Raw genomic sequence first — 287,459 nt, forward strand, 5'->3', positions numbered from 1 at the left:
TTACATTATATCTCACAGGGGGGAAAAAAGGTTAAAGATATATTAATCCCAAAGGTGTGTTGCTATAGGTGAGCTTGTCAAACAGTTCTTTGTCCGGGTTGACTCTCCGATCTTCCTTTGCTGGGGAGTTGTCGATGGAGGTCCTGGATTCATCAGCCTCATCCCTCTTTCTCTTTTGCAGAGGGGACTTTTGCGAGTTGGTTTTCACACCTGTCTCAGCTGCATCTGGGCTTTCAGTCCTCCTTTTCTTAGCCAGGATGGTGTCTGGGCTTCTGAGCAGACCAGAAAAAAAGTTTGAATGTCTTGAACCTTGAAGTGAAATAGGCTTATGTGCTCCCTTGCTGAGAGTTACATGAGATGCTCCATTGTTAATGAGAGAGGTGTCACTCCTCTTATCTAACTCTCAGTAAGAAAGTGAAAAAAGTATTTCCCAAGACTGTTCCTCTAAAATATCACATAAAAGGGGGGATACTTCAAAAACCTACTTTTTTGACACATTCTGATTCGTCACCATCCCTTTTTCTGTTTGTTGGAGGACTGTTTTTGATGATGGTGCTCTGTTGAGTAGGTAGCTCCTCGCTGCTCAGAACAGCAGGATGACCTTTGTCAGGGTGGTTGACTGGGCTGGCGGTGCTGGCGGAGGCCTCATTCTGAGCCACCTCCTGGCCAACATTACTGATGAAGTCCTAACACAACATAATTTGTTCCACAGATGAATTCACAATGTAAAAGTGTGAATTTGGCATGGTGTAATTCTTTCAGAAGCATCCACAGCCAGAAGCTTTGTTAGCAGGTCTGCAAAGTTCATTGCATTTTCTCCTTAGAGTCCATGAGATGTCTTGTGGAGGATCAGAAAAAAATTGAAAAATAAGAAAAGCTTCTTTTCTGATATGCCCTTGTGTTTAAATGATGTTTTTCAAAAGAGACATCCTTCTTTCAAAAGATCACTGAGGCTGGTGGTCGTTTGTGGAGAAAGTGTCTGACTTAAAATGATGACTGAACAGAAGAAAAGTTTGAGTTAGGAAGTTTGTTCCAAATGCAGTGACAGACTACAGCAAAGACAGATATAATCACAATTCGATAACGGACAAATAATGTTACCATGAATTTCCACGTGGGGGCGTCAAATAGCAAGTAGAATGCACGAAAATAGACCCTTTTACTGTTTGTACACAATGATAACATATGCGCGCACATTTTGGCAATGGAAGTATGGTGGAGATCAACAGCTTGTCAAGCTATGCAAGAGGATTATCCACAAAAGATTGCAAATTTTATTTCAACATGTTGACTTTGACAAACGGTGTCCGACTTCTAGATCCATGTGCTATTAACGAGTGGGTTGAAGGCGTTTGCAAATGGCAGAATATACATTGGCCAGACATATATGTAGAAATATTTAAGTAAGAAACCGATTGGTACACCAGAGAGAAATTACTAGCCTATAAATAACTGGATGCTTATGAATACGTTGTCTGTGGTCATGTACATAACGTCATAGACATAGACTCAGATTTTTGTGTGTTGAAGTCAGAAATTCTCCTTTTGTAAAGTCCAGCATTCAGAATGTGGTCCGTTGGTTTTCCAACTGTGTAGTAGATACTTCTCATCTGTGGGAAAAATGTTGTGTTACAGTTTAAAGTTCAGTTATAGGTTTCCAATTAGGAAACAGTTAAATTCAGGAAAAATGGCTAAAAATAAGTCACAATACAGTGAAATATGTACAGTACAGGCCAAAAGTTTGGACACACCCATCTCATTCAATGCGTTTTTTCTTTATTTTCATGACTATTTACATTGTAGATTCTCACTGAAGGCATCAAAACTATGAATAAACACATATGGAATTATGTACTTAACAAAAAAAGTGTGAAATAACTGAAAACATGTCTTGTATTTTAGATTCCTCAAAGTAGCCACCCTTTGCTTACTAGAATATAAGACATGTTTTCAGTTATTTCACACTTTTTTGTTAAGTACATAATTCCACATGTGTTCATTAATAGTTTTGATGAATTTACAATGTCAATAGTCATGAAAATAAAGGAAAAACATTGAATGAGAAGGTGTGTCCAAAAGTTTGGCCTGTACTGTATGTATATGTGGAATTAAGTAAAATAATGCAAAGGCATTATAGCTGAAGTTGGCATTTTCGTTATTTTTTTTAAGTGCTCACGGTATCATACTCATTCCATCCGGCGAACAGTGCTTTGCCTATGAGCATTTCAGCAGCAATGCAGCCCAGAGACCAAGCGTCGATAGCCTTGTTGAAGGGAGTTCCCAGCAGGATTTCTGGAGGACTAAGACATGCAAGAGAACACAATCACATTAACGTGGCTGTAAAGACTGACTCCTGTTTTGGTCTGACATGAACCTGACAAGAAACTTGAAATGCTGAAGTGCAGGATATTTTCCGTTCAACATCCTTTCTGGCACGATTGTCCCAGACATGCTGTCAGTTACTTTCCTGTACCACAAGCTCACCGGTCTGTGCCTCCGGATGGTTGCAGGCTAAGCCGAAGTCGATGACTTTTACTGTCAATGGCTGCCTTTAATGGTCCACCATCATGATACTTTCTGGCTTCAGATCTGCATGAACGAGTCCCATGCTCTTCCAAACTCTAGCGCAGTTGCCAGCTGAAATCATGAACAAGTGACAATAGTTTAGGGACTGTTTAAGGGACATTATTTGACTTAACATTCTTAAACTTCTCAAACACATTTTGACCTAATGTTGCAAGTAGGATTTTGACTTAACTGAAATACATTGAAGAAATAAAGGACATCCTTCATCCGTTTTATTTTTACAATGCAATTTGTGTTTTCTGATTACAAAAGCATACCTGTTGCAGAATGTCTTTCAACTCAAGACACTTAAAAGGGCAAGTCTGTTGGAAGTCATAGAGACTCATGTCCAGCTATTCAAACTCAAGATGAAAACGTTCCTCCAAGGTGAAGGAGTCATTCCATCTGACAATGTTGAAATTGTCTGAGCCCTGCTTTTTTATCATTTGAAGGACGGCAGCCTGGGGAATATAAGAGATGTTAAAGAGAGATTTCATTTGAATGCAATGAGTTTTTCAAAAACAATGAGAAACATGATTTGGGTTGCACCTCTTCTTTTGCCTCCTCGATGTGAAGCTTGTTTTTGATGATTTTTAAAGCCACAATTTCATTGGTGGTTATTTTCTTGCACTGGGTGCCAGAACCCAGGAGATGCTGCACCACATATGGTGTGGAAGGCACTGAAAGTTTCATGATTTCTTGCACCTGAGACAAGAGTAGAAAATAAAAAAAATGTTGTATGTATGATTCCATCCGTGCTTATCAATAAGTACAAAAACAGAGCTCGATAGAGTATTTTATTGTGAGAAGATGTAAAATACAGATGAAAATTATTACAGTACTTTACAGTAATAGAAGTGCTGAAAAAAGTGACTGGTGACAGATGAATTAATCTAATTTTTCAAAATAATAGTCACACTGATCCACTTTATCTGTATTATGTACATTTTTACTGTTACTTATCAAATAAATCTGCTAATGTGAACGACATCAGATGTGAACAAAGTTAAATCAAACACAGAATTTAAAAGTGGCTTTAAACATTTAGAGATTTAAATCAACTCACCAGACTTCCAAAGGTCACGTGATGGTTGTGATGCCTTGTGTTGAATTGCAGTTTATAATAACTGTTGTTTTAAAAAAAAAAAAAATTCAATTGAAATATATTTATTGGCATGAATAAAACGCTGTTGTTGCCAAAGCAGTTTCACAGGTGTCACATAGCTGGTTCTATATTATATATGATACCACTGGTGGGTTAGAAGACAATGGGCCCCTCATTAACGGAAAATTGATTTTTTTTTTTTTTAAAGAAAAAGTTACAGGCTTCTGTGATTGAAAACGCCTTTTGATCAATATAAGTGGTTGATCACTGTGACTGTGATCCATTGTATTACTGCTCTTTTTTTCCACAATCACAGACTCCATCTATAATGCATATTAATTGAATACTGTCAGGATTAAATTGTTAAAAATTGTCACATAAGTTACTGTGCCTTTGCTGGAAATAAAAAGGTGTGATAGATGTAGTGGCATGTTGTCAAATCAGACATTAAAATATGACATTTGGAGGATTTTATACCAACTGTATGGTTTCATGTAAAAGTAATGTCCCAGTCGGAGTACCTCACAGAATGAGTAAAAACTACCCTGAGGTGTTGTACTGCACCGTTGTGACATGTATGTGCAGACTCGCGATTGCAGCGCACGATATAACGCTAGTGTAACTGTGAGCTGAGCGCTCTCTTGTCCTGTGGGTGCCTCATTAGTGGTGTGAGTCATCGGCGGCACAGAAATCGAGTGAATGCAAATGAGATGTGATGGAAGGCATCTCCCAGGGTGGCACAGCCTGAGCACACCTCTACTGACTACTGTACTATAAATCATCCTTGTGTCAATGCTTCAGCGTTCATCATCACTACTCCCATTAGACATCCAAACCCGTGCAGCCAGAGTCACAAACCTACGATTAGAAAAGGAGCACAGGAGAGCGACATGTGGCAAGAAAAACAGAGATGTCGGCTCTTCTGCCTCTATGAGTGTTTTACCCTTGAGGATCTGGGATCTATTCAATAAAACTAAACTCACCGAGAGGGCAAAGTGACTGCTTTAACGCTGAATGGGGTTTATTTAATTCACATCAACTGCTTTCCTGTCCCAAATCCAAAGAGATCATGTTTGATTAGCTGTGTGAAATCATCATTGATTTTTGTTTGTTGGGGCACAAAACCATTTGTGTGTGGCTGCGTGCGCTCTGGGAATTCACAATAAAATGTGTACAGTAGCAAATCTATGTTCATTTGACTTTCTAATTACATCTTTATTTTCCATTTGGCAGTCAGCCCCAAGCTGCATTATCAGTCATTTGGTTTTATTCCACATGGCCTAGATTCTTGAACAGTTGTCCCAGCAGTATGGTCCGCAGGACGAGGCTTGCATGACCTGAGCACACGACCACATGAGGTCCCTGCAGACCAGAGGTCACCGGGATCACAGGCAGCACATTAATCTGAGTGTAAAATGGATAGATTAATAAGCGGGTAGTGCCAAATTGTCACCCGGGCAGCGCTGTCTTCAATTATCATCATTAGCGTGGGATGGAATGAGCTAAATAGTGATCAGCAAAATGGATAGGTCTTGTCTCCTCCTGTCTTTTAAAATGGCTTCAACATGTAACATGATTGAGTTTCAGTGTAGGATAGAAGACGGATAAAAAGGTTCCAATAAATGGAAAGTGAGACAGGGTTCACAAATATTCCAGTCTCAGTGATATTAAATTGTGACAGAAACCTCTTTTTATTGAGATTGGTCCCTATAATCCATACCAATTTCATGCAGATATGAAAAGTCAAGAGATGACCTTGATTGCGAAGAAGCAAGAAGAATCATGACTTATTTCCTTTCTTTTATTCTTTGCAAGTTCGTCTGCCTGTTTTTGCATTGTATTATGCAGAATATAATGAGTACGCCTACATGGATCCAATAGTTTGTTTAGCAAAGGCATATCCTGTTTATAATACCGCATATGATCTTGTATATGGCACAATACAGGATGTCGTTTCCGTTTATTTACCATTAACTAGCGGTCTGTGCACTGTACCATCTCCATGGTTATATTCTTTAATGTTATTCATGCTTGCATGCAGCAACACTTGTGACTGCAATATGAAGATGAAATACCTCATCATGAATAAATCTTGTTCTACAATGATCTTTTTATCTGGAACACTTTGTTCATTTACAAAGGCACTTAGAGTCTGTCATCCTCTGCTAACCCGTATGTGTTTTTTTTTCACACAAACAAACAAAAATAAAAAAAGATAATACATGAATGCATGAAGTCTTGCTTAGTAGAGTGGAGAGTAGTTTTGCATGCTGTTTATACGTAAAGGTCGACTGATAAAAAAGAAAGAAAGAGTGTCATTGAGGTATGCATGGATGCACATCTTTTCCACATATTTCTTTTTTATGTCTTCATCCTTCAAGCAGTGTCTCAGATCACCCACACACTGACCCCCGCCAGGCTGAGTATATTTTACAGAGCTGTGTGAAACCACAAGAGTTTTGTCTTGTCCCCAGCGTCACCCAAAGTTTTCCTTATGGTTGGTTTGAAGTACCTCAGAGATGGAGACTTTTTCCCTCTGTAGTGGAAAGACTTCTACTCCTGCTGCGTTAACTGTCATTCCACTTCATCAGCACAGTATGGTATTATTCAGAAATATTAATATCTACACAACACATATGTTAATAACGAGATCTTCTGAGTATCCTGTGGAGAATGTTTTATTCAGGAATGCAATTGAAATGTTCTTGACTATGACTTTCAGTAATAACTATACGCTACGTGAAAGACAAAGATACGGCAAAAATCTGAATGAGTAGATCAAACACTTCCCTGACAGTCAGAAGAAAAGAATGAAAGAAAATCTTTGGTAATGAGGGTTTGAACAGTAATGATGAAAAAATCCTTTTAAAATAAGGAGAATGGAGAGAAACATTTAACTTGAATACTGTCTCTGTTATGCATGAGCTGAGGCCTCGTGCCCTTTGAGTGAGTTGCATTGTCAGAATTATCAATGAGGGCTAAACCCAAGCTAACTGAGCGTTGAAAGGGTCTGATGATATGTGATGAATATTAAACAACCATCCAATCGCCCACACACACACAAACACAGCCACGAAGAAGAAGAAAAAAGGCAATATAATTTTACACTGCCGTCAGTCAAGTCATTAATTCCAGTAACAATGACTCATAGAGTGCTTTAAAACACAAACCGATGGCAGAGAGAACAGCCAAATGAAATGTAACATCAACAAATTGTGCACAGTGATGTAATGTCAACCATTGCATCCTAAAGTGTTGCCTCAAAAAGTTATTATTGTTCATGTGATTTCATAATAAATCAAGTTCATGGGGGACCAATAGGTACCAATTAGCATGTCAATTTTTGTCAAAAATTGTCAAATTTTAAAATGCCTAAAAATGCTTATAATGGGTCAATTATAGTCTATTTATACGTATTAGAGCATAGTATGGCCAGCAATGACAGAAAATCACCATATTATGGGATGTCCAAGAACTGAAAGAGAAAAAAAAAAGTTGTAGCGTGTCAATTTTTATCAAAAATGGCCACATTTTAAAATGCCTAAAAATGCTTAAAATGGGTCAATTATAGTCTGTTAATACATGTGGTAGTATAGTTTGCCGAAAAGTAGCTAAAAACACCATATTATAGGATGTCAAAAAATGACCCCCTCAAAAAAAAAAGTCATAGTGGATTAGTGTAATTTTGTCATAATAAAACCACATAAATATAAGAAAGGCAATTCGTCCTTTTCAAGGTTAGGATTTCTCTGCATGTTGAAGAAAAAGTGAAGCCAATGAGGAAAAACGGCAGTTCCTCAACTTGCCACTTGAGGCAGCCTCCAAAAGGGAGTCCTCATTAACCCCCATGTTAAAATGCCCCATGCCTTTCCCTGTTAAATTAAAACAGAGGGTCATGTGTGACATAATCCTCAGTCGCTGGAAGGATTTAGAAATCTTAAGCATCTGAAAAATAATTTGTGGCTGCGGAAAAGACAAAAAAACAATCACGTAGCAAAGGCAACATTTTTTTTTCTGATCTCTGAAATGCATGATCTGAATTCATAACAGCAGACATAAATCAAAATACAATATTTTCTTTTCTTGTTGTTCATAAGCCAGACTATATCAAGTATATTCATGCACCATGATCTCATAAATAATAAGAAATAATTCTGGTGTGTGTAAGAAAGAGACAGAGAGTAGGCGGCCATTCCCTACATGTGTTGAAATCCAAAAAATGCTCTTATAATTGGAAATTTCGGTTATACAGATAGAGTATTTTAACAAGGGAAAGTTTAGGATTCAGGGCCATATAGTGATATGAACAGTGAGTCATGATAGTTCAACTAGGTCAGTGGAAGCAAGTTGTGAACACAACATTAATATGCCATTAATTATGCATCCAGCAGTTATGCTGCACCATTTTCATACATCTAGAGTCCCATATTCACTGTCTTATATCTCCGTTTTTGATCTCTACCAAGAGGAAAGACCTGCCTATATAGCTGCTAATATATAGCATAGTTGTTGTGAAATATTCTTTAAGACTAATATTTGGTTAAAATCACATTTTAAGAATAGTAGATGAGGAAAATAGACCTGTATGACAGAAAAGACAAGGCAACCTTCCATAGGCTACAAAGGATGAATTCTTACAGGATTAATGCTTCTTACTGGATTAAACTCTTAAAACTTGTCTTGTTGCTTCTGGCAACTTCGAGCAGTGCTTTCTCGTACATCTCCTGGCTCCCTTTACCGGAAGGCTGTCATGCCTCTCTGCTAACTTTATACTGAGTAGCTTTAGAACAAATTAGTGGTTGATATAATGTTTTTACTACAAAAATATGATTGAAATATCACAATATCATCTGATTTTGTATATGTGTATTTATTATAAAAATATTTATTATAGCAGTGAGTTGGAGAAGTGTCTTATATTTTAGCTTGAATGGATTAACAAAAGCTGCAATCGTTAGCATGTCCTGCTAACTAGCTAATGGGCATTACTTTCTGAGGCCAATAGTTAGCATTAACTAACAACAATGGTTTTATTACAGTTTGGATAGCGTTAGCAGCTTTGTTCTGCTTTTTAAATTAACTTGGATAAGTTAAGCATTCCAAACTAACATTGTCTGAAATTGTATTGCATTTGCAAAATACATTGGGTAGTTATAAGCAAACATAATTTGTTTGAAAATATTAAAAAGTATGTAAGCCAAACTTAAAAGACAATAACTGTCTGTTTTCCCCTTATCATGCATATAGGACTAGGACTAAAGTGTAATTATCCTGTTTCTTCTATTAAAGTCAACCAGAAACCATGTTTTCAACCAATTTACGCTACCTTGTTAGGTGCTGATGAAATTTGCTAGCAAGATGTCATTTCAGCTGTCAAAAATCAACATTTGCCTTCTTGAGCAGCTTTTGTCTTCCATTTTTGTGAAATGAAAGTCCCATTGTTTCACAAAGTACCCAAAGTTTGTAAGTATTGGTCCCTGTAATCCTTGTAAACTGAATATGGGCTGCATGAGAACAGAAGTTAAAGCAACAGAATAAGGAAAGCAGGGCTGAGCTAACGGTTCAGGGAACGAATTGGTAATTGGTATGCAATTTGAAAAATATTCTGCTGATTATTTCCTCATTAGAAACTGGGTCATCAAAGTGATTTACACATTCCACCATTAAATTAGGTATTAATATAATTTTCTAGTTTAGCTATGCACCGATTCTTTTGTTATTTAAATGAGTCCTTTTTTATTTGATTCTATTTATTGATGAATTAATTCACAATTGAATCCCACTTAATTGCTTTCTAATCATTTCCAAGCCTCTCTGAGCCCTCCAGGATACAGTGAAGTCCTTCATGTTTATTTGTATTGGCCCTTGGGATTCTGCAGACGTGGAGAGATAAACATGTTTACGATGCATACCCCGTATATATGGAATGTATATGTGATGCAGTATCACATGTGGGCAATCAGTAGCAATCACTGCCATTTTCATCAATTACTTTAAATACCCCCATTAGTCCTTGAACAACAACAGCGCTTGAAAAATCAAACTGTATCGTGCAGAGATGTACCTATGTGCTGCTGTGTATTGGAATTCTACCGTAGAGCATTGATTTTTCTGAATGCTGGAGGTTGAGCTTATGGAGGGTAAACACACAATATACTGAGATACTTTCCCTCCCTAAAACCAGTGCTTCTGTGGAAAAAAGAACTTAAGCATAAACCCATGAAAATCTGTTTGGGATTGCTGTAAAGCACAATACTACACCCAGGCACGTATATTCTAAAGTCCCTAATGGAAATTCTTGTACGAGAAATGTGTTTTCAATACACAGCAATTTCCATGAACAAAATATAAGGTGTTTATCAAACCTTGACACAGTTGGATGCTTATGTGTCTTCTGTGGACAGGTGGTTTGCCTTAAGCGGTAAACTCCTCCCTGAGAGAAAACAGCAGAACATAAATCAAACATTCATATGGAAGTAGGCTTCGCTGTTAGGCTGCCGTTTGTATTCTTATCCCTGGTTGGCTGGCCTTTCTCTCGTGAATATCAACGGGATGTGTTGACTCTGCATGACTGGGATCCAGTGTTTAATCAGAGCTGTGGTTTCAGGCACGGCAACAGGAGGAACAAGAGAGGTCCTGGAGGAACAGGCTGCAGTCTATTTTGGGTCTTTGTGTTTAACCCAATTACAGTGTCAGTGTGTGCTGACTGAACCAACACCAGTCAGGTGTCTGCTTTGAAAAGTGGGACAACAACGGTATAGAGAGAGAAATGTGATGCAGCCAAAACAATTGCAAGCTGTTTTATACGTTGAGACAGGGAGAAAATGAATTACACAGTGAGCAGGAGCTCCTCGTGCAGTGTGGAGAATAAAAAGGCAGATTCAGGTTAACATACAATAACAGCTCAGATCTATCTCATGACAGCGCCAGACACCCTTTCCGTGACCTTGGCGGCTATCGTCTGTGTCACCGATTCCATCTGCCAAACAATCCCCGAGCAAAAGAGACAAATCACATTTTTTCTTCATCTATTTGAAGATAAATGTATACTCAGAGATAAGCTTTCAATAGAGCCCTCAAGCCTGGTTGCAGTGACAATAAAAGCATAAAGCCGGTAAATAAACGAAGGCACGGCAGCGCCACCTGAGGCCCTGTTGTCTGAAATCAGTGAGAGTTTCAATTTGGAGAGTTTTTCTTTGCAAGTAAATGAGCTAATCATTTGCGAGGAGCCACCGGTGAGGCAGGATATGAAAACCTGGCTGCTTGTGGGAGGCACAGCTTTGAAAAGAATCCCATCCAAGAGCTGCTCTGTTTAACTGCACTGATGCGCTTTTCCCTCAGCATCCGCCCTCCAGCCATCCACCTGAGAAAGCACTTTAGAAGCTACTGAAGTAGGGCAGATGACAGTTGCCTGTGTTTCCCTTTTGTCAGTTCTACTGTGTGGTATCATCAGCCACAATGCCTCTCTCAGATCCCAGATATGAATCATAGCATCATCCCAATGCATTTCATCATTCACCTCCGCTGGCAGACTCCTGCAATACTTCAGGTCTCCTGTGAGGCATAGATTTTGTTAATTTGATCTCACATCATTTTAATTTAATATCAGGGAGGCAGGAGGACCGCCTGTGTAATTAAGTGAAACATTAACCCAAGTTACAAAGACAAAGTGGGTGTGTTAGTGTGTGTGCGTTCCTGCTTAAATATATCTCTGTCTTTACATTATCTCCTTTGTTATCTTCCCTTTAAACCAACAGTTTAATCCCGTATTCAGGATTTAATGTTGTCACACACAAACAGCCACTGAGCTACTCCTACCACTACTATTAATATTGTTGTAATATATTCATTGATTTTTAAGAGAAAAATAACCAAATACCAGCACACAGCCATGACCGATGTAATAATAAAAATGCATCCACAGCTCAAAGAAAACAAACGTGCCAAACTCTCTTTACTGAAGAGTATGTAATCTGTAGAGACACTCAGTTGTTGTGAGTGTTCAATGTGTGTGCCAGTGGAGTGAAAAGGTGAATTTTTGCTGTCTCCTCGGTGTGGACAGAGCACGTCGATGCCTCACACTTGGTGCCACCATGCCTTGGGGAAATCATTATCATTCCAGGTGAGGCTGAGTGACGCAGGAAGACAGGAGTGCAGCAGATGTGGGTACTTGTTAGGAACTTTATTTGCCATTGTACCCTTCAACAGACATCACTCTTAATTAGGTCTCCATGGATAAGACTAGGCATCTGGACTGTTTGCTCATGAACGGACTGAGTGATGTCCTTTGGTGCTCTCATCACACACACACACACACACACACACACACACACATACATGCACACCAGCCTCCTCCATTTTTTTCTCAAGCTTTTTTCAGCAATATTACACTAATGGCATGATATCTGTGTTACTGGGAGGCTGTTGGAGCTATCACTCCATCTAGTGGCTGTTTTAACCGGCATGTGAAAAACATGGGGGCTCTGCATTGCACACACTGCACCAGCACATGCCTGTAGTGCCCCCTGTGAGCTTTTTGTTCCACATTCGTTTACATGGCCCGGCTGCTTCTCTGGAGCTACATCTCTGTTCAACCATCCATCAACCCACTGAGTCAATTCACTTCCACGTCTATCTATTCATATATGCATTGACTCTGCATATCTGTCCAAACAGGTAATTGATTCTTCTGTATACAGTTTATATGCTCTCATTGGTATGACCAGCCACAAGATGTAAAAATCAATGGAGCACTGAAGAGCTCAGTAGATGTTGTGCCGGGGCTGTTTAGCCATCAGCAATCTGATCAGATGCAGAGCGAGTGCTCATAAAAAAATATGGTAGACCCATTTGTTATATCTTCTGACAAAAAGTGTATTTTAAAGCTGCTCTCATCGATATTTCTATATTGAGCAGGGCTCAAGTGTAACGTGAAAGGAGTCTACAGGCTTTCTGGCTTCTTTCAGGTCATTGTTTTGGTTTTAAAGCCTGCAGCTGTTACTGCTCCGTTATCTCTGGGGGGCTTCTGGGGGGGTCAAACTGCTGGGTGACTTCCTGAACATGCTCGTCCAGAGAGAAATAGCTCTGAGGGACTTCCAGTTTATTCTGGGGACCTCTGCTGTACTGGCAGCACCTTCCCCAGCTCCTGCAGTGTCAACCTCCGTGCACCGCAAAATAAAGTTTCTCCTCAACATCGTTCCACTGGATGCTGCTAGCTGGATGTTAGCAAGCTTCCGTCTTCATCCAGCAGCTCCAATGTTGTGTTATTTACATTGCTATACCAGCACGAAGGATCATTTAGTTGGAGTTTCAACAAATAAAGTTAATTTAAACGAAAACTTGGAGACAGCATCTAGCAGACTCAAATATTAATGACCCCACGGATCTGAGTTCTACTTTTCCAAATGCTGCTCAGTGTAGTCTGTAGTGGTGAAACAGCAGCTCATACAGTCAGTACTGTCAACACATCAATGCAACACTAACATCTGAGTGAGTTATTTCTTCGTATACTGTACATGCTGCAGCAGATGATGCTAAACTAAAGGTCTGAATGCTCCCAGGTGGTCGGTAGATCATTCAAAATATCCACCAGGGGGCGCTCACAGCCCAACTGTTGAGCTACCTGCTGTCAGTCTCTGGGCTTTTACTCTTTTTAGTTGAGTTTGTGTTTGAAAAATCGGACAGTTTTCAATCTGATAAAAAGAAAAAAAACAACAACTTGAGAGCAGCCAGACATTTTCATCGACATTACAAAATATGTGTACGTGACTATTTTTTATGTGTCTGTGTTCGGTGTGTCAGTGCCCTGTGTTGGCCTACAGTGAAGAGGTTCACTTTGGCCAGAAAATTTCTATTCTATTAAGATATGATCTTTGTCAATAAATCATTCACTGCCCTTTTTACTTACACCCTAAAGACATAAATCACCATGCTGCATGCTGCAGCAGTGACTGGTTGACTGCTAATTGGCCAAGCTGCATATTTTCTACATACTTTTAGCAAATATTCCACATCTTTTAAACATTACTGGTGTCATTCAACTTTTCAATCACATTGCTACTAACTCAACCCATTCCCTTAATTCCAGTTTGTTCAGCATCAGCATTTAAAAAACCTTAAAATATTCCACATTTTGTAAACATTATTGGTATCATTCAACTTTTCAATGTCATTCATATTCATTCCAGCCATTACCACTTTTTTTTTTCTTTTTTTTTTTTTACCATTATAAGTATTCTGACTACTTCAGCTTGTTTTGACACATTCAAACCAGCATTGCAGTGGAACAATTCAGCATCCAGCGTTCACACCTTAATTATAAGTTATATAAACATGACCCAATGCAATTTTTTCAATTGTTTTATTCAAATTTTAAACATTTAAAATTACAGAAATAAAAAATTACATTGAACATTCATAGACGTGAAGTACCTGTACCATAGAAAAAAAGGGAATAAACTTAAGTTTGAGATTCACTTTGCAGTAAAGTAAAAATGTTTTTAAGACTATTAAGTGAGAGTAGGAAGTATTCAAAATAAATATAATGAATTCATGAAATTCAGACTTGGAATGTATTTAGATGTACCACTGAGGTAGGTGTTTAACAATCATTATCTAGTTAACATATTTTCTTTTTTTAACATGAAACATTAATGGCACACTGACAAAAGACATAAGGAATGGAAATATTCTTTTTTGTAGCAAACTGATTAGTGTTTTTAAGGCACCTAAAACCAACCAAACATTTACAAATGTCTCTTTGTTATAAGGAATGATTGTGTTCAAGCTCATCCAGGTAGCTTTGAAATCTCTTTAAATCAGCCCACCTTCTCATTTATAAAAGTCTTGACATTGATAAAGTGCTCAATAGTAAACTGGTCACTCCCATAAGAAGAAAAATATAGCTCCATTTCAGTGTGTAAGTGTTGTCAGACATAAAAAAGTACCTTTTTCATAAAATAGAAGACATCAGCGAAACATAAAACACAGTTGACAGCAGTGTTGAGAAATGAAGACAAAGCTGCAGTCTTGAAGAGCACACATTCAGAAATAAGTCATTTAAGGACACAGTGTCTTTGCAAAGACGTCCTTTAAATGTCTTTGAATCCAGTGAAGGAAAGGGAAGGATTGCCCTGACAATATGTCATACAAGTGGTAGCTCAGTAAGTCACAGACTTATTTCAGTACAGGTTTTCTTCAACAAGTCCATCTGAAAGGAAGCAGGAAATAATATTAGTGACATGTACCTTCAATATGTGCACAGTAAATATATGAAAGGAAAATCAGTAAATGGCTGTATTGATTGGTGGAAATTACCTTGATGAATGGCATCCTGCATATAGTGGTTGAGTTGATGCAACCCAGTGTTTTGGTCATGGCGTCCCAACTGCAAACTGAAGGGATCCATGACAGTGAACTGCTCCGCAGGCAGCAATTCCTCTGCGATGGTCGGGGAGAGACAGAGGGGCTCCTGCTCCAACTGATGGGACCCACTCCTGCAGCGCAACAAGCCCTGCTGGTAGCTGCATGGTACTACACCGGGGCCGGACATGCTGCTTTTCCTTGTGATCACGTCCAGGTCTTTCAGGATGCTGTCAAACATGGCGTCATCAAGGACCAGCTCGCGTTTGAGAGGAGCGGCTGATGGGAGAGGAGGCCATTGGCAGGCTGAGGGCAGGGTGTTAGTGGATGCAGGTTGAGCCACATTTTGAAGCGGGTTCAGGGTGTGATACATGGCGAAGCTGCTAGCCAGAGAGGAGATCTGCTGAGCCAGAATACTGATCTCTGCTTGTTCCCTCTCGTCGTAATGGCTAGTGGATGGGGGAGATTGGTTGGGGGTGAGGAGACTGGACTGTACGGGCAGCACGTGTTGGGGAACATGATGCACCTGGACCAGGCTGCCCCCTTGTGGCTGCTCCAGAAGGCTGAATTCGTCTTGATGCAGAGCACAGTCCACTGGGCTCTCACACGTATCCGACGCAGACAGGCAGTCTGGAACTAATCGAGCATCGGCCGAACAAGCTTGGAAATCATATGTCGGCGATGAGGAGGAGGAGAGTGGAGAGCGAGCGGCGAGCGCGCCGAAGGCTGCCTGGTCAAAGGTTTGTTCGGCGCCTGCAGGGAGGGAGTCGGTGGGGGATTGGTGGCAAGTGAGCCCTGCCTCTGGGTAGGAGTAATAGGAGGGAGAGCACTCAGGGGAGGACAGCAGCTGATCTGTGTATCCATGCACATCCATCAGGAGGTCATGGCTGAGCTCCTCCTGCTGCAGAGGGGAGCTGGAGGAGGCCGGGCTGTAGGGAGGGGTGAAGAGAGCAAGGCTGTCACCGAAGGGAACAGGTGAGCTATCGCCTTGGGAGGAGACGCACACAGCATAGTATAGGTCTTGCTCAGACTCTCTCTTAGCTTTGGCAGCTGGCTCCTCGCCGTCAGACGTCCTCTGTCTTTTAAAGCATTTAGTGTTGCTGTGGCTCAGAGCGTGGGGCGCCTGTTGACCTGCAAAATTGCAGGGATTTACCAAAGATGATGGCCTAAAGGCATCGCTGCTGATTTTCTCCTGCAGGAATCTGGCCTCCATTTCACTACAAGAGAAAAACAACGTATTAAGTTGTCGTTTCTGACTTGAAAAACATTGCTTGCACTGTCAGTACAGGCCTGCTGGAAAGTTTGTCATACCTGATGATGAAGTTAGTGCAGCTCACACTCCGGCACTCAGAGTCCTTGTTAGCTCGAATGTAGATCCAGGTCCATGACAGATCCTTGCACTGGAGTCTGAGCACCATTTCTACCTGGAAGCCTTCATCTGCCTGAACTGGAGGGGACAAGGGAAAAAAGCATGCAAACTCAGTTATTGATATGCACACAATGAAACCAGCGCTCCCTCCCTAATTGTCTTACTGTAACCCTGCAAAGTTAGCACAAAACTAAAGAAATTAAAGTGGAAAAAAGCTCTGATGTTGAGAATTTTCCTGTGTCCCTGAGGTCATTCAAACCTTCAAAGACTTCTAAGAGAGAATTTTAACACTGACCCTCAAATTTGAACACAGTTTGCTTCATGAATGTGTAAATGGAAGTTATTTGGTGTTAGTCAGTGTTCTAAAAAATACTTTAAAACTTTTTTGATGTGTGTTTGGGGCCTTAAAGTGCCAATTATTTCAGGTTCATACTTGTATTTTCAGTTCCTCCAAGAACATGTTTCCATGGTTTAATCGAAAACACAAAAAACACTTTATTTTTCTTATACTATCTGTCTGGCAGAGTATCTGCAATATCAGCATCTCTGCACCATCATTCCAGGCGGGGTATGACTGTATCAGCACTTTTTTTTTTAACCAATAAATAGTATAATAGTAAGTCCTGACTGCTTTCACTGTATTTATATAGCACCTAGACTTATTACCAAATGTGAAAAATCTTACTTTACAATATGGCAACTTATTTGTCATTGCAACAGGGGAAAAAAACAAAAAAAAACAAGTGATATGCAATGCATCACACACTTACTTAAACTTCTATGAGAATCTGCACTCAAAGAAAGATCTTCAGGATGGACGAGACTGTACCACGATCGGCCGGTCATTTCTTCTGCCGAATACCCCAAAAAATACAACACACTGAAACAGAGAGAGAGACATACAATGTTTGTCAGTAAACCAGTGAAATAACATTTCTGTTTTCACTGTTTAAACGAAGATCTATGAACATACCTGTCTGACAGCTGAGTGAAGGTCATATCCAGTCTGTGGACGCTGCTGAAGCTGTGACAGAAGTGGGAGTCAGAGCTCTGCAGACGGTTAGCCGTGGGGGTGCAGAGGGCCACAAACAGCGGCTGGTTGGTGGGACAGGCAGATGAGGAGGACGGGCAAGACTGAGGGAAAGACTGGAAGCTCCCTCTGACCATCATGGAACAGCTGCTGCCGTGTTGTAGCTTGAAGGCTTTGGAGGTTTGCATGCAGCATATAAAGCTCCTCTCTGGAGAAGGATAACAGAGAAGTTTAGTCTCTCAGTGGAAAACTTTTTCAGAAACTTTGATATTTATGGCATATTTATGGGTCGAGCATCTTTTCAAGCAACATGGTCTCACAGAAATCCGTGGAATAGCCACGGAATCGCTCAAATTTCCGTGAAACTGACACGGATTTCGCTACAATGCAAGTTACTGACAGTCATATCCCGTGGCTATTCCAACATACAAAGTGATTATGTACATTCACTGAGTGAATATTTAGAAAATAAAACATATATTTCTCGCTAGAAATGTGATCAAAATCCATTTTTATGCAGAAACTAAGTCAAAATATTGATTTTTTCCCAGAAAATGAGAGAACTGTCCGCCATGTTTTTTGTTCTGACCGCCGGAACCTTGAAAGTCACGTGACTTGTAACAAACCAATAGGAAAAAATATCAATGGGATGGCCATGGGATATGACTGTCATTAACTTGCATTGTAGCAAAATCCGTGTCAGTTTCACGGAAATTTGAGCGATTCCGTGGCTATTCCACGGATTTTGAGTTAAGCGAAATCCGTGGCTATTTCACGGATTTCTGTGAGACCAGGTTCTTTTCAAGTTACCTGATGATGAGTCGTTTTCAGTGTCCAGGTTTGATTTAACGATATCAACATCAGAGCGTTCCACCATGTCATACAAAGTGTCTCCTTGAAGCACATCTATCTGCAAAAATTTGATTTTACCATTAGATACAACTAATTATAAAGCCAAATGTAAACAGCAAAGCACCAAAAAAGACGTCAAATAGACTCACCATGGACAGACCGAGATATTCAGCTACATTTTCGGACACGTAGACCAGCCTCCCCTGTGCGGTGGTGACCAGGATGAAGCCGTGCAGGGCTTGGAGGAAGGCCTCGTATGGCAGAGAGCACTGTGATCTCCCCACAGCTGGGAGTCCTTCGGGAGAAAAGAGTGAGTTCAGTGTTGGTTACACTTTATGCATCTCTGGCAGTTGTCACAGCTTTTATCTTTGAAATAGTCCCTGCGGTGCTGGAAACTTAGTCCCGTTTTGTTTGACAACGACGCAGGCGGAATGTAGATTAGCAGTTCAAAGATATTAAAGAATGAGTGTAGCTGAAGTGTGAAGACTCACCCTGGAAGAGAACAGACTTCCTGATGTAGGCGCAGATGGCGGCCATGGAGTGGAGGTAGGAGAGACGCTCCTGGTCCTCCTGAGTGATGGGCAAAAGAGAGCGCATATTCCTGATCTCATGATTAATGTGGTCCCGTCGGGCTTTGGATGCTCCTTTGGTGGATCTGTGAGAAACCATGATCACTCAGGTCAGACGTTTGGGGGGAAAAACTATAGCTGGGGAGAAAAAGTTTGTCTACTGCTACACTTGCATTTAAAAAAAAAAAAAAATCTCCTCCTTTAAGAGACAAGTGCAGGAAAAGAAATCAAAGACAAAAACAGTAATTGGCTTGAACTGATTTAGCCTCTTTTTCACAATTCAGCCTCTCTTCCTCAAGGGTTCCTATGGAAACTGCTGATATGAGGAGCTGTCGTGTCTGTGGCAGACACGAGGGCTCTCAGTAGACTTTGTCTGTGTGATCAGTATCTGTCTGGGCCCATCCACAGAGAGCCTGGGGTTTTTATAGCTGCCAGGGCTTCAGCGTGGGCGTCACACACAAAGAGGAGGCTGGGCTTCAGCTGCTCCCTTCATTGCCTTATAAAGTGGGTGTCTTTGGAGCGGGGCGCCCCACGTCACAAGAACAGAAAGTGCCACAAAAGGAGAATTCTACCAGTTTGCCTCATCAATAAATATCCACTCAAATTATGTAATTGATAGCCTATGTGTGGGATTTTTTAGGCTACCCTACAAAAGGCTTTCTATGGAAAGTACATACAATTAAATGTACAGACATCTTATATATACAGTCATTGAAAAAAATATTAGACCACCCTTTTTCTTCAATTTCTTGTCCATTTTAATGCCTAAAGGTACTAGATATCCAGCTAATTTCCCATGGTTTTCTTCATAATAACTAAAATCATTATTTTAATTTTTTTTAAACATGGAAAATGGCTAGCTATCAGCTCTTAAATTAAACTTGTATGACCTATTTTTGTTGTTATCATTATATTTGTCCAAACAAATGTACCTTTAGTTGTACCAGGCATTAAATGGACAAGAAATTGAAGAAAACAAGGTTGGTCTAATAAAGTTTATTCTATCTATTACAATTGATCAAAACTGCCTGATTCTGCACCACAGCATCCTGATAGAAGCTAATGAAGCAGCTTGATTTTTTAATGCAGTTACAGCATCATTGTTGCAGGATTATCGCACACAGTACCAGGCTGCAGACGGGAGAAAACTGGATTAAGTGCTCCCTGTGGTGCACGCACTGCAGGCAGCAGAGACGCGGTTTTAATTTTCTACGCGGCCATGTGTTGATTCAGCCACTAGAGGACGTGGAGCAGAGAGGCAGAGCTGTGTCACTGACCTGAACCTTCTGTAGAAGGAGCTGCGGTCCTCCTCGGCTAGATGATGAGAGGAGCACGGAGCACTCACGTGACATCTGCAGGAGTTGCACCAAATAGTCATTTTGACGCCGATGAAGCCACCTAAAGTAAAAACACACAATAAGTTGAAAAAGAAAAGAATTAGGTGGGTTTTTTCTGCATAAAAACAGAGTTTGAGTAAAAACTATGACATTTTGACCCGGACTATTGTAGCCTAATCCCCTCCTGAGCAGGTCTAGCTCCTACCTCTCCGGGCTCTGGTCTGGATGGTGGTGTGGAGTCCCCATGCTCGTCCCTCCTTTTATAGCCCCCCAAACCCGACACCTCTCCTCCAGCTCAGCCGGTGGGCAAGAAAAAACTAAACAAAATGGGATAATGTTACTTGTTGTGACGCGGTGACAAATGATGGAGGCGGGTTATATTTAGTGAAGGAGTCCTAAAAATAACTCCGTCACAGGGGATCGGACGCACGATGTGATTCGAAGTGGTAAAGACGTGAGATTGTTTATTGTATTTTATCCTTTGGATCCCCATTAGTCTTCATAGAGATGAAGACTATTCTTCCTGGGGTCCACATTAAATCAAACAATTATTACACAATTATATCATTACAGCATTGATACAGAGGATAACATAAAGTCATTCATCCCAACATGATTATAATGTATATTAACATGATTATAATATATATTCAGTAGTACAAGACGTGATTATAAAAGAGTTACATGATTATAGAAGAATACACGAGGTAAGCATAAAATGTACCATGATGTTCAATGCAGATGTATTAACATGCTTGAGTTCAACTAAACATGATTTCCTAATTTTATAGAAGGCTATTGCAATATATTATTATGACGTCATTGATGTCATTAATATAGCAGACGTCTGTGTGTGTCTGTGTGTGTGTGTGTGTGTGTGTGTGTGTAAAGTGTAATGTATCACGTGTGTAGAAAGGAAATTTTCAAAAGTCTGCAAGTTTTGATCCGCATTAATGTATGCAAATATTGTGTTCATTAGATCAGTGATTCTTAAAGTGGGGTCCGGGGATCCTCAGGGGTCTGTGGCACTCTGCCAGGGGGTCCCTGGAAAGTTTTCAGATTCATTCATTCAAGTGATATAAGTAGATATAAATTTTGTCATAAGTTCATAGTTCAACAAACAAGCAACAAACTATTACTTCTTAAATCAAAACTTTACATTCTAATCCACTCACCTTAAAAAAAACTTTTCAAAACCCACCTGTTCAAATCTGCTTTTAATGTATGACCAATGTGATTGTAATTGTTTGCTTTCATTTGTAATTGCATTTTCACTGTGGTTTAACTGTAAAGCGTCTTTGAGTACCTTGTAAAGTGCTCTATAAATAAAAAAATATTATTATCATTATTATTAATCGAACAATTTGGAATGTATGTGTGCATCTCAATAAATAAGAATATCATAGAAAAGTGTATATATGTCGGTAATTCAGTTCAAAGGTGGAAATAACACATTATATAGATCCATTACACACAGAATGAAACATTTCATGTCTCAATTTATTTAATTTCTTCTAATTATAATGATTATGGCTTACATTTAATAAAGTCCTAAAATTCAGTGTGTCTTGAAAAAGTATGTTTAATATGGACATGTTGGCCTCTTAAAAGTATGTTCATATGCACTCAATACTTGGTTGGGGCTATTTGACTTAAACTACTGGAAATGGACTTTTCCATGATATGTAATGTACTGAGATGGACTTGTATGTACATGTATAAATTCTTTATCACGCATTTCTCTCGGGTTGTTCATTTACATGAATAAGTAATATATCTGTAGCTTTAATTGAAATACTTATTCTATGTCCTTGCTATACTTGGAGAAAATCAAGATCATTATTAGAGGGATCCTATTCTCTCCTTTGTTGAAGCTACTTCATTGTTGGAACATAAACATGATTTATCTAGTATCACAGAGCAAACAAGACCAGCACCTCATATGGTTTTGAACATTATAAAACTGGGTGAGGTACTTCCAAATGTGTTTTTTCTTGTGTATTAAATACTCCCAACAGGCACAAGGTACATGTTGAAGAAAAAAAGGCTCAGTCAAATTATCCCAAGCCACACACATTGGGGATTGCTGGTATATGTTCTGTAAGGGGTCCTTGGCTGAAAAAAAGATGGAACCTCTGAATTAGATAATAACTAAATACTGATTTACAGGCCAATCAACTGTAGCCTTTGATAAAAAATGGCCCCTGTGACGAATAAAACAAATTGCACTGTGCATCAATGTGTAAGCAGCATTTTGAAGCAGCTTAATAAACTAACTTAGTTCATTTCACTCGTTCTAAAACAATCTGACCCTGAGGGGTTGTGAGATGATTAGGATGAAGTTTTCTCTAAACTTTCTGTGTGTGTGTGTGTGTGTGTGTGTGTGTGTGTGATTTGAACAGTTAAAATGAAACAATATGAGAAGTTAAGGGGGGAAATCGGTCTTTGATGTAACTGATAACAACTCATAGACATGTGGAACATGATGTGGGTTACAAAGCCTGTTAGTTATCTTTAACAATATGTTGTATTTTATAAACTCATCCTGTGTTGCTGATGTAAAATATTAAAGTAGTCAAGCTGAGTAGAAGTATCAGGTAGTATTCAATATTCAAATAAAATTCAGCTATCTCAATACTGTAGGCTACGTGAGTGCTTGATTAAACTCTTATGTTCACAGCCACTGCTGCTGTGTAAAATAATGAATAATAAACTTTCCTTTAATATATATTTTTTCTCTTATTCTGACCTCATTAAAACCAAACATGTAAGTGTTTTAGTATTAACTCTTCTTTTTGCCACAGAGCTTGCCCTTTGTGAAGGTGACAAATCACATACTAGAAATAAGTCTTTTATATAGACACAGTCATGGAAAAAATTATTAGACCAACTTAATTTTCTTTAATTTCTTGTTCATTTTAACGCCTGGTACAACGAAAGGTACATTTGTTTTGACAAATCTATTGATAATAACAAAAATAGCTCATAAGAGTTTAATTTAGGAACTGATATCTAGCCGTTTTCCATAGTTTTCTTGATAATAAGCAAAATCATCATCAAGAAATCCATGGAAAATGGCGAGATATCAGTTCCTAAATTAAACTCTTATGAGCTATTTTTGTTCTTATCAATAGATTTGTCCAAACAAATGTACCTTTTGTTGTAAATGAACAAGAAAGCAATGGTCTAATATTTTTTTCCTGTATATATAAAATAAGTAGAAATAAGTGTTTTGACGACCACATTATTATTACCTGCAAACAAAAGTAATTCACAAACAAAGAGTACAGCATGCTATCTTATTGTGACTTTAGAGTCAATTATTCTATTTAAGATGTTTTATGAACAATCTCTTAGGACATTTTTTTTTTAATTACAGACATGAAGCATAATGAAAAGCCACTGTATGTAACTAAGTTTTAAAGTTGGAGTCTCCAAACAGAAGTAATATTTTTGCTGCTGTTTAAAAGTTTCAAAATTCATGAAGTACTGAAGTGATAAAAGGATGCCAAGCATTTTTTGGAGTTTTTAAACAGGGCATGGGGTCTTCGGGACCCCAAACAGAACATTACGTTTGATTATTTGAACCAACCATTGCTATGAAACAGAATAAGTAATGTGAACACTTTAACCAATAGAAAATAAACTAAATATAACAGCTGAAGTGTTCTCACAGGATCACGATCGAGACATTAGAATATAATAATATACCTGCGTGAGTTATTTTTTGTGATGCGCTGAAGTTAAAAACAACAGCCTGAGCTCAGCGTCAGTTTAAACTGCAATGTCATTATCATTCAAATCTCAGCAGAAAACCAGCTTGATGCATCATTGTTTAATTTCTCAACAGATTTGTGAGGCAGTCAGCTATGGCAGTTTGTCTTCAAAGGGCTTTAACTGCCTGTGTGTTAGTCACTCAATTAAACCCATGTTGGAAGGAATTAAGCTACAGGTCTGCAAACATGACGCACTGAGAGGCTGAGAGAGTCGTTCATCCACACAAAATTAGTTCTCTTAGCAGATGAATGGATTATGGGCATCACACAACATGAATGAGGCAACGGAAGGCTGCAGATTGTTCCTCAGTGTTGAGAAATGGTGACTTGTTGCTTTCTTTTCCATCATCTTTGCACAAGTTCTGCAGCCGCAGCTTCTATCCTCTAAGGGCTCTTGCTCCTTTAATGCCTCTTTTCTAAAATCCCCCAATTTAGTGGCCTCAGCAACGCCTGGAGCAGAGAACTAGAACTTGAGTGAGGGAATTGCACAGGGATAGGGGGGACAAGACAAAACAAATCACTCTGAACAAATCCTCAGTCTGATTCTCAAGGGCCAGTGGGATCGTGTGAGTCCTGAGGGGAAATTAGAGAGTCATTTAGCCGAGTGTCTCCTTGCATTAGCGCCTGCGTTGCTGGTGGAGGAGAGGCTCCGGGGCCAGACAGAGGGACCCAGCGCAGCCCCGCTTCCTGTGTGCGGCAGGGGCCAGGCGGGACAGGGTGTCTCTGCTACCTCATTTTAAGCTGACCCTCCGTCTGTGGCCTGCACTTAACACTGCAGATAACACTGGCTTTATAGCACGGGGCTGGTGACAGACAGGAACAAACTGGTAGCAGAGGAGCTGGGGTTCAGGGTGAGACACTTTCTAATGATGGGACCCCCCAAAGCAGCCGCACGCGTCCCATTAAATAGTCTGACAGTGGAAAGGGAGGGGGGGTCTGGTGGCACCATGGCTTCAGAGTACCCACTGAAGGAGACGATGAGGGCTATCAGACAGGCCGGCTGGGGCAGATTCAGCTCTCTGGACTTCAGCAGGAAGCAGAAACTGGGGAACTGCAGGTTCAAAGACCTGGAAACTATAAAGCGCCACATACAGTAGATTCAAGACGAGACTGCACTCCATAGATAAAGAGCATCTGGCTTGTTCGCATCCACTGAAGTCTGCCACTGATGAGGAACATTTATATGGTTCTTGTCATGGTTCATCATCATTCAGGAGTTTACTGGGTCATTTTATTTTGACTTCTGAGTTTGCAGCCTTGCTCTACAATAAAAAATGGAAAAAATATAAATGTAATATACAGTACAGGCCAAAAGTTTGGACACACCTTCTCATTCAATGCGTGGTTCTTTATTTTCATGACTATTTACATTGTAGATTCTCACTGAAGGCATCAAAACTATGAATGAACACATATGGAATTATGTACTTAACAAAAAAAGTGTGAAATAACTGAAAACATGTCTTGTATTTTAGAATCCTCAAAGTAACCACTACCAGTAACCACTTTGCTTACTAGAATATAAGACATGTTTTCAGTTATTTCACACTTTTTTGTTAAGTACATAATTCCACATGTGTTCATTAATAGTTCTGATGAATTTACAATGTCAATAGTCATGAAAATAAAGGAAACGCATTGAATGAGAAGGTGTGTCCAAACTTTTGGCCTGTACTGTATGTAAAATATATTTTTTTAAATCAGTCATGTAAAACCACTGTATTTTATATGTAGCTCTTTCCAATGCACATTTAAAAACAAGTTTTAACATGCATTTCTTATGAAAAAAAAGTGAATTATCTTCATTGAATTATGATCTGTGAGAGGTAAAGAACACCATTGCACTAAATATTGATTGAAATGGTTAGTAATGGAGTTAATAATGAAATATAAACAATGTTTATTGGGATTTTTTAGTTTCTGACACTTTTGGATAACTAAACATGCCCTGGTTATTGCTGTTTCTGAAAAAAAAGAACATAACAGGAGGGTTAAGAGAAGTAAGTTTGGGGAAACGGTTAACAATGCAAAATTTATTCAATATGCCTAATTGCATCACAAAGTCAACTTTTAACCGATTAGTATTGAGATGTGTTATGCTGAAATTTGAGTGACCCACAAGTCACTCAAAGCAGCCATTCTGTTAATTATGCATTACTTTCAGCCCTTAAACACGGTCGTCCATAAAGTTGAAATAAAATATTTTTTACCTCTTTCCATGAAATTATTGTGAAACTATGATTTATTATGGATGGATAAAGTGAATTATATCTTCTCAAAACTTTATTAATCAATCTCTTCCAAACATGTCACAATGAAAATGAAACTATAATTAACAGAGGATTGTCTCTGAAAACACAATTATTTCAACTTTATGGGCGACCGTGTATAATTTATCATTTTTAAGAGTTATATTAAAAAATCACCCCATGTACAGTTGTTATGAAGGGGACCATTAGCTACAGAGACCAGAACTGTAAAGATGGCAAATTTAACATGGGGGTCTATGGGGACTAAGTCGCTTTTTTAACATGATCTCATGAACAGGCTCATATGATTTCTATAGGGAATCATACAGAATGTGACGCAGTTTGTATTTTATCCTACGCAACAATAATGGTCGCTAAATACATCATGACATTCAGTGCATTATATTTCCGTTTATGAGAACAGCCTTCAGTTTTGGAGCCAGCCTCAAATGGCCATTTGAGGAACTGCAGTTTTTGGCACTTTGCATCAAGGTTATAATAGTTTTGGATTTTTCATTAGTTTTAGTTTTAATTTCGTTGTGAATTTTTGTTTTCAAATTCAGTTAGTTTTAGTTAGTTTTTAGATTGAGTTTTCTAGTTTTAGTTTAGTTTTTATTTTTTGAAAATGCTTAGTTTTAGTTTAGTTTTTATTAGTTTTAGTGTTAGTTTTAGTTTTTTTGTAATGGGCTATGTGTTTGAAACTGTATTGTGTGGTTACAAAACTAACTAAAATTATCGTGAAAATGTCCTTAGTTTTTGTCAACTTTTTTCAGTGTTTCTATTTGAACATGCAACACATGGTAAATATGTTTACTGAGACTGGGATGTCTACACTCAAACCAAAATTCAAAACACCTGGAACTGTAAGAGTTAATAACCTTATTGGGGCTGAGATGGATAAACCAAAGGAAACAAAGGAAACATTTATTATGAACTCATTGAATCTGGCACCAACACAGCCCATTACAAAAAAACTAAAACTAACACTTTGCATTAGCTGACAAGGTGAAAACAAGACAAGCCCCATGGTCTTGCGGCTGCTGTGTAGAGAACTATATTAATTGTTTCTCTGGCCAAACATGGCTGGGCCAGCAGTTTGACACCCCGCGGTGTAGGGAGGATATTTCCAATGGCACAATATGTGTAATATTTCCTTTCCAACCTTGACTTTGACACATCATCAGTGCAAATGATAACAACACTGACTGACATGTCGGTTGGTTCAGTCTTGAACAAACAGCTTAAGAAATCATGAAGCTCAACGAGTTCTGAATAAACAACATATCAAATGGATACAAATGTTAACAACTCAAATTGTCTCAGATTTATTATTGATACAGTAATAAAGTATATTGCACAGGAAGTCCTGACCAACCTTAACCAGTCCCCTCTTAAAAACATGTCAAATATAAAACAAAATAAAAACAATAAGCATATAGGCCAGCACAGTTGTAAAATGAATCCAAATACACTCCACACTTTGTTCTGTTTTTTTTTCTCCAAACATTCTTTGTTATTTATGATTTATTCAACCACATACTGAAGCCCTAAAGATAGAATACACTTCTTGGCATGAAATCACTTCGGTCACATACTCCTACTTGGCAAATAACTTAATAATGTGTGTGCGCTATTATTTAATGATGCAATTCTTAGCAGAAGCAGTTTTTTCTAAGTTGGCAATTTTGATAACGCAAGACACTCCGCCAAGTTTGATCAACTATTTGCTAAAGCCTCCTCACACAGTTGAATGAGAAATAACAGAAACTGCCTTTAAAAATGTAATGCCAATATAATTAGGCAAAAATCACTTGTTATTAGCATTGCCTTCCTGGAGGTAAGTGAGTGACCAGCACTGAGGAACTTTGTTGTGCAGATATTTTATTTCTGACCATAGTGTCTACATTACTGAATAGTTACTTCATGTCCTGAAAAGTTCTTGACTGAAAATACCACCACCCATAATCTTCATACGCAACAAGGACTAAATCCTGAACTAAATATGACTTCCACACCACACATTAGAAAAAAAAGAAACAAATATCAGTTTTGCCGACGGCCATTTGGTGTCACATAAACAGTTTGATTTGTTCACCAGTAGTTTGTTTTTGTGTGGTTTCGCTGCATTAGCTATTGTATCGTCCACGTTAAACTGGGGTACTGAGGAATATCAAGTGTGTGATATGTCCATGTGCAGTGTACAGAGCATAAGACTGAGTCACATTGGCACCACCGGTCTATAAATAAAACTAGGACTTGGTTTGGGCAGACGAATGTCTCAAACTCTTGAACTCTACGTAGGCAGAGAGCAGCATCCATATGTCTCCTCTCTGTAAGGCCTGACATGCCACGATTGGCTTTAGTGCAGTTATCTGGTGACTTCATCCTGCTTTAAAGATTGTTTACACTGCTTTACATGAAATACACAGAATTGTAAACATTTACCATGTAGGTCAGTGTTATCCAGTCCAGATGTTTGGGACCAAGAGCCCTGCAGGGTTCAATTCCAACCAGCTAATCAGAGACGGACTGATACCGATTCAATGCAACTATCTGGTCAGACAGAAATCAACAGCACAAATGTTCCCAAAGACCAGGACTGGAAGCACTGATGCAGCTCACAAGTGTGTGGTAACACAGTTCCTATTTACATCCAAATAAATAGGCAGTATAAATAAAACTCTTCTGCCTGAATATTCATCCTCACCGAGCCATTCACTTAAATGTCATGCCGTTGTACTAATTATTCTTATTTATAACATTTGAAGGATAAGTCTGGTGATATTGTGTATTTTAATTTTTGTCAACAAATCCCATAAATGTGAACAATTATTTGTATGCAACTGCTGTCTGTCAAAAGCCATCTTACTTCATAGACTTTCATTGTTGTCCAAAAACTGTTAAAGGGATAGTTTGATTTATTGAAGTGGGGTAGTTTGAGGTACTTATCCATAGTGTAATTGCTACAGTAGGTGGCAGTCAGCAAGACCCCAGTTTAGAGAAGCAGACAACAGTAGATAAGCAATGTACTGCTGTGGACAGGGGCAGCAGCAAAATGTATTTTGACCACCTAAAGCAATGGTTATTTTGTATTATTGTGTGATTTTGATGAATCTAAACTAACCCTTTAAGTCACACAATAACAACAAACAAATTAAATGATTGAGGCAGTGCTAGATCAGCAACTCCCGTTTTCTGCAGTGTAGAAAATCTGTTTTCTGAGTAAAAATCTGAGTAAATAGATAAGGTCCAAGACAATATTCTGAATATAGTGTTCACTTAAAGTGACAGATTTGTGGCTAAAATACATTTTTGCTCGTGCCTCCATACACAGCAGTACATTGCTTAGCTTCCATCAAGAGACAGACTTGACAGACAGACAGACTTACACACTGCAGGTTTTGGTCTTTTTATGGGATTTGTTGACTACATCAAAAATATAGAGTATCACCAACTTTATCCTTTAACTAAAGTGGTTGGAGATAAAAGCTTAAAAAAAAAAGATTACCACCACTCCTGTGTTTTCAAAGGTTTGTTCTAAATCTTGTAATGAGAATAAAACCACACGACCTGAATAAACATTTTCGATTTGAGCTATTCCAAGTCATTTTCCAGCTGTGTGGTGAGTGTGTAATCTAATAACAGCCCTTATGCATTAATAACATCTGCTCAGGTTTAGCTTTGCTCATAGTCGTACACAAACACACGTGAGCACGTGGAGAGTCTCTGATCGCTGTAGGATTGTCTAGAAGAGGAACAACTACATTATGCATATTAGTGATCATCTCCCCCACAACAACAGGCAAACTGAAGCAGGTGGGCTGGGATTATGTGTAGACGGGACCATGAGCTTACACACATACACAGTATATATTTGCATCATGATTCCCTTCTACATTTGGCACTGAAAAACAAACAGAGTGAGGGGTGGTGGTGTGGCAGGTGAGTTTCACTCTCCCAGTGACACCACAACATCTGTTGGAAGAAGACAACCTTCAATACAAACTTCCCTGTGAAAAGGTTGTTTTTTTCTGGGGGAAAGTAGATCTGTAATGAATGGGAAGTCTCACTGAAAAGCCAATGATAGGTGCTGTTGAGGGAGGTAGATGGACTTGATTATTTTACAGACTGCTTGCTTCAGTCGCCCTGCAAATCACCTTTGAGGTGCTTAAGAGCAGAAAGGTGTTTGCCAACTTATGATTAAGTAGGGAAAAAGATCAGCTTAGAAAGTCAGTCAACGGAACCTTTCACAAGCAAAACACCACATACCCAATACTCTCTCTCCTTGCATTTAACACCAAAGTAATAAGTTAGCCTTGTCCACTCCATATACAGTGTACACACCTTCATTTCCCGCATGGACATGGTAGTTTACATGGTTTTATGACCAAGTTGCAAGATATACAAACTCACGACCATCTCAGTCTCTTCTGCAACAGAGGGTCGTACTTGTCTCTTAGGGGAGATCTACTGAGTGTGACATCACGACGACGTCCTCAACAAAGAGGTTAGCTCTCAAGACCTTTGGCTGAAGTTCTTGTCTCTTCCTGTGCTTAAAATTAGAAGTCTATGATTATCATAGGCTGATTGGATTTCTAGAGAGGCTAGAAAGAAGACAAAAAGGTGAACAGGTCAATTATTTCTGTCACGTTTAACCAGTGTCTCAGGGGTTAAAATATCCTCAGACATGAGAGTGCTCGGGGTGTCCAAGGAAGTCTTAATGCAGGATGTTTTGGTCAGTTTTCACTTGAAGAATGTGGAAAATAAATCCCATACAGATTCAAACTCTACAAAAGAAAAACAGTCCGTCGGAGCTCAGTTGATTAGAAAGATAAAAGCTCAGTTTCCTGGAACAGAGCAAGGAGTCCTGGTTCTGCTTCACATTCAGAGGCGTTAGCCATGGGAGGAGAAGATGGGCCTGCTGATGTTGCTGTTGGTTGTCATGGCTGCCAGTTCCCACCTGTAGTGTAGAACAGGAAGAATCAGAGTCAAGAATCTGAGGATACCTTCACATATTCAGTCCAGACCAAAGAAACAAAATGACATAAGTTTGGTCTTTTAGTTATTATCTGGTTTGTGTTCACATGGTAGAACATTGTAGAACTGTAGAAAACAACAAAAACAGGCATTTTGTCCTGTTATGTTACAGTAGGATAGTTAATAGTGCTCTGGCCACTCGAAGGGCTAGTCATTGGTATACTTTCCTTTATAAGGCAATATTGGGACTGCTGCCTTCGTACATTTGCAGCTTGATTACTGTGAGAAATGTTGGATCTTATTCTCTTCGTTCACAAGATCAATTGTTGCTTGCTGTCCCTTATGCTCGTACGGAGTTGGGTAAAAGGGCATTTGTTTACTCTGCACCTTATGCATGGAATATGCACCAGAAAGAATGGAAATTAACTGAATTTGTTTCTTTAAGCACTTTTAAATCCAAACTAAGAGTTATTGAGGCCAATTCCATAACATGCACTTGTCTCTCATGACGTGTTTAAGGTCTGTATGTTATGTAAATATGTAACTGTATTCTGTGTTTGCTGCCTCTTGGCCAGGGCTCCCTTGAAAAAGAGGTTCTAAATCTCAATGGGATATTCCCTGGTTAAATAAAGGTTAAATAAAAAATAAATAAAAAATGAATGTCGACCTGCTAAATTAGGAGGGTTAGGAGACAAAGTATACCTAAGGTTTTAAGTCCTTCTCAAATTTTTGCACATTTGCTAAAATGCATGTGTTACCATAGTTATTGAAGCCCGACTGATATGTGAGTCTAAAGACAGAGGGCGATACTGATTTTAGAGGAGGAAAATTCATCGATAACCGTTATTGGTGGCCAATAGAATCATTTTTTGAGCTGGAATGAAAATAGACTTTTTTTATGTGGATTGTGCACTGATTTTTTTCACCACTCTGCAAAGGTACCCAGACAGCTATTAACATAAAACTTTATTAAATAATATTTACCATTATTATACATTGTACAATGTATTACATTGTCAGTCAATTTTATACATAACTGACAAAATAAAGAATAAACAGGAATGAAATAAATCATTAAATAAACATCATTACTTTTCAGTGCCAGTGAATTGATGCATTTTTAAAAAACAACAACATTGTAAATCTTAACATTTTCTTCATTAAATATTGTGTAAAAAAGTTTTCATAATGGCACATATTGGACACTACACAAACAGATATGGATATGCCTTTGATAGGACGATATCATCTGATAGTATCAGTCAATGGATATATTGGTCATGCTCTAGTAATAACCAATGATCTTGTATAAATATAAGCTATTAATCAGATTGGGGTAGGAAGTTTCTGGAAAAGGCAAAAAAAAAAAAAAAAAAAAAAAAGCATCAAAATTTGAAAGTGCAGCCCTCCTCCTGCAACTCTCCCCTCACGGTCCTTTCCCACTAGTCCATCTCATTAGACCAACATGGGCATATTTAAAAGCTTCGTTTATTTCAATCATCCCGATGATGATCCTGATGCTTTACTGATTACTGTTCTAAACCTGTGGGCCTGTAAAGCTTGTTGGGATAACAGACTGTGATTTGAAGCTCGAGCTAGCTCCACAAACATGAATTAAGAATAATTTGCTCAGCCTTTGTAAAATATAGTCAATTAAAAACTCTGCAACAGTATACATTATCTTCAAACTCATACATTTTTGTTTTGTAGATATACACTCCGAATTCTGAATTTGATGCATTGTGTTTTTATTTCAGTTAGGGTTGTAAAATTTGATTAAGATGGCTGTACCACTATGGGTATATTTGTTTGGAATGTACTGCAGAGTTTAAAACTGATGTCTTTACCTCACAATCCTGATGCTTGAAAACAGACTATTATGGTTTGAAATATCTAAGTTGTTAAAATACCACTACAATGACAGTCAATCAAGCAACTGTGTGACATTCGCTCTCCCCCCTTTTGTGCGAGTTAAGGGCTAGGACGTGGGCGAGGATGAAGGAAGGCCCCGCTGTAACACGAGAACCAGGAGCAGGGGCTGACAACAGGGTCTAGTGCTGACCTGCTGACAGGTCAGAGGTTGAGCTCCAGATTGTTATCACTGGCTCTGGTTTCACACTCACTCCCTCTCAATTGCTTTGTTCGTTTTTCTGTTGTGCGCGTGTGTGTTTAAGAGGGGAGATTGGCACTGGAGCTGGAGATGCCAGCGAGGGGCAAAGGGGAGTTAAGCAGAGTCTTGTGACCCCACTGAAAACCCTCGAAGGGTTAGAAACACAACTGCAAAGTGGGGAGTGTGCAAGGTGGCAGTGACAGTGCTGGAGAAATGAGGAGTAATTAGTATCAAGTTCCATGGGTCATGTGTTTAGAAAAAAGAATAAAATCACATTAGTGCAACCCATCCATTTCAGATGCACTTGTTTTAATGAGTTTATTCATTAAGGTTATTTTAGAAACAGTTATAAACTTGAAATTGAATAATCGTGAGACTATTATTCCCTACGAGGCAAAATATTACATTCTATACTTGGAAAAATAACAGAGTTTGGCCGACAGTATTTGCATAAAACACTGCAGTTTGTCTCTCCATGTTAATCTAGCTTTGACAGAGTTCTTATAACTTTCCTACTCTGTGATTACAACATCACAACAAATCAAAACAATGCTCTCAAACTTTTAAATCTCCCTTGCAAATGATGTGTCAAAACTGATTTTCATTTAACTTGTCAATGGGAAGGGAAAATTATGTATTATTAAGAAGGTTTGGTTTCTGCATTTATTTAATCAGTCCATTATTTCACTGTATTTCACAGGCTTCACAGAAACCAAGTTGTTTTGTGGCTGTATGTGTTTGTATTCTATCTGGCAAAAAAATAAATCACAAAGCAGGAACAAGAGAAATTCATATTTAAGTCCTATCAAAGATCTACATGTTTACCATGACCCTAAAATATGAGTAAGTGGGTGCCAATCTGGTCATAGGGAAAGTAGAGATCTACTGCACAAATTAAAGATACGAAGTAAAGACGGCTGAAAACAATTTCTAAGCATAAGCTACAGTCAGTGATCACTATTGTCTGGCAGTGATGAAACAGAACCATTAGTGCTATTAACTTAATTGCAAAACAAAGTAATAGATAATGTAAAGACTGGTTGTCTAAAGTAGCAGCTTGTTTAAGAGATTATTATACAGCATTTTGGGATCCAAGGATGTTAAATATTGCAAAGCTGTTATTTCACTTTATGCGCTTCAGTTTGGAAAAAAAGGTTTAGAACTTGCTTAATTCTTTAATATTTTAATATGAAGATCAGGGCATCATTAAGCCCAAAAACACTGGATTTGATAAACAAATAACATTATTTATTTGATAGACAAATAATTTGACTAACTTCATGAGAATTGAAATTGTACTGTGAGTACAAGACATCTTCACTTTGCAGGTGTTGGGTTTGTGAGGACAAGAAGTTTATCGTTTACCAAGATACTTTGTAAATTATGACTGTTTTGCCTCACTGTAGTTTTCTGGGTGATGCATTTCTCATCACCAAAGACACAAAATGCATCATCCGGTAAATTTCTGCTAGCGGAGGGTGGAAAGGAGACAGGCGCAAGCAACCTGCAGCCAACATGGAGGGAAGCTAAACACTCTTCATCTGCACTCACTGTTGAAATTACGGTGACACAAAGCTGGTTAAAATTTGGCTTTATGTAAATTGCTAAGTATGCCTTTAACATCTGATGTTTCACCTTGAATGTCTGAGTTTTCCATGCAAACCTTTACGCTATTAGTTAGCGAATCATATAATTACATTCAAATTTTACATGTAGGCTTTTATTTAAAGTTGGATAAAAGCCTGAAAAAAATTGACCACTGGCTTAATGAAGGATAATGAGTCATAATATGCCTCCTTCAAAAACAGCCTCATTATTGAGAGAGCAACAATGACGAGCATAGTACAAACAGCATGAACAACAATATGTCAGTTCTATGACCAAGCAGCGCTAATGTTTGAGGAGAGGTCTGACCTGATATCATGTGGGAGTCCTGACTGCTCCAGACTGTACTGGATAACAGCTATTTTGCATAACGTCTTCAAATTAGGGCCTGAAAAGAAGAAAGAGTTTAATGAGTCATCAACTGATCAGAGACACTTATCATGTTCAAAATATCCATTTCAGCTGTGGGAATTCTAAATGAATGCAGGCGGGTCAGGTCTGAGAATCTGCAGATGAAAAGAGGTTTGATTTCCTCTCCATGATGTAAAAACCACCATGTTGTCCATATCATAGAAAAACAGTGTTCATGAGGATGTGAGGAAAATGATGATGTCAGTGTTTAATCATCTTAGTACACAAATAATCTTTATCAAACTTCCTCTGAATTATTATCACCGTCATGACTGCTCCACCATATGTTCAGTGATAAACAGTGTGAAGGCACACGCGACTGGCACGTGGAGGCGTATGCCACAGGGGATGCCACTAGGTACTGCCAGTCCCATACGGTCCCTGTGTCCCTGTGTAAAACCCACCTACACAAACAGTGACCTGACAGCATTTCAGGCTACCCCAGAGCAGGCAGGACATGACCATATTTGGTCCTCTTATGAGACGGAAGTACCCCATGTGACACAAAGCAGGGCCAAGTCCAGGCAAACTAGTCCAGGTGAGACATGAAGTGGTGTAAGGAAGGTATTGTATCAGTCACTACTATATCCTCAATCATATCGCAGTTGCAATACTGCAATAATATCACAATTAGATATTTTTTTCATCATTCGACCCCATTACAATGGCAACTTAGGGTCGTATATGGGGATTTATGTATCTGATTGAATAAATGCAAAATGGCACATCTTAAATAAATACTTAAACCCCCAAATGATCATTTGTGACAAGTTTATTTCCATGTTACCTTGACTTTGTAAAGAAAACTAACTAAAACCCATTCATTTTATTAAAACCTTTCTATATAAAACACTTCCACTTAAAATTTGCGCAGACATGCTACTCCATGAGCTAGTCGCCTGCAAAGGACTGGAAAAAGTGTGAGTTTTTGTAAACAGACGCTTTTATATATTTTTGGTGTTGTTGAATATGGGTCCCATTTACTACAGTTCATCAAGAATTTTCTTCATTCAGAGAATGCAAGAAAGTTTTGTTCACAAATCAGGTACTCATCACTGGATGAGTAACTAATATTCAAATTATCATTGAGTATTTCTTTAAGCAAACAAGATTTCAATGGATAAAGCCAAGGATACTTACTGAAGTCTAAGATATACAGGTCTGAATGATCCATGAGGTTAAATTCATCACCCATTCCTTGCTCTGGACAGGGGCTGTGAAAAGAAAAAACAAAACAGTTTTTTTTAATCAAATTAGAACTGTAGACAAAATTATAATGAAACTGACAGCTTAAAAGTCAACAAAACCTATGAAGGACAACAGTAAAGATCTTTCTGTCTGTTATCACATGAATGAGCCACTAAACTGGCCAAGAATGTATTGGTTTACTGGGGCACCTTTATTGTTTTTTTCCTAGAATTCTTAACTACTTAAAGACTCCCAGTTATTTACTATGTCATCCACACTCTAACCATCCTTCTTTAATCACTGAGGTTCATAATCAGTGAACCACAGGTTCCCAAAAAGAGTTCTGCTCTTTTTATCATGAGCTGGCATGATTTAAGCCCACAGGAAGTGGAGCACTGCAGTGAGACGGCAGGCTGGCCCGTGCTGATAGTCTCCCAGACCTGTGCAGCCGTTGATATCACTGCACATCTGTTTCCTGCCACAGCTAAATACACACACCTGTGACACACCTGGTGCACCACAGCTTAGCTGTATCACAACTCTCTTCACTCACCATCTTTGAATGAATCAATCAATTAAAATCCAAAACGGGGCTTCTTGGAATGATACTGTGCAAAAACACAACCCCAAAGGTTGTCGGAGTTCAACTAATACCTTAAGGAGGATTTATTCCCACAGGCAGTGAGTATATTCCTGTAAATGTACTAAATGCACATCATTGCTTTATATCCACAGTGCAACAAGAGACCTGTCCAGATTAGTGGATAAAAATGCACTTTACAGTTTTACACGACCCAGAGGACAGTTTTAGTCAGACAGGTGCATTCACCAGCCAGTTTAGTGTCTATAAATATCTATCATGGAGAATAACTGAGGGCTTTGGAAGCCAAGTTTGGTCCTTAAGAATAGTTTTACAAGACACTTTGTGCTACGCATGGACCGGCCACTGACTGGCATGTGTCCAAACAAAGACTCCGTCAGACACCACTAATGTACTGTTAAAGCAATTCAGTAGAAACCACTTGCTGGAAATTACATTTATTGTACTTCCCTTTTCCTTTAATCTCTCTCCATTTTTCATTCTTGCCTTAAACCACCCTCTTGCTGAACACAAAACTATACTCTCTCCTCCACTGTCTCTCCACCCATCAATCTCAATTCCTCTTTCCCGCTGTCCTCTCCATTGCGTCTCCCTTTGCTGCGTGTTCAGGATGTTGTAAGGGTTTTACGTTGCTAATCTTCCCTAAACAAACATGGTAGTGGCTTAAAGCAGCCAGGAGAGGTGCAGAGCACGAGCGCCGTCGTCCCAGGGGGCCAGCTGGGGAAGTCATTACATCCCCTGCCCCCCCAGGAGGTGATCCACTCCAGCTTACAGCATGGGACTTTATCAGAATACCTTCAACCACCCAAGCCCCCATCGCCATTGGACCATCGTTAGTCAGTGGACCTGCCGTTCATTGCTGGCTGTAACATTACTGTTAAACGTGGTCATTTTCAATTAAGGCTCATTTCAAAATCCAAAGATTGCCCAATAAAACGGACTTTAGCTATAAGACTACTGCTGAAACTGCTTTCTACAAATGTCACAGATGTATAAAACTATGTTTTATGTAAACTGCATGAACACTGGTCAGAGACTTTTACTGAACCTTACAGTAAATTTTTCTAGAGTGCATTTATTAGAGTCTGACACACAGTGCAAACAGTCCAACAACTGTTGGATGCCAGAGGGCCATTGTTGCTCCTCATCAATTGCTCTTAATCTCTATTACCAGATATCTGCATATGAATGCAGAATCTGAAGACCAAAGATTTTGGTATCCGTTTCATTCTGGTTTTTGTTTGTAGTCTGAGTGGTATTAACTAATCATGTTCGAGTGGGCTTTGGTTGCATGCAGGTAAACTGTCCATTTGTCAAAAAAAAAATGAGGCGGAACACATTGGCCAAAATGCAACCTTGAAACTGATCCGCTGCCGTCTGACGACAATAAGATTCTTTGTCAAATTTATCTGCAATCCTATTCAGGTACCTATTTCTAGAGATGAGGCAAAAATAGAGATGCACCAATCAGTGGAGTAACCTATAGCACATTTATTTTTTTCTTTTGGGCAAGAGTAAGAGAATGACCATAACGTGAGGTAGTTTTAGAGAAATGTAAGATATTTAATAGTCAATGTGTTATTATGAACGTGAGTGATACAACAATATGTATGTTGTCAATTAGCGTTCTGAGAATGAAGAAAAATTGCGACCCTGCATGTCTAGCAGAAATGCAATCTGAACCTAAAACACCTCAAAAAAGTATTGATGAAGTTGGGAATCAGACTGTAAATAAAGACAAAGCAGATTGAGACTTGGCCCTGATATCCTCAGACTACACTGAAACCCAGAAATATTGGCTGTTGCCCCCAGAGACTAAATCACTGCCAGGCCGATAGCCGATGGGTCCTGAGATTGACTGCTGGACACAAATTCAGCTAGTTATATATTATGAACCTTTATCATCTTTTAGAGCTGAGTTTTCACATTATGTTTGCATACTAGTCATTCTGTACCTATGATCATTCTGTAAGATGAAAAGTGCCACATTAGGAATGGAAAAACTTCAAATGTTTATTGCTTGCATAAGATGCTGTATGAGTGGTAGTGACACTAACATCAGCAGTCTGTCTCCCAGAAGTAATGAAAAGGTGTATCTATATCTAAAGAGCACACCGCAGTAGCTGTCAACTACTGTGCAAGTTAACATGGAGGGAAGGTATCGGCCTTGGATGCTGACGCGTGAAAGGGTGCAGATAAGAGGATGCTACAAGAGCAACAAGAGAGATGAAGATTGCATCCCCTGGGACGAGGCTTTCTCGCATGCTCTTGGATAACCTCGGCCCGGGTGTGAAATTCAGCACAACATTAGGGAATGGTAATGCTTTATTGGTCACCACAAAAAGGAAGAGCCTGAAGTGGATCATAGACGCAGAAGGGGAAAAAACAGGGGTTGTAATAGGTGTCTGATAGACTGGCAGTAGTTGGAAGCGGGAAAGTCACGGTGTGTGACTTTATGTGGCGTCCTGGTGTTTGATGGGTCACTTTGTTACTCGATCAGCAAAGTATCACTATGTGTGAAAGTGCTCCTCCCCCTACAGCAGCAGTGGGTCCCAGTCTGAATGAGGCCTGAGTGATGCCGCTCCCCCCACTAAAACAACACTGGTTGCTATTTCAAACAACACTCAATGAGGGTGTCTAATCACCCAATTGCCAGTCCTTACTAGCAATGCACTGCCTGCTCATTATCTTCTAAACCTTGGTCCCAAAACGGTTGAAGAAAGACATGAACTCAGTCCTTAAACTAATGAGGGAATGACAGAGACCCTGGGAACACTGCAAATTATCTAAAGTGTCCAGGAATTTAATTGCCAACAAATTCTGCAAAGGACCTTCAGGAACAACAGCAATGCAAATTATGTGACAAAGACTGATTGCCAGAGAAAACTCATCAGTACCACCTCTGCTTTCTAAACACAAAAACTGACGTTAACAATATATCTGGAAACTGTCCTGTTGTAGGCATGTTTTCAGTGGCTTCATTGGCCATATCCTCATTCTTAGAGTGATATGATCTGCATCCTTTTCCTTTCTCCACTTCCTATTGAACTTTGGTCCCTCAGAACCATGTAGCTCACAGGAACTCATCACGCACTACAACTTCCTGCAGAGCACCTTATCAGAATGGCCAGACGTGAAATTTAATTATTTTAGAAGCACTTAGGTATTGTGTGAATTCACAGGGGACATGTAGTGATAGTACAGCAAACCAAAAATTAGACAGCAATTTGTAAATAACATCTACATTTCTGGACATTTCAATAATAATAATAATATGAAGAACAGTATAAGATTGGGGCTGAGCTGTGGCAAACTATTTTGGTTTGGTCTTCTTGACCTTTGGGAGGAAAACATTTCAAATGATTGTACCATAATGACACTCAGCAGTGGCAGGCAGTGGCTGTCTTAATAAATAATATTAAGTAATTTACTGGAAGTAGCCACAATTAATTGGTAATTGCATGAACTCGTTTGCCCTTTATTTTTACTGTCACTTTAAAGTTAAAACATTGAATTAAAAGACTAGAGCTTACAGATAGGATCCAATGATAGCAGTTTACTAGACTGTTAAGAATCCAGCAAGACTCAACAGTCTGGATGCTTACATTTCTTAAACAAATCCAATAGACTCGGTTATCACAGATCGATAGATTCCCGTCCACTTCTTTTGCCTTAATCTCAACTGTCTCACCTCGTCTTACCGAGCTATCTGTGCCCCCTCCCGGGCAGTGGCTGGACAGTGGATTAAGACCTGCAGTTGCCCAGACCTAAGCCCCATGCAGAGGGTGAGACACAAACTACAGCTGGCTCCCAGAGACAGAAGCCTGGTTTCAGATTAGACGGGGGAGATGCCAGCCGCTAGTGGAGCATGCATCTCAAATTGCAACCCCTGTGCACAAAATGTAGTTGGACTTGGTGTTGGAGAGAGAAACTGGGCCTGCAAATCTTAAGCAAACACAAATTTAGTCCCTTTTATCAGCACAGCTTATTTTCAACCTGACTGGCTATAAAAATGAGGAAGAGGACATTAAATTGTGTTTCAGGACCTTGAACACAGCTGGTTAATATACAGGGGGAAGTCTAAAGGGCTGTCAAATGCTCCTCTATAGCTGGCAGATTCATTTTAGAAAAATAAGTTACTTCCTCTATAGCCCTAATCTTCACCTGCAGCTGAAGCTTCAAGGTCAGTCAGTCAACTAAAAGGAGACTCTCTCACAATAGAAAATACTGACAAACACAGAGTGGCTATGAGGGTTTAATCCCAGGAAACTATATTGCCTGGAATAGATTTCCAAGCAATTTTCCAGTATGTGATAAGAAAAGTATTTAAGATCTAGACGTAAACCAAATAGGCTGATGCGTACAAAAATACATATCACTACAGAAATAGGTAAATCCTTAACATCCTCCCGCATGGATGCAATTCTTTGAGTTGACAGGGATGCAAAAGTCAGCCTAATGGTTACTTCCTTTTGGCCAAACAAATATACTGTAGGCTCTACAATCTAAATTAGGATTATGCAACACAATGTCTACCACCTGCTTTGTGTGAAAATACTTCAAAAGACTGAACAATGAAGATGCAAAGTGTGTTCTTTGTAGAAAATTGAATGTGTCTCAGTTTAACACAATGGCTTCGCCAAATTTTGTTTGTTTTATAAATTGAAAAATGGTTAAATATAACTTCCATGAGGCTGATCTCAAAAAACAGATCACAATAACATTGGCATCTCATACTCCTTGGATCTGCAGCAAAGTTACAGGCTGCATGCAGAGTTTATGTTATGTTCATTATAATGTTGATTATCATACATCATAAAAAGCAAAACACATTTTTTACCAGCAAATAATACACTATAGCAATCCAGTTGGGAACCCATAGCTTTAAGTAACACTAAGTGCAACAAGGAGAAATATGAGCAATGCATTTTGACAGTGGCATAAGTTATATGATTTCCCAGGACTTCCAGATGTGCTAGTGCTCCTGGGACTGAAAATGTCTAATTGCCTAGAAAATTGTTAATATTAATCCCTAGTGGCAGGTAGGTAAGGTATGCTTTCTGTCAGAGTACCTCATTAATAAACTACAAGCTCAATTCCATTAAAGTTGGGATGTTGTCAGAATGTGATAAATTTTCTAATAATTTGTGACATAATAAACTGAAAACTGTTCGATAGAAAATATCAAACTAATAAACGTTTTTTTATTCTGAATTTGATACACTCTGTATTTATTTAAATTTTACACAACCTTCCAACTTGTTTGGAATCAGGGTTTTACAGCCCAAGTGATTGTGATTTTGAAGTGAAGTGTTTACTGTCATATTAGTTGGATCATTCTTTTACACAGACAACTTGTAGTGTTTCAGAAGTCTATGCCACTGCAAAGAAAATCATTTACAAACTGTGAACAAATAACCTCCTATTCTGTTAAATCAACAGGCTGCTGTGCTTTGCTTGTCTTTTTTTTTATTCTTAAACTTTGTCTACATAGCATGGCATTGTTCTAAAGGGGACCTACAACCACACAATGTGTTTTATTTGTGATGACAATAGTAAATCACAAGTAAAACTACTGCTATTTAGACATTACAATTTATGTGAACGACAGCATCACAAAGAGTCACCTATGCTGGCTGTTTATTTGAGCTGCTGTGTAACACTCAACCCTATGACACCTTCATATATACAGCCTGTTAGTGGGTTAAAGAGGGTTAAGATGCAGATGAAATACTATCATGAGCTTGTCTTTGAAGAGTAAATCACACAGTTGCTGCACTGCCCCAAGGTCCTGTCCCGACACGTGCGGGATGCCCTATATCCTGTTGGGGTCACCTCCACTGTTTGACAGGTTTTATCTCGGCCATGCTAAGCACACACACACTTGCACACAAACAATTAATAAAGGAAACTTCTGCAGCCTACCCTTTGACACTGAAGGCCAAACAACAACATGTGTGTGGCATCATAATCTATGGCGTGTTGATAGGTGTGTTTCCATGGAGCCATGTTCCACTGTGGCAGATCTGAAGGTATTACAGGGCCCAGGAAGAGCAGCCATAATGATTCAAGAATGAGTGAAAATGCAATGGAAAGTAGGGATTTTTGTGCAATGATTGGCAAGAAAATAAAGTGTTTCTGAGTAAGTTCTACCTTAGTCCTTTGTTGTGTTTAGTCTAACATTTGAACCGTCAGGTTCAACAATGATAACAAGCCACACTTTAACCGGCCGGATTATCATAACAGCAGCCCTTTCAGTCATTGATAAGGTGCAAAATGGCCTTGTAGGTGATATCCAGGCACCAGGCTTTTGACCTCCTACATCTGCTAAACAAAACCACTGGACTCAGCAGAAGCTCTTCGGCTCAACAACTTGCTGTTTAAAATGGCCGGTTGAATTCCATGCAGATTAAATATCATGGTGAGATTCTTGGTGGATTAAACAAGAGGTTTTGGGGTGGTATGTTTTGGCTACCACTGAGATTACCTGCTATGTAGTGTCCCTCTTGTTCAGAGAGTAAAGCAGCCACACACTCTCCCTACTTGAAAACTCAATGGGGTACAATAACTGTCCAAATTAAAATTGTACACTGCTTATTAACAAACAATATTGGGGATTTTCTACTTATACTAAACTATGGAAATGGCTCCGCAATAGACAGAAACATAAAAAATAGGCTCAATAACTGAAGCTTACATGTTTATGCATCTAATGTTAGGAATGGCGTCAGCATGCGTTTCGTCTTCACTAAATATACCAAGCTACTGTGCATATTGTGTGTGCATATTGCCAAATGGAACACATGTATTTAGTCTGGCAGAGCAGAGCTCCCATGTGCGTGTGTATGTGCACGACTTTGACGTCAGCTCAACAAGAGGAGCCGTGAGTCATGAAGTCATGAGAATAAAAAGGAGGATGTGTAAACACACAAGTGGCATGATACAATGGAAATAGGAAATCTCAGCAGTGGCCTACAACTGAAATTATTATCCAGGGGAGTGAATCACACGTATTGTTATATTTTAAGAATTTTAAAACCCTAACATAGACTCTCATTTTGAAAAGATGCCAAAAGAACAATGCATTGGGGAACATTAGGGAATAAGTCATTTAAGATGCTGACTGCAGCAAAGGCATAAAGTGTTATTGATGAGCAACATCTGAAACTAGAGCCAGTCATCAAACTGTGCAGCCACAGTGCCAGTTATTTCAAAACTGGGTTGCAGACATCTGGTGGCTGCGTTATAGATGTTTAGAAGGGATATTAAATGATTGATTAATGTACAAAATCAGGAAAAGTGTCATATGTGGTGTCACCAGTTCAACAGCAATGCTTTCAGAACATTTCCTATCCAGTGGATGTTAATCTGACAATGTTTCATCATTTTACCATTAATTCTTTTATTTGAACTATGCTAAGTGATAGACTAAGAAAACAGCAGCTATAATTCCATTTGTCTGTAGATGGTAACTGACCAACAAGTCCGTCCAAACCATACGACCACATAGGTTGTTTGTTCCTACCCGTAATTATGAACTACAGGAGCGATTTCAAAATGAGTCCCCAACTGCAAAAAGCAGATCAAAACAGATCCTGATAACCTAAACATGTCAACAACAAAATACGGTCATAGTTGGGTTTGGTTTTTGGGGGGAGGACAGTTTTCTATGACGCACAGGATTTTTAAAACTGGTCAGACCGAACATTCATGTTATACTTCTGCTACCACGATCCTCATGTTATATGCATCAATCTGAATTGACACATATCGATTCAATGATCAGCAATCCCATATCTATGCAAAGTTCCCACTTTATATTTAATCACATCATATTAAAGTTGCTTTTTGTGAGTTTGAGGCAGATTTTGAGATATTAGCAAATATCCTCTTGTTGTCCGAAGTATCAATATCATATAATTTCCTGATTTGACTTGTGATTTACACCCTACCACATAAGCATGTGTCTGAGCAAATATGAGTGTAGATGATAACTTTGTGTGTGGTCACTGGATTAAATAAGAGTCCCAGACCTGACCTGGGTCTGCCTAAGCACAGTAATGACATCAAAGACACTCGTTCATTGCTTAAAGCCACTTTGGCATTGTTAGACCTACGCTGACAGCCACTGGTCCCTGCATTTCACAGTCAAAGGCAATTACAACCCCTTTGAAGATCAGTCATTATCAGCAGTCTACATAAAGGTGCTAAAGGGCTAAAAAGGCACAAAATCTCAATTCTACAGAGGACACGGATGTTTTCCATCTTTGCACTCACCAAACAACAAAAAACAAGCCTTCAGTCACAGAGTAAACAAACAAACAACATCATCACATCCGTCAGGGAGGCATGGATACATGTCACGGTAAAATATATTATATAAATAAATTGGAATAAATACACGTCGTCATGTCCAAGTAGTTCAAGGGCCGGGGCCAGATTCCCCTTCACAGATTCCAAGCTGTCTGCTCCCAGCATGCCAATCTGCCATGTCCTTGTTCACATCCTGCCCCTCATAGGATGCCCGGTTCTCAAGCTTAAAACGCTTCCCGATTTAGCCCAACCTGGGCTTGTCGTAAGCAATTATACACAGAGTATGCTGAATGCCAACAATGACAACATACACTCAGCAGGAGACACAAAATCTCCGTGTTGCTGTCATCATTTGCAACTCAATTTTAGCAGTGTTCAATTCCTTGGAAGGTGAGAATAAGTTAGAAATGTACAGGGTTTAGCAAAGGATGTTGCTTTATGCCTGTGTGCGTAGTTGAAGGTCAGTGCAGGTGGAGTTAGTCATGCATGGGTCGTCCTTCGTGGGGCAGCGAGCAGGTCTCAGTAAATGAGTGTAGCAGAGGCGCTGAGGGTATATCAAATTGCACTCTGTGAGAAAGAATGCTCCCTGAGGTCATAAATCAGAGATGGGGCAGAATTTCGCGCCTTTCTGCAGCTCAGCAGGCCTGTTTACACTGACGTAAGTGGCACTCGATAAGAATGCCACTAATGCCCAGCCTGTCATTCACACACCTACACTCTGCTCATTTAACATAAAAGAAGTGCAAGTGTGTACCAAAATAACAAACTCACAAAAAAAGATATAATGCATTAAATTCTGTTGAATGGCAATCAATTTAACAGCGACAAAATAGACGTGAACATTAAGACTCGTTCAATCTAATCCAAGCATATTGAAACACTTGGAGAGTTGCACTCATAATCTTGTGTTTTGCCAGTTTATTTTTATTTATTAGAGTCTTTATGAAACTGTTGTTTGTTTTGCCAATGTGTTTAGTGCTAACACAGTAACTCAGTGTTATGTCCAGTCCAACGTGTTGAAAACAGAGGGCTCTTGGACTTAATAGTTTTAGTGTCCTTCACTAAAGTAATAAATTATTCCTGAACAAATTCCCGCAGGTAAAATAAATATCATAAAACGGGAAAAAGTCTCAACAGAGGGGTTCTGTTTTGGATCAATATGAAAGGACAACTAACCCAGGCAAACAAATTGTGGACCATAAATTTGAACGCAATTTCCTTCGCAGACCTACCAAAATGAGAAGCCTTGCAAAAAAAACACAAGCAAGGTGTCCAGCGAATAATTCATGGTGGCATGTGCAAGCATTTGTCAGTTGCATTGAGACAGACACCAATAACTTTTTAACTGCCCTCGTGTTGTTAGGTCATGCAAAAACAAACACAGGAGACACAGCAATGGCTGGTTTAAAGCCCAATGTTCACACTAAATCAAAAGGTGCATAATCAAAAAATACTTGCTTAGTCTCATCTGAATCACCGCAAATCATGACAAACACCAAGTGAAAAACTTTCTTAGTGAAGAAGATAAAGCAAACAAATAAGTGTGATGAGAAGCTGCTTGGATTTTGTTTGTGTGTCTTAGCACGTGTGTGCACGTGCTTATGGGAGTTCCTGTGTGTAAGAGGCTTAAGTGTGCCCATGTAAACAACAAACGTGCAATACTGGTCAAGGAGAACCTGTGTGGCCAAACTGCCCACAGCCTCCAAGGATCATGCTCTGATTTGTACAGTAACAGGAAACAACATCTTTGCACACTTAAGACTACTCTGAGAACAACAAAATCATACACTTTACAGATAACACAAACAAACCAAAGCTCTACCTTACAATGGTACTTGTTGTGCACTCATGAATATGTTAACAGCTTTTAAATTGAATTGGCCCCTGTTCCCTTTTTAAAAAAAAGTCTGCCTAAACCTTTTAAACAGGATGTTGGAGATACTGTGTGGAGTTTGATTTCTTCCTCTGCTCAGCCGGCACCCTCCATCATTCCAGTGGCTTCAATGACACTCCCTCTCAACTCAGCTCTATCTGCTCACAACAGGAAATCATGACTCCTTAAAACCCATCCTGGACTAATCCCAGCGAGAAGCCAAACAATGCATTACAATCTTCAAAAAATAAGCATCTTCTAAAGCTCTTCATCTCTTACAAACAACTGTTTTCTACTTCCTCAGTTCAATATCAATAACTGACTTTACAGAGTTTTGACTGCTACCATTTACTGCAGCATTTTGTCTCTCTGAATTGTAATTATCAATTAGAATATGATAAAATATCTTCATGAACTACATGTTGTTCTTTATGGTATAGCTAAAATGGTTGTGTGTGTGTGTGTGTGTGTGTGTGTGTGTGTGTATCTGTCCACAGCTTATCTCACATACTGCTGGATCTATCTGCCTAAAATTTTGTGTGCACAATTATGTCGCTGTGATCATTCACAATTTCTGATAATCTGTCTCCATACTCCTTTTAAGGAGCCAGTAGGGTCCACAGTAGTTCTTCAGTAGCAAAAGGCATTTCCAGTGAACAGTTAGGCTAAAAACAAGTCTTAAGACAAAGGCCATAATTTGTCCGACAACAGACTACTTGACACAAAAACTGACTTGACAACAAGTCTTGTCTTGACTAGAAAAGTTTAATCTCATTTCACAGATGAATTCTAATCCCGATATGTTATGATCTACAAAAGTTAGGCAGTTAAGTTAGGAGATGAATAAATGACCATAATGCTGCTCCATAATGGAGATTACACTTGTGTATTAGGGTGTGTTGCTCCACATGATGTGGTGCCACTGGATAGTACAAATGCAGCAGCAGCCAGGGGTCTTTAGGACTTGAGGGCCTGTAGACGTAGTGGGGCTGAGAGGACTCTTATCCACAGCCTCCCGTTCCCCACTATCAGGTTATCCCAGTGGGGTTTGCCTGATAACACAGCCTCTCTGATAACAGTAGCCCAGGTCCCGGGCTACTCTGGACCATGCTAATGCCGTTAGCTACCTCATTACTCCTCTGGCTACTGGCCTATCACAAGACCGTCACCAGCCCAGTGGCACCTTACCAGCTACAAACCCCCGGCAATCACTACTGTCTTACAGCCAACAAGGGAATCATAACAGACTGCTGTCTACACGAGCCAGACCCTCCATTTGGCATATTAAAAAGAGAGGAAAGTTTTTCTCCACAAACTGTGAAAAAACTTGAGAGCATGTGTTTCATAACACAAACAATGATGACAAGCAAAAAATCAAGGCTACAAGAATTGAAGTGTCTTCTGTAAAGGAATAAGATGGTAATATTTCCCATCTCTAGCCGAACTCTGATGGGCAGCTTTCTTATTTATTTCAAACTACTACGATATTCCTTTATCCGTCAGTAGAGATGGACTTATCTTAATAGAATGACCACTTCACCTTATTTTAATATCTTTATACATCTCTGAAAATAGCTTGTCCCTGAAAAACTAGCAGCGTGGTATTAAATATGCTGGCTCCAGTCTATATCATTTCTCCGAATCTGGCATTTCCCTCCTAAGCAATGAGAGTGTGAATCCATCCAAATATATCTTTCAAAAAATACTGTCATGGCCAGAAATGTTGTCACCAAGTTTGTTGTCAGACAAGCCTGGGTTTGCAGAAATAGTTGGAGAGTCTAAAGTGGAGTTTCAATGATGGTGGAAATGCTGTGTCACCTGTTCTAATAGTAATTCATTGCAACTGAAAGCACTAAAAGGCTACCTATTACTCTTCAGTCGTCTTACTTTTTTTTGTAAAATACAGTGTTTGTAAAATTGGTTCCAGCTACTTCTTGAAGTAACCCAAATATATAGATAAACCAACCACCTGTGTACAGTACTGTTCCTATTAAGGTTCTGTACAAATACCCGGATGCATCGACATCAATCGTCAATCAATATGTGCTGTGTGTGAGTCTGAGTGTGTGTTTGTGTGCGTGTGTGTGTGTACATACAGATGTGTATGTGGGGATGGGAGGGGTGGATTTTGTTATTTTTATTGTCTGTTTTTACCCTTATTTTTTGTAAAGCACTTTGTGTTACATTTCTATGTATGAAAAGCGCTATATAAATAAAGTTTGATTTGATTTGATTTGATTTGACATGCAAAAGTTCCCAGTTCCCAGTTTCCAAGTTCCCATTTCAACTGTAATATCAAGCTGCAACAATAATTTTTTTGTTTCAAGAAGTGGATTTTCATATCAACTTTAAATGAATTGTGTCTTGAATACATGAAAAACACAATCTTTAATCCAAAAAGTAAAATCTAAAAGCACTTTTTACATTACAAACACTATCGGCCATCTTTTAGTCCAAGAACAAATATTTTTTATGATATGTCGGATATTTTCTACACTTGTATAAAGCTGAAAGCCCACAACACAGAATGAGTGGTGTCAGCCGTACTCAGCATTTAGCTGTGTGGCACTGCTCCCTTTATAAGGAAACAATGGCTCAGCTGGCACAAAGTGGTTCATTACCATATGCTGTCAGCTTACCCTTTTGTGATGCACTCCGCTTTTGGAAATGGATAAAAAAACAAGTGTGTATTTATACACTGAGCAATAGAGGGATATAAGATTGCTAATCCAAATTAGAATTGTTTCCCCCAACAAATTATTTGGAAGTATTTGCATATAGCATATAAAAATACATTTGTAGTACAATTTAACATTGTGTCTAGGTTCATATAATAAGTTATATTGGAAAAATGTAGTCAAGAAAGGTGCATATTAACAGCTACATGTAAATATAGTCTTATTTCTTAGTTGGAAAATATATATACAATTAAGGCTGTATTTTTTTATTAATGAATGAAGAATTTATGGTCTTATCTAAAAATATAATTTTACCATGAAAATAATCCCTTAGGGAAATTTAAGAGATAAAATGTTTGGGAGTATCCTTAATTACAGCGTAAATATAAACTAGTTATAAGATCAGTTTTATAGTGCAGAGAAAAATAAACTTTAAATAGTAATTTTTTGGGCCTTACCTGGTTCCCCCAAAGAGGATGATTCGATCTCCAACCATACAACAGCACTGCCGTCTCCGCGGACATGGGCCTTTCCCCTTCGGTTCTACCTTCTTCCAGGAAAAGGCTTCTGTAGTGTGTACACACAGGACAAGAACAAAGTTGAGATAACAATATTTGGATATAATGATGAAAAAAGATCTCTTTTGACTCTCAGTAAAACTTTAGATTACAGCCATGCTCTAAAAAAAAGCAAAAAAAAGGAAATTTTCTACACACAAGACATTTGATCTGTGTGGGCTACATCGCAGCAGCTACACAAACTCCAGGCCACTTAAGGTTACATAAACCTACTAGTGCTTTCCATTGTGCCTGTAGTTCATTCAGCTTCCTGTTATATTTCACCTCAAACACAAGGCCCAGGGATAAGGGAATAAAAGGAGCTATTTAAGCAAGAAAACAAAACATAACCTTTGTTTGAACACCAAACTTAACATTTCAGAAATAGAAGCAAATCCTCTTTTGTGCTCTGCAGAAGTGTAATATGAGTGACGATGTCAAAGCTCTCTCAGTTGTTCCATATAAGGATGAAATGGTTAGTCTCACACTCTCAGAGGCAACAGCATCATTGCATCTCTATAGCAACAGGCCATTCAGTCTTTGTTGAATAATTAGGACTATAATTGAGGTGCTGCCATCTAGTGGGCTGCAAAACACAGGTTTAATGGTTTATAGCATGTTTCCCAGTGAAAGACTCTCCAGCTGGACACAACAGATAATACCAAGTACTTCATCTATAAATACCCTATGATGAGCGATAGACTGGAGAGGTTAAAGATCAGTAGGGCTTAGCTAAATGCTATGATACATATTCTGTATATGCCCCACTTTTGTGGCCAGATTAATGCACCTTCATATTATCCACCTTAGTGTTTTATTAGTCCATATCAAATAGGATTGAATGCTACGCTATAGTGCACATTGGTCCCACAACACTTTTCTCCTGCAATGACTATTCACCAAACAGCAGGGAGAAAATGGGCTACAGTCCAAGTAGATTTTTCATCACTAATGCACTAGGCTTCAAGCTGCTGTCAGGTGCTATATTAAAAACATTACAAAGATCATTCATTTCATAATACAAAAGTAATCATAATACAGAGGTCATCAATGAATAGTTCTTTTTTAACCCATTGAAGCCTGGAAAGCGGATACGTTGTTTTGTAGTATTTGTATAAGCTCTCAAATACCTTTTTGAATTTCATTTCTATCTGCTACAGAGGCTGAAAAATCTATTATTTAGTAGAAGAGTTGACACTTTTTTTCCCAGAATTTTTCCAGAATTTCCAGAAAATTAGAGGCTTATTTTAAAATCGCCCAGCGATTTTTCAGGCCTCAATGGGTTAACACCATATAAGACACTATATTGTAGCGTGATATTATTGGCCCATATCGGCCGATCATAGATATACATATTGGTATCTATCGGTATCAGCATATATGTTGACAAATACACACTGATATGACAACTTCTTTTACGCAACATCTAATGCAGAAAACAATGCTTGAGGTGATTTAGAAATGCCCTCAACACATAGTTTGTCTTGCAGAGCCCTGGGCAAATAAAATGTTCTTACTCTATCACGTAAAGAAGGCTGAAAAGTGACAGCAAACAGGCAGGAAGGTTTGTGACTCCTTCTCCAAAGATGGGGATGTAGTTGACAATGTAATACAATGTAAAATACCATAAAATAATGTTAAATATTCTTTAAGGAAGGTATTTGTTTAAGAGAGCTGCCTTCCCAGTACCTTTGCACAGACATATTGGTGCAAAATCAGTGTGCTCCAGCTCAAAAATGGATTCAATCAGCCACCAAAAATCTATGAGGCCCTACTATATTATTGATGAATATACTCAAGATGTACTGTGTATGACAACAGCTATGACAATGCTTTGTTTGCACCAAGAGCACAATGTTTCTTTTGGAAAACATTTAAACTGACTTGAGAATCAATCGGGCATATTTGTAAGAGCAGACAAAGACTGTGGAAAACTGAATCACTGACAGTTTTTCATCTGCATGTTTCCGTTACAAAGACGGGGCATTTGTGTTTCACACGCAGCATAGTGAAAAGGGAGCAGCCAGCTACTATCACAAGACTGACAATAATGCAGTGAGGGAGGAGAGGATTGTCTACATGACTCTCTACAGAAGAAGGAGCAGTAAAGTGGGTCAACAGGAGTTAGCACTTCCAGTGCTGCATTTTCTCTACAGAGGTAAACAGTCTTCAATGCAGGTAGATCCAGAAAACAAAATTACTAAGCAGTAAGCAAAGAAATGCTACCAGGAATTACACAATCAACAACAGGGGTTTACAACATCATAGCAAGCTTCCTCAATCTAACATAAATAAATGTTGAATCACCTGGATTGAATTTCCAGAGGTCGTTGAAATGCCGGTCCAGACGGGCATTGTATCCTCCAAATATATACAGCTCCCCATTATAGGAAACTAGTAGGAAACACAGTAAGGACAACACGTACAGGTCAATGACATTTGCACAGGAAATGGAACCATGTGAATCAGTTAAATTAGCTGGATTTGTTTAATCAATATGGGCTAAAAAATGCAACCTTCTACTAAATAATAAAAATGAACAATACTGCCACTACTCTCACTACACAAACAATGACAAACAAAGGAAGCTTGTGAATGAAACAGAGAAAGGTCACACTGGAAAATGACTTTTGTACATAAATGAATCCTCACAGGACAAAAATGTGAAATTTAGACCACGAGTCCAACTTCTTCCTCTTAAAAACATCAGAAAATCCAAAATAAGAGATAAATTATTATTGACAGATCATTCACATGGCTCAGTTTAAAGGATGAGACATGGCCTAAAAACAGAAATAATTCCCATGTGGAGCTGTCATAATTCTCATCTGTTCATGTATTATGGGTTGAATCCTTATCAAGGGGAAAGAATAAAAGTATTTTAGGGTACTGCTTTCCGAAAATACAGCATTGTTGTGTGTGTGTGTGTGTGTGTGTGTGTGTGTGTGTGTGTGTGTGTGTGTGTGTGTGTGTGATTTGAACAGTTAAAATGAAACAATATGAGAAGTTAAGGGGGGAAATCGTCTTTGATGTAACTGATAACAACTCATAGACATGTGGAACATGATCTGGGTTACAAAGCCTGTTAGTTATCTTTAACAATATGTTGTATTTTATAAACTCATCCTGTGTTGCTGATGTAAAATCTTAAAGTAGTCAAGCTGAGTAGTGTGTGTGTGTGTGTGTCCTACAGGCTGAGTGACTCCTGCGTCCCTCTGGCGATGGCTGTGTCGAAGGGGTGCTCAGCCAGCAGTTGGTCTCTGTGTCGAACACTTTGATCTTGTTGCAGTAGATCTCATTGTTGGAGTGGAAGGGACCGAATCGGTCTGCCCGCCCTCCAAACACAAACATCTTTGTCCCGATGATGGTGGCTGAGTGGAAGTCCCTCCAGCGTGCCGGAGTGCCCTGTGAAGAGAAGACCAGCAGATGAAGCTGTGACCGTACACTTTTACACTCTAGATTTAGCCTACATATTTACTGTACTTTTGCATATGCTGACCTACATCTCATAAACTAGCTTTATTTCAAATCCCTCCAATGTTTAGTCAATGCTCATAACCCTGGGTATAGAGCTTCATCTTCACATTGGCAAAGTTGAGTCCTTCAATACAACTTTAGGGCAACAGTGCCATCTAGTGGACAAAGTTAGTGACTTAAAAGCCCCTCGACAACCAAACAGCTTTTAAGGAAGCACCAGCCTTTAAAAAGTAATGTAGAGTAATAAGGACATTGCATAAAATTTAGTGGAAACCGATCTTCTTCTTAATCTCTGTGGTTACGAGAGAACTTTAAATAGAAAATATACAACCGTGAAATGTGATCTGTTTCCACTGAATAAACCTGACCTAACAAAGACAAGCCTCTACTCCATATGCATTTAGCTTGCCTATAGACATGGTAAAACCTTTCACATGCCTTCCTTTCCAGAATGTGCTGCCATTGTTTTCAACAAATGCTATGCAGGCCTGTAGGCTCTTTATCTGTTTTAAAAATAGAGCAGTTGGGAAAAAACACATTTTTGAATGGACAAGTCAGACATTTTCAAGGTACCTTTAGTAAAAAGTTTTTATCATCACATTGTTACTATTAATGCAATTGAGAAAAAAAATCTGATGGTTGCCCTCATGTTGGCGCAGTGCAAGAAGAAACGCCCCACTTTCATTTCAACAGATCATATCTAAACTGGCCAGTCTGTGTCTGATGTAGGACGCCAGAACACAACAAAGAAATATGATTACAGGATCGTTACAAATACAAATATATTTTAGGTTTACAGGACTGACTGTGTGTATTTAAAAAAAAAAAAAATCCAGTTTTAATAGTTACAATTAAGCATTTTCCAAACTTTGTTCAAGCCCTGAAACAGATTTTGAGAAAAAGCACAGCAGGTATTTCTGTTTTTCAAAAGGACTGCAAGGCTGAGAAAGTGCAGAAAAAAATGTATTACTCAGTCACATGAACAACTAAATCTGTAAGCACAAAACTGTTATGTCCTTGATGATTAAATGTTATCAGTTAGGGCAAAAACTAGAAACTGGTTGAGACTGGTGTCTATGTCTAAAATACACTTTACAAGGGTTAATCACATGAGCGGGTTGCATACAAACACAAATGGCATTTCCCAAAAGGGGAGTGTTTATAATCCTCTGCATAGCTTTTTGTACTTGGCCACCTACCAGGGAGCTGCATTACATTTCAGTGCCTTTGTATCCAGCCAATCTGACCACTGAGAGCTTGTGTAGCAGCACTGCCAACCCCAGTAATAACCAACGCTTTGTTGATTTCCAACAGTGTTTTTGATTGCAACTGAACATGCTGCCAGTCCATTCTGTCTTTGTGTTTCTTTAACAATAATTGAAGAACTAACAAGTGGTGGTTTTAACTCACTCTGGCATTAATTAACGACCAAACCATGGTGATGGTGTCCAGCTTGTGGATGTCATTTGAGAAGCAGTCAGCCTATAAAACAGGAGGAGATTAATATAATCATGTTTTGATGTAGCAAGTCCCACGGTGAAGAGTGATGAAGACTCACCAGCTGCTCATATCCTCCAAATATATACATTGCCTTCCCCAGGACGCAGGATGAGTGGCCATCCCTTGCTCCTGGAACAGTCCCCGAAATCTTGGGTGTGAACCATCTGTGGGTGTCTGTGAAGACATAGTAAGAGAGTAAGAACTCTTGCAAGAGACCAAACTTCTCATTTTACAGTGCTGACCTAACACTTAAGTCATGTGCAATGGAAAACCATCACACATACAAGCAGGTGTTACAGCACCCCGACGGAAAAACAGTTTTCTCTCCTTTTTGCAATTACAACTATCAACAGCTGCATCTCAGAGCCTCAAACTATCAGTTAATATTGTAAGTACAATGCCGGTCTACTTACTGACATCAAAGGCATAAAGCACATTGCAGGCCCCCTCTGTGTCATTACGCCCACCCCAGAGGTAGATAATATCATCCAGCAGCACAGCTGTGTGGCCATAACGCATATATGGCACTTCTCGGGCACGTTCCTGTCCTCCGGTCCTCACTGGAGGCAACTTCATCCAGCGCAAAGACACTGAAGTAAAAAAAAGAAAAGTATAATCATCAGTCGGTTAAAAAACAACTATTTTTTACATTTAGTTTTATGTTTGAGCGTGTTTTATAACTGAAAACTTTATAAATGCAGGAACATGTCAGATGTATTGTTCTAATTAAATATATTGACAATAAAAACTCAAGAAAAGCTGCAATGCCTAAGTAAATACACTACAATAACATACTATAGTACAATGATAACCTAATTTTCAGAAAACGATCAAAGATAAGGTTTTAAAGGAATAAAAAATGATTAATATAAAGGTAAGTACTGGCATTTCGTCAACCTCTACAGCTATTTGAAATACCAGTGTTTCTTATAGCCTTCTGTATAGTATGACAATATGACATAGTTTGAAAAATCTGGATGAAATCCAAACCACTTCTTTTCCAGTTCACTTTAAAGTTATTCTGAGAGGCTCAAACAGAAGGTGAAAATTAAAATGTCTGGAAAAAAAAGGGAAGCAAAAGGAAAGAAACCAAAGGATTTTAAAAGACAGCAAGCTCTGCTGTAAAATAGACATCAAAGAGAAGGAACACAAAGCAAGTGACAAGATAAAATACTCAAACAATAGCTACGGTGGTCCCGTTTCCATTTCAATCAGCCTAAGGCAGCTTTATCAAGGTTTTGGTTTGGTGCCACAGATCTTTTCACGGTAAAGTAATGGCAGGTAGGCTCAAGCTACTTTAGGAAGTTGTAAAACACTAAAGCAGGTGGCTGACCACACAGAGCGAAAAAACGAATATAATATGGGTTACAAGGAAGAAATGGGAGCAGTTTTAGAAAAGTTAGAGCACCACATTTGAAGAAAACAGCTGTGAGATAACGGAAAAACAACTAACAAACAAAATTTCACTAACCGCAATGGAAAGCCTGAGTTTTAATTGCCAGCTGTGATGAGTTACCGTTAAAGTGGTGAAGGTTCAACAAACTCTGAAACACTGATCCTGGCGACATTTTTGAAAGACAAATATTTTCCTGCTTCATTGCAAATAAAAAAATAGGGCATTAACAGGATAATGCCTTTTCACCTACTTTTAAAAAGTAACCAACAGCAGATAAGTATGAATGTATACTGAGGTACCAGTGAGGCTGTGATGTAAAATTCATACACTTTTCATTAACAAGTAAGAGTGCTCTCAAAACTTGCAAAACTGATTCTATTTTTTTGGTTTATTGATGTAGTTTTTTTCCAGGTCATAAAATTGCAAAGGGATGAACAACCAAGTTCCTACAATACATGTGCACACTATAAAGAAAAAAAGCTGAAAAAGGGGATTTTTTTTTTTTAAGAATTCATGTCTAAATTCAAACCAATACCACCAATGGGAATATGTATATGCATTAATTTAGCACCTACCTGAATTGAAGACATGCACATCAATCTGACGGAGTGTCTCGTAGTCCTCTCCGGAGCAGTAGCCTCCAAAGGAGTACACCTTGTGCCCCACTGCCACAGCAGCATGGTTGACTCTCCGTGGCCCTCCTTCTAGGTGCACCGACCAGCGCAACATTCCACGCGCAAGCACCTCTGTGACTGTGAGTCCTTAGACCATCACTTTGTCACCTGCTTGGATCCCATCAAGCCAACACCATTGAAACCTGTGACCACAACAACAAGAAGAGGAGTTGCACTCTGCTTAGGAGATCAGTGGGGCAAACTAGGAGGGGCAATCGAGGAGAACACCAAGGGCAACCGTTTGTCCTCTTGGGGTAAGGGTTGCTCGGTGGCTCTTGTGTTGCTGACAGGCTCGCAAGCGCCAGTATTATCTAAGCTGGGAGGGTATTTTAAGAAGTGATTAGACCTACACCTACCACTCCTCTTTTTCTTTCTATGCACCCTCAACCCTGTAACCTCCCCCTGCACAACAAAGGTTTTAAAAATAGAATCATATATGCACCCCTTTGGGCTATACCATATCAATATTACAACAAAATAACTTCAGTAATCTTACTGAGGTCCTAGGTTACTTAGAGTTTCTAATCTATAGAAAAGAGAATAAGAATGAAACTGTAATTTGGCCATCTGGGCATTTGGGATTGCATCATTGGATAGTCGTGCAACTCAAAAGTGTTTGATGAAAACTAATGACATCAACAGAAGGCATCTTTAAAAAGGTCTGCAGTTCAACGGCAGCTCATAATTCAACAGTACTTCCAGAGACAGTTTCCAAAACAAAACTCATTATTAAAATTATTATTCACTCACTACCTTTATGTCTTGCAGAGAGCAAGTGAAGCCATCTCTTGCTAAACCTTATGTGCCTCTGCTTATTCTGTCTCAATGACTCACTTACTCACTGACCTCCAACCTTTGTTACTCTTAAAAATAACCCCCCAGAAGACCAATCACCATAGCATAGGGAACAGCCCAGGCCAAATCTGGCCAACAGGGTAGTTAGTTGTAACTTTATTAGAGTAATGGTTTGAAATTGTTTTGAGGCCGACTGTGAAAGCTGTCATGTAAACTCTAGACCCCACATGGTGTTCTCTAGATGCAAATACAGTTACAACATGAGGTCAACATTCCCTCATTTTTGCTGCAGTAAACCGGTTTCCTGTACTCTTCCTGCATGCACTGAAAAGCAATTTCGCAGTCCTCGACCTTGTCACGTAGACTTTGAAAAGAGGCTCATGTTTTTGAGGGCTGAGCCGGGTTGATAACAGTGTATTCACCCTTGTAGCCCACTGAACAGAATATTGTTGATATCAGATGACTAGCCATGGTAACTTGACCACAGCAGCTCTGTAGAAGGTAGCACTAGGTTAACATACAGGAAAATCAATATATACTACTACACAGGTCTCTGTTATCCAAGTATATTGTGGATGCACAGATAGTTGGTTGATAAAGCGAATTTCGACCCGGTGACATTGAGCTCTAACTCCATGGAGTCTGGGGCTATTTTGTCCATTTTTGAATCCTTTTCATCCTGCCTGTGAAAAAAATGTTTAAATGCCATGTTGGTATATTTTTTTTCAGCACAACCTCACCTATATGACCTAATAATAATTGTTTTTTTATTCTGATTTACTGGATCAACATTTTGAACCAGAAAGAAACAAAGAAAAACCAACATAAATGTGATCTTGTGATTGTGTGTGATCCTGTCATACAAATCTGGCTTTTATTCTAGTGTGTCTCTATTTTATTTGTGTCTTCTTTAGTGTTACAATTTTGGTAATTTTGTGTATTTTTAGTCATTTTGTGTCTCTTTTGGTCATTTTGTGTCTTTTGTTGTCCATTTTGTGTCTTTTTTAGTCATTTTGTGCATCTTTTAGTCATTTTGTGCATCTTTTAGTCATTTAGTGTCTCTTTTTGGTCATTTTGTGTCTTTTTTAGTCCTTTAGTCCAACATAAAATGTGATTTTGAATCTTTTTTTAACTTTCAAAACACTATCGTGCTCATTAAAAAAATGTAACTGTTGCAAATGTGAACAAAGGTTGAAAATATAGCAAATAAGAGGGTTACATCCAGTTCTATCATTTTATAAAAAATATATTTGACCTTGTCTCCAGTTTTACTTGGTATATCATCATCAAACTGAAACTGGCCTCATGGAGTTTACAGCCAGAACTTTAGAGGTAAATGTACAGTAGGGCTCCACGCTGCTTTGTGTTTACGTCTGGATGTGATGAAGAAGTCATGCTTTGGAGCTTTTGGAGACTCCAGAGGGTTAACACGGTTACAGTTTAGTCAACGCCTCACACACTAGCTAGTCGACGTTAGCTTTAAGACAACACACACACACACACATACACACCTGTGAGCGACAGCGACTGGCCGCCAGAGTCGCTTGTCTGACAACATCAACAACAACAACAACAACAACAACAATAATAGTGTCCCTGTATCCAGCCCTTTCATGACCAAGGAGTAAAAGCTACACTAGCTAGGCTAGAGCTAATATGCAGTAGCTACCTATTTTAGCTGTTAGCTAGCTAACGTGAACTGAATAAAAACGGCTGGTAAAGAGTTAAGCGGCGCTTATTTCCAGCCTTGGCAGAGTTACGAACTGGCAAGCTAACAGGCAATAACACAAGCAGATTAATGCAATGTATCTACCTTCAGTGGTCGAGTCGGTTGTGGTTAAGTGGTGCTAACAGGAGCAGAGCTAACCACTGAGAGCCCTACCGCTACCGACACACTCCCTCGTGACGTGTTGGGAGGAGAAGCGTCCGCCAGCGCCCCCTGTCGGCTGCGTCCGTCCTGGCGGAAAAACCCGAAATACAGGTTGTGTTTGCACATTTTTCACTTAGGGGGAAAATATTACCCAAGTCTGTGTTCGCCTACTTGTTTTCAAGCTGCGTGGCCGGATCAGCTTGTTTGTTAGGGGGCTTTGATGTGAAATGCACTTTCTGTTCTGAAAATACTGAAACTGTCACTCATTTATTTTGGTACTGCCCCTTTGTCCAAGGTCTTTGGATTGAGATTTGTAACTTTATTGCAAGAAATGTTTATAAAGATTTTAAGTTGTTTTGGAGGGATGTACTATTTGGGCTCTTTGACAAAAAATAAAGAAAAACTCAACGAAATATTTATTATAAACCTGATCATACTGATGGCGAAATTTCATATTCATAAATGCAAATTTGCTAGAAGAAAACCATCTTTTGTTGCCTTTCACCATGAGCTCAGGCAGTACATCGCCTCTATTAAATTGTCCAATAACCAAAAAGCTATCAAAACAGTTGATATTTGTGAACTATTAAATATATTATTGTAAGCCCTTCCCCCCGGCGTAGATTATACATGTGAAATTCTTTTGTAATGAATTGTATATTTTTGATGTTTGTGAAACAAAGTTATAATAAAAAAATAAAAAATAAAAAAAAAATCTTGTTAGGGGGCTTTAGCTTTTGTAAACTCGTTGTCTCCTAATTTCCACAGAGTGCAGGGCAAGGTTATTATAGTTAACGAAAACTAACGAAATAACGAAAACTAGAATTGAAAAAACATTTTCGTTAACTGAAATAAAAATAAAAACTAGAGTTTTTAAAAAAACGATAACTAACTGAAACTGTTTTGCTTGGTTACAAAACTAACTAAAACTAACTAAAATTATAGTGGAAATGTCCTTAGTTTTCGTTTTTGTCAACTTTTTTCATTCATAATTCAGTGTTTCTATTTGAACATGCAACACATGGTGAATATGTTTACTGAGACTGGGATGTTTACACTAGAACCTAAATACAAAACAGTTAATAACCTTATTGGGGCTGAGATGATAAACCAAAGGAAATAAAGGCAAAATTTATTATGACCACTTTGAATCTGGCACCCAACATATAGCCCATTATAAAAAAAAACTAAAACTAACACTAAAACTAATAAAAACTAAACTAAAACTAAGCATTTTCAAAAAATAAAAACTAAACTAAAACTAGAAAACTCACTCTTAAAACTAACTAAAACTAACTGAATTTGAAAACAAAAATTCACAACAAAACTAAAACTAAAACTAATGAAAAATCCAAAACTATTATAACCTTGGTGCAGGGCAAACAGCTTCATTATAAGCCCAGGTATTCAGACACCAGCCTGCGGTGCAATAGCCCAGCTCTAACTGGCCCCAGGTATACCATGTGTCAGTTAGTCTGAGCTTCTCTGATTTAACACAGAATAATGTACCATGTGAGTATAATATGAGCTGAAACTAATTAAGGTTTTATTACCATGTTCTGGCACATGACCTCAAGACAAGACAGGGCGCACAGATTAGCTAATAAAGCAGCACACTTTTTAATTAAAATTGCACTGTAGTGGTTCAAATCCCCTATCAATTTTTAATAGCTGCTTTAAAAGAAAAAGCACAGGTGTTAATAATAAAATATACATACGATGATGACTGGATTTAATTTAGATGCTTTGATTTTGGGGCCCTGGTATTGAAAATGATAGCTCACATTGTCAAGACACTGGAAGATGGAGTCACTGTTAATATCATTAGTTATACATGTACCTGCTTTACCTATTACATTTATTTGTCTGCTGATGAAATAGCCTGAAAAAAAGAACATTATATATAACGTTCATACGTTTTATTTTATTTTTGTTTTAATTGTTAAAACTTTATATTTTTTACTTGTTTATTTGCTAATACATGCTATATTTTTAGTTTATACTGCTGTTTACTATTTATTCTTTTTTGCTATCCACTTTGATGCTATAATTCTTGAAATTTCCCCATTGTGGGACTAATAAAGGAAATCTTAATCTTATACCAGGGACTTTCCAGGGGCCTTGGGAATCCCATATTTCGGAGGTCATAAAAAATAATAAAATAGAAAAGAATGAGGGAGATCTGCTTATTTTTCATGACTTTCTTCTTAAGGATTTATTTTTTAGGTTAAATTGCTTATAACTCACATCCACAATATGGCCCTAATCTGTGATCACAAGTCAAAAAGGTTGGCAACCACTGTTTCACCACTGTAATAATTTCTGTCTCACACACATAATAATATAATTACAGCAGTAGATGGCGCTGTCACACACATTTTGAATTGTTCATGAGGTCAGTAGGCTGTCACAGACCCAAACATTGACTCCTGCCCAAATGTCTTTAAGGTTATAATCTCTACCCTGGTATTATTGGTCAGATAATGTGACCAGATGATCCACTTGGTCAGGTTGAGGTGCACTCTGGCAGATAATAATTGGATACTGTGTGCTGCCTGCTTGCATACCTTCCACTTAAAAGGACTTTCATAGCATGGTCAGTTACCAAGCAGCATCTCTAGAGATCGAAGCTTATCTGGTGCAAGGCCAGTGTATTTAACTAACAACTTCAGTTTATTTCAGTGTCAGATTGCGGTCAGATTGGGTTGTTCTTAGGTATGAATTTATGTTTGATATAAAGAAAAGTCCTCCATCTTGTAAGCACTACTTCCAGCTCAATGCTGTCAATAAATAAGAATGTGCTCTTGGGCAGCTTGCCTGGGTTGGAGAACAAAATGGCCTTCATCTGAGCTAATCCTTCTGTAGCTGTGATCCAGGTGATGGGGCCAAGGATAAATGTGAACAACTCTGGTGGAACTACAGTATGTGAAGCATATCACATATAGTACATTTGACTGGAGCTAGTTTCACACGTCTAGACTGTAAATGTGACACATCATGCAACTTCATTTTTCAACGTATTGGATTACAAAGGGGTGGGTTTAGTGTGATCAACCAGGTTCCAAATGGTCAGGCTGAAGTGAAAGTAGAGCCCTGTAAAAGGATTATGGCACTGAGGAGCCATGTTACAGCTGCCATGGATCTGCCCGTATCACTGCCCAGGTCTGGTCCACTTAGGAGGGGCTTTGATTGATTCATTGTGTGTAAGCATTCCAGCACCATGCCAGCTGCATGTCAGGCACAATGGTGAGATTGTGCCTGGGGCTGACCAAACGACAGCTGCTCAGGGCTGCCCCTTGGAGCTCTGATAGGTGATTACAGCCCACAGACAGACTCACTCAAAAACAGGTTACAGTACACTGTGGGTGCAGTAATAATTATAATAATAATAATAATTATAATAATGATAATAATTAAACAATATAATGATAATAATAATAATTATTATTATAATGATAATAATGATAATGATAATAATTAAACAATATAATGATAATAATGATAATAATAATAATAATAATAATAGCAGTAATAAAAATATAGCAAAAATGGAAAAAGGACATAGAGGCAATATAAAAACAGGGACAGAATACTGTAACTATGTAAAAAAAAAAAAAAAAGGTGAAAACACACTTGATAATAAAAGTTAAAAAAAGAAATAAAAATAAGAAAATAGAATACATAGAATGCATAACATAGATAATATGTATGAATGTTTTATATGAATATATAACATAAACTTGATAATAATAGTAAAAATAGGTTAAAGACTGAAGACTTTGGCGCACATTGCGAATAATGCCAAAACACAAGGTTTACACTGGTATGCATTTCTGTACAGACAATTTAGATGATATTTATTGTGCACACATGGTGATGAAAATTATGTTTTGCAAATTTTGTACCACTTCCTGTGTCCACTACATGGCACTACAGAACACTCACTAAATATACATCATGTTGCTGTACATCAAGTGTAAATAACACCATGTAAAATGTATGTACATCACATGATCATGAACATAAGGCCTACATCCTGTTGTCAGTAGGTGGCGCTATGACTGTGGTACAATATGGGCATTAAAAAGGCTTCAGGCATGAACAATAGACAGTGTAAAGTCAAGTTACAATAGTTTCCTGTGTAAAGGCAAAACATGCAAATTGGCTGCCTTGCCTCACCAATGCCATTCAACAAAAGCTTCACATTTTAGCATCATTAAAGTCTTGAAATTCTGCTGACCGAATTTGAGAAGGATTTGTTGAATCCTCGAGGAGTTTTGAAAAAAAGTGTTCCGCACTTTCTTTGTATTGTTTTATTTCTTGTGTCTTGTTTTCATTCCCTGTTTTGTCTTGTTCAAATTGTTGTACAGTGTCATTCAGTGTTAGAAATTCTTATAAATAAAATGTATTATTATTATTATTATTATTATCTGTAAAATGCCTTAAATGGCATGCTGTCACATCACCTATGACATCATTATTCAAGGTATCAAAAATGCCTTAGTCAGAGGGTTATACCGATAAAATTTGAAATTAATCTGACAAACCATCTGGGAGGAGTTCAATGAAGTGCATAAAATATATATAATATAATTTATATATATATATATATATATATATATATATATATAATAACAAAGCCAAGCTTTGTTGTTTGTTGATCTTGTAGAATCACCATTGATGTAATGCAAAAAATAATCCAGTTTTCACAAATCTTGTATTGTCTCTCTCAATCTGTAACTTGCAGAAGAAAAGTCCTAAATCAACTCCAACAGTCTGAACTGTAGAACTTAAAAGCTGTCTACTTAGCAGTCTTTTCTCGTACTATTACACAATTGCATAGATGATGTTATTGTCTGGAAGTGGACCCAGGAATTTCTGGAAATGGCTTGAAGAAGTTTATTTAAATGATCACATGTCTGGGACACAGGATGTTATTTGGGGTAATTGTTTTGTTTTTGAGCTAGTATATGAAATCCTCATGTTGTATAATGATATGGGACATAATTCACCCATATTATACAGTGCCTGGCCTCTGTCTGTAATACTGGAAAGAAAGAGAAAATGAATTGTTTATTCCCTAAAATTACACTTTCAACTGCCATTATTTTCTTGTTCCAGTAGTTGATAATCATATAAACATTTGAAGATTTTTCTCCTGCTTCACTTCTCTTTATGTAGTTGCGAACTCGTTTCTCATCACACAGGAACAGAGTGCAGCCCAGCCCTGTGAAAGCCTAAAAAGCCAGGCCTGCCATCCCACCTGTCAGCATTTGCACAGATTGCGTCACCCATGTGACCCTGCTGAGCCACTCTCTGACACATTTGCTTAGTGGTGTGTTTTACAAACTTTATAGCCAACACATGTGGTGTCTGTCTGTTGTTATGCCTTGACACAGAGAACAGGAGTTGCCCAACTGCAGCATAGCTCTGCAAGTCAACAACAACTGCTGAAACCAACTGTTGTTCGGTATTCTCGGGCAAACCCAGTGATGGAAGAGCTTTGCAATGCATTGTGGCAGAGAAAAACACAGCCTCTACTTAGAAATGGCTCATTTGGTTAACCTTTTTCTCTACCATGGCTCATAAAAACCCTGAGTGTGCTGTTATTACGAACAGTAAAAGCAACTCCATGCAAAATAAACCAATAAAGGAAAGGAAAGGGAAAGAAATGTCTGTTGATGTTTACTTGAAAACAAGTGCTCCGAGTTATTTTCACTTCCTTCTTCATCATTTTTACACTATAATAGACACTCCTGAGGTTCTTTCATAGTTTCCACTATGTATTTCAATACTAAGTAAGTAACGCCGTGTTGCTGTAGAGCAGTGTCAGTTGCCTCAGTGTTAGTTGCCTCAGAATTGGTAGAACTCTGCCTTTCTTATTTCTTACTACGAAAAAGTGCATTTACCAGGTAAAGTCAGCATGCAGAGATACTCCCCGGATGTTTAACGTACTGATTTGACTTCCGCTATAGCTGGATTAGGTCAACAGCATTAAGCCATCCAGGATGATGTCATAGAGCATGATCTAACTCTGTGGCCAGATGATTGAATCATACATTTTCCTTTAATTTGGGGGTTATTAAATGAACAGAGCTCCTCTCTGTGAGTTTTTAAAAGAAGACGATTGGTATTCGCCTTAGGTCATTTTCTCGCTTATGGTTCATTTGACTTGCTCTGAATCAGGAGTGAAATTAGTACTTTGCAGCAGCTTTTTTATTGGTTGGGATATGTTTCCAATTACCAATTAACCAACAAGCCATACTTTATAAGCAAAGTCATGTGTCTGTGCAGGGAGGCCGGTTATTGGAGAGAGCTTCAAACCCTGAACAGATGAGTGATTTAATATAGTATTATCATTTCCACTCTGGTCATAAAAACATGCAGAGATCCTGCTAGAATGGGTGGGATTGGTTCAAACCCTTTTGACAGTTCTGCAGTTCACCTCGGAACACAGAGTTGAGTGTTTGCTATAAGCGTCATTAAAACTGCAGTTTTGTGGCTTGTTCTTGTCTTTGGAAGTTGTTGAGAGTGCTCCCATTAAACCGACCAGGGAGCAGTTTTTTAGTGTTTGTGGTGATTTTGTTTGTTTGTTTGTTTGCGGTTCTCTCACATCCACAAATAAAACCAAATGGATGATAGGGAATATTCCCTTTAAGCTCCTAATCTCACTATTAGGCTAAAAAGGTTGTTTCCCTGCATGTTTGCCATCAGCATCATTAGTCTCCACTCTCCCACAATCGTTGAACTCTGTTTGGTTTTAATGATATTTCACTGCTGATGCAGTTTGTTTGCATGATAGTGATATTATATACCATTATGTACACTGGGATATAATAATTACCATTCCACAGGGTCTTTAAGATCGACTGCAACAGGAGACACAACAGGCACTAACAAGTATTTTCATCTGAAGCTCTTTAATTATGTGGCTCACTTTCTATTTTTGCCCCAAGAGAGCCCCACCTCCCCCTCCTCCCCCCACACAGTTGGGACAGTTGCTTCGTAGCTTGCACTGCACCTGTTCTAAACCCAATTGTTATCCCACGCCCTTGCATCTGCTCCTATCATCCCCATATGATGCTTGAATAAAGTTTGATGCTCTTTGTTCTTTCTATGGATATATCTCTAATAAGATAAGATAAGATAAGATAAGAAATACTTTATTCATCCCAGCAGAGAAATTTAGGTGTTCCAGCAGCTAACATACACACAACACAACACAACACAACACAACACAACACAACACAACACAACACAACACAACACAACACAACACAACACAACACAACACAACACATGTATACATACATATTCCACCTATACAGAACATGAGCCCACAATACATAGCCTAGTATAGAGGAAGTGGAATGGATGGTCCATGTGCATTAGTAGCTGTTACTCATAGATAACAGTTACAGCAAGTGTGCAAATATACAGGTGTGTAAATAAATAAACATGTGTGCAAATATACATGTGCAAAAAACATGTGCAAAAATACAGTTTGGTAAATACAGTATAAGCAGCTAAGCTAAAATTTAAATAAATATCAAATAAAAAATTAAACAAAAAAACTAATGTGGAATGTGCAAATCATTGTTAAGTCACATGTTGTCTTTTTAAAGTGAGTTTTTAAAGTGGGTTTGTATGAGGTACTTATCCATAGTCAGTGCATTACCTGCAGTAGGCACCTAAAGAAAATCAATATCAGTTCGAGTGTATTAAGACTATAATTTTAATATTCTCATATATTCGATATGTACCCGGTTTAAGTTTATGCAGGGGGAACTGAAGATATTCTTTGCTATTGTCAAAGCAACGAACTCCATTGACAAAAACAGTAATTATACAGCGGAACACAGGAGTTCCTGGTCTGCCTCAGTCATTTAGTTTCTTTGTGCTATTGTGTGATTTTGGTGAATCCAGATGAACCCTTTAAAACATTATTGTCACACAACAACATAAAAAACAGACATATCGGGTGTCCCGGTGGCTCACACTGGTAGAACGTTACCATTGACGTTCCTTAACGTTAACGTCCTTGCTGCGGCAGAGCCGGGTTCGAATCCGGCCTGTGCTCACTTTGCTGCATATCCTCCCCTCTGTCACCCTCTTTCTATCTGTCACTTTCAATAAAAGCATGAAAAATACCAAAAAAATAATCTTTAAAAGGAACAAAAAAAAAACAGACATATCGAGGCAGTGGTAGACCAGCAACCCCTGTGTTCTGCTAGGTAAAATTACTGTTTTGTCAGTAGAGTCTGGTGGCTTTGAACACAGTATGGAATGATATAACAACTTCAGATTCCCCCAAAGAACTGTTTAATGGCAAGGTAAAGCTGTGAAAAGATTCTCAATATAGTGTACACTTGAACTGATGATTTTTTTAATTTAAGGGCTAAAATATGTTTTGCTGCCTGCCCCATAAACAGCAGTACATTGCTTTGCTTTTGTACCTAACCCTAAGTGGAACCCTTACCCGAACCCTTACTGCTTCTTCAAATTGGTGGCATCCTGACCACCATCTACTGATTAAAGATAAGTACATCATACAACCCTCCCTCAAAAAACCTGAACTATCCCTTTAAAGCAGCAGTTTGGCCAAAAAATGCATGTGTGCTTCACAATCCAGACATTGTGCAACAATACATGCCAAAAGAGACAGTAGTCTGGGTTATTCTGCAAGTGAATAGGACTTTGTGAGCACCAATACCCAGCAATGGGAACAGTTTCTGCTTTGTCACTGGTGCTGCAGTGAGGTAAAGGTTATTTAAAAGTAAAATGCCAATAATGACTATAATATGAAACCACAAAGTGAGCCTCCAAGTTTTGTCATTTGGTGGAACTGCAGATGTTCATGCTCAAAAACGTCTCCATTAAAATTCCAATATTAGGAGACACATACTGTTCTAATGAAAAAGTGTACCACTAGTGTCAGTGTGCTTGTTATAGTGTCAGCTGCATTTTAGCATCAACAAGCCATGCATAACCCAGACTGGTGTCAGCAATGAGCTCATCCATTCCGCTAACAGGAGGTGACATGAGTGAGGCAAACAATAACGCAGAACCTTCAGGTGGGTCCAGCCTGTTATGTAAAGCCCTTGAGGCCACCTTATATGTCAAAGCAGAAGAAGAAAACGATTCACAGTGCCTGTCCTGTATTGAATCCAGACTCTTTAAGATGAATTATAATAATGTCCTCATAGTGAGATAATATGACCCCACTGCTTTTCAAGAAGATTTAAGAACATCTGTGACGGCTTTTCTAAGCTGTACTTATTGTTATTTTCTTATTTACCTCCAATTACAAAAAATGTCAGAGAAGAATTACCTCAACCAAAACATTAAACTAATCTGTGGTGCTCAAAAATGACTCAAGAAGTACTTTGGATTGCCTATATTTTTCCATTTGCCTGAAGCGCTCAGATGAAACAGTTTTCTTCTGCCGTTTCTCTCAGGAAGTTCTGAAGTACATCATGATTACAGAGCAGATGCATCAAATGTCTGAACATGTTAATGGTGAAATGTAAATATGTAGGTTTACCTCCTTCTTGATTCCCACATTCAAAATGTTTAACAAGCCTTTATTCTTGGCAACACTTGGCGAAGCAATATACTCCAGGCAGGCCGCAGCACATGATTAAAGTTCCTGTATGTGATTAATAAATCACACCGCCAGGTCAACAGAGCTTCTAAATAAAGGCTTGAAGGCACCCAACCTGCTGCTGGAATGACATCACAGGTCAAATGTTAAGCCTCGCTCTCAAGGTGATTGATACTGTTGGAGAGGGCAGAAATAAGGTGCAGCTTTTTTCTGTTATTCAACCTTTGATATGAGGAAATTGCTTCCTTCTGCTGGAGCATGGTTGCCATGTGAATGATGTCACATGATGAAGTGACCTCATCCCGCCATGACTGCCACCTGAGGGTGGCTTCAAATTGCACTCAGGGAAAAGTACAACAAAGGACTGTATGACATAGTGTGTGCCTGCTTACTGTGCTTTCCTCACTGCTTTCTACTGCTTTGTTTATTAGACTCCATTTTTTAAATAACTTTGAACTATAGCTTAATGTTCAGACTGCTCACGTTCACTACTCATGCTTATAACTATGCACTACATAATTCGTATGTAACCCACGTAATCGTCAGCCAGGAGGCGAGGATTGCTTTGCACCAAATTTAAGTTTGTTGTTAGATAGCGGCCTCTAGTGGCCATTGTAATTATTATGGGGGAAAAAACAAAAAAGTCAGCTGATGTAGTACAAAGAGCAAGAAAGTCCACATAGAGAGGATGTCTGGATGGGATGGTCGTGCCCCTGTGGGAAAAAAAGCCATTGTTGTTATTTTAGGTTCATTTTTGTAAGTAAATACGTCACATATGTAACTACATTGTGGAATTACTAATAGAGGTACTTATTTTAACCAAAACTATGATCTTTGTTCCCTTTTACAACATTAACCACATGTTTAAAACTCTGACAGTCATGTGTTGAAAACAGAGACCATTTCACAATGTTAAATAGAAGGGTTGGATTTCATTTGGTATCATGTGAAACACTGAATGAAGATATGTTGAAATGTTAATGTCAATGTTAATGAACGCTAACATGCTCATAATGACAATATGCTGATGTTTAGCAGGTCAAATGTTTACCAGCTTAGTTTAGTTAGTTTAATATTTGCTGATTAGCACAAAGTACAGCTGAGGGTGATGGGAAATCCGTTAGTTTTGCAGCAAAGTATTGGATATATTCACCTGATCGATGATGGTGATAAATGAAAAGTTATGGGGTTCTGACATTATAGTTTTTCCTTACGAGGATTTCCTTTTTGCACTAAATCCAATAGACCAATCATCCGATAGTTGTTGAGATATTTCACTATGTACCAAAAATGTCAACCTCATGGTGGTACTAGAAAAAAAGTCAGGGGATCACAAAAGTTGATATGATTTATGAGGATTAATGTCTATACAAAATGACATCCATGGCAACCCATCCAAAAGTAACAGAATTATATCAGTCTGGACCAAAGTGGTGGACAGACTGTCATTGCCATCCCTGGAGGCATCTGCGAAATTAAATGTATTCTTTGAATTCCCAAACTTTGCTTGTACTGCCAAGAAAAATCAGCTCATTCCCAGTGACCCTTATACTTGTTAAGAACAAATGATCCCACAGATGCCAATCTGTCATCGACTGGCCTCCAGTCCAGAAGTAGAAACACAAACTACATGTGAAGTGGATACATTTGATCATGTACAAATTTTCTCGCTGACCTCTTCATTGACTTGCTTAACAATGTTGATTTTGAATTATCAGCTTTTTTAAGAGCCAGTGAAAGCCTCTTTTGATCTTTAATATTCTCTGAAATCACTGTTTCTTAACTACACTGCCTCATGTATTTTTCTAGCGTTGTAGCCAATTGTTATGGCAGGATAGGAGAAACCAATTGAGGAGGTCAAAACAAAGGCTCTCTTGTCCTAAAGTCAGGTCTACCTCCTGCCTTTAAACTTTTTATTATTATTATATTTGAACATTCTTACTGACAGAAGGCTCGAAACAATGTTTCTGCTCATGGTGCCACCCTGCAGCCAAAGTTTGAGCTTGAATAGAACAAATATTAAGGGTTACCTGTCTATTTATGAATTTATGAATCACGGTATTATTAATGTCAGTGCAGCAGTTACCTCTAAACACGCCTCTCCACATTCGTTCTTGGAACAATGCCGCTACAGTTGAATTAAATGAAAAATAAATGCGTCATGGCAGACGGTTGAGATTCATTGTCTCTGCTTGCCTCGTTCTGCTGTGTGACAACCTTGTGAATCTGTCTCTCGCACAATGAGTATTGACTGACTCAGATGGCATTTATTGCATATGATGTCATTGTTCTGTATGGTTGTGATAAGAGCGGACATGTTCAGAAGAAAACGTGTGAAACAGGCCTCCCAGGCTGAAGCACCACAGGTGTGTGTGTGAACGTCAACTGATAAGCATGCATTCTTATTAGGTCAGAAATAGCCTCAGGTGAGCATCAAACGGCTCATCTAATTATATTAGTATTAAAAACAGTGATTAAGAGGGTTTGGTGCTTTAGTTGACACGTCTCAAAGCTGCAGCCTTTATGTTTTTGAGTTAATTATGTCATGACTACACCCGGGCTAGAATAGATTCAGGGTGGATAAAACTTCACGAAACCCATGTGGACATCATGTAGTAAATCGGTTTCGTAATGTGTTTATATTTCCCTTTGTCCATAAACTGCAGCTGTCATGTTGTTCTGTTCAAGCACAAATCATTTCATTGTTAATGCTGTGTATTAGCTTCAGTGGCTGGAGTACAAAAGCCCACAGGCGAGCCATCTGAGAGAAGCTAGGTCATTGTCAAGATGTGGGCTCAGACTTGTGAGCTAAGAGAAAAGGAATTCAAAGCTATTTAGATCTACAGATAAGCATTAATACAAAGGTATGACTTCACAATTTCATTGGCACCATGCCGTCACTGCCTTGAAGTTTGTGCTCCATTGTCATTCACGACTTTAATTACTCTTAAGTCTGTGTTTCTTTCTATTTGATGAAAGGAACTGGTATAAATATGCTCATGGTGCTTTAAAACCCTCTCAAAGACTTGTGACTGTGTTTTGTGATAGTCTGTTTATGTTCTGTCTGTCCTGCTTGTAAAAACTTATAAAAAGGGGTTTGGGGCCATTGGATTAATGATTGCAGGCCTGGCATCCAACACTTAATAATAAAGCTCTAGCCAAAACTATAAAAGTAATAAACAGACTTGATTCTAATGACTTAAGATCTTAAAATTCAATTGATCAAGGATGTTTTTGTGTGTGTGTAACATTAAGCTGTCCATTGTTTGCGTTAGACATCTATGAGTGCTGTCTACTTACTAAAAGGCTCAGACCAAGCATGCCTCACACAACACATTTGAAGTAAGTATTTTCATTTTTCTATTCCTTTGATATCAACCATTTTTAAAGCTTCAAATATTTTCTTTTTTGATCATGATCCAGAGTAAAAACTCAATCTTATCTGTACTGAAACTTGACCAGGAGGCCGATCATGCCTTTGTGATGACACACACCAAGTGGAAAAGTACAGACCCCCTCTAGCTCCCATGCATATTCTCTCCTCCGCCGCAGCTATCACTCTCCTTTCATGCGGGCTGCCTCGGTGACATCACCCCCTGAACAAGTCTTCCAAGTCGTATTTACTGACTCTAATAAAATGGAAGATATCTAACAAGGGTGATCACCAACCAGGCCCTGTGGTGAGGAAAAGCATCAGGATTTTATTATCATCTTGGGAGGCAATGATATCAGCCATCAGGCCAGAACCAGCTTGTCTTTAACAGCCATGCTCAAAGATGCACATAAAGGAAGATGGCACAAATAAAGAGCTTTCAGATCAAGGCTTTCAGTTATTTGTAACGGATGTGGGCAGCACAGTTTAACATTACGCACAAGATGTGGGTGAGAGCTGTGGGGAGGGAGGGAGGACTTCGAGGGTAAACAACATGAGGAAGGTGTTACAGTAGCCTAATCTCAATTGGTTGGCTGAGATCGGACACCTGGTTCAAATCTAATCAGACACTGACTATGTGAGCAAACAACTTTCCATCCTTTATAAATGTTTACAGGCTAAGTGGAAAACCTGGGCTATACACACAAAGCACTCTTAGCTTAGACTTTCAGTTAGGAGATAAAGATTTTAATCCCAAAAGACTAGATGAACTTTTAGCAAACGTTACATGATGCTGAGAAATGTGAACCAACCCACACTTTATTTTCATTTTTTAGACTCAAGGTTGAAAGGAAAAAGTTAAATATTTTGATCAGTGAGAGTAAGATGACGATAATATGCAACGCCACTGGTTGCAAACAGATTTTATGGAAGTTTGTGTGAAAATGACATTACTTCTCATTTGATTTGTTACATCAGTAAACTATTTTCTAATTACTTTATGATCTCAATCACACGTTTAAGTCTTCTTTAATACAGCATGATGTTCACTTGGTAAAATTTGAGCACATTCACAGTAAAATAGACAATAAGTAAAGCAGGGTAAGCTTTAGGACAGAGCTAATGTGATTGACAAATCTTGAATTCTGTTGTAGTAAGAGAAGGCTTGGACCAAGTTCATTTTGAATTAAGAGAGCCAAAAGAATTACAATCTAATGCTTTTTGTCTTTTTTAGACTCAAGGTTGAAAGGAAAAAGTTAAATATTTTTTATCAGTGAGAGTTAGATGACAAGATCGGTAACATGCAACGCCACTGGTTGCAAACACATTTTATGGAAGTTTGTGTGAAAAAGTTGTTACTTGTTATTTGATTTATTACATCAGTAAACTATTTTCTAATGACTTTATATATATATATATATATATATATATATTACTTTATTACTTTATTTCAATCACAAGTTTCAAGTCTTCTTTAATACAGCATGATGTTCACTTGGTAAAATTTGGCCACATTAGCAGTAAAATAGACAATAAATAAAGCAGGGGAAGCTTTAGGATGGCGCTAACGTGATTGACAAATCTTGCATTTGGATTAGTTCATTTTAAATTAAACTAGCCAAGTAAATTTTGAATTAAACTAGCCAAATGCATTAAATGATAACTTTGTATCCCGCTGTTTGCCATATCTGTTCTGAGCATGTGCTTCTACCAAAAAACAAGATAGAAATGGTTAAAATGCCTAACTCAAAGCTGTAAAATGAGCAATGGGTGATGTCACCATGGCTATGTCCACTTCTTTTATACAGTTGATGCTCCAGGCTTTATCTCAGCAGGCGACTTACTCCAATAACTGTACTGAACGAAATGTCGATATTCTTCTTTAACAACAGCCTACTGGTTATAGCTGATTGGTTAGAAACTCTGTGTAGTAAGTTGTGTCATGATCGATGAACAATGTATCTTAAAGGCTGCTATTTGTGAATGTCTCAAGCTAATAAGATAGCAATATCTGTTGAATTGTAAGCTCTCTTGTATAGCTAAAACAACTGGATGCTATTGATGCTTTCGTGACTTTTCTCATTTTGAAAATATGAAAGCATTCCTCCGGCATATGATGTATATACACCTGAAAGATGAGTCACGCCATGTAGAACTGAAAATGCTAAGCTAGTAAAATACCATCACCCTAATTATTTGCTTGTGTTATTTATAGGAGAGATGAAACATGACTTCCTGTTCAACAGGGTTGCAAAAAGTGCAGATGTTATACAGTGAGGGTTATAGATTTATTACTTGCTTCAAGTTGTATTCTAGGCTCAGCTGTGGTTTGCAGTATTCTCACTTACATCTCTCTCTCTCTTTGCCTTTTTCACAGCCTGACTTGCTGAAAGATAAATGTACATATACTATATGTGTGAATATATTTCTTTCCCCGTAAATAGTGGTCCTAAATTAAAAATAACCCAAATGTTCCACTCGAACACAACCAACATTTCAGCATGTGGTGGTGTCATAGTCACACAGTGTACCCACAGCGCACATAAATCGCACACTTTTAGAGCCACTCGCGCAGCAATATGAGGAAATGGCATTTTAAAGTCAGCCAAACCCCTTGAACTCCACCCATCCAGCCTTCTGTGAACACCACCCAGCCTGCGCAGAATTTATCTCTGATTTCAAGCTGCAACACATTAAAACTCTTCCTTACATGACTTCATCATGAAACCAGAGCTCTTTTAAAAGCATCATTAACCGTGTCGACTCCGGGCTACCTCTGTCATACGGAGCCCTGCTGAGTGACTGTTGAGCACATGAATGAATATATTTCTTTAATGACTATTTTTCTGAATGTTATGTAATTTTACTACATGGGTCGATAGTCTGGGAATTCCAAAAAGCGCTGTGTTGTAACATGCAATTACTTCAATTTCGTTATACTCGCTGGGTTTTGCACTGTTATGAGTGGGTTTTGTACTGCCTCAGCAGGCATTCAACCAGGTGCTGGGGTCAAGTCAGAGGGCAGCTGAGTGAAGAGTGAGAGTTCCTTTTTTGGGGAAAGCTTTCACCAGTGGAAGCAGATTCTTCGCTCTGCTCCCTGCAAATATTTTCTCTGCTGTCTGCTCTCCTCAGTAATCCCCGCTCCCCTGACATACGCACGCCACCCCTGCCATTCCAATCAGTCAGCCCAACATGTGCTCTGTTGAACTCTAGCCACCATCAAGGAGTGGTAGGGGTCATCATCTGCTTCGCTGTAATTCGCCCCCCCACACTTGTCATGCCAGCAGTTCTGTGGTTTAAGGAGCAGAGCAACAGGGCTGTTCCATGTGACAACTGCTCGTCGCTGATGGGGAAAGGCTCTGAGCTGAGGGAAACACTCTCACTCCTGGACAGACAGCACTCACATGAGCCTCTGAAGCTTTGCTCAGATTTGACCCTGGATTTCTAAAAAAGCCCGCTTCCTGCGAAAGATTTTTTTGAATTTTCTTTTGTGCTGGAACAAAGCACAACACCTCAGGGCTAAATCTGTTCCTCTGCACTTCAAGGTAGAGGTAAGGTAGAGGCAGTGGGTGTGTGTTGAGTTTGACTCAGCTGAGGATATTACCTCATAGAGGATAAGCTGTGATTGAAGAGGTCTGACAGAGGTCTCTCCCTCTGACTCCATTACTCGCCTCTTATCTGGACAGATTTTCTGTTCGGGTTCAGAGGGGAAGTTTTGACAGCCAGGCTTTACAGCCCCCTCTCCGCTCTGTCGCTCCTGACGGAGAGAAAGAGAGAGAGAGAGAGAGAGAGAGAGAGAGAGAGAGTGGAGAAGTGGTGACTTCATCCCCTCTCCTATCCAACCCTCCTCTTTCCCCCTCCTTTTTTGAGCTTTCTTTTTTTCAGTTTTTTTCTTTCTCGCAGCCCAGTCAGGCAGCATGCCAGCAGTTTTCATCTTGCTGCGGTCCCTGGTTATCAGGCTCCTCAGTAGTAGACTGGCAGGCTCAGTGGCACAGTTCCTCAGGAGAAGCCTCTCTACAGGCGCTACCCACCTTGGCACAGCGTTGCGCCACGTCTGGGACCGCATTCGATCCCAGGAGTCCAAGGAAGCCGTCCTGGGCTGTGTGCTGTGCATTCTCAACATGCACAAGAAGGTGGAGAACTGAGCTCTCCCTTCACTTTCTGTTCACTTGCCTGCTCAACAGAGACTGGACAAACAGAACCGGTGAGTGAGGAGAGTGTACCAAGGGATGTGACAGACTTTTTTCAATGCCCATTTGGACTTCAGTATATTTTGTTTCTTATCTGGACACTGGCAATGTCTGAAAGCATTGTGAGGAAAGTTCAGCCCTTCACCATTGGGACAAGGCTGTCAGTCCCGGCTGTGCCAAAATGCCAGGAGTTTACACAGAGTTATCTGCAGAGTCAGAGTCTGGACAACTGCACTCTACAGCACAACCTGAACTCGCTCTACCTCAGTCGATCCCAGGTCTGCGCACATGGCCCCTGTCTCGTCTCGCCCATTGTCAAGCAGGAAGCCCCTGTGAAGCACGACCAGGAGGACATGGCAGCTGAGGACCACCTGAACCAGAACGTAGCCTCTCCCTCCGCCGTCTCCAGATCCATCAAGAAGATCACAATCTCTGGGAGTAAAGACAGATCAGAGAACAAGGTGTCAGTGGGACCAGCTCAGCTTTCAAGCACAGGGTCCACATCTGAAAACAACAATAACAACAACAATGTCACCAGCACATCAGATCCACATCTGCCCAGGATTGTGGGTGTGAGCTGTGAGAATAAACCCAGTTCTCACTTCAAGGTACAGAACACAGTTTTCTAATGCAAATATGCCAATATAATAACAAAGAACACATATCATACATCATTGGTGGGTTTTTTTTAATAAAGTTTAATTAAAAGTTAGTTTTACTCAATAAAGACAGATGTGGGTAGTAAAAATGTTCAAATGTGTGACATGTTGCAGTAGTTAGTTTATGTGATACACCCTTTTCTTTAAACTGTTTTGACAAAAATATTGGTAATGACAGCAAAGAAATTAACCTCAAATTTAGCGGGGAAATTAGACATTTTGAACAATTTTTCAACGTACAGTAAAAACATTTAGCAAAAGCATAGAGCCTACCTGAAGAAAGCATAACGGGCTTTTTTTTTTTTACTATGGGCTGTTCACTCTGTTACTAAGTAATGTAACTAGTATATTTGGGATTATTTTTGAGATAACGGTTTAAAAGAATACCTTTATGACACGTTTGACAATCGTAACGAGTCAAAATGTCGTTAAAAAGGTTTTTTTTTTTTTACCTACCCCAATTTCCGTCGTCATGTCCAGCTTTTTTGTTATTTTCAGCACTTCTGGGGCTGCTTATTTATGCAAATGGCGATACAGCAGCATTAACATAGTTTTTTTTTTGTTTTTTCAATATTCTAGGTTTTACTCAGAAAGGACAGCAGTGATGAACTTCAGCCCACACAGCAGACCAGGCTGAAGCTGAACGGAGAGAAGTCCTTCCAACAGGTAAATTGCTATCTAACTGCTAATTTAAAAAAATGAATATGACATGAAAAAAAAATAAAATAAAATGACATGAATGAATAGCCTAATAAGGAAGCTAACGTCAGCTTGAGAGAAAAAAAATGAAGTTGTTTGGTTTTTATGTCAGTAAATGGCAGTTTAGATTAAAAAGACAACGAGTATCATTTTTAGCCTTCACAGTTTTTCCAGTTTCACTTCTTTTTTTAAAAATAATTATTGAATTGAATGATAATAGTGCTATGTTCAAGCTTTATTTAGACTGTATTTGTGTTGTTGTGAGACAGTGGGGTCTTTATGGCCAGCTGTGGAGTTGATGGATCTCTTGGAGTTTAGGAAGTGAAGTCATGTGCTGTGTTTGCCAGACTTAAACAGTTTATTATATTATACATTTGGAGCAAAGTTACACAGAAGTGGAAAACCAGTTAAGTTATGGTAGCTACGTGGCTAGAGCACTATACACATAGCCTGTTGTATCCTCTTGTTTAACTCTTAATTTATTAAAGAAACAGTCTACAGAAGAAAAACACTATATGTATGTTGTAGGATATTGTTAAAAGTCAATGGACTGTTGGATTTGGCCTGTTTCTTGTTGAAGTCATCAGTGTGTGTTGTGGATGAAGTGCTCTGTTACAGCGGAGTCTGCAGAGGCAGGGCTCACTGGAAAACATGAGGTCAGGGAAGATGTTAACAAAAGAAAAGGCTAGCTGAAGTCCTCATGGAGGCTGCTTATAATAACACACTGACACAGCAATGGCCTCATTTCCCCTTTCAGGACAAAAAAAACTAAGGTACTCATCTACACCACCTCTTATTCTGAAACCACAACAATACTTTGCTTTTCCTCATCTCATATTTTATTCATGCAAAAATTCTTAAATAACTACATGTCAGAAAGTGGTGGGGCTTTTACCTGTTAGGGTATGAAAGGGTGAACATGATCTCCCAAAGTCCTTTCAAAGGTGATATGTTTACATGTATGGCTGACAGTAAAAAACGACAGACATCCAAGGATCTGTCCGTTCCTGCTTCCTTCATGTGCCCAGATGTTTCCTGATTGGAGAGCAGCAGGAATGCCCGATTCGTGAAGTATTGCCAGTTGTATTTCATTTCATCTCGCGTAGTGTTGACAGTAGGTTTTTGTTTAGAAGGACCTCAGGGCCACACAAGTTTTTAATGTCTTTTTAACATGAATAGACACTTAACATCCCCTCATTGAGAGCTTTTCCTCTTTCTTATATATATATATTTTTATCAGAGGTTAGCATCATTTGGTGGTCTGCTTCCAGTCCACATTAAAAGGGCTAAAGTTTCAGTAATATTGTATCATCATGATTTTCCAACACTTTGTTGTCTATGCTCACAGATGTCAGTGCCTGAATCACAGAAGAAAGAGCCTCAGAGGAAAGAAAGTCATCTACACACAGAGAATGGAGCCTCGGCAGCTGTTGTGTCCCAGAGTGACGGCTTCACTCAGCGCAATTCACTCTTCAACAAAGAAGTGCTGCAGGTAAAGTGTAGAATGCATACACAATATCAACATCAACGGCTTGTCATGGTCAGCAATGGAGCTGCAAAGATTAATCGATTTATCAGTTAGTGGTCATCGACTTAATAAACTATTTGGCTAATAGATTAATTGGTGGAATATTTTTTTAAGAAACATTTCAGCTTCTTTAATATGATTATGTACTGGTTTCTTTACTCATTTATGACCGTAAATTGAAGATTTTTGTATTGTGGACAAAACAAGACATTTTAGGATTTCATTTTGGCCTTTGGGAAAAAAGGTTCAACAGTTTTCACCATTTTTATGCCATTTATAGATCAAACAACTAATAGATTATTCAAAAAAAAATCTGATTATTTGACAATGAAAATAATGAGTTAGCAATAATCAGTTTGAACTGCTTACGAAAAGCTGCACTTTACTTCTACTTTTCTGTGCTCCCTCAGATAATTGGAAACTAATAAAATGTTTGAGGAGGGTTTGCTTTTTTTCCACTCCACATTTCCAGAATATGCAGATGGAGTTGTTTTAAATCATTTTAAAATTAAGTCACAGTAAGCAACTTATCTCCCATCTCCTCTGATGTAAGAAATGCTATATGAAAAGAAGCTGGAGTGAGTTTATCTGAAACGCAACAAGTTACGCTTGTTAAGATGAAATCAGAATGGAAGCTGCCTGTCGCATGACCCTCGGAGGAGAACAAAATATGTACTGGTTCTTATTTTGTCCCGAGAACTGTATGAGCTGTGTGTTTCGGCTGAGGGAAGAGAGGGAGGGGAAACCGCCACAAGTGAAGCAATTATTTAGGGATGAGATCATTGTTTGGCTCCATCTCTTCACGCCTATGGCCCAGAGAGACTCAGCCAAGCAGCACAACTGGTTGTGTTATCTCATCGCTGCGTCCACCCCAGTGTACAAGGACATTTTTCTGCGAGTTCGGCTGAGGGACATTTTGTCCAGCAGTTGGCTTTGTCATCTTCAGTGATAGACTGTTTACTTCCAGTAATAAGAAATCAATTTTGAATGTGTCTGCTGAAGGCAATATATGATGTATGTGTGTGTTGAAAACAGCTCTGTAGCACCTCGTTAATGTTAACAAGCTAAGCAGGCCCTTTGCTCGTAAGTGGATCTTGCATTTCTGTTGCTTTTGGAGGAAACAGCCTTTTTATGTTTCTTAACGTTATTTGTACTTTAAATAACCAGAGGTTTGGTACCTGGGGACCTGCTTGTTTTACAGGGATTTGGTTGACTGCTATCGCTGATGAAAATGTGTTATTTCAGTATTATATCGCTGTGGAAGTGGAAGTGAGTTTTCCAGGGAGAGACTTTTAGAGGCCCCTAATGTTTCAAAGCTAGGAGAGCAAAGCAGGTCACCACATGGAGCAGCACGGCGCTCGCTGAGGGCCATCTGTCTCCGAAGCTGCTCTGCAAAACATCTCGCCTTTCACCGTCTCATTTCCATGATAGAGAAAGTCGAGAAGCTTCCACTCCCACAGTCTTTTCGGGGCCAAGTTGTGCTCAAATTCTGGCATGTTGGTAAACATTTTATAAAGTGTAAAAATGTGCGCACACTTTTTCCAGTTAAAGTGCTAAAATTGGGTTCCCTTTGAAGCCTGGAGAAATGAAAAGCAGCCTGAAAAAGGGTGGTTTCTGCTTACAGATTAAAATCACCAAATATGGAGTTTATTTTAAAATCTGCTGTGTGTTGACTACAGCAATGTTTTCCATAAAAAAGTCAGAATCAGTAATACAATCTGAACCGCATGCATTAGCCGTCTATTCTTCATGTTCAGACTAAGGCCTTACTGTACATTTTGATCAACAGACTATTGTTGTGGAGAGCGGACAGGAAAAAACAAGGGAATCATAGACTTCCTGTATGAGGTCATTATAATGCCATGGGAGCTAGTGTGAGGAGATAGGGGCAAGCCTGTTTTGTCAAGCTCTTTTCCTTCTGTTCAACATAGAAATACCTCCGCTATAAAGTTAATGACCTGCCTCTGAGGAGAAGTGACATCATGTTTTAATCTCAAGCAACCAGTTGTTTAGAGACTGTGTCCTGTGTGGTCTTGATGTTTATTGACTCAAAAGAGGAGTTACTGTAGAATCTATTATTCACTCTCAGTTGAACTGAATTCCTTGGAAAGTAATGCTGCTTTTATGTAATGTAATAATGTATTACTTGTGTGCTTAGGTGTGATTTGACATTCTGCACAATAGCAACACTGTGAAAAATAAAGTTCTGCTGATTTCATCAAGTGTATGACTCATTTAGGATTAGTCTGAGAAGCGGAAGAACTGGATTCGATTTATTAATTCATTCATTTTTTTGTGACTTGGGTGAGTCACTCACTTCCACGCTGGGTTCTTTGCAGAAAACAAACATGTACTTTCCAACACTTTCTGACTTGGCCACCTGGTTTGCAATTTCTCACTCCATACAAATGTTGCCAGAAAAAGGCAGCTCCGCAAGACAAAGCCTTATGCAATGGAGTCCAGGCGCTCGCCAAGAGAAACTTCTGCTCTGCATAACATGACACCGGAGAACAAAGAGCTGTTCTTGATGTGTCTGAGGCTCAGTAGTACTCAAAGTCAGGGAAGAAAATGTGGCCTGTTTGCTCTCCTGATCAGCAGAAATAAGACTGTATACTACTGTGGCTACCACTTTGTTGCCTGTTCTATCACACAGCAGATATCTCACAACCAGGCTGCAGGTGTGTAAGCACCAGATATACATTTCATGAAAAACACCTCAAAGGAAATCTGATAGTCATTTTCTTCATGTTTCCTTGATTCATACAAATATATCTGCAATTATGACATTGCACATAAAAAAATAATGCTTCCTCAGCCAACCTCTGCTATTTTATATTACGTCAGAAGGGATGCATGGTGTTTAAAATGTGGTGCTTAATTATCAGCATGTAATGGGAATTTTTTCAGATAATTTTCTTAAATTATAGCCGATAAATGATCAGCTGTGTTACTTTCACAGATTTAGCAAGCTCAGCATCTACACACAACACAGCAGGAACAATAAACATGTACTGAATATACGCTGACATGTCTGATTTGACAGATTATGCCAAATAATTTAATTTGAATACTTTGGCAAAATGCTCTATAAAAGTATGTTTTTGACGTATTTTGATGTACTTAAATAGAAAAAAAATGAGTCAGAACTGTTTACTTTCGCCAATCTGTGCTGACTACATTTTAACCTTTCTTACCGTGAATTGTGCATAAATCACATTTTTTTAAATGAAAAAATTAGAAATGATTGGTTATCTAGTCGAAGCAGCCAATTATTGGTTATTGGTATCGGTTGAACATTTTTTTTTTACATCAGGTATATAAAGCTCATACATTCTCACTTTTCAAAAGAAGAGCAATTTCATCAAAGAGCTGAATCAGTAATTGAGGCATATCCTAAACATTTTTATCTGTGATGTAGGCAGAGGCGTGGATCAAAGGCAAGCTGCAGGACCTGAAGGATGGATGTAATATTCAGCGCTGCCCCCTGCAGGACTGGGAGGAAGCCTCGCAGACACTTCAGAGGGACCTCAAAGACTTTGAGAACACCCTTATTCAACTCAACCAGGTAACAAAATGATTCAGCGCTCACTGAAATATCACCAAGTTACCAAAAAAAAAACACATCACAGCAACCCACATCCAAAATGAAATGTTTGTTTGAGCTTTTTAACAGGTAATGGGGATCTGAATGCTAGCATTAATCACTGTCTTGGTTGCTAAAAGAGTCTGTCAGATCACATAACATGTAACATAATGGGCTCGTAGACATTTCCAGTCTACCAGAGAAATGCAGACCCTCAGTGTTCCAGACGGCTCTGTCAAGCCAGTTTATACTTTCTCCCTCAGGAGACATGTTTGGGAATTGTACATTTCTGATAATTAACCTCCCCTGATACTGAGACGGCTCAGGAAGGGCCGAGGCAGAACTAGGAGGTTTTTCAAGAAATTAATGGCAGTTTTCCAACATCTGTGCAGCCGGCTGGCAATTAAGTTATGACAAACTTGAAGTATCAAATACACTCAGCCACTGTTTCTATATGAGGCTCCATCTGTGCTGCGCCCTTAAGTGAACAACAACAACTCTCTGTTTTCAAAGATGGGTGAGCAGTTGATCTGCAAGCTGAACCCCACCTCTGATCTGGTGAAGAAGCAGCTCAGCCAGCTCAGGGACCAGTGGCAGACCCTTAAACAGACGGCTGCAAATCAGACAAGAGCCCTCGGTGGAGCCAAGAACCTGCAGGACTTCAACAAAAAAGTGGACAAGCTGGAGGCCTGGATTAAAGAGAAGGTAAAAAAAAACATTTCTCTCTTTTTCTGTTGTTATGCCAAGTGTAAAAAGTGGATTTAACTGGAGAGGGAGGGCTATTTTAAAGCCTTTGTCATCATTTTCAGAGCCAATTGTGTTAAACTATTGAGTAAAAGCTTGCAGTTTTGAAATGATTTTGGTTCTCAATAATTTGTGCAGTTTGGGATTTTAATTTGTTGCTGACTGCTCAATGCTAGCATTTTGTACTGATTCACATTCATTTTGTCATTTTCAATTTGAACTAAAAAGAGTAAAATAAACACTTTAATTTAAAGGCAATAAATTCAGAGGTAATATTTGTCCATTGCAGTTTGTTAACACATCATTCAAACACCAGGAAGGTTAACCTTCAAAATACAGGCAGATGGAAGAGTCAAATACACACGTAGTGATAATTGAGAGGGATTATTTATATTTTTCTATACATTGTTTTTTAGGGAAATCCTACTATTTCACTCATGAGCCTTTTACATAATTCTGATCCATCCGCCCACATTTATTGCCCTCTTTTTCCTCATTTTTCTAAACAGAAAAGCCATCAAGCTCTCTAATTAAAACCAACACCAGCTGGCCCAGAGGCAAATATGAGTGGACAGTCTTCTCTGATCAACATTTATCAAGATAATTGGCACAAAAAACAACACTTGCTAATCCAGGAAATTAGCTCAGTATCCTGAAGACGTCTCTTGTTTGTGTATATTCACCGGTGTAAAACATCTGCCTGTCATTATCAAAAAGCAATCTAGGCCTGTGTTTATCTTTCTGTTCATGTCCATGTCTGGCACGAGGGAACTGATGATTGATAATGGACCTGTGGGAATGTAATGGAGGATGTTGCTTATGAAGTCTATAAAACATCCATCCGCAGAGGAGACTGCATTCTCCATTTAGTTCCACTCGTCCTTTCCCTCTGTGCATTAGTATCAAGTTCTCACCTAATCCAGAAGGCGGTTTCTGTTCAGCATCTTCCTCAGTAGCGGGTTAATGTTGTTTAATCCTGGTGCCTCTGAAAGGAAATAATGGATGGGTTCCTAACAAATGAGGGCTCTAAACACTGACTTTTATGTGTGCCAGCAGGAAGAGGAGCAGTCTCTGCTGAATGTCCTGGGGGAAAATGTTGACAAAATGCAGCTGACCAGGAGAATTTTAGATCTTAAGCAGGTGAGAAACAGAACAGAACAAGCAAAAGAGCTATTAATAATTAACAGAAAATTGCTAAACAACACACATTCCCACATGTTAATCGTTTATAATACAGATCTATAGAGATTTCCCAGTCATTTATCTATGACTGGCTGTAATTTGTCTCCCAGGGTGTATGGTAAAGACAGCTGAGGTCATAGTTGGATTGTGTTCCCCTGTTTCCTTGCAGGATGAGCAGCTATACAGAAACCTCCATGAGGAGATCAACCACTTGGCCCTAAAACTGGAGAAACAAGGAAAGACAGATGGCAAAAACATCTCCAGCAAGAGGAAACACATCAACAAAATGTACACTTTGTCCCTTAAGTTTAGCTGCATGAAACATCTTCAGTCTAGAGAGAAAAAAAACTGATTTGTGCTGTCGTCTGCTGTGTATAGGTGGCTGAAGGTCCAGGCTCATCTGAAAAACTACCATGAAAATCTTCAGCTGGCACTGGAGGTGTCCTCGTTCTACCAGCAGGCTGAAAATACGTTGTTTGCTATTAATAACATGGTACAATATTTTGGCGGTTTAGCTGTTTCTTTTGCACTTGGATTTAAGATTCATGTATCACTCACATTAACTGATACATATCTTCTCATATCTTTCAGAGGAAAAGCATATCTGCATCCAAAGAGCTGGACAGCTTCGGCGATAGAGAAATACGTGATATTGCCAGTCAAATCATGGTAGGAAACATATTTTCATTTAGGGGGAGACACTAGGGTCGAACAGGATTTTAATTTTTAAAAGTTTTCTGAAATCTTATGTTTAATATTCTAAGAGGCATTAAGTTATGCTTACTTTTGATGAAAACAAGAGAAATCGGTAACACTTTGCAATAACCATCTAAGTGATGTTTATAGTTGGTTTATAAACCAATTATTATTAACCATTTACAAAATTCTATACATATTTAATCTTTAAATGGTTTCAAGCAATTTCTTAAAGGTATAAGAATAATTTTGAAATCATTTACATACTTAATATGGTGTTAAAAATGTTATAATGTGTGTAAAGCTATTAAAAACTAATGATTATGTTTGTTTATGGTAAAGTAATCTATTTGGCATTTATAAATTATAGTTCAACATTATTACATTTTCTATTCACCATTCTAAATGGCCTATTTATGGTTTATAAATGATGATTAAACATTAATAAATAATAAATAAAATCTGTTTACCATTTATAAATGGTCTATTTACCATCTATAAATGATGGTTATTGTAAAGTGTTACCGAGAAATCTACAGAAGCAAATAGACAAAATTTAGCGAAATAAACACCTAAATGTGTTTTTTGGATGTTTTCTTTCCACTTTGGAGAGAAAACATGTTATGGATGTTTCTGCCTGTAGTGTCAGATGCTGAAAGTGTGTTGCTGCAGCCTTCTCTACCTAACCTGCAGGCCTGTGTGTGGTAGATGCTAGATGTGAGCGTGTCCCAGGTGTCTAATCTCCATCCTGCGCTGGCTGCCAGCGTCACACAGAAACAGAACGAGGTGAAGGACTGCTGGGTGCTTCTTCAGAAGGTTTTCAGGTAAGACAACAGGCCAAGGATACAACTCTGGTGGCCCTGTGAGTGCATGCACCATTTCACACAGTAATTGGTCCTCCACAGTTTTCCACTGAGCTGGAACTGTTATTACTCTTCTGGTACCCTACATTAAAAGTCTGCACTGGCAATACCTAGAAGACCTTTTCCATTTGAAGTTTTGTATAAAGATTTCTCTTCCCCTCTCTCTCTCTCTCTCTTGATTAGCCTTGTTGAGTTTGGGTTTGAATCAGAAAAATTATAAGCAAAGTGAAGGACAGGTCTGTCTGGATGTCTGGAGACCAACTGCCCCACAAAGCATCATTCACCACCCACTCTTTTAGTTTATAAAATTCAGTTTTCTGCACTGCTTTGGAATTTGACCATGTGTTTGATTACTGTACGAGGTGAATAATGCTTTGGCTCACTGAGTCGAGTTGGCAATGGGTTTGTTCTCCTCTCACTATTAAAAATCCTGCCGTCACCTTGAATAGTCTGCTGATATAACACGTTTACAAGAATATTTTGTAATTTTTATGGCATTTGTAAAACAAATTTATTGTTACTTTAGTAGCTTTCAGTAAGAGTCCAGATTTTTATATCATTAGATTTTTTAGGCAATCAGAAGCAATATCTGCTTAATGAGTACACATTTAAATGCTGTAGTAAAATGGGAGCCAAGCTACAAATAATGACATATGGATTGTGCACTGTGGTCTATATTAAATTACTGGTTGCAGCCTTACAGCATGCAAAGTGAACATTACATTCTTCAGAATAATATCGCAAATATTTAAGGTCATCCTATGGGAATGAGCAACCTGCACTCTGCACGCTGGAGCAAATGCTGCAAAAGCCACAGGTTGAGCACCAATTGATTATAAAGTATATTTTGATACCACTTCACTTTTAATGCATGTTATCAAATATTAATACTTTTGACAACCTTAGTTTCTTGTATAAAGTGTGAAACTTTAAAGTGATGGTGATGTTAGGTAAATGCCAGGGGGTCGTCAAACTTCAAAACTTTATTCAGAAAAAAACTTTTCTAAATTAAGTTTATTGTTATTAATAATTATAAAATTAATGTTATCTTAAACTGGATAAAAAATGTTGGACAGGTCATTGGAAAAATAGCAATCCTTAGACTCTACCTGGGCAAAAAAAACATTGAACATTTTCCATGTTCATAATAATAAATACAGTCAGGGGTAACACAAGTCCACAGTTCTGACATCCATCACCAACATCTCCCGCTCTCCAAATATTTCTCAGGCTGAGAGCCTCTCATGTCGACGGTCTATCTTTAGATCCAAATATTACATCATCTCGTCTGTCTTATCAGCTGCGTTTCATAGCTATTTAAACCAAATAACACAAACACTGTTAGAAAACTTCAGGGCCATAATTGGAGTTCAACTTGGCGCTGTCAGCACCGCAGTAACCTCCTGCTCTGCTCCTCCTGCAGGAGTGACAGGACCACACTCTCTCCCACTGGCTCCACTTTCACCAGGGAAGATGCTGACCCCCTGACACCGGCCCGAGACCCCCAGTGCATCGTGGGAACGGAGACACAAAGGATCATGGGAAAGGAGGTGAAGGAGGAGCAAAATCGTCTGAAAGGCTGCGTGGTAAATAGCTTTGGTATTTCATTCTATTACTGGAGAAACCACACTGTGGCTCCCGACGGGGAGAGAACATTGCCATCAGCCTCTTCCAGTCTTACGACATCTGTGGCTGCAGAAAGTGACGCACTTTGTCCTCTGGTTTGGAAAATGCCTGATTTACTATTTAGCAGGTTTTTCCTAAATAACAGTGCTTTTGGAGTCTGTCAGATGTGCTGCAGAGTGGTGGCTTCTAGTCTTGGCTCCAAACACTCTGCTGGATTTCATCCTACCAGCTAGTTAGTGGCACTTAATAACACTGATGTATGAGTTGAGAGGAAGCCCTTGATAAGCTGGTTTGGATGAATATCCATCATGTTTAAAACACAAAGACCAGTGTGCAGAGAATAGAGCAGCATGTAACCAGTCAGTCTTGTCTATAAATGTTGGCCTGTAGGAGTCATAGGAAGAGCTTTTAGAGGTGTTATTTATGCTGGCATAAGACTTCCATAAGTTTCCATGCAAAATGTCAAGTCGTGACTGTACAATATGGCTGAACGGTGGGCCAGAGCAAATAAGCCTCCCCTTCAACCCGAGATTTAACTTTATGGTAGAATAGTATCTTGGCTTTCAACCATTCTAACAAAAGTACACAGTCATTGGATTAATGCTTTATTAATAGATGGCCTGTGGGTCAGTCTGAGGTGAGTGGATAATCTGCAGAGCATGTGGATTCCTCAGACACGACATTCCTCATCTTGGAGGCCTACCAGCACTTTATTGAACACGTGGGTGCGCCTATAGTGACCCCACTGCCCGTAAAGCTACAAGGAAATACTGTTAGCGTCTTTTAAAAGAGGAGCTATCCAGAAACTTAAGTATGTGGTATGTTAAAAACCAGTAATTATGTGTATATTTAGTCTTTTAAGTTAGCACATTAAATCTTTTTACAATCCATAAGTGAATGCACAGTGGCTATTTGTGTTCAGGTATCCCATGATGCAACACTCCACTCCTGTTATTGACCCGGAGCTCTTGTGAAGTCCCTGCTGAGCCTCTGGCCTCGTTTTTTTTTCCCAGCGAGAAAGTGCCCAGATGCTCGAGGAGAGAAAACTTCACTCTTTCCATTCTCCCCGTGTTCAGTTTGTTTCCCTGCTCATGTTTTAGCCACCTGTAACAGGAACACATCACACCAGCAAGCCAGGCTCAGTTGTTTCTTTCAATAGGCGCTGAGCTTGTTGGCAGGGACGTCCCGAGCCGTTGTTGTTAGCTTTTTTTATTGCACTGGGAGCTGGGAGTTACCTGGGTGCGATGTCTGTGGGAGCCTCACTTGTAACTCTTTATGGAAGGTCTAATAAGACACTCCAAACAAAAGCGTGAAGCCCAAAGGCCAAAGTCAGCGCCAGGCACAACCACCAGTTGAGCTGTAAAAGTAATTTGTCACATACTTTTGCTACTCATGCTGCTGTGCGTGCTGAATTGATTACAGTATTTTTAAGAGTATGAGATGCAGCTGCACAGGTCTGTTGGCTGATAGTTATGTGGAGACATTTGCATATGTGCTGGTATGAAGCACTTTCGATACACTTTCGATACACTTTCTTTCTCACAGTCTCTCACCCTCTGCTGCAATTTCTGTCGATTAAAGGTCACTGTAAAGGTTTTAGTGTCTGTATGTGTATGGGTACATGCAGTGGTGGAAAAAGTATTCACTTAAGTCAAAGTACTAATACCACACTGTGAAATGACTCTACTACAAGTAAAAGTCCTGCATTAAAAATTTACTAAAGTAAAAGTACAAAAGTATCAGTATCAAAATGTACTTAAAGTACACAAAAAGTAAATGTACTTGTGATACAGAATGGACCCACTCAGATTGTTTTATGTATTCTAAATATATTATAAGATTATTTGCATTGATGCATTTATGTAAGCAGTGTTTTATTTTGTAAAGATAGTGCTCATTTTAACTATTTAATATCGGCCTACTGTTATGAAGTTTAAAATATCTAATCATTTTAACTTTATTATGTTTTTTATGTTAAATCTCAACCTGAAAAGTAACTAAACTTGTCAGCTAAATGTAGTGGAGTAAAAAGTACAATATTTGCCTCAAAATGTAGTGGAGAAGAAGTATAAAGTTACATTAAATGGAAATACTAAAGTAAAGTACACATATCTCAGAACTGTACTTAAGTATAGTACTTGAGTAAGTGTACTTAGTTACATTCCACCACTGGGTACTTGCATTTAATCTATATTCTCCATGTCTATGTCAGAAGTAGTATGGCCTCTTGTTGCTAGAGGTAAACATGGCGATCGTCTGTTTCTCTGGCTAATTGTAGCCAGATGCTGGGGCTGCAGACCAGATGGGCTTGGTGCTAAGTGATAGTTCTTGGCTGACATCACTTCATAGCACATTGCAGAAAGACACGCGGGGGAAAGAGGAGATCAGTAGAAAACAGATAAGAATCAACAGTACCAAGATAGGGAGAAGTATGCTGAAACAGGAGATGATTGGATGAGGCCATAGCATGATGATGACATAGCAAACGATTAAACAGCTATTTTTTCTCTGCGGCTGACATAACTCTTTTTCATATGGCAGAATGGGGATGTTGAGTGCACCACAGGAGTTGTTTACAGTGGAAGCCACTGTGAAGGATGAAGGACAGAAGCAAATATCTGGGGAGGAGACGTCATTGATGGTTATCAACTCTGTCAAATGAATCACAGTAGTTTGTTAGTACTGCAGCTTTAACACAGAAATGGGCCGATAATTTGCCTCTATGAAACTCTGACCGGCCTATAAAATGACTGGCATGTTAGTAAATGATGTTAGACCCTTTTAATTTACTGCATCTCTCGCATAATTTTGGAGGCGACACTTTTCTCTGACTCACTTCTTCTATAAGCCCAGTCAGAAAATAACATGGTTAAATTAAAGCTACTCCATAAAACACTGTTATTAATGGCTGTTTTGTGCTTTTTGGCTGTTGTGTAAATTCAGCCTTTATGAATTTTTATGTGAAAGCATTGACAGATGCATATTTGCCTTGCTGATTGTTGCAGAGGCTGTACTCGTGTCAGCACTGCTTTTACTGGCATATGTAAAAGACATTATGTTATATAGAACAATTAACACACTGTGGTCTGCATTATTCATACAGTTAGACAGAGAAATGGCAGCATAAACGAATGCTTGACTTAATTTACAGTTACTTTAATAGTTTCGTATTTATTGGAATTTTGAAAGCAAAATAAAACTCAAAAATCACAAAATCGAAGCCAATACAAAAGCGCCTTAAATCTGCATTCTTTCTAATCGTCAGCAGAGGGCGACTCCACTGGTTACAAAAAGAAGTCCATTTGTATAGAGGTCTATGAGAAAATAATCCTACTTCTTACTTGATTTATAACCCCAGTATACATTTCCCTCATGTGTTTATGTAAATTTAAATAGACAATAAAGCAGGATACTGTTTTAGGGTGTGGCTATCTTGTGATTGACAGGTCAAAACCACAGTGTTTTCCAGTTTGGTTGTTGTCCCGTTTTTTGTTTTTTTTTGTCTTAGAACTTTGACCCTTTCACAATTTCTTTATTAGATCATGAAATTTAATTATAACATTTTGGTCGCCTAAAAATGTCTTGTTCAGCATTCGGTTGTACTAAAAGACATTCTCAGGAATTGGCTTTTCATTTCTGCACCCATAGTTAACTAGTGAGCTGATATATGTATGGTCCCAAAATACGAGATGACGAGGGCCAAAACCTGAGATGGGGGACAGCTAAAATGTCAAACTCAAGATTTTGAAAATGTCCAAAATCAATGGCTGACATTACAGTGGCTTTGTTCTTTTTAATACTGTCTATGTTTGTATGGCTCTTTTAAAACATCGGTTGGTGCCTTATAGTTTTAAATTAAACACAGTAAGAAACAACACAAGTAAATGCCAAAAGGCATTGCAAACAAGAACAAAAAATACACTTTTAAATAATATCTTTTTAATAAATAACAACTCTACATGCATTCTTGCATTGGCCCTGTTGGATCCTGTTGCACTACAATGTTTGAGCTATTTGCAGTTGACTGCAGTCAGCAACAGGACCAAACATCAGGAGATCCCACTGTGTTCTCTGTAGTCCAGATATGTGCAGCTCTCATTGGAAACGCTGCTGCAGAGTCCTTTGGCCAACCTTTAAAGCACTCAGATGGTCGTAAAAGAATCTTAGTGGCTGTTGACGTCTTTAATATATTTCTGCACAAAGACAAGGTCTATAGCTCTGGCATTGACCTTGCTAAAAACTTCTCTGCATAGTTATGAACAGTTGGAGTGGATGGCAATGGAAATCAGTATCTAAGGCTGAAAAAACACTTTAATGAGGGCTGGGGATAGGGGATTTAAAAAAGGGTCATGTTTCCAACTGCAATGGCTCTTTTTAGTCATCAGAATGGTATAGCACATGTTGGCAACCTTGTTAGACTAAATGTGTTCATTCATAAAGAACTTTTGCTGCCATCTTTAGTAATTTTATTCCACACTTTGATGCTGTCAAACAGAAATAGCTTGTATCTTTAGTCTGGTCTGGGTTATTTCGACGAGAAGAGCCAACCTTTGTAAGAGCGTATGCTTTGTGTCATTTACAGGAGAGGCTTTACTTTACTCCGGGCAGCTGTCCATGTTGTCCAGCCTCCAGCCACACTGTAACATTCACATTAGCAGTGAGCTACAGCAACGCCTCATTGTCTCACAGTATGAAATCCTCCATTTGAGATGTTTATGCATCCAGTCAACATTTATTCGATGGATGGCTGACAGAAAAAGCAAAACATTGCTCACATGTCTTTTTTCTGATCTTGCTGGGATTTTCCTACAGAGATTTTTTTTTGTTTTTCTGTCCACAGAGTACTGTTGAATGTGGGATTGGTAGGAGAACACAAAGAGACCAAAGCCAGGAGCAGTCATCAGCGAACCACACCTCTTCACCCACGGGAGACAGCCCTGCCTGTTCAAATGATGTCATCGTCAGACATCAATTGAAAGGGGAAAGGTGACATTTTGGCCTGGCTTCTCCTCCCCTCTCTCTCTCTCTGTCTCTCTCTCTGTGACTTACATAATGAGAGGTCTTTATGTAAGTCATAATTGGAGTCACATGTCTGTGTTTTCATTGCAGCAGGAAGCCCAGAGCAGAGCCCAAGCTTGCCACCGCCCCGCGAGGCCACCCACAGCTCCACACACAGCTCCAGAAGTTCACCGTGTCTGCTGACAAGGTGAACTTGACCCCTGCCAGGAAAAACCTGCATTTCCCCTTCACACCACAAAACTGTCTGTCTACAAACAAAAAACGGTTCATCGACCTCAACCTCAGAATTAATTTCTGTCGTCAAGTCAGCTGTACTCATCAACTTTTACGCTCTTTTCTTGTAACCAGTCACAGACATTATGTCACATTTTTAAATGAGACAGAGTTGTCTTGCATTCAGCTGTGACTTTCTACAGACTGGTTTGCTACTTCTACTGATACTCTTTTGCTACTACTTGCTACTTTTCTCATTTTCAGTAATTGCATGATTTTTTTATGGGTGAGTTTAAAGATCAGGATGCGAAACTTCACCTGGATCCTTGTCATTGTGGTTCCTATGGCATCTGATACTGTTTTTCCACCAACATGGACCTTTTTGTTCCACTTTTCACACCTAATTTTGAACCGTTCAGAGCATCTCGACCAAAAATAAATTGGTTTGGATTCTGAGAACTTGGTTCCCAGCTGGAATAAAAAAATAGCAAGTTTTCCTTGACCCTAGTGTGAACTGAAGTGGGTGTACCATGTTCTACAGACTGGAAAGAGAAGATGGAGTTTGCACGTAATCATTTTTTACATCCTTATCATCAAATCTTGATTGAAATCTGTAATAAACCAAAAAAAAGCTTGCAAGTAAACAATGCAACCTGCCGTCTTGCTATTACTGTTTACTTCCGTTTTGCACTGTGCAACATCCTCCATTGATTACACATCCTTGATTACAAATCTTGTGCTCAAAACTGGAAGGCTGGTTCGATAGATAGCTTCAAGTTTACAAGAATCCTGAACAGATGTGATTCAAGAACCAGAGCTAAGTTGGTGGAAAAGGGGTTATGAATGTCATCTCCCTTGTTATCCCATTTAGATATTCCTCTTTTAAACTGCTCACTACTTTAACCCTTTCTCTGTTTGCCCTTTTTTTCATCTCAGACTTTGTCCTGGCTTAAAGACAACGTGTCCATGGCCACACAGGTGTGTTCAATAGCCAGCTTCGAGGGTCTGGAGGCAGCCAGGAGGTGTCAACACGCTCTGGAACAAGAAATTCTCACCAACAGGGCCAGGATAGAGGTGGTCAAACGGGTACGCCAAGGCACACTGTCATATTCACAGTTTGTCCGAAAACATAATCACTGGACAAATGCCCTGGATGAAAATATCCTCCACATTTTGCAAACTGGGCACCTCGACAGGCCTGGTTTGTGTATTCATCAAATAACCAGCTGACATTTCATTTGAGACAGATTTACTTATCCAAAGCTTTAGATTAGGTCTTTATTTCACAACCTAAATCCCAGTCCTTAGTCATCACATGCTCTCATCAGTTTAACGCTCCATCCTCAGGAGGGCCGTGGGCTGGTCCGTGCACAGCACCCGGGCAGCGCCAAGATAGAGGAGTTCCTCGGCCAGCTGGAAGTCCTGTGGGAAGAACTGCGGAGGAGGCACCAGAGGAACGCCGTGTTTCTTCAGGCTTCCGAGGAGCTGGGTTTTAGGGTAAGATTCATAAAATATCTCACAACATGCATTCCTCTTGAGTCATAGCGAGGCTTTTACTTACCTCCGAAGTTATAGGGTAAATTTATGGTTATGACGGATGATTCTGGATCAGTTCTCCCATTGGGAGAAGCTTGCTGCTGGCCCAGAGCCTGGCCTGTTCACATCCAGTTATGGTTAGAAGCTCATTTACTTTCATCTTTACCATCTTAATTGGAAGAGTCTGCAAGGTATATTCCCCCAAATTTATGAAGGGTAATCCAAGGAATATTTATTGCACTGCCATATAATTCGATTATGGGATGGAAAGAGGCTGCGAATCCCCCCAGATTGATGACTTAGTTGGAAAGCGTGAGTCTTTTATTACAAAAGATGTAGGTCAGAGCACGGTCTACTTCCATTAGGTAAACCTATTATTGTCTTTTTTGTACACTACATCACCTCTCGTTGTTTTCGCTGTGCACTAAATCACATGCAAATTACTGCAGTAAAACCTCTACATCATTAGCCTCTCTGCTTCTGTACTGTGCAGGTTGTAAAAGTGCTTCAGGCCCTGGGTAGCCTGGAGGCCTGGCTGGAGTCCGTGGAGCTTTCCATGAAGGAATCTGCTCTCGCCGGTGACCCTGAAACAATGAGCATGGCTGAGAGGGAGAGCTGTCTGCTGGAGAAAGAGGTGGCAGCGCGCAGCCTGGAGCTCGGTGCTCTGCGGCAGGAGGTGGAGCGCCTCCACAGCCACAGTCATCCACACACACGAGGCCTGCCAGCGCGCATGGAGGAGGTGGAAAGAAAGTGAGTTTGTCAGAGAAGGAGAGGGAGAGGTCAGGGGTAGCCCCCTGATGTCTATCATCACGGAAGACTTGTGTTATGGATCCAAACAATCACTCTCTGGTGGTTTCGCTCGTCACTGTGGTCAGGAAATAAAATAAGAAGTCTGTCAGTGTTTCCGAGAGGTCACAGGTTTGAGCTTGCCATGTCTGCAATCCAACATGGAAGAGTTTATTCATTAAAACCCCCAGTTCTTATTTAAGACAAACATTTTCACCCCATAAACCTCAAAAAAATATATATCCATAGATCTCATAAGCTGACCTTTTGGCAAAAAAACAACTCTCCATGTTCTCATTCATCGCTCGAGTTTATTCATTTGTGATTCATGCAGCACTTAGTGAGGTCTACCCTGCAGTCCTGACATGCACTTCACCCACAGCTTGTCAGTGTGCGTCAGAGTCACTCGCTCCATGTTTGCAAGATGGAGCCCTCTCTCTGTGGTTGGCCCTCGAAAGACAGGTTGTTGCCATGAACTCTCAGTAAAACCTCATGATGTCGGCTGGTTTACTGGACGTACCTGTGTCCATAAACACAAGTTCAGACTCTGTTAAGAACACCAAGTTGACCAGAGAAAATAAAGAAACGGAAAGAGCTCGGTTTAAGTGTTTCCAGGGTGTGGGTGTTAGATGGGGCAGGGATGGACACTTGTGGAGTCTGAGGAACCATTGATGCAGGTAGAGGCTCTCACTAAGCAGCTGTAAGACACTTGGGATGATGTCATTATTTAATGCTACATACAAGCAACTTAAGGCCCATTTATCCTGGAAAAAATACCCTTTGAAATTGCTCCCTTTACCATCTCAAATATAAACTCTGCATGGACAGGGTACCTTCATGCCCTGAAGAACAGGAAATGTTTATGTGACACATGATATATGATTACATAAACAGCATAGGGGGCACGCACTCAGTATGCTGCTTGTGGTCTCTGTAATGTGGTTCTGATGAAGGATTCAGGCTTGTACTGTATATGCGGATGTGGATTGCAGTTAAGGTGGCATTAAAACATTGCTGCTGGTGTGTCTTACAGGTACCATCGTGTCCAAAGTGCCCTGACCCAGCAGAACTCAGAGCTGCAGGACACACGAATGCTGACTGAGTTCCTGGAGCGCGTGGAGCTGGAGGAGAGCCAGGAGCTGAGTGGTAGTCAGTACAGCCTGGGCCAGGTGAGACAATAAAAGTGGCTCTGAAAGGGTAATTTAACCCAAATAAAAACATTGTAAAAAATCTCACTCAAGAGTTCTATGTAATTTTCATAAAATCCTCATTATCTGTCTCTGTAATTAACAGCCTCTTCACACTGAGATGACCTCTGCTCCTACATTGCTTGGACTCCAAAGCAGTGGTGGCGGCGAGCCCCTGATAGAAAGCATGGGAGACCCTGTGGAGGAACTACGAGAGGCCGTGGAGATGCTGAACGACACTGTTAGAGAAAGGGGCCGATCACAGAGCCACGACCAGGCCATCCAGGAGCTGCTGAGCAAGGTAAAGAGAGAGAAATTTGTTGATATTGAACTGGGAGCTTGAGTTCTTGTTCATTAGACCACAATGTTAGTTAAGTTATAACGATCTTAGATGATGCTGAAGGTTTGTTAAGTCCCTCCAATTCTGTCACAAACAGCTGCATAAACCAATAGAGCCACATCTGGTTTCCTTTTGTCTGTGGCTATGTACTTTAATAGGCCCCAAACGAGCCACCACTCCCCCTCGCATGAGTGCTTTTGCGTTAATTCGATTTATTCTTGGTAAGAAAGCAGTACACATGTCAAAATAGCACATACACACGCCCGGAAGGAACTCCACGACACCATTTTAAACACCAACTTGCAATGCGGCTCTCATCGGAAAACAAATAATACACAGTGAAGCATAATGACTTAATGACATCCTACGAGTGCTCATGATGACTTTACGCCCCCGCCAGCATGCCAGCCTGGCGGTGCACGTGGAGGAGTGCTTGTGCTGCAGCAAGGAGCTGAGCCTGGACATCCTGGAGAAGGAGACAGACATGGCTGTCCAGTGTGAGCCAGACCGCTGTGGGCTAGAGGTGCTGCAGGAGAGGCAGGACCACCTGGAGGTGAGAGGAAGATGGTGTAAACATTCAAATATGATCTAATATCATGCAGTATTCCATCCCATTGACTTTGGATTATTGACCTTTGCTCGGTGAAATGAAAAAAAGGGAAGCCCTCCCTTCAATTTCTCGCACTCCAACACATTGTTCCACAGTCTGTTTCCTGTTGTGCCAGATTTTCTCACATCTAAAAGGGGGCCAGCCCACCGCACTTTGTGCTGTGTTTAATTTATTATATAAACTGAACCGTGCAATCACACACATAGAGCGTGCAAAAGTTTATTATTCACACGGGATATTTATTTATGCTCGTGTGACTCATTGTTCTGTTCGCTCTCAAAATGTGTGTGTGTTTGTGAGTAAATCTGGTGGGGTGTGTTCTTTGCGTCTACGGGTCAGGGGGTTGGAGATGTGAGGTTGGTAAAGTCCTGTGTGAGTCATTTTTGGGCAGTGTTATGTTTATCACACGCACACACAGCTGTCTGGACTTGATACCATTGAAGAGCAGAAATGACCTAATCTCCCAAACTGAAATAACTGTGGCGTCAGCAGACAGGCATCCGACAACTCAGTGTTCTTGAGGCTTTCTGTAGCTGAGAAACGTTATGAAGCATTACTCCCAGAGAACCCTCAACACTATTAATTACTGCCTCGTCAAAAGGAGAAAAAAGTGGTCAAGATTGCAAAGCTTGCTATAGCGTGGCAGCCCATATGCACACCATATGGGCCTCTAGCTGAATGATATGCATAAAGCTATGGGGGTGAGGTCATAGTTATACAGAGATACAATTGGTACAGGCTGTTTGAGTGATACAGAAGATGATGGGGGATGATAGATTTTTATTGTGATTCTCCACAGATTGACTATGAAGTCATCAGGGAGGAGGTTAAGGAGATGGAGAACCAGGCTTCTCGCTTGGAGGAGCTCTGCCCAGAGAGAGTGCACATACTCGGGGCAAAGATCCAGACTCTGCTGCAGGGCTGGACCGAGCTGGAGAAGAGTGTGACGGAGAACAAGTCACGTCTGCGAGAGTTTGTGCAACTCCAGGACTTCTTCAGGAGCTACCTCGGCATGATGTAAGCAAGGCGTGGGGATTTTGTGGCCTCCTTTTCTGCCAGACGTTCTTTTTTTGTAATCCTCCTTGTGAGAACATCTGCCCATTACGGTATCTTTTCAAGGGGAGAACAGGATGTTCTCGTTGTCAAGCGAAGGTCCCTGGTGAGACGTATAATTTAAGATGTGCTGAGGAGGTCAGCGCACGTTTCCTGGGCCGAGTGTGACAAGGCGATGAATGTCTGTCCTATCAGGGAGCGTCTGGTCATTCTCATGTTTTCTTGGAATGTATGGCTCTTCTCACAACCCTGTTTCTTGTCTCCCCCTCCCTCCTCCTCCCTCCTCTGAATAGCTCATGGACAGAAGACACCAGGTCGTGCATTTTCTCAGATACCGCCTTGCATCTTGGGAAAGATGGCCAGAAGCCACTGGCTGCAGAGCTGGACATGCAGATTGAGCAAAAGTTTGAGGAATTTGATGAACTGGCGGAAACGGGGAGGAATGTTTTAGACAAGGAACACCACCTCACACAGATGGTGAGCAGGGTTACCCACTTACGATTGACTGCAGTCTTGGAATATATTGTTGGTTTTGTTTGTTTATGATTTTTTTTATGTAATGTCTTGCAGGTAAAAGAGCGCATGGATGAACTGAGAAGTATGCTTGGGTGGATCTCAGTGCACTGGAGGGCTCAGAAACAGCAGTGGCTTCACAAGAAGAGCAGACAGGAGACTTCACAAGATAACATTTATTCTGAGGCTACAATATGCCCTCCATTCACAGAGGTAAATAGGCAGAGAGGCATTTATCATATGGACAGACCTTTGGGAACAAATAAAGCTCTTGAAAATCACATCTTTTATCATATTTCACACATAAAGCCTTCTATTAGGGTTTTATTTTGTTTGATTATTTTCCAATGTAGTTAATGTTTCTTCCAGCTAAGCTTTCCTTCTCCAAAAACAACCAAAACATCGGTAGCCCATCTAGAGTGGTTTCCTTGTTATTAATAGACAGTGCAAACTAAATTGCAACCTTAAATTCAACCTGAAAATAAGATTAAAAACAAACAGATTGAGTAATTTACCGTTTTGAATATTTGTTAATATTTCTTCCTCTGGCATCCTACATAGAGTTCAGCTCCTGAGCTGGAGGCTCACCGGTCTCATCCATCCCCAGTCATCCCCTCAGAGGAAGATAAATTAAAGGCAGCAGGAGACAGTCAGCCCAGACAAGCTGAGCAGCAGGAGGAGAAGCAGCTAGAGGATGGGTACGAGATCATGAACAGCATCGGACCACAGGGCGGGGAGTCTCCCAAACCCTCAATTATGCTCCTCAAAGAGCCCAGCAGTCCTGCTTTAGGGGGCACGGTGAACCTCATCCTTAGCTTTGGTAACACAGGGGACAGCCAGGTTCAGGTGCTTGACCCGCCTGCTAGGACGGAGGAGGTAGTGGAGGAGACCTCTGAGCCTGTCCACAGGGTGAGAAACACACACATCACTTCACACTTAAGTTACCAAACACTATTATGGGATGCCACATACATTTCTTCTCAAAAAGCACTGAAGTAAATGATATTTGTTGCTGTTTCTGAAGGTCAATGCAGGAACAGTTCTCTGTAATGACACTGCATGGGATCTCCCTCCCTGACTATCTGCTGCTGTTCATTCCTCCCTCTCTCTTTGGCCTTCATGTCTTCCTTTTTCCCCGTTTTCTCCCTTAGCCCACTGTGTCTCAATCTTCTGCCTGTAAAAACTTTTGGAGGCGCTGCCAGGGGCTTTTGGAAAATACTTTGGGTAGTTTAAAGAGAAAGAGAAAGATTTATCGGCAGAGTGCAAACGAGGTAAATTGCGGGGTGTGAATTGGCATTGCATGCTGCATCTCGAAGTGTGCTGGGACTGCATGCTGTGTGTAGTTGTTTTCTGGGGGCAGCATGCTCTACTAACTCCTGTTACAACAAGGTACAGCCAGTCTGCAGCTTCCCCCGAGCTGATGCCCTGTGTGTAAGCCAGGCATGAGCGTAAGGAAACACGTCATGCCCAAGTGCTATCATATTTGCACTCACACCATCTCCAAAGTCACTGAGGCTGGAAAATATACAGTCAGTGTGAGAAAAGTGAGAAAAGATAACAAACCATTTTACTGTCAAAACTCACAATTTCCTACTTAACTGCAGTCATAAATGCAAATCTAAAACCAAATAAATTCTATTTTTAATGAAGCACATTCTGTTGTAATGGGATTTGAAAAGGGAGGTGCTGCTTTTACAATCCATTTGAGAAAATATAAACATAATGAAGGAAATGTAGTAATACATATGATGTCCAATTAGCGAACAAAAATCTGTTCTGTTTTCAGAAAGAAATATATGATACTAAATACTGAAATATATTAACCTTGTGACAGTTTCTTACTATAATGCATACAGTTAATTTATACCGAATCCATATTATTAAGCTAAATCGAAAGCTACACAAGTTTTAGTAAAATTATATATAAAAATGTTTTTAAAATTAATTTTCTGCAAATTAAGGAATCATCTGTACAGTATTGATATTTAAAGGACTTAGGTAATGCATAATTTGTGCCAGCCTTAAAGGGACAGTTCAGATTTTTTAAAGTGGGGTTGTATAAGGTAATCAGTGTATTATCTACAGTAGATGGTGGTCGATGAGTCCAAAGTTTGGAGAAGCAAGCGGGAGTACCGATACATTTATGCTCCTTTCATAGCTACCAGACTCCATTGACAAAACCAATAATTTTTATTGAAAATGTGTTTGTGTTATTGTTTGAGTTTGGCAAATTTGAACTAAAACCAAAGTCACAAAATAACAAAAACAACAATAGATAAAGGCAGTATTAAACCAGCCACTCATGTGTTCTTACACCTATATAAAATGCTTTTAGGTGGGCTTTGTTTAGGTGGCTAAAATATGTTTTGCTGTTGCCCCTGTCTACAGCAGTGTATATAAGTCAGGGAAAGTAGGTAATTCACTGACAATGGATAAGTACCTCATACAACCTCTCTCTTTAAAAACAAGGGATTATCTGCTGTAAGTGAGCTTGAGGCACTAAAAACAAATGTGTATATTTTGGATTGTGAATGTGAATCCATCTTTGCAATAATCTGTCAGTAGTCATTTTGTCCTTTTTAACTCGTCTTGTGTAAACTTGGATAAATTCCCAACTGAAAATCAGACAATGAATCAGTATGTTTACACTCCAACTTTCCTCCGACATTAAAACTTTTCTTTGGATCTCAACTTGTTCAATGAGCCAGGATTTAAAGCTGGAGAGCGCTGATGGCAGAGACAGAATGAGGGTGATGAGTAAGAAAAGCACATGCAGTCTTCTCCCTGCTGCTAATGTTGACAGAAGCTCTCTCTTCTCCTTTATGTCATTTCGCCACAAGCCTGAAGGAAACCTGTTCTTGTTCGCCTCTCCACGGCTGTGCCTCAGTTGTGTTAAATAAGTGACCTCACCTTCACTTCCTATGAAACTCGTGCTCCAAAATGGCTCCCAGCAGGAGTGCGTCCCAAACGCCGATACAGGCGCAGTCATTAGACAAAGAACTGGTGTTGAACTTTTCAAGAAAGGCCCCCAGACTGCACACTGTGATTTATAGTCTGGGGCTTCTACAGAAACAAGAGATTAGTCACAGAGTTGAAAGGTCAAGCCATTACAGCTGCATATGACGGCATGTGCAGCCACATATGTTTCTGATTAAGTCCTACAAGTGTGCGATTGCAATCATGTTCTTTTTGTCCTTTCATCTAATTCATGTCTTTTTTGTATACATTTGCATTGCTGTGTGAGACTTGTCCATTCCTGAATCCATTGTTTTGTTGGATGTGTGGGATGTGGAAGAAAAGAGAAGTAGCTGATTGTCTTAGGCAGGTTTGCTCTCATGTCATCATTCATCTGTAACACATAAAACAGCTCTTGTTCTCACATACCCCTTTTCCACCAACGCAAACCTAGTTCTAGTGCTGGTGCTGGGCTGGTTCACAGTTGGTTCAACTTGCGAACCCTCTCAGAACCTGTTTGCTTTTCCCCGGGCTAGAGAGCCACGTCATTACACCTCCGCTCTCCGCAAGTATAATAACAGCAATGGCAGACTACATCATCATTTTAAAAATGTAGCTCCTGGCTTTGAGAGCCAACATTGTTACCAAACACGACTGGTACAGCACATTTGTGCTTCTCGTCTTGAATGCTATGGGCGGCGATTTCATTCTTATTAACAGTGAGCATAAGATAATGTTAGCCTATGTTGTAAGCTAACGCTAGCCCGCTAACGCTAGCCCGTATCAATCAAATTGCATTGAAACAAACTAAATTAAATGAATGATACATATTTTAGTTGGTCTTTTTGGTCATGATAATCCCGCACCCAGCCCCTGACATAAGCAGTTCCCGGTTAAAGACCAGCAAAGAGTTAGAACCAGTTTTCCTGGCCAAGTAGCGTACCGGTTCTTTGACTGTTGAAACGCGAGGAACTGATTCTAGATTAGGGACCGGCACCGAACTGCCTTGGTGGAAAAGGAGTAACAGAGGGCTGTGGGGCTCCAGCCCGCAGCACGCATGAGTCATTCTGCGGTTAACCATTTGCGATAAAGCTTTTAAATCGTACAAGAGTGCACATGTGCCTAATATCCTTTTCTTTTTCTAGGTAAGTACCTACTTGCATGTCAAGGATAACAACTTGGCTGTGGCCCCTGTGTATGAGAGTATCACCCTGCCCCGCCAAAAGAGCCGCTCTGCAGCCTCAGCCTCCCCTACTTTCTTGCCTTCCCCCTCCTCCTCGTCTCCGTCCTCGGCGCCCGCATCTCAGACGGCCAACGTGACCTTCCACCCTCTGGCGGTGAGCGGCAGCAGCTCCATCTTCAGCAGCCTTAAGAGAATGGGCAAGAAGAGGAAGAGGAAGAGGGACACTCGCAGACACACGATCCAGAAAATCATGGGAGTGGAGGAGCAAACCGAAGGGATGCTGCGCTACGACTGTGAGACAACCACGTATGACACGCGTACATGGCCGCTGAAGGAAGGCAGGAGGAAGAAGAGTTCATCAAAGAGTAGGGATGGGGTGGAAGCTATGGCCTATATGAAGAATCCCCTTCTGAAGGATATTGATACAGAGTGTTCAGGAGAATACAGCATTATTCCTTATGCTGTATCAGAGGGGCCGGTCACAAATCATGCAAAAAGCCACTGCAGATTCCTCTCTTTGGGCTCTGTGCTGAGCTTCGAACTACCTAAGGACATGACCCTCATCCCAAGCATTCAAGACATCATTACTATTGCCCCTCCGGAGTCCAAAAAAGGAGCAGGGACTGATGCGGACCCCCTCTCGCAGAGACACACAGCCCTGAGCTCTTTCAAACAGACTCGACCCACTCCGGCTGTCACAGAAATCAGTTTCCCTTCGACAGTTGTAGTAAAAGATCTGCCCGATGTGGATAAGAGCTCCCAACCACCACTCCCTCTTTCCCCGGAAGAAGACGAGGATCAGACTGTACCATGCAACGATCTGTCTAAAGCCCAGTTCAGCCTGCAGGAGGACGCAGAGCAGGAGTGGGACAAAATGTCATTAGAGGTTAAAACGAGTGCAGCTGAAAGGGACGGGACCAGCCAGCAGCTCCCAATTTACGTGAACCAGACACAAAGTACAGCTGCACATAAACACCAATGCCCCAGTGTCCACACGCTCATCCGAGACCTCAATGGACACCAGTACCATAAATGTGCTCACAGTTCGCATGAAGAGAGTCCTGGGCTTCAGAGTCTGAGCCAAGCGTCTCATATGGTTGTGAATCTGAAGTCGACAGTGAGCGTGAGCGTTCGTCAGGACTCTGTTGACTCTGGAATCTCCACCTCCAGCAGTATCAAGTTCTGCACTGATGCTCCAGATAACACGCAGCCCAAGGGTGTGGTGGGGAGGCTCATGTCCTTTGAGGTGGGAGGAATAGACTGCGCCAAAACCAGGGAGAACAACACTCCATCAACTGGCTCACCAGAGCTAGAAACAGAGCCGGTCCACCTCGACCACCAGCAGTTTGAGGAAGAAGAAGAAGAACTGGAGGACATCTGGAACCAGACGACCAACTACAGACAGAGCATCTGCTCTGACATCATGTACCAGCCCAACCAGGAAGAGTCTGCAGAACAATGCAGAGAGCCGAATTCCCGCTCACCTTCACCCAAGACCCCGGCTGTGCTCTACAGGAACCTGGTCACAGCCTCAGCACCCAACCTCCTTGTGGCAGAGTTCAAACTCCCCCCCTATCTCCAGAGTTTGCTGGGTTATGACAAAGAGCAGGGTCCAAAAGACCACCTCCCTCCACTGGCCACAGGAGACAGGAGGTCCTGGGCGGCCTTTCCTAACAGGGAACCAGCCGGCAAGACCTCAGTGACGGTTAACGAGACGGCGTCCGATCCTGTGAAGCTTCCAGATGTGGGGGACAATCAGAGATATATTTATCAATACAGAGAGGAGGAGGAGGAAGAGGAGGCAAAGGTGGGGGAGGAGGTGGACGAGCATGCAGGATGTTCGAAGGTGAGGTCAGCGTTTGGTATTCTGTGAAGTAGAAATGATGAGATTGGATCCATAGAAGTCCTGAGTGGCAAGTAAGACAAAATAAATTGTGGTGATTAATTTTCAAAGATTTCACACTTGGAAAAAAGGTTATTAGAAGTGTGTTAAAATGCATAAAAAAATGTATTAGGTAGTGATGCATTTTAGCCTCTTGTGGCCAAATTGATTATTACAACAACAAACACTAAATCAACTTAGAAAGATGATCCTAACAAAACCTTTTTTCACATGTTCTTAAAGGTGCTGTACACGACATTTAGAGCATACCTATAGTTCAGAGCCTGAGCAGGAAATGCTTCAGCACAGCTCCCATATTACTACCAACTCGTCATATACAGATGCTTACAAACAACCTGAGGCGTCACATTTTAATGCACCCAAACTCATGTGCTAACATTCATCTGCGGCCAGATCAGCTACCACAACAAAGAACAAAGGGTTACAACACATGCACATGGAGTGTGACTTCATTCTTGGCTCAGTGCACCATTTCTCCACCATACCATAGTAAAGATTTCTTCACTGCTATATTAATTTTTTGAAAGCCTCGTACAGCACCTTTAAGTGATAAACACAGAAGAGAAAACAATCTCGGTCAGAATTAGGAAATGGATCACCAGAATTTTTTCTGTCACTTGCCTCTTACGGCTTCCGTAATGATCAGTTCACCCAAATGTTTAAAAAAAAAAAAAAAACAAGCACACACAAAAAAAACAGGATGAAACATATTCCTACTGGTATCCAGGCATTTGGATAAATTTGGTATTATATTCCCAGATTTTGAGATATGTCTTTGAGATTGGAAGGGATTAGAATTGTGTTTGTGATGCTCACAACAAAAATGATAATCAAAAAGAACCAACAGGTCCTATAAAGGGGTTCAGGCTGTGTAACAACTAACAAGACTTTAAAATGTAACGTTTCCTTGCTCTGAGCTCCACAAACACAGTTCTATTCTCCTCTAAAAATATCAGCATCTAGACATGCAGAAAAAAGCATTAAAAGTTAGTTTTTATGTTATTTGGGTGAACTGAAACCTTAAATGCTTCATTTATTATAACACTAATTTATGCAGTAGTAATACAGTACAGGCCAAGAGTTTGGACACACCTTCTCATTCAATGCGTTTTTCTTTATTTTCATGACTATTTACATTGTAGATTCTCACTGAAGGCATCAAAACTATGAATGAACACATATGGAATTATGTACTTAACAAAAAAAGTGTGAAATAACTGAAAACATGTCTTGTATTTTAGATTCCTCAAAGTAACCACCCTTGCTTACTAGAATATAAGACATGTTTTCAGTTATTTCACACTTTTTTGTTAAGTACATAATTCCACATGTGTTCATTAATAGTTTTGATGAATTTACAATGTAAATAGTCATGAAAATAAAGGAAACGCATTGAATGAGAAGGTGTGTCCAAACTTTTGGCCTGTACTGTACATTTAAATGTTTGTGCAATATTTGCCTTTGCCTTAAACCAACTGTATGATCAACTCATACTTTGTCATCAGAGATGACTGTGGATTCTCTTCTTTCTAAACAGGACCAGTCAATGAGTCTGCTGTCAGTTCATATGGGTTTGGATGGCGTCTGTCAGCAAAGAAAAGCTTCCCAAAGCCTGGAGGACATGGAGAAGCAGGGAGAACCGATGGCCACAGGGAGGCGCTGTAACACCCTGGTAAGAGTGGCTGCAGTCTGTTAGAAACACGGCTCTCAACCACAGAGAGGAGTTGTTCTTTTTGTCTAATTGTGTGAATTTAAACCCTCTCAGAGTGGAAAGCCTGAGCTGCAGTCTATGGAGGGAACACTTGAGAGGAAGCACAAGCTGCAGCTGGGAGGAAAGAAAGTAAGAAAGGCTCCGTTTTCTGTTTAAGCCAGCACGGTCAGCAAGAGTAAAGCCCACAGTCAGCAGCACACACTCTTATCTTATTTTCACAGGCCGCCTCCAGAGGCTGGAGCTCCTACCACGCCGTCCTGTACAGACACACCTTGTGCTTCTTCCAGGATAGAAAGGATACACTGAGGGTAAGCAGAAAATTTACAACAATACGAGCCCCAGAGAACAGAAATGATAAATAATTGAGTTGGACTGTATGAAGTCAATGATGATTAATCTGTGCTGTGGTGCAGAGCTCCGCATGTGGCCTGCCGCTGAACCTCATGGGAGCTGAGTGTTCACCTGCTCCAGAGTACACCAAAAAACCCAACTGCTTTCGGCTACAGTAAGACTTCAATAACCACTAAATCATAAAGACAGCTGTGTGTTTAGGTTGAGGTTGTAATCGTCGTCTTCTCTGGCCCTCAGGCTCCGTGATGGGTCCGAATATCTGTTCAATGCCTCCTCGCGCTTTATGATGAAGAAATGGATGATGAAGATACAAGCAAGCACAGGTAAACATTCTATTTCTAAGCTGATGTTCGTTAAATCTGAGCTGATGAGATAAGCTGATAAGAATTGATTTCAAAATACTGCTCCTGGTTTATAAAGCACTACACAGCCTTGCACCTCAGTACATCACAGATATGCTCATCACCTACACCCCAGCAAGAACACTTCGGTCAACAGGCAGTGGCAACTTACTCATCCCTCACACCAGATCCAAAGAAGGAGAAGCAGCTTTTAGTATTTATGCCCCGCGAAAGTGGAACACCCTGCCTGACACAGTTAAACTTGCCACATCAGTAGCCATTTTTAAAAACACATTAAAAACCTATCTTTTCTCTACAGCATTTGGTTGAATTGTGTGCATGTGTGGTTGTGGGAGTGGGTGCACATGTGTGAGTAAGTAAGTGTATATGTGGTGAATATGGAATAGCTTGTCTACCTGCACTCTTCAATTAATTTGTAATCGATTTTTGTTAGTTTTTTCTGTGTTTTTTGTTGTTGTTTTTTTAACTGTAATTATGTGTATACATTGTGAAGCACATTGAGTCTGCCTTGTGCATGAAATGCGCTCTATAAATAAAGTTGAATTGAATTGAATTGAATTGAATTGAATTGAATTGAACTGATGTGAAAATATCTGACTTCTTCATGTTTCTTTTTCCCAAAAGTTCAGAGCGAGTCTTCGTTGTCAAGCGTCCCAGTCGATCAGGACCTCCCTGTTTCCCTGTAAGAAATGACGCTCCGACCCTTGATTTTAAGGATCATCTTTAGGATAATCAGTAATTATAACAACATGTTTCCCTCCCACCTTCCAGAAAGCCCCTCCTCTGCTCCCGTTGTCATGGTCTCTCCAAGTGCCACTGCTCCCCCCGCCATGATGTCACGTCCACATTCCCCAGACGCAAACCGCCGGGCGCCGCCCAGACCAAAGAGATTGTTGTCCTCACCAGAGAGTTCAGTCACATGCAGCAGAGTCATTTAAGGAGCGTGGATGAGCAGTCTACCATGTCATCATCAGATGGAGGCGGCTGCGGTAAGGCCTTCTGCTCTGTTGCATCTGCTCCACATTCACACTCCGCAGAAGCAATAAAAAGCCCCACCCTCCTCTATAATAGCCCCTCTGAGCCACCGGTGGTTAAAAGAGGCACTTTGTTATGGTAGTTATTGATTTGACAGGATTTATATTCATTTTCCCAACAATGATTTCATCAAACGAGCTGGTTTTGCTTGCTTCTTTACTCTTGAGGCTACTGCTGAGCTTAAAAGGGCTTTGTAGTGGTTGAGATCAGTGTTCTCACCGTGGAAGAAAATAGTGAATGGCTGGTGCAGGTGCAGTGTGTTCCACTAGGGGGAGCTAAAGTATTGTCTCACTGCATATTAAACAACTGGAGTACCAATTCAATTCATATCTGTTGCTGCAGTAAAGGTTCATTCCTGTTTTGCTGACATGTTCACTGAATAAACACAAGACAGAACCCTAAGATTATAAAGTAAAGGTCTTCCACTAAACCGAGAATAAACTCTCAGTCAGCGTATATATACAATCATTATAGTCCTACTCTGGAATTCTCCACATGAACTAAGGTCTGCTATAGCAGTGTCTCATTTTTTCATTTATTTTCCTGCAAACTTTAAGTTAGATTTAACATGTATGGTTAAAACTTTTATTGTAGAATCAGTATTATTATCATGATTCCCCTTTTTAATAATAATAATCATATTAATACCTTCTTCTCTTTTCTTATTCCAATTTCATTGTATTACTCTTTTTTTAAAATGTTTTTTTTAATGTTTTCATTTATGTAATACCTTCTTATCTTATATGTTATGGTCATGTACAAGCTTTGCCCATTTTTGTTTTGCTTTTATTTTGAAGCCCTTTGAGTCTGACATAAGAAATGTGCAGTGCTACACAGTAACTAAGTACATTAACTCAGGTGCTATTCTTAAGTACAATTTTGAGGTAGAGATTTTAAAGAGATTTTATGCTATTGTATACTTCCACTCTGCTACGTTTATTCAGGAAATATTGTACTATTGACTACTCCATTAATTTTTTTTGACAGCTTTTACTTTTAAGATTAAGATGACACAATGGTGACCATAACAAGCTTTTAAAAAACAACACAAACAGTGTTTTCAAATCTTTTTGCCTTCTGACATTTACAACAGCAGTTTGTAGTCTGGATTTCAGACATCTTTCCGCAAAAATACTGATTTTACTCTCTAAACCTTTCACGTTTTCATTTCAGTAAATGCTCAAATGATCCAGTATTCCACAAAGATCAGAGAAAAAGTCCCAAAAACTGAAAACAAATTTGTGTACCAGAACTTTTTTTAAAAATTTTCATTCTTCTCCCATGAATCACCTAACAACTCCTCCACCTCTGGAAATGGATTATATACAGTAAATAAACTTTTTTGTCCCTCAGTTTTTCTCTTCCTAATGTCTGCTTTTAATAATGTCTCGTCCCTGTCTAGATGATGAAGACAGTTTGAAGCAGACGGTGACTCACTGCCTGCCTGGAGCATCCAGAGACAACACCTCGTCCTCCCCTCACTCCCCTGTCTCCAGCGGTCAGGACTGGCTCAGCAACAAGCGTCGCTCCCACTCCTTCACATCAGGTCAGTTTGCAGCTTTTTTTTTTTTTTTTTTACAATATTTTTATTAGTTTTCAAGTTTTACAATAAAATTCAAACAAACAAAAGTAAATGATAACATACATAAAGAATGCAGAGCAGAACCCAAACCTTCATACACACACCCATTCACACCAGGTAGATTTGCACGAAATTATATAGGCCTATGTATACATACACGCACACATACATACACATGCATGCATTGCACACGTATGCATATCTAAACAACATGTACACACATATATTCTTATAAACACAACCATATACATACTTATACATACACTACTGGTCAAAAGTTTTAGAAGACACCCACTTTTCCAGAATTTAATTGAAAATGATGCAGTTTAATGTCTCAGTGTACTCTAAAATGAATGCACATTTGCAACATTTAAAATTCTTTATTGAGCATGATAGTGTTTTGAAAGTAAAAAAAAGATTCAAAATCACATTTTATGTTGGACTAAAGGACTAAAAAAAGACACAAAATGACCAAAAAAAAGACACAAAAAGACTAAAAAAAGACACAAAATGACTTACAAAGACATGAAAAGAATTCAAAAATGGACAAAATAGCCCAAGACTCCATAGAGTTAAGTTGTTAATCCACTTCTTGTTTCCTGAAAAAAGGCCTACTTGTATAATTCTGAAATGTACATTATTTTCCAGTTTTGGTTAACCTTACCTTTTTTTATTTACCTCTGGCAGTTCACCACTTACCTTTGTACCCTTCAAGCCGTTCATTTGACTTGAACTGCTTGAATTTCAATAAAAAACTGAAAAAATTGGGGTGTTCTAAAACTTTTGACCGGTAGTGTACATGTAAACATATACACATAATAATAATAAAGATAATTAAAATTTTATGACCCTATTTCCCAGATGCTATAATGTTCACATATGGTTCCCACAATTGTACAAATTCCTTCAGCTTTCCTTTGGTAATGTAAGTCAGTCTTTCCAATCCGATGCACTCTGATAGTTCTTTTTTCATTGTTTTATAGAAGGAGCCTCCATGCTCTTCCAGTTCAAGGCAATAGCTCTCCTGTCATGCAAAAGTCCAAAGTCCAACACTTTAGTCTGTTTCTTTGTATGTTTAAAATCCTTGGGATAAATTCCCAGTATACAAAGTTTTGCACAGAAGGGAATCCTGACTCTAAACACCTCAGACATACAATTGATAACCTCATTCCAGAATCTTTGTATCTTTGAACATTCCCACAGACAGTGAATAAGAGTACCTTTATTATATTGGCATTTAGCACATGTATCTGGGATATGACTTGACATACGATTCAGTTTGCAGCTTTTCACCTAAAAGATCTATAACGTGTCTGAGAATGATAAACAGCTGTTTTCTAGTCTCCTCGTAATCCTTTCACTGTTCTCTCTCAGCAACTTTCCAGAAGATCAAACCCATGCTGCACACCCCTGGAGGCAGAGGTTTGGAAACTGGCTCCAACTACTGTGTGACTCTCGTAGTCGGAGACAAATCGTCAGACGGTGCGTCCACGAGCAGAAGCTCGGAGCCCCCGCTGCTGGCCTCAGCTGGATGGCAGCAGGACACCTATCAGGACTCTGCTCTGAGGAGCTACGTCAGCCTGCCGTGGCCACGCAACAAGTCCGTCTTCAAAAAGTTCTTCGGAAAACGGGACCTCTAAAACAATCTTACTAAAGGGTTTTATAAATAGTTTGTGCAGTGCACATATTTGTTGAAAAGCAAAAAAAAATGCTACTACTGACTATATTTATGATCGGAAGAGCTACCACGGTTTTATTTTTGATGTGTTTTAGGTAAATCACATAAATCAAGTCCTTTTATAATGAGTGTTTGTATTGTTTTCTTGTGAAAGGAACATTACTGTGTGAGTGTGCATTGTGTAGTTGTAGATTTGATTAATTGTGTCTTCTCGCCAGTCTTATTTCAATTTTTTTTCTTTTTCTTTCAGTTTTTGGATTGTTGTGTGATTGGGTTAACAGCCTCTGTATTAAGTAAAGCTACATGCTCAGTAGAGAATCAGTTTAGAATTCACATTTAGAAAATAATACCAGTGATATCATCATCAGTTATGACCAAGTATTATAACATTAACTTCACATGTACAGCGTGTGGTGCACCAGAGAATTTTCTTCTTTATACTAAAAGCAGCAGTTTGATACTGCCTGAGCTTGTTTGATATTAACACTTTTTAAAATACAAACTGTAGCAAAGACTATTCATAATAAAACATTAAAAAGCAATGATTTGCTTCGGCTGTGATTAATGGATGAAGATATTTATTTTTAATACAGCAGAGGTGAAAATGTCTCTTATTCGAGCTTTGTTGTCCTCTCCGGAGGCTTTGAAGAGAAAAAGGGGATTAGATGAATAGAGAGATTAAAGGCAAGGCCAGGCTAAGAACATCTTCACATCATTAGCCTTCTTTTTGCATATTAAAGACATGATTCAAACAAATCCATAATCAACCGCTTTTATGCTGACATTTTCTGGAGACATTATAGCTGCATAATGAGTCATATGCATAAAGAGATTTCCAAAAACTACTGTTTAGCATTACAAAATATTCAGCAATTCCCTTCAAGATCTCTGAGGGACGGATTAATTACAACACAGAGAGAAATGGCAAAGAAATGGGTCACTTGGTGCAGATTTTAAATCATTTTCTGAAGATTTGGAATACAGGAAGAACTAGAAATGCTTAATTATCTGAAGAAAATGGAAGCGTGCATGTTGAGTTTGAAAATTGCAAGTGGACACACTAAGCCAAACATCTTATAATGTTTGTTGTTTACATGTGCGATAACATCTGGGAGTTAAAGTTGAAGCACTGAAAGCAGTTGAAGTAGAAGCACTGTCTGGGTTTAAAATGTCATTTAAAATGTAAAAGCTAAGAGCAGTTGAAGGTGTGATCAGGAGTGATTCCAAGTTTAAGCATTTAAATTGTCTGGTTGCATGAAATGTATTAAAGGAGTTGAACTGTGAGTTGAGGTGGAAGATAAAAGCAGGTGAAGTGTCTTTAAACTCACTATATGTATTTTTTTTGCCACTTCGTCTCTCAATCAAAACAATAACAAAAGAGATTGGTGACATTGTGACGTAGCGTAGGATCATGGGAGCTGCTGTCTTCACCACTACTGTCATCATTACAGTCAGCTTCTCCTGATTAGGATTCCTGCGGTGTTTATATTTTTCAGGAGTATTTTATTGGAAGCCGAAGAATCCACAGAGGTCTCCTCCTCTACAAAACAAACCACCCATCTGATTATAACCAGTAAAACACTGATAAAGCAGGTACGTGTTCATTTTCCGTGTTTCTCCTATGCTGCTTGGCAGGAAAGGTTGTCACAAAGTGGCTCCAAGCCAAGCTGATGTTTTCTCAGCTTGTTTCTCTGATAACTTAAGGTCCAGATGTCCAATAACTAAAAGCCTTCATCCTGTTAAAATATATAGTAAAAAAAATGACCACGATCTAATTTTTTTTATCATAGAACATGGCTAAAAACTGGATAAAAAGTTAATTTATAACAGCTTCTGGCAGACAAAGCACAACGCTGACGCATGGACAAAGGGGACATGACTTCATTGACAGGTGTCCAAATTAAATGCACCCTTACCTTGATTAAAACTACAGATTTCTCCGTTTGAACATTGTAGGAAACATTTGGGATAATGTACAATACGTTGATTTTAACAAAAAATATAACATTGGTCTTAATGTTTTTAGCCATTTTAACGTGGAAAAGTTTGAAATTTGATTTTTTTAAATTTTGCACAAATAAGACAAAAGACAAGGATAAAGAGATAACAACAAAAGGAAGGTGCAAGGTAGCGGCAAGAAGCCCAAAAGGGCTTATACAGGGCCTCTACCTATAGTAAAATTCACAAGTTAAATTAAAACAAGTAACTATCACATAAAAAAAATAGTGACACATAAAAATGACGCAAAATTATAGTAGTATTAAAAGTAAAATGTGTGTGTGTGTGTGTGTGTGTGTGACAAAAGTTACATATTATACCTTCAAAGAATGTTGGTTTAAGTGTAAAAAGTGAAAGCAATAGAAATATTAGTTTAAGCGCATGGGGTCAAACATAGCTGAAGCGTGTGCACTGTTAGTAGTTGAAGCGTCAGTGGGTATGATAGCAGTGACGGCAGTTAGATCACTCTAAATGCATGCTGATCTCCAACATGACGTCATTAAGAAGTGGACCTTTCTCCCATTAACCACCTTAGAAACACACTTTTGTCAAGCAGCACTATCAAAAACATTTTTTTTTAGAAGACGAAGGAAGAAAAAGAATTGACTTTTGGCACAACCACTGCACCTCCTCTCGGTTCATGCAGCACTGCCAAAAGTCACAGTGTGGTCTTGGCACGCATAGACGCATACACACATGCACACAGCAGCTACAGTAGCGTATGCAATGGAAACAGCTCGAAAAAGCTCTGCGTTTGTGGTGCAAATTTGTCAGAAACATCCAGTAGAGGCATTAATCACAGCAGGTCAGCAATCTGCGAACCATTATCGGGACTCTATAGAGCCGAATCCTGTATGACTCAGCCTCTCACAGCACTGTAAAACACACACCAAGTTTGTTCACTTTATATACAAAATCCCCATATAAGTCATGTACATGAGCCACTGCATTGATCTGTCTGTTATTAGTGTAGACAACTTAATATTCCACAATGACATCCAGGATGTGATTGGCACATTCACAGAGTTGCTGTATGCACATATGGCAGCTATTTCCCTGATATGCATGGATTACAAACATTTGGGTTTTCCCCTCCACAATAAAGACAGTTTTTGTGTGTTTTTTCCTTCTTGTCAAGTTTGGAATGACAGCCACATCCTTTGCAGCCCAGAGGGACGCAGCACCGGCTGATCAATTGATCGCCGTGCCCTCGATCTTTGTGTCCGCTCTGTGCCCTCTGACCTCCACATCATCCGCTGACAGCTCCTGACTCCTTCTCTCATAGCTGTGGGGGTTTCCTCCCTCCCCTGCAGAGACATTGATGCCTGTGTGTCACCACACTCTTCCTCTTCCTCCTCTGAATGTGGCTGGGAAATGGATACGCGCACCACAAAACACAACACCCACGCACTTCTCCACACTTCGGTTGTTGCCGTTTCCCCTGTCTAACCTCAAATAACAGCCCACACGACAGATCCTACCAAAAAGGTGAGGTGAGGCTGGTGTTTTGTTATGTAGCCAAGTGGGGAGTGACTCACCGGGGTTACCACAGTCATTCAAAGAGATCCGGAGATCACAAGAAACCATTAAGGTAGTGTAACAGAAGAGGGATGTCCCCAGGCCACGACCCCTCCCCTGCTGCAGCATGACTCTTTATATATCATAGATTCCTACAGGGAATATGTTAATGATCGCTCTTTGACATCATAGTTGACCTATTGTAGATAATTATAGATTTATGTCAGTATTTTTGGAAAATAAGTGCTTTCATGAATAGCAAAGGAAAAAAACGACCAGGCTCTAAAAAATGTTTATCGTAGAATGTGACTAAAAACTGGATAAACAGTTAATTTATAACAATAATGTATAACCTCTGGCAGACAAAGCACAACACTGACGCATGGACAAAGGGGACATGACTCCATTGACAGGTGTCCAAATTAAATGGACCGTTACCTTGATTAAAACTACACATTTCTAGTTGTTTATAGATATTTTAACGTGGAAAAGTTACATATCATACCTTCAAATAATGTTAGTTTCTTCGAAGGTATAAAAAGTGAAGTAAGTAAGTAATTAAGTAATTAAGTAAGTAAGTAAGTAAGTAAGTAAGTGTGTGTGTGTGATGGCCACAGCCATGGCCACACAGCCATAAATATCGGTAACCCTCAGCACTCATACATTTGTTTATAGTTAAGTTTTGTTGTATTTGAGTTCATACACATTATACATTCAGTTAAGTAATCTGTCTACATTGGTTTAACATTTACTATCAAATAAATCACACAGGTTTTCTGTTTCATACAACACACTTTATTTTGACAGTACATTAGTTTTCCATTTGAAGCGCGCACAATTAGTTAGCTTTTGTACAGTCTTTGTTTGGTATAGTTTCATAATTATTTTCTTTTTGAGTTACCAGTGCTACTTTCTTTAGACAATTAGTAATTTCAATTAATTTTGTTTGGTTAGTATAGATTGTTTATTTAAGTGAGTTAATTCTCTAGATTTGCTTTGTTTGTAAATTAGCTGTAGTCTTTTGTGTTCAATGTTTGTAAACCCCCTCTTGTGTTTATTATGGGCTGATCACCCACTATATAAGTTCCCTCTTGTGTTTAGTCATCAGGTCTGTTTGTCTTCTGTTAGTTTGTTCAGTTGACCATTATACAGTTTTGTTAGTTTGACCTCTTTTATGGGCCCAATTCTTTACTACTTTGTTTGAAAATTTTGTTGCTTTATACTTTGAGTAAATAAACACCCCTTTTTTGAATATACTACCTGTTGTCCTCATTGCAGGCTGACTCAGTCCCTCACAGTGTTAAAAGTGAAAGCAATTGAAATGTAAGTTTAAGCCGAAGTGTCAAACATAGCTGAAGCGCGTGCACTGTTAGTAGTTGAAGCGTCAGTCGGTATGTTAAATGACAGCAGTTAGAACAGTCTAAATGCATGCTGGTCTCCAACATGGCATCATTAAAAAGTCCACCTTTTTAAAATTTTGGAAATGTGTTGAAATCATGCAAAGATTTTACTTCTTTTATTTTGATCCCTTGAGCTTTGATCCCTCAATAGGTAGGCCTGCAGAGGGATGAGCTAGTGGCCCGGATACAGGCTTTGAAACCCAACACTGTCTGCCTCCAGCCGCGGGGAGCCCATGAAAATGATGTAATGGGAAGAGTGGTTTAGGAATCATCGGTGGTGGGCAGCAGGGTGGAATAGCGGTTAGGAACGCAGATCAAATGGCTTAATTTCCACAGCCTTCGGATCCCATTTGACATTAACTGCCCACCTGTCAAGACCAGCAGACCTTAGTAATGCCCATTAGCACAATGAGGTGAATTAGAGCTCAATTATAGCTTTTGGGGGAATGTATTTGAAATGCCTGTGGGCCATGCAAAGCAAAGCCCTGTGGTGAAGCTGTGAGACGTCACATGCTGCAGTACAAGCTGAGAAATTACCTTTATTTAAGGGAGCACTTCTAAGTAAGTAACATGTGCAGGCTCTGGCTCTGACAAATCAGACATCACAGATGCTAAGAAGCTTTAGTGCCACATCTTTCAATAAATCACACGGGCATCTTGGGAAATAATCTGTGAATTTGAAGTCCGGCTTTGGGAAAGCTGTGGAAGGCTTTTGTGTAAGTCCCACGTGGTCTTTTGAACAATATGTCAGATTTTCATCAGCTGTGTTTGGCATTTTGGCCAAGGGCTTCTCGGACAATATATCATAATATGCCCCCCCTGCTCCACCCCCTACAGCTGTCATTGTGCCTCCTGGGCTGGTACCACAAAGTGCAATAACTGGAGAGAAATCATCTAAGCCCCAGCGCCCCACCATCCACCATCCACCCGCTCCCCCTCCTTCCCACCAGCAAGCTCTCTTTTGTCCTGGATTGTCAGTAAGCTTCTTGAATTTCTGTGTCCTCCATGTGTGGAAGGATAAAGGGTGCAGGGTGCCACATAGACATCTGTCCTGCAGATATGGTGCGAATGCATCTCTGCGATATGGACGTTAATTCATTTCTTATTCATTCAAGCTATTCTATATGGCTTAGGACGCTTCAATACATTCAAGTCCCCTGACAAATTGTTACAGTTGCACAATGGTTATGTATGAACAAACCCAGGGTGTTTACAATGTAAAACAGCAAGATGATGACCATATGTCTGCACAGCATTAATGCAGTGATGCAATACAGATGCTTCTTTGAATATGGAACAGGTTTGTCTTCTGTGCAAAAAAAAGGAAAAAATTGTATGGGGTTTAATTCTTCGCTACTGTATCAAATATTGGTGTGAATATGTAGCATTTCATATCAATTATGACTATAAATCCATAGTTCAAAACCTTTCCTTGTCAGACGTACTGCCACACATCACTGTAAAAAAAAAATATATATATATTTATTTATTTTTATTGATAATAATAAAATAATAATAATAATAATAATAATAATAATAATAATAATAATAATATTAATAATAATAATAATAATAATAATAATAATAATAATAATAATGGTCTTTTTTCTGATTATTTTAGATTTTTAATGTATTGAAATACATGAAAATATCAATACAATTACTAAAATATACTATGAATTTACATGAAATACCTGTATCTGTAACATATTAATTTGAAAAAGAAAATTGCACATTATCACATAAAAAATGTAAATACATATCTAAAATTACATAAAATATATTACAATTAACAGCAAAAACGTATCTGTTCTGTAATTTTTTACATATATGTATATATATATATATATATATATATATATAAATATATATACACACTGTCAAGAGAGATGAGATCTCTATTCGCCACACACCAGCTAAGTGGTATGAGATTGTGGAAATCAGGGACTTTCCAGCAGGGTAACAACAGTTGTTGACAGTTGGGCACTTTGCTAATAGATGATGTGATACACGAATGGCACTGTAATGATTGATGTTGATCAAGTATGATTAACGTGAAAAAGATGGAAATGAAAAGTTGATAGTGATTGTATGTAAAATGATAAGTTACAAAGTTGATGTGACTTGATGAAACAACTGTTGAAATGAATGCAATAATAATCCGTTTGTGTCAGTATGTGTGGTAACCGGATTGATCGTTTGAAATTTTGAGGCCTGTGTTGAAACGAAGTAACTGAGACAGGGTGAAGCCAGTAGAAAAGTGGAACTCAAAAGAGGAAGGATCAAGCCGAGACATGGCGTACGTGCTGAACGTGTTGGGCTGACAGATACACGTGAAGGAAAGGTGAGAGGGACGGTCCAAGGGATCGGGCCATAGCAACAGCAGAAATCAGAAAGAAGATTTAACCAATGAAAGGACTGGTGAGGAGTGGCAATGAGGTAATGCTCTGAAAGAAGGAGCCGCAGAGTATAGAAGCTGCAACACAAGAAGAATCGGGGAAATTCTTCTCGGGGAGCTGCAAGACTCTTCAACCGACTCTCAGGATCTGGAGACGACGCCTGAACGACCACATCGGGGGAAAGGACTCAGGTTCCACAAGCAAGAAAGAAAGAAGATCAAGAAAGAAGATCTCCAATTTGACCGGTGAAGACGAGAGACGAGTGATAAGAAGAACAACCATTCCAACGCCAGTCGATGATAGATTAAAGGATCAAGGACCAAGGGACCAGTCAAGGATCACTCCGACTTTGGACAAAGTGGAGAGCCACGGCTGAGGCCTGAAGCCGGGCATTGGGAAAGAGTTACTTGGCCAGACAACTCTCTCGTCTCCTTCTCCAAATCTGCACGATTAATTACCAGCTACAGCTTCATTCAACACAGGCAGTTAGGGTATCATGGTAAGAAATTAAATAGACGATAATCATTTTATTGTTGGGATTTTTAAAATTTTTCAGTGTAATCAATTTTGGATCAATTTATGCTGTATGCTGGCACCTTGCTATATTATCAATAAATTCTCAATTGCATATAAAGCCACAGCTGTTCGTGTGAAGCGACCCAAGAGAAAGAGAAAGGCTTAAGGCAGGGAGGACATCTGACCGAGAGCCGAAGAGAAGCAGTCTGCAGGAAAGCAGTGCTGTCTGGTGATCAGCTAAGGAGAGCCAGAACTCCGCAAGTGAACCCGAAGAAGGGAAGCAGAAGAAGGAGCGACCATGGAGAGAAGGGATCGAGTCCCTGAGAGTCCCATAACCCATAGAGCAGACGACTCAGTCAGCTGTATCCAATGTGGAATCACAGTGGATGAAGCCAACTACCTTTGGGATGTCAGCTCAGCACTATGTTGCACCCAATGCTACCACTAATGTTTCCAGTTCCATACTACTACAGGGGTGATCACCTGCTCTGATAACGTCTGCCTGCCCGTGGTGTCCGTTGAGGCAATCATAGAGGTATATAAAAATGCCACAATGTTAGAGTTTTCTCCTCAAGACCAGGGCCAGAGCAGCAACGGGGGACGTATGTTTCCACCTCGCTATATATACTGCGCCGCCTTCACTCGGGTCTGGGAATTCCCTAATGGGGATCGCGTATCCATTGCACATGTCATGGATGGAAGAATCATCGCGATAAGTCCAAGGATGGCTCCTGCCCCTGGAACCAGCAGAACACCACCGAGACCAACCACTGCGAACGCAGCAACCCAGACCGAAAGCCGGGTATGGTACTGCAGGAGTAGGACAGGGAAGGATTTTTAACAAGTAACAAGTAACTGAGACAGGGCGAAGCCAGTAGAAAAGGGGAACTCAAAAGAGTGGCCAGACAACTCTCTCGTCTCCTTCTCCAAATCTGCAGGATTAATTACCAGCTACAGCTTTATTCAGCAAAGGCAGTTAGGGTATCATGGTAAGACATTAAATAGATGACAATCATTTTGTTGTTGGGATTTTTGAATATTTTAAGAGTAATCAATTTTGGATCGATTTATGCTGTATGCTTGCACCTTGCTATATTATCAATAAATTCTCAATTGCATATAAAGTGAAGTAGTGGACCTTAGATTTTTTTTATCTTTTGGTATTAAAAGGTGGTGTGTAATAACTAGGATCTTATTGGTTACATATATATATATATATATATATATATATATATATATATATATATATATGTATATATATATATATATATATATATATATATGTATATATATATATATATACACTACCAGTCAAAAGTTTTAGAACACCCCAATTTTTCCAGTTTTTTATTGAAATTCAAGCAGTTCAAGTCAAATGAACAGCTTGAAAGGGTACAAAGGTAAGTGGTGAACTGCCAGAGGTAAATAAAAAAAGGTAAGGTTAACCAAAACTGAAAAATAATGTACATTTCAGAATTATACAAGTAGTGGGTTAACAACTTAACTCTATGGAGTCCTGGGCTATTTTGTCCATTTTTGAATTCTTTTCATGTCTTTGTAAGTCATTTTGTGTCTTTTTTTGGTCATTTTGTGTCTTTTTTTAGTCCTTTAGTCCAACATAAAATGTGATTTTGAATCTTTTTTTTACTTTCAAAACACTATCATGCTCAATAAAGAATTTTAAATGTTGCAAATGTGCATTAATTTCAGAGTACACTGAGACATTAAACTGCATAATTTTCAATTAAATTCTGGAAAAGTTGGTGTGTTCTAAAACTTTTGACCAGTAGTGTATATACATATACATATATATATATATATTACAGAACAGATACGTTTTTGCTGTTAATTGTAATATATTTATTATATTTATTATGTCATTTTAGATATGTATAAACTGTGAAATACATTGGACACCGTCATGAATACTGTAATTTCACAGATTGAGACTTTTATTACAGTTTTGTGACCGACAAATTAACATGTGAGCTTTAATAGATTTATCTGTTTACTTTTAGCTATTTCAACTGCTGACTCAATCCAATCAAAATACAACCATTATAATAAAAGACACCAAATGTTTTTTGATTTTTAAATTGGTTCAATGTAACCCCTGGCAATAGTAGAAGTACCCCTTACTGGGAAACACTGCTGTAAATGATATGCCCATAATATCCCAATATGGTTGCTCACATCATAACACATAAAACACACGCACACACACACACATACCCTTTACTTGGTAATTTTGGCAAACTCTTTGTCAGTGTTACATAAGCCATCTGTCGCTCTGCTACAGGGTGAGTCTGAGGATCATCCTCCAATCAGGAGAGCAGCTCCTTCAGCAGCACCATGCACCACACCATCCACTCTAATTGCCCGTTAAACTTGCGCCAACAATAACAAGGCAACACCATATTTCCATATTAGTTAAAAAAAAAAGAAATACAACCATTGCAATGTTGACTTTGAAGCCAATTCAGCGACTGTCAGTGCCAGTTGATCCAGAGGCACGTCAGCGGCGGCCACAGAACAGATGCTGGCACAGCAGCGTGTCTGACGCAGATCACAGCTGGCAGTTCGCTCTGCAGCCAGCCTGACAGGTTACATCAGTTACACAAGCAGTATTATAAAACAAGCCAAAAAAGCCTTCCATGTATTTTAACTTTGAAACGACCTGAAGATGCTTTAGTGCTGAAACAAATATCTTTGCCAGAGGGTTTCTATTAAAAACCTTGATACAACTGCCAGACTTTGGAGCTCACGCAGAGTCAGTGAAATTCCACTTGCAGCAAGTCTGTTTGATCTGAACGATCCAAAAAAAAAAAAAAAGCATGAACCTTGAATGTTCTTGAGCTACTTTAGTCTCTAAAAACTTACTTTACTTTTTCCTAATTAACCTATATGATTATAGGTTAAAAAAAAAAAAGTATTTACATTTAAATTTTCATATATCATTGGTGTAGGCCCAAAGCAATTTGTATTCTTCTTCTTCAATTGTAAAAATGTGAAGCTTATATATGGCAATAAACCGTTTTTTAAAACATATTAGGCAACAAAAAAGGGCATCATAGACTACGAAAATCTTAAAAGCCTTATAAATTTTGCCAACTTCAAGTCTAGTTTTGAGTTTCCCTAGCTAGGCTAGCTTTCGATTTCAAACTCCAAAATCATATTGATAACTGCTCATTTTGACCAATTAATCATGTTGGTAGACTAACTTAGACTTAGTAGGCTATTTTATTTTCATTCGAAATAAGGTTTGTGGCTTGATTCCAACAATTTTTCTTTTGTTAGTAAAGGTTGCCGACCCCTGGGCTAGGCAATTAATACAATTTTATTTTCAAGTCTGATTTTGGCTGGTTCTGGTTTGTCTTGTGTTATTACTCCAATGTACAAATTTCTATTTTTGCTGAGTCATTGACAGGATTATGTAGAATATAGTCCACCATAACATTGAGAAGATTTTGTCAGTGTATTAGAATTTCTTTGATTTAATTCAGTTTTATTTTATTTTTAGATTTTTTAATGTATTTATTGTTTTTAGTAGATTTTTCGGTGCACTACATACAACATATTTAACCCCCCAAAAAATTGTCTTTGATTTAGGCTGTGTATAGTTATAGTTATTCTAATTAATTAATAATTAATAAAAATATATATTTTTTTAATCCTTTTAGAATATTTAGCTAAATATGTGTGTGGATATATGTATAATTTATTTTATAATTCATTTATTTTTATTATTTTTATTTGTTTTTTTTAAGTTGAACACATGACAACAACACAACATTAGCACATGACCACATGATGTTTCCAAAGTCAGTAAGTAATCGTGTTAAATAATCGTGATCTCACTGTTGACTAAAATTATCGATTTTGTGATATTTTTCAAGAATTGAGCAGCCCTATGACACATTATTTGACACAAAAAGTATTAATGTTCCAGATATAATCTGCAGCTGTTTGTTGACAGTCACATAGAGCTTCAATTCTCTCTGAGTCTGACAATATGTCTTGTTCTATAGCTTTAAACCCCTTCAGAGGCCTCTGTTGAGCTTTAATGTTGGGATAAATCCTCCATAAATGCACCCTGACATCTCAGACATCCTATATTCACTGATATCATTTATCCTTTACTGTAATCTGACTGCACATGGACAGAAATGGCATTATCTCAGAGGGTTGAGCAGAAAATCCAGAAAACAAAAGCAGAGAATATGTATTTGTACTGCTGATTATAAAAACAACAGTGAAACTCATCATGAAAACATTTGTAACTGCTGAACAAATGAACAGTTTAAATATAATAAAAAGAAGAAACAATGTAATTGATAAAAGACAATATCTGTTTATTTTTCATGTTTCTCTTCATGCTAGAGTATGAATAAACCATGAAAGCGTTGGACATTGTTGCACTGTTAAATATGGATTGATTTTCAGTGAGCACATCCTCAGGTTGACTAGACAAACACAAGGGGGGGTCACATCGCAAAGAGCTAAATGAATAAACAGGCTTTGTTTGACCCTTTATAAAAAACAAACAAAAAAAAAAACAATTTTCCTCCAGAGCAAATTAATATTACACACTGATAAATGAGAAATGTGTGCTGGAGTCTCGATAAGGCCAACAGCCAAATAAAAAATAAAACAGAGCGGTTTTCATGACTAGCAGTCTTTGACTCTGAGAGCTCAGGATATTTACCCACTAACTGAACAATTCCCCCGCTGTGTTCCATCTCGCAATCAATTATTCAGCATGCAATCCATTTTGAGGCTGTATGAGACGGAAAAAAATGGATTGTGTACATAAATACATGCATGTGACACAGTAACTCTCCTAGAAGCTCAGTTTGCCCCTCAGGTTAGGTCAAAACCCTGTTATAAAGCGTGTGTAGATTCACTGAACACTCAGAACACGCACAGACACAAATAAAACTTGTCAGCAAAAAAAAAATGCAGTGTCTTTCTCTTGTAGTGGCTCTACATGTCCATATTAGGCTGTATGTTTTAAACAATTTTGTAATGTTGATACAATGTCTTGTAGAATGGCATTCCTGTTTTCCTTTGTCACCTAAATGGGAAGAAAGCAAAAATCATTCAAGATGGCAAGTAGATAGTCTGCAGTAGGGCTGGGCAATATATCGATATAAAAAAATATATCACTTTATTTTTAAATGTGATATGGAATTAGACCATATCGCATATATATATATATATTGATATAGTCAAAAATAATGTCTTTCTTTATATATAATTGCTGCCCTTACTATGGTTTGTCATATTTAGTTCTTTTATAATGTTCCTTATTCTTTTCTTATATAAATATATTTATTTCAGAAAAAGATTGTCCTATTTTATTTCATAGGCTATTTTTATTTAAGATATTTTATATTTAAATGTGCACTTTATGGAACTTTGATTAAAAAAAAAAAAAAAAAAAGGTACTCCTGTTGTTATACCGTATTTATTTCTCTTAAATAAATGGTTTCAATAAAACTACATGTGACATGTCATATTTGGCTGTGCCTTTGACTGAAAATTTGCTCTCACTTTGCGATAAAAATATTGGGATATACATCTTATATCGATATTCAGCCTAAATACATCGGGATATGACTTTTGGTCCATATTGCCCAGCCCTAGTCTGCAGATAATGTTAATTGATACAATGTATAAATAAATAGATAAATAACACAATGTGACACAAGTGTTGTCTTGTAAGCTTCAGACAATACAGTGTCCACTCTGAGATTATTAACCACATGTTGTAAACCCCCCTAATCTCTGACCTACTGTTTCACAAGTGAAATAAAAAATCATATGTTTGCCAAAAAGTGTTTAAACTGCCACATAACTCATATAATAACTACTCCAGCGCAGTGAGCATTTTGCATGACAATATCCATAACTGAGTCTTCCGTGATAAATTATTTTGACATTTGAGACCACCCTTTGTTGTTGAATCAGTCACGCATGATTTAGAGTTAATCCTGCTATAGGAGATGGATAATGCAGGGCATGCCTCTTCTGCATTAGAGAGCAGACTGACTGCCCTCCTAAGGTCGAGTGCATACAGTGTAAACAGTGTCCTATAGCTATTGTGGGACTTAAAGTGACCTAAATACCCTTTATTCCACCCCAGATAGTATGCTGGTGTTTGTACTCACAGTGAAGACCTTGACATCTCCCCTGCTCCGCACCTCCTCTACCAGGCCCAGTGGTTTACCCTTGGGGATGGGGATGGTGCCCAGGACGGTGAAGGAGGAGCTTCCTAAAGTCTGTCTCACTGCTCTGATGAACGACTGGCTGAAGAGCTCCATTTTGCCGATCTCGTCGATGACAAACACCTTCCTGCTGCCCCCATCTGCTGCCCCTACCTATGGACGAGAGCATTAAGCATGAGCATTTATAAGTGAATGTTTGATGTTTGGAACAAGTAATACATGAAAGGAAACCAGTTCAGTTTGGATGTTTACTGATAAAAAGACTAAATAGATTTAATTGGTGACCATGTGGCGAATTTAACCAAGCAGCAACCTCCAGGTCTGAAAAGTATTGCCAAAAACCTTTCTTTCTTTCATTCTTTCAAATGGCCAGCAGGGTATCTCCATGAGGTTGCAAAAAGAAGTCTGATTTCTCAATTGATTAGAGATTGAGAAAAAAGAAGCGCATTTTTTAAATTTATAAATATATATATATATATATATATATATATATATATATATATATATATATATATTTAAATGTGCTTCTTTTTTCTCTTCTTCTTTTCTTCTTTAACATATAGCACTACTGTAGCAATGACAGTTGGCTCTTAAAGTTATGTACTTATTTGATTCCTGTGGTCTATGTCTAGTACCTTCAGGTTTAATGCAATTATTGTAAGTCACTTTGGACAAAACCGTCAGCTAACTGACATGTAATGTAATGTAATGTATTGAAGAAGAATTGAAACTAAAGATTGAGACTATTTACTTATTAGGAAAATGTTTACTGAGGGAAAAATAATCAATTGAGAAAATACATCATGAGGTTCATTTTATGAATTATGGTTCCATTTAGAGTAAAATTGGCCATAAGGCGGGGCATGCTTTAGGGTGTGGCTACCTTGTGACTGACAGGTAAATACCACAGCACACAGTGTTTCGCCTTAGAACTTTGACCCTCTGTGTTTTCAGTTCTTGAAAGTTATTGGAACATTTTGGTTGTTTAAAATGTCTTGTTCAGTGTTTAATTGGACTAAAAGACACTCTAAGGAGTTAACTGATCATTTTGAATAATAGATTTTACTTGTTAACCAAATTTAGAGCTAGCATTAGCTGATGACATAGCATTATTCATCCAAGATGGCAATAGCCAAAATGCCAAACTTGAGTCCACAGACCAATGGGTGATGCCAAGCTAAATACTTTTACTATTTTTATATAGTCTATGGCTCCCAAACCATTCTGCCAATGTGCTGGTTCCAAAGAAAAGGAGACGTGACGGCCAAATGCCAAACTTCAGGCTTCCAAACAAGCCCCCAGGGAGAGCACTGGGCTTTGAAGCCAATTTCATATTTGCCAAACTTTGGAATTACAACTTCTGGATCCGTCACATGATGCCATGGGGGGCAAAGAATTTTTCTCAAGGATCTACATTTGGGAAGAGATGTCTGCAAATCAGATTTTGATCCATTTGGTCGCAGAGCACTTGGAAAGTCTAGATAAGCTGCACAATTTAATTGTTTTTATCATCATTCAAGTAGGCTATGGGCTGAAGTGGAGGTTAGCCAGCCTAGGTGGCAGATGTCTCTGGTGAGTATGCTCTATGGACCCCTCGGGTGGGGAGGATCCATGGAAGATCTGGGTTATTTAGATGGAAGTTGAACTTTTTTGGCTTCTTGCAACACTGAGCAACTTTGACAGGAATGAATGCAGTCACGCCTCCAACGCTGTATGCAGTTCTCTTTATACATCCATGGTTCAAAGTTGTAGTCTACAAACCAATAGGTGACGTCACGGTGACTAAGTCCACCTCTTTTACACGGCATATGAATCTAACATGCAGAAAAAGCTCACCATGTTAATGTATGTGACTGAAAGTGTGCCAGTGTTTGTATGTTACACGCCACGGGTGATCAGCAGTGATTACAGAGAGGCTTCAAGTGAGATGAAAGTGGAACATGTGCCGCCAAGGCACAGACACCTTCCTTTACAGCACATGTGTAGGCGTCACTCCAGGCTCACTTTACATGCCGGATTAATCACGGTCAGTGACAGCCAGACGGCACCACGAACACTAAAAATGTCACTCTGGAATTTATGTGTTTGCAAGCTTCCAATTATTCCATCAATTCTCCAAAAATCAAAGGTTTGATGAAGGGAGTGTTTTGCTTACTGTGATCTATTGATGAGGGTGCGTTAAAAAAGCTCAAGCTCTTACATTTTTGAAGAGGGGGAGAGCCAGATTTTCAAATGAAGTCAAGTCAACCACATACTGCCCGACTGCGTATTCCCGTCTGCCATGAGATGAACCGGAAACATCTCTGGAAGATAAAAGAAGCTGAAGGTTACTCAAATACAGCCAAATAAGAGAGAGCAGGTAGTTTTTTCTGGGATGACAACCCTGCTACCTGATTCTGGACAGGTGGCCCCTCTCTCCTGTCACTGTGACTACATCAAAGCCGACTCTCCGGCCTCCCTGCCTGACCTCCTCTGTGTAAAACCCTTCAACTCCCACTCCTGATGACACTAAAGCCTCACAGGCTTTCTGGACCAGAGTGGTTTTCCCCACACCTGTAAGCAAAACAAGAGACACCATGAAACAACTGCAATATCACCATTCAGAATTGGGGTACTTTAAACTGTTAGGGTATGTTTATCCTTTTTCTTCAATCAGGTGTCTATATTTACATAGTGCTGGAATTAAACTAAGTACATTTACTCAAGAACAATTATGTACTCTTACCTCAAAATGTATGCTCATACTTTAGCCAGTACTTTTTACTCAATTACATTTATGTGACAGTTATTTTGCAGATTCAGATTATTCACTCAGTAATCATGAACTATTATTATAAAATAACTTTGCCTTTACTTTATTGCGACATGAGAGATGCTTACACATTAATGCCATACTAATTGTGATCCAGTAATATTCTGAAATGGGCAATTCTGCATAATAAATACTTTAAGTACATTCTGATACTAATACTTATAAGTATTTATCTGTAGATTTTTTGAATGCAGGACTTTTACTTGTAACAGAGTATTTTCATATTGTAATATTGTTACTTTTGAATGGATCAGAGTACTTCTTCCATCATTGAATTTACACAATGTTAAACAGATAAATGTTAGAATGGGATTTATTGAGTCATATTGACTAAAACGTATTAAAATAGTATTTTAAATCAAACCAAGTAAAACATTTTAGAAAATGGTAGAACACTGAGCAAAAACAAGGACGTGTGATGTCATAAATAAATATAAAAATAGATAAATTACCACAGAAAATACTACAAATGGTACAGACGAGGTAGATAGTGTGTTGCGCATATCAATGTTTATATATTTAAATGTTTAAGTAATTCTGCAAATTACTGAAACGACTTAAGGGAAGCATAAATACCTAATTGCCATAAAAAGTTAGCAGTATAGAGTAGTATATGGACATAAATAGCTAAACGAGCTAACTTAAATCCCAATGTAAACATTTACTGACACACTGGTACACTGGGAAAAGACAGCTGACACACTGGTCTGGATTTACTGCGACTGTAACATGAACAGCAGCGAACACACAGGGTGTGAAATGTTACCTGGATGTCCTGTCAGAAAAACGTGTTTGAACATTTCAGTTCGCACCGTTCAACATGCTGCTGCAGCTCTTCCGTACACATCCGGTTGACGCATGCGCGGAGAGCACCGCACCTCAGGATTCTTAGATCATTTAATCAGTGGAAGATTTCAGATCCTTTATACCACACCAAGGTTATAATAGTTTTGGATTTTTCATAGTTTTAGTTTTAATTTCGTTGTCAATTTTTGTTTTCAAATTCAGTTAGGTTTAGTTAGTTTTCAGAGTGAGTTCATTAGTTTTAATTAGTTTTTATTTTTTGGAAAATGCTTAGTTTTAGTTTAGTTTTTTATTAGTTTTAGTGTTAGTTTTAGTTTTTTTGTAATGGGGTATTTGTTGGGTGCCAGATTCAATAAGGTCACAATAAATGTTTCCTTTGTTTCCTTTGTCTGATCCATCTCAGCCCCAATAAGTTTATTAAGTCATAAAACCAGATGGATTAAATAGATTTAATATCAACCAAAAGAATTACGTATGAAAAAGGCTGACAAAGACGAAAACTAAGGACATTTTCACTATAATTTCAGTTAGTTTTGTAACCACAAAATACAGTTTCAATTAGTTATCGTTTTTTAAAAAACTCTTGTTTTTATTTTTATTTCAGTTAACGAAAATGTTTCTTCCATTCTAGTTTTTGTTATTTCGTTAGTTTTCGTTAACGATAATAACCTTGTACCACACTGTGAAAATACTCCATTACAATTAGTAGTTCCGCATTCAAACTTTATTATTATTATTATTGTTGTTGTTGTTGTTGTTGTTGTTGTTGTTGTTGTTGTTGTTGTTGTTGTTAAGTGTGTATGTAAGCATTTTGATGAAATGTACTAAAAGTACTCATTCTGCAGAATGGCAGAATTCCCTGTCAGTGATTTACTATTATGATGTTTTTACTACTATTAAAGCTGCATTAATGTGTATTTTGCACTTTACTGCAATATATGTTTAAGGTTGCGCTAATCTGAATTAGCATCCTTCAGTTAGTAAGAAACATCCATGTGAAAAATCACCACATTTGGAGATACATGTTTTTTAAGGAAGGGTATGAATTATTGTAATCTGTATAGTAACTTGTAATGATGTAGCAATGCATATATACATTTTCAAAATCTTATACTGAAAAGTAAATGTAGTGCTGTAGAAGGTACAGTTCCCTCTGAAATGTAGTGGAGTGTAACAACAAAGAAGCATTACATTTTGATGCTTAAAGTGAAAGTACCTTAAAATGCTACTTAATTACAGTATTTGAGTAAATATATTCAACAATAGTAATGTATTAAAACCAATGCAAATGCATAAGGTTCAACTGTCCCACACACAGACATAGAAACCTAACCACAACTTCCATGCAAAACCAGACGCACCGGTTTGAAAATGAATGAATGAGTAGCTGTCTCTGTTTTGCTTGCCAAATAATATCAGGAGACAAATGCAAAGTAGCAGGTTGTATTTAAAGGAAATACCCTCAAATGAGAAGCTGCCCTCTGTGCTCTGGGAGATTTACAGCTTGTGACAACTTGCCTGGAAACGAGAGCTTATAAGTTAAATAATTTGCATAAACGGTGTGCATGGAGAGATTTTCCTTCCTCTTATATGTCGCTAAAAGGCTCACAGTCCAACAGTTTATGCAAATGTCGAGTAGCCCAGTATTAACTGAGTGATTAAGATGTCAAATAGACACATTATTTCCATAAAAAGCTTGTCTTTATTCAAAGAAGTTGTCAGAAATCATTACTGAAATGAAACATAAACAAATTTACACAGTTATATACACTATAGTAATACTAACTACCGTTTCACTTGGATCGAGGAAACAGTGCAGCCTTGATGATACCATAATGTTGATTTTTCTTTACATTGTGTAACCAGGGAGTTTGTTGGCCACTAGCTCAGAGATATGCTGATACTCCTTTTTGAAATCCAGAGATCCAAGCTCATCCTCCAGTTCCTCCACCTCATGTGGTTCAAAGGAAGATACTGATTCTAGAGAAAGTCCTCGAACAGGGCCGCTGTTCTTGGCTGACCCACTCCTTTGGCCTCTTGATGAAATTAAACTCTCAGCACCAGAGCTCCTGTCTACTCTACTGCTTTCTTTCATCTGTTTTCTGGAGCATATAGTTTGTAAGGAACCGTCTCTGTCCCCATCCTCGGAGGAGAAGCTGAGGGCCGAGGCGTGGGTCCGAGGCCGGATGACGTGGGTGCCCCTCAGAGAGCGCACTGGAGAGCTGGGGGCTTTGATGGGTACCGGGAGGACCGCTCTCTTGTGGAAACCTTCAGAGTCTGAGTTGCAGAGGTCGAGGCGGACAGGAGACCTGGAAGTCTTGGCTCTGGAGGGCTCGGGGCTGCTCATGGGGTCCGGGGAGTAGGCATCACTGGGCTCGAGGCTGTTAAAGTCATCAGCGTAGTCTGCCTCCTCATTTTCTTCCCCACTGGAGTCTGAAAATGAAGATTTGGGGCTGCTGCTTGTGGAAGATTCAATTTTCTCTCTGTGCCTGTCAGATTCAGACTGTGATTTGACTTGATTTGATTCACTGTAATGCTTCTTCTTGTCTTTGTTTTGGGACACACTGTCACAATCCACACTGGGGATGTGAATACATTTCAAGTCTCTTTCAGAAACTGAGTTTTTTTCTGAAATTCTCGGAGAGTCTCTGTCTTGTTTACCATGAACCTTACCATGCAGGGTTTTGTGTTTTAGTGTGATTGTTTCTTGTTGTGCAGAATCTGCTGTGATGTTTTGCATCATTGTCTCAACATTTTCATCGATCCTGGAGCTCTGATTAATTACTGATTTTCTTCTGCTGGACTTTATGATCTTGTGACTTGACTTTGCCTTTTCTTTGACCGTGCTTGACTGATTTTGTAGTAAGTCCATGCATTCACGGCGTTTTACTTTCAGAGGAGAAATTTGCTTCAGCCTCAGGTTGAATGTTTTAGTTGTACCATATACAAGCTTTTGCCTCGGAGATTTACTGGAGTTTTTACTCTCAATCAAAGCCTCTTCTTGTTTGTCTCTTGCAGGCCTAGCTACTGGTGTAGAACAGTTTCTGGGGGAGTGTAAAAGTTTTAAATTGGGACTAGTTCCTTGTCTTGTTTTCTGTAACGACTTTGTTTGCGCCTTCCGTGGTGTGTTTCCACGCCCAGCTGAAGGCTCTGCAGAAGCGGGCCTGTAAATCCAAGATAGATGGGGATGAATAGAGCAGGGCTGGTTTGGGTTCTGGTTATTCAACTGCGACAGCTCAACAAGAAGAGCATTTAGCAGAGGCAACTGTCTCAAGGCGTCCCCGAGGACATTTGAAGTCACACTTGTTTTCTGGTTTACTCTCTGGTTCATCATTGGAGAACTTGTTCCTCCAATTTCATTTTCACTTGTCTCTTCTTCTTCAAATGTAAAAGCCTCAAAGTCTCGATTCAGTAATCTGCAATCCCCTGCTTCATTTTTGCGATTTTCCTCTGCAGAATTTTTGTAGAATAAATGTGGCGGACACAATATAGTTAAATCATCTTCAAAATTGTTTTCACTTTCTTGAGGCATTTGGCATCTTGGCTTGTGTTCACTCTGCATGGTAACACCATTGTCCTCCTCATTTATCAAGCTATTCTCATCTGATGGTTTGTTGTTTTGCATGTGTCTGCTAACATCAGAATTTCCACAGTCACGAAGCAGTGATTGTGGGATGTTTTTCTCTATGATGATCTGTTGTTGTCTGGGTAGACTGGTGCTTTCAAGACCACAGCTTTCTGTGATATGAGGCAGTAAACTAGCTCCCAGACTTAGCAGTTTGTAGCTCAGGGAAATTGATCCAATTTTCTCCCCTGTGAGGTTGCATATAGCAACAGCCCCCCTTTCACCATGAGATGAGGGAGTAGAAACACCATGATCAGTCACATCCTGTCTGATTCTGTCCATTGCTTTCCCCAGTGAGATGAGTGAGGTACCAACTAATTTAGGGATCTCCTCTTTTACATCCAGCACCATGGCATAGAGAGGGGTGTTTGACAGATGGCTATGCAGAGAGTTCATGTTCATTTTGAAGAAGCAAGACTTCCCTCTGTTAAAGGCGTATTCTCCCTGCTTTTCCTTTCCATCATGTTGCCGTTGGTTTGCGTCACCACTGCTCTGCTGAGGCTGGTAAATAAGCAGCGTTGGAAAATCCAACAGTCGTAGTCCAAGAGCCAGCTCGTCGGAAACTTTACTTCCTTTTTCGATTCGGATATATTCAACCAAGAGCTCAAATGAAAACAGAGTCTCTAAATTATCACTGTCTTCTCGTCCTGACATCCTGAAATCTGTGTGACAACAAAAAAAGCCAACGAGCTAACTAATTTAGCGGCTAACTAGCTAATCCTCAAATAGCGCTTTTAGCTTCCATCGGCTCCATGGAAACAAACAGCTGTCGCGAGCATTTTGCGTCATACAATACCCCGGGATACCTGGGAAATGTAGTTTTAGGGATAGCATCGTGTACTTTCAATTACTTTCTGGACTGGAATAAAAGAATATATATTGTGTTAAACCAATCATAACACTACAATTGATGTAATAAATAAATATAAAATAAAATAAATGTATATAAATGTAAAACTAGTCTAAAGATTAGATTAAATGTCTCAAACTTTCAAACTATAAGATAAACTATTTTATATGTATGTATATACAAATAATGATTTTTTTTAAATTCTTATTCATTTTTTAATTGTTATCTTTTTTTTTTTTTTTTTTTTTTTACATTTCTGTTTATTAAATGTCACAGTTATTCTTATTTTTCTGTATAAATAAAGGAAAGAAAAGGAAAGCAGTGCCAAAAGTCCTCGGTGTATGAAATATTTGTTAAATATCAATAACAGTGCCTGTGTTTTGTCATTCCTTTTTAAGAAATTTAAGGGATTTTTGTGTCGATAAATTTAATAGAGGAAGTATATTTACAAAGGAAATAAAAAGCAAACTTGAAAAGTAAAACTGCTATAAAGCACTTTACATGTAACTACAAGAAAACACGATACACAAACACAAGTCGAATGAATATAAAAATGAAAATGTATTCAGATATAGTTTGAGTGAGCAACTTTTCACCAGATGGTGCCACTGTAGGGCTTACTGGGCTTATAGACTAAACTAGTATTATGGTGGCAACAAGGCCACAGGACTTCGTTTACACATTACTCGTTATTTGCCTTTAGTGTATATTAGTCTGTTAGTGTCTCTTAAATGTAAAGCAACAAATCTATGGTAATAATATGTGTGTGTGTGTGTGTGTGAGCAGGAGTGAACTGCAGAGAGTTTCTGCAAGCGTCGGGTGGGCGGAGTCTTTTTCCGTGCGTGTTGTCATCACGGAGATAGGTGCTGGATGCATATCGCTATGGTCTGTGCCACTTCAGTCTGGAGGCTGACACCGAGAGAGAGAGATGCGAGACCGGCTACCGGAGCTTCTACTGGTTTTACCCTCTAAGGATAACTAGCGACGTTAACAACCTCGCAGCTTGGACTGGACACCGCTCACATTTTACGGTAGGAAGACATGAATGCATTTTTTTTCTGCCTCCGACTCGCCCAACAAACTAAAAAGTAGAGCTGTAAGCTGAAAGTGAGGAGCGCTACACGCAGTGAGAGTAGCGAAAGGCGGAGAAACTCATTGGCATATCGGTGGTAATAGTGAACACAAAGGATAAAGTTACTTTCAGGCAGCGAAGTCAATTTAATTTGAGTGACATATATTTAACAAAACGGGTAATATGATGTTTTAGCAGTTGCCTATATATAGCTTACATGTCTCTTTTCATTAATGTTGCCGTTAACCTATAACGTTAGTTAACTCAGTTATGTTTATTTATCAAGTAGCATGTTATCTTAACTTATAGACCAAAATCAATGGAAAATACACTAAATTTTGCAACCACATTTTTAAAAGCAGACTATATTATATAGCCTATATATCACTCTGAATATTTTTAATAATGATTTAATTTATTTAATATTATATTACACATTGTCGTCATATTTTCTGTAATGGTGGGGGTTGTGGTGGTGTATGCCCCTGCGTGCGCGTGTGGGGGTGAATTATACTGGCTTGCACAGAAATATTTTTGAATGAATTTGTTTAGTGGAGTGCTTCCATGATAACGGTGGGGGGCGATAAAGGCATCATTGTCCAACTGGTCATGGATAATAAAGCCTTCACATGCTCACTGTAGGTGAGGCCCACGCTATAGTCTTACAGGCCATATTTAATTATTCTGGGAAACCCAGAGTGGATTTATTTTTCTAATAATAATAACAACTATTTTTCAATAAATATCACTCTGCTGTGCTTTTACTGCTGTATTTTGATATTATCTGGGGTATCTTTACTTTTTGCAGCAGTGGGATCTTGTCAGTATGCCCAGACAAAGAACAATTTCCCCTAACATCACAGTTGTTTGGATTCTCCATACACAATATCTGGCGGTCTGCTTGTACACAACATGTACAATCATGCTTCATTACTGGTTTACAACATACAATGCACTGTATACTCCACTGGGAGAGGTAAACAAGTGAAATGTTGTTTGTCTTCCAGGACCATATCCTTTGCTGTCTTCCTGCAGGAAGTTTAGCCAACTTCCCAATAAAGGGGAACAAATAGGCCCATTCCTGCGCCGTTAGCTTGCTGCAGACACAACAAATACGTGCTCTTGTGTGTAAATGCAAGTTTCCATTGTTTCATTTTTAGTGCACTGCATTTCTGTCCTCCTGGCTTCACAGCTTCCATCTTAACAGATCAAGCATAAACAGTTCTTCTCTCCTGGAGCGTTGAAATCAATAAGACGCCATTATTTTTCACAGGGTTTTATGTCTGGGAAAGATTAGTTTTCCGTGGGGCTGTGCTGAACTAAGTGGGCACAGGAGTGTTTTAAGATGACTCCAGTATGTTCATGGCCTGGTATAACATTTAACACATTTTCCCTTTAAACCAAAAATGTTTGGCTTAGCTCAAGCTGTCGGGTCTGCAAATCAGTGAGGCAATTTGTCAACTGACCACTCTCCTGAATGAGCATTAAGACATCTGTAGTGATGTGTGAATAATTTGCTATTATTGGGCACAGAAGCGAAAAACAACCCCATTAATCTGCTCATTTTCTCTGTCATCATGCAAATATTTACATAAGTAGATGCCTGTGGATGTCTATAGTCTGTTTGCATCCATACCTTTTGTCATTATGTAGTTGCATCCAATTCATAACCAATGTAATCTTTGTTTTTTGACTGATTCTTTCCTTGTTGAATTTTCTGTTGGAAAGTCTATGTCATTGTTACATACAGAAGGGAAGACAGACTTTTCTACCAGATAGATGAAAGATAGATTAAAGACAAGATATTCCATAATGTAGATGAAAATGAGGCTGCCTAGGTACCCCATCTCAGCGCACTCCTGGAGGGAGACCTATTCAGCAGCCATGATAATGACAGTGCCAAGAAAAAGTCTTTCAATCTTAGTTTGAATAGAGATCTGTTGCATTCTACCATCAATAGGGCGCAGACAGGGCCCTGAAGAAGAAATGTGTTCTCATCTATTTCTAACAGCACCTTCTGCTTGGCTAACCAGACAAAGGGTAATAGAGCTGCATAGATATATCTTTCAAAATAAAGTTATGAGCACAATGTGTGCTCAGCTGAACAATAAGGCACCTGTCATGATTGGCAGAGGAACGGCTTCCTGTGACATGCCCACAGGCCATATCCAGTTGTTATCATTGCAGAGCTGGTTAGGATGTCTTCTGGCCTAGTGGGCTTGGAGACGCCCCACTAGAGTTACAGCCATTATGTTGTGTTTGCCTTTTAAAGATATTACCATAACACAGAGCTTTCTTAAGGTTTGGGGAATTACTTAACTTTTGCGGCTGCTTCCAGGCTTCTTGTTACACCACTCCCCCAGTGCGCTGACACTGTTTCCTAGTCTTTCCCCTTGTCTCTGTTCCCACGGTGCTTTGCTACTGTTGTGCTGACTGGTCATGATTTGGAGAACAGTAGAGGGGAAAACTGCTAAAGACCATGTTTGTTAGGGGTGATGCATTTCTCCTCATTGTACCATCGAAGCATGCCAAACCATGTGGCGCCCCCCTTTTCAACAGATCCCACACCCCATGCATGTGACGAGGATCAGGAAGCCTGTTCTGGTCTGTGCGGGCTGACCGGCTGGCTGACTAGCCAGGATTCACAATAGGCCTCCCGACCAAATCCTGTTGCTTCAAAACCAACCAACCAGCAGACAGGGGATCACATGCTGCCTGCTCCTGTTGTGAGAGCCAGACTCTCTCTCCGTCTTTTTGTCAGCCTTTGTTTTGATTGCAGTCTGGATTTATGGAAGGATTTAAGCCCACTCATCACTGTCAGGGAAAGCACAGATGCCGTCATTAGGTTGATGTTTTTTTATGAATTGATCTTTGGGATGGATTTTGGTGGTTTGCTGATCAATGTTAAGAATGTGTACAGTACAGACAAATGCCATATTTCCACTGAAAGGTATGACACAGGTCTACTCAAACTCTACTTTCCCTTTTTTTTTTTTTTCCCATTATCAAAAGTTATGGCACTCTATATGGGCACCACCTTGGTTGAGGTTTTAAATAGCTAAACCATAGTGGCCCCAAGTGCCTGGTACTTAAAGTGAGATAACTCAAATCAAGCCGAATTTTGCAGTGAAAATGAGGCAAAATCAGATTTGTAACACTGATGGTCACTGAAAACCTCCACAACTATTTGCCTCATCAGTGCCAGCAATGTGTCCCGTTAGTTTGGTATAAAAAGTATCAATAAACCTTCCATATGGTTCTCTGAGGAAGGCTGAAGGATGGTTACCAAAGGATCTTCCGACTTGAACCACTCCAAGGTCAATGTGTTGGGTTCTCTTAGGGTCATTTATCATGTTTGGCTGCAGTGCACTTCATACTACTTCTCATGTGTAATCACAGTAATAGCCTTAAGAAGGCATGTTTAACAGCTTGCTTGGGTGCTGGCATATGTCAGCGTGCATTTCAGGGAACCGCAGGAAGACGCCACCATCACCATAATTCTACTCTTTATGTGACATGCACAAATGAGATGTTAAAGCCTGTGGCGTGTTTCTTGAGGACATATGTGGATCGCCTTTGTTTATTTATTTGGATCTATATGTGTTGTGGGTTAATCTTACTCTGACTGAAGTGGTTAAGACGTATAGTAGATACAGTAGATTAAATGCAGATGGTGAATTCGTTCAGATGTAATCCTGCCTTTAAAAGGCATTTCATAAAGAGATTTCTGCGTTATACCTTATGTGATTTTAAAGGAGAAATGGATCCAGCGAACAATTTCATGGTTTTCTTGTCTCAGAGGTAGAAGTTAATGGCATTAGTAAATGCTATTACCTCAGTCAAATTGGCTGAAATGGCTACACCAGCCCATCCCTTGTTCTTCTACATGTTACATCCGTTCTGCTCTTTATTCCCCACCCTCTTGCCACTCATCCAGTTGAGCTTGCTGTCGTGCCAGCCAAGCGCATTTGAGTGAAAAAGCAGTGCCATGGCTGGAGGGGAAGCTACTGGATGGAGCAGATGGTATGGTGACAGAAGTCAAATGCTGATCGCGCCGTTGCTGGTGAGGTCCCTGTCAACCTCTTGTGACACACAGCCGAGCGTCTGAAGGACTGAGGAGGAGGTGTTATCTGGGGGCAGGAGGGGGGAATAAAGGTTTTAGCCTTTTGCCATCACTGCTGGCTCATGTTAGACCATTAAAGTAAAAGATTAGGGATCTCATATCTTCAGCCGGAGCAATGGATCACATACAGTGTGCTTCCTTATGTCCTAATTACAGCTGTTTTGAAGACCTTTTGTTGCAGATGGCACATTGTGTATTGCATTATATCCACGCATTAGGTATTATTTCTGCTGGTCATGAAAAAAAATCATATGACGCGCTTAGACCTGCTTGGACCTTACTGTTTAACGATGACCTTTTGAAACCTCACATGATTTTCTGGACTAAGCTCCATCCTACACATTACTGACAGACGGAGCTACATATGATCTCAATGGCGGTGGCTTACAGATGTAGCCCCGACACTCAACACAGATGTTACAAGATATTTTTTTTATCTGTAAGAAAATTGTTAATCCTGCAGATAATCTCACACAATGGCAAAATGTAGGTCATCTCAGTTTATAAAGGAGGACTGTTTATGTCAGATTTTTAAATAAATGATGACCTTTTGCTTTTCATTCACTTCACCCCGCTGGTTATCCATTCTGAGATAATTATGGTGCATTTATACCTTCAGCTTGATCATTAGGATAAATGGCAAAATGGAGGCTAATCACAACCGCCCGGCTTTGCACTAAATGTGTTCATCTTGTCCCTGGTGTGAAGGCACAATGCAGTACAATTTAGCTATTTCTATCCAGTGTACAGCAGTGTAAATACCACTCATCAGAGCTGTGAGCATGGGGCCATCATGCTTTGGTTCACCAAGCCAATCCTTTAACTTTGTCACTCCAAAAAACATCATGTTCATGCATTATGGATTTGCAATAGTCAAGCATATAGGAAAATGTGTCTTGCCAAGATGAATTATGTCTGCACCTCCTGTTCCCTTGGGGACTCATTAGTGTCCATATCAGGAATGTTGGAGAAAAGGCCACTGAAAGTTGCTGACCCTCCGTACATGTTTTGTCTACGTGTCTGTCACTGGGCCACAATGGAGAGAATGATTGCGGGCCAGTCATTAACCCGATTGCCACTGAGTCCAAGGACCAGTCATGACCCATGGGGTTAACTCGGTCTGTGTTCCCCTCAGCGGGCCCAGACAATCGGGACAGCTGACCTCTGTGGTCGTAGCCAGCCTCCAATGGGAGATAAGAAGGGATTTGGTTTAGTGGCGATGTGCATACCTCCTTCCTACTGTAGCGAGAAAGAATGGGCCTGTCTGAATAGGCAGACAGGACTGGGTGTGGGTGACACAGCCAGAGTCCGGACTGCATACCATTACGGCCTTTGTAGATTTTTTTCTTTCTTTATCTCTTTCATTGAACACCACCTTGATAAATCTGTCCACTGTGGAACTCCAAAATGGCCAATATTTGTTACAAAAAGAGCTAAAAAGTAAATAATCATATGGATGAAGACAGGAATAATGGTAAATGAAACAATAACAACCCCTAAAAGTGAAGCCAAAACATCTCAACACGTCGAGTACATTTTTTGTCATTTTATGTCGTTCCTATCACACTGATATGGTTTTAATTTGTTAATTTGTCGATTGACAGCTGTGATTCACATCAATACCTCGACTACACTACTGCTCAAACTCCGGTTATGGTTCCAAATGTTCTCACCGGTGCAGGAAGGCAGCGCCCGTATCCGGGTTATTTTGGTTTTATTTTTGTACAGTGGGAGGAAGTGAAGACACGTCATCCATCTTTATATAGTGTATGGTGCCCCCCATAGTTGAATTACCTGCCAAAAAGTATGATACGACATGAATAAATACAAAGTTGAGTTTGATGGTTGGAGGGGATGGATGGATGGACTTATTTCCCATTTAATTGGTTTGTATATATATTCCTGTATTATTAATCAGAGTATTTATTTCATAATTTCCATTTATGTAACATAAGCAATTTAGGAGTCCACGAAGGTACAGTAAATTAGACCCGTACTCATAAAATGTAGGCCAATCCTGCACGAAACCCTTCGTGCAAACATCTGCGCCCTTGACTGTCAAATCAACACAGGGTGAGTCAAGGAGCAAATGGCCATCGGATGAGTTGTTTTAAAGCGTAAAAGGCACGCTGGCTTGTTTCTGATAGAGGTTGATTGTAATTAACAAGTCAAATGGAGCAGAGCCGTGACAGATGTGCCATAAAGTGCTCTGCTTTGGGGTGTTTGCATGTGCGCGCTTGTGTGTGTGTGTGTGTATGTATGTGTGTGTGTGTGAGTGTGAGAGAGCCATTGAAGCATTTCTGCTGGAGTCAGTATCCTTCACTTAACCTCACCAGTGCACTGCAGTGCTTCCACACTGTTGTTAAGCAAAAGTCTATCTAACCTACATGAACAGCAGGATTGCATCAATGGATGGAACACTGTAAGTCAGTTTCTTTGAGCATTACTTCCTTAAAGAATGAATAGATAAAGAATAGAAGAAAAAAAGTTGAATTATACTGCTCTATGCTGTTTGACAGAGGCTGCTTTGTGCTGTGAGAAAGTCTATTCTGCTTTGTGTTCAGCACTGACGGGAATGTAAAATTTTTCTGTATCAGCCTTTTCACAGGAAGGAACTTTCTCCTAAACAAGCTTTTATCAATTGTGAGAAAGTGTCTGTTTTTTTGTTGGTTGCTTTCATGTTGCCAGCTCACTGACATGAGACAAATTAGAAAGTCTGGTCATGGTCTGCAGTCTGTCATTGTGTTTTTAAAAGCGCTGACGAAACATGTTGGGAGGAGGATGTTATCCTTGTTTGTGTTTCCACTGATCCATAAATCAGATGATAATGAGTTTGGTTTACTGAATAAATGTGGTTTATACTGGAAATCCCAGAGTTGTGACAAAACTTTGGCCATTTGCTGTTCTATTTTCTGTGTGTATTTCGCAGTTATGTGATGCAATGTATTATACTTGTTTTGTTATTCTTTCATTTGGCAGCAGCGGCAAAGCTGTCAAACTCGTTATGTGTCGGCTCGAAAAAATCAGCGCTGTTACAGCATTCTTGTATTTTTCTAGAGCTTCATTGGGTCAAAATAAATATACTTCTTTTCAATATCCTTTTTGTCTCTTTGTTCAGTTCAGATCGTACTTTTGAATTATGCACACCATTAAACCAGGACATTACAACGTAGCCCTTGTATCCACTTACTGAAGCACAAAAATGCCTTTACATGATGTTGCCTTTGGCCTATTCTTGTAACTTGCTGTTAGAGTTGACTATTTTAGACAAGGCTGGGATACTGGAGTTACTGGTGTGTATGGGAAACCCTTTTACACAAAGTGGAAGGGAAAGCTGAAGCCGAGAGGAGCTGAACTGTGCAGGGCTGGCAGTTGGCCTGGCCTTTCCCTGTACTCAGGGCTGCTGCAGCGGCAGTATGATGTGTTTAAGGAGCACCGGCCCAGCCAAGCAGAGCTAATTCGAAGCTAGAGTAGTATATTCCATCTCACTTGCTTTTTTTTTTCTCCTTCCTTCTTTGCAACATCATTTTGACTATCCTTCCTTTTATGTGATTTGTAAAGGCTGTTGTCGGAGGATAATGATCTGGAGTGACAGTGGCCTGATTTTTTCTCTTTTCTCTTGCTTCTGTAATCGCACTGTCTGTCAATGTGGAGGAGATCAACCGCTCCCCTCCGCTCAAGTGTATTGAAAGCTACTGTGGATGTTTAGAGGTTAGCCACAGGGGGTGGGCAGAGCTTCATTTGACACTGAATGCTAGCCCTTAGATGGGTTCACTGCCTTAAAAGAAGAAGAAGCAAAGGAATAAAGGATTGCATAACACCGTCAAGCAAACACTGTCCCAGACACTGTTAGGCTCCTAACAAGAGGTCTGTAATTCTTACAATGCCTAGCAGCTACACTGTGTGTTCATTCACTGCTTACCTTCCCCAGGCTATGTTTACTGGAAGCCCTCGGAACCTCTCTGAAATGTAAACAGGACTGCAGGGCCACATACAGTTCAGCGCTAAGCTGCGTCGGCTCAAGCCAAAACACAAGGAACAACACACAACTGCTGGATACACAGCCAGGTGCTGCATATCTGACCACAGGAGCAGCTGTATAATTACACTGTTCTCATCTGTCTCCAGATAATCTGTGTTTAGGTGGAGCACACAAACACCAAAGGTCAGAGGTCAAAGTAAGCTTCCCGCTGCTTGTTTATGGATTTACTTTGTTATATATTTACTCACTGAAAGTTAGTTATTTTCTTTCCTCCATACTGCTTCCACAGTTTGTATGGCTACAGTCATGCACATACACACATTATACTCCAATGGTATGTGTTGGTTAACTCGGCAAGATTTTTCGAGCAGAAATATTCCTGTGTTGACCAGATCTATCCCAATTTTCTACCTCCATTACAGTACACAAGGACAGTTGTTTGTTTGTTTTTACCCCAAAATCAAAAATACATATTTTTTTCTCTTGTCTATAGTACTATTTATCAATCTAGGTTGTTAAGTTTTATGTTGGCAAATGTTGGACAAATCATCCATAAACATGTCTGCCTTCTCTCAAATATAATAGAACTAAATGGCACTTAGCTTGTTGTGCTCAAAGTGCTTAAAATGACATTCGAAAAACTTAACAGCAATGTTTCTTTTCAGAAATCATGACCTGGTTACTTAAGATAATCCATAGACTTTGTTATGGGCAGTTGCATTTGTAGGAAACTACACACTCCAACCCTTTCACCTGGCAGAAGGACAAGATTTAACTTGTCCTTCTGAACTAAGATTTAGCTCAGCTGAGGAGGACGCCATTAACGTTTACATTTGGACAGATGCGTAGATGCACGCTTCCTTCTGTGCGTGGTTGTCAGTTGAAGTTTGGTAAAAAGAGAATAGTTCCTACGTGAAACTGCAAGGTTTGCGGATTATGTTGAGTTAGCGGGTTGTGATTTCTGGAAAGACACATTGTTGTTGAGTTTTTATAAAACAACAACATATTTTTAAGGCGCATAATGTTATTTAGTTTCATTATATTATATATATATACTAGAAAAGGCAGACAGCCGACATCTCCAACACTCAGCAACTCACACCAAAACAACCTAGATTGATAAATAGCACAGCATGTATTATTGATTTTGGGCTGAACTGTCTCTTTAAGGAAACAGACCCTTATTTACATGACTCTAAATAAATCAGGTTAGTGCAGAAAGCCAACAATAATCAGGTTAGTTAAGTGCATGTAAACACACAGATTCTCATCTGGTCACACACGAAGATCCATTCTCTCAGGTGGTGACATTTGACATTTTCTAGGGGAGTGTAAAGAGAGAAATGAGTGTATGCTAATTGCTTCCTGTCATTTTGTTTAATTTTCACTGAAAGGCAGTCTGGGGTCCCTGAGGAGACTCTTTGCATTTCCCCAGAGTCTGCTGCTCAAACAGAGTCTGATTCCCTGTTTAGTCCAAGCTGCTCTGTTTGTTGACTTCATGGATTGCTGCTGCACCATTGCTTTGTCACCTCAGGGTTTGTTGTTGTTGCACTGCAGAATCAACAACATGCCCGTGGCTAGTTTTACAATTTAGAATATGATGGGCTTGCCCAACATTTTGCCATAGATGCTGAAAAACACACACACTTAGACATGAGCCTCTGTTTAATAGGATTTTGCCTCAGGGAGTCTCATACTGGAAGACTGTGGTTGTTATTGATTTCATCTGAAATCGTTCCACTGTGTGTGCTTTCTCAGGGATGATAGTTATGGTGGGAATTTGACTTTTTTTACATTTCTGAGGTGGCATTTCAAGGTCAGACACCAACGAAATGCTAAAAGACTCTTCTTCTCTCTTATTAATCTAGGTAGGTTGACTAAGATTTTATTTATAGCCACTCCCCAGTGGGAGTCGCCCGTCTTACCAAACCCTGCTGGGTATAACACTGCGTTTGCAATCATCTTAAATGAAAGCAAGATTTTCGTCTTGATTCTGCCGGGTTTGTGACCCTGAGTGCATGTTGTACAGCTGCCAGTGCCTGGTGCTTTCTCCAAATGCTGCCATCTTGATGACATTCTTCAGAGCCTGCTGCAGTTAAGAGATAAGGGAGTGAGGAATAAGGAAATCGCTGCTTATTTGGGATTCTGTGTTTAAAAAAAAGTCTGGCCGAGCTCTGTAATTGAGGACAGACACCTTCCTGCGCACATTTTTCCTTCTGTGCCTGATCTCTGCTTGAGTAAAGTACATTTAAAGATGTCATTCTGAATTGCATTAATATTGATGCCAATGGACTTCCATGCGCATTCACCAGTGAGGTCTCTCAGGAAATGCTGCCGTATGCATACAGCCTTATATTTTTCATTCACAACCCCCCATTCTTTATACACTCCCTTCCCCCCTTCATAAGGCAACCTCATCAGATCGTTGGCCTCGATCAGGCCTTAAGGTCAAAGGTCACTCGATCACAGGGGGCCCTCACGTCAGGTCGGATCAGTGCACTTGGCTCCTGGTGGAGGGAATGAATTCATCCGCACTCATCTCACTGGACACTTTTCCCCATTTAGCATTCAGGAAGGGGGATGGTGAGACGGTGGCGTAACGAGGTGGGGACAAGAAGAGAGACGACGTGAAGGCAAAGAAAAGAGCATTTATATTCCCTCAGTCGACTGGAGGAATGTGTGTGTACTGCATGACAGCTGACTCCTCTCTAAATCAGTGAGATCAAGGATGCGCTGCTGAGTGGCAGTTGGAGAGGGAGGCAAATTTTAGAGAGCAGTATTTCCCCTGATGCTTCGGTATGCCATTACCGTTATTAATCTGCACATGGAGACAAAAGCACACCGTGTGATTGTGAACATGTGGGCGTCTGTGCATGTAACACTGTGTGCATTTGCTTGTGTTTATGCTTAGGTGCGCGTGTGTGGGTGGCTCTCAGTGGGAGGTTAGTCTTTGACACCCTTTCAGCCGCCACACCTCCCTTAAACACACCCACCGCATGCCATGCCAGCTGCAGCTGTTGTGCCTCAATGCTAGAGATGTAGAAAATTCCTCTCACTCTGCAATTAGAGCTGCAGATTGCTGAATAGCGCACATTGCGATGTCCTAAAATTGCACTTGGTCCGCTTTCTACTCCCAAGAACACTGAGTAAATAGAAACTGATGAGGGCAAATCATGAATAAACTGGCCCCGTCTGCCTCCAAGTTGACAGATTGTGTTTTGTGCAAGCTGCTCCTTGTGATGTGCTGTTACCCAGGGTAAAGAAACCAAAGGGTGGAAAAAGGCCTCATTGATGGGGTGGGTTTCTCACGCCTGACTGAGAATGTTCGCTTTCCATCGAGTCAAGTGGTGCATTGTGATTCAACCAAAGAAATGCAAATATATAGAACAGATGTACTATTTCTTTTTGCCCGTTTGTAGGCAGGAGTAATCCCTCACTCTGGTGGAGATTGTGTGGGGTGCACTCTGGGTGCAAGACTAAAGTGTTAACAAGGGAAAAGCCATGTCACCCTGGCACATGTGATGGCTGCCTGCCTTTCAGAGTCTTTTCTCAATAAGGGTAGATGCTCAGGATAGATAAATGGAGGCTTTTGTGGCCTTTGCCAGAGGGAGAACCACACAATGAAGGACACACACAGAGCAAGGTCTTTTCCAGAGAAAACAGCTAAAAGCAGCATTTCTACAGTCCCTCCCCCTTTTTCTCTTCCACTCCCTCCTTCACTTTCTCCTGTCTCTCACTCTTACTTGCTTCCTGAATCTTTTCCTCCTCCGTGAGAACTGAACCTTGCTCCAATAATGTTTCCATAAACGGGCTGAGGGAATGGAAATAACTCGGACCATTTCCCATTGCCTCCCTCTATCCACTCTCCCCCACTAGCAGTGGCTTTACAGGGCCGTGGACAGTACTTAAGCACACTTCCCTTAATGATGCACAGTGTTTTACACTGCTCTGAGCACTGGCAGAGTGCACATTTAAGGCATCTCGTGCGCCCTGGACACAGCAGCCTTAATATAGCTGTGATACTGCTACTTCATCAGGCATTAGCAGGTCCCCTCCACTAACAGGACTGCTTTGAACAGCATGGAGGTCAAATTGGTCTTCTGCCTGAGAATTAAAGTACCACTCTACATCCTTTAATATAGCCAAGAGACACTGGCTCAGAATTACTAGTCATTGTACTCCTCTTCCTCCACTATAACCTTCCATGCATTGTTATTAAGGTTTTCTTCCTCCTTTCATTATTCTTTTCCTTTCAGTACAGCCATTATTTCCAACAGCATCCAGCTGCAGAGCTCCAGACTCAGGCCCACCTCCGTCACTGGGACCCATCTCCATCGTCAGGACCCATGGTGGCAAATCATGTTTGTTTATCGTGCACGTTTATTGTTTAACGTTACACAAACAAAAACAACAGAAATGTTTTAAAAAGCTAAAACAAAAGTAATCATTTTAGCAACATTACTGAGGTGGCTAGCGTGAGCAAACTCATGGTTAAGGCAAGTTATTTGCTGCACAGCATTAGCTAACTTTATAAGTTACAGTCGTAACAAAATGTTAGTTAATAGAACAATTCAACGTTTTATGGTTTACTTAAGTGTTCCTTCTGGTGAACATGTGGCTTATTCAAATCATCAATTCATAAATTATAAAGTACCATAGTACACAATTTCAGATGTCACTTCCTTCTTTAAGCTCGGGCTGAATTAGGCTCCGACAGAGGAAGTGGGCCTGAGCCTGGAGCTCTGCAGCTAGACCCCTCTCATTATTTCCCTGTATTTCCCTATCTTTTCAATCTGTAGTTGCCTTTTCTCCTTCCCCTTTGTGACTTTTGGCATGTTGTTGTCTTAGCTGTCACAGTGTGGTTGTCTGAGGTTTTACATGTACATTAGCATGTTGGTTGTTGCCTGCATCTGCAGGCCATCCTGCCAGGACTGGGCAATCTCTCATGTGGGTGGCTGCTCTGGGAACAGATGTTTTTGATGCCACTTGTAGGGGGAAAAGCTTTGAAAGTGACTCCATAAAAGAGATGCCAGCTGCATGACAAACCAGGGCTGCCTAGTTCTCAGGAATTCAGTCGGAGCCATTTCTCTCTGAGCTCTGGTAGCATTGCCTGTGGAGAATAAGAAGAGTTTTCACTTAATCAGACTGTTCCCTTTGGAGAACTTCATTAATTACAGGAGGAAGTTGCTGCTCTGGAACATATGCTCCAGATGGCCATGGACTTCACTTTGAAAAAAAGAAGCTCTGTCTTGTTGTTGTTATTTTGGTATCTAGATCTTGTATAGTTCTGAATAGTTTTCCCTTGTTTGCTGACTCTCACTAACCACACCTACAGAATGTAAACAGGTCGATACAGTTACAAATGTAACCATAGTTGGACTGTTTGTTTGTTTGTAGTGTTGCGTTCCACTTCTCTAGCCAGCCGTGGTACAGGCATCTGGCATCCTACATAGTCATCTAAAAGCACTCGCAACTTTGCCCATTTTGCTGTTAACAATATGGTTTCCAGTGTCAACTTTCCTTTGCTCCCTCTACACACATCCGTGGAGCAGCACCCCTGATCTGGCATCCAGCACGCTCTCCTCTGCCAAACTTCCAATGAAAAGCAGCTCTCAGGCCAGTGATTATTATTCACGTGCTAATTTTAGCCCCTGCAATCGTCAAAAAACCCTTATTATGTGCCCTATGGATGAAGCACGTCATCTGTGCCGCACACAAGATGTGCTGAGCCAGTACTATTGTGTGTCTGCCAACTTTTGCCAAAGTATAGTTTGTAGGCTGTGGTTGTATACTGGTACTGTGTCTCAGGAGTTTCTGACAGATCCTAATCATATGTTCATAGGTAATGAAAGAGTTGGTGAAAAACTGCAAAATATAAACAAGACTTGGATAAGCACTTAAGGCAACCGTCAACAAGCCAGTGTTCAAAAATGAATCCATTAGTGTGCTGTGCAATGTGATTACAGCAACGGAAATCAAGTTAACTTTATCTGGTACAAACCGAGATATAGTTGTTTGGGCCAATGGCGGAATGTTTTTAGAAGCACTGTGTTTTAAACTCCCAATTTCCAATCCAATATCCACCACCACAAGTTGCATCCGACTCTTGGTTCTGACAAGAAGAGATTACTTGTTTAGCCCAAATAGGGATGGGTCAACATTTGGCCATATTTCCTATCCCTATTTGGCCTAAATAAGAAAAATAATCCAGTAACTTCAAAGAAAGCTACAGAGGTTAAAGACTCATGTTTTCTGCTTTCTTAAGACGTTTTCTCATATGAAGTCTTGACAATGTCTCAAGAATCAATCCAGTCATTGTTCGGAGTTGCCCTCTCGCACATTGATTGATTCTCATTTACTTAAAACACTTTGTTTGGTTTAGGTGAGGGGTGGTGCCTGGGTAGAGCATCCAGGAGGCAGAATGTGACACAAAATGTATGCTGCTGAAATCGTGGCCATGCAGCCAGATCGTAGTTTGGTTATAAACCACTGAGTCCTTGAATTTTTCTGATGATTGGTCCAGCTATTTTTGTCGTCTTTGTGTAAATGGCCCTTCTTCTTCACCCTTGGACCCTGTTTCCATTTAGCAGTAACAGCCGATCTGAGTGATCTGAACACAAGTGGACAGCTCTTAGTCTGTGTGTTCAGGCAAACCACATCACCAAAAGATATGAGACACACTCGTAATTTTTGTCTTGGGCCTTTTTTGGAAATGTCCAGTCGAGTTGGACAAAGCCAGCGTACTGCAGTTCGAAACCATAAATGAGTACGGACTTCCACTCAGGCAGGGGGCGGCAGTTGAGTAGGCAGTCCCTAATGTAGACAAGAGTCACTTACCCGTTGTCACTACTATCTGAATTTGGACACATGCGGCCTGAACTACCTCCAAATGTGGATTTTGGCATCCGATCTCAGTGTGTCCTCAATGCTTGCTGACAGTGTTTTCACCTGTATTTAGAGCTGTCCACTTGTGTTGGGATCACTCAGACCACATGTAACTGCTAAATGGAAACAGGGTCTTGGTCTTATTCTTCCAATTTCACCTACAGTCACATGATAGAATTTATCTTCATCCTTGGTGGGCCCTGACCTCAAGACATTTCAGATATGTGACTACAGATATTGAATGAATGAGTGTTCTGAGGTCATATTGCTTCACCTTTTCATTGACTATTTATTGTATCCATATATTCCATTACGTTGCTTTTCATTGCTTTAAACTCAGCAGCAGTGTGTCCCTGCATTCACCAGATCACCACTCATCTCTGCGCTGCTCTCTGCTCCTCTCCTTTCCCTCCCTCAACTTTCTGTCTTTGTTCCAAAGGGAGGTCTGCTGTCACTCAAGGCTGTCATATGCAGAAAAAGTTGCCTAGCAACAACATGGAGGGATGCGAAGCCACTGTTTACTCTCCACCCCCTCACCTCATGTGCCCACTACCCCCTTCCCTTTCACTCTGTCGTAGAGATGGAGTGGCATGGGGGGGATAGTGGAGGCAGCTCAGCCTCCTGCTCTCTGATGAATTCAGACAACAGATCCTGAACAAACTGAGAGGAGGAGAGGAGGTGGAGAGAGAGAAGAGGAGGGGGGCGGATAGGGGAGAAGTGACATTCAGAGATGCTGCTGTGACTGCCTGTTGCCTGCCAGCTGCTTTTCCTCCCTTCCTCTCTGCAGGAGGAACAGGCCATTTCCCTAAACAGCTCCTTTCCGACTCTGCATAACTAAGGAGAAACTTGCCTCGCCACAGCATGCCGTTATCAGCAGGACTAAAAATACTGGACAGCAAATGCATCACATGCCCGACTATCGCCACAACCCCATGAAAGGGAGCTCAATCTAAGCGGATACAGGTGCCTTTCATTCTGGGTGGATTATTAAATGTCCCCTGGTGGAAGCAATCAAGCAGAAGCCTTTTTTCCTTATCATATTATCCTGTTTCAACTTGTTTAGTACTGCAATTATAAAGCAGCACTGGCTCCCACACTACCATGCTGAGATTGGTTGTCTATAGAATGACAAGAGTTACCCTTGAGGTTGTTTTTCAGATAGAATAGACTCCGCTATAGGGTTCATATAAGAGCCTGTGATTTAAGATCAGGCTAGAATCCTTGACAATGTTGAGTGTGCATGTAGTGTGCTCAGGCACAAAGAAGAAATTACATTGGGTTTGTCCAATCAACTATTTTACTCAATATGGCTATAATATATATATTTGTTTCATACAATATGTTATAGGTATAATATGTTACTTCTCCACTTAGAAATCAAGGGCATTTAATCAAGGCACAATTTTTCCAATACACTTTCTAAATCTGGTTCAGTTTTAGCTCTATATTTTAACCAGATGGAGGATTTTAGTCATCACATGTCTGAACCTGAAGTTACCAGAGAAAGAAGCTGAGCAAACATTAGCTGCAACTCCCTCTGGGACGTCCTGTGGCTGCCATATAGCATTGGAGAAACCCAGATTTTTAATGTGAAACTGTTTTAATCACTGTTTTTACAGATTTGAATTACCTGTCTGTTTCTAAAGAGGAGGAAACCTCTGTGATAATTTGTCTCCTGGTAAAAAAAAACCTGAGCTGCAGAAAATGACATTGTATTTTTTAAAGGAATAGTTTGATATTTTTGGAAATACAAATCAACTTTTGTGCGGAGAGTAGACGGAAATATTGATACCAATCTCATATCTGTACAATGAATATGAAGCTGCCCTGGTTAGCTTGGCTTAGCATTAGAACTGGAAACAGGGGGACGAACAGCTTCCAGGACTTGGTGCAAAGATCAGAAGTGTAAAAATGACATATTGTGGTGTTCAGTGGGTTATGTGTTGCACTGCTTCTTTACATGGTAAAGTCATTTCTTAGAGTCAGCCTGGCCAAGAAATACAAATAAGCATATTTTCCTGTCATGTCTGTTCCTTTACGTATCGAGTATGTTAAGTTCACTGCCCAACTTCAGTATATAGTTAACCCACTCTAATCCAAAGTAAATATGTTTCAAAATTACTGAAAAAAGTCTTGTTATTAAAAGGAAATCAACAGAAATGTTGTGTCTAGCTAAATATTCCCAATTTCTTTCTGAATTCATATGTGAATAAAACCTGAAATATGACAAGAAAAACACTCTTCTGCAACTTAAAGCATATTCTTTTTTACATTTAGGTAAATTCTATCATATTGAATTTGTTGACAGTTGAAATATTTCTTGAACTCAATCACAACTCCCATCGCATTTGAAAGATGAGCTTTGAAAGATGTTTTCTTTTAATTGTTTGTGAATGTAGGTCGTTCTGCATGTGTATCCGTTTGTGTAATGACTACCCTTGGTATGTAAATTACCCATCAGACCCGGACGCCCATGTGCAAACGAGCAGTGTTTGTGGGCTTGTGTGTTTCTCCACAGGCCCTGCTGCACATGTGTGTAGGCCGATGAATAGTTTGTCTGTTTGCTGGGATGCAGTGACAAGAACTCTTAAGTGTTACCTCCTGGGGCTTCCCACTCTTCAAATAAAACCCTTTCCTTCCCCTCGACTCGAATCAAAGCTGAGAACCTGCTTGCAAAGGCTAGATCAAAGCCGAATGTGGCACAAAGACCTGTACTTGGTGCCATTCATTCAGCTTGATTAAAGTCTGTCATTTCCTGCTATTAACATGCTCCTACCTCCAACCAGAAACAGACAGAGCAAAGTAGTCATCAGGAAGTGGTTAGAATGACACTGTTTTAGTGTTTTTCCAATTAAGCTCCCTGAAACTCAATTATGTCGTAATATACAAGAGGAGAAATATATCATCAAAACTCATTTACCTCACAGAGTTGTTCTTTATTTAGCTTTTATGTGCCTTAGGGAGGTTATCTTCTCCAGAAATAACTGGCTTTACATAATCATACTTTCATACCTAGTTATTGCAAAGCACAAGTTTAGTTTTTTAAATGGTCATGCAGTAGTTTAAAGTACCTTGCTCAGACGGTGGTTGTTGAGAAGAGTTTTATTAGTCTCCACAGCCACATTTCTCCTCCTGGTTTACAGATTTCAACCAGTCACAAGTTTGCTTCACTAACTCCCTGTAGGGCCACGACACCAAGCTGACCTCAAACAAGAAGCGCCAACAAACAGCAACTGATCAAACACCTAATGACGGCTTTGCCTAACGGTGCATGACGTCTTGTTGAATTCAAACACTACAAAGACTGCAGCTTACACCAGCTGACCTGCGCCTGCATTAAAGGAAAATCACTTTGAAGTCTGTATATGTAATCGGAGAAAAGTACTTCCTAAATATTTGAAAACATTGCATGAGAAAATGTCTGCTAAAAAAGTTGCATCTGGCACTGAAAGTTTTGACCAATCATGCTGCAGTATCATTGCATGGTACAACTTTGATCAACTTGAGTAATTCCCTACTTTTTGAAAGACACGCAAAAGCTTAAAAAGTCATGAGTGCAGTATTAACTGACATATTTTATGTCGTAGGTTACCACAGAGTTTATTTCAGGCATCTAACCAAAAACCTATTCAAAAAATGCAATAAAACCTTTTAAAATTAAATTATCTGACACCAACAGAAAATTCTCACCTATTTCTCTGCGCAGATCGTTAGATGGGGAATGATGAGCAGGAGACGTCCAAGTTCTCAGTTTAACATAATTTTATTACAATACGTCAAGAAATGTGCAGTTACAGAGATACCTGGGTTCAAAACTCACTTCCCTCATTTACATGATTAAGGCGGATCAGTTCATGAAGTCTGACCCCCCTTCTGTCCCTCGAACCCTTTTTTATCCTCTACAGATTTACTAAGACATGAAGGTAGATTTCTTCCAGGAAGTGCCACCTTCTTGATCCATTGATTTGTCAGTTTTAATCAATATCGGGACACGTCATGTCACCGGGCAGAGAAGATAGTTACCTCCTCTCCCCAGCACACTGTGTCCATGACCTGGCCTGATCCCCAAAACATTCAACCAAACCTACTGCCTTGTTATGACTTACAGAGATATAATTGGAGACACAGATGTTGCAATGTGCACACAAACTATAAAAAAATAAAATATGAAACATACAATATATTTTTTGTGATTATAGAATCTTACTAAGTTTAAGCAGTTGGGATACATGTATTTAAAGTAATCATAGATTTAAAACAATATTATCACATTGTATCAAAAGCATCTTACATGAATAATATATAAATGCATAGAGAGAGGGCACACACACAGTAAATTACGCATGCATTCGATAGTGACCTTTGATAGTGACCTGCGTCACGCACAGAGACAGATAACAGAGACCGACAAAGAGACAGAATAACAGATTTATTTTAACAGCTTTATGACTCATTCTTTCATGGAGCCGCATGAAAATGCCTAAACCCTTTCATAAGCAACCCAAGAGAGTAACGTCTACACCAATCAATTATATGGCATAGTTTTGTGGGCTGCCATTTTTCAAATCTGGATCAATTGAATGAAACAATTGCAGTTGCTATTAATGGGAATGTTCGCCGATGGAGAACCAAAAAAGAGCAAATCACCCCATGCAGTGAAAATGTGGCATCCACGTTTGACTCCAGCTTTTCAGTGGAGAAACTTGACCAATTTTGCAAAACTTCTTCTGATTTTATTTGCTTTTGCCTCTTTTTTTTCAAAGCCCAATGTCAGCACGTAGCAAAACAGCCTTAACATCTCCAGTTGAAACTTTTTTATTGACCACTTGCTTGTTATTTCCCCCAGAACGAACGTACATGACTGTGAGCGGCCAGCTTTCTGTCAGCTGTAGCCTTTAAAAAGCATTGCCTCACATCTTCTGATAAAAGCTACACTTGAACCCACTGCTGACAGTCTTTGTTGGTGCTAGTTTTTTGGCTTGCTGTGTGTAGGCCCTTTAAACCCACAGCTGTTTGCAGTGAAGCATCAGAGAGTAGTGCTCTGCAGAGATGAACTCCTCTTTTCATACATTTTTCTTCCTCACTCTTAGGACCGTCATCCCTTCCCTTCAATCTCTCCTGTCTGCTGCTCTGGCCTGTGCTGAAGGTAAAGATATGCAGTCTCAGCATATGGCATGTGGCTAGAGGGATTATCAGTTTTGAAAGAAGGGCAATTTCCCTCTCTGGTCGCGTCTTATCTCAGTGTTTAAGGTGGTCATGGTTGCTGGCTCCGTTGGACAGACGGACCTTTGCATGACGCCATAGTTCATAGGATGGGGAACGGATAAGTGGATTCCTCCATCTCCCGTTGCTCCAAATGTCAGCCATTGCAAGAAACTTGGAAGGTCACAGGCTTGACCTGGGCATCTCTTCTTGGGAACAATAGCTTTTCCCCCTCTTTTTTTCTCGTCCTTCCTGTCAGCTAGAGAAGCTCTGAATGTCATGGCCCACCCCCTTCCCCCCAACCACCAACACCCAACAGTCTCCCCCAAAGCACAGCCACCTACTTTCCCTTACATATGCTAATGTTGCAGTCCCATTCATTCTGTTGGTGGCTTTGTCACAGAGCGAGGGAGAGGGGTTGTGTGCATTAAGGGGCAGCTGTATGCATTTCACCAAATAGACTCCCCGATGGCTGCCAGACTTATTTTACTCTTTCCTTCTTTCTCTTCTTCTATCTTTCTCCATTTTGTCTCCAAACTGGTTATTGGATGAAAGGAGCAGAAGGAAGGGTTGCTGTTGTTTATTTTCCAGGCTTTCTGCTGTGAAGTGTGGCGGATTTCTCAACAAGTGGCTGATGGATTTAATGCACTTGGATAGCATCTCCACAGTGGGCTCATTACCACAGTGGCTCACAGGGCTTTCAGTCCTCTGCCCTTAGGATTTATGGCTCTGATGAAAAAGGACTCTCTTAATCAGGTAAGCATGGCAACATGCTTTAATAGCTCATGTTGGTTTTCATGTAATGGCGTCTTTATATTTTACTTGCATTTATGTGCAGAATAAGCATTCTATAAAGCTTGTTTTCAGACAATGGTGTGTTTGAGAGGTCTAGCCTGTGGGGTGCATCACAGGAGGAATTTGTGAGTGTGCGTCTCTGGCAGACGCAGCAAAGAAAGTTCTTGCGGGGTGAATAAACCAGTGATTCATCTTTGTATCTGTGCTTACTCCTGTCCTCCCTACCCCTCGCATCCTCCGGTTGACTAAACCTTACTCTGTGTCAGCTGTGGCGCCTCCAGCTGCTGCCCAGAACTCCAAATTGTCTCTCTTCCGCCAGATTTCTGTCAGCAACACCAGACCAAGTGTGAAAAACAAACTTTGAGAAGAAAAGGGGGAACCGCTGAAGTGAGTAAGAGGAGGGAGAGATGCAACATGGCATTGATGCGTCCTGACGGCAGCATTTATAAACTCTACTGCTTGAATGATGTGTGTGGATCTGAATCTTAACAGTGTCACACAGCTCACCTACTCCCCTCCTCTGCTGCTTCTCTGTGATAATGTGCCGATGTGGACTCTCACTGACCTCAGCAGAGAAGCGCATGTTCTCAGAGCTTTCGATCTGAACTCCACGCAACTCTTTTAACAGCTTCTCTAATGCGAGATGAGAGCACACTTCTCACCATTCCTCTCCTCCTCTTGTTTTCTCCTTTCCCTGAGAGAGTGCTCTCTGCTGACAGTCTGTCATTGGTATGGAGGTTGCAGGGGAAGCAGCAGGCTGCTGGGAAGCAGCAGAGGGGGGGATGTGTGCTGATGGAAATAGGTGGTGGTTTATTCTGGAGGCCTGCTGGGCCACATCAACCCTGCACGTCCCTTTCTGTCTCACCATAGCAGCGAAGGCCGGCGTGGCTAGGCCAAGTTCGGGGGACAGATGGTCCCTTTTGGAGAAGGGCCACAGCACAGTGCTCTGTGTTCGCGGGGCTCCAGTGGAGCAGCCAAGAACAAACACGGTCTCCTTCTGTTGGGAACATACAGGAGCTTCAGTCTGCGAGACCTGAATAGGCTGTGGGAGTGACATCTAAAACTATGCATGTGTGTCTTGGGTGCGATACTAATGCTGCTTGTTACATAATGCTACCTGACATATAACTAAGTGCTTCGTGATAACACTGCTAGCCACATTTCTGATAACACGGTATCCCATTAGTTATATTAGTCATTAATTTTGTATCAGAATCGGGACTCTCTACCTGATCCTTCACCAAGTTTACAACCTCGCTTAAATCTTTTAACTCAATGCATTGTGGGTCTGTTTGCCGCAGTGCTTGCTCTTCACTCTCGTGTGTATAAACAGGGAAAATCTGTTGTCCTGACCATTTTAATTCTCAGATCACCCTGAAACAACTAAAGGACAATGGCAGTGTGCTGCCTGGCAGGCGCTGGGCACATGGCCAGCTGGCAGGGCCACAGGGTAGGAGACTCCCATTTTCAGTGGAGCCAGGAGGAGGCCTGCCTCACTCCTGCACTCCCTACATACAGCCAGCACTACCACCGTTGTGCTGTTTTTATACGAGACTCACTCCAACTCACGAACAGGGCTTCTTTTCTTGAAAACTTTCCTGCATAGCTCAGCTCCTCACCTTGTCAATGTGATTATTAGAAGCTGCCATCAGGGCTGTGACTGTGGTTAAGCTCCCACTTGATGGATTGCAGTTAGTAATTATGTTAATCTTGGCATGTAAAGGTCGTCATTCCAGAGCTGCAGTGGTAATTTTATTTTTATCAGTGGCTGTCATCTTAATGCATTCTCTGACATTGGAATTTAGAAGCAAGCGAACTGATGCTCAAGGTATATTTTATGTTTGCATTAGAAGTACTGGCAGCTTATAACTTGGTGAATGAAGTATCTGTGTAGTTGAAACCAACTGATAAGAGTCATGTCTCTTTAAGCATGTTTTATTTAGAAAATTGGCAGAATTACCCCATGTATCATAGAGAGAAGCTGTAAAAGCAGTTTCCGAGGGTTTTTCAAACAGATTGCGTATGACAACTGAATTTCTTCAGTGAAAATAAAGAAAATCAAAGCTTAAAATAGTGATATTTCATCAAAACGGCTTTATTCTACATGTCTAATTTAATATGTTGCCAAAAATAAACTGTTTTCACAAACCAGTTCGTATTAAAAATAATAAATTCTGTATTTGTCATCGCAACTAGGAGAGAGACTAACCCTTAAATGACAAAAATTCTTCAAAATGTCAAATAAACTGTTAACACAGAGCAGAGAGGAGAGGACAAGAGAAGTTGTAAAAATGTAAATAGTTAAATATATATAGTATGTAGAGCTCAAATTTCTTTTCCAGTCTTTGAAATACTTATAGGCACTTGGAAATATGTTGTGCATATAGAGATTCATATTTCCCTCATTTTTTTGTCAAAAAGATTATCAAAGCAATTCAACCAACATTCCTTTCCTTTTTCTATAACTGTTATACTGCACGAAATACATTTTTGAGTTCTCCCTAGAGGTGCAGGACTAATACATTGTGGTAAAACGCAAGGCCACTTTGAGTTAAATGTGAAAGGGGCAAAAAACACGCCCTGAAACTGCTTGGGCTTTAGATTAAGGAACATCTGTAGTGGATATTTACTGAGCATATAGCATGCCAAAACACTACCGACACGCTGATTGTTTTAGAAGCAAAAAATGTTGCGTTTGAACCCTTTTTACAGATTCAAAACATGCTCTGGTCCTTCACCATACAATCCATTCCTTTGAAAGAGTCAACTGATGTTTCCAGAGAACGAGAGGTGAAAGATATGTGCGTTCATGTTGTGTGGATTACTACACACATAATTGGATTTACAATGACTCTCCCTCCTTCTAGTTCCCTGGCTTCTATACACAACCACTCTCTACTGGCAGACCCATTTCTCTTTGTCTGTAGCGGAGCATATGGTAGATATTATGAGATTTGAATGTGCGCAGGGAATGAAAAGAATTTTGCAGTTTCTGTTGGGTAAATACTTGCTGTTCCCTGAACCAAGTCAAATGAAGTCGGATCGCAGGTGACCCCTGCACTGTAGACATTCCAGATGGAGCTACTGCTTGCACCAAGCGGAGCACGCCCAGGGGTGCGCTGGTGTAGGAAAACAGCATGTAAAGCTGCCTCCGTGATAAGACAACGGCTAGAAATAACCACCAGTCCAAACCACAAAGTCCGAGGCAAAGCAAACGGCTATCTTTTGTTTAATTTTACACGTGAGAGCACAACTGTTGACCAATGAGGTGTGGCGAGATGGCTGTCGGAGGGCAGTGACCTCGGGTTAGCTCTGTAACCACAAGAGCAGATATGAGATGGTGCAGCTCAGAGCATAGCTTTGTCTCTGTGGCCTCTTTTAGTCCAGCTGTCTTATATCTATGGAAAGCTGTTCAATTTTCCTACACTGTTATGGAAGCATTGGAGTCTTATTCTGGTATGAAGCAACTTCCTTTTCGCAGAGATTGCTGTCTGGTCTTCTCAATACAGAAGTTTTTTTTCCACATGAGTTTTTTGTATAGATCAAAATGCAGACCGAGTATAAAGAGTGTCTTTTGAAGTAGCACTCATGCCAGAGGATAGAGTCCTGGATACACTGCAGCGCTTGTTTGATCGAGGCTGTGTTCTACATAAGTCTGTGCACCTGGGGCACTGACAGGGCATTAGTGAATTTGGGCATTTCCCACAGTGCATTGTGAGGCTCGGCGCCGGGGGAATGATGAGACGATGAGGGTACATGTTTACTCTGTGCTGTCTGACCTCTTTTTTATCTCTTCTACTGATTGTTCTTCTGCTGTTGGGTCAACTCGGGTCTGTGTGCGCTGAGATGTAAACAGAAAGTCTCTAATCGTGCCTGTGCTCCAGCAGAAGCTGCCTCTGTGCAGACCCTCTCTCTTTTTGCAAGCACACTCATCTTATTTGTGGTATTTTTTGTGTTCTCTGGAGCTATTTTCTCGAATGAAGTACAGAACCAATGTCCAGACCTGATTTTTGGGACATTGTCCTTTTATACATGTAGCACAAAACAGGAGATTGTCCATGTCAGATAGAGGTGGGAATCAGCGGAGCCCCTACGATATGATTTTCCCAATACTTGAGTCACAATACAATATTATTGCGATTTTAAGCATTTTACGATATGGTGAGTATTGCGATACAATATAGTGCGATTTAACTGTTTAACTGCATTTTGTGTCCACAAAATTAAATTCAATCAAGAATTGAAAATAAGAGACAATTGTCAGTCTATTCATCTCACTTCAGTCTTTTTATTTTTCCACAATGAGAGTCAAACCCACAGACTGACCAACAAAGTATTCAGTCAAACTGAACTGAACTGATATCAAACATGTATGGACGACAACAGTTGCAGCATTTTCTCAAACTTTCCTCAACTTTAAGCTTCACTGCTCTAAATTTTTTTGAATGAAGCATAAAATAAGCATAACTATGCAGCGTTATTTTGACAACTTCCCGACACAATATCCTGTTGCACATAGATTCATTAGATCTTGTAGTTTCATATGATACCAGTATCTCAAGTACATTCCTAAAAGTGAGTCTGCTACCGCCTCCGGAATAAGGTGAAAATACTGCCAGCCATTGGAACGCTAAATATCAATACTTGGCGGCCATGAATCAATATTATATTGCCACGCAAAATACCGCGATACTATGCTGAATCGATTTTTCCCCCACCTCTAATGTCAGATGTGTTTCTTGGGCAATATAAAAGATTTGCAACATACAGAAAGCCTCCAAGCAGTTTAATAATGTAATGTGGTCACTCAGTTACACATTTGTAGAGTTAGCTTGTGGTGCATTTCCCTTGTTAAGCTATTATTAAGTAGGGCTGGGTAATATGGGGAAATATGGGGAAACATTTTTGACCACATACCTCATTATTGTTATTGCAGTGATATTGTTGGGTTGACTCTTGAGGCTTTCACAAAATATTTACACAATGAGATTTTTCATAAATTAAAGTTATAGTTAACAACATGACTTCACACAACAGGGCCATTTTAATGACACTCCCACGCCACCACACTACCCAGCTCATTGCCACACTGCCTGATCTCATGTGCACAACGCCTTAGACTGTTGTTTTTACACTGAAACTAGTAGAGAGCAGCTGCTCCTGGCTGTACTTGTAACCTTTTATGTGCCCTACATTAGACAAGATATTAAGATAATGTACTAATGTTTACAGAAACCTCTAATTATCTTATCTGCTCCTGAGTCACTGTAGAAATGTAAAATAGAGAATATGTCAAAATTTGCATTTGAATACACTTCTTATGCAGGGAATTAAATGTCATTAAGTTTACTTACTTGAAGTGTTAATTACTTTCCTGCCTTTTGAACAGAATAGAAAGGACAAGACTTTAAATGAAATGGGTCACTCATTTTGGCACATAAAAGCGCTTGGCACACCTCATTTGTACCCTTTCTGTGTTGTTAGAAAAGAGTAATCTCTTCATTCGGTCTCCTTGTTTGGTTTAGGGAACAAACATACCACCTCGTTGTCTGCTTTATGTCACTGCAAAGCAGTACCAGGACCAGTTCTTAATCATCTGCTCCTTCCTGTTGCTGCAGCTAGAGTTTGTGCATCTATTTATTTCAACTTTCACCATCAGGACTTTTATGTCTGTGGTTCGTGAAATGACACCCTACAAACCTCCAGTAACACCCTCTTTCACAGCCTTTGAGGACATGCTGAATTTGATTTTAAACTGAGTGTCTTGGCAGTGAAGAAGAAGGTGGGATACAGGGGGAAAACTGTGGATGAATTTGTCTGGTTTGGTTACTGACAGTCTCTATATCCTGTGTAACGGATGATGCTGTCAAACTGCCACCCATCACTAGTGAAGTATTAGTTTTAATACTGTAGCTTATTACTTATGCAACCCCACTTAACCTAAATACATTCTAGCATCTGTGGCTGTTCATTCTTATCCATGTGTATATTTGCAACTAGGCTGGATATGGTTTGCTGTTATTTCTACCTATCTGGCTCGATAAGGCAGCTGGCTGGAACTCATTTCATTGGTTTCCTTACCTCCCACTGAGGGTGTGACCCTCCATTCACACTGGCCATTAAAATCTCAGCATTACTCCCTGCAGGCAATATTGGCGCATTGGGTTGTTCGGCTGGTGGTCTGTGCACAATAAGAAAGGGTGGAGTTAGATGATTGGGTTCTTACCGGTGCAGATATAGGGAGTTAGCGCTGTGTACAGGAAGGGGTGGGTCCGGCCGTTGATGGCAGGGCTCTAGCATCAGTGCTAATTTGAGTGTCAGCTGGTGGGAGATTCCTCCCTGTTGTGAGGTTGAATTGTGCGAGCTGCAGATGAAAGAGAAAGACGTTGAATGGTGCATTTGGTTTTCTTTGCTCCATACTTTCATAGACTCAGTTGGTGTGAGCAGCACACACACAGTCTTTACAAGTGTCCTTTCTGGTTATGGAGGCACTTGGGGAAGATGGTATGCCTGGTTTCCCAGGCCCCAGTAATGAACTCTCAAGGATAACATCGCCCAATTAATTGCTTCTGTGGTTTAATTGCATGAATCTCTTTGAGCGAGGTTTGGCAAAACTCCCATTCTTTTTTTCTTTTTTTTCTTCTTCCCGCTCCACCACTTTCACTTCTCTTCTTAACCTTACATTCTCCTTTGCTTTAACCCAGTTAAGGTAAAGAATCGCTCCAGTGAAGCAGAAACACAAGTGTTTTCATCAGATTGAAGATGCCTGTGTCTGGTTGCACTCATACACCCCTCCCTCCTTGACTGAAAGTGCGATGAATTTAATATCAATCCTGCCCAAAACCATCTCTTACACCCTTCCAATTCCCACCGCAAGGTTGGAACAGCTGCTCTCAATAGAGGATTGAAAACAGAGCTCCCACGTTGTTTTAAATCAACTCCTCAGAGGACAAAAAAACACTAAAACCGTGTGCAGCGCAAATTTGATCGTACTTGAGTGTGATGTGACATGGAATGTGATTCATTGTTTTTACTGCGAGTTTATTGAGGAATCAAATAGCGCGCGGTGAAGCATAAGCAACATGCCTTCAGGTTTGTTTGCTTTCCGCTCGAATCTTTTTCCTTCCTCTGTGTTAATGATGAACACAGTGTGACACATCCAAATGTGTGACTGGCTGCAGCTTGTCAACACAAAACAGTAGAAAGGTAGGCAGCAAGAAATGCATGGCGTTGTGCATGCACTGTGAAGAACTTGTGAATTTGCCTCACATAGTATCACTGCCTGACTCACTATATGATGAAGTCCATGAGCTGGAAAATTGGTGTAATCATCTTGGCCTCCAACCTACATTGCACCCTAATTTGGCTGCGGGAGGAGAGGATGACTGCATCCAGGCTTGGCCTCAGCTCTGGAGGTCGAGGCGTCCTGGGGACGAGGCCAGCTACTACTTCCTGCTTGCTGAGAACAGAGGAGCATTAATATGGCTCAATTACCAGGCTTTATTAAAGATAATTGGCCATAATCACAAGTCTGTGTTCACCCCAGGGCTCAGAGTGGCCTAAAGGGGGCTAAATAAACATGTTTGACCCGAGGTGCAACAGGCTGGGCACTGTGGAGGAGAGCTATGTGCCTCCTTTTACCTACAGAATACTTTAGCTTTGTCAGTGCATTAAATAATATAATAACACAGTTTTGTGTTATTATGATATTCTGTAATCGTGCACAATGGGTGGCAGAAACATACAGATAAATTGAGCCTTTGATGGCCAAACATATGCAAATCTTGATATTTTGCTTGCATAATTGTGACTCCTAGGTGACATTATGCAATTCCAACACCAAACCTTTGCAACATCAACTAGTTTATGCTGCACACAATATTTTAAAAGGTAACCTTAGGTCTAAGACAAGTGACAAGTTTGGCTTTTCAGTGAATCACGGCTACCTGAAACGGGCTGTGTTGCCAACACATCCTGCATGCAGAGGATTTGGCGTTCCTCTCAAGAATGTTTTCGAAAGGGCTTATGACATGGCCTTGCTTTTTAAGCATACAGTATGTGCCCAATTTCCTTAAGTGCTGTCAACTCTGAGTGGAGTAATCTTAATAATGTTGTGCACAAAATGTGTTTGCAACTGGAATCAAGTAGAGCTTCTGTGTTAATATATGCAGTGCTGTTTTGCAGACATTCTTGTATTGTGACTTAATTTACATAAATCCCTTTGATTTTTTTTCTAGTCGTATCTCAAGCTACTAAAGAGTGAAGTATTTATTGATGCGCCATACTAACCAGTTTGATCCATTTATCCAATTAAGCTACAACATTGACGTCTATATAATGCAAGCGATCGGCTCGTTCTGAAGGACATATACCTTAAATAACCACACCCCGAATGGGCACTGCACTAGAGTGGATAATTCACAGAGCTGCAACCAAAACCCAACAAAAAGACAGTTCAAGGCTTTGTATATAGGGACTTCCTCTCCTTGATAACAGCGACGGTTGTGTAGAAGTTGTAGAAGTGACTAATGAGACCTCAACCGGTCTAGTGAGTCTGTCAGAGTTGGCTGACTTCACGCCGTGTGTCCTGCCCGGGTGAAATATTAGTGATAGTGGACTATTAATCTCAGGACAGTGGACAGAACATGTTCACTTTTCTGACAGCATATTAATATCTGCCGGGCCTTTAATCAGGCCACAATGTCAGAGGATTATTTTAAGACCTGGCAGAACCACTGGGCCACTCCTCTCTAGATGAACCAAGATGAAAGACAGACTATTCGACATCTGAGACAGAAAATGAGTTCATTACTGTAATTAGGCCTCTCTTTCTCTCCCATCTCTCCTTCGCCATCCCTTCCCCCTGTTCACCAGGCCCTGTGTCTTAAACACCCATAATGGCGATGCATTACTCCAGTAATAAAGGGCTGTTAGTAAAGCAGACCGCCCACCCTCCATCTGCTGCCTCTCTTGCACACACAAGCCACAAAGGCAAGGACAGAAAACAGCCTCCTTCAGGTCACACGCAAGACAGATTCTGCTGACCAAGTAGCCCGTGGCACTCTCTATTGGCTGGGGGTGTAGGGGGGATGGATGTGGAATGAGACATGGTACAACTGTGTTCATTAATCACTGTCGCAGGGAAAGTCGCTAATAGAAGGCAGGAAAGGGAAACACGGACCACCATGTTCTCTGGTTTATCCTGTCCTGTCCACAATGTGAAATAAAGACCAGCTAACCCTTTCCTGACCCCATGTACAAACAGCGACAGGCGAGACGGTACGAACATAAACAGACTGCTTCTGTTTTTTTAACTATGCATTCACTACCAACGGGAAAGAGATTGCAGGTGAAACAGGGAAGCTAAATAAAAACAGATGATGCATTTTGTTTTTATTGCTGGGTGTATATCTTGATGTTTGCCCTTTTTTTTCACTTTACATGGTGACATAATGCTGTTTTCTCCTCACGTTGAGCTTCGCATGTTTCTTTGGTTTGTCTATGTTGACAGCATTACACCCCTCTATCTTTTTTTAGCTGCTCGACACAGACTACTGAGAAAAGTCATTCATGCTGTTTTGTTGTCATGCGTTTGAGATTACAGTATGTCGGTGTCTTTGTTCTTCTTGTTCCCAGTCATCCGTTAAAGCCTCTGTTGGAGTGTCACCATTGATAAAGCTGTTTGCACAGGTGGCACATTTTGCTGTCACTAGCTCTAATTGTGAGTGTGAAAGGACTGTGCTCAGTCAACGTGTGACATTTGGTTGTTGGTCAGCAGACGGCCATGCAGTCACCTCTGCTCTCTGTCCTGCCTGGGTAAGAGAACTGAGAGAGACTTTAGTTGACTTAGATACCAAAAATAAATGTCCAGCAGCAAGAGTAGAAGTTTAGAGAAATTTTCCCAAGATTCTTTGTTTGTTCTGGCATCAGGATATCTCACATGGGGTCTTGGGTTGATATTAAGTGTTTTAAACATAGACTGTATGAGACGTCACCCATTGGTTTGTGAGCTACCAGTTTGAAGCCTTGAGTTTGGCATTTTTTATCTAAGTGGGACCATTCTTTACCATATAAATGTCATGCTGTGTTGACGAAGTCTTGAAACTAGCAATTGACCAATTAAACTCATTAGGAAAAGGTTTACTGAGGTGATAAATCAAGTGAGAAGTCGGGTCAATGGGACTTCTTTTTGCAACAAGTGGAGTCTCCCCCTGCTGGCCATTAGAAATAAAACAGTGAAGCCAATGCACTTCTGCACACATTTAGACTTCATACAGTGGTCTTTTTTAGAGAAATGTTTACATCAGACCCTGCCTATGCTAGTTCATTGGTATAAATGTGTATGATGCCGAAATTAAATATCCACTGAACAGGTTATTGAATTTTGAATGGAAAAATTCCCATTTTGTAACTTATTTCTTTGTGTAAAACCAATAAAACCAAAACTAATTTCATACACAAAACTACCACCTTAGCCTTTTCAACCATAGATGTCTCTGTATTTAAAATGAGGCTTTGTTCACTTCACAACAACCCGGCACATATTCCATTATTCATCATTCGCCGACTGTAACGGACAAGCATATTTCCCAGAACAGTACTCGTCACTACATTATGCATTCATATGACACAACACAATGTCTTGCTGTCTTCTCTGAGCCTTGTGTTTAACACAGAGGCAAGACAGTTTGCTTCTTGTGAATGAAGCTGTGTTCATAACCAGACCACTCCGTAATGGGAGAGGGAGGATTGCGGATAGTTTGGCAGTAGACCGAACTCAGAAGGTATCATTATCAATCTATTCGTACACATTTGGGTCATGCATGCATTAACCTGTATTTGGCCCAAACTGAAGCGCATACTTTCTTGTTACAGTGTTTCCGAGTCATCCCGAGTGTATTCTTTCTAGTCTGGCCTGAGGCTAATCTTGATGTGACCCACATTTTCATCCCAAAATAGTTTAGCCTCCTCCTTAACAGTAAATGAGAAATGTAAACAGTTGTCTGGGAACAGGAGATATCATATTAAAGGCCAAGATAGAGCTGAAGCAAAGCTCGGGACGCCGTGCCCAACTTCACGTTCACAGTGAAACCTCACAAAGAGAATAGCTTTAACAGGGCTTCTCATCTTCACTGAAGCAAAAAACTAGCAATCCAGTGCCCTGTGCTCTGAGATGTGGAGGGTTTACTTGATAACTCATGGGGTTTTCACATGATTGCAGTTGTAAGAGGAGTGAGGCACACCACCAGCCCCAAAGAACAAGAAAAAAGCATTTAGGTCAGTGTAGGAAGAACTGTAGACTGTACTGTGGCATGGTGTAGTGTGATCCTCCATGCAGAAGTCAGTGTTGGAGGAGATAAATCCAATGTAACACCTCAGTCATTCACCCCCACTAGGGGACCAGATGCTAAAGTCGTAATAACACTGGTGTTACTGATTACTGGACATTTCAAGACAAAAGATGTGTGTTGATTAGGGCTGGGCGATATGGACCAAAAGTCTTATCCCGATATATTTAGGCTGAATCGATATATGATATATATCCCGATGTTATATTTGCAAAGAGAGCAAATGTTCAGTCAAAGCCAAATATGACATGTCACATGTAGTTTCATTGAAACAGTTTATTTAAGTGACATAAATACTGTATAAGAACAAGAGTATCTTTTCTTAAAACCAAAGCTTCATAAAGTGCACATCTAAATAAATAAAAATCTTAAATAAAAATAGACTATGAAATTAAATAGGCCAATCTTTTTCTGAAATAAATATATTTATATGAGAAATGATGAACATTACAACTAAATATGGTAAACCCTAGCAAGGGCAGCATTTTTTATATAAAGAAAGAAAAATTGAACTATATCAATATATGCAATATAGTCTAATTCAACATCACATTTAAAAATATATCAATATATTTTTTTATATCTATATATTGCCCAGCCCTATTGTTGATTGAGTATAAACCTAAAATATTTTACCCGGTGGTGATAACACGCTTGTAGGCGTCTGCTTTTGTTTTCCAAAACTGCTTCAGTTCTGGTTCTGACTTTAACAACAATATTTGAATATCAATAATGCAACCAATATTAAAAACTGTGACTATTGAGCCCTGTTTTAATAGCAGGGGATGGGATTGATGAGAGAGGAGTTGCTTCCTCTTGGAGTTTTGTTTCCAGCGTCAGTACACAGTGCAGTCTTTGTTGCTTCTTTATTACATTGTCCATGGCAAATCGTTTTCTGCAGTTGAACGAGGCTATATGCACAAACAGGCACCTATTTAACAAAAGCCAACACATGGCTGATATACAGAAACATTACTTATGGATAAAAATGGAAACCATGTGAGCTTGCAGCAGGATGTGTATCCAACATCTGAAATACCCAGGAGGGAATGTAGCTGCTTTTCAAGGACAAGCCGACTAATGTTTTCACTCTCCTTCCCTCTGTCCTCAGATGTTCAGGTTTAATGAATAAAACTGCTGATATCAGCCTTTTTGTCTGTTTATTATTTGCCAGAGTGAACAAAACTTCACAAGGAGGAAAGAGCAAACTTCGCTCTAGTTACGGTAGTGGATTAGACTTTCAGTGGATTTGTGGCTATTATATAAATATATATGTTGTAGTCTGAATTTTATTTGTCTTAGCCAGTTTTCCTCATCAGGCTCATATCAATTTTCCTCCTTACCAACTATATCAGATAAAGGGTGAGTGGCACTGGCGTTGAATATTCAAAACTATCCCTCCTGTATAATTTGCAGGCTTGATGACGCTGCGAGCGTTTGGATCAGATATTGGTACATGTGAACATTTAGCTGAACATCTGCCTCTTGTTGCTGTAATTTGCCTCGCCACCATCTGTTAGGCATTGGCTGGAAGCACCAGCAAAGATATACATCTATCTTGTTATAAACCCATCATTGCTCCAGCTCCTCTCAAATGCACTAATTAGCCATATTCGATGATATCCTCTGCATAGTTCCAAAACTAATACAGCCCTGCATACTCCTTAGTGGGAATTTATTACAAGATAACAGGTTACAGACAATTTAGGTCAGCAGTGTGATCATTTTTATAGCTGAACTGAATGTGCCGTGTTTTGGGGTCATCATGAGGAACACCACCTGCTTTTCCCTATGTTTTTAAATGAAAATGTCTCAGTTGCAGTGTTGTAAACCTCTCGGCGTGTGCTAACATTTTTCTTCTCTGTTTTTGTTTCCGTGCCACAGATCCAACTCTTCCAGCTGTCGTTCTGCATTGGCGGCACGCTGTGAGAAAAGGCTCCACTCCGCTGTGCCTCGGCGCCCCTCAGACACTTGTCCTTGACATCCAAATGCTGTGTGTCGATCGTCGTGCCAGCCGCCTTCTGTGAGTTATGACGACGGCTGCTTCATTGACTCAGGAAAGAGGCTCCTCCTCCGCTCACCAGTGAGCAAATCACATGATGTAATGAAGAAGGGTCCTGGAAGTCTGCTCTTCAAGGAGTCTGCCAGCAGGATATGAGTATTTTGAGCCCTGTGACAGATAACAAATCTAACCTTGTGGGAATTGTGGGAGGCCCAGAAGAATACTCCAGAGCCATGCAGTCAGAGGAGCTATTCAGCAGGAAACTCAAAGCCCTGAATGGTAGCATGGGACCACCAGCCCCCAACATGCAGGGGAAATCTGAAGGCGCAGGCAAAACAAATGGTACTCCAGCCATGCCTAAAATGGGCGTCAGGGCCAGGGTGACAGACTGGCCACCGAGGAAAGATGGATGGGACGGGCGGCCTTCACCGAACTATCAGAGCGTGATACCAGTATTTCAGAACGGCCAGCAGGAACATACAGTAGAAATACTGGAGCAAGGCGAAGCAGTCTGTGTGGAGGTAGACTACTCCGACAAATACACACTGAGTGACCTCCTCAGCCAATCCCCTCTGAAGGGTCTGCATCCCATCCGTCAGCGCAGTAACAGTGATGTAACCATTAGTGACATTGACTCTGAGGACATAATGGACCAGAATGCTGTCAATCCAAACACGGGGGCCTCGCTGCACCGTGAATACGGCAGCACATCCTCCATTGACAGACAGGGCCTGACAGGAGACGGCTTCTTCACCATGCTACGGGGCTACCGAGTGGACACCCTGGACCACCGTAGCATACCGCCTCTTGGTTTCCCCGAGTTATTGCGCTGTGATGCCTCCCTTTCCCCTAGCCTGCAGACAGCAGCCCAGATCGCCAGGGGTGAGATAGTCCACATTCCAGGCTACGACTACATAGACAGCTCTCTAATCTACAGCCGGGAGCCAGAAAAGTCCTTCATGAGGCGCCTTAAATCAGAATCATCCGAAACGTCTCTGTTCAGGAAACTGCGGACCATAAAAAGTGAGAGCGACGCCTTGCGGCTCTCGATAGAGGACGATCGGCGACCGCTCAGCTTCCAAAAATGCTTTGCGCACTATGATGTCCAGAGTGTTCTTTTCAACATCAGCGAGGCGGTGGCCAGCAGAGCTAACCTGAGCATGAGGAAGAACACCACTACTGGGGCTTCGGCCGCTTCAGCTGGACTCGGACCTGGAGCCGTGCTGCCCGGAGGGGCCGCTGTGGCTGGACCCGGACCGGGGATAGATGCCGGAGCAGCAGGATGTAGCAGCGGTAATGCACCCATGTTTGAGTCTCCGCTCGGCAGCAGGGAGGACTTGAACCCCAAGGAGAACCTGGATGCTGATGACGGGGACGGGAAGAGCAACAGCTTGGTGCTGACCTGTCCACACTTTCGCAATGAGATCGGTGGCGAGGGCGAGAGGAGGATCTCCCTCTCCAGAGCCAACAGTGCCAACTACAGTGGCATGTCGGAGAGCTGCTCTTTTGAATCATCTTTAAGTTCCCACTGCACCAATGCAGGAGTCTCTGTACTGGAGGTGCCTCGAGAAAACCAACCTATCCACAGGGAGAAGGTCAAACGCTACATCATCGAGCACATCGACCTTGGAGCATACTACTACCACAAGTACTTCTATGGGAGAGGTAAGGAATGCTTATGATGATGATGTTTGATTTTGAGATGAAACGGTGATGATACACATTGGAAGATTATGAGACAATGTCCCCCTGAGTACTGAGTAAGCAAAAGGCAGTTGTCTTTGTAGTTATTTTGTCTCTTTGTAGTCATTTAGAGTCTCTTTGCAGTTGTTTTGTTCTGTTTGTAGTCATGTAGGCCCGTTCAGTAATCCATCCATGATAATACAAGAGAATTTAAATCACTCACTGTTGAGGATTATTAAACTTTCCAGGCCAAATCCATTTCCTTGAAACAAGACTTTGCACTATGCCGTGTGAGAGCGAGCTCCCAAATGGAACAGCCTCTGCTCAATGGGTCAGATATCTTGACGGCCCAGTTATTTTTGTAGGACCAGATGAAATGAGGGCCAGAACAATAGCAGGCCTGTGTTGGGTGCGAGGGTGTGTGTTTCACTTCCCTGGGAGAGGAGCGGTCATGTCCTCCCTGTGATATTGCTCTGAACCCCGCAGAGAAGCTGTGATTAGTCATGTGAGAAGAGAGAGGTGAGCGAGAGGGTGTGTTGCAGCTGTTCCCCTTGGGGTGTGAGGACCCCTCCTATGAAACTTTAGGGTCAGTAAAACTATGCCAAGGTCCAAAGTCCTCTCATTAAAACACCTATGCGGCCGATGCTGGAAATACCACGCAGATCCCGACCCATCACCGCATTATACATATCTGTTTTTCCCACTGTCTGTCTGCGGCTCTCAGCAGATTGAATTACCCATTCTTGAGCCTCCCCAGAAAACAGCTGCTTCACCTTTCACACTGAGAGATGTCTGACCTTTTTCAAAAAAGATACTCTGTATTAAAATATTCTCTAGCGTGACAGTGTGTTCACCCAACCGAGCCTCAGTATCTCCACTTAACAAACCATTATGGATCTGCTTTTATTGTTTATATATTATGTTATGGACAACCTCTTTCTGTAGTAGGTCAATGTATAATTGAAATGGGCTGTGTTGCTGTCAGTTTAAGGTTGATGTCGATAGCTTTTACAGAAAATGCCTTTTTCACAGTATGTGGTTGTATCCCTTGCCCTTTTTTCGTGAGGTGTTTTATCGGAAAGACAAGTCTGTCGTCACCTCTGCTTCACCATAAACACACACATCAAAACAGGCACACACCCACACAGTCACAAAAACATGCGTGTCACCACTTTAGGGCAAGCTTTTATCAACCTGGGCTGAACATTGATCCCATTGATTGCCTAAAGCCCTCCATCCCTCAGCAACAAGAGTGTGTCTCCCCAGGCTACCCTAATGGACACAATGTTTCATCCACACTCTGGGGCCAAGACTTGTTACACACAGGTCACGGTTACATATATGTGGGTAGACATTGAAATCTAAAGTAGAGAGTGAACCAGGGTATTTTCAGCCTTCCTGGATGTGGATATTTGATTGGTTGTCGTCAGGTCACTGAGCTAACACTGTTCTGACCGGTAACAGTTCACAGCTCGGTCATTCAGGATCACTCACTTATATAAAGATATGTGAGCTAAAATAGTTTAGTATAAAAGTTTTATAGCCACAAAAGTAAAAAGCAAGGCTATACAGTGTAAGACTTTTTAAAGATTTAGAAAGCACTTCTGCAATGTGGAGTGGCAGAAAGATGGAAAAGAAACATCATTTGACTTGACAATCCAAGTCCTCCACTCTGCAACCTTTGGCAAATTGTCAGCACCAAGTGATGAGTAACAGTGACATGTCATAGAAGTGTGTTGACAAAAGCCTTTTTCTGCAGTCCACACTGTCTTCCTCACTGTGCTGTTGGTGTTATGATGCCTAGTGGCTCATATACAAAGAGGGCCACTCGGCCTCCTACCACCATTTGACCTTATGCCTCACAGAGCATTTCCCCTCGCCCCCCTGTCCCTGACAAGCCGTGCATTCCTCGGGCAGTTAACCCCATATTGCTTCCATACAGTTAATTTATTATTCATGCTGGTACTGGCTTTGCCCCAACTTTAATGCCACAGTTACAAGAATCAGCGTATTTACAATGCAAGCTCTGCACAGCGTGGATGCGATGTCAAAACTTCTGCAGGAATCTCTTTGCGAATGTCAGAGTGCCTGCTGAGGTTTTTCTTTTGTTGTCTGCTGAATCCAGGTCTTTCTCCCCGGCTTTAGCCTGGATTAGGGGGTGTTTGCTCAAGGCATCGCTTTTTGTGTGCAAAGCTCTGCTCCTGTCCATGTCCTAAACACACACACACACACACACGCACACGCACACAGACACACACACAGAGTACATAACACACATACTCCACTTTTAGACCAATACTAACTGTTTTATATCTTCATAGTATTTTCATTTTATTTTTATGTCAACACAGAAATTAGTACTGGTTGGACTAGAAGTCAGACCCCCCTAGTGTTCATTAAAGTTTTAATCATGCCCTACATTACAAAACAGCTGGAAATAAGAACAACACTTTGGAAATGTCGCTATTCTTAAAGTTCTACAAGAAACAAGGCCAAACTGGTCAATTTAAAAGCATAATTTCATGGCAATCTGTCCATCAGAATATTATATGGAGTTGCATTTAAACATCTTGAACCACTGATCTAACTAATGACTATCTATCTACGAATTGTTCAACCAACATCCACAGAGCCTGCCACAAACATCCTGATGTCTAAATCATATAAGTCTCTCTGTTTTTTGGTTTTGACCAACAGCTCGTAAATAAATCCATAAATCGGTTTGTCAATCCCAAAAATGTCAAAAAGTGTTCTGCATTCGTTCCTCTAAAGGACACAAAAACTCTGAGCCTGACCAGCGGGGACATCCTGGTGGCCTTGTGGCTTCGGGCACATACCATGTAACCACTGGGTTTAAATGTAGCCAGGAAACTTTGCCTTGTCTGTCTTTTCCCATATATTCGTCCTCCCTACACAGTCAATTATTGAATGAAAGCAATATGCCGCCACGGAAATAGAGGCAAAATTGAACTTGAGCGATGTATCACTCAATTTTAGCCTGCTCCTTACTAAAGCACTGTGGCAGGGCCAGTTATGGTCCGGTGGATAAGTCCAGATCATCTAAGACATTATTTTTAAGTCCCAAATTCATTTTTTAATACTGAGTCATGCTGAACAAAAACACGCCTACGTCTGTTTATATATCGTGAGAAGCACGCTGCTTTGTGGAGTATCTGGGTCAGACTGGGTCGAACTGTCCAGGGCTCTATTTTTATTTGTTTGTTTGCTTTTTAAATCCCAGTTTTACCACTAAAGCTAGGCTCTAATCCAAAGTGAATCAATTTCAAATCTCCACCAGACCCCTGCTGCTTTCTGTAATCGCTGTCACAGCTCGCGCATGGCCAATCCGCAAAGAGTTTTCCACAGTGATAAATAGTTATATGCGCTCATTGATATATATCAATAATCAGCTGAAGTCAAAACAAGAATTTGATAAAGATGTGACAAAGATTCTTGGAACTAGAGCTTTTTTTAATTCAGTGAGCACTTAACGTGATGCTTAATGTGTGTTTAATTCTGTTGTTTTCTTACTTAATCTCCAGAGCATCAAAACTACTTCGGAGTCGACGACAATCTGGGACCCGTGGCGGTCAGCGTCCGCAGGGAGAGGCTGGACGACGGGAAGGAGAAAGATGGAATGCAGTACAACTATCGAGTCACCTTCAGAACCAGTCAGGTAACTATAAAACACCAGTGTACGCCTTTTCTGCTCCTATTGTTGCCTCAAATCAGCGTAAAACCTGACTTCTATCACACTATTAAAGAGTCAACTGCAAGCCAAAACATGATTTTAAAGCACATTTCGCTTATACTGCATTCAGGAAGACATGTTGGGGTCACTCAGCTCTGGGCTCATTCAAGCAGTGCAAGAGTGCAGGAATGCTTCAGTAGCCCTGAAAACAAGAAGAGGCTTCTCCGTTCCTAAATCTGCTCCCAGCACCCTAATGTGTCCAGTGATTCTGTGCACTTCTGACTCAGTTGGCCAGTCATGCAAACGCTGGTTCAGTCTATCAGAGTCTCTCTCACACCCGTGCACGCGCTTGTACACACAACATGACTAATTCACAAACTGACATGCACAGCCTCACTGTCCCTGATGGTACAGAAATTTTCCTTGATTGATGCTGGGTGGTCTCATCCACTGAATAATTCAGGTGCAACAGATGTGTCAGGCAGGGAAATGTCACTGATATCCAGTGCCATTCTTAGTGTAAAGCACCACTCCCACGATAAAACAATGTATCTGGGTCACGGTCGCCCTGCAAGTAGCACGCAGACCATGTTTTAACTCCCCAACCACTGGAGCGTCTATTTGCATGTACTCCTATCATTTAGCCTCAGCACTCTCTGCCTCTCTGTCCCACTCTCACTCTCTAAGTCGGTTAAGTAATCTGCTTTTCAGAAAGCCTCTCTGTCGGACAGCCATTGACTGCTGACATTCACTTCCACAGGCTGTGCGGGTGGAAATGGGATTTATCGGCGTAAATGTGTCTGTGATGTTCCAAACAACAACACAGGGTGACAGAGTGGGTGTTTTGAAGCTGTTTGGGTCAACGTTTACTGGCACATTAATGATCTTACGAGTAAAATACCACTTAACATCTAGTGCTCAGTTAGCCTATGTTAATTATTTAGAATGTGAGTTCCTGATGCTTTCCAATGGCGCCGTAATGGAGCTGTTGCCCTAAATAATATGGCATAGCATAAAAGAGTATTATGACTGGCTCACACAGCAGCTAGCATACAAGCCTGGTTTTCATTTCCAAACATTTTGAAATAAAATATATTGGCTGAATGAGAAATGGATAAAATCTCTGATTCACAGACGCATTGACCCACATGAAAGTAGTGCACACATAGACCAAGCCACAACGCACTGTACAAGGGACCTCGTAAGACCGTTGGCTTAACTGAATGCAACTTCATCATTTGTCTTTTCTGCCAGCTGACCACACTCCGTGGAGCCATCCTGGAGGACGCCATTCCATCCACAGCAAGACACGGGACGGCCCGCGGCCTGCCGCTGAAGGAAGTGCTGGAATACGTCATCCCTGAGCTTAACATCCAGTGTCTGAGGCTAGCCCTCAACTCCCCAAAGGTCCCGGAGCAGCTACTCAAGCTGGATGAGCAGGGGGTGAGTGCATAGAGATGTTTTCAGTGACTTCTGATGATGATGTTGATTGAGCAGCACTGGGACAATCTGTGGTGCAGTGACTTCATCAGGGACATTTGTTGCAAGGGAAACATGTCGATTTTAGCTTTGGACAAAATCTGCACTCTAAGAATTAGAGTTGTGAGGAGAACCACTTTAGCCCTGACAAGAAATAATGTGCCACAGAACCCCATCAATTTTTTGTTGTTGCTCTTGGATATATTTACTACCTTCCAAAGCAGTCATAACCCATGTGTAGGGCCAAGGGAAGGGAACCAGGATTGACAAATAAGCATATTTCCCAAAAATGTTGGACTATTCCTTTAAAAGAAGGTAAAGCCAGAGCCCAGTCATTCTCCTCGACACAGATTTTCCAGTTGCTTCATTTTGAAGCCGTCAATGCCACACGTCAGTGTTATGAATAATGAATTCCAGAATGATGGACTGTATTGATATTATAACATAGAGCCCATATTTAAGGTGTCTCTGTTTCTGACATTTGCTTGTGCTATAAAAGGAAACTCGGGATGGATTAACTTCAAATAGCAGGAACCTATTTCCCATATGTGTGCTGCTATAGAGGAACACAGACTCCCGCATGGAGGCATAAGACAGCCAATATCACACTTAAATAGAATCAATATGACTCCCACACTCTCTGTAGCCGGCATCGACTTCTCTGACACACATTTTCTTGCTGATAGGACACTCAGACACGAGCTAACTCACTTTTGACAACTTACTTCACCTGAGAGCAGGTGATTTGGTATTCTGCCTGCACGGCGGAGGATGTCATCTTGCATTATCTTTGTTTGAATAAAACGGCTATTAGTGATATGGGCTGTGTATAGTCACAGGTGTCAGAGATGGATTCATTGTGTGATCTTAAGGCCTTTAATTTCTCATTTAATGAAACCGCAAGATGGAAAAGGAGTGTGGGGGGATTAGCTTGTGTCATATTGCTTGTCTTACTATCAGAGAATTGGCTGCTTATTAGTGTAATCACATTCATTAGCATGAGCCCATCCCTCCAATTGACAGGGGAAAGGCTCTTATAATAGAAAGTGTCAGCCTTGTCCCTCTTGTATATGAAGATTTTTGTTACACGCACAAACAAGAGCAGTGTAGTGCCCTCTCCAAAGCATGCTCAATGCACTTAAGATGATGACAGACTTTGTGTATCCAATTATGGCCGTGTAACTTTGTAAGTAAGCGCTCGAGGAAGTGCTTCCTGCCAGTTTTCAAGGAGCTGATACGGGAGTTTGTTCACCTGCCATACAACTCCTCATGCCTTCGGTATGAGAGACTGTCTGCAGATACAGACTTTGATACAAGACCTAAACTGACACAGAGAAAAAAAGCAATAAAGTCATGTAAGAAACTACTTTCAAAGGAGTAGGGCCCAGGCTAAGTGGGGCTCAAAGCTCTTCCAACTGGCACTCCTTCTCACAGACCTCAAACCAAACGCCCAGTGGAGGCCAGTTTTATATTTGGACATCAGTATTTTTGTACGCTCCTGTTTTAATCATTAATGTTATGCTTGCCGTGCAAATGTTTAATATGCCAAGCACCCCGTAATCTTCTTTTGAACCAAGCTGGACTTTCACCGCCCCGCTAATGTGTTTGTGTGAGGAAGCTAATATTGGACAGGAAGAACTGCAACTTGAGAAATAAGAGTGCTCTGCCAGGCCTGTTTTTGTTTGTTTGAGTGCATAATTTTCTTTCACCGCATGTCGAAAGCTTTATCTGAGGATTTTTTTTGTGTGAATGCGCACTGCTGAGATGTTAGTCCTCTGTTTTTGTGTCGTAAGTGTGTGCATATGTGTGTGAAAAGGCTTCTTTTTGCTGTGAACAGAAAGCACGTCTGGTGAATGAGAGTATCCTGAAGCCAGACAGCCTTCACAATAACATTCATGATCAATTCTGCAGAAAGAATACCCCTGAAAGCAGTGTTGTAGACTGTAATGGCCCTGGATGTAAGAAGAGAACAGAGCATATGTGAATGTATTTTAGATCACATTGTAGATCACAGTGAGCTCACTGTGTGCAGATGGACTGGGGAAAGCATTAGGCTGCTAAATCAGATTTTTGAGATGTGATTTTAGGTGATAGAAATCATAAATGATACATTTTTCTAAGAAAGCCATTCATGTAAAAATGAGTATCTGTTGTTTTCATCTAAATCTGGAAAATGACAGAATTCATGTTTAATAGAAACTGTTTATCAGCGCAATCGGTTTCAGAATTAAAAATGGAATTTCAAGCTTTAATTTATAATTCCTGATAAAGGCCAGCCTGCAGGTGTCTGCATGTAACTGCACATAATAGTGTTTAGTGATAGTGAAGACAACATCAAAGAGGTCAGAGAAAGGTTTCTAATCTTTCTCCCTCAATTATGATGAACAAATTACCTTCTTCCACTGCAGTGCTGTGCATCATAACGTGAACAATGAGCGAATGCATTGCCATCCTGCCTATCAAGTTTACTTACACTAGTCAACAGGTAAAGCCTTTGCACGACCATAAATCACTCCTGATGCCCACAGCGACAGCTCAGCTCTGAAGAATAATTCTGGCTTAGGTGAGATTTGTTCCACAAGTTCAATAACGTAATCTACCACCTACTGAGGCTGTTATTGCAGTGCCAAAGAAATCCCCTCTCTCCTATGTAACTCAATCCCCCATCACACTTTTGAAATTTAAAGATTAACTTTGTGAAATGATGTGGTGACCAGAATTTATACTCATTATGGCCCACATCTGCAGTCCATGGGCTATTTAATTGATCAAAATGTTGAATATGTGTTTAGAAGTTTTCAGTAGGTTGTGGCATTTATTTTGTTCTAAATTATTTTTATTCATTATTTTTATATATTTGGTTGTGGAACTTATTTGTTTATGTCAAATATAATTTTTATATGTTGTTGTTTTGTGGAAGTGCTTTGATTTATTTATACGGTCGCTCATGAAGTTGGAATAAAATATTTTTTTCCTCTTTTCATGATATATTGTGATAATGTGATTTGTTCTTGACAGATAAAGTGTATATCTTCTCAAAACATTATTAATCAATCTCTTCCAAACTTATCACAATGAAAATGAAACCACAATTAACAGAGGACTGTGTCTGAAAACAAAATTATTCCAACTTTATGGGCGACGTATATTTATTTTTTTCAGTAAAATTATATTCAAAGTTAAAAAAAAATCAACTGTTAAAAAAAACAAGGTTTTTAAAAAGTGGTGTATTATGAAAAACTCAACTTTTTCAGTGCCACAAACAAGTGGAGCAAAACAACGAAGTCAGCAAGCTTTAGCATAGAAGAAGTAGTATCAAGAGCAACAAAGTATGTGCAAACAAGAGGCTGTGGTGGATGAAAAGGTAAAACACAGAATAAACCAGGCTTTTTAGAATTAGATTAGTTATTATTTTATTTTTCTTTCACAGAAGATAAATACAGGTATATCCAGACTGACAGTATGAGAAAAATAATGTGTTTTTTGAACATAAAAGCATTTAAAATGTTCTTGTATAATCCCAAAATACAAATACGAACCTAAAAATGATCATAATAACTCCCCTTTAAAAGTTCAACAAATGCAGGATGTTTCCAAAGTCAGTGAGTAACTGTTCAATAGACATGATCTCAATATAGACCAAAAATAATTGTGATTATGATTTTTTTGCCATAATCGAGCAGGCCTGATTCTGTCTCCATATTTAGATGTTGTTGCTGCTCAAATGGAACACTTCTGCCCAAAAACGGCACAAATTGCAGCAGCGATGTTTGTGTAATAATGCATGATGATTGTAGCCAGGTTTTAGGAGCCATTTTTGCTGCATTGAGGACACTGCGGTGCAAACAGATGTCACAGTGATGTTGTGTGTTGTGTTAGGGCACCGCTGTATCCCTCAGGTGCATCTCAGAGCTCTCAGAGGGGAACGTTGTCCTCATTTCTCTCTCCGCTCATTAAGTATCTTTCTATCTTTGCATTTTATAGAGTTTTTTTGTTAAAGGGAAGAAGAGGGGAGAAGAGTTTTCAGCACCCTCCAGCTCTGTTAGGATAGAGGGAGAGAAACGTTGGGGGGGGGGGGGGATAGAAGAGAGACAAAATAAGTGCTGTCTAGCAGCTTATGCTCAGATTTTGGAATATTTTAGCAAATCACATAGCCGTTAAATGGGATAAAGGTTTTTTTTTTTTATAGCTGCTGTACCTTATCAGAAGCTGATGCCACCAAAAACACATCAAAGGCGGTTACACAATAAGCTTTACCCCAGGAGCATTACTCATCTGTATATGTGTCCTGATGTGTTTGCACTTTTCAGGCAGAGACAAATTCGCACCAAAGGGCAATGCGATTGTCCTTGCCGTCGGCCCTTCTGTTAAGAGGAGCAGGAGGTTAAGTGAGCCCATATAATGCAGAAAAGGGAAAAAAAATTGAGGACCACATCATTGCACATCAGGCCATTTCCACTGGGCTCGATGGTATAATAGCTTTCCATAGCTTTAGTGCAGAGCACGCTGCCTGATAGAGGAAGTCATCATGACAGCAGTGTCAGGAGCACACCGGGAACTGATAACCTGTACCTGAGGAAAAAAGCCAATTCCAATTTGTTTCAGTATATAGTCCACATTCAGAGAAACCTTTTTGTTTTGCAGTATTGACACATTCAGCCTGGGTCAAGATCACGCTGTCCTCAGCTGTGAATTGTTGGGTAACAGGTGGCAAACGCAGGGGGCTATTTTTCATCTATTTTTTCCCCCTTTTCAATCCCTTTCTTGGCCAGCATCAGAGAGCGGTAAGCCATGAAAGATTCATGTTTGCAGAGAGAGGCCTCTTTCACCGTGCAAGAAGAATCACTCCGGATGTTTTATTTCTTCCTGTCTCTCCGTGAGACAAGTTCATATCAGACCTGTCATTTCTGCATAATATTAATGCTTGCGGTGAAAACCTGTGAGATTTAGCTGCCTTGTGTATGTCTATAAATACTGCTCTTTGTGAATCAGGCATTTATCTTTATTGAGGCGCTCTTTGTTGAACAATGGCTGATTCAAGAGTATTATTAGTTGGGTGTTCAGTGTTGTTGCTATTCTTATTAATATTTCACTGCCACAGTAAAGACTTTACTAAACATGAATATAGCTCAAGGAAGTCTTTTTAGAAAGGATTAAAATGCAATTGCTGGCAGATAACAGAGTTTTCTGCCATAAAGCGAAGCTCTCCTGCTATATGTGTGTAATTCACTCCCTCGTTGCTCCACAGCTGCTCATAAGTAGCAGCTATTAGCTCGGCCTGATTTATGCTCCTCTCCGAGCTCCTGAGAGTTCGTAGCCTGGCTTCACAAAAGGGGATTTCAGCTCTCTCCTAGAAGGGCTGTGAAGGCCTTCACATTAGCTGTGACATGATGGAAAGTGGGCACTAACTCTCATGCTTTGAGTGCATAATGTACAGCATGTATGAGTGTGGTGTGCGATACAAATCAGCGACAGGAAATGATACTTACCCGCTGAGTGTCTTGTGTATGTTCCTCCATTCCAGCTAAGCTTCCAGCACAAGGTGGGAGTGCTTTACTGCAAGGCGGGCCAGAGCACAGAGGAAGAGATGTACAACAACGAGAGTGCCGGACCGGCGCTGGAGGAGTTCTTGGATCTGCTCGGCCAGAGAGTGCGCCTCAAAGGCTTCACCAAGTACAGAGCTCAGCTGGATAACAAGAGTAAGACACATCAAACTAAACATTCACCCACACAGTTTGAAACCCTGCTGAGTGCAGATGTTCTGCTCTGTTTCTTATTGCTTTTTTAAAGGCTGTTATGTTTTTTAAAGGCACAATGAGTAGGATTTGTTTGCAGTTTAGAAACACAACTTTAAAGTTGGGCCCTTCTTCCCACGGCTCAGTGACACCAGTGTTTGCATCTTGACTGCAGTGCTCACCAGCAGGTGAAAACCCCAGGTCCAATGAGCATTTCATCAAGCTAGAACCCCGAATCCAAAAATGTTGGAATACTGCGTGAATTGTAAATATAAACAGAATGCATCAAATCACGATTCAGATATATTAAAACAAATAACACAAGTTAATCAGTTGTCTTTTTTTCTTTTTCTTTTTTTTTACAGTTTTCAATTGAATATATGTCAAAAAGGATTCCGGATTCATTCTGTTTTATTTGCTTTTGGAATTGGGTTGTATTTTTTTTTTCCTTTTTATGATGCTGTATCCGCCATTTTACGAGCGTCTTTTTGGACTTTTTGGAGTCCAGACCTCACACCCAGCTAGGGATTAAACAAAGTCTTGGAAAGTTGAAAAATGCTTAATTTTGTACATTATGTTTACAAGGTCAGGAATATCCTAAATTTCAAAAACACTGATTTTCAACATAATCAGGGGTTTCATCGCCACTGTCACTCATGTAAACCAAAATTATTTTAAAACTTTGAAACAATCCCATCCTTGTATTTGTTTGTTTCCTGGTGTCTCATACCAGCAAACTGGAGCTTGATCGACTCACATGGGCACCAATTGTGTGATATAATCAATACAATAAAACCCATGCAACCAAAGTTAATATGATGGCTGGTAAAATAAACAAAGAGACAATATGCATTGATTGCTGTGGGTATTATTCTAAACTTAATTTTCCAATTGCATATATAGTAACAATTAAGATGATAAAGGCTTTGAAATGTTTACTTTAGGTACCTTAAAAGGGCTTGAATAGTATTCCCTGTATGAAAGCTGTATGAACTATTTGGCTGTAGGCTCTATCTCTGCAGATACAGACACACACTTGTAGTGTATTGTAAATAGTGACTGAGGAGGATTATTTTTGTTTAAATCAATACATTGATTTTCATTAAAATCCTACTTATTGTGCCTGTAGACCTATATATTTTTAATCCTGATTTGAGACCTTGGCTGCCCTCTCCTGTGTTACAGCGGATTCCACAGGCACACACTCTCTCTATACCACCTATAAGGACTATGAGCTGATGTTCCACGTGTCCACCATGCTCCCCTACACACCCAACAACAGACAGCAGGTCAGTAAACTCCACACTCCCACTCTGTCCCCTCTACTTTGCTGTGCAGTGAGTTTGCGTCTAATGGAGGTAATAAGTCCCTGAGCAGCTTCCTTTTAGGATATCTTCAATCCTGGCGCCTGCCAATCTTCCCCAGAGGCTCATTTCGCCACGGTAATGACCTATCAGTTGAAAGCATGAGCATTGCCATGGTAACGGTACCCCACAGTGGGATTTTAATCAATGCATCCCCGGGGGCTGGACCTGACGCTGTATTAGATGGGATTCGGTGTCTGTCTGCGCTAACAAGTGGAATTAAGTGGATGTAGTGGTGGACTGGCGAGCGATGGCCCGATAAAGCCGCGATTACAGGAGTTCAACATCGTTCAGTCTCTGCTCTGCTTCCATGGAAGTACTTTTTGAGCCCATAATGAAAACCTGCAGCGAAAATACCAAAGGAGGCAGTTAGTGAGTCAGGGGCAGGATCTACAGTGGAGCCCTGCAGAGACATAATCTATCAAGTGCATCTAAAACGTTTGATTGGCAGGATTAGTGGGGGAGTCTTTCTTTCTTTTCTTCTCCTCCAATTCTATTTCATTGAGTGGGATATTTTAATTTAATCCATGGTAGTAATCTACCAGCAGGTCGGAGCAGAGCTCGCTCCACTCATCTCTTCATCCCTTCCAATTCACCTCTCAACCCTCTAATCCCACTTGTTTCGGGCTCTCTCTGACCCCCACTGACAACTTTATACCAACCAGAGAATGAGGTTAACTATCTGCAGAATCCAGCAATGCAAGTGGTCTAAATTGGGTTTGTAGGAATACATCTCCCTGATCCAAAAAGCCCTTTATCTTGATTTCAAACACAGTATTTCAAAATCACAACATGGAGCTTTATCAGTAAGTAAATCTGAGTTTAAAGCTCCGTAAATGGTTTGTTGTTCTGCTTGTGGAGCTGCTGGTGCCACAAACACTACAAATTAATTTACCAGTCAACAATTAAATATTATCAGGGCTTTATTCTCCTTGGCGTGTCTTCTCAAATGCTTTCAAAACGGACAGAATTAATGTACATACTTCCTAAAAACTACACTGTTACTTTAAGGATTGGGGCAAAAAGGCTTAGCTACGTCTCAAAGCAACACTGTAGCTTTGGAAAAAGAAACAACACCTTCTCAGGGATGTTGATAGATACACGTCCTGTGGCAATGATGTATACAAATCCCAAATGTTTCCCTGCTGACAGTGCTACATCACCAACAACAAATCTGTTAGCCATTACCAGCCAGTGGGCAGCAGAGTTGCTGTTTGTTTGGCTATGGAGCTTGCATAAAATAAATACAAAGCAGTAAAGAACAGCAGTTAACTCAGATATCATCTTTGTTATTTTTCAATCAATCCTGTTCACATATAGATATGTGACATATACAATGTTTGTCACAATGACATTTTTCCAAGCATCATATTCTTATCTGACAGTTATCCTGTTGTCGGCAGTTTACAGATAGCTTTGATTTTAGGATGATTTACATTCACTTTTAGACAAATAGTTTTTTTGAGACGGTGCCAGGACGGTGGTGAAACAAGCTAGTCTGGAGCCTGGGACTTTGACAACAAAACATACCAGCATCACTGTATTCTTCCCCTTGAAAAAGATCAAAACAATTCATAGGAAATTATTAATCCAGCAAGCATACAGGTTCTGCCACCGCAATTAACCTGGTCTGGTTAGTCCAGTCGCTTATGGTGGCTGAGTTGTTGATGCTGTTAGAGAGCTAGATAGATTTTGCTATGTTACTGATTTAAAGTTAGTTTGACTGCCTTTGAAACTCTTATGTACCAAAACTTTAAAAAAATAAATAAATCTACATGAATCATCAGATCACATTGCTTTATTAATAATAATAATAATAATAATAATAATAATAATAATAATAATAATACATTTTATTTGGAGGCGCCTTTCTTGGCACTCAAGGACACCGTACAAAAAAGATAGAAAAGAAACAGCAATAAAATACACAGAATTAATAACAATACAATACAAAAGATAGATTGGACAGGGTAATTGTGATCAGAGGGAATAAGCAGCTTTAAACAGCTTTAAAGCTTATTTTCATTTTAAATTTAACAAGTGTTTATAAATCTATCGTACTATGTTCACCCTTGATGTGATACTTTTTCTGTATTTGACTCCTTTTCTCTCTTCTTTTCATAGTTATTAAGGAAGAGGCACATTGGCAATGATATCGTCACCATAGTGTTCCAGGAGCCCGGGGCCCTTCCTTTCACTCCGAAACACATCCGTTCTCATTTCCAACATGTGTTTGTTATTGTCAAAGTCCACAACCCCTGCACTGATAACGTCTGCTACAGGTAAATAGAACAAGTGTGCAAGGCTCTCTCAGAGCTCTTCTACTTTGGGGCTGATGAAAACGGGGAGGTTAGAAACGCAACTTCTGAATCTGGTGGCATTTAGTCAAATGGCCGTACAGTAGAGTGCCTCACCCTGGGATAAGAAGCAAACTAATATCCTCAAGCCAATTTAGGGGAATGTATTTATCTTTTGATGTGCTTTGCGTAAATGACTTCTTGCCAAATGGCTCTACATGAACTTTTAAGAGCACTTAATTTGAAAGAATAATAATAATAGCCTGCTGAGTGCTTTCTGTGGTTTCTGTCATGACTTTATAGTAATGTGCAGGAATCACAAGACTCTTTTGATCTGTTCAGTGATGATACAGTTATTATCTTCAGAGACACCTTGAAATTATGAGTTACGACTCTTTCCTCGAGTGTTTCTGAAGTCGAAACGACTCTTGTTAATAACATAGCATTTGTTGAACAGAGCGGGATTAGTCTGAGCTGCTCTCAGTATTTCCATCAGAAATAATTTCCCTGAAAGCCATATAATTTCAACACGCTTTAAATTGCTGCTCATTATACGTACAGTTCAATACTCATTTAATTCTTTCATTTTTTTTCTTAACTGTTGCCCCTGCTTGTGATTTATTGCTTTCATCTTGTTTCGCAGCGTCGCCGTGTCCAGATCTAAAGACGTGCCTCCATTCGGGCCCCCGATTCCCAAATCTGTAACTTTCCCAAAGTCAGCAGTTTTCAGGGACTTCCTGCTCGCCAAGGTCATCAACGGAGAAAACGCAGCGCACAAGTCGGAGAAGTTCCGAGCCATGGCGACGCGTACGCGGCAGGAGTACCTGAAGGACCTGGCTGAGAACTTTGTAAGCACAGCCACTATTGACAATGCTGTCAAATTCAGCTTCATCACCCTCGGAGCCAAGAAGAAGGAGAAGGTGAAACCCAGGAAGGATGCGCACCTGCTGAGTGTGGGCGCCATCACCTGGAGCGTCCGCGCCAGGGACTTCGGCCAGTCGATCGACGTGGACTGCTTGCTCGGCATATCCAATGAGTTTATTGTGCTCATCGAGGAGGAATCAAAAAACGTGGTCTTCAACTGCTCCTGTCGTGACGTCATCGGATGGACCTCAGGGATTATGAGCATTAAGATCTTCTACGAGCGCGGGGAGTGTATCATGCTGTCCGCCCACGACAACTGCGGAGAAGATATCAGGGAGATGGTGCAAAGACTAGAGGTAAGATCCTTAGAGACTGAGCTGTAATAATCTAATTAAGAGGTCTTAATGTGTTCTGGATTAGACTATAGGAGAGCCGAGCCGATCATTTGTAGCGTACTTTATACTCATCTATTCAGTCTCGGATCTGAAAACAGTTCATCCACCTCACAGAGGCAGTAATTCATTCTCTGTAGGAGTTCTCTGTGGCTAATTGAGGGTTTCGTCTTAGTTTGGCATCCAGTTTATTTTCGATATAATAAGCACATTACAGTAAAACAATTCAACACTTCATCCCAGTGGTGTGTCGAAAACAGTCTTAATGGATCAGCCAACAGGTTGGCACAAATACATGAACATGCACTGACAGATTTAAAAAAACAAAACATCAACATTTGCCAAATATTAATGACACCATTTCCTGTTCCGCCACAGGGCACCTTTGTGCTCAGGGAAAGGGAAAATAATCGAGGTTCTATCTCCTTCTAGATGCTGTGTTTAGCTGTTGCTCAGTTTGGTCCATCTGTTGGAAATGATGACAACATTTGCATTGGTTATCTTTGTGCTGTACATTGCAATGGCAGCACCATTGTTTTCTTATATGGCTTATATGGGGCAATTGGAGCTTTGTTGACCACTGATTAAACATTAAACTCCTTGTACAACCTCATTCCAAAAAGGTTAAGATGCAGTGAAAAATATTAAAAAAAAACCAGAATGCAATGATTTGCAAACAATACAAAGACAATATATCTAATGCTTAAACTGGGAAAGTTGTTTTTGTTTATATAAAGGTCATTCTGCATTTTCATTATAAAACACACAACTCTTGATACATTTCTGCCTAGAGTCCACACTACTCTGGAAAATTTGAACCCCTAAAACAGACATGATTGAAAATGCAGCTGACCTTATTTTAATTTGAAAACTCTGGGATTGCACATTAGTCTAAATGGCGGATACGGAGACCTTTTTGAAACAAATTTGCAGACACCCACGTTTGCTTCCTGATTAGCTGTTATGAATTATGACCTGTCAAAACAATATAGTTCGGCCTAAATACCCGTTGTGTGGTCACTCTTTTCCCCATTGCCACAACTGATGGATCACTGATAAATAATGCTCCTAGCACTGCTCTAATATGTTGCAGTATTTGCTTTGCAATAACTCCCAATTAATGTTTTCCGCTGTCTTGACCTTCGTATATGTTCCACCTTGTCTTCCATCCAAGTAAAATAATTTCTAGTTTTACTTATCGCCATTTCTGCCATTCCTCTGTAGTATTTTTATGTTTTTTCAACTGCAGGGTGAACAATCTACTTCTTGTTCAATGTGCATGCATGAACATGATATATGCATTTTCAGGTGTGTTCATTTAGACACAGGCTATTTTGTTTTATATATATATATATATTTATATATATATTGTCATTGTCAAGGGTTTTTTTGACCGAGGAAATCCCCTTCTCTGTTTTTACCATTATATCCAGCCTAAAAGGAGACCTATAAGAAACTTCCATGAACACGGAGCAGCAGTCTGTCATCAGAATTGCCCAGTAAATCTATTATGACTGTGTTTCACACATAAGCCGCCTGGCATGTGAAGGAAATGGCTGCCTTTACTTTAAATGGTGCATTGAGGCATTTTACTTTGGGATAGTTGTGGCCACTCTGTGGTGAAACAATGCATTCTGCAAATATTGTTCTTACCATTGTAGCTTTACTACTCACCACAAACCTTGTTATTCTATTTTCATCATTTTGTCAGCAGAACCGTTGCTTGCTTAACCTATATCTATCCTGTCAAGTCTCATGTATCGTAACTCCACACTGAGCTTCTGGTGTTTTCTTTTTTTCCCCTTGCGTTTCTTTCCTCGGCATTCCTGACAGAATTAACCCAAAACTTATTTGTTTTCCCGACTTCCCCCTCATCTGTCTGCCCGGGTTGTCCAGCAGAGACAGGAGTGTCACTTGAATGTGAAACTGTAAAGTGAAATCAATGGAGTCCAAAGAGGATTATAGACCTCATGTTGATAGCTTTCTTTGGCTCATCACACAGAGTCAGCAGAGGTGTACAGTTAAACGTTTGGGTCAGACGAGTGCAGATGTCACCCTGCGCTTTATCAGGATAAATCGTTATGAAACATCAAATTTTCATCCATAAAAAAAAACAAAAAACTAAGCCGGAGCCACTCCCTGTGGCAGACAGTTAATGGGATTGAAAGATTAACAATAATGTGATTTTGCCCTTTCTCTATTTGGCTGTCTGGGCACAGGTACAGGAGGAGCTCGTTTAAACAGGACACCAACCCAGTTTTAAAGAGGAGGAGAGGAAACAAGACATTTTTTGGGTCTAAGAGACTAAGAATAGAGGACACTTGGCCTCACTACTTCACTCCCATTGAGAGCTATCCACTTAATCCAATTTCTCTCATCCCCATTTTGTCATTCTGACTTTGCCATCTGTAAAACTCTGTGACTCTGGTTACATTGTGTGATTTTTAGGGGTCTAGAAGTTTAGAAAAAATAGGTCAAAGCACCTGGTTCCTGAGCCTGGACGCTGGCATCGGATGCCTTGTTTCCGCTCCTTGTGTTGCAGCGTAGGCTTGCTTTTCCTACTCTAGTTTCCATGGTTTGTTTACTGAACCTCTAATCAGGCAACCCTTTGTTTCATTTAAACAACATGGGGGTTTGAATCCCAAAATCCAAACCTGAGCTGTGCATGACCTTATTTCTGGCCGCCTGCCTGCATACTCTCGTCCACTTATCCCTTTGGCAACATCATAAGCAATCTCGAAATTTCCGACAGACCCCAGCCAAAATACCATTAGTTCAGCCGGCATCCTGGGAGCAACAATACAGTTCCTGCAACAACAAAAAACCTCAAGAACGTGATTCTTTTTTATTATCATCTTCTGCAGAATCAGAACGGGGGGAAAAAAAGTAAATGAGCACAAAGATTTTGCCACCACCTTAAAAAGCACAAGATCCTGAAGAAGTATTTAACATAATTAATCTTAAAAGGACACCAGTGTCATTTAGTGTCTACTCAACTCATCATAAGAAAGGACAGAGTGGGATATATTAGCATTTGTGATGAGCCAAAGGACATCGCTTCCTCATTCACTATGCTAATATCCTCTCACATTTACTGTCCACTAACCCACAGGATTTATGAGGGATATTTCAAAGGAAAAGCTCAGAATAAGTATTAATAAGCACTTGGATGTGTGTGTAACTCACACAGACAGTAGAGCAGCAGCAGTAGACTCATTTGGGTATGAGCTGACCGTGCATACTTTGTCCCAAAGGTGTCTGTAATGTCCCAGAGGTTGACTCGAATCGCGTTTCAGTGAGGGGATTTACAGGCTGCCGGACTTGTGATGTAATGCGAACCAGAGTGAACAGATTGAAGCTGTAACACACAGAGGAGCCCAGTGTGAAAGCACAACTACAATCTTTGTGATAACGTCCCGCTCTCCAGGGTGTTAGCTGGGCTGGGTGGCCGCGTGTTCGGCTTTTATGAGACAACTTGTCTTGGCTCGGGTGACATTTTTATTTCGTTTCATGAGCAATGTACAGGCAGTTTCCCACATTGTGTGTTTCTTTATGTACTGTATACGTCAACAGGGCTACAATTAATAGCTAATTACCGTTTCTGCTATAGATCTGAGTGGTAGAAGAGACAAAAAAAAAAAAATAAGGCAAAATAAAAAGGGGGAAAACTAACAAGGCAGTAAATGCTTTTGAGCAACAGCTTTTCTTTTTTTTTTTTTTACAAGTGATTTATCATTTTTATGTATTTTCTCTACATTATTCAGTTTTTTTATTGATAAATAAATACATTTCATTTTAGTTTTATTTAATTTTAAATCACAACCGAAATCAAAAAAAGCTATATAAAATGTAAATAAAAATGGAATGAATCAAATTCAGAATTCAGATTATATATTTACTTTGTACAGTTTTCAATTGAATACAATTCACACACACACACACACACACACATATTTATATATATATATATATATATATATATATATATATAATAGGATAAGATGATTAAGGAATTCTGTTTATATACTTTTTAGACAAATTGTGGTTATACGTGATAAAATCAACTTATTACCTAGGTCTAGTTTAGGGTCTGCAACAAATTAAATATCCATTTAATGCTACCAAAAAAAACATTCACTTTACTGTTATTTTAGCAGAGAAAAGCAGCTAAATGGGAATCCGTGTTTTCCACTTTTGCTCCTTCAACAGCTTAAATGATGAATAGATTGCCATGTTGGTTGTTAATTACTAATCAGCACCACTTTGAGGCTTTATTAGTGCTGACATTCGTGTCTTGCTGGGGCTACTCTTGCCCCATTAACAAAAATTGTGCCGTATCCCACTAGAAACCAGTGCCCTAGATTTTTAGAAATTGATTCACAAATATTCAGCCCAGAGGAAACGGGTGACCCTACAGTCACCAATCTGTGCTCGAGTTCTTTGAAGTTCGGTGCGCTGACAGGGTTTTGTCATGTTTGTGAAACATGTTACTACAGACGGTGTCAAAGCGACTTCAGACTGTCAGACCTCTCACTGAGGATCAGCGCCAGCAACACTACTTGACAACAGATTCCAGGCTAATGCTGTTTGTTTCTTCAGGGCAGTGTTGTAATTTTATGTCAGTCTCCCACACATCCACGCTGCCAGACTTCCTGTCACCATCCTTCATCAAAGTAACTTTACACACCACAAACCCTTCGATGAGATAATCAGTGTCCCGTTAGATTCAGCCGTTATAGATTTGGGCCGTTCGGAGGAGAACCTGGGAACATTAATTTCCTGGATGGCGTTGATGAAGGCATTTAGAAAGCTATTATTTAGGCCTAATGAATTTCTGACAAAGGCCAGTTTGATTCATGGTCCCTAATACCCAGGCCAATGTCTTCTTCATACACAGGCCATTTATTCCCACACTCTGCTCCCAGAGAGCTTTTGGACCTCACATTTCTAATTTCATTTGCCCTTGATGTGTAATGCAGAATGATTGTTTAGTTTGTGGGTCATTTCAAAAAAAGTTATCCAGTAGTTTCATTTGTCTTTGAAAAACTGAATCTTTGAGCATGTTTTAATAGCAAAAATGAGACTGTTTTGAGTCATTTGACCAACAGGACGAGTCCTTTCCTGAGTTTAATGAAGTTTTACGGGTTCTGTCTCACCATAAGATCCATCATGGCTGTCCCAGGTCCCCTCTCACACAGCGGGGTAGGATTTCTGCCAGTGTGAGAATGCGGTGGAGTGTTGACAGGCCATAGTCTGAGTTAATGTGTCCCTGAAGCCAGCTGCCACTCTGAAGCAAATGGAGGCAGTCACCCACAACTGAACCAAAACTAATCTGATGGGTGATTAAAGCTCATTGGATGCAGTGAGTTTTTCTCAAGTGGTTGTCACGAGAAAACATTTACCTACACTGCAGTACAGCTCAGTCACTTCATGTCATCAAGGTTAACATAGATACGTGTTTCCATCTTTGCTCCGTATACGTGTTTTACTGGAATATTGCTGCTGAAGCAAAAGGGTTGCCTGAACTTCAGTTGAACCTGAATTGCATTAAAGCAGAGACTTAATCCGGGTCACCGCTGAGCAAAGTGAACAACTTCATTTGCATGCAAGAACATGATTGGACATGAACCAAGTTTAAGTTTCATCCAAGCACGCAATTGGACAAACAGTCCGCCAAGTATCCATGGGTAAAGTCTTCCGTCTTTGGCTGCATTCTCCAGAATTGTGAATAAAAGGGTGAAGAGATCATTTTGTGTTCATCAGCTGCCAGTTGCTGAATAAATGTTGTTCTCCAAAGTCCTTTTTAGAAGTTAGCTTTGGTTAATAGACTCACTTCTATGGACAAGTCTGTGTCTCAGGGGCCATGTTGATCCTAATTCCACCACACAGCACCCACAGAGCTACTGTAGTCAGTGTCTATAGAGGCAGGTGTGTATTTGTGCGTGCAGTACATGTGTGTTTGTGCTGCTTCTAAGCAGCTCTGAGGCTAAACCAGTTAACTCTGTCATGTACCCTCTTATTAACTTCCCTTTTGAGCGGTACTTTAAATTAGCCAAGCAAACATGCTCATGAACTCCTGCCTAAGGACAGAATGTTACTCAACTCTTAAAGTACCTTCATGTGTGTGCATATGTGTGTAATAAACACACACACATCTATTAGAAGAGTTAGAAACTGAACACAGTTGAAGGCTGCTGTTGGAATATACTGGATTAGCATAGAAAGCTCTTATTAAGGGATATTAGGATCACTCAACTTCCAGTTTTTCTCTGTCCATCTCATGCTTGTTTTCTGTTTTCTCAGTGTGACTGCATCATGTGTTGGATTTTGTTTTCTACTGAAGTGTGTTTAAAGTTTTGCTGTCTTAATGTGTCTGGATTACTGTGGCGGACAAGGGCAAACACGCTGCAACGCACCAAATCATTTTGCATTAAGAGAAAATGTGCTGCAGCTTCAGTAAAGGATGCCAGTTCAATTTTCCAATACAATGCCCTTATCTGCCACCTGGCTGGATCATTGTAATCAAGGCTAAATCAGTGTGCTTTTATTGTTGATAATGAACAAATTGATTTTCATTCTGGTTTCAGATCACCACCAGAGGATGCGAGACGTCAGAGATGACTTTGCGTCGGAACGGCCTCGGCCAGCTCGGTTTCCACGTCAACTTCGAGGGCATCGTGGCTGATGTGGAGCCCTTCGGCTTCGCCTGGAAGGCGGGGCTGAGGCAGGGCAGCCGACTGGTGGAGATCTGCAAGGTGGCCGTCGCTACTCTCACACACGAGCAGATGATCGACCTGCTGCGCACATCCGTTAGCGTCAAAGTGGTCATAATCCAGCCTCATGAAGATGGCGCCCCCCGAAGGTAACTCCTTTTTACTTGAAAACTTTCTAACAACACTCCAGTCAATAAGATGCTTAGAAAACATATTTTGTGTTGCGTTTGAATTTTGTCTGCTGTGCTGCGGTTAGAGAAACAGAGAAGCAGGTGCTCTTCAAAAATGTATGAAGTCATAACAGAGGGGTAGTTTGCTTTTCTTGTTTTTCTGTGCAGCTGGGGTAAATTAACTTGACATTTGCTCTCATGTTTGAGATGATTAGCATAAAGAAATGCTTACATACTGTTTTTGTTGCACAAGGCTTGATGTTGTTCTCCACTGATTTCTCTGGAGAGGCGACTCTCTTTGTATTGATGTGGCTTTGTTGCAACAGAAAGCTCCAGCAGGGCTGTAGAGTCACGCAGACACGGACAGTCAGCGTTTCTCCCTAATGATAATGAGAGGAGCATTGTGATTAATGGCTCAACTCTCACTGCCATTGTCTGACAGCTCACATTTGCAGATTGCTTTTTTTTTTTCTAACCTCGCCCAATCTTCTATTCAGCAATTAGGATGGGAGTGTTTGTCTTTTTAGGGGCACACACCCATGGGGAGACTCCATCGCTTCCGTAATAAAAAGGGAGAAGCATATTTCAAACGATCTTTTGTGACGGGAAGAGATGAAAGTCTGTGTAAAACGCTTGTTCTGAAAGCACATCTGCTTGTTTTGTCTGTGAGAGACAGACAGCCCTGTGAAATCATATCCATCACTCTTTCACACTCACATTTTTTGACATCTTTGTTTTGGTGGTGCTTCAGGCTGACAGATTTGTGTACCAGAGAATGCTTTTCCCACTTTGGTCGCAGATAACAACTTGACAGTGTGCACAGAGAATACCTCCACTTAATCCCTATTTCTCTCATTTCTCTAATATTTCCAGCAATAAAGCAATAGCAATCAACCAATGTGCAATCACTGTTTGCATCTAAACAGAGGTGTCGATGATTTTGATAATCGCTGGTGGATGAGGGATTTTAGATGACATCTGTTTAGAGAAGATTAAGTCCAATGGATATTTTTGGAACATAGTATTAATGACAGCCTTAGTTAAAATCCTGTATTAATACATTGTTGGGAGGGTTACTTCCAAAACATGTCACATGTGCTCTAAATGTAATTTGTACCGTATTCCATTAGATTGCTAAAACTAAGTAACACTTTTGATTATTTTTGGAATAACTGTCCACTTTTCATCTGGGTTTTTTGTATTGTTTCATGCCAAAAAACACATTTCTGACAGTTTCCTGGCTGTGTCTCCTTCGTCACCGTCATGTGACAGGTGCACTGTGCTCACACACTGTTTTCACATTTTAACAAAAATCTGTTTATGGGAAATGTATGCCTCATTACATTTTCAAACAAATAAACTAAGAAAAATTAGAAGGGCACTCATAGAAGAACACAGGTCTGCGCCACAGCCATGCCCTGTATTGTAATGTTAACAAAAATGCAAAGAGTATTCGCCACATGTTTGGGATCTGCTCCCTTGTTCAGTTGGTTCTTCCTTTGGCCATGCTCCACCCTTTCACCAAGTTTAATGTGAATCAGCCAGTAGTTTTTCTTTAATCCTGTTGACAGACAGACAAACAAATCCACAAACAAACCGTAGTGAAAACATAAATCTCCTTCAAGTAATCTGTTCTTAAAGACAGAAATTGTAGAATCTCAGCAATTGAAACTGTATCAGATTACAGATATGTATATATATAGGTTTACTCAGATATTTAGTATTTTAAATATGTTATCCTGTTACCTTCGTTAGTGTATGAAATCTTCTTCCTAAATAACTACCAGTATATATGTGTCATTATGTCACAGATTACATACTAAGTACGTGTTTCAACTTTGTTTCAACTTTTCGTGCTGGTCTGGCAACAGAGGGGGTAACATATTTGCTCTCCCAGATGGTGGGCGAGTACGCCACGTCTGTGAATCCAACACAGCAGCCTCTCTGGCAGGACCGACGTCTAATCCTCTTACCACGAGCTGTGATGATAAATGATGATACAATCATGATCGCAGTTCAGGGAAGCAGAAAGCAGACAAAACAAACGTCTTCCAGAACTGGTTCTGCATCGGCAAACGTGTGTCCATCTCTGTGTTTGAGCTGTAGTTACAGGATGGAGGATTCTGTACAAGAAGCTTTTGACACGGTGTTTGCGCCAGAAGAAGACATCTGGCTTGGTTAGACTGACATTACCGTAACCCATAAAGGTACTTTAGACAGCCAACGGAAGGTGGTTTTAAAGATACACATGCTATGAAACACATTATATCATGCTCAATGTCCGTAATGGGTGTTATGATGCATAATTCACTGAGCTTGACCCATATATGGCGTTCTGTCAAATGCATCTGGCAGATTAGTAGGTATTACAGTAGGAGGCCATACTGGTCAGAGCTGTGAGCAGTACTTGGAGATTTCCCCTTCTTATTAAAACACAGTTTCTCTTCATCGTCCCATGAGAACCCAAAGGCTCCGTCTCGGGTCCTGTGAATTTTCTCCCAAGGCTCCAACAAATCAAAGAGGTGAGAGGTCAGGTGAGGAATCTCGAGGGCCCTCAACTCCTTTAGCTGCTGCGTCTTTGAGTTGCTAAAGTGTTGCAGTCAACAATAAGCACTCCAGTTTCTCCACTATTATCTCAAAGGAAAGGAATTCAGCAGGGGCCCGAAGGCCCCCAGTCAGTCCCCTGTGGCCAGAGAGATGGGGGTTAGTCTAACAACAATGGACAAAAGTCTCATGACCTCCAGACAATGTACGCTGGCTCCACACTGCTATCATGACAAGGAAAAATGTTTTCATAAGCCCATGTTGCGGCTAGATGATGTGCGTTTCCTCTTTACTGTTTTTAAACCGTCAGAATATGATTTCTCTATTTTGTGATTCCTCCAGATTCAGCGAGGACTGATAGGGTCATCCACTTAAAGCTAGATTATGTTGAATGACTTTTTAAAAACAAGAAAAATAGGGAACATTGAAGCCACTGTGCAACAAACCTCCTAAAGCTGTTTATGCCCTAAACAGGTTTACCCCGCTCAGCCTGTAGCCAGTGGATTATGGCTCTAATATTAGCCGTACCTAGCACTGTATTTATTTACACTGGAGGAAGGATGTGGTTTTAGCCCAGTGCAATACCAGAGGCTTTTCCATCATCACTAGAAAAAGCTTTAAACAAGTTCAACATGTTAGCCTTGGATCAAACTAATGAGAAAAAGATGAAAAAGATTAGCTCTTTGAAACAGAAATGCAATGTACAGAACATGGCAGTGATTGCATGTTTTGGTATATGGTCACCAGAGATGGAAGAGTAAACAAGAGGATCAGTACAATATGGACTGAAAATGGATGATTACTACAAACAGTAACAGACACACAACACTGTATCAGTCTGTTATGTGTTTTTATTAGAACAAAGTGTACATTTTTTATTTTAATGACATAGATTTATGTTTAAAAAGGGGGTGTAACCTGTATTTAAGTGGGTTCAACCTGCACCAGCCCCCTGCTGATAATGAGTATTGCCTGTGACATTCAGATGGCCACTTGTGACCTTTCCTTTGAAGTGTCATCAGACTTGTCATCATGGATTTTCATCTGGACTGAAGTTAAGCCGGATTTCTCACTTCCCATGCCGACACCCTGTGAAAGAGAGCACCGCTGAACCAAAACTCAGAGAACCTGCATCACAAATTGCTCGGCTTAATCCCTGCACATTCTTCACAGGAGGCGTTCTTTCCTTTTAGATCACTTTGCAAAGAAATCATTGAAAAGTGCACTCCCCCCCTCCCTCTCTCTCTCTAGTTTTTTTTTGCAATCCTATACACTTTTGCACACACCTTCTTTAATGAACCTCCTGACAGTGTTCTGCAAAGGGCTGGTGGAGGTCACAACCTCTGTGGCTCTTTGCTGCGACATGGACTCTCACTGTGGGAATGGATTAGCACGTCCCTCAGCCAATAGCCATGTCATTGGAATGACAGCTCTCTCACTGAGGTCTAAGGCCCTGTTGTCACACTGATCTATTGTAATTCATTAAGAGCCAATGGCTGAAGGAGACAATTGTTTACTTACGACTGACTCTTTATTTCTATTTCAAATGAGCAATGGTGTTATTTTAGTCGTGTCACGTCATGTTGTGGCAATTGTGTTGTCAAATGATTTCCTCCTATAAGTCAGACATGCAGTAGCTGTGTTTTTAGTTGACTGGATGTTGGTTTTAAGTGGTAGATGTTCTCCTTCTACACAAGGCCATTGTGGTATAATTAATAGCCCCCCACATTTAGCTGGAAGTATGAGCGAAAGAAAACAGCCTGTATTATTTCTCAGCAGCTGTCTTTGGCTGTCTGGATGTGTCTCCTCATCCACCAGTCTCCAGCCCGGGTTAAACTGTTGACCAAACACCCGTTTCCTGCTGTTTCTCCATGATTTATACACAGCGAGTACGAGTCCCCCTATACATTACAAACAAGAAGCACATTCCACATACATCAGGCCACTGTGATGGGTATTTCCACTTTCGGCTCAGCCTGTAGAGGCACTGAGGGAGAATATTAGGTCCATAAGAAAAATCTACCATGTCAGTTCCTGCTCATTCTGGTGCAAAAACAGAGCAAGTGACAACGGATGAGACCTTTCTTGTTGACAAGCTGTTAGCTGGGTTTAGCCTTTTCAGAGAGTAATGATGTGTAGCAACCCGACATGAACACACACACACACACACACACACACACACGCACACACAGTTAATCAAGGTAATGAGTGGGTCAACAGCCCTGTTAGAAAAAACAATTGACCAACAGTCAAGAATTAACAGTCTTGTTAGCAGTCTTTTTGTGACATTAACAAAAAGTGATCAACAGACCTCCAGTTTCACAATGAAGGAAAAAGCAGGATAACGATTAACGTTTGTCTGTTTAATCAGTGATTACTTGCCACGGATGTTTCTACCCCAACGAGTATATGAAAAGAGTTAAGAGTAGCTCAACTATTTTGAAAAATAGAAATTATAATTTGATATATCCACATATTAACATTAAGTCAACTGTTTTGTAAGAGTTTGTTAAAGCCAGTTAGCAAGAGATCAAAGAACTTCAAACAGATAGCTTGAGATTGTTAGCTAGATGAGTTAGCTTAAAAAAACATACTAAACAGTTCAAATAATTGGCTTAAAGTAAGGGAGATAGGCTTAAGTATTGGATAAGTAGTAAAAGAAATAGCTTAAAGTATAAGTTAGCTTAAAGTATTGGATAAATTGTTTAAATAGTTTATCTTAAGTACTTCATAAACAGTTCAAATAGCTTGCTAAAAGCAATGGCTAAAGTATTAGAGTTAACTAAAAGTATTTAACAAATGGTTTAAATAGTTATCTTAAAGTAATGGGTAAACAGTTAAAGTAGTTACATAAAAAGAATCCATAAACTGTTAAAATAGTTAGCTAAAGGTACTTTTAATGGATAAACAGTTAAAGTAGTTAGCTAGAAATATTGGAAACATTCAGCTGCACTAACTTAAGAAGGCTACTGGTAGTTGCTGACCAAACCAACTTTAATGCAGATATAAATATAACAATATTCACTTATATGTAATGGATGGAGTTATATATTTGTGGGGGTACCTCAATCAGAACAAAATCATTCTGATGCATTAGCTTCACCCAACAACATAACTTCATTCTTCTGAACCTGTGATGTTCCTTAATTACTCGCACTGCCCCATATTTTAAACCAGTGATGCATGCTACATACATACAATAAATAAGTAATGTAAACTGGGGACGCTGTCGAGTACACCATTACCATCTTTCATCATGGATGAGGTCAGCTTGTTGGTGACATTGACCAGATGTGAGAAACATAATGTCGGACGAGGGAGGAAGCAAAGGATGATCTTCCAGTTAGATCTTATAACACCCACAGCTCCAGTGGGAGGCCAGCTGTAAACAGCCCAGCCACCCATGGCCCAGTTTGATGAAAAGGTCTCTCTGAGAGGGATTACTCGCCCCCTCTACCGCAGCCTTTGCAATCAGCTAGCGCACCCTCCTCAAGCTGCGCTATGTGTACATGTATGACCACAGCGAAGTATACACAGCTTTCCATCCCCCAGTGGATTCTGGAAAATGGACTTTGGAGAGGGAGGGCAGTGTAATCATTAGGGTCATGCTTGAGATGCTTTTGGAGAGCCAGCAGAGCATCCGCGCCTTTTAACCCCGACCCACCACCCTATAAACCCCTCGTCATTCCAAACATACACACCAAGCCTCTGCCCAGCCCCAAAGATTAATGTTGCATGAAATGGCATCACAGGCCTTGTCCATCCCGGGGATCCTCAGTGTTGTTAGCAGTAATGGGATGGAGATGGAAGGAGGAAAAGCCTCCTGTGTAGAGCTGCTCAGGGGAGACCTATATCTGATTAAGTGGCAAGCTGAGATTTTCGCCTCTATTAAAATAGCCAAAGTGTTTTCCACTGTTTTCAATGTGGCCCTGATGTGCACATGCAACTGTGTGTCTATGTGTGTGTCTATTTATTGTTGGCACACACATTCCTGCACACGGACACCCTATATTTAGATGTCTGCCTCTGGCTAAATATTTCTGACAGTATTAGTGTGTTTTAGTGTAGTCATGGTAAAGGATGAATGGTTCTCCTCCCCCCAGTTTTTATGGGGTCAGTTGTGTTGTACTGTAACAGTAAATTACTGTAACAATTGAGGTTTTTGTATCTATCTGGTAATGTAATCTCAAAATGTTGTTAAATCCTTCATTTAATGGGCAAAAAACATAATAAAACATGTAATGTAGCGTAAAGTATAATGTTATTACATTAAAAGTAATCATTATAGCATTGTAATGTGGATTACCCCCCATGTGAATCATCATAATGACTTATAATGACTGAAATTTGAGCTATTAAATTCTTATTATTCTTATGATTTATTTCATCTTCAATAATGAATTGTAATTATAGATATATGCACCCCTGCTGAAGTGTGGCATAATGTGATTTATTACTTTAAAATAGTCTCAGGATGTTTCAGAATAAAGACCTAGTAATATGGCCTTTCTAAGTTTTAATCCTGTGTCCCTGCCTCGTTGTTGATTGATCTTTTGTTATAAGACAAATATATGTATATTAAAAAATATTTTTTTAAATCAGTATTGAAGAATTTGTACATCAAATCCCTGTTTTTTCTATTCCTAAAAGCAATTCCAAATATTTGACTCAGTCCTGCACTCAGGAGTGTTAACAAAAGTTCAATCAAATAGGATTTTGGGAGACTAGCTAGCCACACCATTAGTAAAACCGCACAGCGTTTGTGGATTGTATTAGGTAACAGAATGTGTTTAAACATGAGCGCCCAAAAATGTTGTTGTTATTCCCTGAACAATGTGGCTGAGGTCAAATTCATCTGGCGGCATGTTCGTGGAGCTAACAGTCCTCTGCAGCTCCATATCAAGCCTGATATCAAATCCCTCTTGTAACTGTACAAATATTCATTTTACTGGGAAAATGTTACAGTATAGAAGCTAAAGACACTTCTGTTTCTGCAATCATCAATGTATTTATATCATTGATGGAAAAGATATGTGTAATGTGAAAAGTAATCACTTATAGTCAGTGGTGGAAGAAGTAATCAGATCTTTTATTTAAGTAAAAGTACTAATACCACGCTGTAGAATTACTCCACTGCAAGTAAAATGTCCTGCATTCGAAACTTATTGAAGTAAAAGTATAAAAGTATCAGCATCAAAATGTACTGAAAGTATCAAAAGTAAAAGTACTTATCATGCAGAATGGACCCACTCAGATTGTTTAATATATTCCACATATATTATTGGATTATTATTATTGATGCATTTATGTAAGCAGTGTTTGAATCTTCTCAAGGTAGGGCTCATTTAAACGACTAAATATACTGTTATGAGGTTTAATTTAAAAAAAATTCTCATCACTTTAAATGTTTCATGTTTTTCATGTTAAATCTTAACCTGAAAAGTAACTAAAGCTGTCAGCTTAATATAGTTAGTAAAAAGTCCAATATTTGCTTCAAAATTTAGTGGAGTAGAAGTATAAAGTAACATAAAAATGGAAATACTCAAGTAAAGTACAAGTACCTCAAAATGGTACTCAAGTACAGTACTTGAGTAAATGTATTTAGTTACTTTCCACCACTGATCATAGTGACAAATCCACAGAAATTTTTCACCCAACTCTGCTCTTCCACTCAGCTCCACTGAGCCTTTTTGCATTAGCTCATCAACCCCACTTCCAGTAGCAACATGCAGCTGTTGTGGGTGAAAAAGCTCAGACACCTACAGCTCAGTGCCTGCTCAGCAGTAGCAAATGTGACACTGACAAAGTCAACAGCTCACCGTTGATTATAAGTTAGCTGCTTACAGGTAAAAATAAATGAAATAATATTGCTGAGGTTAGCTGGAATGTAAGCCACCCTTGTAAGGATTGCAACCTGCAATGTAATTCAGTGTTACTGTGGACATCTTTGCTGACTTTGTTTCCTTCCCCATCCTGCTTCTCTCTCTCTCTCCAGGGGCTGCTCCGAGCTCTACCGCATACCCATGGTGGAGTACAAGGTCGACAGCGAGGGTACACCCTGCGAGTACAAGACACCCTTCAGGAGAAACACCACCTGGCACCGGGTGCCCACAACTGCAGGGCCACAGCTTTCCCGAGGCTCGCCCACGCAGGGCCCCGATCGCCTGCAGTGCCAGCAGATCCTGCAGCAGCACCAGGCAGCTATCCCACGAAGCACCTCCTTTGATAGGAAGCTGCCAGATGGGTCCAGGTAAAGCAGCAATATAAAAGACTATAAATTGACATGGTAAAAAGTTTTCTTCCCTGCTTTATATTGATGCAGGAACACATCTTAAGCAATACTTCTATTACCTGTCTGTAAAAGCACACAGTATTTAAAGGGCAGTATGTGTTCAATTGCTATGAATAAAGAAGATTTTAAGCAGTAGCTAACAATCTCTGTTGTCTCCGTCTTATAAGCCTTTTACAGATACCAACTCAAAAGAAAAAAAATAAGTAATAATTAAATAAAAATATCATGTTGAAATGAAGTCACACAAACATTATCCACAGTGGTGAAAAAAAAGCAAGTGAATGCAAAAACTGAACCAAACAAATGAACAAAAATAAAGCTTTTAAGACACTTTTGGAAGTCAAGCTTTCTACTCAAGGTTTTTCGGAAAGCTAGGCAGAGCAAAGCTTGCGATCAAACATGATGATGCTCAAAAGATCCAATCCTTTGAGATAAAAATCTTTGAACTCTGAGCCTTTTCTCATTTAGAGAAGAGCCGCAGTAACACTTTGAGGGGCTGTTATTGTCTTCCGTTATTTGCATACATATAAACGGAGCATTTTAGTCCAATGAATTCAGAGCTTTCGCTTTCATCTCCCTTTAGATGACAGGACCACACTCAGACTTTGTTCCTGTCCTAGACGGTGTCTCTTTTGGACATCTCCATTGAGCCAAGTAAAGCAGTGATTTGTTCTTTCTAATGAAACCCCGACAGTCATGATAACCTTTCCAGTGTGTCACACCGACCCCCCCTGGTGTTGCCTGCTCTGACTATACTGGGATAATGGCCGCCTTCTCTGCCTAATCAGAGTCCCTGGCAGCAGGAGCACTCTCATTCTCTCTCTCTCTCTCTCTCTCTCTCCTCTCTCTCTCATTCTCTCTCTCTCTCCTCTCTCTCTCTCTCTCTCTCTCTCTCTCTCTCCCCGTACCCCTCCTATTCCCCCGCTCCCTCCTTCTTCCTGCACCCTGCTGAGGAGGAGGTGATGGGGACACTGACACAGCTCAGCTCATCTCATCCAATTACTGCAGAAACAAAGAGAGTGCTCTTCTCCGGACCACGATATGTAGCACCCCAGAGGGAGTGGGAGTAGAGGAGGGGGATGAAGGAGTCATAGACTGAAGAGGGAGGAAGGGAGGGAGGGAGAGAGAGAGAGGAGGGGGATATTATACAGTCACATATTCCAGAAAAATATTCAAACATATAGAATAATAGATCATTTTTCTGGTTTTCAGCAGTTAGATCAGTTGTCTATAGTAGCGTTTCCCAACAGTGGCACCCGAGAGGTTACTGCTGCAGTTGCCAGAGGATACGTGGAAAGACTGTAGAGCAGCTCGACTTATTTGTAAAAATAGGAACTCTGTTATGATTTTTTGTCATTTTTTTAACCCACACACTGAGCACTTGAATGATGTGTGTTGAGATTGTTTAGCAAGCAAGCAGAGACATTTTAAAACTTAACATTAAGCTATTAGCAATTTATTAAAGATTGAAATATTTTACTAAAAGTAATGGATATAAATATATAGGAACATTAATGGATAAACTGTCCAAATAGCTAAAGGTAATGCAAAATTGTTGAAATATATATCTAAATTACTTAACTTAAAGTATATGGTTTAAATATTTACCTGAATTATGGAGAGCTCAAATACTTAGCTATGTATGGATATATGGTAGCCCTATAAAGAGAAAATTAATGGATAATCAGTTTAAATACTCACACTTTATTGTACATTTCCACTAAATGCGGATGGATGGATGGATGGATGGATGGATGGATGGATGGATGGATGGATTCTTTATTTATCCCGAGAGAAATTCAAGGAAAATGTAGTCAACTAAAGAAAGAAATTCCTTTCTGTTTCACCAAACTAAGACGAGCTTAATTGCCTTGTTAACTCATCGTAAAGCACGCTTCATTCCACTGTTCCAACAAACCAATTCTGGTTTGGTCGCATTAAACTCTCAGCTCACTGAGGCACAAGTGAAAATATGCTGCATCTCCACGCTGTTTTTCCCCCCGCTGTCACTCTCTGCCATGTCAACTGCCCGCTAGCAAAAAAACAGGCACATAGAATGAAAAAATTGACCCCTCTGGTCTTTGTTGTCATTTCCAGTTTATCTTCAGGATCTTGAAAAAAGAATATATCCTCGTCCACAGAACCCCTCGGCACTTTTATTTTTGCAATGTCGACGAGAACAAAGACGTTTTTGAGCTGGGTCCAGAGCCCCCTGGCTACCCAGGTAGAAATAGCACTCTGTAGCTTTTCATTGTCTCCAGCTGTGTCACAGTCACACGCCTCACGGTCATTTTACAGCTGTAAACTCAGCTTTCTTGGTCAATATAGCATGCACTGAGAAGTGTATTGCTTCAATCTACTAAATTTACCATCAACACTGACTGGACACCCACATAAAAAGTGGTAAAAGTCCTCTTTTTTAACTAATGGACAAATGGTTGAAAAAAATGCCACTCCAGTACTGACAGTTCAACTTTATCATTAATAATTAACATAATTAATTTTGTTCAGATTAAGATATTCCCTTTTTAACCCTCATTTTATGTTCGTTTTTCAGGAACAGCAATAATGTTCATGGGTCAGTTTGACCCAGGGCATGTTTAATAATCCAAAAGTGCCAGAAACGAGAAAATCCCAATAAACATTGTTTATATTTCCGTATTAACTCCATTACTAACCACTTCAATCAATATTTAGTGCAATGGTGTTCTTTACCTCTCACAGACCATGGTTCAATGAGGATAATTAACTCGTTTTTCTTTTTTTTTAAAATGCATGTTATAACTTTTTTATGTACATTGGAAAGACCAACATATAAAATACAATAGTTTTACATGAAAATGTCTTTTATGGAGTGAGTTGATAAATTAACCCAAGTCACTTCTTCTGTTCAGGGTTAGATTAACCATTGAACAGTATCTATGTAATATAAACATGCAATGCATGTGAAATGAACCATTTCCATTTTATATGTTGATTACACTTATTAAGCCAAGCAGAAGACTTTTCATCCTGAAAAAATACTTTTAACAATTTTTTTTTTAGATTTTTAAACTTTGAAATGGGTCAATGTGACCCACAACATAACAGAAGGGTTAAACCCACTACAGAGAAATTCAATCTCTGCCATTTTACACACCAGTGAACAAACACCATGCTAGGAGCAGTTTGGGTTTGGTACCTTGCTCAAGGGCACCTCAGCCTTTGACCTGTCAGTCATGGGAGTTTGATTGCAAGCTTTGTCCTACAAGCGTGATTCTCTAACCTCTAGGCCATGATGTTTAAAATTAAGACATGCTTGCACCAAGACAGGTGTTGTCAGTAAAAAGATACTTGAGTTTATCTCACAGGGATATGGGGGGAGGACATCTAACAAAAAAAAGGTTGGGAACGACTGATCTATAGGCCTCATATGAATTTTGATAGCTCAGATAAAGCATCGTCCCATCCACACATGTAGCTGAATCCAGACTTGGCACTGTAAAATATGACACCTTCTATGCAGCCAACTGAGACCGGTTAATCTCTGTAGCCTCGAGTGTTATTGCAGCGCAGAGAGAGAGAAAAAAAAAAGCCTCAATATTTCCCCTCAGAACTTTACATTATGTCAAGAGAGGAAGAGAAGGAGAACAAAAAGCAGCTGCTGCTGTTTCGCACTAAAGTGCCTGGGCCCGGCTGAGGAGACTAACACTTCAGGCTGAGAGGAAATGTAGCGATCCGGCCAAAGCGCTCAATGATGTGTCCCGCGACTGAGTTACTGACAGTTTAGTGAGTTTCCCATGGAGGTCTAGACAAAGGAAACCTGATGAGAAAGCAGAAAGGGAAAGAATTTGTCACCTTCTAAATGGACGTTTGTATTGAGACTCTTGAATTACGAGCTTCTACTGGATTATTTTTATGAATCGTACCTTCGTATTTCTGTAGAGTAAGTAGAAGAGGGGATAAAAAACACACACGTCCTCATCTGGGACATCAGCTTCATTCAGACCCAATCCTCAACTCATTAGATAAACAAACACATTGGAAAAAAGACACAGAGATGAAAGAGAATGCAGCTAAACCTGGCTGGGGACTTAATGTGAAAGCCATCCTGCTTATGTTATTGCAGTCTTATTTCCGTCCGGTCATTTAACCTACTTTGGTGTGTCGGTTAAAAGGAAGGCCTCAAGGCAGCAGACATAACTCGAATCCAGTGTTTATTTTTCACTCTAGACTGTAGTCCGAAACTTCTTCCTGACCAGGCGAAAAGAAAGCGGAGAAACTTCTTGTCTCAAGATATTAAGTCAGGTCACGGCTCAATGCAACACAGTGAAATACACTTTGGCTGGGTTGAGCTGAGATAATGCCCAGAGTCCCATTAGGTAAACCACTAAGCATCCTAATATGTTCATGTATGTGAAACGATAGCTCAAGAGCGAGAGTCAAGTTTGTGTTTCAAGGCAGAAATCTCAAGCATCCTCTTACATCCACAAGCTACTTCTGTCTGGTACTTTACACACACGCAGGGCTGCGCCATCTGGATTACTCTCCGAGCCGTATTACCATAACTAATCTCTGTTTCTGTTTGTCTTTGGAGAACAAGACACCTTCTCTCTCTCTGACAGCTCTCCCGTTTTCTCAGAGATTATCCACTGTGCTATTCACTGGAGTGACACCCAATAATAAGCTTCTAGAGAGTCATAATTTAGACACTGAGAGTATGAAATTGTTCCAAATTTGAATATGTTCTGATAAATATAATAATACAATTGTTAGTATAGCAATAACTTGATTGACTGAAAATGAATGTGCAATTATTTTTACTATCAACTCAGCTTTTAAAGGGACAGTCCTCTCAAATCAAAAATACATATTTTTTCTCTTACCTCTAGTGTTATTTATCGATATATTTTTGGGGCGTTGTGAGCAGGAACTAGCATGTAGGAACTATTTTCTGTCCACCAAACTACACTTGCTTATAAGATAAGATAAGACTTTATTTATCCTCCAGTGGGGGGATTTAGTTGTCACAGCAGCTCAAGATGCAGACACAGATGTAGAAGACAGAATAAAGAGTATAAAAATAAGACGTATACTAGATACATTATATACATTATATACATACATTTCTGCTATTTGGCATTTATCATTAATACATATTTTTGTGTTTGTTTGTTTCCTGAAAGAACAGATACTGTACATTGGAAAAAATATATTTTAGCATGTTAAATAGGTTAAATAGGTAGTTTCATGTAGTAGTATGAACATCAATGGATAAATATATTTAAATATATAAGTGGTATATGACATATATAATGTAGAAAAAATACAAAGGGCCTCATATAGGCCTACTGTGGTCAGATGACACAGAGATAATGGATTATGGACAAGATGCTTGTTAATGATATCCTCCTCATCCGAGCTGTAATTTTAGCTCAGTTGAGCTTTTTGTAGATATTTTTTCTTTGGTGCATTGATATGGTTGGCGAGTGAAGTTCAGTTATGAGAAAAAAGTTCTGACATGAAACTGCTAACAACAAAGTCTTTGGATTATCTTGAGTAACTTTCGAGAAAGCAAACCTTTTGAGGTGAACTGTCCCTTCAGGTCATTTGCAGATTCAATCATCAAAAAGATTTACTTCTTTTTTTGTTTCGTCATTGTAAATTCAAATGTCCTGCGATTTTAGACTCTATTGAACAAAAGAAGCAATAAAAAGATGTCAGCCTGAGATCTGCGAAATTATGTTTTTTCAGTATTTTCTGATATTTTATTAATGATTAAGCAATCAGTTGCAACCCAAAGTTGATCATGCATAATAATCTCAGGTTTTGACCTTCCATAGCAGCGCTTTTTACACTTTTCCTTTCTTTTCTGCAGGACAATGCAGGACATGGAGAACCCCCAGGTCACGTCATGTAACAAGGGAGACCAGCACTACCGCAGCTCCCCCAGTAACCAGTCCTCCTCCAGTGATCCAGGACCCTGTGGCAGCGGCACCTGGTCCCAGCAGCCTGGATATGATGGGTACGGGACCACAGCAGCGTTACTTCTTTTGAAAGAGCCTTAAAGTAGTCCCTCCAGGAATATGGCTTTTCTGAGTAATGAATGCAGCCACAATCAGTGCCAGCACTATTTCAGAGAACATGCAATTTTGCAAAATGACAGCAATTTTTCCACATGAAATGACCAAATCATCAGTGCACTTTTAGCCAGGCGTTGCTCTTTTTTCCCCCCCTTTCTTTTCCCTGCAGGAAGTGATCGAACAAAACAATGAAATTATGCCTGCCACAGTCTAACACTCAGAGCTCAAACTTAGGGAAGATGATGGAGGATGATGATGAGTTTCACATATGAGAATTATCTTCATTTAACATACATTATTATAGTACTCAATCATCTCAGAGCTTTACTTTCATGATTACATTCAGAAGAACATAAAGGCTACCTCAAACATAAAGGGCCACTTTGTAAATTAAGCCGTTGAGTCTTATAACCATTTAAAATCCAGGCCAAGTACTTTTTTTGTTGTTGTAACTTTGAGCACATCTTCCATCTTCTGCTCAGAATATATTTTTTTTTAAAGGATGAGCACTTAAGTATGATGGGAAGTGATTAGAAAGAATTCTTTCTTGTCCCTCAGTATAACCTACTGCAGCTGAAGTGCCACTTTAGCAAACTACACTGTAATTTTGGAGAAAGCTATTGAAAAGACAACTTCGGGTGAAATAAAGAGGGCAGAAGGAAGAGGCTTCGGCTGACAGAGACCTTTTAGCTTCTGTCAACCTTAAAGTAGCCAGCACAATCTCTTTCTGTCATTAAAGTTTTTCTACTTCATGTGTTTTTTGCCCATTAAGAGGACATATCAGTGAGGGGTGGGCGATAAATCGAATGTACTCTTGGCTAGTTTGTGAGGACGGCCAGCTCTAGGCAGATTTAAACAAGTGACATAATCCTTTCATTTCTTAATGATGGATTTAACTGAACTCTGTGAGATGTCAAGTGAGATGGACATTTTTTATAGCCATATCCTGACTTATACTTTTCAGTGATCTTTTCTCTGAGTTGCTAGGAGTGTTCTTTTGTCTTCATGTTGTAATTGTGGCAGGCATAGTGATGAACCAGAGACTGGAGCTCTCAGATAGATGTTTTTTTATACTAAAATCATGTGACACACATCAGCTGCACTCAGGTGATCTCCATTTCCATAACTGTGACGCTGCTGGCATCAACTAGCTTGAACTCTGTTAAATTATAGGACAATTACTTTTAAGGGGGTGAATATTTATGCAATAATTTACTTTACCTCATATATTTTTTAATTAATTTACATTATTTTGTAAAAATATCTGTTTTCACTTTGATATTAAAGAGGTTGTTTTGTTTCTTTTGCAAAATCTTGTCAATAAAGAACGTGATTGACCATGATTTCATGTGTAAAAGCAACAAAAGGGTGAAACATCCAAGGGGGGTGAATACTTTTTATAGGCCGTGTATGTGGTGCATCAAGCCTTGATCACAGTGATTGGCTTTTCTATCCAGAGAATAAAGAGTCCTGTTAGCTCAACGGCTCCATCTGGAGTGCTGCTGTTCAGCCATATTCTACGAAAAAATCATGATTTTGCATTTATACACAGCCGCAGTTAATTTTGTTCACCACAGGCCATGCATTGTTGATGTAACTGCTGGGTACTGATAGCTGATGAGGAGTTAGCTTAAGCCTAGCCCTTAGCCCTCCACCCTCCCCTTGTCTTTGGCTCTGTGAGCACATCTGGTCAGCAGAGCTGGATTGGTAGCCCCGCTGTCTTGGCGATCTCCAAAATGAGTTGAGATCGGCGATAAAATTAACAGGATTGCAAGATCCGATGCCCAAAAGTTCCTCTCAGTTGTACAATTTGTCTGCAGGACTGCTCTGAGTGAACAGAATGAAACAAACAGACAGATAACTACACATTTACAGAATCTGGAGACACATTGAGCTTTTCATTTAACAGCTGTTGAAGGCTATGTGCACAATTGCCAGGTTTGAATCAACAGTTTTTTCTTACATTGAAATTGGATGTGATTTCCCCATTTTTGCTTGCACGTTTGAAATTGTTCCCACAGAAACCGATAGTGATGATAAACAAGAATGTTTTAATGAGCACATATGTTGCAGGGATTATCATGCTAGTTTGACTGTATGCATCATAAGGTTAAATTGAGCAATTAAATAAGTGCTTGAGAGGAAACTTCAAAATATCTATCTTGATCTCTCCTAAAAATATCACAATATTATTTATAAGCCATATTGCCCATGCCTGATATCAGTATACTGTAGATTTATTTTCAATATTCTCTTCTTTTGTCCTGCTTTTGATGATATAATGGCATGCAGGGCTTCAGACTGCACAGGCGTAACATCTGTCAGACTGAGTCTTGTACATGAGCAGAAACCATCAGAGACCAATGTCTGTCTGTAAGTGGTTACAGACCATGACAAGAGGCTTAGCTGCACACTGCTGCCTTTCTGTCAGAGGCCTCAAAAGTGCAGTGAACTCTCAGGCATCACCGTGCGCTGTCAGAGCTGCCACGATGCAGAGCAACAGACACGCCGACTCGCTGATTGATCCGGGGTTAGCTTAAGATCACGAGACACTGTGGCCTCTGTTCATCTGTTGTAACCTTTATTAGCTCTTTAAGGTTTAATTAAGACCCGCGTTGGTTAACGTGTTGCTTTTCCCTTTTGTCAAGAGCAAGAGAGTGGCTGGCATGCTGAGTTGAATAAAAAGAGCTCTCTTGTCTGGCAGCTTCTTTATTCTATTATAAGCTCAAGTGATTCGACCTTAAATGATCTTGAGCTAATTGCTGTACATCGGTGGTAAATCTATTGAAGCCTATCTCTGACTGGAATACAGAGTTCACTTTAAAGAAAGGGAATAATTTAGAGTCGGTTTCACTCCTCTTTTCTCTCACCAGGTGTCCCTCACCTATCCTCCATGAGCGGGCAGGTGACATCCAGGGGGGTGACGGAGAGATCCACAGGGAGCGGGAGCCCACCCTGGAGAGGACCCGGTCTGCAGGTGAGTTTATTCACCTGTGATCTATACTGTCTATTCACACCTCGTGCTTCTCCACACTCAGCGTTTTCTTCTTTGTCCACAGAGGCCAAATGGCACATCCCCTCCACCAAGATCCTGAACCCTCTGAAGCAAAGAGAAGGAGGGAAAGACTCGCCCAACAAGCTGTCCAGGGTAAACGTCTGACCTACTTTGATTTTAGTTCGACAGAAGCCACCGCATGACATTTAATGGAAGTGTTTAGAAATTCATTGTCAACTTGTTTTGAAGGGCACAAAGCATTTAATGCAGCGCTGTGTGAGTGCTGTGTTTGGAGTAAATGCCCAAATCTGCACTGTCAGATCTGGTTTACCCCACATCAGTGTGTGAATTGGGGTGAGGTCAGATTACCCTTGTTTATGTGCTCTGCAGTAACCAGCAGTTCAATTGGGATATTCAACCTCATGTCGTCCCCTCTAGCCGTTCTTTGCACTTATCACTTTCTCTTCATCAGCATGCTAACGGGCGTCTCATCTCATCATCGTTTCGGGTTGTCTCACACTTTTCTAGGACACATTTTCCTAGAAGGTTGAATATATTAAGTGCTCCAGCCTCTCATTTTCTCCTTTCTCTATATTCTGCTCTCATTTATCTTTTTTTTTTTTTTTTTTTTTTGGCCCATTCACCGTCTCTCCTTCAATCTTTCCTTTCTCCTTTGATGCTGGAGGCTGCCGCATACAGCTAACAACATCTCTCAGTGCTTTCAGCCAGTGTTGCATTAGCAAAGGCCAGTGGATAAAAATTTAAACCATTCCCTTGGCATTCTCTTTTCCCTAATGCACAAGGGCTGTTTTTTTTTTTCTTCAAATCAGACTTGCTGTTTTTGATGTGATGTGATTTAAAGGTTGAGTCAGCACTTCTCATTCAGTACATTTTTTTGTTGCCAAATTTAGCAACTATCTCCTCATGGTCAACTAGCTGTCTATTCTGTGTGGATGGTAAAAAAAAAAGAAAGAATTTAAAAAAAGAAGAATCTTTTAATTGTTTTTAATGATTTGCCAGTGTTTAACATGGCATTGTGACAGTAACATGACATGCTTATTATTCTTATTATAAAATAAAACTGCAGGCTTAGGAACTAGATGTTTATCTTCCTTCCAAGGTTCCTATGAGTGTTGGAAATCCTTGAAAAGACTTGAATTTAGAAGAAAACAGAATTTTAGAGGACACAAACAAATTAGAGTCATTGAAAAAAAATATTAAACCACCCATGTTTTCTCCTTGCTTTTTTGTTCATTTAATGCCTGGTACAACTAAAGGTACATTTGTTTGGACAAATATAATGATAACAACAAAAATAGGTCATAAGAGTTTAAGAGCCTATATCTAGCCATTTTCCATGGTTTCCTTGGTAATGATTTTGGTTATTATTGAAAAAAAAAAAAACATGGAAAATGGCTAGATATCAGTCTATGTCCAAACAAATGTACCTTTAGTTGTACCAGGCATTAAAGTGAACAATTAATTGAAGAAAACAATAATATACTAATATTTTTTTTCCATGACTGTATGTCACATTCAGCATATTCCGTTTGTATTCCTTCCTATTACTTATAGTATCCTGAGCTTTAAGGAAGCAAGCAGTCGCGTTAGTCAGGGACACATGAACATGTGATGTAGCCTGATGGGTAAACCCATCCCCCCTGCATCGAGCATGTTAAAGCAACCGTAAGAACTATTTGCAGCTGCTGTTTGACCTTGCCTGATTTACTGTATTCCTATCATCTTTAACCCTCTTGCTCTCTGTTTTTCTACCAGACGGGCGATAAAAACTCAAGCCACTCAAGTAGCAACACTCTCTCAAGCAACGCCTCCAGCAACAGCGACGATAAGCACTTTGGCTCTGGAGACTTGATGGACCCGGAGATGCTGGGCCTCACTTACATCAAAGGGGCGTCGACAGACAGCGGCATCGACACTAATCCCTGCGTGGCCCCAGGGGCCCGGGTGTTGCTGCAGGGCAGGGTGGGGGAGCAGGGACACCCCTGGGTGTCGGAGCACCATGAGGACGGGGCGTCAGAAGAGGATCATGGGAAACTATACCTGCCACAGGGCTACGCCTCCGCCATTATGTCTGGTCATGTGACAGAAGGAAGCATCGGGGACCTGAGCGAGATCTCATCTCATTCCAGGTACGGTGCAGACACAGGATGTGTGTTTCATTCAACTTTTTTCCTCCAAAAGGCAGTTTAAGATATACAGTTTCCAGTTGTTTTAGCTGCATATATCTGCTGAAAGTGCGCTTGGGGATCAAGACAGAGATGAGTGACTCATTGAATTTCTGCCACAGAGCAGTGAAGCTGTTCTGCAGGCCCAACAGTTTACGAGGAGACTTTATGTTGTTATCTTTGACAGGCATTAGCCTGGAGGGGATCATGGGTTTGGTCTTGTGTGTGCGTGTGTGTTAGGGCTGTGCTAGATTTTGGATATCTTGTTGTGTTGTCATTTTCTGCACTTACCAGACTCTTTTTGCTGTTCTAATATTTGCCTTTAACCACTCAATCATCATATCCACATAACTGATGATTATCTATCGGAAATCACATTATATAAATACTTTGTGAAAACTATAATACTACAATATAGTCACAATATTTTTCTGTCCATGGATAATCTTGCATACTACTGGACCAATCAGCCTAATGTTTTTTGTGGAAATGTATGACTCAGTGATCTCTTGTGATTGTGGTGATTCACAACTTTTGAAAAACATATTTTTCCAAACAAATCACATAGCAAAAGCATTAGTTAGGTTAAAACCAGCCTTACATCATCTCAAAACTGACATCCATAGAAAAGTCTGTTCTTATTTTGAACCAGAGCGTCTGCAGATTAATTCCTTTTCCAATGTGTTATGATACGTTAGGTATGAGACAAGATGAATAAATCCATGTTTTTGTTATTTTTGCAACCATCTTGACTGATATGGAGCTGCGACATGTGATTCTGAGTATTCCACCTAATCCCGCCCAACTGTGCTGCGATTGGCTGGCACTAACCCTAACCATGACCTCTTTGCCCCATGTGTAACCATGACACGTCGTCATGACAAGTACTAGCCAACCACACCACACTAGGTTGGGACTTAACGCCGACAACGACAATTAAGTGATCTTCAACTCTTCATTGTTGGAGTGAGACAACTGCCTCTTGTAACAACTTCTAGTTGTTGTTTTTTTTATTTGACTGACTGTATACTTCTGCTAATGTCAGTGGTGTCTGTTTTCTTTGTCTCAATGGACATTTACTTCATCCTGTTGTGGCTTAATTCTAGCTCGTTGGGTCATTGATTCGCCCGCTGAAACAGATCACACCCTTTTCATGGTATATGGCTCACTGTTTTCTAACATGTGGATTTACATTCACACATTCATCACCGCCGGCAATCTACCCAACCCATTATCTGACCTATTAAACACACACAGAGACTCATGCACACACAATGGGATGTTTTCTAGCTGTTATCTGACCTTTTCACCCAGCCGTGCTCCCTCACTCCTGACCCACAGCCCGACTCATCCAGCTGTGCTGAAGGCAGTGGGTGGGGCTGCTGTCAGGCCAAAGCAACACGGGGGGTTTCATCACACCGTGGTCCAAGTCCTCCCCACCAGACTGGGGCCCATCTGGGAAGGAGGAGGGGTGTCATAGAGGGTTGGCCCTGCAGCCACTCACAGTCTGTGTATGAAATAGAATGGGTATCTATTTGTTTATGCCATACAGGATTATGTTAGCGCAATCTGTTGAGATCATTGACCTGTTTGAGAGGCGTCAGAGCTGTCCACTCCAGGACATCATTCAGAAATGAGTAAAGAACCCATGCCATCACCTTGACTACTCCGTTGCTTCCCACCTTTTATGTAATGGTCTTTGACACCCGAGTGTCATCTGAACAAACAGTGAAGCAGCAGGAGCACATTTTGCAGGGTGTGGCCCAGATGGTCATGAATATGGAAACGGAGTGTGTAGTGCCTGCAGCTTTAGCCAACTCTAAAATGTCTCAGAGGTATTTTAGAAGAATGTTTTGTGTTTGCTGCAAGTTCTCCAGCGAACAACGAGACATTTGGATCCAAACCCGACACATTTATGGACCTGTGCAGCTTTTTCAGATCTGAGTTCAGTTGAGCAGCTAACAGATGAAATGAAGCACAAACTGTCGGCCCTCATTTTAATGATGGATGAATAGGAAACTGCACTAGATGTGCTATTCTGGAGGACATCTTAACATTGCGAAGGATGCAGTGTAAGCAATACGATTTTTTAAAAAGGAGCGAAGACGGGCAGATCGCTCTCTGTCTGACGCATGGCTCATTTTCTCATCACTGTCGAATGTGATTCATTCATCCAGCATAAATCTACCGTTACGTGAATGAGGATGTATTATAAGGAAATGGAGTTATTCTCAGTATCTCCACAAAGCTGAAACAATAATCATAAAACAAGAAATGATGCAGCACCACGTCGAAAGGTAATTTGTGAAAAGTGTTCATCCCAGTTTCTCAGAGTCCAAGGTGACATCTTTAAATGTCTTGTTTTGTAAGTCCAAAACACCCAAAGATATTCAGTGTAATAAGATATAAAACAGTGAAAGCAAGACATCTCTATTTGAGTGGCTGAAAATGGCATTTTGTGCCATTTAGTTACTATCACAACAGTAATACAAAGCATCAAAATACACCATAATATAAAATATAAATAATGGCATACTTTCACAATAAAATATACAACACACCTAAAACATAGGAACGTGTCCTAGGCTGACATAAACGCACAATGAAGCAAGAATACTAGGGCAAGGGGCATTTTCTGCCATATTTGTATGAATAATTACTTTAACGATTGCCACGAGCGCCAAATTGATGCAACACATCAGATTAACATCAAGCACTGTCAGCCAGGCATATGAAAGTGATATATTGGTACATCCCCAATAAAATGAGCCAGAAACAAACATTCAAGGGTCAGTTCAGCTAAATTACAAAAGAAGATTCCCAATTACCCAGTGATATCTAGCTGTGCAGAAACATTGCAGTGTTTTCTTTTTACACTTTGAAAATACAGAAATAAGCAGAAGTCAAAGTGCAGAATATCTCAAAACATTCTAAAAATAAAACTAGCTACTTATCACTGGGAGTGAGTTGGAAAATATGCTTCTTTCTGATTCAAATGCACTGATCCCTTTAATATGGTTTGTCAGTTGATATTTGGCTAAATAGTGAAAGGGCAAAGTTCAGCAGGAATAAGCACACGATAGACTGGTTGTGATTCATCTTCCAATGTAGGTCAGAGGTGAACCAGCTCCACTCTACTCTGTGTGGAATTGTGTCATCATGTCTAAGCCACCAGCCGAAAAGAGCTTTCAATTATCATTTCAAATCATCTTATTTGGTTATTTCTCAACATCTGAACTAGTTGCCTTGCAGACGCATTTCTCATGTTTTTCATTGTTGTTTTTCATGCTTTTTTCCATTCATTTTGCTTGCTTTTGAGTTACATTATGCTTTTTTTTTTTTTTTTGCTGTTTTGGTCAGTGGTTCACATCACTCTGGCAGTCCCTTGGCCCGTGGTGCCAGATACTGTATGTCCGCTGACTCCTCCAAGGTGTACACCATCCCCCAGACCAGCAGCTCAGGGCCGGGGCCAGAGCCGGGGCCGGAGCCCAGCTCAGAGGCCTGTGGACAGACACGGCCACAGTCCGGTTGCAAACTCCCAGTGGGCATGAAGACGACTGATGGTGATGATGATGATGATGCCCACAGCACTGAGGGACCTCCCAACATTTCAGAGTGTGGGTGAGTGTGTGTGAGAGAGAGAAAGCAAGAGAGAGCACGTATGAGAACATCACCAAATATGCTCTTATCCAGCAGAAAGATATTACAGATTTGTGCCAGTCCACGTTAAGTTCAACGCTGGCTTTCATGCAAAGCAAGATGACACACTTTTTAATCACACTAACTGGTTTCGTCAGAACTGAAGAGCTGCCTCCTTCCAGACTTAACTGTTGCACCAGAGCCAGACCCATTCCAACACAAGTCCCCCTCCCTCTATGAGCCCACCCAGTGTGCATAAACTGGCCTTGATTGAAGCCGACAGCCACAAAATAAATAAGCTCAATGAAGCCGCGGACATAATACACTTGGCACATGTCACTTGCTGTTATTGATTGTTGCCGTGAAGCCGCGTCCCCGTGGACTTCCAGACTGAGCCTCCACCAGATCAGCATCTCTGCTGGGAGCCAAGCAACGATCCACACAACAACAACACACTGCTGTCACACATGCAGCCCAAGGACACACCCGCCACAGAATAGCCTCTAGAAATATCTCAAAGGACGGGGAATGTATGCAGCTGCTCAGCCAGGTTGAGAATGTATACTCCCCTCAGACTTTATATGAGCAGTGACGACTGACTGTATCTGTCTGATGATTAAATGGTTTGCTGTAGAGAACAGAGAGCCATTGATGGTGAAATTGAAACACAGGCTTGCTGGCGTGTGTGTTTGTGTGTGTGTGCTTGTTTGAAGGTGTTTGCGTACGACTGTGAGCACACTTTGGAGGAGAGAATGTGAGATTTGCCCTGGAAGAAACCCCCTGCTCTAGCTCCCAAGTAATTTCATTTAGGCTGTGAAATTTGCCACTTAAGGACTCTGTGATTGATCGCATGCAGTGAAGTCATCTTCTGCCTTCTTATGAAAAAGCTCTGTAATCCAGTTACCCTCCTCATTGTTTGTTTATATATTCCTACAGTTTTATTTCATCTTACATAACAGCGCCTCATGATGAATGGCCTAATATTACTCACAGATATTGTTCTAACATAATGAAGTTTCTCTTCCCCCTTTCTAAAAAGTTTTTCTCATTTGCTCTAACGCTGTGTGTAACGCAGCATGTGTACCAATGCTCCTAACCCTGTGCTGTTTCTCTCTTGCTTCTGCTTCTTGTTCCAGAGGAGCCGAGAGCTTGTTAGCTTTCCTTCTCTCAATGCTGTATGAGCGTTCAAGGTACACAGTTAGTCATCCCCTGTGGCCCAGCCTGCTCCCCCACACACGCACCTCCCCAGTCCCCCACCCTTTGTAACAGACCACCGCCCCACTCGTGTCTCATAGCAGGTCTAAAGTGCTAGTCCTGCCATGTGGCACATGCTGTGAGTGGAGGACAACCAGCTGTGCGTCAGTGGCTGTGACATTTCTGCTGTAACTCCTACAGAATCCTACTGCTGTGTACTGTCCACAATACTTCCTTTCTGTGTTAATCAGCTGCTGTAGCGATAGAGAGAGAGGGTGATATGCAACAAGCAACTAATCTGCACCCAAACCAGGGATGTTGTGGTTGCATGTGGCCCTTGATTTGTCAGTGGATTGGATGTGTGTAGCAGCATTAGATTAATGTCAACAGTAGAAGCAGAGGAAGGTACAACAACATCAAGATGCAATAAAACAATTTTTCCATCAGCGTTTATTGCATTTCTCTGTTACACTTTATTAAGGTGCATATTCAACATCAACTAGTTACTTATTAGCACAGATATTATTAGCTGTTTGGCTCTTTATTAGTCATTATAAAGCACCTATTAATGCCCTTTTCTGCATGGCCATATTTTACAACTACCAGGCCATTTAAATAACATTTATACTTAAAACTGAGTTTTCCCTCAATAACCTCCTCATTTCTGCTCAGTAATAGTCAGATAAGGAAATTGTTGTGCATGAATTAAAATCTTGCTATGCTTTGTTAGGTATGGACCTTACAAGGTTGTAGAACAACAAGAATAAGTCATTAATATAATAACACTTTATGAATACGGTATATTCTCACGTAAAATCATTTTCTTAAATATATACTAAAAATATATATATATATGTTGACACAAAACTACAAGTGTTAATAGTGACAACATAACTATAAATGACATTTGACATGCAGAATCAGACTTAATAAGTGTTTTATAATGACTAATAGAGAGCCAATATGCTACTTTTGTGCTTGCTATTAAGCATCTTGTTATTGTGAATAAGTGTACCTTATTAGAAAGTGTTACCACCTCAGCCAAGCCACAAAACATTTTCACATTTCTCTTATTTGTGTTCTTTTTCCTGGCTTCAAAAATATGTGTTTATAATAGGAAGAGAAAAACATACCTTCTTCTTTCACACCCACACTCAGGACCTTCAGGGCCAGAAAACATTCATTACACATTGTAGGCATTTAACAGACGCTCCCCCACAGTAGAATAACCTTTAATTGCAAAGGTCGGGGCTTTAGCGTTGTTCCAATCTTACCGTAATCATGGATCGATCATGTAAGAACAAATTGGACACGTCAGGATACAGAGGGGAGAGAAGGGGGTTATTCCTTACGGCTTGAGCACTAAACCAGCACTATACAGAGCTCAATTAATTGCACTTCTTTTTCCTGGATGCAGCTTTCAGAGTAGCGCTTTTGTTTTTGAACCAGAGATCTCATGGATCAGTCATTTGCAATACCCGTCTATGTATTTAGGGCTTGGTTGCCATGGTGCCAAAAGCTTAAAAACAGGGCAACTCTCAGCAATAGTGTCTCTAGGTAACCATCATAGCCAGGCTGCCCATGGTCTCGCCGTGTAGCGTATCCCCCCGCGGCCATCTAACACCCTGCCAACAGCACTCAGCGTGTCATGCTCACAGGCTGCTCACTTAAAGCAGAGGTCTCACAGCCACACTATTTCCTAAGCCAGGTCAGTTACTTCCTCCCTTCCCTGTTTCCCCCCTCTTAACACTCAGCACCCTCAAAATCATTTAAATGAAACACACCCCACTGACAAACACCGCCACCAAAACAAAACATGTCACCTCTTGTGGGTCCTTTTCCAATCTTGTCTAACAGCTCTCATGTCCTCTGTTGTTGTCTGAACACTCGTCTAGAGTCTGTGGCTTGCACTTGTCTCTGGATGTAACTTTTTGTCCAAAAACCCTCTTTTTTTTCCCTCCCTTTCTTCCTCTCACAGTGCTTGGCTGCATTCTTTACACTGTCTTTAATCATCGGTTTGGCAGAGTGAGATGGGACAGTGTGGGATTGGTAATAAATTCCCGTGTTTCCCCTCTCCAACCCCGTTGTCTCACATCCACTTGACTAGCATGGAGGCACCTAATGTTGGCATGCTAAGACAGATCCTCCTGAACCCTTTGTTTGATACTGACATTATTTTCTGAATAGCTGGACCCAAGCTGCGACGGCCCAAGGCCTCCCTTACAGGATGTGGTTTTCATGACCTTTCTGACAAGCTTTGCTCTTCTGTGCCCTCTATACGGTCTACAGGCAGCTGTACGCACAGGAGGCCGCCTGCCAGCTCCAGGCTACTGAGCGGGATGGAAAATCACTGCAGAGACTTTCGAAAGAAGAATACCTTAAAATGATGCTGCCCGACAGCCCTCCAGGAGCAGACAGGAGTCGGAAGGTGGGTCATTGTGGCTGATTGACTGACTAACTTGTGTTGTAGACAAATAAAACCTGTTGAAACTATGAAATAACGACTGCAAACCCTGAGGCTATTGCATCATGCTGACTAACAGGCGTAGCACCATCAAGGCCAAAACCAGAGCAGATAACCTCTTGCTGGGAACCAAGTAAAAGCCGGACAAACATCTGCTGCCTATCAGCCGTCCCTGCTGCTGAGCAACACAGCTGATGTGGCTCGTCTCTCCCACAACTATAGACCCTTTCAGTCCCCATTGACTGGCACCGAGTGTTTGGATAATTTAATTTAGAAAGGGCCTGGGTTTGCTCAGTCGGGATGCCATGGATTAAAGGACGGGAGTTGCACAGAGTGCATTGATGTTTGATGTTCCAGGGTCCTGCGGACTCTATTAATTGCATCTTCAGTCCCCCATCCCCCATCCATTATCTACCACGAAGGGACCCTGGAGACATACAAATGGGTTATTTTTGGATGCTGCTCAATTCTAATATAAATGCACTTCATCCTTGCAGAAGGGAGGCATGTCCTCTGGTGCAGGCAGGCCTCGTCCCTCACATGAAGCAGCTCAGTGCACTGATTAGTTTGTCTTGCTGTTGTGCACTGGGCTTTCAAATGTGATGCTTACAAAAGGAATATAAGGAAAACCAATACAACAGTAACAAGTCGAAGCCTAGATACTGAAAATGTGACGGTCCTCGTTTTTCTACAGTACCAGATATGCCCAGAGTCCCTCCGCAGCACATGGATGTCTCCCACTCAATGATAGATTTAAGTCAGTCGAATGAAGCAAGCTCCGTGTGCTTTCAGCCTGCGTCGTTTGTTTCAACATTCTTAAGCTAAAAAATAGAGTAGAAAATATTGGTAAGACAGCAACAAGTTGGCGGACTGCCCAGTTGTCACTGCACCTCTCTATGCTCCACACCGGGTAAAGACAAAAGGAGAAAAGAGACCCTGACAGCAAAACAACATTTACAGATGTAACTCAGGTTCTTTAAGTTCCTCCTGACCACCAGGTCTTGAACACCTGGCAGTCAGGATGAATGAAAAATAACAAGAGTTACGGATGTAGCCGATTGATGTTAGTTGACTGAGTTTTTCACTGTGTGGTATTAATAAAGTTGATATAGAGCGGAATTACTAAGGTTATGAATTCTAGATGACCGCCAGAGTTCATGTGTCTGGCAGTTGGAAAGAATAAAGTAGGATTTATTGTTTTGTTTTTGTTTTTTTTAACGCGGTATCAAATTGCGCAGTGAGAATCATGGAATTTCACTGGCATTGCTCTCAACTACTAAATTCTTGGTACCATTACATCGACAGCTTACAAGAGAACCAGGCAGAGTCAGAGCTGAAAATGAAAGCAGATATCAGACCTAAGCTGTGATTCTATTTTATTTCCCACAGAGAAAGAAAACACTGTAACTAGCACAAAGGTGCCTGTGCTGTCTGTTGGATTCAAAGAGCAGCAAAGTCTTTGTTGTAATCTCTCTCTCCAGTCTGATTCAGTGTGATAATATGTGTGGAAAAGCAGTCTGGGAGAAAGATGCAGGAAGGAGGGCAGAAAGCCAGACAGTCCAACCATATACACATCTGATCTCAATAAACACATACTGTTCTTCTGTGGGAGCAGCTTCTCTGGGACGGCATGTTTTCAATCATCAGCTGGCACATACTGTAGTACAATAATGACAATGTTAGGTTCATTGTTGATTTATTTCAAATTTAATAAAGCCTGACTTGTTTAATCAACCTAAGGTTAATTTATGTGTCGCTTCCGGTAGTCACCCGATGCCAGTCTTTGTGCTGGCGAGCAGGTGCAGAGAGATTTTCCTTGCCAGCCTCAGTGTCCGCTGAGACGCCCATCCACAGACAGGCAGGCTATTGTGTGGCTGACGTAAAGGAAAGGCCGTTCGCAGCTTATTCTCCCACAACGTTCCTCTTTTGAACCTCCTGTGGGAAAGAAAAAAACATCTGAATAGGTGGTTGTCCAACACATCCTCCCAAGTGGCACGTCAAAGGGTTCCAGCGCCGGTTGTTGTGTTTGTTCAGTGCTAGGGGGAAAAAAAGTCAGGGAAATCAGGAAAAATCTCACTGGATGTGTCACTGCTGCCTCCACTGATAAGAGCGTTGCCGTTGTGCAAAAGAATTCAAACACATTACAGCTCAAATCAGAGTGAGGACTGCTGCCAGCTGAGGTGGATTTAGACACACTGAAATAGTCGATAATCTCGCAGGTTTGATTAATACAATATTTTCTGCGTAATGTGCACAGCAGGTTCAGTTATCCTCTGCCAAGATGTGTTCAGAGAGCCCGGTTTGATGCTGGAGATGTAATAAATAGATGGCTTCTGAAAAAACATTAAGCCCTATTGCAAATGGTTTCATCTGCCGTGACTCCATTTATTGGAGCTCTAAATCTGTGCTATTTTTGCTTTATATGAGAGAGCAGCAAATCCTGTTTTAAAGTTGTTTTGATGAGCGAGAACCTTATGGGGTCTAATCTTGTAAAGTTGGGTGGGAAAACTTGCAATAAGAGGCAACCTTGTTAAGTGAAAGCCTGTGAGATCTTCTTTGGAGGCAGTATGTATATATTCTGCTTTGAATTCAAGAGTATATCTTCACTTTAAAGACGTACTAGATGTTTGTGAAATTGTCACTGTGGGATTTGTGGGGGATCTGTCTTTGAAATGGAGATGACTGGGTGTTGGCTTGCGGGGATACTAGTGTAGCGTTGGTTACAGCTGGGAAGCCAAAGGCAGACATTTACCCATCTGGCCAACTGCCCCGCATATCATTTGTGGCTACTTTTGATGTCACTTCTGCAATATTTATGTAAGCTAAAAGGGACAATGATGGATTGGATTGGCCTTTGTGGTTTCGGGTGTTTAAACAGGAGATCCTCTGTCAAAATTCTGGCCACAGTCATGAAACTCGATTATCCCTGCAGCGGTATTCTGTGTAATTCTGCTCTGTGTACAGACAATTTCCCCTCAGGACGATGCGGCTTTTCAAACCCTCACCGCTTTTGTGATTGTTCAGCCTGACCTTGTGTTGCCTTTCTGACCTCTGCATTGCCTTGCATTGGCCCTTTTAAGTCTTTGGACTATGAGTCCTCCTCTGGAGAGTACACACAAAGCAGCTAACAGACTTTATATATAAGTACTTATGTATAACCACTGCTTCACTGAACTGTGTTCATTGGGTCTTTGTGTGGTTTGTAAGCCAGCCCTGCATTAAACTGATTCATACAAGAGTTCCACTGTACTTTGTTTATCTGTATCGTCAATCCCTGGACAATAGCTCATGCTGGAGTGTAGTTTAAGGAAAATTGACCAATCCAAAGTGCTGCCCACCACGCTATGCTGCTTATGTTGTCCCAGGTGCAGCGCTGTGTAAGTTGTTTCTGGGCGAATGCAGGACTTTTCCTATTGGGATGCTTGACAAGTATATAAAAATAAATAACACCAAAAAGTTACTTCAGTGCAGCTCGTAGCCTTGTAGAGATAATACACTTCAGTTGCAGAGATTCTGCCAAGTGTGGGGAAAGTTTCAAGTGATTGGAAACCTTTGTGTTTGTGTGGCTGTCTGCAAATGCTTCTATTTTCTTTTCCACAATGTATTATAGCACTTACACTCAGTCTTCTCTGCCTCCTGTAATTTCTCACATTAAGCTCAGTGACTATTTGCTGCCTCGGCGCAGTGACCTCTGTCACCACCTCCACAAGCTCTGTCCCCTGTTTTTCCCACTCTGCCAGACACTCTCCAGCTGTGCTCAATCCATCTGCATTTTCCTGAGAGCAAAGACTGTAATTGATTCCTGACATGTTCCCTCCTTACCCACCCAGCTGCCCGCTCATGTAAACCTGCTGCGGCGAGGAGGTGCAGATACGTGGGGGCGCTCGCTGGGGGTTTGCAGGGAATTGAGCTCCATCATTTGCTTTATTGTGACTGTCTGTTCTTTTTCTCTCAGGCGTCAGCGATGGGCAGTTTGTCACCAAGACGATCCCTCTACCGAACGCTATCTGACGAGAGCGTGTGCAGTAACCGCAAGGGTTCATCCTACGCCAGCTCACACAGCTCCATGCTGGACCAAACCATGCCCAACGACATCTTATTCAGCACCACCCCACCTTACCACAGCACGCTGCCTCCTCGCATGATCCACAACCAGGGAGCATCCAACCTACGGAGTGAGTACAGACGGTGAAACGCTCACCAAGTTATAGAAACATGTACAATACCTCAGCAAAGCTACCGCAGAGAAGCGGCTTTAAAGAAAACAAACTCTTATTAAAATCCCTCTTAGAGACAGGAAGGCTAATGTAGACTTTCTCTGCATGTTGCTCTTGGATTATCATTCCTCTTCTCTGGCACCAGATAAAAGCCAGGATATAGATACTTGTTTGAAGAGCCACTTGTGTCGTACCAATATCATTAGCACGACCGGTACACACTCCAGCAACACTCCTCGATATAGCAAACTAATTGGAAGTGGATGAGGCGGTGTGCAACTTACAAGGGGCTTGCCGCTCCGTCTGCATTAAGCAGACACCTGTCACTGCTGGCTAGTATTCCCCTCTCTACTGTTCTCCCAGCATCCACTGAATATGTATTAGTGGTGAGAGGTGTGATGTGTCCTGCCTGCGCTGCTGCAGGTCTTTAAGATCTCTGACATGAACATGCCTATTTTTCCATCAGGAATGTCACAGTGTCTGTCATACATTATGCTTCATTCACTCATGAGTCCCAGCCTGCCTCCCCTCTCCGTCCCTCCTGTCTCATTTCCATACCGCTCCTCACCCGTCTCCGGCTGCTGTCGTTAGATAGAAAATGGCTTTTGGAAAGATGTTTCTCTCTTTGGCCTCTTCTGGCTGTCAACCTGATGGATTCCTGATTGTTTTGAAGGGTAGTTGAGAACACAGGCTCTCTCTTTCCCTTACTGAAACAGCCCAATTTGGTAAACAGTGAATCACTCAAGCTCCAAGACGCTGGGTAAATTGAAAGGAGAGTGTCAGCATCACCTCAAGCTCTCTCTGTCTCTCTTCTCTGCTTCTCCACTCATGCTTTTCTAAATGCCTCTCTGCAGAATGGGAGCTTGTTTATTGCATTGCTCGTCTTTCAGGGCTGACAGGGAGGGAGGGCGGGAGAGAGAGGGGGGAGGGTGAGGAGATATTGATTGAAACATGAAGACATTCACTTAGACAAGTCATTTATCGCCCCTCAGACAGCGCCTTTGCGAGTGCTATGCAGAGAAGGTGGTTTAATGTGAGCCTATCGTCCTGTCACATAAAGTTTTCTTCTCAAAGTTAAACTGTTTGCAGCGTTTAGGCGGATTTGTTATTTCATCCAGATTAGAATTGGACTCAGGTGAAGGTATGATAGGATAGGAGCGTAAACTCAAGCTAGGTGTTTTTGACATGCAGAGCTGGAGGTAAATACCATCCCTTTAAGCAGCAACGACCAGTTAGAATAAACCCCCTGCCTCCCCCCCTCTATGCCCCTCCATTCCTCTCCCAACCCCTCTGATTCAAACTGATGGGCGACTCAGAGATTAGCCCGAAACTCAGGCCAGGTCTAGACACTGATCGGAGTGCCTGCCTGTCTCTGCAGATGAGTTTTGGTTCTCTGACGGCTTCTTGGCGGACAGGTCCAAGTTCAGCGACCCGGGCCTCATGCCCCTCCCAGACACTGCCTCGGGCCTGGACTGGTCTCACCTGGTTGATGCAGCACGAGCCTTTGAAGGTAACCAGCCTGGCTGAAGCTGCTGGCACCTTGTGTAACCTCCAACCCCCTTCCTCCTGGCTGCTTAGCGTGTGTGTGTGTGTGTGTGTGCGTGTCTGTCTGTGTGTCTGCAAGTGCTAGCTCGCTTGCATGTGTAGGTTTGTGTGCGCTTTGTGTTTGTGTTTCTTTTAGTGTCCCCAAAGGAGCTGCAGGAGGGGACTTGTGGGAGTCCTTTTTGCTTTTTGCGCCTCTGCTCTGAGCCCCATTGTGATTCCCATCGAGCACTGTAACTCGGAAAAATGAGCCATCATTTGTCAGCAAAGACATGGAGACAATTTTCACACAATAAAGCCAGCAAGTGGCCACTCAGGGAGAGTTTCTTACAGCAATGCCTTTTGCTATTAAGCTCCTGGGTTGATAGTTTTGGGTAATTTCTGCTCCTCTCTTGGCCTTGTGTGCATTAAATTTGAATATGCTCTGGAAGATGTTCTTCAACAAAATGATAACACGCAACTCTGCAAAGCAGCAGATTCTCAACTTAGATACAGAAAGCTTCATTTTTAAGGTGAACTGGTGTTTCTTATGAATGGCTGCTTCAGAGTATTCAGGGATTTTGCGGATAGATATGTGGGGATTTATTTGACTAGATAACATCAGTGATACTAAGATCTTTCACTGTCTTTTCACTCACGAGACGTCTCCACCACTTCATGGTCAGCATCCTCACTCCTGCTCATTTTTTTTCTTGCTTGAAGTACTTTTACGACCACTCTCATGCCAGTGTATTTCCCATCTATCACGGAAACGCTAACATGCCATGAGTATTTTTTCCACTTGAACTCCTTGCGACCCTGAGACCAGCGCGCGGGCAACGTAGCATGTGACCATTCATTTTGTCATAATTAATGAATTCTCTGTAGAGTTTCCTCTTTGATACATTTTTCCTGCTGCATAGCCTGCAGCATATCATTTAACAAGAGTGGAATCAGTGGAGATGATGCAGAGTCTGACTGGCAGCAGGAAGGCAGTTGTCACGGCAGCCTGGCTGGCCCAGAAAAGCGCTGTGTAAACTCGAGCCTTGTTGCCAAGCAGAAAGTGGCTCCGGGCTGCCATGTATGTTTAACCATCTCTGTTTAGAGCCAGGGCACAGAGAGGTTGCCTGAGATGTAAAGCATTTATAGCACTCACAACCTCAGTCATGAGGATCCTGAGAGACCGCTCATTCTCAGTTTGGATTGGCTTGCAGCAAATCCTAAAAAGACTGCACCCTCCTGACTTTTAAAAAACACAAGCAGATGGAATTAAAAATGGGCTGAATTTCACCAACAAAACCTTTTTTGTCCAATCATTGAAAGCTCTCTTTGTCAACTACTAGATATGTTTTTAATATTCCCTCACAAATAAGTATAGCACAGTACATTCACTCACATAGATTGATTTCCCTTCAGTGTAATCTGTTTTCGTTTGATTTTTTTTTAGCCGTTTGTCCAGTAAATCTGGACACCAGGTCACGCAAATATGACAAGCTGCTTTTCTGCGCCCGTCACTGCTTTCCTCGAAGTCTTTAATCTTTCTGATGCAGCCATCGCATATGAGGAAAATGTTCATTCATATGTAAATTAAAGCTTGGTCTCCCTTTCCTGCCTCGTCTGAACAACCGACTCCGGGCTCCATCAGCTTTTGTCTTGGAGTGGATTAGCTTTCATTTGGGGGCTAAATTAATGGAAGGGTTTCCTTAATCTTTTCTATGAATATGCAGATCCTCCTATCTTTAGTCTCAGACCAAGGGCTTGAGAGAGAGAGAGTGGTTTCTAAAGAAAGGAGCATTACGCCCTTAAAACTGAGCAATCCCCAAGCCAAGTTTGGGTTTTCCATGGGGCTTTGGGCAAGCTTAAGGGCCTGATATGGTAAAACAAGCATGACTGGTGCCTTACAGCTCTCTGGGATCCAGCCCATTATGAGCCAAACAGCTGTCAGAGGAAGCTCAGAGGGGCGAGGACACCGGAGCAACACCCAAGGGACTGACTTTATCTGTGATAGTCTAGAAATGCTGTGTGTAACGCCTTGTTCCTTATTGTCTGGTTATAGATCTGTCAGTATGGGAGAACTGCCTTTGGTGGCTTTACAACAACGCTTAAACCAAAACCACTCATTCATACAACGCATGAATGAATCGCCCCATCCTGTCAGGAATGCATGCATGCGAGTGTGTTGTTCTGCTCTATTTTAGTTGCATGTTGACACCATGAAAGGCATTGCTGAACACATTTCCTGTTTTTTCATGTAAAGAGCAGTTTATGACCTGTTACGTCACCTGTTCTGTCTCCAGACCAGCGCGTGGCGTCTTTCTGTACCATGACGGACATGCAGCGGGCCGAGGCTCTGCAGATCTCCAGAGAGCTGACCAGACGGGTGGCTGAGGCAGAGGGAGCAGCACTGGAAGCAGAGTAGGCTTCACTAAAATATACAAACACACAAGCACCAATGCTGCAGTGGCAAGTGAATAATTGATCTGCCCCCAAACAGTGATTGTCCAATAATAGCATCAACCAGTGCAGCTTAAAAAAAACATGTTGGTATTAGCAAGTTAGCTAGCTGACTAGCCTGCCTCTAAATAAGTAAAACTGAACAACTTAATTCATAATCTTTGTTAGGTTCATTCTATGTAGCATTAGCAAGCTAACAAACCAGCCAGCCTTCTGCTAGTTGGCTAGCTTTCATGCTAAAATAGTAACAGTAAATGAGCCCAACAACAGACAACATCTAGTCCTTGCTGCTAGAACGCTATTTTGCCTGAAGGCCAGCAGATACAGCTGCAGATATGGACAATTTGCTAGCAAGCTAACTAGCGAGTAAATGTTCTCAACACTGACGCTCTGTTGAGGTATTCGCCATATGGAAGTGGCTCAGGTATCATCAAGTGGTTCAGAAAAATGATGGCTGTTCAACTGGCCTCGGGTGGCGCGTGCTGTGTACTAAAGTCCATCACCGAAGTACAGCATGTCTCCGTCGAAGATGAGCGTCTGTATTTTAGACAGTATTGAATAAGCTTGAGGTTTCTAAATACCCTTGCATACTGTATAGGCTACCGCCCAACTAACTAACTCATGGGGCTTTAGCGGTAGCATTAGCTTAAGATAGCTGGCTTAAGCTGATAGTCAGCTAGTAGCAGTCATCTTTTCGGCCAACAACTCCAGGGTAGACTGTCATGTAAGAACAGAAAGTTTGACTGACATAGCAACAGTAATAAAGAGGGCGGTGTATGGCTAAGTCTTTCTTGAGTCTTACTAACATCCTATCTTGTGCCCCCCAACAGCGGCCCCCCCTCAACACTTACTGGCAAAGTCAACCAATTGGAGGTGATCCTCAGGCAGCTGCAGCACGACCTCAGAAAGGTGAGTCCAAATTTATCAGACAAATTTCTTGATTCTGTTTTTGTCACCTTTTTTGCTCTCCTTTCCCCAAGTCAGCAAACAGTGCACATCTGTGTCACGCAGCTCAGGAGAACAGACATTGAGTAATGGGTGCCCTGCGGTCTGTGCAATACAAACTCGTCCACTTAATTCAATATCCTGCTTCCTTCCCTCATTGTGTCCCGGCCCTACATTCCCCACCTCAACTAATGTACTTAAAATGGAGAGAGGAAGTGCACTTTTATCAGAACAGAGAAAAGGCTGCTTTGCCACGTTAATGCCTCCCATTTACACGGCGCTGACGACAGACGGATGTTCTTGTAATAGCGGGGCTTTTATCAAAATCTTTTGTATCCGTTTATTTTTGCCTCATGTCCCGGTTTTGATTGTGTGTGTGTGTGTGTGTGTGTGTGTTTGTGTGTTCAGGAGAAAGAGGATAAGGCGATGTTGCAGGAGGAGGTGCAACACCTGAGACAGGACAACATGAGACTGCAGGAGGAGAGCCAGACAGCGGCGGCTCAGCTCAGGAAGTTCACAGAGTGGTTCTTTCACACCATTGACAAGAAACCCTGAGAGAGATACCCGCAGGAAGGGAGAGACGGAGATGGCCTTCACTCCTCCTGGGCACCCACTCAACTCCTACTTAAGACTCCCAGATGATCCACAGGCAAACAAACTATAAAACAAACCATTACCAGCCCCCCCAGAGTAATCAAGACTCTTTTAAAAGCCCCTGCTTAGGAGACTGTAGTGCAGCCCTGGGTGGAGAGACTTGAAACCCTGATCTGGACCTTAGTTTTGGGATCCTCCTTTGTCTGAAGTGCGGGGCTGTTTCTGACGTTAACGGTTTCTATATCCTGGCAAAAGAGACTCTTGGGAAACCTCCTCATCTCCTGCGCCGGAGAGGATTTGAGAACCCCGGGGGCCCCGCCCGAGTCCCTGGGATCTTCTTACAGTAGTGGAATGTAAAGCTCATTTACTGTAGTCAACATATAATCTACCTACGTACGTATGTCACGTCAGTCTACTGTACTGTATACTCAGCTGTACTGTATCGTACTGCGCACACTGTCACACAGCTGTTTCTGTGCCGGCCTTCACGGACACAGGAAAGTAGGGGGGGTGAGGCGAGGAGGGGAGGAATGTACTGGACATAATGAAGTGGTACTTACTGTCTGCTTGCACCAAGAGGAATCCACATGTGGCGGTCTTGAAACATACAGTGGTGGGAAAAATGAATGTAGCTCAACTGAGACCCTTTTCTGTTTCTGGATTTCTGGTTCCCCAAACTCCCCAAAAGTTTCAAGGTTTGATGTTTTGGGCCATTTTTTGTTCTGTTTTCTTTCAATGAATTCCACATTTTTTCCTTTCCTCAGTGTTGTAGTGGTCACACGGCAGTAATTTTGATGTTTAAAGGTGCTTTCCTTACACATGTTCGTCAGTAGTTTCCATTCACTGTCACAATGTCCTAGCAATAATGAAGTGGTAGTTACGAAACTGTGTTTTAAAAAAGAAAAAAAGAAGTTAGCACAAAAGTGAAGAGTTCCTGTCGAGAAGCAGTTGTACTTGACATGTATTTATAAAACAGGAAGAGACTGTGCCTAAAATTCTTGGTTGTAAATGGATTGTTTCTCTTTGCTTTTAATTCTCTTTTTTAAACACATGCCTTGTCTGTGGCTCACTGATATAAAAATCGTGTGTATGAATGAGCGTGTGTGTGAGGGTGTGTGTAGTTTATCACAGCAAAATGTGTTCTTATGCAGTGGTTTCTAGAGCATTAGAGCAAGCGCCAGTGAACCACACTTACAATGCCAAATGTGTTTATTTCTGTACATATCTGCCACAGAAGTGTCTTGTATTTAACACTATTATTTAAGCTTATTTAACCTAAAGTTGTTTATTTTATTAAGGGTATTTGTTTTTTTCTGCACTAAGGAGAGATAAAGCTCTGTGTATGTTGTAAAGTGTGTAGCTTGCCAGGGCAAAAAAAACTATATATTTAAATATATAAATGATGATTTTGGAGATTCCAACATTTGGATGCTGCTAGATTACAGTTTGCTGGTTTGTATGCTTTTAAAAATGTCTCTCTCCGTAAACTGTCTCATCCCTGGTGAGACACTGGTTGCTTTTTTTTTTTTTGTTCAATTTTTGGTTTTGTTTTTTAATAAATGTAGTTGTAAAAATAAATGCTTTTTGTGTTTTTCTTTGATTTTATATGTTTTTATTTCTAGCATACTTAAACAAAAATGAGAATTCAAAATTTTGCTGACAGATAATCTACTCATGTTTAGTAAATTAAAACCCAATGATGTTAAAGCATACATATTTTTCTGAACTCTAATTCTTATTTTTATTACTATGTATATAGTTCAACATTTTTGGAAATATAAAAAAAATGTTTCTTTGCTTTCTTGCCAAGTGGAATTTAAAAGGATTTATACCACTCACACAGTGTTGAATATAAAGCTGGAGCCAGAAGAAGGTGAGTTTGTCTTAGCTTAGCATAAAGACTTGAAGCAGGGGGAATGGGTGCAGCAAATGAAACCCACAAAATCTTTTCATTTTTATTTTTTATTTATTTAACTACAAGAAGTTACAACAAGAAACTTTCATTTTGTGTTGACGTTGGCGCCCCCTGTGGACAAAAACAGTAGTTCTTCCATGAGCAACCCTGCCTTGTGTCGCTAAGATCTACGCAGCTGCAAGACCCCCTTTAAAAAAACCTGTAATTTTACTGCAGCCGGGTCTGACAGTCTGCCCCACTCAGTCCTGGTGCTGGTTCTCCCATGACTCTCTTCTCTCCAAGTGGCCCAGAAATACGGGGTGGCCAGCAGTGTTGGCTCCCAGGAACCACGGCACCAAAAACTATGTACTGGTCATCCTTCACCATGTGGACGAGCCTCACATGCACCACCTCGTCTGGTCGGTCCAATCTGGCAGAGCAGTGAGGTAAAGCTCTGCTCCTGGCTGGGAGAGTAGCTGCAGCAGCTGGATTCTTGGCTGATGTGAACTTTAAAGGTGATGTTACCTTTGCACAGTGCTAAAAAAAGTGTTTCCCAGTTTTCAAAATGTATTCTATACTAAAGGCTTGTTTTCACTGAGTACTTTTTGATTACTTTTTGGAAAGCAGCTGAGTGTTTTGGCTACGCCCACTAGTTAGTTCCCCTCAGCCTCTGTTCCCATACAGGTACTTTTGTAGCAGCTAACCAACAAGGTTCAAATGTGACAACAGACCAACGCGGCAAGCATGTTGCTATATTTAGCGACTATTCAGACCCCTCTGGCGACTTTTTCTTTTTCTGGTCTTATTGGAGACTCGTTCCTACTCTTCTTACTGGGTAGCCCAATCCCAAAGCACTCAAAATCCCAGTCCTCCCGCAGCAGTCTCTCCCAGCTGCAGTCAGCAGAGCAGGAGCTGTTAACCCCTCAGCGTCCAGTTTGCACCAGTCTGCAAATGAATCATGCATGGGCAAAATCGCCACCTCAACCGTATCAGCGCCGACTTGCTAGTAGCGGCTCATTAGCGGCTCAGTACCTACCTGAGCCGCTAACCGGTGAATTTGGGTGGATCCTCTCTCCCAAGCCACACCCATGGCTCACTAGAGGGGAAAAGTACCTAATAGAAACACGCCTTCAGCTAGTTGTTCGCTCTAGCTTTGTACTTTTCGTGCAGACAGAGGGTGGTGTTAAACTTCTTATCTAACTCTCTAACTCCTAAGAAAGTCAAATCAGCTCATTTTCAGCTCATTTTTCAAACAAGACAACAATTGCATGCCTAAATGTACACTAAAAGTGTTATTTGATGTTATATATGTAACTTCATCCCATCTCGTCGCTGGCTATTAAGTCTTCCTTTCCTACCACATTTGTAAAGATATAAGAGATAAACTGTCCTCTTTCAAAATGCAGAAATGTTTTCATTAGTCAGATGAAGTGGATATCTTCCAAAGTAAGTATCCCTGTGCAACAGCTCAGAAAGAAACACAGTGCTGTGAGACTCAAAGAGGAAATGTTGCACTAAAAAGACTTCTGAAGTTTGGAATATAGCTGCTTGATATGAGACTATCCTTACACGATCTGGTCTGCACATTTCAACTCATTCCCTCATCTACCTTTAAAGTGAACTTTAAAAACTGTTTTTCCCAGCATATAAACAGAAGGATCAGAATAAGAAGGAACAGCATTTTGATACACTTGTAAAAGTCACAGATATTTTGACAGAACATCCTAAGATTTGGACTCCATCTAAAGCATTATGAATGTCATGCATCTAAATCTAGGGGATCTTAGATGTACTGGAAAGACTAACCAAAGAACTATAACCAAAAATATTTGAGAGGAGAGCTCTGAGCATGTGCACCCAGTGGTAGGAATGATATGGAAATGAAAATGGAGCTGATTTGTCCTCATCAGCCAGCTGATACCTGTTCTCCAGGCTTAGACTAAAGACAAAGAGCTAATTTTAGACAGTACATTTGTCAAGGTCCCGCAGGAGAAGACGAAGATAACAATCTTTTCTATGAGACTTTTTCAGCCTCTATTTTGTAAACAGCAGGTGTGCTAAGACTTTCGAATGGAAACATGAAACCATAATGTGTTTGTGACTTGATTCCCTGTGAGTTGGTGTGCTTTAAATAAATGACAGATGTTGCTTTCACCACAGGGACGGCAAAGGACTCGCTGAATAATTAATCAAAAGCCTTTTTGGGTGCGGAGAGAAAAACAATTAAATTTGTTTGCTACTTCCTGCATACATCCAGCCCAGCTGCAGGAGTGTGGTCCAATCTATCACGTCCACCAAGGGCTGTTGGGTATGCAGGTGCATTGAACTGTGGGTAGTTTTGCCATATCCTTTTTGGATACATTTTTCTCTCCATTTGGCTAACCTTTGAGGGAGTTGTAGCCAATTGCAGTTAACTTTTAAATGTTTTTTGAACCACTGCTGTGTCAGCAAAGCCTGTGTCTGAGGTTTTGAAGTAATTTCAACATAAAGAGGTAGCTTCATCCAAGTCTGACCACCGCTTCCATGAACCTGGACCTCAGACTGTACAAATCAAGTAAGCGTAGCCTCCCAGTCTGAAAAGTGAAGCCAATGCAGAAGTGCCTTTAACCTGCAGTCTTTCTAATGACCAACAGGGGGTACTACATTGGTTGCAAAAAACAAGTCAGAATGTATGGAAGCCAATAAGGAAATCACCGTATTTCTCACTTGATTTATTACCTCAGTAAATGTTTTCTTAATGAGTTTATGGTCTCAGTGGCTGGTTTAAAGTCTGTTGTGGGCTACACGGTGGTGTAGTGGTTAGCATTAGCTGGTCGCTGGTTCGATTCCGGCCTGCGGGTCTTCTGTGTAGAGTTTGCATGTTCTCCCCGTGTCAGCATGGTTTCTATCCTGGTCCTCCGTCTTCCTCCCAAAGTAGAAAAACAGGCAGCTTAGGTTTTATTGGTGACTCTTAAATTGCCCATTGAAGTGAATGAGCGTGTCAATGGTTGTCTGTCTGTATGTGTCAGCCCTTTGATAGTCTGACGACCTGTCCAGGGTGTAGCACGCCTCTCGCTCTATGTCAGCTTGGAACGAGTGCAGATAATAAGCAAATTATGGATGGATGGATGGAAGTCTGATGTTTCTTTTGTTAATTATGGTTTCAATTAGAATTAAACAGATGATTAAGCAGGGTATGCTTTAGGCATGATTACCTTGTGATTGACAAGTTGCTACCACCTCATTTTGAATCCCAAGACACTTTTTAGCAAAACAGTCCAATGCTAGTCCACAAACCAGTGGGTGATACCACGGTGGCTACGTTCCCTTCTTTCATTTTTTCATACTGTGTCTGACCTGGAGTTTATATTACCAGACAGCCTGTTCTGACTTCCTCCATCAGGCCCTTCCACACCAGAGCTGGCTATAAAAATGCCCGGACGGTCATTTGTGTGTGGATGAGCTCTGGGTTTGGCCCGGATCAGCGTGCAGTGAGATGAGGTAGTTAATCTACATGTGTGTGCACGGTGCCAGGACAGCAGATGGGAGCTCACACTGGCACAAGGCGAAAGTGTTGCCTGTTTCAGATGGTGGAAGATTCCAGGGTGTGTTGTGGAGGGTACGATCAGGAGCTCGACCAGTGACTAAAGAGAGGAACCAAATGACTTTGGCATCGGGGAAATGTGGAGAAAGATCCATGGACAGAAGCCGGTCCAGCAGCAGTGAAAAATAAAGAAGAGATGCATGAGACCAATCAAATACTAGTTAATCAGTTTGTAAAATATGCTGACAAGAAGTAAAGTTAGACTCCAATCCAATCTGAAAATGTACTCTAACCAGATGAAAGAGCTTACAGTCACACAAACCGTATTGATTTCTAATATTTGACTGTGTCAGCAGTTAAGGGAATGAATGTTAGTGTTTCTCCTGGGCTCAGCAGTGACGGTCATCCGTCTACAAATCCTACACAGATTTGGTGCACATCACACATAATAGCATGTGACTGGGACACAGTTGTCCTGCTTCCACAGTCCCAAAGCAGATGCTCCCCCGCTGTGAGTGCCACCCAAGTCAGGATCGAGTTACCCAGAATAGGGTTCAGTGTGCCCAAAGCGCAGCTGGCACCCTGCAGAGGGAGGGGGGCTTTATCGACTGTGTGTGTAGGCCAGCCTGTAGTAATATATCAAATATCAGTATCAGCTTCCCTGAAACAATAGATTTTGTGTTTCTGTTGGATTAATTCACTCTACTAGGATACTAGGATTGCATAGAATTATTCATAAATATCAGGATTTCTGTTTATGTATTATTCAGAGTGGTTGTAATCCTTGCTTCCAAATCTTGATACAAGATTTTCTACTTTCACCAGAAATTTGGATGTATGCATGATTGACCACTCCTCAGGTATTAGCATTGAGGGCAGTGAAAGGGGGGATATTCAACAGGCTTGCCTTTGGTGTTGTCAGATAGTTACGAAATCTCAATTGTGTTGTGTGCCTGCGAGGCGTAACAGCAGGATTAGCTCTCTCACCTGGTCTGCTTATCTGTGTGGCTCATCTCTCCTCTGCAGGCACTTTGAAATTCCCTCTAACTCACTGGGGAGCTGCATCTCACACACACACACACACACACACACACACAACACAACACAAAAGAAAGGAAAAAGGAGAAAAGAGAAGATCCTCCAAACCTGCAGACAGTCATCTCTCTTCCCCATCTGCCTCCCGGGTCCCCACGGCCCGTCACTATCTGTCAGTCAAGTCACAGGTGACCACCCTCTTAGCTGAACCTAGTGAAGGGCGACATTTTATAAGCCACTTGCCTGCCTGGCCTTAATAGAAATCAGAAAGGGTAAGAAGAAAAAAAACATTTCCCAGAAAGGTCATTGCTGGCAGGAAAGCTTGAAATCTCACACATCCAGCGGAGACAAAACCTCAACCAACCTCTTGGGAATAAAAGGAGGGCTCATGTCTTGTATTCTCGGTGTGTTGTTTCACTGCCAAATTAGATAAAGAAGACAGGAACAAACAGATAAGACGGGGCTGCTGAATTATCTTCATTTGCCGAGATGTCCTTGTCTGTTGTCCTTTTCAGCCTCCGAGCAACAGCCGGTTCTGCTATCGATTCTCAATCGGCTGCTTCCAGTGCAAACAGCCGCAGCTGTGAGGAGGCATTCAAGACAGTTTGGCTGAGTCGGTGGTGGTTAGGAGGTATTCAGACCCAGAACACTGCGCCGACTTCCCCCTTTTTTATTGAAGATATTGATTATGTAAAGTTGTATTAGTCTGGGCCTGGCCTGTGTGGCTGAGTAGGGGGGTTGTTTTTAGAGGGTCATGGGAATATTGATGTCTGGAGGGTGAATGGTTGGTGTGAAAGTGGGGGCGTATAGTACCGACTAACAAACAACCCCCACTGACCCATCATCAGCAATAAAAGCTTAACTGGAGAGGCAATCGATCCTCTGTGTGAGAGAGGAGATACAGAGACACTGGAAGGTCAAACGCAAAATGTGTGCGAGCCAGTCTCGTTGGCACAGTGAGCTCAGGAATTACCTTCAACCTGGCGTGCTCGCATCAAACTGTAAAATAGAGTGCACGCTGTGTCCATGTGTTAGCAATAAGAACAGACCTATCATTATCTGAAGGCTTGGATTGTTGAAAATCTAGTTTGCTACCATTTTGGGGATCTCACTTTCATCATTTGGAGTAATTTTATTTTACTAAATCCTATTCTCGAAAAAAAAAATGGACAAGGTTTTGAAACCTGACTTTAAAATTTTGGGTCAGGCACACAAGACTATCTAGTTCATGTCAGCCTGTGTTCCTGCCTGTCCGATACCTCAGTGCACACCCAGTTTTTTCCATCTTATTCTCTGGGTTGCTATATATCAGGAAGAGCAGATGTCTCTGTTTTGATCTGATAAACAGATGTGAAAATGCAATAAAATGTCATATCAGGAGGTCACTTCCTTACAGTAAATCTGTAATCTCTTTTTCCATACATTAAATTATTTTATATGACTTTACAGGACTTGTGTGTCTCTGTATACAGTCTTGTGTACTTTGACACATGACCGCTGTGTCACAATGGATTTCAGATTGTGTATTGTTTATCATGAATGATATTGTGTAGGATGCCTTTTACCGTGTTCATCATACAGGGACTACAGATGGAAATTAGCTTATTGCTAAATCTAGTACAAACATCTTTTTATTCCATGAATAAGCAATGCAACATTACACATTGTCCCCCTGACAAATATAGTATAATTGAAGTTAATAGGACTATAATATGGAATGTAGTCTTGAAACAAAATATTGGACAAATTAAAAGGTTGATCTGATGATGCCACATAATGAAAAATCAAAGTATCACTAAAGTTCTTTCGACCTAAGTGGACTATGAATATCTTTACGCTAAACGTTAAAATATTAGATAAAGGAAAACTTTGACCTGTGAGTGGCAGTAGAAGAAAAGTCAGGGGGTCACCAAAAAAGTAAATTGGTCACCAAAGCAATTGCAGAAGTGCCTTAAACCTGTATTCTTTCTAATGGCCAGCAGGGGGCGAATTGTATAGAAATCTATGAGAAAATGACCCTACTTCTCACTCGATTTATTAGCTCAGGAAACATTTTCCAAATGAGTTTTTGGTCTCAATTGCTTGTTTCATGTCTGCTTTAATACAGCATGATGTAAATTTAGTAGATTATGGTTCCATTTAGAGTAAAATAGATTATTAATCATGTCATGTACAATCGAAAGTCATCAAATTTGTGACTCAAGTCCAATTCATATGACTTGAGTCCCCACCTCTGCAAACTTGAGACTTCAAAAGCAATGGTTGACGATGGCTACGTCCACTTATAGTCCATGGTTCAATCCCCCAAAGAACCTGAATGCCGGTATAACATTTCATGGTAATCCACCTGATGGTTGTTGAAATATTTATGGCTGATCAACCAAAACTGTGTCTCCAGAGCCACTGTGCTAGCATAGCTAAAAATGACCTTCGTACCGCACAGTTGTCAGTGTTTACAGTATCAGTATGAAATTTCAGTATTTATATCAGACTTCATCTTACGGGCCCCACCTGAGGGATCTCTGTCTCACATTCTCTCTCGCAGAAATGTGAATCAGGGATTAGAATGGCTTCAGATGCCAGATGGTGACATTTATGTCTTTATTCAGCATATCAACAAAAGTAATAAACGCTAATCTATGAACCCTAATAAAACATAAAAACCAGAAGATTTTGATTTGCGATTTTAATTAGCCTGCTTGATAGCAGGACTTTATGTTCACCAGGAGCAATGAAGCAAACACTGAATATTGGTATTTTGCTGAATAGTTCATTAACCGGTTCAATAAGTACAAATTAATGTTCACTTCTTCCTCTCCAAATGACAGCTCAGTGTTTATGATGTGGGAACAAAGCTCCACCATTACACCCCATTGTGATGACGGATCGGTTTGGCTTAGATTACTCGACTGAATGTGCTATTAAAATAACATGTGGTCATGGACTTTTCCATTCGACTCCCATTTGCTAAAAAGTGCGTAATCACACTTTTATAACTTTGGTTTCTTCATTACATCAACCTGTTTGACTGCAGAACACCATTTAATACTGAGAAGCTATAACTACATTAGGTTCAGGTTGACCTCTGACATCAACTATTATTTAGGATCGATTGCTTCTGTAATCAATAATGTACAACACAATAAGGTTGAGCATATTTGCATAAAAGCAAAGCTCAAGATGAACGACCTTTAATCACATGAAAATAAACTTGCTCCAATCCTCAGACGTGCTGTTGTGTGTTATTTACTTACCTATTTGTCTTTGTTCCCCTGAGCGACGTAACACTTTGACGACTGCTCACCATGCTGCCTGTGTAATTTATGTGTGCAATAACAAAAGTGCAAAGCTCTGGTGATGTATATGTCAAAGACAAGCAAGTCAGCTTTCAGTCTGCCGGGTTCCAGAGGTACAAGAGTCTCGCCTCTCCATCAGCTTTACTATTCTTCAATTTAACATGCCACTCTTCCAGCTTCTCTCTGCTGTACTGTAGTAAGCTTTTCTCTTTTTTAATACACTTTTTTTAATTCACTGCAGGTTCATTTGTTTAATCGAGTTTGTCAAACTTTAGATGCCATTTGGATCATGTTTCTATTATAAAAGTATATAATTGGTATGACAGTTTTGCCCTTTTTTCCTACAAACCCCCCCAACTAAATTAAAAAAAATGTCATGCACTATCAGAACAATAAACTATAAAAATGAAACAGCTTTTCTGATTGCAATTGCAATTTTAATTTGTCAAATGTTTTAGTTTATGACCAAATACCTTGAAAATTAATATTATTTCCATCCCCCTCGGCTGTGTGTTAAGTGCTAATTAGCAAATGTTTCGAATTGCCTATTGTTCCAACAACTCATTGTTCCGGTGCATTATATGGATCAGATGGCCCAATCGTCCAAAATACACACTGGAATCCAGCGACTGTTGACACACTTCTTAAAAACGAATAATGTTACAACGCTGAATATACAGAATGGTTAGGTTTAGGCACAAAACCCACTTGGTTAGAGTTGGAGAAAGCTCACCTCCTCAGAATATGGCAGCCAAACTAAAATGGTGAACATAGTAAACATAATACCAGCTAAAAATGCTACATGTTAGCATTGTTGTATATTGATGTTAGCATGCTGCTATTAGCATTTAGCTTGTGGCCACAAACTCTTATGTCTGAATTTGGGATACTCACATTAGTACACGCTCATTTACAACGTAGTACACTTTACACAACATTTGACTGCTTGTTCTTCATCTTTTTAATGCAGAATTGCAACCGGGTGGAAAATTACCGACAATATTTGACTGCTATTGTAAATCCACTGTAGTATATTTTCATGCCATAAATAGTATACTGTACATGACATGGGCAGAGGATATTGGCGCCAGTAAAGAGGGGCCTCTCTGACCCTTTGGGGCTCATCCTGACCCTTGGGAAAATAGAGACATCAGGACTTCTCGGGGAGACTCTGGGGACAGCTGTTTGGACAGTGGAGATATTGGAATGTGAACATCGATCAGGAAGAAGAGGGGTTTTGGATGTCAGCCAAATAAGGTTAAAAAGTAAATTTAGTGAGTGTATTTGGGCTCCTGGAAGACGCGCCCATACGCTGAACCGAGCATATAAGACACCTTCACACAGAAATTTAGAGAGGAGACAGGGCTACATTTGGTGTGGGACCTTTCATTCAACAGCCTTAAAATTGGACAATAGTCTCCTCCACTGTTCCTGTATTTTTGCTGAGTTATAATAAAGAAGACTAAAAGGAACTTTCACCTGGTCGTCCATCCATTCTTTTTCACTCAAGAGGGGTAGTGAATCATACACTACACCACCAAAATATCTGACAGTTTGTTTGCTTGTTTAGCTCACTTGATCATTATATTCAACGGAATAAGGATGAATGTGATTTTACTTATACTTCCCTTACTTCCAGAGCAACTGCAACTGCTGAAGATTCCTTAGCCAACTTCACAAGTTTGGTGCTCCCTCCCTTTCTGATATGTAGCCAAGATGGCTATCATTGAAGGCGAGTCGTGTCCAGCAGTCCACACAATCATAGTGCAATGTACTTTTCCATACTTTGTCAGATTGAACAGTGTAGAAAAAACATGAATCGGGGCACATCACAAGCCTTGTTTCAATACAATTTTATCCCTCACATCAGGTTGTTATATAGGATATGATGGAAAACATTTGGGGAATGTTTCCATTGTATATGTTTATCCTTGGAATGGTATGTTAAGCGTTTCTTTATTTAAATTAATTTAAATGCATCATGTGCTATCAAGACTTAACATTCAACATTAAAATAACTTGACAGCTGGATTGGCTGGTGGCCAGTGTGTTGGCCCTTTTTGTACACAGTACAGTGACATACTTGTAAAATATTTTTTTTTTTTTTTTTATGGTTGTAGGAAAAACATTTCAAACAAAGATGCGAAGCCTCTGAGATAACACGATGCAGGCTTCAGAGGAGAATGGGCCAGAGAGGAGTTGAGGATGGACATAGAGGCTTTTTTGTTCCTCTCTTTCTCCTAATGCTCAGCTTATCAACAAAGCCAGGTACCAATCTGCCTCCCTTCCACTGCATTCCTCTGTGAAAAGCCGTCCAGCCTGAATATTCTGCAGCTGAATGTTCTGCGGTCTCCAGCCAAGAACAGACACACAGTTTGATTTTTGTGGCACCTGCCTTTCCCCCAGTTCGCGGTTACTGTAATTGTGCCCTTTTTCGCATGCAGTCTCTAATCATCAACCTCTATCTGCACACCATGTGACAATGTAAATGGGCCGGGGAGAGGAGACATTAAGTGCAAGTGCAAGCCTTGTGGCAGCCTGTGTGTCTGCGAGCAGCTGGAGGAGCTCAAAAACCACAACATCTGCGACCAGCGAGGTCAGGTTTCTATCGCACCACCCACAATGCATGTTGTTAGAGTCCTGGAGGGCCAAAGGCTGAAATTTAACAGGACAAATGGGCAACTAGCCAAACTTATATTACTACTTTCTGTTCATGCTAATCTAGACCAAACTGTTGTTGCATATGTTTCCTAAAATTTCAGATTACTTTTGAGTTTGCATGTTTTGCTGAATGTTTGAGATGATTCACCTGGGCTGACAGCCAGAAATTTCTGTGTGTGTGTGTGTGTGTGTGTGCACATCTCATCATAATGTTTGCCATCAACCGTCCTCCTGTCAGTCTCGTCTGGTGCATTGTACAACTACAGCAAACAAAGACACTGAACAAACAGCCCAGAAACGTACCTTAACGATCTTTTTAATATGGCTTTACCCCTTTAGGAGAATAAATGAGAAACGTTTCCTTATGTAGTGGCTATAATTATTGTTATTTTATGCCAGTTTCTATATATATATAAATATATATATAGATATAGTCAGTGTTTCTCGTGGCCCTATAATGATGGCTTTGGTTAAGCCAAGAATCAAGTTCCAGGAACATTCTGTCACCTCAATTTATTCCAAGATTTCTGTAAATATTTTCACTTTGCAAGCGTTGCCAGCCATGCCTTCCACATCCACTCCTTTAATATTGTAAAACAACTCTAAAGGAAATATGAAATTAAAATTGCACCCTCATTATTATAAGATACTACATGAAATGCCAGTTGTTTAATAATATATCTTATTAATGTACTAAATCATCTTTCTTTGCATCAGAAATATGAGTATCATGTTCTTTCTCTTCATTTGCTGATGATTATTTCGCATTCCTGGGTCCAATTAGTTTTGTGGTGTATTCTCAAGAAGAAGTGGAGTTTGATAGAGGAAAATATTTCAGCAATTTAAAACATCAGCTGTAGCCTCAATAGTGCAGAATGCAGTTTCAACAGTGAAATTAAAACCATCAATCGCTGGTTCTTGATTTGAAAACCTCAACTGTCCACCAAACTGATCCATGTTGCTACTGATAACACTATCTGTTGTTATTGCTCCATGGATATAATCCACTGATGTATGAACAAACAGCCAATGTTTTGGGGGGTGCTGTTAAAAGGCACTCAGGAAAATATAGGGATCTACTGAGGTGAAGTCAGTTTGTCAACAGGGTGACACTTAACAAAATTTGAACTTGACAGGTTGATGATACGGTACAAACAGTGAAAGATAAGGTTATCCATTCTGATCTGTGGCACGCAGCTATGCTCATGCTTTTAAGTTCAAGTTCAAGTCAATAACAGAAACACTAGAACAATGCAACAAGTCCTCATGCGCCCATGTAGGTCATTTGTTCCAAGCCTGTTATACAACCTACAGGAGCCTTTCTTAAATTAGCGCCCGTACCAGTGGCATGAGATAAACAAGTACTCATGCCTAAACAGTCACGGCTTTAAACACTTGATTAATGACAAAATGGGGGCAGTTTGGTTCATTTAAGGCACCAAAACTTAAGCTAGGATTAGTTTCAAATCATAATCATTCATCATCATTATTCGGTTTAACCCATAAGAATCCAGACCTATTTATCCTTAAATTACATTTATGGGGGGTATACCACAGAACGGTATTTATGTTTATGATATTTCTTATTTTAAAATAAAAAAACTAGACATTTTCTGCTTACAGAAACACAAATTTGCCTTTTTGTTTGCATCTCCATAACATATATCAAAAATGTGACTTTAATTTGTTCAGTTCCCTATTAACAGAGTAGAATTGTTAAATGGGTTTAAACTTAGTCTTGTAACAAAAAAATACGCTTTTTGAAGTTAGCTACTTTTTTCACATTCACATTCACACAGTCATATGACCACCACACCAGCGTGTTGAGTATACGTCGCTTAGGGATTTAATGAGTTAAGGTGAAGCAAAAAAGCTGAATATAGGAGATTCTAGAAGATTTAAAATGTTTGTTACACGGGTGTCACCATGGGTTCTTAACGGGTTAAAATAGATAAATTTGTTATGTTACCTAACTTCCATATGCAAGAGTACGATGTAGAACCTGACATACTTACAGTATGCAACAGTTACGTTAACTCAATGTGTCGGACCAATGGGATGTCAGAACAATATGCAGTCCCTGTTTGTTGGAGGACAGTCTTAAACAATGATCCACAGACAGTCAAATACTACTGTAGCTTAGGTTTTACTGCCTGTTTTTGACTGTCAGAGAGTTGTGAATCCACTAGTGTTTTTTTAAAGCTGTGGTTCGTGGTTACATTATAAGGTAAGGTGTTTTGACGTTGTCCCCACCCCTATAGGGCTTGCTAAAATATGCTAAAATAAACATTCCTCTCTAAGTGAGCAAGAGCATGACTTAAATCAGGAACAAAACAAAAGGCGACGAATCTTCCCATCACACTCTAGTATCACTTTGCTTGCCAGGAACTCAGGCACTCTGAGGCATGGAAGCATTATAAAGGGATGAAGCCAGACTTAAAGTCTGGCTGTTGATGGGAACAAACATCCGCCCTGCTCCTCCTACGCTTCACACCAAATACACAACACACAGGATCTAATGAACCACCATCTGGCGCTACAGCAGACCTGGGCGTCTGCCCTGCACGGGCAACTCACAGAAACAAGTTCCCAAGTGGCTTCAACACCAAAATACAAACTCACTATGCCAATGTGGGTTAGGCGAAATGTTGGCAACCAGCGTGGGTTAAAAGAGATACATTCAATAGTGTTGAATTGTAAGAATGAGTGATTTGTGTGGGAGCTTAAATGTCAGTGATGTTTGTTAGCTGTAAAACAGGAATGTTTCTAATCAAGGGCTCACATTTGTCCATGTGTCAGCATTGTGTTAACATATTTATGGTCCTATGAAATGCTCATTTATTCTATTTGGCTGTATGAAAAAAAGACAGGTAATGGTGATATGTGGTTGTGCTCTAATAAAAGAGCTGAAATGAATTTCTCTGTGTGCATAAAAGCAAAGCGATGAGAGATCACGATACGGGCGGCTGAAGGTTTGCACACACAATAGGTCTAATTCAGCACACAAAGGCAGCACATTGTGTCGGGAGATGTGAGTGATAGCAGAAATGAATAGCAATTGAAAGGTGTGAATGGCATCTCTCATTGAAAGCAAACACGCAGAGAGGCAAATAATCTTCTGATCCAGACTGTTCATGCTTGTTTTAGTTGGACTTTCACACTGCTTCCATGTGAGAGAGAGCTGTCAGCTGCAGAATCACTGCAGTGGGAGTTTATTGTCATGGCAGGAAGAAAAGGTCTCTTTCTGTCTACCTACCCTGCTGCCAGGGCGCAAACGAACTCTCTCCTCCGATATGGGGGGTTTGTTGTCACCCTCCAGGCTCAGCCGATGCTGGGTTTCCACGGCGACGGAGGCGTGAAATGTGCCCGGTAGCCAGGCTGTACAGTATGAGTGGCCGTTCTGTTTCATTTCTTTGTCTTTTGTCCATACAGAGAGGCATGTCTGGCTAGCAGCACCATACAAATCAATACAGCCTGGCACACACATTCACAGTGTAAATTCCGACAAGCAGCAGCTCAGCCTCCAGAGCTCCTCAGGCCTTTTAGAGTTTCTCCAGAGTGGAGATGGGAAGGTGAAGGGTGAACAGCAACAAAGATCAAAAACCCTTGTGCTACCATCCAGATTTCAAGCTTAAAATATATATTGTATATGTGTTATTGGTAGGAATTCTGAGATTGTTGTGAATTTCACTTAATTTTTGGATCTGAAGTAATTTCTATAAACACATGAATGCAGTATCTGTTGGCAACAAGATTTTTGTATTGGTATTTTCTGGTTTCCCTTTGTAGTCAATTTGTTGTCCTAGTTGTATTGACCAATCACATTTGTACAGAAGAAATTAGAGCCAGGTAGGAGAGAAAAAAAAAATCATTATTAGGTTCAAGAAAAAAGTTGAATTGACGAGAATAAAGTTGAAATACAATGTTGAAAAAATATGTCTATAATATATAATGTAATACAATATATGTCTAAATTACATAAAAGCAGATTTTCCCCAAAACAATAGTTATGGTAGCCTACTACCAAGAATAGCTCATTTGTGTGTCGGGAGATTTTAGTACTACTACACCCTTAAATATTGTGGCTATTGCTCATTTTATGACATTGATGAAAATCAGGCTATAGCTTGCAGTCTACCTAACTGTTGGGATAGACTTGTCATTTCTCTGAAATCAATGTTACTCTGAGATCAGTGTTACTCTGATGACTTACTGACACAAATCTGTGAATATCTTTCCATCTTCACCGTACACAAAAGGTTAACTTTATTCTCGTAATTTCGACTTTTTTCTCAAAATCGTATTTCTACTTTATTCTCGACATCTCAAATTTATTCTCATTATTTCAACTTTTTTCTCATTATTTTGACTTTTTTAAAAACTCTATAATGAAAACAAATATCCTCCTCTCATTATTTTTTCTCCTACCTGTTCCCTATCCTCTTCCATACATTTTAACCACGCAGCATCCTCTAGGATTAAAAAGTAAAAAAACTACAATTCCTCGACTGGCCACTTGAGGTTAAATCTTCATTGAGTCCTATATTAAAATGCTCTACTTCACAGCAAATTAAACATGTTATACAGCTTTGTACAAAAGCAGTTTTGGTCTCTATACTTAATATCCCCCTTCATGACAACTGTGAAGGGGATGAATTTTTATATAACTCACCAGTTAAGTTAAATAAACGCTTCAAGATATACATATATTAACTTTTGTCTGCTGATCATTTAGCTTGTTATTAGTTTATTTTATACATTCATCTTCATTCATATCCAGATATCTGTTTAAATAGGTTATTATCCATCATCCAGATATCCGTCTGTGACACTAGAACCCCCTGAAATATTGTCAGTTTCCCTCTAGAGGCTAAATTGTTGTCAGACCGATGGCCGATGGGTTCTGTGACAAACAAAGACGAGCTTTGTATGCCTGTACATCCACCTTGTTTGTCGTTATCTTTATATCTGCTGTATATACAGCTAAGAATAAGATAAAATATAGGAGGCCTGTTTGACAGCAAACCAACTGTAAAACCAAAAGCACTGTACCAACAAACAGAAGTCTCTTATTGTTGACTCTCTGTTGCCTGGGTGTGTGACTGTTTTCCTTTGTAAACCACCAGCTCAGCACTGACTGTAATGAACTGCTTATTGTCTTTGTGTAAGAGCCTGCTGCTGATTAAATGTGGTCATGGTTACATGAGTTGTCTTGACTTCTTGGTCTTTGCCAGCTGCTTTTCACTGAGTCTGAGCCCTTCCACACAGACCTATTAGCAAATTCTTCTGCGGGCTTAACGTCACTTCTGAGCAGTGGGTGTAGACGTAATTGCTCATATTTGGGCATTTTTCCAAATACTTTGGTAAAATATTACTCTGTTAGCTATACGGCTTTGCCAGGATAATCCTGATTTAATTTTGGTTGGCTGATTAACGTTATATCTCGCTATCTATATGCTGGAGGTTTCTCATGGGGGCTTTGTTACATTTTAAGCATGGTGAAGGTAAGAGAATTAGCCTACATTACTGTGTAACTGATCTGATTTCAAGTGGGAAACTCTCTCCCTCTCCCTAAAACCTCTCAGATCAAGGCTACTGGAGGAATCTGAGGGCACTGTGGTCATTGCTGATTGTACTTATCACTACAGTTCACCACAACGAGATAAAACACATTAAAGTTAGAGGGAAAGGTAAATTCTTTAGGTTGGTATGATGAAAGACATCAAAGCTCAGGGGGAATTTTATACAAAACTGAAGGGGATGTCGTAGGCTAACTGCTGCTTAATCTCTTGCTCTAGTAAAATACCTTTGCATGAAGGAGTAGTTGAATAATTTGGAAAATGTGCTTATTAATTTTCTTGCCGAGAGTTAGATGAGAAGATTGATACCTCTCTCACACCTACACTTAATATAACTCTACAGCTAGCTGGCTTGCCCTGCATTCAGCTGTTGGAATAAGTTAGAAAAAAAAAAATAAGACGTTGACTGGAAATATTCCTGTGTACAAAACACAAATGTTGGGTTGATTGTAAGAAACTTTTTATTAATTCCCATTGCATATGCATTTTTGCTAACATTTTTAGAATTAAAATTTTAAATTTTTTTTAGGTAAAGCAATACTTTAGTGCTTTTAGAGAATGGACGTTATGTTTATATGCTCTGAGCAATGTAATACCACTACTGAGGGTATAATGAGGGGGAATGACTTCATAACTCAGGAAATGGGAATATCTGAGGAATGCAATTAGCTTAGCATTAAGACTGAAAACAGGCTGGGAAAGCTACAGCTCACTTGTTAACACTTTATATCCCATTTGTTGAAAAAGTAGAGTTAAACAATGATGTCGTGAGGGGTGCTCACACTTGCCACTCATTGAGTGATCAGCTCAGCGCAGCGTCAGGTGTGTGTGTCTCTGATTACCCTGATTTGGACCAGGTGTGTGAGGCCTATATATGTAGCTGGTTCCAGGGCTCTGTGCTGACTCATTGTCTCACCTTCAGATGCAGTGAGAGTATTGTCTCATACTTTTTGTGCATTAACTAATTGTTCTGTGTTGGTTGTTTGCCCTGGGTCCTTATTAAAACCAGCTCTTTGTGTTCTTTAAATGCTTCCTGGACTAGCCATTTTTTTGTATTTTATTTATATGGGCTATCTTATGCTCCCTATGTTTGATTTTTAAGTCAGCTCTCCCATCCAACCGGTAGTGATGCTTCGGAGCGTGGGTCGAGAAATCCCGGAAGTCTTTGGTGGAGCGCATATCGACGCTTGTGTTGTTTAGGGCGAGTGACGTCATTGATGACGTTCGAAGCCTCGATGGTTCAGGAAATGGTTCGACTTGTGCACCCCTGCCTCCTCAGTCCCATGTGAACCCAAGTCCCATTTTTTTCGAAAGCTGGAGAGGTTGTCTCCAAAATATAAACCGACTGAGTCCAAGAACAGTGGAGAAATTGTTGTTTTTAAACTGCAATCAATAAAATCACAAGAACAATTGATGTCCCATTATTAATAATTACTAATACACTGCCATTAGCATTACCCACATATTAATCAAAACAACAGATAAATAAAATCCACACAAAATCAAATTAAGGTGTTTTTATTTCTGTTGGCAGTGATTATTCCCATGCACCAAGAGGCCTCACAAACAGCTCAAAGGTCAATGACGATTTGGACCAGCAGGGGGTTTGTGAGCACATGAAGCCTCAAGATACGAACCTTTTCTCGAACCAGTTGGCTGGAAAGGTTCAAGGCTTCATGAGGCTTCATCTACCCATCACTACCAATCAGTTGCGATTTCTGTGGTTATCCCTCTGGGCTAACTTTAAGAAACCCCTAGTCCACAACTGTGTTCCACATCTCACCCACCTGACAGAGGTTGGGGGATTTCCTCATCTTTGAACAGAGCCAGGCTAGTTTTTCCCTGTGTTTATAGCGTTTGTGCTTAGCTAAGCTAACTGGCTGTTGGCAGTATAGCTGTAGAGAAGACCAGAGATGACTGCTTTTGTTTAAGACTCATTAAATCAGTGGGTGTTCATGCTAGACACCCATATTTGTCTATTATAAATGAAACTGACTTGGATGTGTACTCCCCAATCACAGTTTTTGTGAGTTCTGTTAATATAACCTCTCACTACTGGGCTGAGTTTAACACAAGCTGGGGATAAATGTAACAATAATCCCTTTCAGACTGCAAAAGTCCCGCAAAAGTGCCGTAACGAGCTCTGCCAGCATTTCACCTAAAGACATTCATACTGATTACGCAACATCATAATATTGCCGTCCATTTACATTGCAGTGGGTGGAGACAGTAGTGGCGTTTTGCAGTAGCCTATTAATACAATAACACGTGTTAGTCGTACAAATAACGTACGTCACATGTTTTCCATCTCACCTGCTCCACCGGTTAACCTTCGCCTTGAACAGTCTCACCAATTTACTGCCTCCGAAGGCGAAGATCCATTGATTCCCCCATTACACCTCTGGCGCATTCAGATTGCAGGTGAAACCTCACAGAGGAATAAATATCGCAGCTTGAAATGGCAGTATGAAAGGGGGCTAATGAGAGTTAATTTGCTATGTAATTTATTCAAGAACTTCATTGACGTGTGTGTTAAGTCTGCAGTATTGATGACATCACAGCAGCTCTTTTGTGATTGGCCAAACTGACACTGTTACAACTTACCTGCTATTACAACTCTTATTGGTTTCCCCTACATTAACAACAACATACTATCACTCTATATAATGCTCAGTAAGAAGGCAAATACATGTATTTCCCAAAACCATACATAGCAATACTATCTGGCAGGGTTTTCATTTAAAAGATCCACTGAGAGATACTTCTGTAATTCTCCCTCTCATGTCAGTAAAGACATAATGAGTTTACATAATACTGTAGTTAACGTGATCTAATGAGTTCAGGAATAGCAGGCAGGAGGCCAATAAATGGTCCACCCATCACTAACTATTTTTAAATGACTGTGGTGTCTCCCAGCTGAATGAGGCAGTTAGAGAGAGGGTAACTCAGGAAGACAGTTTGAAAGAGCAGTCCTCGTTCACCAGTGTCACGTTGTGATGTGGCATCACAGACACTTCTCGTCTCAGGCCGGGAATCTACAAGGAGCCCGACAGAGTGAGCGGAGCAGAGGAGGGAGGGAGCGGACATCCACTCAAGGACACCGGAGAGACGGACACATTCATACTCTGCTCGTTCACAGTTTTAGGTGCATGACTTTGCTCTCTCTGTCTGTCTGGTTACTTCTTTGTCTTTCTCTCCCCGGGCTCCTCGCTCTGCCCCAGGCGAAGCAGGAATCAGCTGATGTCTGCACAAACACAATGACCCCCAGGTCGTCTGTGTTCTTGAACCAGCACAGAAAGACAACAGTTAGAAAAGAATAATGGAGAACGGAAAGAGGATGAGTCGGATAATTAAAAACACTTAAGGTAGCATTCCTGCTCTGTCATTGATGGTACATTCCTAGACAGGCAGACATTTTGCAAAGAGCAATAAAACCAGTATGAATAAAAGTCTTATTAAAACGTTTCATCCCAGCATGTGTTTCATGATTAAGGAGGTCATAAATCCAGGTATCACCACATTGGGAGGTAACTAATGGATAAGTACTCACAACCCTGTCAATGTTTCAAACACAAATGTTCTGTTGTGTAAACTTTAGTCTCTAGTTTTTTCTGCTTTGTCAGTTTTGTTTTGGTTGTCTGACAAATGGCAGACGAGGCCCACAGTTACAGAGCACTCACCTTTATGTCACATTGAATTTAGGTCAGGAGGGTTCAGGTGGATCAGCACATCAGGTCACTAAACATTACCAAATGGACATCTCTGGATTAATCTATGCTGAGGATGCTGACCACAGTGATTTATACCTGCAGAGAGGGAAACAAAAGGCTATGGAAAAAATATGCATGCACTATTTCCTACATATCTGGTTTGTTCTAGATCAAAGGGTCCACCACCTTTGACCTCTCCATCTGACAAAATGTTCTAATAAATAGCAACTTTAAGGATAGAGGGAGTTGTATGCAGTACATATTATAAAGCCCTTTTTTCATTTGTGATTTTGGTATGATAATATAAAATTGTCCGCCCTATCAGTTATTGATTCTAACATTTTTTTTAAATATCTCCTTCACAGCAGCAGATGCTTTTATGTAGCAGTGGCAACAACTGTGCTTTTACTCCATTTAAACAGGCCAGCTGTGGTCGACTCCAGTGTTAAAGGTTGCAGGACATCTCTCAATGCACAGGGTCACTTTAGGAAGTGATTAACTGTATTAACGTAAGTTTTGTCGCCCTGTATATTGCAAAAAATGCCTTTAATTGGTATTGTAAAAAAGTATTCAAAAGTACTAATACCACACTGTGAAATTACTCCACTACAACTAAAAGTCCTGTATTCAAAACTTACTGAAGTAAAAGTACAAAAGTATCAGCATCAAAATGTACTTAAAGTATCAAAAGTAAAAGTACTCGTTATGCAGAATGTGCCCATTGTTATACATATTCTAAATATAATATTGGATTATTATTGTTATTGATGCTGATTTATGTAAGCAGTATTTCAATTTTGTAATGTTTGGGCTAATTTTAACTACTTAATATACTGTTGTGAGGTTTAATTAAAAAAAAATGTTCTTAATAATTTTAAATTCATCATGTTTTTCATGCTAAATCTTGACCTAAAAAGTAACTAAAACTGGCAGCTAAATGTGGTGGTGTAAAAAGTACAATATTTGCCTCAAAATGTAATGAAGTAGAAGTATAGTTACATAACAAAGAAATACTCAAGTAAAGTACAAGTACCTCAAAATTGTACTTAAGTACAGTACTTGAGTAAATGAACTTAGTTACATTCCTCCACTGCTTTAACTGTCAGTAGAATAACATGCCCAATAAAAAGTGTGTCAATGGTTCATGGGCCATGACAGTGAAAAGCACATTTGGAGGTGGTTAAATGGTCAATGGGTCAGTGGTTACATAACATGATGTGTGTTTTGGCAACCCCTAATTTTAGGATTACTGATCAGATTCATTGTCTTTCTGTTTGCTTCATGTGGCTGTTGCTAGGTAACAGATATCTAAACAAAGGTGAGTTGCTTAGGGCAGAATGCCTAAAATTCCTAAATGACTTGCAAGATGTTTGATTATTAGTTTTTTTTTAATGTAAACTACTTTTCATCTGCATATGGGACATGTTCTTTATTACATTTGCAACTGACTGAAACATAATCAGCCTGTGAAGGGAAAAACGTCCCAGTGTGTTTTTGTTTTCTTTACTGAAACAGCCTCTTTTTATCAGTTGTGGCTCAAATGTAACATTGTTTCTTGACTGCTGTGATTCACCCATGTGTCTCCGGGCAGGCTCAGTAAGAGGGTAGACTGTGTTGCATTCAGAAAAGAAAGAGCAGGATGGAGGGAATGTGTCAATAGCAACATGGTCTCACAGGAATCCGTGAAATAGCCACGGATTTGCTTAACTCAAAATCCGTGGAATAGCCACGCAATCACTCAAATTCCGTGAAACTGACACGGATCTCGCTACAATGCAAGTTAATGACAGTCATATCCCGTGGCTATTCCAACATACAAAGTGATGATGTACATTCACTGAGTGAATATTTAGAAAATAAAACATATATTTCTCGCTAGAAATGTGATCAAAATCCATTTTTATGCAGAAACTAAGTCAAAATATTGATTTTTTTCACTAAAAATGAACATGTTTTTTGTTCTGACCCCCGGGACCTTGAAAGTCACGTGACTTGTAACAAACCAATAGGAAAAAATATCCATGGAATAGCCACGGGATATGACTGTCATTAACTTGCATTGTAGCGAAAATCCATGTCAGTTTCACAGAAATTTGAGTGATTCCATAGCTATTCCACGGATTTTGAGTTAAGCAAATCCGTGGCTATTTCACAGATTCCTGTGAGACCAGGTTCTCAATAGTGGCCTGTTGGGTCAGCTGTAATCCACCGTGCAGAGTCGGAGGTCTGGGTTTGATTCCAAGGTCCCACCAAACAATTAGCACCTGACAAATGTGTTTCACCACTACACACAACCCTGAGGACACATAACGGCGTTATCGATTACATGACATACGTGAGCATTTGCAGGTGATGTGTTTACAGTGGGAAGGCCTGTTTCAACTGGCCAAACTATTCTCGCTGAGGTGATTAGTGCTAAATGTGGCTCTGCAATGTCACAACAACTGAGGACATTTAAAAAGTGGTTGCTGCAGATGTAGAGGTGGAGCAGATTTAGTTTTCTAGGCACCATCCTGACATACTCTCTGGAGGGAACAGCACTTTCATTTCACCAAATTTTCTGAGGCAGTTAAGAAAGTTTGAGGTATCAGCGGAGAGGATATCTGAGTTCTAGCAGGCTGACTCCAAACTTACGTCTTCAATAGGTGTCTGGTTACACATGATACTGCAGCTACATGAATTATACAGAAAAGCAGCTGAAAAGATAATGGAACCATAAGCACTTAATGATTGATCTAAACATTTTCACTTCTATGCAGTTCCCTTTTTTATCATAAACAAAATGCTGCATTTTTCCCATTTTTATACCTTTTTAGTTTGAGTCTTTACTGCACATTATTTATTTATTTTTAAATCAAGCACTTTTCTGTAGCACTCTTAGCAAGCTTTTAGCTGTTCGTTTTAGAGGGATGCACTTCCAGGTTTTGATGACATCTGGCTCTGGTTCCCATCAAAATGCACTTACTGGAAATTGCTTTGGACAAAAGTGTCTGTAAAACAAATGTAAAGTAAGTTAACATTAGTATTTTGTTATTTGACAAGTTTTTAATGACAACCTCAGAACAAATTTGTTGAATGTTGTGTTCTTCTACTTTGGGCTTTCCAGAGATTGAAACGGTTTGTCCTATTGCCTTCTATGTTGTCCTCTTTTCCCGACTGGACACTGGTCACCAGGTGGTGGAAACACTAAATGTTTTGTTACCAGCCATCAGTGGTGGAAGAAGTATTCTGATCCTTTGCTTAAGTAAAAGTACTAATACTACACTGCAGAAGTACTCCACTACAAGTAAAAGTCCTGCATTTAAAACTTACTTACAAAATGTAAAGTAAAAGTGTATTATTTTGGATGCATTTACGTAAGATTTAATTTACTGTTGTCAAGGTAGGACTCATTTTCAGTCATTAATATACTTTTATGTAGTTAAAGTGATAAATTGCGTAAACATTTTAAATGTATTATGTTTTTTTTATGTTGAATCTTTACCTGAAAAGTTACTAAACTAACTAAAGTCGGCAGCTAAATGTAGTGGATTAAAAAGTCCAATATTTGCTTCCAAATGTATTGAAGTAGAAGTATAAAGTTACATAAAATGGGAATATATAGTAAAGTACAAGAACCTCAAAATTGTACTTAAGTACAGTATTTGAATAAAATTACTTAGTTACAAATCCACCACTGCCAGCCACAAACCAGCCATCTTTTGTGGCTGTAGTTGATGGAAAAGATCAGGGTTTGGTTTAAAATAACTACTGCAGTACATAACTACTAGACACAGTTACACGGGTGTTGTAGATTTTAAGTATTTATATTCAGACGTTAACTTGCAAAGTAGTGTGCAACCATTTCACAAAATAAAATATAATTGTTATACGATGTCATACGAACCGTTGTGCATATGTTTTTATAAGGTATCATGTGACCTGCTCATGAGGATCTGTTAGTGTGTGTCATCATGTGGTCCTGGAGACGCCTGCTGTAATGGGATCTACAGAAGTGGTTTAGAGTACTTTGCCAGATGTTTACACGTCTGTCTGTTTGCGGAGAGATTTTGACACTGATAGCGTCAAAAGATGCAGAACTTTTTGGGTGATTATTACATTTTTTTCTCTTAGTTTGAGATAGCTATCATTCACGTGTCTTCTATTATTAGATATCAATGAACTGATTCATCACAGAGCTATGAGATGAAAACCATTAGTGGTTAATCAGTTTATGGTGCAGTATATGATCCATGAACAGACAGAATCCACAAGATGCAGTGTACGTCTTCATCAGTGTACATCTTCAAAACCGGGTCATCAAAGAAACCCAACCACTCCCTGTTTAGAGCCATCTGTCACTGTAATTTTATCATTAATATATCTGTATTACTTTCTAAAGTGGTGTGTATGGGTTTCATCAGTGTACGCAGTGACTAGGTTACGTCTCCCGGCCTGTAATTTATCTCCATCTTTTCAAACACAAGACAAACAATTGATAAATAGTTTCCTTTAAAAGGATCTCACCTGATTTATCTCTAAAGAGGTCTGGAAATGCACATTTCCTCAAGCTTAGAGATTTTCTCATAAGGTGGGAGAGAACATAACGCAGACAGAAAGGCAGTTATTTCACATCAAAATGACTGCTGCTGTCCACCCACACAGAGAGCAGGTATAATCAGACTGTCAGTCAGTAGGAGCAAGGGCAAACGCATTTCACAGTCAGGCTAAAATGACTTGTGTATGCATGTAGGTCGAAAAGCACCAGCAGCAGCAGCGTGCCACTGGATTATGGACAGGGACACCTCCACCCGGATCCATCTCCATGTTGATGCTGAGAAGGTGTAACTGAGTCCTGCTGTCAGAAGGCTAATCCCTCACAGGGACAGATTTAGCTGCCGCATCTCATCAAGCTTTCATCTGAGTCCAGAGCTGATGTCATCAAGCCCGCCGCCACTTGCTAACCAAGTTATGTTAAGAGCGAACGGCCTCACACCTGCTCGGCAGCGACGCTGAGCCGAGGCCGCCGTTACAGGAGATACACGTCTGCTTAGATTCATGAGTGGAGATCTCGCAGGAGGCTGCTTCTGCACCAGCAAAGGGCATCAGGAAGATTTGGAGCAGGTCAACTTCCAGATTCACACACTGTCAAATGCCAGCGGGGTGGGACAGTGATGAAGAGATGTGAGATCTGAAGCAGCCCCCAAAGCTCTGATCAGTCACCCCCTCTCCAAACCTCTTAAACCCCCTGTGGTGCCTGCGGGGCCGTCTGTGGACACCCTGCACACCACGCGCAATTACCCTTTAAGCTGCTCCCGAGCGCAATTACCTTTGCTCCTTAGCAGAGCAACACATGGTATTGCAATGTATGGAATGGTCATGCAATGTGTGGAATGGTATGTGCGTGTGTGTGTGTGTGGAGGAGTTTTGAGTTAGTAACATTACCCTTTATCCTATCCTGCTAGAAAGACCACACTGTGATCAAAGCCTCTTTGAAGATCTGTATTTATGGAGGTAAAAAGGTACTTTCGTCTTTTTATTTTCAATATCTCTCTGTTATCTTTAGCTCTTAAGTGCTATTTAGACATTCCTAATTATTGAGCAAATGGCTAACATGATGAAGTGATGATTTTATCTCCAAAGGGTCAAAGGTCAACACTTTTCTGGTCATTATTCAATGCCATAAGAAGTAAAGATTGTGACCATATTTAATTTTTATGTGTGCAGCATCTACATTTTAGCATCAAATCCTGATGTGAAGCTTTGTCTTCTGTCTGGACAGGCATAGACATAAACTGGAACTCGACTGGTTGGTGGAGACAGACAGCTCTGAGGTGGTAATTGTGGTTGATATACTAAAAAAAAAAAAGTCCATATACAGTCTATTGTAATTCCAGTGTGGAAGCCTTTGGAGAATAGTTTACTTTAAGTTTATTTATTTATTAAAACAGTTTATGAGTTTCACTTCTATGGGAAATTTTTCTATTTGCAGCTTTTTTATTCTTTAGAGGGCTATCTCTCCAATTGTTGTGCATGTGCCTGAGTATTTGCACACGGCATATCACCTGCCCTTATGTAGTGTTTATGAAGCCATACTTACGCTAATATTTATGATCAAGTAGGATTAATTATTCAGCACACCTGGGTTTGAGCAGATTTGAATGGTTAAGAATGTTTGGTGCATCTCGAGAGAAAATATAAGCGTGATGCTGCTTGAGACCCAGTATTATCAATAGTCCAAAGCAATGAAAATATAACCACTTTGTAATACAGCATCATTAACAAGCGAATGAATAGAATTTAAAAATGTCCACACTGTGTACAGCGGGGGAGTGTGTGGAGGGGTGAAGAGGGCTTCTGCACTCATGCGTGCTCCTCTCCACATGTACCTCCTCTGGAAGCTCCATGCACGGCTTGGTGCCATCAATTGTCAGAGATGGTGAAGTGATTAATTTCTGTGTCAGGTCCTGGGCTGATTGGACAAGCCTTTGGGGAGAGCTGGATTGATTGGATGGTTCCTGTTTCTGTATAGATGCAGTGGTTGTGATGGTGGAGATAGGGGTGGGGGGTGAGGAGGCACACGGTTGCTCTCTCTCTCTCCCTCAGTCTCTTTTTTTCTCTCTTGCTCTCTCCCAGGAGATCGGCCACAAATTAATACAAATCAGAGTCCTCTTCTCTGCTCGAGCCTCGTCGCTCACCTTCCCCCCAGGTAGGAAAAAGCAGAGAGGACGATGGAGCAGGTGCAGCCAAGTGCAGAGCAATCGGAAGAGAAATGATTGGAATATCAGTGAGTGAGAGCTTTTGTGCTTGAGAGACTGTGTGTGTGTGTGTGTGTGTGTGTGTGTGTGTGTGTGTGTGTGTGTGTGTGTGAGAGAGAGAGAGAGAGTGATCAGAGAAAGAGCAGATATAAAAATATTATTATCACAAAGCTTCAGAAAAAAACATATGGTGATCCAATCTTGCTGCTAACACTTGTGTCAATATAGATGCATACTGTACTGTACTGTTTGTCTTCATTAAACATCTGGGCAGATGTTGCATTTTTAAATCTTGACAGATTGGTAGAAACCTTGTTGAGAAGAAAACATGCAAAATCCATTCTGTATTCATGTAAATCAGAACGACTTTAAACTTATTCAGAGCCTGCTGAAATATCCGGCCACACAAAGAGGGCACTTACATTAACATTACAGTGATGGTGGCAGAGTGACCCCTTCTGGTGTGCCGCCCCAGCACTGTCTGCTCTACTCTCTGGACAGTGTGACTTTTGACTCCTTCTAAATGCATATTGGCTGCAGTGTGGAGATGAGTGAGCATTTAACTGCAGTGATGACTCAGTGTAAGAAAAACAAGTAGCAATACAAGACATTTTACATGTACAGTCATGGAAAAAAAATTATTAGAACACCCTTTTCTTCAATTTCTTGTTCATTTTAATGTACCTTTAGTTGTACCAGGCATTAAACTGAACAAGAAATTGAAGAAAACAAGGGTGGTCTAGACTTTTTTTCCATGACTGTAGAATGAAGAATATTTATATAAGCAGCAGTTTTCAAATTCTCTGTGAATGCACTTCTTATGATTTGGGCTGCCTAAATGAAATAATCTAATCAGTTATTTCTGGGTGACACTTTTTATTGTTTAACATCAGATCATCTGAAATCAGATAGCTCAGCCTCTTCGTAAAAAATTATGTGTAAAATGGCTTTATTGATTAAACTATTTCCTGGGTTTTCTCTTTCATCATTAATGCACGGCAAAGATCTAATTTTACCGGGCAGAGCTCTATTGATCTTTTCATCATATGATACTTTTCTTTAACAAGGACTGACCTTATTAGTTTCACAGTCATCTATGGTGTTGTTTGTGTCTGTGGTATAAAACACTTTGTTAACTGTGTGAGACCTCGTGTGACATTAATCCTTCGGGGGACAAAAGTGACACTTCAGTTTGACAAATCCTTCTCATCTGGCTTTCGTAACAGGGTATGTCATCGCGGAGAGCACCTCAGATAAACCGTAGCCTTTAGCCCATGTCAAGTGCAGCTCTGTGAGAATAACCTTGGACAGTCTCCTTTGATGCAGCCGACACATGGAGATTAGCAGGCTGGTGTCTGTGTGTCAAAGCTGATCTAAGTCCAGGAGCTTTCTCTCTGATGATGCCTACTGTCAGTGGTCGTGTATGAGCCACAGCTTTCAGAGCTCTAATGAATTAGGTCGCCATGCAGCAACCATGTTCTGAGTCACAAATAAAGAAATATGATAAGGTAGTAGTGCTTTTCATCAGTAATGAGACGGTGGACAAACACCACCCACTGACATTTTGGTCCTCTTGGCTCAAGTATTAGTCGACATGAAGCCCAATAAATAAATAAGTGGGTTGCATAAGTTACTTATAATTTGGAATGTTCCCTAATTATAACTTAATTGATTCCTAAGTAAAAGAATCACAAAAAAATTATTAGTTACCTCTCACTCATTCTGAACAGCTTGAATATTTTTAACTCTTGTTTCTTCTTGTATGCACATATAAATAAAATGGAATTCAATTTAAAAAGTTAACTTGAATATGTTTCCCCCAAAACTGTATTTTTTAAAGTTTTTTCCAGTTACAATGTGTACAAAAAACGTTATCTCTATCTGTTCAACCAGCAAAATGATCTGTCTTTGTATCTGTATGTGTATAAAAGACCGGAAATGGGTTAATGGTTTATAGTAGAAGATACTTTAAATGGGGCAAATGTTGCTAATATTTAAAGGTAATGCAATTTTGAGATCTTCAAAGAGCCTTCAAAGCATTACAGATTTTTACAACTTAATATTGGCATATAATTCATTATGGAATATATCTTTTTATCCTTATACTGTTTTCATTGTTAAAAAAAAAACAAAAACATAATGGCTGATGCAAAGACATGTCAATCATTGCATCTTTGCCCTGAATAACAACAACTTTTGGGTAGAAGAAATATCTGTTTTCATTATTTGTGCTTTCCAGAGTAATGTATTTGGATTCAGATACATTCCTACTACAGCTATTCCTGAGGCAGCAACTTCCTGTTTACATATTTAATTGCTTTTGATCAGACGTTGTGAGGTTTTAAGAGGAAAAACTAGCATGACCATTTTCAAAGTGGTTCCTTGGGCTTTGACCTCAATATATCTGAGTGAAAACAGGTTATGTGGTTACCCCTTTCTCCCCTTTACACATATGTTCGTTTTGTGCTAGAACCATCTCAAATTAACCTTAAGGTTCCCAGCTTTCAGATGGTGTATACCACTTCTATATGGCAACTACTGTTGACCTGCTATCTCCCCCTAAAAATCCACTAACCATCATCGTCTTTAAAATGGGGCTGAACATTAAGGGGTTAATTTGGTTTTAATGTATCCCCTTCCTGACAAGACATCTTTTAGTTTCATATGATATGTTATATGATATATGATATGATATATGATATACGATATATGATATGATATATGTTATGATATATGATATGATATATGATATGATATATGATATGATATATGATATGATAACTTCTCTGTAGCCTTAACACTGAGTATGCTTCAGTATCCCAAAGAAAGAAATTGGCAAAACTTGGTGGCCAGTTGAAACACCAAGGGGTTAATGGTACCACCAAGTTTAGTAAATCAAGAGACTGGAACAAGCTAGTTGTTATTGCTTAGTATGTGGACACAGGAAAAGGACCTGTGTAGGGGGTTAAGTATGTCTGCTCTTAAGGACCCACTTGTAGCCCACCTTGGCCCCATTAGTGACCCATGTGGGCAGACACACTGTGTGGAGCTGACGGACAAATTGTTATGAGCCTCAGAGCTCAGAGTCAGTATTACATGTGGCTCACGTGGAAATGTCGTCCATTTTTTTTCCAAATGTTCCTCCACTGGGCATTCATGTCTGTCATTCATAGCACTTAGATGCAATCAGTGTGCCAGGGACCAGAGCTCATTAGCTTTACAAGACTTGATTAAAACCCGTCCTCATTCAGAATATCAGTGTTTACTCAGATGATAACGGTTCTTGTATGTAGGTCAGTCTGTGTCTAGTTCTTGTTTTGTCAAAGTGCTGTCTCATGTGAAAACGCGGCAGCAGGAGGACTCGAGGGCTACAAGTGTGTCGCAGAGGGATGCTTTCAGCTCCCTTGTTCCTCCCCTCCCCTCCTCTCCTCGTCCATCATCATCCTCACGCAAGTGCTTCTTTATGCATTGGCTTTAGTGAAGTGGACCATTGTGCATCAGTGTGTGAGCTCATGAACCCTCTGTGCCCCTGAGGACATCTACTGCCCACACTGGAGCAACAGTACAGTTAAGACTAACATGTCAGTGATCGGTGGCTTTTTAATTCAATACAATAAATCATTTAAATTCGCCTCTGTGTTTAGATTTTGCTCCTCCGGATGCTTCAGGGATACAAAATTGGTCACAGTTGCCTTTTATCTCAAACTGAATGAAATGTGGCTCTTAAATCCTCCCTTGAGGCTGTTTTTTTCCCAACGAAACCTGTTTGTCCACAGGGTAGAACACCATGCAGTCCCCCTTTCCCCGGGCACCTCTAATCACCCCTAAATCAGATGCCTTCAGCTATTTCACAGGACAATAGTGTTACCACTGTTAAACCCTGAGGCAAATCACCATACGGAGCAAGAGCAGGAGGTATCAGTAGCAAAATTGGAGCACCATATGTTTCTCAAAGGGCTTTTTGATAATCATTTTCCCTGATATGAGCACACACACATGGAAAGAGAGGGAGAAAGGGAAAGGCTCAGGGAGGGGGGAAGCCCTAGATTTGCTCACCAGACAGGCTTTTCTGATGAAAGCCCAATAAGTGTCACTGTCACATGTGCACACACACACACACACACACACACACACACACACACACACAGGAGACATAGCCTTGAGGCAGCATGGACAGGCTGCTGCTCACAGCAGAGAGTTGCTGTTCATGGTTCAGGTGTGGTGCTCTCTTTGAAGCTAAATGAGGTTACCTCACCAACTCAAGTCAACTTCACTTGTGGTTCTTTATCCATTTTTCGAAGGAATACTTTAAAGATCCCCTCCAGACATGTTTTAAGACATAAAACTGCTCTGCTTGGAATAGTAATGTGTATCTGATATGGGTTTCAAGCCAAAACAAAGTCCAATTACCTTGTTAAAAATGACACTCCTTCTAATTAAAAAGCTAAAATCTATGAATATGTAAATACTGTTCTTTTGAAAAGTTTAGACACAAGATATCTCATATATCATCGTACAAAATCGTGCTCATCCGTACTCCAGGGAGGAGGCTGGTATCGTGGCTTCCCACTCTCTGCTGTTCAGAGATTAATGTTTCCTTGTAAAGACCTCAGAGGCGAAGCATCAATGCTGTACATATTCTACATTTAACATGATAATATATTCCACAAGACTTGACTGACTGAACTTCAACATAATATAAAATGCTGTCAAACACGATTTATTCAAATCAATAGTCTGACATTTTTAGGAATACACTTCACTCTTCTGAAGTCTTACGACCGTGTAGTGACTAAACTTGGCCAAGAAATATCATTTCTAAAGGTCCCAATAATGTCTCAGTTAAGCTGTTGAATAGCCTAGACTACTGGAAGCTATTTTAATGAGTTTCCTTTAAGTAAAATACTGTGAGGAATTTGAATCCCCAATGACAAACATGTATGTCATGCATGTCATATATGTCCTATGCTTTTATTGTGAAAGGTAAGAATAAAAGGAGTGGAAATGTGCTTCCTTTGTCTCGTTTGAAAGGAGTAATAAAGTTTAAGCCGCTGTGTTCTTGCTTTATAATCCTTGTGAAGGCGCCACTCATACCTTTGCTTACACTATAGAGCACATTTGTCTGTTCTGCCAAACATTATAGGTTGATTTTAGTTATTATTTTATTTGTGGTGCAAAAGCTGTGAATAATCAGAATTGTTCTTTTAAAAAAATCATGCTTTTTTGCCACATAATTATTGTGTTCTGTGTGAAAGAAACAAGACAAAAACAACAGTAAAATAAAATATATTGAGGCTTTACTTTTGTTTGGATTAATCATCACACCATCTAATCAAAATATAATAATAAACTATGTAAACAGAAAGTCGCTGCCGCATCAATAGCTGTAGTAGGGATGTATCCAAATTCAACACGTTACTCGGGAAAGCTCAAATAATGTGAACAGACATTTCTCCTACCCAAAAGTTATTCTTCAGGGTAAAAGAAGCCATGATTGACATGTCTGTGCATCAGCCATAGTGTTTATTTAAAACGATGAAAAGTACAGTATAGGGAAAATAGATATATTCCATAACGCATTGTACGCCAATGTTTAACAACTGAGGTAGAACTTGTTAATTATTGAACTTTAGAGGCGCTCAAAGGTGGGTTTTGGTTACCTTAGGACAGAGCCAGGCAGGCTGTTTCCCTCTGTTTCCAGTCTTTATACTAACCTAAGCTAACTGGCCACTGGCTGTAGCTTTTGTTTTATCCTAAAGAGTTGTATCTGTAAAGGTCAGGTTCATAGATTGGAAGCCCAAGAGTAAACACACATCGGAGAAAAAAGACTGGTCTCAATGCAGGCTTTTATTCAGGTCGCAGGTAAGTTGACACAGCTCCACAAGATCCCAGTCAGTATGAGCGCAGATTTTTGTAATAATTCACAATTTAATCCTCTACAGAAGTTGGACTTACACACAACCGAATTCTATTGGCCAGTTACCTATGACATTGACAGGCCAACAGCTGTCTCGTTCCAAGTTTGTGATACACACTGGCCCTCATTTATCAAACGAGCGTACGACAGAAAGTGAGCGTAAAGTCGGCACACGATCATTTCTACGGCATTTATCAATATGGACATGAGCGGAGGGTACGATCAGATCTCACGTCTGCTCTCAGCTCGTGTACGCAAATTAGAGGCATTGTGAAGTCCACACGTCAGAGTCGGAGAATTGATCTTAGACTATAGTATCGATGCCTGGAGCTGATAAAACTCTGGTGTTTTGTTTTTTAATTGTGACAAACCAAAGCATATTTAGGCTACATCATTTATCACTAAAAAATAATTTAAAGAATTTCATGGTTTCGAGGTGTATTTATTTTAAACGCAATATTAGACGAGGCTATTAAATGTTGTTGTCTTCTGCTATTTACCGTTATCCGGCTCGGAGGTGCCCGAATAGAAACATTTCCAATCAGCACCGCCACTCGCTCCTCTGTCTGGGACACAATTCTTACTTAATGTAAAGAAGTGAATAATATCTCTCCATCATAATAATAACAATATTTGGATATGATACAGGCTATTAGGCTTTAAATATCATGTATATCTTGTGTATAAATAAAATATTCCAACCTCACCGGGAGTTGAATGGTCCACTGCTACTCTGCTGACAGCACCACTGATTTCCTTCCTTTTCACTTTTTATGCTGTCAAACAAAACCAGTTTGTTGTGTTGCAGCTGTTGGACGTCAGCGTTTCACTTTCTGCCTCTGAGAAATTCCTCTTCTTTTGGAATTAAAACTTACTTTAAAACATTGTTAACTCCTTCAACCAAAAAGCTGTGAAAACATTTAAGTCTGTGCTCCAAATGTAAAATATTCACCAAACTTGTTTGAGTTGATAACTATAAGTACTTTTATTTCATAAACCTCCGCTGCTGCATATTTCTGTAAAATGTGTATTTCGCTCCTGTTGTTATTTGTAATGGTGTACTTTGCTAATAAAGCTGACTTTAGGGGGGAAAATCCTCTTTTTGGCCGCATTGCGCCCTTCGGTGTCGTAAACTCTCGGGGCGAGCCATCTGAATCGGGTATATATTAGGGCTTGGTATTTAACTGACGCTTGTTTTGAGCCTCCACATTTATCAACAGCCGATCATTCTTACTCTATGAGCTACAAAGCCTAAACAAGATAACATACTGTGAGAACATGCTGTCTCAGGTCTGTCTGTGAGAGAAAGATGAGAGCTACAGAACAAAAACACATCTGCCTTCTTGTAATCACTCAAATATAATATAACATATCCATCTAATCATTTGCAAAGAAAGCAATTGGGTGCATTCCCCAAACTATGCCTTTAAAAATACAAAAGGTACAGGATTCAAATCACAATGTCTGTGCTTTAAACTGTGAAGGACTGCAGCAGCAGAGAGTCAATATGCTGATGTGTCGTGACAGTTATAGCAGAGGGGATCTGCTGTCACTCTGAATGCCTCAGCCCAGCAGCAGGCAGCCAACGTATACAAAGATGTTTCATCATCAAAAAAAATTGCCACACCCACATATTCAGTGTCTTAGCCTACCTTTAATAACGTGCCTTATTGCACAGGAGCAGAGCTGAAATTAAATATTAAAAGATTTATATTGACTTTGTATGTCTTGCGCTCCATTATGATATCGCAATGAATTATTCTGCCATGGCAAGCAAGTCTTTGGTTTAAAAAATCCAGAGAGGTGAAGGTCAGAGATGGGCACATCAGTCATATCCAGACAATGGCAGCAGTGAGGAGCGCTGGCTTCTGCTGAGGAGGAGAAAGCCTCAAGGATCCCCTTTCGGCAGATGGGTGTGTGTTAGCAGGGCAGAGGCAATTAGGCCAGCTATAATCCTCCATCTGCTTTCCTCCATCGCCGTCCCCTCAGTCAGAAACAAGGCTGCCCCCAAACCCACAACACCGGGCACCTACCGTAGCAAGAAAAACCCTGACGGAGCACGATGAAGCTAAATAAACTCCGTCAGCTATTTTTCCCCCTTTTAATTGCACTCAAACACGCTTTGTTCTGATGTCTTCACCTGCACCTGCTTCATCTCAGATCCTCTCCCTCAACAATTTCTTTTCTATTTCAACACTTTTCAAGAAAACTGAGCCATGGCCACCTTGTAGCTTAATGGTATTTATATGCACATACTGGGAATAAATAGTGCTGAATAGACAAATATATTTTAGGTGCACTCCTGCTGGAAACACGCTGTCTCCACCAAGGTGCTGGTATTATACTTTATCTCGATAGATATTTCCACATATCACATGGCTACAGGGTTTCACAAGACACAAATTTCACTATTTAAATGGGGTCCCAAATGTTAGGACAATGTGAACTGTATGCACTGACAAATGCATAAACATGTCCATGTGTGCAGACGCCCAATCTATGCACTGTCTCCATTCTTAGACCATATCTGCCCCTTTGAACATGGTCAAAAGACACACAAGTTGCTAAAATGACCTACGCAGTATTTGTGAGTGCAACGATGTGAGGTTCAGATTGGATTAGATATCATTCAAAGTGTCCCCTGATATTCAAAATCAGTAAGTTCAAATGTTCAATAACATTCAGCATACTAAGAGGAAAGGTTTTCAAATCCATTTAACAACAGAAAAGGTAATATATATAACTCTTCCACATTAAAATGTTTAAAAACAACTAGACCTATGTAATATGTTTTTGAGTTTTATCCTAAATCTGTCCAAAAATGTTCAATGTCAATGGTATCATATGACAAAATTACTTTTAATCAATCTTAAGCCAAAATTTGACAATACACTTTTTAGATCTTGGTCATTTAAACTGCATATTTTAACCAGAAGAATATCATTGAACATCTGGATCTTAAGTTATCAGAGAAACAAGCTGAAAAGACATAAGTAGCAGCTCGCAGCCCCTCTTAGATATCCTTTCTTCTCCAAACAGCATTGGAGAAACACTGATTTTTAAAGTGAAATTGCTTCATTCAGTGTTTTTACAGGTTTTAATCACCTGATTGGTTTGTTTTAGAGACTCAGAGATCTATGTAGATAATTAGCTTCAAAAAATCTCGCAAACAATGAATATTGAAGGAATTCTAACCAGGAGAAGCTGACTGCAATTATGATCAACTCCCATGATCACAAGCTATTCCCTGGCGTCATAGTGGCAGAAACATACATGTGGTGCATTTAAAGCTTTTGAGAGGTTTTTCTTGTCTGTTTGGACATTTTGCCACCTGTAACATTCAAGTGCCAATTGCTGCAATTATGGCGAGGTCTTTCAACAGAGCTGAGGTTAAATTACTTCCCTTTTAAACATTCAATTCAAAATCTAAATTAAAACTCCGTCTTAGTTATCAAAATCAGAGCCTCAATGTGTCTAAAAAAGAAGGAACAAAATGTTTCCTGTGGTAGAAAGCTTCCACTTTTTGAGTTGTAAGGAAAATTGACTTCTTGATTGGATTAAATTGCCGTTGAACTGACCTCGCCTCCAAACCACTTTTTGTCACAGATTAATGTGAATGCTGCACATTTGCTATGCAGTGTTAAAATCAGGCAAATCTTGTTCTGGATGGAAACCACTGAGCAAAAAAAAAGAAAAACGTCACAGTTACAGTGCACACAGTGAACATAAAAAGACCATCTGCTGGAATATTCTGCCTGTCTGGAAAAGACATGACATTTTGCTGCTTCATTTGAGCTGTCTGTCACTTTAATTTTTCTTTTACTGTCAAAATGTCCGTTACTTACTGTAGTGAGTATGGATTATATGGATTATGGTGTGCTTTAGCTGTTAAAATTCAGAATAAAAGTGGCTTGTGTGGGTGCTTATTTAACCATTATCTATAAAATTAGACTTGTAGTTCTGAGGGGACTTGACAAATAAAATTTTGTACTTGGCAGCTTTAAATCCGCATAGTGCATCTCACTCCAGAGAGCATACCGTAATAAATGCTACACACCCTGCCTTGCGGGACCAACATAGATACAGTATTATGGGACAAACAGCCCAAGTTGTCAGCAGGACCAGGATAGCCTATATATCATACAGGCTGCTTTTTTAACGCCTACCTGCCCCAGGGAGAGCGTCCAGCAACAATACATAAGTGTTGCCATTGCCACGAGTGGTGCATTGACCTTCTGCAGTGCTAACAGGTCACATGAAGTACAGTCTCTGCCTCAGGACAAATCCACCAACAACCTGATGTGAGGAGACGGAAAGTACATACCTAGCATTCACGTCAATCATATAAATTGCCTTTCCGCCAATTATAGCACCTGGTATTGCGTCAACTACCTATTTATGTTAAATCTCATTTAATCTTGATTTAGAACTGCAGACTGCACACTCACCAGAATGACCAACTCCCACAGGAAATGGGATATGATTCACTCAGCTATAAAAAAGAAAAAGTGAGCTCTCTAATGTGTAGTCATGTTCCTGCTCTGAAAGAAAAGGCTTTTTTTCCAAGCTGTATAGAGATTTGTTCCATCCTGCGCTGTATCCGGGGGCATCAGCGTCGCTCTCTCAATGGTCAGCAGGAACGCATGTCGAGTGGGTCAGTGCATTAGTAGCTGTTATTCTGTGACACAGAGGGAGGGGCGGCCTAACAAATGCAGGACTTTCAATCAGGAGAGCAGTGGCTGTGTCCCATTGTTGGAAGTTATGTCCAGAAGTTGTGTTTTTTAGCCTAACCCTGTTCTGTTTTCATAACCATAGGGGAGTGGGTTTGGAGCCAAACCTCAAGCCAAACCTCTACAAAGACATTTACAACTTTACAATGTGTTTAAAACAGTCATTGTGATGTTTAGAAACAGTGATCATCACAATGTGTGTGTGGTCACGTGTCATATCTCTTAGGATAGGCTGAAGCAGTTTTTGTAAAAAAAAAAATAATAATAAAAAAAAAAATCATACAAACTTGTTCATGAGGACATATTGACACATTTCCATGCACTGCTGACATTGCTGGTCTCTCCATTGCTGGTTAGCCTAGAAAGATAAAGATCATGACTAGCAGCTACAAAGCCAGAAATTATCACTCAGGAGATGGTGGAGACCAAAATAGGGCTAAAAAGAGAGTAAATATTGGTTTACATTTGCACTCACAGATACAACTCTAAATGAATGCTAATGGTGCTAGACATCAGCTTGAAGTCAGTAACAATTAGCAATATCCGGAATGTGCTTCATGATTAGCAGCATAGTCTGGTAGCTCTGTAATTTTGCTCAATTCTGCAGAATTTTTATGTTTTTTTATCATGTTTTTGTCATATTTATGATGGATACTTTTGTGGAGAGAAGAGTTTATTCAAGAGCCATCTTGAAATACCCAGATTATACGCTACACAACACCTTTATGGACCAAAAAACAGCAGTGGACGGCATTCAAAAGATCCTTCACTCCTAAAGCCATCAGGCTGCCTAATGCTTCAATAATTTACAGAAGACCTAACAGACTAACTGAATTTCCCCTTGGGGATAAATAAAGAAATTTTGATTTGATTTGACTGATATTAACTTTATCAGGTGGTGGTATGTAAATATTGTGTTTATAGCTTATTGTGCTGCCCCCAAGTGGCAAAAAAAAACCCATTTATTCTTGTTTCAAATCTGTTACTCTAGCCAGTTCTGAGCCTGCCATGCTAATGTTAGCAACATGCTTAGGCCTACTGACTAGAATGTTTTAAGAAAAGGTTTTAAATATTCTAGATCTTTAATAGCAACTGATCTAAAGCTACAACACATAGCATTTACACATATGTAAAAAAGATTTACTCTTTACTTTACTTATTTATTATTGGCTTTCTCATCAAACTGCTGCACTAATAGATATGGATTGAATCTCAGCTGGAGGAGGACAACTGTCTAACTGCTGCACTACTTGTTCAATGTGACTGTGGCTGTGTTTGAATCCACATACCATACAATTTAGTATTCAAGGAGAAAGATTAGTATGATTTAGTATTTCTCTGTACATAGTATGTCAAATGCAATATGCCAAAAACATCAGGATGTCCTACTATCAGGTTGCATTTTGCAGTATGCAAGACAGCTTTTCTGGCTGTTCTGACCTTCAATTCTCTGTTTGGCATAAGTTACATTACGTTAAATGGGCTAACTACTGAGAGCACATACAGATGATAGCCTGATGACAGCTCATTGACAGAACCTGATGGATATATTAGCGGGTCATAAGAGGGTCAAAGGTCGAGGCCAGTGCCTGTCCAAAAAAATAAATGTATCCCTCCTTGAAGGTGCATGCCTATAGCTACATATAGAAAAAAAATCTCTTTGATTGATTATCTCAGAACTTAAAAGATTTATTTTAGTTTGTCCAGACAGAAAACCATATTTCCAAGCATCACTTTTGGGGGAGGAGAAACATCGTTTAATAAATATCAGTCTTATGTATATCTGAATTGATTACTGGCAGAGCCGGTTGGCCTCCAGATAGAAAAAATTACATCTGGCATGCACTAGTGGCTCGGGCAATCAGCACAGCCGTTGCCACACTTGATGAAATCCCTTCTGAAAAGGCCACCTCTTCACATTTGTAAAAGTCACCTTCCATTATCTTCCAATTGTGGGAGTCGGGTGTTCTTTGAGCTCTGTAATGTTATCTTTTACAAGTGTGGCAGGACCAGCCTGACATTTGTAAACAGTCACTTTACTTCCTATTCCTTCGATTCGATGTCTTTATGACCAATCAGATACGGCTCCTGTTCTGCTGATGGCCAGCTGCACGTAGCTTAGAATCCTTCCGGATCTGCACTCATCTTTCTCGCTAAATGCCACAGTGTCACCGTGCTGGTATTTCACAGAACTGGTTCCTCCGAGTCATGTGATTCATGCCGCTCCACTAAATGTGGCTGGATTTCGATGAAACACACTGGACTGATAATAACAGAGCAGTGTGACTGGTTTGGCAGTTGATTTCAGATAAAGTGTGTGGGTGAAATGCAATGTGTAATTGGCGGAGAGAATCGGAGTGTGTGAACTGGAAGTGTGAAAGACAAGCAACAGTCCTCTGAGCATATTGGAAAATCTGCAATCTGTTGTGGTTTTAATGGTCAGGCAGGAATCTGAATTTAACCCATATTATAATGATTTACAGGTGCAACAAACATCGGCCTCATTGTGTGCAAATTAGGACACTTTCTTTGGGCATGTTTCTGTAACCATTACCATGTGATGATGGATGATGAGGCCCTTTCTTTTTCGTGTTTATGTGGTTTATCATACTTACAAGATAATTACACATATTTAAAGGATCTCCGACTGTTGACAGCTTCACCATTCCAATCTGGAGAGAGATCAATTAGTCGAGGCCTCTGGGAAATGGCTGTAAAGTTTACAGCCTCTTAAAAAGATTTGAATGAGTGAATGTTGTGTAATTCACCTTTAATTTGATATTGCAAACCATGACCACAGAAGGATTTTAAATTTACTATAAATTTGATTCAGCTGCTCTCTTTTGTACAGTTTATATATTAGTGAATGCAGTCCAATGCCGTGAAAGAAAAAAAAGAGAGCTGTAATTACAAGGATTAGAAAATGCAACATAATAAGCGTGTTGTTTAGACCCCTGCTGGCTGATTCATCACAGCACCCTCCCCAATGTGTATTCATGAAAATACCACCGTGGTCATGATATAGGTAGTGTAGCTGCCAAAAATCGGCCCGTGGGACGTGTGCACCGAGAGGAAGTGGGGCTGTGCTTCTGGCAGAGCCTTCGCTAGTAGAAGCTAATGTAGCATGTAGCGCCTGAGAGGCGCCCTGCACGTGCTGTCATTCATTTCCATTATCCCTGAGCGAGAGCGCCAATGGAGATATCAATCAGTCTGTGGATACTCATACTGAAGCTGTCATGTGCCACCAAGCTGGAGAGAACTGACGGACAAAGATGGATGACACATCCCGACACGGGGAATATCCTTAACAGGAGAATAATTAGCTGAATGCAAGTCAAGCAGGACTCGCTGGTGGGTGACTTTACCTTTAGTGTGTGCAGGATACTGGAACCTGATGAAGGTCAGAGGAGTGAATGCCCATCTCTGAGGGGTTTAAGTATGAAGCAGGATTTTTTAGATGATCATGTACAAATTATGAAACAATGGGATCCTGGGCACAGACATGCAAAACGCCCCAACACCTCTCCTACAGAGGAGCAGGACATATGAAGTTATTTTGTCTCTTTTTGTAGTTGTTTTGTGTCTTTTTGTAGTCATTAAGTGACTCTTTGTAGTTCTTTTGTGTATTTTTGTAGTTGTTTTGTCTCTTTGTAGTTGTTTTAAGTCTTTTTATTGTCATTTTTGTCTCTTTGTACGTGTATTTTGTCATTTTGTAGACATTAAGTGACTCTTTACAGGTGTTTTGTGTCTTTTTGTAGGTGTTCTGTGTCTTTCTGTAGTCATTTAGTGACTCTTGGTAGGTGTTTTGTGTCTCTTTGTAGTTGTTTTGTGTCTTTTTGTAATCATTTTTGTGTCTTTGTATGTGTTTTCTGCCTTTTTGTAGACATTAAGTGACTCTTTGTAGGTGTGTCGTGTCTTTTTGTAGTTTTTTTGTGTCTGTTGTGGTCATTTTGTGTCCCTTCCTAGATGTTTTGTGTCTTTTTAGTAATTTTGTGTCTTTTTATAGTAATTTTGTGTCCCGTCCTAGATGTTTTGTGTCTTTTTGTAATACTTTTTGTGTCTTTGAACGTGTTTTCTGCCTTGTTGTAGAAATTAAGTGACTCTATGTTGGTGTTTTGTGTCGTTTTGTCGTCTTTTTGCAGTCACTTTGTCTTTTTGTAGTTATTTTGTGTCTTTTTATAGTCATTTTGTGTCCCTTTTTAGTTGTTTTGTGTCTTTATGTAGTCATATTCTGTCTTCTCATCTGTGTTTTGTCTCTTTTTGTAGTCATATTGTGTTTCTGTGGTCGTTTTCCCTTCTTTCTTAGTTGTAAGTCTTTGTGTCTTTTTGCAGCTGTTTTGCTTCTCTTTGTAATGGTTTTATGTTTCTTAGAGTAATTTTGAGTCTGTAGCTGCTTTGTGTCTCTTGTCAGTTATTTTGTATTTCTTTATGGTTGTGTTGCCCTTTTTATAGTTGTTTTGGGTGTCTTTGTGTCTCCTTGCATTTGTTTTGGTCTCTTTGTAGTCGTTTTATATTTCCTTGTTGTCTTTTTGTGTCTCTTCCTGGGTTAAGTGTCTCTTTGCGTGACATTTTGTCGGTGAAGGCCAGGGGGAGCAGGTGACACTTGAGCCCCTGGGCCTGTATCCGATAGGCCTGTTACGTAATCTAGCCACCAGAGTGATGCTGCAGATAAAACTGATGACGATGATGATATCTGTCTTCCTGTTGGTTGACTCCATGTCCACGTTCAGGTCCACCAGCTACAGAAGTAGGCCATGTTGTGGCAGAAAACCACCTGAGCCAATCACTGGCTGGCAAACAGCATAAAGGTTCTCTCACTGGAGCCCTACAGCTTTGATGGAGCAGCGTCAGGTGTCTTTTCTAAAGATTTATAAATAGCACATAGCTGTTCCCCGAGCTGCAGATCTGCCTCCCTCTCAGTGTCATTAAGCCCAATTGGAGCGGTAATTGCTTATAGCGAGGCAGTCAACCACATCGCTGATGGATGGAAGGAGACGACAAGACTATTTTTGGCAAAGCTGGATGGTGGTAACAAGACACCTTTTTAGCAGCGAACCATTTTCTCATCAAATTTTACCTTACAGGTGCTGCCAAACCCCAAATCTAATTTCCTCATTACAGCGTTTAATGCATTTATGCATGAATAGCGAGAGAATACAGATGTACTGTTTCACTGTATCATTCCCTCAGTATGCATGGCATCAGTATCACAGAGTCTTATTGTTGACCCTGCCAGGGAGCCTTCACACAATGAGCTATTATAGAATTCCTGATTGTTTTGTCAAAAACACAACACACACGAGCAGCAGGCCGTTGAAATGAGAGCACCCATCAAAGAGAAGAAGAACGATGCTCCCTGTGTTTTTCATTCATTCTCTTTACTCATGGGGGTTCCTCTTTTTCTGGCTCCTCAGAGCAACCAGCCAGAAGGTTATTTTTCAGCTCGCCACCTCACCTGCCGCAGTCTGCTCAATGACAGATAAACCCAGTGGGTTTGCTCCAAGTCTTGTGTCTGCAGATGGCACGGCGGTGCTGATGGGGCACTCTGGTGTACTGCAGGCTGCACGGGGACGAGAAGAAGAGGTGGGGGGGGGGTTCTTCCTGAGTGTGAGTAATAGTAACACTATCTGGACTGTGAAATACCAGGGAGAAATATGAGGAATGGAAGAGCCAGCGCCATGGCAACAAAAACAAAGGGAAGGCAGCATAGCCAAGGCTCCCAAGGCGACTGTTCATGCTCTTTTCCTGGTTTTCCCTCGGCACCAATAATAAGATGTTCACGAGGGCTGACAGTTCACTAATGCTGGAGGGTTCAATTGATTTTATACAATACTTTTTACATATGCTGCAAGAATAAATGAGAAAAAACAATACCGAAGCTGCGGAATGACCATTTTTTCCCCATTGCAGATAAATCCCAAATCAGATACAACTTCTGTTGGTTGTAAAATTAATTAGATTCTGCCTGAATAATGGAGTGTGTGTGTGTGTGTGTGTGTGTGTGAACCCCTGAAATAGTTTTAACACTTTTTCAATTAAAAAATGCCATTCCAATTCTTGCTTTGTAATAAATGGAGCCCAGTGGAAGATATATACAAGCAAAAACATTTTTAAAGAATTAACAAAAAGAGGAAAAATGGGTAAAATGTGACGCTCTATTTTTCAGACAGAGGTAGGGTTCAGTTGAAGACGTTCCCACTGTGCCCGTGACCTCGGGGTCACACAGAGACAGATTCCCCTGGGTGTTTACAAAGGGCTCCTCAAGTTCACTTCCTCCACTGCGGGAGGAATGGCTGCTTTGGAAACCTCCTGGGGAGTCACAACAAAGTGACCTCATGGCTCTGCAGTGGACTGACTGCAGAGCAGGATATGGCAGCTCTCTCCTCTGTCCCTCTGCCAGCTGTATATTATTAATCTGCCAGCTGTATATTTATAAACCTCAAAGACCTCAACTCATAGTGCCACTGCATGTTTGCCTTTTGCTTGTTTTGCCCTTGAAAGTGCTGTGGTCTTAATTCGTAATGTTATGTGATGTTCCAGCCTGGACAAGGTCAGTAAGGTACAAAGGCAGTTTGTGTTTTTAGTGCTGCTGCAGATATTTGAAGAGGGTCAACCTGAGGTCATTTTACTGAGACTTTGTTTTCTCCCATGAGTTCATCATAGTCTTAGTAGTTGCATCAATGAACCGTCAGTGTTTTGAAGAACAATAGAAAAACACGGACATATTTTGGGATTCTCAAGAGGATAAACAAAACCTAATTAACTCTATTTTGCCTTTCTGTACAAATAGAAAAATGCAGAAACACAAGGTTACTGGCACCGGGCCTGGTGCACTAAGAAACCATGCAGCTTCATGTGATGTTGCCATCCTTTCTAAATTAAGATTTTTAATAAATGACACAGCAGTGGTTACTGCCAATTAAACAATATTGGCCAAAACAAAGACATTCCAGCCACTTTTATGAGATCCTATTTAGTTTGGTTATTTTTTCCATTTATTTTTTCCATATATATATATATATATATATATATATATATATGTATTGCATTTTGGTGAGTATGGCGATACAATACATTGCAATTTAACTGTTTAACTGCATATTTTGTCCACAAAATTAAATTCAATCAAGAATTGTTTTGGCAAATAAGAGAAAATTCTCAGTTCTGAATTGGGAGGCAGACATGTATGTAAAGAGGAGATTTGTGGGAACCCAGAGAGCTTTTATTGATACATATATTGCACTTAGCTAGTCTAAATATGACATCTAGACATAAATATTGGTATATGGACATGCACACAGTTTCCTATATGCATGCTATGATCCTAAGCAGCTTATAGATGTTTATGTGAGGAGATCCACTGAGCCTCCACTTATAAATAAAGACTGCATCATTAAAGGCTCATTTAATTCTCACTGTGATACAATAAGAACCGAGTGAATTTCTGTGTGTGTAATTTCCTCATAATAAACATAAAATTAAACATAAAACACGTAAAAATGAGAGAAGCCCAGTATTCGGTGTAAAATCTAAGGTTTTATTGGCTTGTGAGGAGACCAGAAACAGAGCTATACTTTTATATATTCAGCAGCAGCTGTCCGTCCTAATTCTAATGCTTTGGAGAAGCTCTATATCTCCAGATGTCACACGGTTATTTAATGTTAAAGGAGTGTTGTGTGAACATATGGGATCTGCTGCCATGAATGTTTCTTAGGAAAACAAAGAGGAAAGAAAATGTGCAAGTTATTCAAAAAGTCAGCCTGTTTGTTGCTCTCCTCTTGATGCACATTTGAATTCTGTAATATGTCTTTCTTGAATGTGATGTATAATATGTGATTGCATTTTCTTTGTTGCCAGATTAAAAATTAATGGATAGGCATTGGCAATACAAGAAAACATCCATAAATACATGGATTAATATGCAAGTGTGACATGCAACCAGCTTACAAGGCACGATATACTGGATGTGACCATGAGGTTAAACTGGGTTAATTGAGATTCAGGATATGCATTTGGATATTTGACATGGGTTGGGATGTTTATATTGGACTTAATCTATAAATGATAAGCACCACTCTAATCAATTGATATACAGTTGGCAGATTTTTGATTCCCATGTTGATGAGGAGGCTTCCACCTGTCACACTTTGAACAGATCATGCTAACAGTCAGTGTCTCTTGTATTTCAGTACCCTGTGGCTGTTTATACAGTTGTGAAAGCCACTGGAGCAAACTAATATATGGAGAGGAACGACTGCAGGACAAAAAACACTGTCAGGTTGATTAAACTGAACTCGACAAAATTAGGTAAATAAAGCTGGTTTGAAGCCAAAGGCGATTTTTTGGAACACACAAACTGAGATTTACAAGTTCATTACAAACATGGATGGATTACTGGACGGACTGAGGGGCCCCCTGGCCCTCACGTACGAAATGAAGAGAAGATGAGAATTGATCTTAGCAGAAGAGGTTCAAAAAGACCACGAAGCAACGACTACAAAGAGACACAAGAAGACAAATAGACCAGAACAGCTCCAAAGAGATGCAGAACAGCTGAAAGAGAACAGAGAAATACAAACAGATCTTAAAGAGACAACAAAGGAGACACAAAACAACTACAAAGACACACAAGAAACTACAAAGAGACATAAAATGAACCCAAAATGACACAAAGCCGCCACAAAGAAACCCAAATCAACAACTAAAGAGACACAAACAGCTACAAAAAGACATAAAATGAACACAAAGAGACACAAAACAACTACAAAGACACACAAGAAACTACAAAGAGACATAAAATGAACCCAAAAAGACACAAAGAAAACCAAATCAACAACTAAAGAGACACAAACAGCTACAAAAAGACATAAAATGACCATAAAGAGACACAAAGCAACTACAAAGACACACAAAATGGCCAAAAAGACCCAAAACAACCACAAAGAGATACCAAGCAGCTACAAAGAGATATAAAACAACCAGAAAAAGACACAAAACAACTAAAGAGACATAATACGACCACAATAAAGACACAGAACAACCAAAGAGACACAGCCATAGCAAAGAGGCACAATATGACCACAGAGATACAAAGCATCTACAACAACACACAAAGCCACAAAAAAGGAACACAAAACAACCACAAAGAGACGCCAAGTAAAATAAGAGATGCAAAATGGCCAAAAAAGACACAAAACAATTACACAGAGATGCAAAGCCACTACAAAGAGACAAAACTTGATCTCAAAGAGATACAAAACAACTACAAAGACACCAAGAAACTACAAAGAGACACAAAATGACCACAAAGAGTAACCAAGCAACTACAAATCAACTTAAAATGACCACAAAAAGACACAAAACAACTAAAGAGACACGAACAACTGCAAAAGACAAGACAGAACAACAAAAAGACATAAAACAACTACAGAGACACAAACAAAGAGAAATCAAGCAAATAAAAGAGACGCAAAATGCCTAAAAAGACACAAAACAATTACAGAGAGACGCAAAGCCACTACAAAGAGACAAAACATGATCACAAAGAGAAACAAAGACTATAAACAAACAACAAATGACTACAAAAAGGTGCTTTACCACACAGAGATGCTTTAAAAAAAAAAAAGGAAAAATCTACAAAATGACAAAAAGAGGTGAAATATTTAAATGTGTGTGTCCTATGTAAAGATGGTGGGGTCTTTTGCATGTCTGTACCCAGGGGCCCATTGTCTCATAATATATGCATGCCTCCAAACAAGATCCAGGACTTGAGACTGCCTCATCTGAGGTTAAATGAGGTCAGATTATTAACACAGGCTGGTGTCACTGAGCGGAAATCTAACAGATCCAGAGTCAGTTTAAGAAATCCACTGTCTAAAACAATCGCTCAGTTAACAGACTCTTTTTTTAACTTGACTGCTGTAACTTTTTAATGTCATGACACAATACGCGGCTCTCATCCACTCTCAAGCTCTGTGATGAATACTGATGTTTCCATTTAAATGTATCTTGTCTCCTGTGGAAGTGGGTCTGCTTATCTGGGTTCACCACTTCCTTTCCATTTGGATAATTCATGCCGGATGATTGTCAAGCTGATGTGATTCCAAACATTTGTAGCTGTACAATATGATTAATAATACATCTAGGGGCAAGTATTCTTGTGAAACATTTCAGAATGACTTTGTGTTGTAGGGGGGAGAGGCGCTGCTATTCCAACAGGCATCTATTCTCAGATGTGTGTTACAGCCTGCATCTTTTATAGATATACATCCTCCCCTACAGGAATACTCACATCGCTATCAGTTCTCTCTGTCATTCTCCATTTCTTCCACCCTGCTTCCATTTTAAATTCCAAATGGCACTAATGTCCTTGGGCTGCTCTTCATCATCTGTTTGTTGCGTTAGTGTGTTAGCAATGAAAAGGACGGGAAAGTTTAAGAGTGCCCATGTAGCTGCTCTTGACACATGTATTAAAATGTTGCACATCTCAAGGCTACATTGCTATAAATAGTGTGTTGGGCTTTTGTGAAATAGGCTGCGAGTGTGTGTGTGTGTGTGTGTGTGTGTGTGTGTGTTTGTGTGTGCGTGTGCAGTGGCGGTTCTACACAGGGGCCTCCAGGGGCCACTGCCCCTGTGAAGAAGCCCTTGGCCCCTGCTGTGGCCCCCGTGTCAAATTAATAATAAAATGATCAATTTATAACGATGAACGACGGAACAATTCTTACCTATTTTTTGTTCAAACAATATCTCATTGTACACAAAATGAACCCAGAATGTGTACATTGTATAATAGTTGAATTGTGCAATAAAAGCTTGTGTATATATAAAAAAAGATCATTCTCACTGTACTGCACTTTCAAAATAAAAAAAGTAATTGTGCACACAAATGAGAAATGTCATTGTCGTACAAAAATAGTTGTTATTGTTGGTAAGTCTCATTGTTTCAATCAATGTATTTGTATCTTCCAAATATACTTAAATTAGATTTTTAAATAACGTAAAATAAAAGGGTTTGAATGCTTAAATATGATCTTTGGCGTTTTTTAATGTGCCCCTCTGATTAAACACTGGCCCCTGCTTGGCCCCCACAGTAAAACTGGTCTAGAACCGCCACTGTGTGTGTGCGTGTGCGGGTGGCAGGAGTGAACACATATATTAATAGAAACCATAGAATGTGTTTAAAACAATAACTTCGGACTGAAATCTCAAATTAATTTGGTCACAATTAAACTGATTACATTCCTTTATACCGAGAGGATATACTGTTACTTTAAGACATTTTAATTCCAGTATCAGCTCAGCATGACCAGACGGTGACCCCATTCGACTGGACAGGCAACTTAAATCAGATGTCAAACAAGGGTCAACACAGTAATCTATTATGAAAAAGACCTCGCTTTAATAACATTAATATCAGGTCACAAGGGTCAACGTAGGAAGTATTTTTTTTTTAATGGCAGAATAGTGACAAGTGAGTAATACTGAAAGTAGACAGAAAAATCCTTACACTGATAATATATTTGCATTATTAGCTTAGGGCCCATAAGAACCTGCATGGGTCACATTCTGCACCATAACTCAGTGGTTCAAAATCATCGTCCTTAACCTGCACGAGTGGATTTTTTAAGTGAAACCTCTTCATCACTATGTATGACCCTTTTACATTGAACAAAGTCATTTGATCCCTTCATTTATTATCTGCAACCACTTATCCTGAGAGAGTTCCGGAGATCCGGAGCCAGTCCCAGCTGACATCGGGGGAGAGGCAGGGTACATCCAGGACAGGAAGCAAGTCAGTCACAGGGCTGACAGAGAGAGAGAGAACCATTCAAGCTCTCATACACACCTACGGGCAATTTAGAGTTGGCAATTAACCTACCCTGCCTGTCTTTGAACTATGGGAGGAAATCAGAAACAAACAAGGGGCTTTCACCCAGCAGACCACTGTTTTAATGTAATGTCATTTATGTGGCAAATGTTCCTATTTTAAACCAAACCGTTAACTTTTCTGAAAAGTAAGTTCAAATTACTTTTGTTACAATTCACAATCTTAACCACATTTAAAATGGCGACCATAATCTTGGAGAACATTTTTTGATTCGCTGTATGGTAAACTAATTTATTAGGAGACATTAGCCATGTTTCAATTAAATTCAAAGCTAATTTTGAAGCAAAATATTGAAATGTCGCATTAAAGTAAAATGTGAATTAGAGAGCTTTCCATCAACTGGTTTAGAGTGAATAAACAAGAGAGAACAACAACATAAAAGAGGTTGCTAATTGGCCACCCATGAGAGAAAATGGAGAGAAATCTTGGATTCAATTGGACAACTTGTAATTGTTCTTTCATATCAGCTCGTCTTGACTGGCAGAGCGGAAACAGCTGATCAGTCATGTGAGCTAAATGTTTGTTACGTCAGAACTTATTCAAAAAAAGAGTTTCCATCTCCCATTTAGAGTGTTAACTACTTTTTTTTTTTAAAAACCCATATGGATTATTACCGTTTTAAGCATTCATAAGAACTGTTTTACACCTGGAGTACCATGTGGCTACAGATAGCTGGCTCAGAAAATAATACAAGCAGCAGTCCTGTATCAGAACCACACCCAGAAAGTGAAGCTCTCATCCTGTGCTGGTATGTCATACCCCGTGTTCCTTGTCCTCTGTGGGTGCAGGCTGGTCTAGACAGACTGACAGCTGCTGAGAGGCAGCCTCTCACATCAGCACGTCCCTCCCCAGGACAGGAGCTCCTCCAAGTCTCATTAGGGCAAACTGGCAGCTCAAGTGAAAGGAAAGAGGACCAGAACCCAGCCTCCCATGGCAGAAACCTCCCCAGCGCTCACAGGAGCTCTCATTACTTCCCCCGTCCCCGTCCCCTCAGCCCCCCTTTCTAAAGGCAGCCAGCTCCATCCATCAGATCTATCGATCCTGTCTCCCCCTGGTGTGGTACCTGCCTGTTTTTGAGACTAAGTGGGAAGGATGGCAGAGCTGGCATGATATTTCAGCTTTCCAGTGACAGCAGTGTCCCCTAGGGATGTTACAAGGTGAACCGGTGTCTGGGTTTCTTGGAGGAAGTGCTCCACCGTAGATCTGAATGAAGGAGCACTCCCTGGAGGAATTACTAACAATATGTTTTTCCTGCTTGGACATGGGAGTAATAATCAATTCTCTGCTGCTTCCGCTGCTGGGTCCACCGCTCGCTAAAAAACGAGTATCCCATTCCTTTTGATATTAGCGGCACAAACATCTCTTTTCTCAAAACAAACCAAACCCTTTTTATTCTCCAAACACTGTCATAACTGTTGTTCAAGCTCTGACAGTGATGTCTCACAAAGGAACGTGGATACTGTAAATCCTTCGAAGGAGATTTGATGGTGTGTCACACTGAGTTCCTCTTGACTTTGATCTTATTACTCTGATGGTTTTTGGGCAGAGAAGCAAGCTTAAGCTTTTAAAGCGATTGCCTCTGAGAAAACCCATTTTACTGCAGTCTGACATGAGCACTTGTTACACTTCTAACAGGGATTAAATACACAGTATGTGACACTATTCAGAAATATTTCTTTTTTTAATCCAAACTGTGTTCAGTATGTGTCTTCAGTTTCACTCAGAGGTAAATCGCGACACATTTGAAGTGTGTTGTCTTAACGTAACACGGACAAATTTGCTTGTTTGATCCAAGAAGAGATTTGTAACCCGACATGCTGACTCACCATATAACCTGCCAGAGCAGATTCCAAAAATAATGTCTTATCATATTTCATGTAAACATTGTATATTATCTGTTCATCTTCAGCCTCTAACCAAGAAACTTTAATGACGAGGCCACAGACAGATGCAGGTGGAGATTGTTCAAGACTCTTAAAAATCTAATTATATACGGTGGTGGAAGAATTATTCAGGTAGTATACTTAAGTAAAAGTACTAATACTACACTGTGAATTTACTCCACTACAAGAAAAAGTCCTGCATGCAAAACTTACTGAAGTCAAAGTACAAAAGTATCAGCATCAAAATGTAATTTTTTTTGTAAGTATCAGAAGGAAAAGTACTCGTTATGCAGAATGGACCCACTCAGATGTTAGATTTATTCCAAATAAATTATTAGATTAATTGTGTTGATGCATTTAGGTAGCAGTGTTTTAATTTTGTAAATATAAGGCTCATTTTAACTACTTATAATATACTGCCATGAGGTTAAATTAAAATAATAATAATAATTTCAATTGTATCATGTTTTAATGTTAAATCTAGATCTGAAAAGTAACTGAAGTTGTCAGCTAAATGTAGTAGGGTAAAAAATAAAATACTTGCCTCAAAGTGTAGTAAAGTAGAAGTATAAGGTCAGATTAAATGGAAATACTCAAGTAAAGTACAGGAAGCTCAAAATTGTACTCAAGTACAGTACTTGAGTAATTGTACTTAGTAACATTCCACCACTGCATATGTAAGTGTTTTGCTTAAATTTTGTCAGGTTTACATCTCGTGAACGTTTATAACCTTCTGACCAATCAAAATGAGATAATGCATGACTTGTTTGGTAGCTGGTTGCATTTTTGTTGGGACCTTTTCTGGAACCACATTTTGTAACGCTGACACACACACACACACACACACACACACACACACACACACACATGCAAACACACACACCCTTGTGCATCTATCTTTGTGAGGACAAATAATCATATACTAACTCTAACCTTAACATAATGCATTCCCTAGCCTTCTCTTCTAACCTCAAACATCACAACTTCATGCCTAACCCAGACCCTTAACCCTAATCTAAACCTATTGTAACCTTACATTTGAAACCAAACAGGTCTTTGAAAAAGTGAGGAACTGCTGAAATGTCCTCACTTCCTAGTTGCGAAAAAACTGCCCACACTATGTATGAAGTATAGGAATACACACACACTAAATTTACCTGAAGTCTTACAGAAATGATTGAAAATGTGATACACTTACCTGCAACTTAAAATGAAATCAGACTGTTTAACAGCAGCAGCACATGCTACAGCACTGTTTGTTCACTTAACTGGTTTATTTGCACTGTCTGTGTTGACATCCGGCTACATAACACCTATATTAGACCTTCTGTATTTTTTCTATGTTAATGTCATATTCCACTTATACTGTGTATTTACTATACTGTGTATATCTCTGCATATATTTAAATATATTTATTCATTGATGTTCATACTACTACATGCAACAACTTATTTAACCTATTTAATGTGCTAAAATATATTTTCTCCAAGGAAAACAAACAAACACAATATATATATGTTCTATATCTATCTGTCTGTACCTGCTGTGACAAATTTCTCCACTACGGGATAAATAAAGTCATATTTCATCTAATCGTATCTTACTTTAAATTAACTTGGGCTAGAGACATAAAATAGCCCTTCAGGTATGTTTCATGCCTGCATCTTTAACAGTTGTGACGCAATCACTGACAGAATCAGTCCACAGACAGACAGACAGACAGAAAGACATATAAAAACCTGGCAAAGAACTTGAAACCACCTCTGTGGTGGTTCTCACTACAGGAGGTGTCTGCAGGACCACATATTGCCATGATGACAAACACACTCAGACTCAGACAGTAAAAAAAAAACACGGCTGGTAAAAAATAGCAACCTGACTAGCGGTCATATAAGTACGTACATGTTTAGTCCAGCATCACTTTATTTCACACAATAAAGGACATAATGTAAATCTGGTAAATGTAAATGAGTGTGGGAAATATAATAATGCATCATATGTATGATATTTACTGTTGCAGTGAGGAAATCAGATGCTGAACTATAAATCAAACCCTCAATGGTAGCAGCTATACCTACAGCCCCGTACAATAGTTACTTTGACTGAGGTTCTTTTTTGTCTGTTCATCATTTTTCGAGCTCCTGGCCCAGCACTTTCTTGGTTTATTCCAAACAACTGAAACTATTATACACACTATTGTGTGTCAGAGGAGCTGTTCTGAAAAGAAAATGGGGGATAAAAAATGAATTGGTTCAATCACTGCTGTGATGTATGTTCTTCTGTGAAAGCTGGAGTGCAGCTTATCACTGTCTCAGTGCTGCTATTAAACAATCCTGTTCTTCAATGGCCTTCCACTCACTCATACAGTCCCCACTATCAGTCTAGACCCGGTGCTTCACAGCACTTCTTCTCAGACTCTTTCATTATTAAGGAACATCAGATATCAGATGCTTGAATCATCAGTGATTTAAATATATTTTAATGTGGCTTTCTGTTATTTTTTCCTCAGGGTCTTCCTGCTTAGATAGATCACATGCGGGCTAATTATTCC

At 40.2% G+C, this 287,459-nt stretch overlaps 7 protein-coding genes across 11 annotated transcripts; 3 read left to right on the plus strand and 4 right to left on the minus strand.

Moving 5' to 3' along the window:
• Positions 1-14,709: 14,709 nt before the first annotated feature.
• On the minus strand, positions 14,710-20,738 carry npas4l (neuronal PAS domain protein 4 like). The gene is made up of 9 exons (XM_059359456.1): positions 20,129-20,738; positions 18,774-18,937; positions 18,432-18,577; positions 18,241-18,340; positions 17,374-17,638; positions 17,171-17,280; positions 16,343-16,478; positions 14,987-16,248; positions 14,710-14,879 (listed from the first exon to the last, which is right to left on the minus strand). Exons 1-9 carry the CDS (start codon positions 20,227-20,229, stop codon positions 14,851-14,853), a joined length of 2,313 nt encoding a protein of 770 aa, XP_059215439.1. The 5' UTR covers positions 20,230-20,738; the 3' UTR covers positions 14,710-14,850.
• Positions 20,739-28,077: 7,339 nt separating this feature from the next.
• Positions 28,078-60,288, minus strand: klhdc3 (kelch domain containing 3). The gene is made up of 11 exons (XM_059359242.1): positions 60,182-60,288; positions 57,475-57,716; positions 55,917-56,093; positions 55,562-55,677; positions 55,414-55,485; positions 53,718-53,931; positions 52,834-52,920; positions 50,428-50,536; positions 36,457-36,530; positions 35,215-35,293; positions 28,078-31,173 (listed from the first exon to the last, which is right to left on the minus strand). The coding sequence occupies exons 2-11, from the start codon at positions 57,626-57,628 to the stop codon at positions 31,107-31,109; spliced, it is 1,149 nt and encodes a 382-aa protein (XP_059215225.1). The 5' UTR covers positions 57,629-57,716; positions 60,182-60,288; the 3' UTR covers positions 28,078-31,106.
• A 17,080-nt stretch (positions 60,289-77,368) lies between these two features.
• LOC131993884 (spectrin beta chain, non-erythrocytic 5) lies at positions 77,369-104,749 on the plus strand. The gene is made up of 25 exons (XM_059359950.1): positions 77,369-78,013; positions 78,644-78,730; positions 80,112-80,255; positions 83,710-83,856; positions 84,388-84,579; positions 85,675-85,758; positions 85,970-86,088; positions 86,179-86,293; positions 86,392-86,469; positions 87,205-87,320; positions 88,783-88,945; positions 93,826-93,971; positions 94,095-94,191; positions 95,154-95,303; positions 95,565-95,714; positions 96,247-96,503; positions 97,573-97,708; positions 97,833-98,027; positions 98,467-98,619; positions 99,476-99,693; positions 100,023-100,206; positions 100,300-100,455; positions 100,804-101,151; positions 104,343-104,686; positions 104,719-104,749. Exons 1-25 carry the CDS (start codon positions 77,513-77,515, stop codon positions 104,747-104,749), a joined length of 4,311 nt encoding a protein of 1,436 aa, XP_059215933.1. The 5' UTR covers positions 77,369-77,512.
• LOC131993482 (uncharacterized) lies at positions 104,684-113,563 on the plus strand. The gene is made up of 10 exons (XM_059359415.1): positions 104,684-106,226; positions 107,821-107,955; positions 108,049-108,123; positions 108,216-108,302; positions 108,408-108,499; positions 108,583-108,668; positions 109,332-109,389; positions 109,479-109,696; positions 111,145-111,288; positions 112,699-113,563. The coding sequence occupies exons 1-10, from the start codon at positions 104,766-104,768 to the stop codon at positions 112,962-112,964; spliced, it is 2,622 nt and encodes an 873-aa protein (XP_059215398.1). The 5' UTR covers positions 104,684-104,765; the 3' UTR covers positions 112,965-113,563.
• Positions 113,564-125,168: 11,605 nt separating this feature from the next.
• On the minus strand, positions 125,169-130,735 carry ntpcr (nucleoside-triphosphatase, cancer-related). The gene is made up of 5 exons (XM_059359436.1): positions 130,639-130,735; positions 129,451-129,613; positions 129,261-129,363; positions 127,004-127,213; positions 125,169-125,907 (listed from the first exon to the last, which is right to left on the minus strand). The coding sequence occupies exons 1-5, from the start codon at positions 130,670-130,672 to the stop codon at positions 125,830-125,832; spliced, it is 588 nt and encodes a 195-aa protein (XP_059215419.1). The 5' UTR covers positions 130,673-130,735; the 3' UTR covers positions 125,169-125,829.
• A 1,620-nt stretch (positions 130,736-132,355) lies between these two features.
• map10 (microtubule associated protein 10) lies at positions 132,356-135,062 on the minus strand. Its single transcript, XM_059358980.1, has one exon. It carries the CDS (start codon positions 134,953-134,955, stop codon positions 132,526-132,528), a length of 2,430 nt encoding a protein of 809 aa, XP_059214963.1. The 5' UTR covers positions 134,956-135,062; the 3' UTR covers positions 132,356-132,525.
• Positions 135,063-136,045: 983 nt separating this feature from the next.
• LOC131993192 (signal-induced proliferation-associated 1-like protein 2) lies at positions 136,046-233,624 on the plus strand. Of its 5 annotated transcripts, XM_059358979.1 has the most exons (22): positions 136,046-136,182; positions 170,443-172,225; positions 175,786-175,919; positions 177,189-177,377; positions 182,938-183,112; positions 184,334-184,437; positions 186,637-186,794; positions 187,453-188,029; positions 194,653-194,927; positions 203,488-203,742; positions 209,642-209,788; positions 212,720-212,823; positions 212,906-212,994; positions 214,618-214,991; positions 218,388-218,648; positions 219,803-219,856; positions 222,150-222,288; positions 226,280-226,499; positions 227,920-228,051; positions 230,360-230,477; positions 231,347-231,425; positions 231,870-233,624. In XM_059358979.1, the coding sequence occupies exons 2-22, from the start codon at positions 170,713-170,715 to the stop codon at positions 232,014-232,016; spliced, it is 5,244 nt and encodes a 1,747-aa protein (XP_059214962.1). In that variant the 5' UTR covers positions 136,046-136,182; positions 170,443-170,712; the 3' UTR covers positions 232,017-233,624. The 5 variants fall into 5 exon arrangements, with proteins under 5 accessions (XP_059214962.1, XP_059214958.1, XP_059214959.1 ...); XM_059358975.1 differs by lacking the exon at positions 219,803-219,856; XM_059358976.1 differs by lacking the exons at positions 219,803-219,856; positions 227,920-228,051.
• Positions 233,625-287,459: the final 53,835 nt, after the last annotated feature.

The sequence above is a fragment of the Centropristis striata genome, chromosome 20 (genome assembly GCF_030273125.1).
Source record: "Centropristis striata isolate RG_2023a ecotype Rhode Island chromosome 20, C.striata_1.0, whole genome shotgun sequence".
Classification (NCBI taxonomy): Eukaryota; Metazoa; Chordata; class Actinopteri; order Perciformes; family Serranidae; genus Centropristis; species Centropristis striata.

What these genes read in the sequence shown, in the direction of transcription:
- npas4l (XM_059359456.1), bottom strand. Translation starts at nt 20,229, where the DNA reads ATGACTATTTGGTGCAACTCCTGCAGATGTCACGTGAGTGCTCCGTGC. An exon ending in GAAGTCTGTTCTCTTCCAGG is followed by an intron (nt 18,578 to 18,773) that starts GTGAGTCTTCAC and finishes TTTCTCCCGAAG; the next exon opens with GACTCCCAGCTGTGGGGAGA. An exon ending in TGAAAACGACTCATCATCAG is followed by an intron (nt 17,639 to 18,240) that starts GTAACTTGAAAA and finishes ATCCTTCTCCAG; the next exon opens with AGAGGAGCTTTATATGCTGC.
- klhdc3 (XM_059359242.1), bottom strand. Translation starts at nt 57,628, where the DNA reads ATGTTGCGCTGGTCGGTGCACCTAGAAGGAGGGCCACGGAGAGTCAAC. An exon ending in CCTCTGGAAATTCAATCCAG is followed by an intron (nt 50,537 to 52,833) that starts GTGATTCAACAT and finishes TACACACTACAG; the next exon opens with AAGCCTTTTCCTGGAAGAAG. An exon ending in ATCCTCTTTGGGGGAACCAG is followed by an intron (nt 36,531 to 50,427) that starts GTAAGGCCCAAA and finishes TTCTTTTCACAG; the next exon opens with CCCCTGTCCAGAGCAAGGAA.
- LOC131993884 (XM_059359950.1), top strand. Translation starts at nt 77,513, where the DNA reads ATGTCTGAAAGCATTGTGAGGAAAGTTCAGCCCTTCACCATTGGGACA. An exon ending in AGGAAACACATCAACAAAAT is followed by an intron (nt 86,089 to 86,178) that starts GTACACTTTGTC and finishes TGCTGTGTATAG; the next exon opens with GTGGCTGAAGGTCCAGGCTC. An exon ending in CCGAGGAGCTGGGTTTTAGG is followed by an intron (nt 95,715 to 96,246) that starts GTAAGATTCATA and finishes TGTACTGTGCAG; the next exon opens with GTTGTAAAAGTGCTTCAGGC.
- LOC131993482 (XM_059359415.1), top strand. Translation starts at nt 104,766, where the DNA reads ATGGCCTATATGAAGAATCCCCTTCTGAAGGATATTGATACAGAGTGT. An exon ending in GAAGATACAAGCAAGCACAG is followed by an intron (nt 108,669 to 109,331) that starts GTAAACATTCTA and finishes TTTTCCCAAAAG; the next exon opens with TTCAGAGCGAGTCTTCGTTG. An exon ending in ATCAGATGGAGGCGGCTGCG is followed by an intron (nt 109,697 to 111,144) that starts GTAAGGCCTTCT and finishes GTCCCTGTCTAG; the next exon opens with ATGATGAAGACAGTTTGAAG.
- ntpcr (XM_059359436.1), bottom strand. Translation starts at nt 130,672, where the DNA reads ATGTTCAAACACGTTTTTCTGACAGGACATCCAG. An exon ending in GGCCACCTGTCCAGAATCAG is followed by an intron (nt 129,364 to 129,450) that starts GTAGCAGGGTTG and finishes TTTATCTTCCAG; the next exon opens with AGATGTTTCCGGTTCATCTC. An exon ending in GAGATGTCAAGGTCTTCACT is followed by an intron (nt 125,908 to 127,003) that starts GTGAGTACAAAC and finishes CTTCCCATTTAG; the next exon opens with GTGACAAAGGAAAACAGGAA.
- map10 (XM_059358980.1), bottom strand. Translation starts at nt 134,955, where the DNA reads ATGTCAGGACGAGAAGACAGTGATAATTTAGAGACTCTGTTTTCATTT.
- LOC131993192 (XM_059358979.1), top strand. Translation starts at nt 170,713, where the DNA reads ATGAGTATTTTGAGCCCTGTGACAGATAACAAATCTAACCTTGTGGGA. An exon ending in CACCCAACAACAGACAGCAG is followed by an intron (nt 184,438 to 186,636) that starts GTCAGTAAACTC and finishes TTCTTTTCATAG; the next exon opens with TTATTAAGGAAGAGGCACAT. An exon ending in GGGAGCATCCAACCTACGGA is followed by an intron (nt 226,500 to 227,919) that starts GTGAGTACAGAC and finishes CTGTCTCTGCAG; the next exon opens with ATGAGTTTTGGTTCTCTGAC.